The 288,358-nt window shown below is 41.1% G+C and overlaps 2 protein-coding genes and 1 long non-coding RNA gene across 15 annotated transcripts; 1 reads left to right on the top strand and 2 right to left on the bottom strand.

The window, feature by feature from the left end:
• The first annotated feature begins 14,803 nt into the window (after positions 1-14,803).
• Positions 14,804-42,678, top strand: LOC137858032 (uncharacterized). 2 transcript variants are annotated; one of them, XR_011097493.1, is made up of 6 exons: positions 14,804-14,899; positions 19,975-20,063; positions 40,156-40,246; positions 41,817-41,885; positions 41,991-42,044; positions 42,478-42,678. It is a non-coding gene; the product is annotated as an uncharacterized lncRNA (long non-coding RNA). The 2 variants fall into 2 exon arrangements; XR_011097492.1 differs by lacking the exon at positions 41,817-41,885.
• A 30,678-nt stretch (positions 42,679-73,356) lies between these two features.
• Positions 73,357-76,286, bottom strand: RASSF10 (Ras association domain family member 10). The gene has a single exon (XM_068685402.1). The coding sequence runs from the start codon at positions 75,966-75,968 to the stop codon at positions 74,640-74,642; it is 1,329 nt and encodes a 442-aa protein (XP_068541503.1). The 5' UTR covers positions 75,969-76,286; the 3' UTR covers positions 73,357-74,639.
• A 43,773-nt stretch (positions 76,287-120,059) lies between these two features.
• TEAD1 (TEA domain transcription factor 1) lies at positions 120,060-286,174 on the bottom strand. Of its 12 annotated transcripts, XM_068685392.1 has the most exons (15): positions 285,853-286,174; positions 285,116-285,253; positions 223,345-223,598; positions 167,309-167,373; positions 164,472-164,534; positions 164,321-164,383; positions 156,461-156,472; positions 155,142-155,276; positions 154,904-154,950; positions 153,953-154,014; positions 151,821-151,945; positions 139,747-139,920; positions 128,504-128,644; positions 126,943-127,095; positions 120,060-125,896 (listed from the first exon to the last, which is right to left on the bottom strand). In XM_068685392.1, exons 3-15 carry the CDS (start codon positions 223,490-223,492, stop codon positions 125,783-125,785), a joined length of 1,302 nt encoding a protein of 433 aa, XP_068541493.1. In that variant the 5' UTR covers positions 223,493-223,598; positions 285,116-285,253; positions 285,853-286,174; the 3' UTR covers positions 120,060-125,782. The 12 variants fall into 12 exon arrangements, with proteins under 12 accessions (XP_068541493.1, XP_068541494.1, XP_068541498.1 ...); XM_068685393.1 differs by lacking the exon at positions 156,461-156,472; XM_068685397.1 differs by lacking the exon at positions 164,472-164,534 and having other exon boundaries at positions 285,853-286,173.
• Between the last annotated feature and the right edge of the window lie 2,184 nt (positions 286,175-288,358).

The following is a 288,358-nucleotide window of genomic DNA, read 5'->3' as shown; positions in this document are numbered from 1 at the left end:
GTGACCTACTTGGGATTTGGAATTTCGGGAGGTCAGCGAGAACTAGGAACTGAACGTAAGGAAGTCATTTGCCGGACTCCAAAACCCCAAACGGTAAAGGAGCTACGAACCTTTTTAGGAATGACAGGTTGGTGTCGCCTTTGGATTTATAATTATGGACTAATGGTAAAGCCTCTATATGAATTGATAAAGAGTAATCAGTCAAAGTTAGTCTGGACTGGAGAGGCACGAAACACCTTTAAACAACTTAAACGAGAATTAATGCAAGCTCCGGCTTTGTGATTACCGGATCTCTCAAAACCCTTTTGGTTGTTTTCTTATGAGAGACAAGGGATAGCTTTGGGAGTACTAGCACAAAGATTGGGTCCCTATAAACGAGCAGTAACTTACTTCTCTAAATAATTAGATGAAGTAAGTAAAGGATGGCCCAGATGCCTTCGAGCTGTTGCAGCTGTTGTTATCAATATACAAGAAGCTCGGAAGTTTACAATGGGACAGAAAATGATAGTGTTAGTCTCCCATACGGTCTCAACAGGTTTGGAACAAAAAGGAAACCATTGGCTTTCACCACAAAGATTTTTAAAATATCAAGCAATATTAGTAGAAAAAGATGATGTGGAAATTGTGGTCACTAACGTTGCAAATCCATCTTCCTTCCTTAGCGGAACTCTGGATGAACCTATAACCCATGATTGTACAGAAACAATGGAGACTGTGTATTCTAATCGACCCGATCTTAAGGAAGAACTTTTAGAAGATGCTGATGAATCTTGGTATACTGATGTGTATTGGGTCTGGCTGGAATGTTAACTTTCCCAGCAGCAGCCCATACAGTGCCGTACGCTGTACTTGTAGCTGGAACAGCAGTGTTATCACACCAGTGTTGTGTCTGCTGCTGAGCAGCAGTGGCACAGTATTAGGCCTTTCTCTAACCCTCCTAGGGGGTGGGCAAAAGGTGAGGAGAGAAACATCACTAGGGCAGCTGGCCTAAACCAATCGAAGGGATATTCCATACCATGTGATGTCACACTCAGCAATAAAAGGGGGAAACAGGAAGAAGAGGGGAGGGGTGGGCTCTCGTTTGGAAGACGTCGGTCCTCCTCTCGAACACCGGCTGCGTGCGTTGAGGCCTTGCTTCAAGGACGTGGTCAATCATCGCTCATTTGTGGGAAGTAGAGAGTAATTTCTTTCCTCTGCACTTCCATATAGCCTTCATTTATTTTGTTTGTTTGTTTTCCTCCCTTCTTTTTATTTTCCTTTTTTTTTCCCCTCCCTTTCCCCTTTCCCTTTTTATTTTCCCCTTAGTTAAATTGTTAGTTCATGGTAGTCTTTATTTAATTATTATAATTATTTCCCTTTAATTAAATTATCCTTATCTCAACCCGTGAGTTGTTCTTTGCTTTACTTCTCCCCCTCCTCATCTAAAGGAGGGGGAGTGAGAGAGCGGTTGTGGGGTTTAGCTGCCCAGTACGGTAAAACCACCACAGTCCTTTTTGGCGCCCAACGTGGGGCTCGAAGGGTTGAGATAACAATAGAATTGATTAAACGCATATAACTAACACGCTTGCTTGCTAGTAACCATGTACATTGCCCTGTTAATAATAATAGCTTTGTTCCTATGTCATGCAATCCGTGTCATATTCTCCTTTCTCCTATATATCCGATCCGACAAAGTGCTACAATCTGTGTTCACTTTTTTTAATTCGCTGTGCTGCCAAGCACTGACCTTGGTTTTAATCTGGAATTCAGGCTCTGCACTGTTATCATTTGGGTCCCATGGAAACTATCTTTCAGAGAATATTCAGAACTACACTGCCTTCCTTTTCTCATCTGGACACCAGTTTATTAATAATATTAAGAATGGTACCTTTCCCTCCTTTCACAGTGGGCTAATTACAACCGTTTGGGAGTATTTTGAAGATCCATCTGTAACCCATGTATTGCTATTTCTAATTCTGAACAACCAGTTTCATTTTCTCTCTAAGATTAGTCGATTGTTTAGAAAACTTACTTGGGAATCTGTCCCGAAACAGTCTTGTGGTGAGTGGCTAGGTGTGTGGGATGATGTTAGCAGATACCTGTCACGAGTGTCTCCTCCAATAGTTTTGAACTTCACCCCTGAGCAAGTGCTAAATCCTAAAAAATTAGTAGAATGTTTGAGAGTTGTATGTCCTGACCCTGATAATGCCGGAGAACGACAGCTTGCAGCATTGTGCTGGGTCCTGGCTTATTCCTATCAAACACTGTTTAACATCATCCAGCAACTTGAAGAGAGGGAGGAAGTCTCTGAAAATGATGACCAAGTAACACACGATGTGGCTGACCCAAAAGACCAACCAACTATGGTATCAGTCGCCCCCATAGTCAAGTCAAAAAAATGGAAACGGAGGTCAGCTCGTTTAGTAAGGGAAGAAGGCTCTCCTAAGGAGGAGGAAGAAGGGGAAATGGCAGGCACCTCTAAAGCAGGGCCATCACAAAAACAGCAGGAAGACGAGACAGAAATCATAAAGGAATCAGAAATCACTCGATCCTTATCCCTGAGTGAGATGCGAGAAATACGAAAGGATTATGGTCGACGCCCAGGTGAACACATCCTCACTTGGCTGCTTCGATGCTGGGATGCTGGGGCCAATAGCCTACAATTAGAAGGCAATGAAGCCAAGCAGCTGGGATCCCTCTCTAGAGAAAGGGTAATCGACAAAGTAATCGGGAGAGGAGCACAGGCCCTCAGCCTCTGGAGACGACTCCTGGCGGCTGTGAGAGAAAGATATCCCCATAAGGAAGATATTGTATATCAAATAGGCAAGTGGACCACTATAGATAAAGGTCTCCAGCATCTGCGGGAATTAGCTGTGCGGGAGATGATTTATAGTGATTTGGACAATGCCCAGACACCTCAAGACCCCGATGAAGTCCAGTGCACAACATCCATGTGGCGTAGATTTGTGCGGAGTGCACCACCAGCACATGCCAGTACCCTGGCATCAATTAACTGGGATGAGGGGATGGGACCAACATTGTATGATATGTCCTGCCAGCTTCAAAAATATGAAGACAATCTCTCTGCTCCGCTACAGTCCAGTGTCTCAGCTGTGGAGAAACTGTCTAAAGGACTTGACAAGCTCGTGGAACGAGTGGAACGAGTATATTCCCCCTCATTTGGACAGAGTGATACTTCAGCCACTAAGAATCAGCATTCGCGCGCTCAAGAGAGAGAGTACCCAAGACGTACACCACGTGGCACCTTGTGGTTTTTTCTGCGTGACCATGGGGAAGATATGAGGAAATGGGATGGTGTACCTACTTCAACCCTAGCTGCTCGGGTACGTGAACTGAAAGGAAATACAGCAGCAAGAAGAGGGGTTCCTAAGAGAAATGCTGCTCCAGTTTCCATGGGGCAGTACCCCAGAGGCAGTAGAAGAGCTGATGTTATTCTTGACCCTGATGAAGAGACCTCTACCTCTCATTTGCAAGAATTAAGTGGCAGACGCTCCAGCCAGGACTAGAGGGGCCCTGCCTCTGGCCAGGTAGAGGAGAGGGATAACCGGATTTATTGGACTGTGTGGATCCGATGGCCTGGAACATCAGAACCACAAGAATACAAAGCTTTAGTGGACACTGGCGCACAATGTACCATAATGCCATCAGGCTACCAAGGGACAGAACTCACCTGTATCTCCGGAGTGACAGGGGGATCCCAACAACTATCTGTACTGGAAGCTGAAGTGAGTCTAACTGGGAATGAGTGGCAAAAGCATCCCATTGTGACTGGCCCAGAGGCTCCATGTATCCTTGGCATAGACTATCTCAAGAGAGGGTACTTCAAGGATCCAAAAGGATACCGGTGGGCTTTTGGCATAGCTGCTTTGAGCACAGAAAAGATTAGGCAGCTGTCTACCTTGCCTGGCCTTTCAGAAGACCCTTCTGTTGTAGGATTGCTGAAGGTTGAAGAACAACAGGTACCAATTGCTACTACAACGGTGCACCGACGGCAATATCGCACCAACCGAGACTCCCTGATTCCCATCCATGAGTTGATTCACCGACTGGAGAGTCAGGGAGTAATCAGCAAGACTCGCTCACCCTTTAATAGTCCTATATGGCCAGTACGAAAGTCTAATGGCGAGTGGAGGCTAACAGTGGACTACCGCGGCCTGAATGAAGTCACGCCACCACTGAGTGCTGCAGTGCCGGACATGCTGGAACTTCAGTACGAACTAGAGTCAAAGGCAGCCAAGTGGTATGCCACAATTGATATTGCTAATGCATTTTTCTCCATCCCTTTGGCAGCAGCATGCAGGCCGCAGTTTGCTTTCACTTGGAGGGGCATCCAATACACCTGGAATCGGCTGCCCCAGGGGTGGAAACACAGCCCTACCATTTGCCATGGACTGATCCAGTCTGCACTGGAGCAAGGGGGAGCCCCTGAGCACCTTCAGTACATTGACGACATCCTCGTGTGGGGCAACACAGCAGAAGAAGTTTTCGAGAAAGGGAAGAAAATAATCCAAATTCTCCTGAAAGCTGGTTTTGCCATTAAACAGAGCAAGGTCAAGGGGCCTGCACAGGAAATCCAGTTCTTGGGGGTAAAATGGCAGGATGGACGTCGCCATATTCCAATGGATGTGATCAATAAAATAACAGCAATGTCTCCGCCAACTAGCAAAAAAGAAACGCAAGCTTTCCTAGGCCTCGTGGGATTCTGGAGAATGCATGTGCCAGGCTATAGTCAGCTTGTGAATCCTCTATATCGAGTGACTCGAAAGAGAAACTATTTCGAGTGGGGCCCTGAGCAACAACAGGCATTTGAACAAATCAAACAAGAAATAGCTCGTGCAGTAGCCCTTGGGCCTGTCCGTACTGGACCAGCTGTGCAAAATATACTGTACACTGCAGCTGGGGAGCATGGCCTCACCTGGAGCCTTTGGCAGAAAACCCCAGAAGAAACTCGAGGCCGACCTCTGGGCTTCTGGAGTCGGGGCTATCGAGGATCAGAAGCCAATTACACCCCAACTGAAAAAGAAATACTCACAGCATATGAGGGTGTTCGAGCTGCTTCAGAAGTTGTGGGTACAGAGGCACAGCTCCTCTTGGCACCACGGTTACCTGTGTTACATTGGATGTTCAAAGAGAAAATTCCCACTACACACCATGCAACTGATGCTACATGGAGTAAGTGGATAGCACTAATTACACAGCGGGCTCGAATGGGAAAACCCAATCGCCCAGGAATCCTGGAAGAGATTATGGACTGGCCGGAAGGTAGAGATTTCGGAGTACCAACAGAAGAGGTAACCCGTGCTGAAGAGGCACCACCATACAATGAGTTGCCAGAGGACAGAAAGCAGTATGCGTTGTTTACTGACGGATCCTGCCGTGTGATAGGGAGTCATCGGAAATGGAAAGCTGCTGTGTGGAATCCCATACGACGAGTTGTGGAGGCCATGGAAGGGGAAGGTGAGTCGAGTCAGTATGCAGAAGTAAAAGCCATACAACTAGCCCTAGATATCGCCGAAAGAGAAAATTGGCCAGTATTGTATCTTTATACTGACTCATGGATGGTGGCAAATGCTCTGTGGGGGTGGCTGCAGCAATGGAAAGAGAGCAACTGGCAGCGCAGAGGTAAACCTATCTGGGCTGCTACCCTGTGGCAAGATATTGCTGCCCGGGTAGGAAACCTGGATGTTAAAGTACGTCATGTAGATGCCCACATGCCCAAGAGTCGCGCTACTGTAGAACATCGGAACAACGAAGAAGTGGATCGAGCTTCGAAAATTGAAGTGGCTCAGGTGGATCTAGACTGGGAACGTAAGGGTGAGCTGTTTGTAGCTCGATGGGCCCATGAAACATCAGGACATCTGGGGAGGGATGCCACTTACAGATGGGCTCGTGATCGAGGGGTGGACTTGACCATTGAAGCCATCACACAGGTTACCCATGAGTGTGAGACCTGTGCTGCAATCAAGAAAGCCATGAAGGTAAAATCTCCCTGGAACAGGGGGAGATGGCTAGGGTTTCAATATGGTGAGGCCTGGCAAATTGACTATATTGGACCACTTCCAAAAACCCGCCAAGGCAAACGGTACATACTCACCATGGTAGAAGCAACTACTGGGTGGTTGGAAACATACCCTGTAAACCATGCCACGGCCCGAAATACTATCTTGGGCCTGGAAAGACAAGTATTGTGGCGTCATGGTACACCAGAGAGAATTGAGTCTGACAATGGGACTCATTTCCGAAACAATCTTGTTACCTCCTGGGCAAAGAGGCATGGTATTGAGTGGGTATACCACATCCCTTATCACCCACAAGCCTCTGGGAAGGTTGAGAGGTACAATGGACTGTTAAAGACTATGTTACGAGCATTAGGTGCTGGGACATGGAAACAATGGGACACAAATCTACCAGAAGCCACTTGGCTAGTTAACAATAGGGGGTCTAACAGCTGTGCTGGTCCTCCCGAAACAAAACCCCTACACACTGTGAAAGGAGCTAAAGTTCCCGTAGTGCATGTAGGAAGGTGGATGGGGAAGGCAGTGTGGGTTGCTCCTGCCTCGGGAAAAGGCAAACCCACTCGTGGGATTGTCTTCGCCCAAGGACCAGGGTATACCTGGTGGGTCATGCAAAGGAATGGGGATATCAAGTGTGTGCCTCAAGGAGATTTGACACTGAGAGAAAACTAATCTGTAATCTAAGTTATATGTTGTAGGAAGATGCTGTAGGATCAACGACAGGTCAACATTGCAAGGAGCCGGGCAGTGCAACAAGAACTTGAGCTAAGCTGGTGCTCGCGTCCAGACATCCAACTCCACCTGCCTTGAGTGGCCACTTTGGCAGATGAAGACCTAATCATCAACAGTTCTTATGAACGTTTTCCAAGAAAGACCTATGGAATGAGAAGATACACCTGCCTATTAATCTTGTCCTATTAAATCCTTGTCCTGTTAAAGGACAAGGAATAATGATGAGGATGCTTGTATGCTAAAGTATGGGGATCTGAGTGTGACACAAATGTTATGGAATAAGGGGTGGAGGTTGTATTGGGTCTGGCTGGAATGTTAACTTTCCCAGCAGCAGCCCATACAGTGCCGTACGCTGTACTTGTAGCTGGAACAGCAGTGTTATCACACCAGTGTTGTGTCTGCTGCTGAGCAGCAGTGGCACAGTATTAGGCCTTTCTCTAACCCTCCTAGGGGGTGGGCAAAAGGTGAGGAGAGAAACATCACTAGGGCAGCTGGCCTAAACCAATCGAAGGGATATTCCATACCATGTGATGTCACACTCAGCAATAAAAGGGGGAAACAGGAAGAAGAGGGGAGGGGTGGGCTCTCGTTTGGAAGACGTCGGTCCTCCTCTCGAACACCGGCTGCGTGCGTTGAGGCCTTGCTTCAAGGACGTGGTCAATCATCGCTCATTTGTGGGAAGTAGAGAGTAATTTCTTTCCTCTGCACTTCCATATAGCCTTCATTTATTTTGTTTGTTTGTTTTCCTCCCTTCTTTTTATTTTCCTTTTTTTTTCCCCTCCCTTTCCCCTTTCCCTTTTTATTTTCCCCTTAGTTAAATTGTTAGTTCATGGTAGTCTTTATTTAATTATTATAATTATTTCCCTTTAATTAAATTATCCTTATCTCAACCCGTGAGTTGTTCTTTGCTTTACTTCTCCCCCTCCTCATCTAAAGGAGGGGGAGTGAGAGAGCGGTTGTGGGGTTTAGCTGCCCAGTACGGTAAAACCACCACATGATGGAAGCAGCTTTGTAAAACAAGAACAACGTAAGGCAGGATACGCTGTTACAACTGCTCAACAGGTAATCGAGTCCAAACCATTACTCCCTGGGACGTCCACCCAGAAAGCAGAGGTAATTGCACTTACATGAGCATTGGAACTGGCAGCAGGAAGGAAAATAAATATTTGGACAGATTCTAAATATGCATTCGGCATGATACATGCTCATGGAGCGATTTGGAAAGAACGTGGATTGCTGACTGCTCAGGGAAAACAAAAAAAACATCCTGAAGAAATTTTAAAATTGTTAGAGGCTGTAAAACAATCAGAAAAGGTAGCTATCATGCATTGTCAAGGACACCAAAAGGGAAATGCTGATTTTGAAATTGGAAATCGATTGACAGATCAGGAGGCTAAACAGGCAGCTGAAATAACTGAGGTGAAGTCATTGTCTTTAATACCAGACGGTAAAATCCAAACTATATACATGAACCAAAAAGCCAAATTATACAAAAGAAGACTTAAAATTAATTGAAGATTTGAAAGGTAAAATGAAACCAGATAGATGAGTATATTTAAAAGATAACTGTGTAATAATACCCTCTAATTTGATATGGCCCATAGTTCTTACAGAACACAATAAAACACATCGGGGAGCTGACACATTGCATAAGAGCATGAGTCAGACGTTAGTGGGACGAAATTTATACACAACAATAAAACAAGTAACTTAACAATGTAGCATCTGTTTACATAACAACCCCAATACCAGGAATAGAATAAAATTTGGAATAATCGGTAAAGGAAATTGTCTGGGACAACAGTGGTAAATTGATTTTTTCAGAACTCCCTAGAAAAGGGGGGTTTTGTTATTTACTGGTTCTGACTGACATGTTTTCAGGATGGCCCGAAGCTTTTCCTTGTCGAACAAACAAAGCAAGAGAAGTGGTTAAAGTCTTGTTAAATGAAATAATACCATGCTTTGGGATTCCAGTAGCAATGTCTTCTGAGAGAGGTTCACATTTTTGTGTGCAAGTGGTACAACAGATAAGTAAGATTCTAAAGATAGATTGGCAACTGCATACTCCTTATAGACTGCAGGCAAGTGGACAGGTAGAAAAATGAACCATTTAATTAAACAACAAATAGCTAAAATCAGACAAGAGGCTAATTTGTCATGGCCTCAATCCCTCCCTTTAGCATTACTTAGAATTAGAGTTAAACCTAGAGTAAAGGAGAATTTGAGCCCCTTTGAAATTTTATATGGAAGGCCATATCAATTTCTATTTAGTGGAGAGGATCTAATGCAGCTGGGATCAGAATATTTATATACTTATATAACTGAACTTCAAAAACAATTAAATAAAGTACATAAATTTGTGTTAGGGACCAGGGCTAGAGGGTTGGATCAACCAATCGACCCCTTTAAGCCTGCGGAATATATATATAAAGACGTTTTCAGGACAACCCCTAGAGGAAAAATGGAATGGACTTTATCAAGTGTTGCTGACAACTCACACTGCTATCAAGATTAGAGAACAAGCCTCTTGGATCCACTGTTCCCGAGTGAAGAAGGTTCCAGGAGCTCCTTGGAAAGTAACACTAGGTGACAAAGAACTGAAACTAAAGCTTAGTCGAACAAGATGAGGACATTATGGTTGGGAGTATTTGGTAATATGGTTGGCAGAAAAATTGTTCATAGAATTGTTATGTTTTTATGGCTTATAGTTGTAATTGTGATTCAAGAAGGTGCCTCTGTGATAATAGAGAATGGTGGGTGGCCTTGAACTAAAGCCGTAACAACAGAGGATAAGAACTTTAATGGAAAGTGAACAGTTATGGTCATCTGGTGAACAAATGGTAACTATTTACATAAACCATCACAAGGGCGAAAATTAGGAGAAGAGAGGACACAAGATAATGTATCCTTAGCTCTTAGTTGTATGCAAGCACAGTTATGGTTGCAGGCAACGGCTGCCTTGATCATTAGGGAAGGAAGTGAAGGCATTTTTTCCAGCTGAAGTCCAAAAGGCAATTTGGGACAATGCCAATGATTTTGAGAAGTTCCAGTCCTTGTGGACCCTGGTAAATTGTACTTATGCCCATTGTTAACATGGCTACTGCCTTCGTGCTTACTATACGGATGGAGAACGGGAAATGGCAGTCTGTAAATCTAGAATCATGTGTTACCGGGGAACAACAAGGATTTATTTGTGAAAGCAATACAATTGAGGCTCAGGATGTATGTTTTGACACGGAGCAAGGTATCTGTCACTTTGAAATTCATCCAAATACTAGTCAAAAGAATGTGCTTGTATATGTTGGTCAAGGGTGTGTGTGTTTAAGAACTGCTTGTGATTTTGTAGAAGTAGATAAGGAGAACATAACTCTCCATAGCAAACATCATTCTAATTTCTGTATTTGTAACTTAGTTAGAATCGTCGGGTGTGATATTCTATATTTGGCACCAGTGGTATCCCACCAGCTGATCAAGTCTAACAACACAATGTATCATAAGTTACTACCTACACCTATTGGGATGAACCTCACACTAGTGAAGCAACTAGTTAAAAAAAAAAAAAAAACACAAAACACAAGTCACAGCTGGTGGGATACACTTTTTGGATGGTTGCCAACTGCAACTGGGATTTTGAACACATTGAGTCACCCAATTATTGTTTTATTGATATTAGTTGGTATAAGTTTAATATTGTCTTTTGTATTACTTGTTTGGAATTGGAAATTGTTACAACGAATGTCCGTGTTAGCCTCCTTGACAAATGTGCATGGCAAGGTGTTGAGGGGTACATATCATAAAGACTGGGAAGAAAATTTCCGTATTAAGTAAAAGAATTTACTAGATTTTCCAGAAAAGGGGGGAATGATATAGTATAAACTCACTTTAGGATAGAATAAAACTTGTGGAATGATATTGTATAAACTCACTTTAGGATAGAATAGAACCTGTGGTTAAAAGTTAGCAAGGACAAAGTAAACGATATCTGGTTATCTGTAGACCTTCTGTTATGTTTAAGCATTTTGTTATTTGAAAACATCCCGTTATCCGTTAACCCTCAGTCAGGCTGAGACTTGAGATAACTTAAGACCACTGCCCACATTTTGAAGACCCCGGCCCACAATTCTTGGAAGGCTTTGCACAAGCGCAAGGACTGATAAGCTAATTAGCATACGAAGCGAGAGTAGGCGGGGTTAGGTAATGAATATGTATAGGTGCTAATAGAATATTCATTGTTTCGCTGTATAAATACGAGATAGTTTGTCATTTCGAACATGCACGATAGGCAGAAGGATGCCCCATGCATCCAGCACTGCAATAAAGAATATACCACTTAAAGAATTTTCGGCTATGATCTTTAAATCAATTACATAATAGGTATTTCTGTGCATCCTTGACATTCTGAAAAGGCATGTATAACCAGTAAAACTGCTATGTGTTGCTCAAAATGTTAAGGCAAAATGTATAATTCTGACTGTAAGTTCACATTTACTTTGAAATACATCAGAAGTGGCAGCAAGTGAAGCTGTTCTGTGAACACCTACAAAAACCCTTGATTTGATCCTGTGCGATCAGGTTATAATTATCATTATGCATGCAATGGAATAAAAGCAGCAGATAGCTGATATGTTGTTGTTTATTTGCATGCATATACCTCTTGCAGTGCTTTTGTGACTCATGACCTTGTGGTAGGATAAGTTCCCATTGGATCATCCCTTTCCTTTTTGTAAACAGTTGTTCATCCAGATTTTGTTTTAGAAAATTGACTTTTTTTAAAGGTCCTGTATCAATGTGGCATGTTGATTTCAGATTACAATTTTCAAGTGGAGGTACCTTATCTGCCAGCTCTGCAAACTTGTTCTGGTTACTTGCAGTCAAGGTTGTGCAAGCTTCAATTGCCCAGCTACATCAGACAGAATGCAGGTACCAGTTGCAGAAATTGCTTCACATTGCTTGCAGGGTTTGGATACTAATGAACGGTTCTGCTAATGATACATGAGACAAAGGAGCCATGTAAATGGGTAAGATTAACTGCATGCACTGCAGAAGTTTATGATAGAAAAGTACAACTTTTATAGAAACACTTCTCTGACAACATTTCCATTTCTGTCTTATTAGTTTTATTAAGAACAACAAATTTTCCATTTTAAATTATGCCATACAGAGAATGAACAGGAGTAGGAAGAACCCTACAAAGGGAAAGGACAGGGGAAAGGCAGAGCAGGGATACAGGTATTCCCTAGCAGATGGGGTTTTGTACACATGATGTGAGTCAATACCAACAGGGGCCTTAATTCTCTTGAATCCCTCCACTGCTGGTAATTCCATGCCTGAAGTTTATGGGCAACAGCATGTTAAGAAAACATTTCCTTTTGAAGAAGAGAAAAATCTACTGTGTTTTACTCAGAGCCACATTAAAAGGAGAGCTTGTTTCATCATGACATTACTGGTCGCTAAGAGCATTATGCTTGGGATATGCTAAATCATTTGTTTTCTGTGTGTCATGGCTCCAGAGCATGGGAAATAATATTAAGACTGGTATTACAGTCTTAACATATGAGGTAGGTTTCTGATTACTACCTGAAGTGGCCCAATTTCTACTAGCCTAAAGCATCAATTCATGGTCTGAAAATACTTAGGAAAAACAGGATCACAGCTTATTTTTCTCACAGGTTTGTAATACATGGAGCTTTGTTGCTGGCATTGTCTCTTTATTTAGATCATTGGTAGCTCTTCATCACAGCATGTTCTGAAATTATTAATGCTCTTGTAGAAAAATTCAACTGCATCTTTCAAACTTTAAAATAAAGTGGGCCCTGATTATGATAAGGGAAGAAATAAGGGAATCTTGATGATATTTTTTCTTTCTCTCTAGTTTCTATCATAATTAACAACACTTATGGTGATCCTCAGCCTGTGTTAATGGTCAGTACCACTGAGCTTTATAAACTGGCAGAGGGGGGGTGGGGGGGTGGGAAAAAAACACACCAAAAACACCAAAGTCAAATAACCTTTTTAACAGTCCTTCTCAAACAGTAATGCTTTCCTACAGAAATTTGCAGAGAGCAGAGAATTACTTTAGACTAGTTAGTATTTACACTGCATTACAAGCCTTTGAGTTTTTTCACCTAGATGATATCTCTTCGTAGCTCATTAAGCTCTGGAACCAAAATGAAACATGCCAAAGGAGTGTCTATAAAGAACACACACTTCTTGCTGTGGTGGTATGGTGCACTTAGTGCTGTGCAGTTAGTTATCTTGAATGATAACAAATTTGGCAGCAAGAGGAAAACATTTTTTTGGAGATAATGGAGTGTCATGTGTTTTTTTGTTTTGTTTTGTTTTGTTTTTAGCATGAACTCATGTCACCCTTCTTTTTGTAGATTATTGTCTGTTGATGAATTTTAAAGAAGCCCTTAAGGATTTGGCACAGAATAAAAGCATTGTGCTAGTTTCTCAAGTCAAAATATCCCTTAACCTTACTGCATACCCAACCCTGGTTTGCATTGCTTGTTTTTCCTCTCAGCTGGACTGAAGAAGGAACTTGCATAAAGAAGAGTGAACTTGTATCATTCTGTCAGTCACTTTTTTCTGACATTCTGATTTAATATATGATTCTCTCCACAGTATGAGAAACACTCCATAGCCAATAACTTAGGCTCAGGCGAGGAGCTCAGTGAAGTAGCAGTTTATTCACGATTGCAATGGCGGGCGCCCCACAAGCAGGAGAGAGCGCATCTACTAGTTCCAAAACACAGTTTATATACCTTTTGATGGCAGGACCCTCCCCTGTTTCCCCACTGAGTGGGTAATCCAGGTTCACAATCTATCTGATGCTTCACAAACAATGCATGGCCTTCAGTAGCTGGCCTGTCAAATTTCAATTTCCTTTTGCCATTTTTACTGTTTGAAGTGGTAATGTTTCTTCACTTATCTGACTTGACTTAACACCGTGATTTTCACCTAATTGTCCTAAGGAGTCTAGTTGTCTGCATTTTACAAGGTCATCACTGTAAGCATATCTCAGTACCACATTCCCTCCTTCTAAACAATGTAACTCTGCAAAAACAACATTTCTATTCCTACAACAGGTAACTAATATTTTGTAGTAATTGTTATAAGTTACATGTGGCTTAAATGGTTGTCCAGCATTATAGTATCCCATGCTGACTGATTTTCAGAAGTAATTGCTTTGTCCTAGTGGAATTAGACATAACTAGGATGAGTAGGATGCAGGTTTGATGTAGCCGCTAGTTTCAGTCAAGCAGTGCTCTAGCTTTCTTGTAAATGTGACAACATTCTGCCTCTTCTCCATGTAACATGTTTAATAAGTACATAATCTGTATCAAGAGCAGTTATTTGAAAATCAATATTTAATTTATATTATTAAATTTTAAGCGTTTTTTTTTTAATCTGTTTTAACTCCTCATATAGCAAAGGCTTGCCCTTCAATATATAATCCTGCAAGTACCTAAGGCCTGCCTAATTTGCTTTTCCACAGCCGGTAACTTTACACTAATTACACTTCATTTTTGTCAGGAAAACCTAGTGTAAGAGGTATTCACTAGCCATTTAACAGCCATATGAACTGTAGTTTTGGCAGTGGTATCAACACATTTTCATGTTTTTAGCATATATTAAATCCTTGATAGCTAGCTGCCTTTGATACTTCTGTCATAGGGTATTACGTGATAGAGAGAGGGGTAAGAACACCTAGAGCAAGGGGGATGAGTGGAATTGCTGCTTTGGGCAGGTACCTCTCCCTGTATGTTCTAGCACTATTACAAAAGACTTAAGGTTTTTATTGCAGACAATCCAGTAACCAAACAGCCCAGTAACACTACTTCTACTTATTCAAGCATCTTCCTTTCAAATTTTCTTTTCAATTTTCTTTCAAATTCTACTTTTCAAGCGTCCTACTCCATATCCCTCTGAGTTCTTACAATGCCCTGGCTCAAGGAGAACCCCATCCCCCCCTCCCCTCCTGAGCTCACACAGCTGAAGCTGCTAATTACAGCTGATTATCAATACAAAGCAGGTGAGAAGCCACAGGAACTTCAGTCTCGTGTCTTTTCTATGCAGTGGCTGATCTCTGGTGTTACAGATCTCTAGTAATACAGATATTTATTGGATTTCACAGAGCTCTTATGTTTTAGGTGAGGCCTGATGTTTTCTGCTTTTTTTATTTATTTAGTTGGTAAAGAATGCAGATAGAAAAGGCTTGAAATGGTCGGATTTTTACTTTTCCTAAATATGAGTTGATAACTAGATACTTTTGGTATCTTAAGTACATACATTCAACTTTTCAGGGTTGTTTAACATTCGAAGTTCTTTCTGCCTGCCCTTGAAAAGATATGAAGGTATCATAGGGGAGCTGAGGAGGAATTCTAGAGCTACCAGTAATGCTTGTGTTAGTCTATCTCACTTCGCTATATTAAAGTAGCCTTCTTACTGCTATAGATTATGTAGCTTATGTACAAGCACAGACATGCTGTTGTTAACTGTTAATGAATCAATAAGGCTCTTCAGGTCCATCTATACTAGATATTGTTATATATGGAGTAGTAATTCATGTCAAGAAAATAGTTGATATTAATAAAGAAGGGGGAGATTTGGGAATGTGGCCGTGGGGGTTGGAAAGCCCCATGATTGAGATAACATTAGACTCTTAACGAGGCCATCAGAAATACAGAAGAGTTTAGAGGGAACAAAGAAGGGTGACTCAGGAGACTCCATGCAGTCTCCAGTTTCTTGTTCTCCAGATGGTTTCTTGTTCTCCAGCCGTTAAGGCATGGATGTTTCTGGGTGTTTGCTGCTGTTGTTATATGCGAAGTTGTTTGACCAATGAAAAGTTGTTTTGAAAAGAACTGCTGTGGAGAGAAGGGTATTAGAGGGGAGCCTGCCCTCAAGATAAAAAAGGAAGGCAACACGATGTGATGAAGTTATGAAAGAAGCAGGAAAAAGGAGTGAAGAGGAACAGGCTAGCAGAACGGAGACCAGGACGGGAACAGGCACTTTGATTGCCTCATGAAGATAGGTTCGGCCAAACTCAGCAAACTGCTCGGAGAGGCTCAGCTGAAAGTCACTGGAAGCAGGTGCGCTGGAGCTCAAGCTGAGAGAAGCAGACCTGTGCACACAACTGCCCCTCGCTGGTCAGCAGCTGCGCGTTATGGGGAATCATACGTCCTTAGGAACAAAGACTGTCCTGGTAACCTTACAGCTTATTCTCCTTATTAACAATCGGACAGTTTATGATCCTGAAATATGGGACTGAACTGATGTCAAGGTGTGGGACTCTGCAACTAAAGGCGACAAGGTTGCGGTAGGATTGCTCGGCACCTGGCGAGCAATCTCTGAGGCCTTAAAGAGACATGTGGAGCCACAATCACAAATGTGTGGCTTGCCAGACTATGAGGGAGCTGCGGGCTCCTATGCTGATCTGACTGCTATGCTATCGGCCCCTCTGCTGCTACAGCCATCGAAGGCTTTTGCTGTTACGCCCCCTGTTGACCTGAACGTGCCTTTTGACCCAGGCTTCATTGGCCTTGAGAAGGAGATGGATATGCTTTTCTTCGATCTGGGAAGAACGGGATACATAAGGCCTGAAGACCGAGTTGCCTGACAACTTAAAGCTAGACATATTGTTAAAAAGGAATGGAAAATAGAGACTGTTAAGTCATGGAACTTAAAGGATTGTTTGTTACCTTTTCTGATCGTGAATATGTATAGGTGTACTCAATGTTAGTAAGTCATGGAACTTAGAGGATTGTTTGTTACCTTTCCTGATTGTACATATGTGTAGGCATACTCGGATTTAGTATGTAAAGCAATGTTCTGTATATTTAGAATGTTTGATGTTCATGTGTGCGTGTTGGTGGAGCATAGACTCCCCGCACACCCAGTACTGTTTACTTGCCTTTTATACCTTTTAGAAATATTTGTTTTATAAATATTACAAAATTCAGATTGAGTTGAGACCTCGTTTATAACAATACTCTTAAGAATTATTACTCATGCTGTGTTAAAATCTGTAATGGACTGGAAAAACAAATAGTTCATGGGACTTAATTCATAGCATGGAAACCTAGTAGTTGATGTCTAACAGAGCTGTGATTGTTCAGGTGGATTTCCCAATAATTTCTGGGCTCTAATGACTTCAAAACAAGCTTTAGCACTACTATTTCCTGCACAGCACCTTTTAAAAAGCACAATGTGTTAATATGTGTTAACCAGCTTGCTTCAGAGTTCTGCAGGATTTCATTAATGTGTAAATGAAGTATTAATCTCTGGAGAAGTTACCTGCTTAGATTGTTACACCTCTTCAGTTTCCTACATGTGCTAGGGTTCTTGATGTTTCTATTTGCAGTGGTTGCTAGAATCTGGGGACCTCTTTGTGTTGGTGTTGCAGCTTTGTTTTGTAACCAATAGCCTTACTGCTAGATTTTGGAAGTAGCACGGCTTTCTGAAGGGCTGACCTCTCCTTGTAGTACATCCATATAAAGCTCTCTACTCACTTTTTCAGACCCTTTGGATTTAGAGACCTATTTACAACTTGGAAGGTGTGAATTGCATGCTTGCTTAATCTTGTTCAAATATAGTGCAGGCGTTACGATGGTGGGAAAAATGCACTGATAGGCTTGTGACTCAAGTCTAGGTTTTGTGATTTATAACTGGTATCTGTATTACTTCTTGAGCTATGTTTACGTCCTGAGGTTTGTTTCAAGCATGATAAAATTTACCATTGGTCAAGTCTTGTATCAAACCTTATTGGAAGAATTTTGGGAGGAAAATCTCTCACAAAGGAGAAGTTTACTGAAATACCAATACTATACTAATTCTCTTAGAACATGACAATTATTGCTTTGACATCATATAGATGTTGAGTATGTTCACAAAGGATTAACATCCCTTCCTCCTTCTCCCTTCTTGTAGGGGAGGAGCAAACAAAGTTACCATTAGCTATTGAGGAGCAAGAATAAAGTGGAAATCTGCCCTTCATCTTGCAGCAGTGGCTGGTAGCCGGGAGTGGGGAGGAAAAAAAAGGTAGTGGTGCTGGGTTGGGCTGGCTGCTACTTCCCAGGAAAGCAGAGTTGTGAATTCAACAGGGGACACTCAATACTACCTTTATGCACTCCTCCCATATCACTTGAAACTGGAGAGGTCTGGAACATATTTCAAATGGGGTTTAAAAACAAAACAAGACCTGAAAACCATTTTACTTGAAAAACTTTCTGTAATGAATTGTGTTGTGTTGTTAACCCTGTTATTATTTTGTTTGAAGGGGCAATAAAGCCATAAGATTTCCCCTGTATGCACTTCTTATTGAACAGGATTTAATGTGAAATGTGAAATTCAGTTTGTTTTACCCTTTAATAGCCTGAGTGATTTAAAAAAAAAAAAAAAAAAAAAAAAAAAAAACTCTTACAGAGGCACCACCATCTTTGATGCTTTGTTGGGAAGCCAAATCCCTCCAGGTGGCTTAGACAGATGCTAGCACCTTGACTACGCCCTAGTTTGTATACTGTTTTAATAGTTACTAATTACCTATTCAATGTCATTACCATGTTTCTGTTTTGGCACAAAATTACAGAGCAAGTTACAACAGTCACACAGATAACTAGGTATTCTGCCAACAGCGGAATATAAGAATTGTTAGGGTGCTTGCAAGGTATGTTGAGAAGCTAGTATGTGTACTTAGCGCTTAGAATTTATGTTTATTTACGACTTTCTGCAGTCTTTCTGATTTTGTTATTTGACTGGTACTGACAGCCTGTAGAGCTACTACTTGTTAAATGCTAGAGAGCTGTTTTGGAGAAACAGCATATTTCTTAAGAGTTTGAGATCACTCAGCAGACCAAATTAAATCTCCATGGACATTCTTTAGAAATGTGTGGGCTGTTGTTGTTGTTTGTTTGTTTGTTTTTGAAGTTGTAGTGCTAATACTATTATTCCAATATAAATTTATTAAGGCAAAAAACCCGCAGTGACTTATTGTTAAAAGCTTCCGTGTAGTAATTTAAGTCTCCCTTTACTGTAAAGGAAATATTCTGTATCAAGAAAGAATACTATTTCTTTTCTCATCCTTGCTGACTTTCTTTGTAAATGATACCTATTTCATAGCAGGAGTTTTAAACCCTGTTAATTCCCTTACTTACATCCCTTTTCTGGAAAGTGTTTCCTACTGAATGTCCTGTAGAGGGAGATGGCTTCAGCAGGGCTAATTATTTTGGGCAGAGTACTGTGTTAATGCAGATGTAGTTTTAGCGCTATCTTCTTTGACACTGCTTTGCAGGTAGGTATATACTGTGCTGCACAGGACAACCACGTATGAAATGCATTTCAACATGAATAGGATTTCTGCTCTTTGTAATTGTCTACAGTGGGAAGATTTCCTGGCATAACTAAGATGATTAGTGGTGTGATTTGTTCTGGGAGCACTGCTGTGCTGATAACAGAGTGGTATATATTTATAATACTTGATAGTGGAAACACCAAGAGCATTTTGGCTGGCTCAGTTAAACAGAGGAAAAAAAATATAGTGAGGAATCAACCAACCCCCCCTCTAGTAAGATCTTATCTATAGTGGAATACTTAATTTTTACATTTAAATTGCTGTTTAGTTTTCAGAGTTCACTTCCACATGAAAGGCACAATTAATAATTACCAAAGCTATTGTCTGGACTGTCTTTGCAGAAATCCCTGTGCTTGAATTTATCACATCACAGCCAACTCACATTTTGAAATGTAGCTTTTTGTGTCCATGTAATCTATTGACTCTTTAACTCCAACATTCTTTTTGGTTTACAAATAATTCCTGGGAGAATAAGAGAAGTGCTCAGTGAATGGATTAAAGAATTGAGCACATCACCTACAGAAGACAGTGTAGGTTCTGGATCACAGGGTCACGAACAGAGGTCTTTTCCTTTACAGCTGTCAGTGTTGATCAATGGGTTTCAGTCAATTCTGAGGCTGGAGGGAGGAAACTTTCCCATATGAAGACTTCTGTTATCCACTGTGTTGTTCATTTTTATAAAGTTGTTGCTCCTTATTTTTCTTTAGTGCTTTGTCTGAATTTTCAATAGTGAAAAGCTTGCAAAAATGGGATGGATATTTTGCATTACTGTTGCTGTCAGTATCTGAAGGTATGTTTACACTGCAGTCTTTCAATTTGAGATAGAGCCAGTCAGAAACTATTCTCATAAATGCATTGCTTTTCATTTTCCCCAATCAGTTTTGGACCTGTTTAATGAAGCTACCTTGACAGCTGTAGCAGTGCATTACCTTTGCAAGCAAGTGCAGGCCATGCAGCTCTGGGAGGGGGTGAGTAGAGAACTTCAGTTGAATATTGTATTGCAAAATGTGTGGGAGACACAAGGGTGACTTAAACTGGCTTCTCTACCAGGAAGGAGACGTGGAGCTGCACCTTTCAGAATTAATTGCCAGGGTAGTTTAATCCTGTGCCTTAATCATCACATTGCAGCCACTTGTTTAAATTATTGTATCATCAGTTGTGATCCTGTGTTTATCACTGGTACTTCTGGAAATGCAGCTCTTCTTCTTTTTGTACAGGAGGAAAAAAAATCAAAGCTCCTTCATGGTTCTTTCACAGTGAATTGTGGGGCAAATTTGTCTCCTTGTGAATTTGTTGGGGAAATTATATGGAGGTTAAGTAACAACAATGTTTAGCCTTAAGCTTACAGTCATTTTAAATATGAAAGAAAGATTTTTATTTTATTTTATTTTTAATTTTTTGGGTGAGAAAGAGCAGCAGTCAAATAGGAGGAGCCTAGTGTAACTCTGTAGTGAAAGGCTGTCCTCAGGGTGTCAGTGCTTCCAGGAACACGGGGCATTCCGCTCTACTGGGCTTATTTTCGGACAGTGTCTTCTGATTTATGGACTGACATTCAGTGTAGTGCTGAATCAGAATTGCTAAAGTATTCTGAAATGGGAATATGTGAAATCCTACTTGCAGACCAAATAAGAGTACTGACAGTCCAAACAAATAAAGTTCTCTTTTTTTCTGACTTCTCTTAGAATAAAATTGTCTGCTTGAATTTTAACATGAAATCTTTTATATTTTTATAGTTCAAGCAGTGTCAATTTCTTAACTAAGTTAAAGCCATGCAGACTTTGTAACAATGTTCCATGGCTTTAGTGTAAGTAGGAAGCAAGAAAATACTTGAATCTGGTACATTTGTTTTCCGGTTAAAGAAGCTGGCAAATGATGTTACAGATCTTTTGGAAGAATTGTGGTTTTACAGACAATGAAAGCGGGACTTAGAGCAACACAGTATCTAGATAATATTGCTGAGAACATAATTATGATTGGTATTCTGTTGCATAACTGATAGGTAATATGAAAACCTCAAATAAATTATAATTGTAGGGTGGTACAACAAATAGCCCTGAAGTTTGACATTTGCAAGATCAAAAAAGCTATCTGAGTTATAAGGCTTTCTGGTGATGTAAATATATGTGCATAGGTAATGGTCTTTAAAGAATAATCACAAGTGACTTCATACTAAGGCATCTGGGATTTCTTTATTAAATAAAATCTGCTGGCTTTGTTTTATATCTATATTGAAGCTAAGTATTTTGGTTTAAAATGTTCCTTGCCAATAATATTGATTCATAAGCTATTATTTGCAGTCTTTTCTTTGTACATTTGGTTTTTATTTTGATAGTTGGAAGTTAGAAGTTCTCTCAAGTGAAACAATTCTCATTTAAAGTTGTTATACCTAGTAAGTACTTCTTAAGCAAAAAGTTGATATGCTTTCTGATATTTGTTTAAACAACATAATAGATTCTAGGACTTTTTTTTTTTTTTTTTTACGAAGGCATGTGACAACTCAGAAGGCCACAGGGCTCTGAGGGAACTGTGGTCTTCTGTATTGTTAGTGGCTGTTGGTCAAAAAATGACTATTTGTGCCTGCAAAGCTTCTGAAATACTCTGATAGAAGCACTATTATTATCTTTAATCTATTTGCTACCCTAGATTTTAAGTGTAGTTTTTAGATAATAAAATTAATCTGCCTTTTAGTTCATGGTGGAAGATGTGAGGTGGCATACAAATACGAATTAGGTGTATTATTTATTAAAAAATGAATGCAGAAACATCTATACTGAATCTTGGTATTGAAAGCAGATCATTTAATCCTTGTTGAACATGGACTGGCTAATTTGAGAGAGTTTCTGCTGAGAAATGTTATGCTGCCTGGCGGAGAAGGACCTGGGAGTATTGGTTGATAGTTGGCTGAATATGAGCCAGCAGTGTGCTCAGATAGCCAAAAAGGCCAACAGCATCCTGGCTTGTATAAGAAGCAGTGTGGCCAGCAGGGCTAGGGAAGTGATTGTCCCCCTGTACTCGGCTCTGGTGAGGCCGCACCTCGAGTACTGTGTTCAGTTTTGGGCCCCTCACTACAAGAAGGACATCGAGATGCTTGAGCGAGTCCAGAGAAGGGCGACGAAGCTGGTGAGGGGTATGGAGAACAAGCCTTACGAGGAGCAGCTGAGGGAGCCTGGAGAAGAGGAGGCTCAGGGGTGGCCTTATCGCACCCTACAGGTACCTTAAAGGAGGCTGTAGCGAGGTGGAGGTTGGTCTATTCTCCCGCGTGCCTGGTGACAGGATGAAGGGGAATGGGCTAAAGTTTCACCAGGGGAGGTTTAGATTAGATATTAGGAAGAACTTCTTCACAGAAAGGGTTGTGAGGCATTGGAATGGTCTTCCCAGGGAAGTGGTGGAGTCACCATCTCTGGAGGTCTTTAAAAGACGTTTAGATTTAGAGCTTAGTGATATGGTTTAGTGGAGGGCTGGTTAGTGTTAGGTCAGAGGTTGGACTCAATGATCTTGAGGTATCTTCCAATGTAGAAATCCTGTGATTCTGTAGGTGAATCATTAAAGATTGCAATCTCTCTTTCATTAGCTACTGCTAATGCATTATTTTCTTGAATGTGAAGCATATTAGGGCGTGACTCTATTATAGACAGTAGATTTTAGTATAAGGATACAAATACCAGAAATTTCTTCTCTTGTGAACTTTTGTCCAAGCAAACTCTATCTGCTAGCATATTGAAGTGTCTCCAGGTAGTGGTTTTGTGAAACAATTAGTGACATGTCTGCTTCCTTACCTTTTTTTATTCACTTCATGTTGTACAATAGATATGTGTCCAAGATACGAAAAACTGGGCCAAACTGCCAAAGGTGTGATAGCATGCTGAGGTAGGCAGATAAAATACTGTTCTCCAGTGAAGCAAAGGAAGGTGAACTAACAATGAAATTTCTTCAGTTTTTGGCCAACCTCAAAAAATGCACAAGGTTATAAATGGAAGAAAATGCTTAGAAATTGTTCTTATGGATATTGTTTATTTATTTTTAAGGGAGTGTTATATCATTTACATGGTGAAAGTGCTGCTACTCCTTTGTAGAAGCCTCTCCTAATACAGTTAAGAGAGTTGGACATCCCACTGTATGCTTTAAGGTTTTTAACTAGGATAGTTTTTGAAAGAAGGTAGTGACTACAGGAAGCAGAGTCCTGCTCCTGATCTTGGTTTGATTCTTTTGTTGGTCATATTTTGGCCAGCTGGCTTGTAGCTATTGAGCACACACAAGGTGTTAACAGCAGTAGTGATCAAGTAACAATGCAGTTGCTCCGCAACTGTTTATGTCAGTTGCACAACTTGCTGACACCTCTGCTACCCTATAGGTAGTATTTTTTCAAAAGGGCTTGAGAAAAGTATGGTGTGTTCTGTATTGAACAAGAAGTTGGCTTCCGTTGGATGTTGTTGATACTTCTGTTACTCAGGAGGGACTTGAGTGTGACTGAAGACAACCACAGTATCTTTTTCTTTCTTACTTCACCTGGGGGCTTTAATGCTGCTTTTTTGATTCAATTACTTGTACCACTTAGAGGCCAGAGATGGGAGAAGTCATAATCTCTATTAAAACACTGGGCAATGCTCAGGGACATCCTAGCAGGCAATGATCTTTACAGTCTTCTTGAGATTGGTATTTATTTTGTGTTAGTTAGACTTCTTTCCTTCTAATAATTCTTGGTTCGCATATATACAGACCTCAGTTTACAGCAGCTCTGGTGCGATGTGTCCCCCTTAATGACTGTAAGCAAACACCTACTTGTTGCTGAGCAATACACGTGCAAAGCATGCAACCACAACGTAGGCTGCTATGTGGTAGGGAAAACTTACAGCCGATGATGTGTGTTTTAGTAGGGGAGGGGTTAGTTCATGACAGGAATACCTTTTTAAATTAAAGGAATAAATAAAGGTAACAGATAGGTTGTAACAGCTGGCCAAGAGCACTCAAAGACTTACAAGCTCTTAGAGCAATTAATCCAGATCAAGAGAGGATTAACTTTGAAGTTTAAAATATCCTCCCTGCCTGAGGAGGGACCAGTTTAAAGTGCTTATGAATGGGGTAGATAGTTGATTTGTAAGAGTGGCAGTTAATTTATGGATATGAAAGCTGCTTTTTTGACATTGCAATCTCAACTTTTAGATCTTGATCTTTTGTAGAAGATCAGTAGCCTTGATCAGTATGAAGTGAAAAATATCATAGATCATCTTAGATTAATACAGACCCTAAGAAATATAAATTACTTGGCTTGCTATATCTGTTACCAGGGCCAGGAGTTCTAGGAAACCTGATTAGCAAAAATTGGAAAACTCTTTAAGTAGAACAACAGCAAATCTGGAAAAACTTAATTGCTTTTTTATGGTTTTATTCTATCTTGAAAAATATTTTTTTTTTTTTTTTAAGGAACTTTTTGGGGAGGGGTTATGTCAAAAGTTGCTCTTCTGCTCATTATAGAGTAAATCTTGTAAGTTTGCCAGTAAGTGTATTAGTAAACTTAATACCAATTTCTGATTTTCTTTTTCTTGGAAATAAAACTACAATAAGTTGTTTTTTTTTTTTCCCCCATCAAAAAGCTCACTGAGATAATCATTGCATGTTATTACATCAACCAGTGTAAATGACAGGTTAAACACAGAAGGCCATAGTTTTCAGTTGACTAGTTTCAGTTGAAAATTACATAGATTTTCACACTTGGAGCAGAAAGTTTCCCCTGATGTTCCCTGTTATGGCTTTGTATTTTGATGGGAATATACTGTTCAGTCTTTGCAAGTATTTGTAAAAGGGTCTTCAACTCTTCTATGATTGCTTTCTGTCTTAAAACAATGAAATGCCTTCTACTGTCTCCATTCTCTTTACTGTCTTCTAACAAAAGCAGAAAGTGAAACTATTAAGAAACAGCAGTCTCATAAGCATATGGAACTGAATCCTGACAGCTTCTCTAACTAGACAAAGTTTTCCAATTTTATATTCCCATGCAAACTCCAGGTGTGTTGCTTTTTGTGTTTTTTGACACAAACTTATCCTTGTGTAGAAACTTCTTTCAAGCACCTTGAAGAAACTATGTTTGCTTCTGACTGATACCAAGAGCTTCTAATGCCAGTAGAAAATTAAGAAAAGGTAGTGTGTGTACTCTATTATTATGACTTCACGATCTTGGTGTAGAACTGAAGATGACCTTAATATTGGGGGCACGATGGCAAGTTTCTAGAATGACTGCTGCTCACCCTTTGTAACATAAAGTACTGTAGCAGTCCATGAAAATGTTTTAAACATCTCTTCACCAGACAGCCACAGATGTATCATTACATTAGGCACGTTGTACCTTAGTACATTGGAAGGGGAATGGGTTAGGCATTTAACTTTAGGTAATGCGGGAGGATGTGGGAGATAGGAATAGAGATGGAGGTGTGGTCACCACAACCACATACATTGAAGGGTTCTATGTCATCAAACTATGTTCTTAACAAATCATGTAACAAGAACACCAACAAAATGAGACATTAACTTTGAAGCTTTTTTTGTCAAGATGAAGAGGAAGGTGGAGAAGAAGAGATTCATCTTGCACAAAAGGACAGAGGGTAATAGGTTCAAAAAAATCCTTGTAAAAGGAACTAGATAGCCAAGAGCTTAGGCTAAAAAATCTTGGAGAAACAAAGAATTTTATTTTAAAGTATGATCTGTTATTGCTGTTTTCACTTTTTTTGTAGGTTGTCATTTGGAGTTTAAAATTTTGTCATGACTTAGTTTTCTTGTTTGAGCATCTCTTTCAAGTGTGATTTTTGGGTAAAGCTTATAAGTTTTTATTACTATTGCTTGAGTCTAGACTTATCTTTAGATATATGCTATGACATGCTTTAGAATCTGGTCTGTTTGTTCTTCAAAATATTTCTGCTCAGAGTATGCCAAGGCTGTTGGGGTCAGGACCCAGCTGTCTGTGCTTGTGAAGCAGAATGGGAAAGGAGGAGCTGATGCATGCTTCATGTCTTATGCTGACTTGTAATGCAGGTAGGTTGCACATCCAGATCAACAATTAGGCTGTACTCCTGGAAAGTGTTAACAAAACCAATGTAGTTGCATTGAATTGTTGCCTCTGGGTATGTATGCTAATGTGTGCAGTCAAGCAGACACAAGAGCAAACTGTAATGAAGTCAGGAATTCGACACTTCTGGGAGGGTAGGGATCTGAGATTCTTCAGAGATGATATTCCTCTGCTCAGCCAGAGAAGTTAGGATGAGGGCTGAGCTTTGATCAGGTCTGCTGCTCAGTGTATTTGTGGAGTTAGACTCACCATTCTGTATTTCATTGTGGGTTTAGGACTAGGGAAGCAAGGTCTTTTGAGCAGGACTTCCATCAAAGCCCTGTTCCTCCTAGAAAACAAGGGCGGGAGCTTGGCTTGGGACAGGGCTGAAGGTCGACATGTGTTCAGAGCTTCAAATGGAGACTCGTGGTATGCTCCCCTCTAGGATAATGGGTGAGGTCTTTCAGAGCTGGAATCACATTGGAGTCCTGCCCAGCCTGGAGAGCTGATGGTGCAATGTGGAATGTAAGGGCTATTATTGTTGGGAATCATGCCATAGGAAAAATCTCCCTGTACATTTATTTGCAAGTGGATGCTCTTATGTAAGAGAAGGAGCACACAGTTCATGCTTGTGGCAAGACCCAAATTCACACTCAAAATGAGAAACACTCATAACTGTCTAAAGTATTTTTGTTTGAGATAAGATGAATTAAAAGCTTCGTGCAACTCCAGGACTCTTTTTTTGTCAACTGTTCATGTGTTGATTGATATCACCTTCTGAAATTCTGCACTGATTTTTTCATGTTATTTATTTTGGAAAAAGAGTAAAATGCTCGTCTTTTGCTGGTTTAAATACAGAAGAACAACTTGGCTATTTGTAGTAATGAAAATGACTGACTTAGAGTGGAATAGCAATTCATTCAGCACAAGCCAAAACCGAAACTTTTTTTTAAAAAAAAAAAAGTCCGCATCACTATTTAATGAGACAAAGAATGCCAATTCATGAATGTATTTTTCTTTTAAAGAAATTTCTGCAAAACTTGGCCTGTTTCTCGGATTAGCCCCCGGCTGGTTTAATTTGTCTGGCACGTGCTCAATTCTGACACTAGCCGATCATATTACTTGAAAGAAAAAAGAAAAATGGGAGAAGTGTATCTTCTGCACTTTGTTTTTTATATGCATACCACTTCTGTGTCATAGAACAACATGCTGACAGAAGGTACTTAGTCACCTCCTATACCTTTTGATTATACTTTGATCTGAAATTTATTTTGCTCTTCTTGGCAGCTGAACTCTTTTTTAATCCATTGATAAAGCCTACTTAATGAGCACTTACAAAGACACTGACAATGCCAGAAGATGATTCTGTTGGTGAAATCATGACATGATGCCTGTGAACCCACAAGAAGACTTCAGTCTAAGGCTTCATGCAAAGTGCCTCTTTTTGAGGAATATGTTAGCTTTATTCTTGCTTTGCCTCATTCAGCATGATGCTTCCTTGTATTTGTTTCAGTGTATCAACAGAGGACACTTCCAATAGCCTTAACACATAGAAAAGGAAATTTCCAGCACAGCAAGCAGATTATAATTTCCTCATAACATTTAAGATAGCTGCTTTCTTATTTGATTCTTCCTAATTGTTTACAAATACAGGTTTGCTGTAATGGTAGCTGATAGTTTGCCCTGTGAACTGTAGGTAGCTAGAGAATGGTCTTTCGTTGTTTGTCTCCCTTCCCATTTCCCTCCTGGGATAAAACTTTTTGGGTAGGGGGTGTCCTGTCACTCATTAAATTCCTTTCATAATGACAGTATGAGTAATAAGAACCCATTACAGTAAGATTACTGCATAGCCCTTGGTGGGGGAGTTACAAGTTTTAGGTATCTGTAGGGGACTTCCTAGCTGTAGCATTTTAGCAAGATCACGTTTTTTGCACTAACCTGTGCATGACCATCTCTGGGCACCTCATACTGTCCCTAAGATTATCTCAGAGGGTCACACAGTACAGTCTCACCTGCCATCAGCTGGCTGGCAAGTCCCTTCATCTAATTATGAAGGCATATTTTGTCAGCAGGTAGGCAGTGTCTTCTGACAGCTTTGGGAGCTTTCCAATCTTTGAGGCCTGCTGTGCCACAGTGTAGGGCAATTACCATGTTTAGTATTCTCTTTGCCTGGACACTTTGCCCTTTGGAGGGGCCTATCTTCATTAGAAACAGTTTAGGTAATTAGATTAGCTAGGTAGAGCTAAATTAAGCGATACCATAAGAGATTATCTTCTCTTAAATGATTTGCCCTCAAACAAAATATTGAAGCTATACCATGAAAGCTGTTAGATTCTCTTCAGGGCAAGATGTTTGTTTTAAAGCAAGAAATGCAAATTAATGGAGAAAAAGATTGTGAAGGGAATTCTGGAACACTTCCAGAATCTGACCATGACAAAACATTGAGTGTTACTGTGTAGATTTTTGTTCAGAATACCTCTGCTGCCCTTTAAGCTAAAGTGGTAAGAAAGTCACTTTTCTACTTTTTTTTTTTTTATTGCTCCTGTGACTGTTCACTTGTGAACTTGTGAAATAGGGGCAAAATATTTTATAAAGTTTGCTCTACGTGACTCAGGAGTCTAGATTTTAAGTAAATGAAGTACTTAGATATATATGGTTCTTGTGACTTCCCAACACATCGCTCCCATAAAAAAGTATCTTCATTTTCACATCTGCTTAGGAATTAGTTCAGATTTTTTCAAATGATCCATACTAAAAATGCTGTTTTTTTTTTTTTTTTTTTTCAATACTGAATGATGGGTTTGTGTAACTGCCTCTTCTTTTGACTTGGCACAGGAGAGCCTGAATGTAAAATACAGGTTAGAGAACTGCTAGTTAAACTGAAAATATTGAGAAGCATGTGAAGGCATGACAATGTGGCACAGTTAGCAATCATTCTTTTTTTTTTTTTTTTGGCTTTTTGCCTCTGGAGACATGTACTTTTTTTCATTTAAAAAAATAAATAAATAAAGGGGGTGGGGGGTGTGAAGCAAGCATTTTAGAGCTTATGCTTCACTCTACCAAAGTAAACACAAATATGGTTTTATATGAAAAGAAGTCCATAAAAAAAAAAGTACTCCCCAAACACAAAACGTTGTTCCTCGTGAGATGTTGCCTGCCTTTCTAAGGGACATGTAAACTGCCAGACGTGCCATCTGTCATGCAGCCATTTTGGTGTTTGGCACTGCCAGGGGTATTTGCATGGCTTGGAGAGGGTGCAGCGAGGGGTGAATGAATGCTAGTGTGGAATATTGATTGCTTGGAACTTTTGCTTTTTCTTGGGAGAAGAAAGTGGCTTTTGTATGTGTTAGGGAACAAGGTAACACGTACTTCATATTAGTAAGCTCTTGATTGAAGAGGTTGGATTTTGCGGAGTTCCTGCTTCCTTTTTTGGAAGGCTGTGGGCTTCCATGTGAGCTGATGTGTGATGAATATGACAAGGGGAAAAAAAACATACCCAAAAAACACAATTCAAAGATACACTTTAAGAATTCTTAAAGTGATTACTATCAATTAGTTTGACTATTAAAAAGAATCTGAAACCTAACTTTTATCTGAGGAATAAAAATAATACTTAAGTGCTATTTAAAAAAGAAAGTGAATATATCAGGAAAGCATTTAATAGTTTCATTCACTACCCCCACCCCCTTAGTTTAATCTTGATTTAATCCCACAAAACAATAGTCTAGAGGAAGAGGACGCTTTTTCCTTCTTCCCTGCCCTATGGAGCTTCCACCAACCTTCCTACTATTATTCTTTCTGACCAATTTCTGTTGGGAGTCTTCTTTTCAACATCTCTTCAATTTCTGTTCATGTGAAGCTCTGCTTCATACTGCTGGTAGTGTGACACTGAATTTTGCCACCCTGAATTTAGGTTGCAAAATTAAATTTAGTCTATATTAATATTACTCAGTTCCAGGTGCAGCAGAACACACCTCAACTCATCTTTGTTGTTGTTATTCCTTAGTGCCTGTGAAGCTGATGTTCTCATTTAAAAGCCATTGTAGAGAAGGCTCCCCAGTGAGCTAACATTCAGGTCACAGGTAAAAAAAAAAATTACCAGCTGTCGTGGCTTCAAATGAAGCCAATCATACAGCAGTCTTACATCTTTGTATCATCATTAAGATACGTTATAAGCAAAGCAATCAATGTAAAAATTCTATATAATCTAAAAATGTTTTTCCTTCATGATCATATGGTTGTGGAGTTTTAAATTGTTTTAATGTTCCGTAAATAATAATCTGTCATGGTTGACATTCAAGATGGAAATATGTTGAGATGATCTGAACTAGGTTATTAGCTAAATGTTACTGTGAGCGTTTTTATACTTTGACACTGAAGTTACAATCTTGGAATCTTGGGCTCTACCAATAAGTCTGGTCAGATGACTGAGCCAATTCATTTTCTTCAGTGTCTTCAGACTTAAAAATAGACTTTTCTACTGATATATTCTGATCAGAAAAGATTACAGCTGTAAAGAAAAACTTCTTAAATTCAGATTGGAAAAATCTTCTTCTGAAGAGAATACTAGGAGAAATTTAACAGCTGTAGATTTGCAGAATACTTAGGAGTAAGACAATGAAAATTTAGTCTTCCTGTTATATTTTCTTCTAACAATTCTGTATAGGTAAGGTAAGGAGCTCCTAACTGTGTTTTGTGCCCCCCCCCCCCCCCCCCCCCCCCCCCCCACACACACACACAGTAGTGATAAATATGACATGCTAGCAGGAAAACTGTCTGCAATGTGTGCACTGAAGATAGGCCTAGGACTATTCCGCATCAGTCTGCAAGATTAAAATGTTTGTAGTGTAGCAGTTTACAGTTTTTATTGGAGTCTATCCAGATATTTGTATGCAGACAATTATTGCTCAATGACAAATTGTGATGATACAATCTAGTATGTTGGGAAACTTCCAATCTAGTATGGTCATGTGCCAAGGATAATACCTTTTGGGAATAATATGAGAAATGATGCGTTCTGGCCTCAAAAGATAAATGGACAGCAACAGCAATTTTCTATGATTTTGGAAACTTGACAGTTTCTGTACTCTATCAGAGAAGATTAACATTTTCACTAGTTTGTGCTAAGATTGTAATACTAAATGCTGGCACCATCCTTCGGTGCATGTAAAACACTCGTCTTGGGACAAAGTGCCGTGGTATAGATGCACATTTGGGCTGTGTCAATTAGCACTTTCTCCATGAGCAGTTTAGATAGCGTCATGAAATTTGTTTTGTGAATGTTGTCTGCAATATTGGAGTCTAGCCACATGAAAGACTACTGTGAAACATAGGGACTGAATTGTTTCACTGTATTCATCACCTGTGTATGCTGGAACTGGTTTCTTTTCAGAGCTGGGACTATTTTTTGTCCTTCATGTTCAGGGACTACCATATATACACAGATTGTACTCAGCTGAAAACTGAGTAAATCCTGATTTGTCCAATATTTCCTAGAGTATTCTAACATACTCTTGTGGTGATACTCAGAGGTGTACTATGTCTGAGTAGTTCCTTTGGTAACTAACAACAACCTTCATTAGTTACAGGTATTGTTTTCTCTTGTTTATGCAGGGACTAGTGTGCTCTGGTAGCTAACAGCATCCATTTTTATATCTGCTCTGCACCCATTTTATCTTGTTATTCTGTGATGTTTTCTACTCTAAATACTATTTCAGAGTTTGTTAGTGGGCTCTCACTTCTAAGTCTCATGCATCTCACAGCTCTCTGTTTATAACCATGTATAAGCTATTAAAACTTTTCAGAGACAGTAACCCATTCCTACAGTAAGTGCAGCATGTCTGGTAACGCAGCAAGGTTATTTTGCAAGGCTTTGCCTATACCTTTGGGCAAACCACAATATTGTATGGAACATCTTATGCTGAAGTATGTATGTATAATTTTCTGCTTTACGAAGTCAGCTTACTTGGTTGACATATATTTGATATATGTGTGAAGGAATGCAAATCTGATTCCAAGACTGGTGCAGCTATGGAAACCTTTTAAATGCAGTGGATGCTAGGTTAGGTCTCTTCACTTGAGTCCTTCCTGCTGCTGAGGTTTTTCAGGTAAGGCTGAGGCTCTACCACACATGCTGTTGGCAATGAGAATTTGAAATTTCTGCATTATGTACCTTTGAACCAGGCACTGAAAATCACATACTATGCAAGATCAGAGTTTCTGCATCAGCTGATTAATAACTTTTCAATGAGCTAGCCTTAGAGGTGGTAGTAGATTTCCTATAGTTTTTCTCTGACTGCCTTTGTATGGGAACCTGGAATAAAATAAGCTTGAAAGAGATGTGAAACTCATCTAGGGTATACAAAAAAGTATATTTGTTGTACTTAACACTTGTGTTCTGTTGCCTTTTGGATAATATATGTAAACATTTCAATGTTGCAAAATACTAGTCTTTAAGCTAATTAGGAGAGGAGGGATCTAAGTCTTGAAACTGAAAATTGTAAGTGGGAATTGTCTTCTTGAATAACTGGATATGTCATATGTGGAATTTCCCTGTAAACTTCGTTAGGGAGCCCTATGATCATCTAACTCACTTATACTCTTTGAAAATGTGTTATTTGTTTTTATTTGTGTGTGTTTGTTTTTTTTTGGCAGTAAAACAACTGCAGGAACAATGATTAGTTTGTGTGTTTTGTGAAGCGATGCTTACCATTTATTGCATTTCATGTTTATGTTGGAATGCTACTGACATTATGAAATAAATATAAAAAGCCTTAGTGTACCATGACAGTCAGAGACTTACTACTGAAAGCTCTTTGATTAGAAGAAATCTTTCTTCCTGAAGAAGAGTGATGGGGGGGGGGGGGGGGGGGGAAGTGTTAGTGGAATGCAGTTCTTTGTCAACATTTTAGTTATGCAGCTTAGTGGTTTTAGTCACTGTAGTTAAGTCTTGCTTTGTGCATAGCTTTTGTTTACTTCCGTTACGTTACTTTGCAGTCATTATATACTGACCCCTGGGCAAGGTCACACTAATATAGTAAGTAATGTTAGTACTATTTAAAAATAGTATGGTTTGTGGGTTATGTTTTGCTTTTTCTATTTTTGACACAGTGAAGGAAAAATTTTTAAGGTCCATTGTCTAGCAGTTGGCAGGCATATGATAAAAAGTGCTGTAAAATCCTTTGATGCTGATATTAATGCATTCTTAAGTTACCCAGTGCCTTTCTTAAAATGACCCATCTGGAGGCAGAGCCACCCCAAAAGTAATGCTTGCTGCCCAACACTTGCCATCTGGGTAACAATTTGTTTTGCTCAATGTTGTTCTCAATTCCCTTTCCTCTTCCTGTTCCTGCCAGAAGAGCAGCTGGTCCCAGTCCCTTGTTCTCACGGAGGCTTGCTCCAGCCGCAGAGAAGCCTTGACATGATCCTGTTTGCATTGGTTGCTCAGTACTTGATGTGAAATGGGTTACTAACCTTTCTGATTCCTTTGAGGCAGCGATTACTTCACAGCTGACATGGTGTAAATAGCATAGCTGAGAGCTGTAGAAACTTTGAGCAAGCAGGAAAACCATGCTTTACAATCAGCACAGAACGACAGAGTGTGGGAGCAGTTCTTTTACCTTTAATTCTCTGCAGTGCTAGCAGAGGAGCCCTGCTGTTGGGATGAGAAACCTTGTGCCTTTTACTCCAGAGCATGCATTCAATCAAGCAGTCAGTGAAAATGTAGCATGCAACCTCCTTGGTCTGTAGATGGTATCATACAATATTGGCACCAGTAAGGATGTCTACATGTGGTATTTCATAGCCTTTGTTGCAGGATATTTCAATAAGGTGGATAGTCATTGTTTTGGGCTAACAGTTTTAATGTGCATTTCTGTTATGGCATGAATGACCAGCTACAATTTCCTGTCATTACCTGTAGCTTCTATTGGACTTAGGTAATTTTTTTAATTAGCCAGCTTTTTGTTAGGAAACAAACTTGTATGCCTCCATCTGTACTTAAGGAAAAAAAAAAAAAAACACTTTAAACTTGGTTATTCTTCAATAGTATATCTCATTTTTCTTGGCAGTCACATTCATCCTCTTTTTTCAGATCACTTTTGTCTTTTGGCAAATATCTTTGCTGCTTCAACATAGCTATTTATCAAGAGTGTGCTCTTTTAGTAGGTATTAGCATTTCTTGCTGTAGAAGTTGGCAACATTATTAAAACTTCCCTCAATTACTTGCTCTTATGAAAAAGTGTTGCTCTAATTTTCTTCCTACTTTGAGGTTTTTGGTGATTCATTTCTCTTTGGAATAATTGTTTGGTTTGATCTCATACTTAAATTGCTCTGCATTTCTCATAAGATGTCAGTATGCTGAAAGCTCGCTGGTTCCAGCAATATGCCAATGTTAATTTTGCATTTGAACTGGTTACTGTGTGCAAGCCAAACATTAACAGGGGTGGTTGCAAATGTCTCAATCTTTTTGCAAAGAATGTTGACTTTTTTTTTTTTAATGGTGTTGTTTATGGATACAGTAATAGGAAACTTATTTGTGCACACAATGGAGGCTACACCTGTGATACAATACAAGGCCTCTATGGAGTCATAAGGCCGTTCAGAAAGGCTTCCAACTCCTTGCAGGCCTTGAAGAAGTTGCTCACCTGTGAAAGCTTTGCCAGTAGAAACTTGTTTGAAGGAAAGCAGATCCAGATAGCTCTTGTGTAAGTGTGGGGAGACCTTGTCTGAAAGGTTGTTAAAGGGAAAGAAAATTAGAAGAGGGAAAGTAAATGTTTTAGCTTCTTAGTTCTGGGATTGTTCATACATATGACAGTTGTCTGTGAGAAATTGAATACTGACATAATTTCACACTTGTGACTAAATGAATTTAATTAAAATTATTTATTGCTCTTTTCTTCCTGCTCCCACACTTAGTATCTGTATGTGGCTGTTAAAGGGTCATTAGTGTAGAAAAGAAAGCAAGCATTTTACACCCCTGACTACTGAGAAAGCTGAACTTAATAATAAAAACATACAAGGTTTCTGATGTGGCCCTAGACACCTGAAATGTGTAAGTGAACACTGCTGTGTAAGTGACTACAACTACAGCTATCTGTTGGCTACAGTCCTCACTATCACTTTATTTAGGTCATAGTTTTTCTGAAGGAACTCCTCATCACTAAATCTTTCTGACATGCTAATGCATTCTGAACGTCAGTGTGTTCAGAAGAGTTATGAAAAAACCCTGCTCCCAATTTCTTTGCACGAAAATCAATATCAAAAGGAATTTAAGGGAGGAAAAAAAGCCTAATCTCAGCCTGCATATGCAACACTTTAAATTGACTTCAGACAGGCAAATGAAGAGGCACTATTCTATTACTGCATTCTTTTTTCTTTTCTGTTAATTTATTAAAAATGCTTTTCCAGATTTAATACATCATATCTGAAATAGGCACTGACTTTTTAGTCAGTTAAAAATTGCTTTAGTTCAATACTTACCCTGGAAGGGAAAGTAGAAAAAATTTGAATGTGCAGATCTTTTTTTCCAAACTTTCAGAAGTTGTCACAGAGCTCTTAGAACCAGGACCTCTTCCTCATGCTGGGGCTTTGACTTTTTCCCAAAATTTCATGGGAAGTTTTTAATCCACTCTTCCAGTATGTGTGTTGTATGTTTTTTTTTGTTTTTTGATGAGGTTGATTCACCATCTTTTACCATGGAAGTCACAAATAGGCTAGTTAGTTTTGTTAAACAAAACTATTTTTCCGTACTATTTTCTCAAATAGTAAATTATATCTGTGTAGACATTCATATTATGCTTCCTGGTGTTTGTCAGTCTAAGAGAAAATGAGCTCCATAAATTGATAATTGACAAAGTTGTACCCCATCCTTTATTTTGGAAAGTGGATAAAGAATTACATGATTTTTCTTGTGAAACTTGGCAGTTCTGTGACTTAAGTGCTGTCTTGGAGCAGTTCACACTACTTTGAGAAGTGGGAACTTGAGAGTAGATTTTGCAGTGACAAAAGTGATTTTCATCAACATAAGCAAACAAACATTTGATAATAAGATAACTAACATGATGGTCAAATGTAATTCTGTCACTACAAATGCTAATCTTGTCTGTCATTTGTACTCGGATATGTTAATAATTTTTATAAAAATACTGAAATCTTTTTAAAATCCTGAATGACTCTGATTTAGGTTATTTAATTTCTGAAAGCAAGATGTAACGTGTTCTTTAATATCCTTTTTCATGACAACACCAACCATAATAGTTTGGAAGTAATCAAAATTGTGTTGCTCACATCATACTCTTCTTCTTTTTCATACTTTTCTAGGTTTCACTATTTTGACTTTGTTTAGTATTCCTACTTGGTAAGGTGTTTTTTCCTAAACTGAATGCTGCAATACAATCTGAAATATCTTCTATATTTGAATTGGGGGGGGGGGGGAAGCCTACATTTGCCGTGTGCCTTGCAGTGACAGTGGTCATTTCACTGTTCTCATCAAATATCAGAATGATTTTCCTTGCACGGTCTTGAATGAAGAAGCTATAGAGTTGCAGGTTCTCATAGGTGTTCATTTACTATTAGCATTATTTCTCTCTATAGCTTTATTTTGATAATGTGTTCCTAATAAGGGAAAAAAACTAAAGCAAGTTAAGAAATCAGCTGAATTAAACTTAGGTCAGTTTTTAAAACAAAACATGTTTTGGACAGGCTGGGAAGTAATGGTATGTGCATGGTGCTTTTTTTGCTGTTTTGTTTTACTGTGGTGTTTTGTGCTCTGGATCTTCTTCATTCATCATAAACTCTGGATTTAAGCATTAGTTATGTTTATCCTTTAATCCTACTGTCTGGGTTTGTTTATGTAAGATTTAGCCTATAGCGAGGGTGGGTGGTCATGTTATAAACAAAGCTGACCCTCGGCTGGTGCAAGAATATCCAAGAACAGATTGCTTTACATACACAAGCTAAACTTATTCTCAATTCGTTATGTGAAAGTTAGGTTCCCTGTTCCCCATACTGTTGAGCAGATACAACTTGCATGTAATTTCTATCTGTTTTGCTCTTTGTTTTCTAATGTACAAACAGCAAAACGACAAGGAAGGGCAGCTAAGTATTACGTTAAGATAGAAACTCATGACCACGTTTCATTGTTCAGTTAACTAAAACACTTATTATAGAGTGCATTTACTACTGGTTGTGTACAAACCTGGCCCAGTAAGGTTCTTGTTGGTCCCTGGTAACCTTTACTTTACAGAAAATAATTAATAGATACCAGAAGCAGACGGCCTGGGTAAACAAATGTGACAACCATGCTGTCAAGAGTGCTCCTACCTTTCTTTGCACATGAAGCCAATTTTAAAGAGTACAGATTATATTAGAGGTTTAATTATTTGTTTTCCTTAATTGTTGATATTACATCTTCCATTAAGAAAATGCCCTGCTAGGGTGCTGCAGTTTGAGGCTGGGTTTCTTATGTTTTATGGCTTTCTTTCCTTTATTTGATGAATGTGTTGGAACAGACTGGAAATAACCAGATAAACTAGTTGTCTGGACAGTGAAGTAATAGCTGTGGAAATAACAGATGCTTTCACTCCCTGTACATTTTATATTTCTGTACTCAGAGGGAAAGTGTAGAAAAAATGTGGTGGGCTTGTTCTGATATGCTGCTGGGAACTAGAGATTAAATTTAGCCTGGTTTAAAAGACCCACATAAGTCCTATTGGTCGCTAAAATCCAACTTAAATACTGTTTTAATGTCTTAAGTAGGATTTAAATGATGCCTAGTTTAGGCCTTTAGACAGGGGAAAGAATGACCCTAAAGATTACTAAAAACATAATATTTTGCAATTTCATGAAGGCATATGTAATAAGATTTCAGGGCCTCTGATGGCCTCTATCCTTTCAGTGAAATCATAACTCAAGTATTCTATGAAGAAATACTGTTTCCACTCTGTTCACAAAAAAAAAAAAAAAAAGAACCTAGCCTAAGATCTTAAATAGAGGATACTGTCAGTATTCTGACTATTCCCTGCACGTGTATTTGATTTTAAAATAAGTTCTAATTTAAAAATAAAACTTTGTAGTTTTTTATTCCACTGCTGATTGTGAAACACCCATGTAAGTGAAAGGCAAAATAAATTCAAAAATGCTGGAGCAGAAACACTGAAATCAAAGCTGTATGAAGTAACTCGGGTAAAATAGTTCTGCATCCCCACCACCCCCAGCAGCTCATTTGCTCTGGTGTCTCCATTATTGCCTGCATGTTCAAATGTAGTAGGTAGTTAAATATCTGAATGGAAAAATTGATTTCCAGTTATTTCATCTTTAGCAATAATGCAAAGAGCCTAAAAATTGTAGTCACAACTCTTAATCTGACAGCAAAAAATTTAATGGAGTTCTGCAGCTGTTCTGGGCTGTGGTATTTATTCTTCAAATGGGGAGACATGAGCTTATTCTGAAAATGTTTTTATTAAAATCGTGTTTTCTGACTGCAGCAGGTTTATGGGGTGATATGGGTGTGTGGTCCTGTGGTTAGAACAGGAGGGTACAAGTACTCCAAGAACACTGAGTATGCGCCAGTGCTGCCATCAGCTCTGCGTGATCTTGGGCAAACCACTAAACCTCTGGAGCTTATTTTACCTATTCAAGCGGGCTAAAATGCTGATTTCAGAATGGGCTGAGAAACAGACATTTGATTTGCCTGAGATTCTTGGAGGAGAGATCCACATGCATAATTATTCACCTACACTGAAAAGCTTTACTAAGTGCTGCTATGAAGTGAAAGATACTGTATTCTCTAGCTGTGTCAATAGAAGGTGCTTTTGACTTTTCAAAGGCTGGAGTAGTGTTTAATTTACAGCTCAAAAAAAGAAATCACATCAGTATATTGTAGTGTTGTTATTATTATGAGCTATATAGATGATAATGCTGAGTATTTTTTGTCATCTCACAACTTGTTTTTTACAAAGCAAGTCTAAATCTAATTCATTGTTGTCACAAGCTCTAAGGTGTGGTATGAGTGACAAATTTTGCAGATTTTTCTTTTATGCTTTAGGCAAAATATTTGTACTAATTATGTGTGATAACTTTCTACCATTTTGCTTATCACCTTGGGAGTGCTAACAAATAAATCAGAACGTATGTTTGTCAAAAGCATGGACTGACAGGGGGAAAAAAAAAACAACAAACATGCAGGAAATGTTCTTCTAAGGCTTTGTGCTCAGATTTGAATTGCAAGACTCTCTTTCTGCACCTGAAAACATTGCCAAGATGATGAGTCAAGCTTGAGGCCTCATTTAAGGGAGGGTAGTTCTACATGATGCAACAAGCCTACTAGGAAATGGAGGGGGTTTGGGTCTCCAAAAAAAATAAAAATCTAAGTAGGCGGTCTTTTTTTTTCCCCTCCATGTATTATTCTGATAAAGGATAAAAATACACTTAACCAAATAGTCACTTAAATATTTAGATTAGGGCGTAAGAGGAGAGTGAAGTCATTCTATTGGTGTAGTGGATAAAATGTATTTGATCTGTGCTAGATAGAAATGATTTGTGCATGGAAGAAGTGTTGCTGGTGCAGTGCAGATTTTTTTTAAAGTGCAATACATATTCTCTATTTCTGCTTCAGTTTACTTAATTAACAAGAAATTGCTGATTCCTTATAAAATTGTGCTCCAAAGCATTTGTTTCAAATTCATAGGAACTAGCTTCTGTATGGGCTTACAACTTGTAATAGTTGTGTTTGTACCATGTGTAGCAAATGAAAGCAACTTGGATGTAGATGGATTGTACTACATTACTTCCATGACAACAGGAAGCTACAGCTTCAATTAGTGGTCAAGCCACTATAGGAGCCATAGTACATGATTGTAAGAAAACAAGATACTCCACTGCTTTGCCTTGAGGAGCTTAAAGCTGTAAGATGAACCGACAAAGTGTGGGCAAGATTACAGGGTGCTGTAGGCAGCATGTTGATTAAAAGTAGGGATATGTGAATGAGAATAAAAGTGTTTTCTGTTTTTGCTTTATCATTTCAGGGGCAGTCATTCTGTTGACACTCAAGAGTTGCAGAAGAGGACAAGAGGAGGATGAGAGTGGGGATGCCTCAAAAAGCAAATACTGAAAGAGGTAAGTGTTTTATAAGCTCTTCTTGCCTGACATAGATAACAGGGATAGTTATTTATAGTTATTCTTTAGGGGAAAAAAATTGTTTAAAAATGTTGCTAAGGCTTCTGGTGGATACAAATGGTGGTCAATGTGATTTTTTTTTTCTTCTAAAAAATAAAATACAAATGGGGATGGTTAAGTTGGTGTATCCTTTGTAGCAGATGTAAAGTAATCCACTCCATCCATGGCTCTTAGTTTCATCTGAACCACTGTGATTTGCTTTGAGCAGTGAATTTTGGGAAAGAATGTTTAGAATACAGCATAAAAAATAAAATGTGACCTTTGAAAGATAAAGGAGACTGTGTTTGAGTGAAGAAAATGCGGAGGGGAGATGCAATCAACCTCCACGCTTATGCAGAAGTTTTGAAGAAATAAATTATTAATTACTTGGTGTTTATTAGGTCTAAGGGGCTAAAACAGTAGGAGGGGAGCTCTTGGTTAACCTTCATTACAAAGCTTTTCCTAATGCCAGGAGTAGTGAGGTATTGGAATGAATGCTGGGTTGTGAAGCTTCTACGGGAGACCTTCAGGAACCTATTAGATATTCATTATTTATGTGAAAGTTGACTGTGCCTGAAAGGAAAGCTGGGTGCACCACAATCAAAATGCTCAAGTCTCTTTCAATCCTGTTTTCTGTGATTCTGTATGTCATTCATCTGTGTGCAAAAAAGAAATTCTTTTCAGCTGTATTATCCATTGTGCTTGTTTAGCCCAGTGACTTGTGATTTTTAGTGGAATTAAAAAAAAAAAAAAAAAGAGAACTATGTTGCCAGAAGGCACTAATATTTTGATGTTTCCATTCTGCAATATTGTCTGAGAATCTTTTGAGGAGTGGATTAACTGCACACTTTGAACAGCCTGTAAATGTATTGACTTTGCATCTTACAAGCTGGATGTATTTAATACAAGGCTGAGTTCTGAGGTCACTGTGTACAGGTTCATTAATAAGTTCTATTGAATGTGAGAACTTACTAAGGGGCTCTTTCATGGCTCAAGTCTACTGATGATCACAGTTTTGGTAGTGCGTGATGTTTGTTTGGGAGAGGATGGAATTGAATGAAAATTAAGTCTAAAGTAGAGATTCTTGTTAATACAGTGAAATATATTCTGAATAACTAAATATTACTGCATTTCGAGGAGGGGATATTTTTGTATCTAATTCTATGGAAATGGAAAGGAAATTCTTTGTCATCTCAAGTCTATATTTCTGTTTTTGAGCAAGTATAGTCAAATAGCTTTAAGTTGTTATTTTGTGCCTTCTGGATCATCTAGATCACCCTGGAAAATGTCAAAGAGCTGCTTTCTATAGGAAGCTTTCAACATCTCTTTTAGACTAGAGTTTGATTTTCTTGGTTGACTTTATTGATTAGAGCTCTGTAGAGTAAGAATAGAAGAAAGGTCCAGATGTGAAGAACTAATTAAATGATAGCTGAACTATATCTCTAGAGCTCTGTATTGGGCCAATGAAAGTCTAAGAAATTGTTTGACAACAAGTGGAAAATTCTTCTCTAGTTGTGTGTCATGCTTTTAGGTGGAGTTGCATGAACCAGTTTGTCATTGGATCTCCATTGTACTCTCCCAACCTTCTATATAATCCATGGTATGATTAGAATATTTTACAGTTATTGTTTTAACTGCTTGTCTCATAACAATTACCTGCAAGCTTGCTGATGCATATCAAGCTTTTTCCTTTTTTGAAAAAAAGGATATGACCTAAAGAAAGCAGACCTTTGGAATGCTTCCATACAGGTTACACAAGGTAATATTTCGTTGTGTTATGTCATGTCTGTTCAAATTGTTAGGAAGCTTAGGATTACACCATTTCCTAGGGTTTATATAATTAATTAGAAGCTTGGGTTGAGCTATAAAAATTAAATACTTGTACCAGTATGGTCAGCTTTAATTTTGCTAACTGAAACTGTAGTGGACAGTTAGATAAGGCCAGAAACTCCTGCCTTTAGCAGAAGTAGAAATGCAAGTAGCATACAGTCCTTAAAGAAATAAAACTTAACTTAAGCATGATTCAAGCAATTACAGTTGCAGAATATCTTTAGATGACTGGACTATTTTCCTTTTCAATTATGCTGTCGGCTTTGAAGATTTATGGGGTGTTTTTGGTCCCTTTTATATGTTAGATGTTATAAATGTAAATGGATATTAAAAACATCAAATTTCATCTTTTCTGTCATCAGGTTTTGCAACTTTATTCACTCCATGCCTATGCAGATCTACTAAAGTTGCCTTTTGATCCAAGATGTCATTATCTGTGTCCACTGGGTGTTAAAGATAAACAAAATTTGCAGATTGAACCCTGATACAGGAAGAAATATTTAGCCCAAGACTTTCCTGTTGCTGCCCAAAAATTAGTAGATAAAAGCACCTCCTAATGTTTTTGTGGTTTCTCCCCTTCATGTTCCTATTCCTTTAATTCTGGGACTAGTATGAATTTGGTAGTGTGTTGATCAGTGCATTGGCAGTGCTCACGTGTTCTTGCTTGCAGTGGTACCTGCAGTCTCAGGCACATACCTAAATGGCAGTGGTAGGAGGAACCCTCACAGCTGTGATTTCCTATGTCTCTGAGCCATCAGTGGCCTCTTAATAGAAAGGCACGTTTTTGTGGGGTCAAAAACCTGGGCTTAGGACTCTTGTTGCATATGATCAGATTTAATATGTTCTCCCATTAGACTACAGGCTGCTGTAGAGCTGTGTGGGCGGAGCAGGGCCGTGGGATCCTGAGATCATACCCAGGATGGTGCAGCAGTAGCTGCAATTTCCAGTATGGAAGGCCAAAGAAAAGCTAAGCAGAAGAAAATTGAAAAAACTTCTCATAGCTGATTGAGGCAAAGGGTGCAAACCACAGGAGCCTTCTGTCATTTCCCTGGGTGGTTCATTTCTAATGGGGGGAGGGACGGGAGACAACAAAAGTTAACAGATGTGGTTTTTGAGTAAGTTTTCTTTTTTTCCCACTTGGCTGGCAAAAACTTCTGAATAAGGAAATGTAACTTCCAAAGTAAGTATTCTACTGATTGATTATTGATTTTACTTATTAATACAGAATCAGAGCAGAATGGTCATGGGTTTTAGAGATGACCTGTCCAAACAAAGTCTTAGACATGTGAATAAGCACATGCAGAGAAGCTGGATGAAAGAAATACCTTTGAGCAAGTCTGAGGCAGCACAAATCAAAGCTAGACTAGTGAAATAATAGTTTACAACCTCAGGGAGCTGATCTTACACTGAGAGAGGATCGCGTGCTACTAGTGACTGTTGTATGAGGAACAGCCTTTATGAGAGGTGGGGCTTCGCAGAGCTCTGTACCAAAATCTCTGCTTCTGAAACTTCTATGCCCTTATCTCAGCTTTGGGCTTTCTTTCAACCTGCTTATAGTCTTGACAGTAACAGTGTAACTTGGAAGTTGTATGTAACATCTCCATGCTTTCAATTTTGGGGGTGTTAGAATAACATACTTCTCCAACAAAACATGGCTAGTTTTGGAAGCTGTTTTGGAAGATTCACCACCAGTGCCCAAAGTTCTTTACAATTACTATTTTTTTCAGTGCTAAAAGCTAGCTTGAAATTCCAAGCAGGTGTAATTCAAATACGATATTAAATCATATTAGAGTATCTGTTCCGGGGCACAACACACATGTAGTACAGTTTTAACAACTACCCAGGTAATATATCAGAAAGTCAACACTGCAGAAGTAGTGCTGATTTTCAACAATAGTACTGGACTTGGCTGAATAGTTTTTTGGTATTTTAAAACAAACTGGAAGAGAAATTATCATTAACAATTAGAATAACATTACCTCATAACAGCAGAGATTTTCAAGTACCAGAAAGTTATTTAACTATCTGTTATGCTTCATTAAGTGAATCTTGATTAATTCATTAATTAAATTAAGCATCATTAAGTGCATTTTGCAGTATCTCTCAGAAATGCTCTAATTGCTCCTGTTTTAAATACAAGCAAAATGAGGCAGAGAACTCAGGAACTCAGGTGGTTTGCTAATGGCCATGTACAACACTTACCCTCTGATCATAACTGAGGGCTAGGTTCCCAGGGCTTCTGTTCTAATATTAAAACCAATAGCCTCAGTTTGACGCATATATATTTTTTAAGTGAATATAAAACAACTTCGTTCCTCCCTTGCAAAATTTTCAATTTGACTGCGCAAGCTACCCTAACTATGTCTGAATCTTTTTAAATACGTTTTAGAATGGGGTTTGACATCTGATAGAAATTATGAATGAGAAATTTTTTATTCTTCAGACCTAGTTTTATTAGTCATGGTTTTGCCATTTGTAAGCTCTATAGGTATTAAGCTGAGGCAGGGGAAATTTAGGCTTGACATCAGGAGGGGGGTTCTTCACAGAGAGGGTGGTTGCACACTGGAACAGGCTCCCCAGGGAAGTGGTCACTGCACCGAGCCTGTCTGAATTTAAGAAGAGATTGGACTGTGCACTTAGTCACATGGTCTGAACTTTTGGGTAGACCTGTGCGGTGTCAAGAGTTGGACTTGATGATCCTTAAGGGTCCCTTCCAACTCAGGATATTCTATGATTCTATGAAATTATTCGAAACTGTATAGGAATCTGGTTCTTACTATTGTCTAATTATGTTTTAGAGGACAGCACAATTGCAAGCAATTGAGTGCTAGCTCATGTTAGCTTGTCTTTGGGCTTTTCTTCCTGATGCCAGTGAGTTTCATTGCTGCTATTTACTTAGTGTGGTATGCTGCAGTGAGTGTATAGAACAGGTACATGATGCAGCCAACAAATTATTATGCATGCAAATATTTAATGTGTTATCATGTTTAGGAAATAATCTAGAATATGATTGTGATGCAGGGCAAGTGGACAAATAAGAGGGTCAGAGCTTACTTAACTTTTCAACTAATCTAAGGCTGTGGTGTTCTTCCTGTTCAGATAGTATATATCCAGGGTTTACCTTTTGAGGCAGAGAAAGATAGTAGTTGATTAACAGTTTAAGGAATTTTGTTCTAAGTAATTTACTGCACATCTGATAATATAATGCACTGTACAAGTTCTGCTCTTCTACACTACACAGGCAGGTTCAACCCTGCATTCCTTCATATCCTGAGATGATCGAGAGAATACAAGATACGGCTTCCTCTCTAGTGTGTTACAATTTGGTTGCAGTTTTCTTGACATACAAGGATTCCTTCTCTGAGCATTCTGGCACATGTATATTCCACTGCATGCTGGCAGAGTGTATGCTGAATGCTTCTAAACTGGTGACTTCTGGAGTAGCCCATGTGAAGGGGTGGTGGTGCTCCACCCTTCCCATGTTGCCTGAATCTTCCCATGTTGCCTGAAGCTGAAGTTGCTCTTGCACCAATTGTTTACATGTAAATAATGCATATACTTTGTTAATTAATGAAGTTGGTATGGGGGGAGGGGGATAAAACTCTTGTTTTCTTCTGAGTGGGAAGGTATTCGATTTTTCTTGGAGCCCTGGGGTATTTTATTTGATAGTCTGTGATGACATCTCCAGACTTCGAACATTGCCTTTCTTGCCAGGATGTTTTATTTCAACATTGGTAAAGGTCTATAAAGGTAAAGTACAACTGGAAAAGTATATCACTTTGAAAAGTAGATAACTGAAAGAAAATGAAATATTGGCAGGCTTTTCAGGAAGATTGCTGAATTGGTGGAAGACTGGAGTTGCTGAGGCCCATGCTGCAAAGTGGCCATAAGAATTCCATATTTATTATTCCATAAGAATCTCATCTTTTCTTACTCTGATATGTTGATCTCCTTTCTGCTTGGGTCTTTAGGCTGTTTGGTATGGTAGTTCCTAAACAAGGCTTGAATATGAAAGCTTGTATTTCATAAGCTTGTGGGATGGGGAGGAAACTGAAAAATCAACCTAGAAGCTCTCAAATGCTGAATCAAAAGCTACACTTCACAGAGCCCCCTCAAGAGCTGGTAGCACCTGTACGTTAAGGTGCAGCTCATGGCAGGGTGACTGGTGTCACAGTAGGAGGAAACTGTGGCTGCCCCAGTGCATCCCCAAGTTGCGGTGTCTGGGTGATGGCTGTGGTCCCTACAGCCTTCTACTGCATTTGGATCACAGCAGGCATTCATATTGTATTAAGCCACATCTTGAGATTTTCATCTTTTATTTCTGCACTCAATCAATATGACTAACTCAAGGGACTCGGATTCTAGGTTTAAGTATTTGTGTGGAGCTATGTAGCCTCAGGTCCTATTAGAGATGCTTCTTGTTCCATCACCTCTTTGTCAGCCCTCATTTTCAGTGAAGGTAAGGCTGAGCTGAAGGAATAGAGAAAAGAAATGTAAATGACTAGTATTCTTCTGTATGATGATACTCCAGGTGTAATGCTTGTGTATTGACAAGATGGCTTTGAAACTAGCTAAAATACCTTTAGCAGACCTCAGCTTCTCTGGCTTTATAGCCAAAACTGAATGCAATACTAAAGATTTGAGATTGCTTCCTCACACCCAGTAACAACCGTTTTAATTAATATTGTAGCAACAAAAATCTAAGATGCATGCAAGTTTCCTATTTCAAAGGAGCAAGAGATTTCCAGATGCAACTGGCAAGGATTTATATTTCATTAAGATTTCCAGAATAATACTCTGTGCTCTAGGAAGCATAATGTACTCCTAGAAAGGTAATGCAAGCTTCAGCAACAGAGCAAGCCACAAGTACTGAAATTTATCAGAGGTGTCAAAGTTCAATGGGGAAAGAGGGAAATCAAACTGCGCTTATTCAGCCACGCTGCTGCTTTGTATATAGCAATCCAAAGTAGCCTAACAAACTGCAGATTAATAATTAACTGTATTTGTTTGCTATGATTCCACAGTGTCTGAATCTTGAACTTCAAGGACCATTGGAAGTTAAGCACTCTGTTAGCTGAAATCATACCATTTCCATCTTCTCTTTTTCTGTGATGGGTGGGGATCCCTCATATACTCAAGTCATTTACACCATACAGTCTTATGCTTTAAATGGAAGCCATGAAAAATGTTTTTTGCAATTCAAGGAGGGGGTGCTTTGCCTCCAAGAGAACAACCGTTTCCTTAACCCTGTTACCAGAAACATCTTAATATCTAGACATCTAAATGTTAATTTTAAGTTGTTGGTTCCTCCTAGCATCTTTTCCTTGAGTCAGTGATGTCAAATAAGGGTTACATTACTGAACAAATAAGCTGGTAGAACACTACAGAAAAAACTTAGCAGAGATCCTATTTTTTAACTATTTATTTCCCTTTCCATTTTAGAGTTAAGCAGATAGTGTTTTCCTTTTGACTAAAGCCTTATGCATGTTTTTACAGTGTAATTTTCCTTTTATAAAAAGGGAACAAATTTTTGGTATGATTCTGGCATATGCTATTAAAGATAGGTTTGCAGGACCAAACTGAATCTAAGCTTTTATTTTAAATAGCTGTCTGAAAGTTCAGATTATGAAATATATGAATGTAGTATCATTTAAGTGTCCCAGAAACACTTGGAGATGTCTCCAGAGTTGATTTGGATGTCCTCAAGTCTGACTGGATGTCTTTACTGTGTTGGAGGCCTCGTCAGTCTGGCTGGATTGACTTCGAAGGCTGTGAAGATCATCCTTAAAAGGGAAATAAGCATAAAGTGTACTTGAACTCTAAGGATTAATTACTTTAATAGATCAAGTTGAAGATGGTGGTTGAATCTTCAAAAGTAATGGAGGAAAAAATGATGTTTGAGCACTTAGACAAAGAGCAAAGCCTGTATTTTTCTCATGAATGACCACAGATACTTTTATAGATCATGTATTACTGCTGAGCTGTATTTCTCAAAGATTTGTAATGTTGGAGGATGCTGCTTACAGAAACTGTAACTGATCTAGTTAGCACCACAAGTTTTATGGATAGGAGTTTCTTCAATGCCTTGATTTCTAAGGAGCTGCCAGCAGTAAAGTTGGGATAATAAATGATGACTGTTCAAAGTTGCTTTAAGTATTTATTAAAAAGAAAGAGTAATTAAACTGGAGAGGAATTACCGTGTACAGAGGGCTGTTGCCTTAAAACAGGCATTAGGCATTGGAATAGGCTGCCCAGGGATGTGGTTGAGTCACTATCCCTGGAGGCCTTTAAAAGATGGTAAGATGTAGAGCTTAATGATATGGTTTAGTGGAGGACTTGTTAGTATTAAGTCAGAGGTAGGACTAGGTAATCTTGGAGGTCTTCTTCAACCTAGATGATTCTGTGATTCTGTAAAACATGCTGGAGGCAGAAGTGTGTGACACTTTAAAACCTCTTTCAGAAGAAAAGGAAGGCTTTGCAGCTGGTTACACAGTGGGACATTGCTATGTGCCCTCCATTTAAGCATTAGCTCCCCACTTACAAAATAATGTTATAAGGCCTCTGCCCCTCTGAATGTACAGGTTTCATTATCTTATTACATGACTTTTAAGGAAATAGAAGACAGAAGAATGTGTGAAAGCCACCTTGGAACGTCTCTAATGATCTTTTGTAGCTTCACAATTTTTCAAGGACGGGCAAACAAAGGTGTCCCCTCCTGCCATTGTGCCTGTACTGTGCTAGAATGTCTGCCACCCCTAGGGAGAGAGAGATCTGGAGGCCTGAGGAGCCAGGAGGAAGGTGGAGAAGTGAAGCACCTGAAATGTCAGGCTGGGAAAAGTGATTGCCACCTCTCCACAAAGAGCTGTGCATGCATGTGCACCTGTGAGTGTTGGATACTACCTGGTGCAAACTTGGCTTTGGCATCACTAAATCTATCTCAGTTGATTTAAATATTGTCTACATATCTTAAAAGTGTATTTTAGACCTTAGTATTTAAACTATTTTGCATATTTATTATTTTTTGTTTTACTTTTTCTTACTATCTTAGTGTTTTCAATTTTTTTAATGAAGCCAGAGATGTTTTGGTGTGTACATAAAAACACCTTGCAGATACTAGCACTTTGTACCCGGAGTTTTAATCCAGTAGATAAGAGCAAGAAAGTGAAAATGCTTGTCTTGTTGTCTAAACTGGATGAAGTACAAAAGGGTAGGGAAGACTGAGGGGTGTTCTCAAGATGATATTTTAATCGTCTAATACTAGATCAATATCTATTGTGAAACTCAGTCTAGGACTGTTGCTTATGCCTGACAGTACAAATGTGATGTAGTATCAAAGCATCTTTTATCAGCAAAAATTGGCATAGTCATGGCAACCCCTATTTCCAAGGAGGGAGACCCCACAACCTCTCTGGGCAACCCATGGCAGTGCTCTGTCACCCCTGCAATAAAGTGCTTCCTGACGTTCAAAGGGAACCTCCTGTGTTTCACTCTCTGCCCATTGCCTCTTGCCCTGTCACTGGGCACCATCGAAAAGAGCCTGACTATCATCTTTGCTCCCTCCCTCAGGTATTTATATACATAGATAAGATTCCCCACTGTCCTGAGCCCCACCCTTTCTCCAGGCTGAACAGTCCCAGCTGTCTCAGCTGTTCTTCACAAGTGATGCTCCACTCCCCTAACTCTCATGGCACTTCATTGGGCTGTCTCTAGTAGCTCTGTGTCTCTCTTGTACTGGGAAACCCAGAACTGGACCCAGTATTTCAGGTGCGGCCTCACCACTGCTGAGTGTTACTTTACTGACCTTTGGGCAGGAATTTGATGTTCACCTGTGAACAGGACCTGAGATACCGAGGAGCATCTTTGAATAGTATATCCATGTGATGTTATGTACCATACATATATTATGTATCATATCCATGTGACTAATGTACCATAATATATTCTGAAATGTGAATGGTAGTGTTAGGCTACGAGCCACATGAACACATAAAGGAATAAATTGGAAACAAATCCCCTGTCTTCCAGCCAGCTGTGTTATTGATGCCATCTTTCTTCCGGATGAAGCGCTAGAGCAGATGCTGCTGCATCTGTGGTTGCTTCTCCACAGGCAAGAGTTGACCAGAGGTGGGGTGGGAGGTGGGGGGTTACCTTCACAGCTTAGTATGAGTTGGTTAGTGCTGGACAGAAGGCAGGCTGCAAATAGATACAGTGTGTGGGGGAGGGGAATCTACAGTTTTCACTGCAAAATTCTGCTCTTATGAAGCTCAGCTCATTTCTTGAGCTCTTGCTTCAGTGGTAGGGCTCTAAGCCCTTGCTACCTGGAGATGTATTTAGGAATACACTTACTTTCATACTGCTCTTTGCAGTATTGCCAAGAAAACTCTATAGAGTATGAAAAACCTGTACAAGGTCTGAGTTATCTTCATTCTGATGTGTCAGTCAAAATGACTGGTTTTAACATTAATGTATTGAGTTTCAAACATTCTCTTCCATAGTTTACATCACAAAAGGATGTAAAGGTACTATAAATAGTACCTACTGATTTATTTTATTATTCCTTTATTTATTTATTTTTTACTGTATATGACTTCTAATATTTGTGGCAGAGTTGCTTTTTGTTTTCATCCCTTCCTACTGACAAGTTAGGCAGGTTGTTGCCAGTCATCCTTTCTAATAACTAAGAAAATCTCTGTGCTAATTCATTATTGATCTGCATGCAGAGATTTTGCAACAGCTTCTCTTCTGTTCTTGATTCCCAGAGTTACACAATGTGAAACAAACCTGCTAGTTAGCTGTGGATGTCAAGCAGAAATATTCTGCTACAGAAACATTGATTAGAGTCTGAAGTATGGTGGTTGTTGGTTTTATTGTTTAGTTTGAACTATTGTTTGCTGGTGGATGACACATTATGACCTCCCTTATGTAGAATCAACAAGTACTTCATGCTACTGTGTATTAAATCCTCAATGGTCTGCAACAAATGTGCTGTTCATTCTCATCAGTTATTCACAGACAGCTTGACAGTGGAGGGTTTTCACTCACGTTTGTATGTCCATCCCATGTACAAATGGTTAAACAATGGTGCACCAGCTGCAGTAAACAGTGTGGTAAACTCGTAGCTTCAGAGCCACATACAAATATATAATTTTTAGCAAAATACTGAACTTCAAATGTTCATTGTGTTAACGAACACTCGGTCTGTTAGTGAAGTTGGTGTGAAGATAACACATAGCTCCTAGTTTCTCTTACTTATACTAAAGAAGATTTTTTTAATGTGTAAAAATAGTTGTTATTATGAAGGATGAATAAATTAATGTTTTTACTGTCTGAAATTCAGTTTCCTGTTTCACATTGAACTTTTGGTGAATCTCTCTTTTAGTGTCATTTAATGCTCTATTAAGCAATATTAAAATATCAGAATCATCTAAATACAAATCATTCAGCAGGAACATCCCCTGTCCATTAATAGTTTGCTAAAATCAGGCATTTTCAGGCTTATTTTTGTTACCAGCTGTATATGATTTTTTTCAGCTCCTTGATTATGCTTACTGTCACTTGTACTCATGTGAAACCTAAAAGGATGCTGCATTTAGCAAAACATGTAGAAAATTTCCAGAAAACTAGCAATGAAAAATCTTTCATATCTTTTAGTTCTTGAGGTGATTACATGTTTCTTTGTTCTTGCTTATTGCCTTTTTCCATGTTCTTTCACCTTCGTAAGTTTTATTTCATACCGAACCACTAAGATTAAAATATCAAAATGAGCCACTGCTTTTGGTTTTATTATTGTTTCTAAGGAGCAGATCATTAAACAAATGAAGGCTTTATTAATCTTCTTTACAGTTGTTGACCCCCAAAGGATATTAGTTTATATAGGAAATACTCGTTCTGAGTATTTGAGTTAAGTGCTTGGGAACAGTCTATGAAAATGTCTCACAGCAATCAAAATGACTCATGACCTAATTACATGATTTCCTATTTCATTTCACATAGTTGTGACCTTCATGACATCTCCAACTGTGACATTTCCATCACTATTTCCATTTAACCCTAGTCAAGAATTTGGGACGTTTATTGTAATGGAATAGCTGAAGCAGATGTTATCTGCATGATTCTTGCCACCATCAAATCCATTAGTGTCATGCTCCTGGTATGGCTAAAGCCACTTAGTGTAAAATGGATGTTTTACAATAATTAGGGCAGCAGAAGAACAATATGCATACTGTAGTCTTATAAAGACTCCTTTCATTGGACAGTTATGCTGTACATTTTGCTATGCCGGAAGGGTTAAAAGTAACTGGTTTCTCCCTGAAGACCAAATAATTTCTTAGCAAGAAATTTCATATAGATCTGTGTCAGTGTGAAAATGCTTCTTGTCTAGTTTTTCAAGTACAGTGTTTTTATCAGACTTCACAAAATCAAGAACTAATGGTTCAGAATGTGCATTCATATTTTACATATAAAAGGCTTTTTCTTTATTTTGCATACTTTCTATTATTCATTCCTTTTGTTTTATCCAATTTCTTGTACTACAGTTACAGCCACTTGTCTTCTGCTTCTTTCCAGAATCTGAGGGAATTCAAAGCCAAAATGTTATCTATCACCTTTTTTAGTGTCCATGTATTGCACAGCATTTAGATTGGAAAAGATCTCTAAGATGCAACCGTTAACCCAGTTCACCATTAAACCCTCTCACTCAGCTCTACGTCTACACATTTTTAGAGACCTCCAAGGCTGATGACTCAACTACTACCCTGGGCAGCCTGTTCCCCTATTTCACAACCCTTTCCATGAAGAAATTTTTCCAAATATCTAACCTAAACTTCCCTAGGTGCAATTTAAAGCTATTTCCTCATCTTAACACTTGGTGCTTGGGAGAAGAGTTAGATCCCCACCTCACTATAGCCTCCCTTAAGGTAATTGTAGGGTGTGATAAGGTCTCACCAAGCCTTCTTTTATCCAGGCTTAAAAAAAAAAAAAACACCAAAAACAAACAAACAAACAAAAAAAACACACACAAAAAAAAAAAAACACACCTCAGTTCCCTCAGCTGCTCCTCATGAGACTTGTTCTCTAGACACCAGCTTCATTTCCCTTCCTTGGACATGTCCTAGCGTCTGGGTGTCCCTCTTGTAGTGAGGAGCCCAAAACTGAACACAGTATTCGAGTGTCTCATTAGCGTTGAGTACAGAGGGATGACCACTTTCCTAGTCCTGCTGGCCACACTATTCCTGATACAAGCCAGGATGCTGCTTGCCTTTGTGGCCACCTGAGCACACTGCTGGCTCATATTGAGCCACCTAGGGATCAACATCCCCAGGTCCCTTTCTGTCAGGCAGCTTTACAGCAACTCTTCCCTCAGCCTATTGCACTGCACGAGGTGGTTGTATCCCAAGCACAGGACCCAGCACTTGGCCTTGTTGAACCTCGTACAGGTGGCCTCAGCACATCAGTCCAGCCTACCCAAATCCTATTCAGAGCCCTCCTACCCTGAGCAGATCAACACTCACACCTACCTTGTGTAATCTGCAAATTTACTGAGGGTGCACTTAATCCCCTCATCCGGGTCATTGATAAAGAAATGGAAGATATCAGTACAAAAATAATTTTATACTTTTGGCTGGATGCTCTAACATTAAAATGTGTTTCCATTGAAGGGTGTAGGGTTGCATTCTTTCTCCTGGTGCCCTCAACATTTCATGGGGAGAGACTACATCACTGAATGAATTAATCTTGCAAGATTTTGGAAGTCTTACGCTGAAATTTGGGGATGCTCTTATTGAATGTTTCTCTGAGTTCTGGTGAGCTGCCTTCATTATTTCTTTTTGACAGCTGGAAACTAACATGCCTTAGGAGTGTGTGTGTATGTATTCTCTTCTCTGAGAGTGTACCCCTGTGTAATACGTTCTTTCTCAAACTTTGAAACTTTCTTTTCCCTCTCCCTACCTTGATGTGTCAGAGACTTGTTTTACAGCTTTTCTCTCAAATCACACAGTTTGATTTTTTTTATTTTTATTTTTATTTTTTGCTATTGTACTATGCTGTCAGCTTACATGCAATGTGCTTTGTGGGTTTGTTTGTTTGTTTTTATAGAGGAAAGTATATTACTCTAGTGAAGTTCATTTTCTGTTTGCTGGGATGTCTTTCCGTTAGTATAGAGTGTTTTAATTGGGGGAACATTGATTTTGTACCTGTTAATCCTGCAAATGTAAACACCTGAAGACAGTTTTGTGTGTGTGTGTTTTGTTTTGTTTGTTTTTTACTTGGCATTGGAATGATTTGGTGGGAAGATGTTCATTTCCTGTGTGAGCAGGGATTTATTCATTACAGAGAAGAAATTGTTGTTGTCATTCTTCTATAAGCATAGAAAGACTGACTAATTCGGGGAAATCTATGGATTCAGCAAGGAATCTGGGACACTGTCTGGTCTTTCATTACCTCAGCAGACTCTCTCCCTTGTTCTTCATTCTGCTCTCCCTATTAACAGCTCCCTGATCGTTTGAGAAACTACGGTGACTGCACCCCATTAACTTCTTGTATCCTCTGTTTTTATAAGGTTTCTTTTCCCTGCAGGCATCTTAAATAGGTGAGAAATATGATTATAAACAAGACGTCATTTGAGAGTGGTTGGACACGAATTGACTTAATATACTGCACTTCAGTGTCAGAGGTTGTGTCAATGATTTTTGAGGCATGACAAATAAGCATCTGCACAGTAATGTTGTAAATGAACATAAATACATCCTTCAGGGTCAGAGAAGAGCAATGCTTTGGTCTTGTCCCTTCAGGACATTCTGCACCTTTCTTTTCCCCTAACATTTTGGTTACATGGTTATATCTTGCAAGGCTTGCGGAGACCAGGAGGTGTGCAACACAGTATGATCTCTGCATAGAAACAGCTGCCTACCTCTACGTGGATATGAGTTCTCTCCTTCTGAAAGGGAACTGGGTGCTTAGGGGTGTTTTGAAACATTTCCTTTGTATTTTGAAGCCTGTGCATACAACTTGCTGTGTATTGGAAGAGCGGGTATATTAAGTCTGGACATGTAATACATAAAAGGCTTTGTAGTTAATGCTCAATGATATAATTAATTAAAGCAGTTTGAAAGCAAGATAAAATTCAAACGCTATGACAAACCAGTGATTTCTAGATGAGAATTATCTCGCTCTCCTAGTTTCATAAGCTTTAAAAGGGAGCTGAGGGTTTTTTAAAATAAATTTACATCCGTTAACATTTATCAACCATTTCCAGGAGTAAGGTTTTCAAATGAGCTTGTAGTGCTCAGTTTTTGAATGCTAAATACTGGAAGTTGATCTTCATTATACTGCTCCTTTGTTACACAGATTGTTCTAGGAATTGAATGTCAACTTACTGTCCTGTGCAAGACATTTCTGTGTCTCTGTACCAGTATTATTGTAGTAACTGAAAGGCTGGTTGTCTGTTTTAAATACTTTCCACTGCTCCTCTATTCAGAATCATCTTGTTCTTCTGCCATGTCAGATGGTAAGATTACAGTACCTGGCCATTATCAAATGAAAGTTATTCAGACAAGTTGTGGACAGTCACCAAACAGAGGAACAATAAAATGTCTGTTCCTGGGGTGGGAGCAAAGGAATCAATCCTCTTTCTTTTGTTAACTTGTGGAATACACTAAGCTATTGCAATTCAATTTTTTTTCTTCTTCGTCACTAATCTTTTAAATGTAGCAAGAAAGGAGCTTGATAGAAAGTTTATATACTGACCCTGCATTTTAGGAGGGACTAACAAATCTTTTCAGTTTGTTCATGTATTTGTTTGTGAGCATTAACAATAAATAAATATATAAATCATATCAAAAAAACTTCTAACTTCTAGAATACAAATATTTGAAAGGAAGGGTACTGAAGCTACTGTAAGAAATTAGTTAAACGGAGAATGGGATTTACCTTGTGTTATTCAAAATGTGATTTTTTGGGGTCTTTTTATATTGAAAGCAATATCTTTTTTTTTTTCCATTGAGTTAAGCGGGATCATATTAGTTCCAATGAATGTTAGATAAGTTATACCGTCAGTAACATAAAAACTCAGTAAGTGAAATATATTTCTAAAGTATTCAGAAGCTTTAAAAACTTCAATTTTTAATGTCACAAAATAACATATATTGTATTAATGCTACTAAGCTGAGCTAAAAAATAAGCAATGAATCCATTAGCAGTACTTCACCAGAATTTTTTCCAAACAGAACTAATTGGAGAAACTGATCATCATATATTCTAAACAAAAGCTTTTCTGTTTTAAGCAGAACACTTTCTTCTAAGCAGTTTGTGAGCTTCTTCATTGTAGTCATATTGCTTGAATAGGTTGTCTAATGTAGCACTGAACTTATGCTAATTAACCATCTTAATTTTATATTCAGCAAAGCTTATTGACAGAGAATAATTATCCTGTGCAATTCAGTGCCCTTGGAGATGCTCCCAGCAACCTCAACGTAACCTGAGATGCTTTTCTTTTCCCCCTACAGGAGCTATATAAGCCTTAATGCAATTAAATGTGGGCTCAGGGCCCTCTGAGAAGCTCCAAGACTCCCCCTTTAATGTGTGGGCATACCTCTGCATGGAGCCAGGATGTGGTTCAGAGGGTCACAGGAGGTGCTCGGGGCTTGTGTCCCTCTTCAGGCTGTTAGTCTTACAAATGTTTTCTGTATTTGTCATCTGTCAGCTTAGTTTTTAATGTGTTTCATCTTCACCGCAATGAGTTAATGAAGTGCTATTTCCTCTCAGCAATGGGGAACTGAGGCACAGAGAAAGAGCCACTGAAGTGAGAAGGGAGTTACAGAGTCCCGAAGGAAGCTCCCTGCATAGTGCATGGGGCCAGCTGGGGCTCAGTGCAAGAAGCAGCCAGGCAACTGCTCAGTCAGGGCGCGCACCCCTCCAGAAAGCCATTAAGAAGCGCTGTGCGAGGGGTGTGTGTAAAACCACACCTCAGGGTGTGTGAGTGGGAAGCGAGTAGTCCCAGCTTTGAAGTCTCATCCAGAAAGCAGGTTACCCAGGTTTAGGTTCCACCTTTGCCTAAGGGGATCCAAACCCACTTCTCCCACCTCCTTCTGCAGCTACTTTATCTTTGTGCTATGGGGCCACTCTTGGTTGGCACTGATCCCCACCCTTCGTGCTGAAGCTGTGCTCACACAAGGTCATCATAAAAGCATCCTGACCTTTCCCTTATCCCATTCCTTCAGTGAGTACCAGAAGCTGCCTTGTGAACCCATTTCTTGCTGCAGGATGACGATGTGTAACGAAGGCAAAGGTTAAAATTGGCCTGAGCAAGGGCTACTAGCCTGTGGCTAAGAGCTTCCATGAGGGAATGTAGTGTCGCATCTGGGCAGATACATGTTGGAAAAAAGCTAATCACTAGCAGCACAATACCGAGGGGGTCTTTGAAACATCTTCTTGCACTGGAAAGGATGTAAAACAAATGGAACTTATTGTTTCTTCTCTGAGATCTCATAAGATTAAACACTTCTTGGTAAGCATTCATGCAAAGTCTTTTGACTGTTGCCATATTTATGCATATATGGATGTGGGTTTGATTACTGTGTTTCTTATTTTTCAAGTGGAACCCTACAATCTAAGGCTAATTAATGCCAGTATGAGAAAGAAACAGCATCTAGGACTTTGTTCTGATCACAAAGTCAATGCATTCTTAATACATATTTCTTTGGATTGGACACCAGATGAAAATTGATGCCAGTATGGTTTGCTAAACCATACATAATGTTACAGCTGTTCTGGCTGATATTACACATTTACTAAGCTTTTTATCTGGAGACGTAATTTCTACACAAACTAATTTATTTGAACTTTCCCCTGTCCTGACAATTTTCAGATTGCAGCTTTTTAACGAGTAAATGGAAAAGTAGTTTGGACATCTAATCTTAATGATACCCTAACTAAGTTCTATTTTTGTTCATATTGAAAGTATTAAATATACAAAAGAAATGCATAATTAGGAAAAGGGCTTTTCTTTCTTTGCAACCATCCTCTTGAAATCAGAAGTTAACAGTTAATTACAGAATACTCTGATTTGTATTGGCAAGAGCCCCATATTTTTCATACAGGTTGCATCTAATTCACACTGGGCATATGAACATGTATCCCAGCATTTTCCCTGAGGTTGTAGGGGTGCAGAGTAATGCAATAAATTGCTTAATAAAAGTTGTCAGACCTTGAGCTTTTCTCGTAGTTACTTCTCTCATCCTTCTAGGAACTATGGTTTAAAGCTCAGTGGTGTTTTGCATAGCCCTATGAGCACAGCCTATATTCATGACCAAAGCTTGTAGGTGTACAGCACAGATGCAAATGTTCAAGATGAAAATACATTTTGATCATAAGATCAAATGTGTCTGGTGTAGAGCAACTAAAATAGTTAGTATGCAAGTTTACTGTTGTGCACATCTCAGCTAATGGTCAAAGACTGTTTCGGATGCTCAGGGAGGGGAAAGGCAGGGTTTGTTTTTATAGAAAACAGTGGAGGAAAAGAGAGGCTTTTCTTTTCTCAGAACTGAGCTTGTTGATACTCCCATGTGGGGAAAAAGGATGTAAAAACATCTTGAAATTAATTGCTAAATTGGATTAGGCTGGAATACTCTGAAAAGATGTAAACCTGTGCAACCAGCTTGCGCATCCAGCTGTTTTTTTCAGCTCTGCTTTTCATACGTTGCAAAACAGTATGCCCCAAAGATACCAGTTCAAGCTCTATTAGATCATAGAATCATAGAATATTCTGAGTTGGAAGGAACCCATAAGGATCATCAAGTCCAAATCCTGGCACCACACAGGTCTGCTCAAAAGTTTAGACCATGGGACTAAGGGCACAGACCAATCTCTTCTTAAATTCAGACAGGCTTGGTGCAGTGACTACTTCACTGGGGAGCCTGTTCCAGTGTGTGGCCACCCTCTCAGTGAAGAACCTCTTCCTGATGTCCAGCCTAAACTTCCCCTGCCTCAGCTTGACACCATTCCCGTGGGTCCTATCACTGGTGTTTACAGAGAATATGTCACCTACCTCTCCATTCAGCCTTGTGAGGAATTTGTAGACTGCGATGAGGTCCCCCCTTAGCCTTCTCTTCTCCAGGCTGAAAGATGAAGGAAGGAAGCTAGTTGCAGACTCCAGAATATATCTCACCACCGGTCACTTTAGTTTATATAACAGAAATATCTAATTATAACGTACTGTGCACAATCAAACCGAATTAGAATTAGAGCTTGCTCTTCTGGATCGCAAGTTCTACTTTATATATATGTATGTATCCAAGTGATTGACTTAGAGTAGAGCTAGTGACTTTGCTATTGAGTTCTTTTTGTTTATTTGTTTTTGAGGTGAATCTTCATTATTGTTTTCAGTGTCACCTTGGTATCATATGTTACAGTAATCCATTGTTCATCATATGAAAGAATCACAATTTTGCAGTACTAGAGGGGGATTTTTTATTTTTTATTTTTTTTTGCTAATACCGTAATTTGAACATCTGGAATCATTAGAATATTCAATAAGAATCTTAAGTTTTGCTTTTCCCAAGGTGGTGTATTTGGGAAATATTTGTCTTGCTCACCCAGACCTGTCATCCTGATGGTTTCCAGTGGTTTCTTTCTTTCTTTCATAGCCCTTGTAGGAATGAAGTTTTGAGACTAAGTTTCAGACAGGCCTGCTTTGGGTGGGGTAGCTCAGTTCAGTGCCTGGCAAGTTGCTCAGTTCTGCAGTGTTGTGCTGGGTTTAAAAGCAGCAGAGTGTGGAACTAAAACGCACCTAGAAAAACAATTAACATAACTCCCTTATATTAGAAATCTTCTAGGGAGCGTCCCAATTTGGAAGAACAAATGCTGGTCCCACTTGTTGCTTATGGTGCTTGCACTGTGCTGTTCAAAGGCATTGCATTCCTGAAGAAGCCTAGTGTTTCACCCAAAGGAGTTCCCCCTCCTACTGCTCGCCTGCCCAGGAGCTGGTGGCTGGCCCCCTTCCCTTCTTCCATGGGGTCACTGGTGCCCAGAACAGGCTGAGCATGAGGTGTGATGTCTTGTGCCAAGGCTGGTGCCTTGTTCTGAGGTCTGAAAAAGCAGGGGGCAAAGAGAGAAACGGTATAAGCAGCACAGAGGGAGAAAGCAGATGAATACAGTTGTGTGGGTAAGTTGCAGCCACGTGAAGGCAGCAGATGTTATCACTGCTGGCATGGGTACTGGGTGAGCAGATTGACTTGTTAAGTATAGATTTTATCTCATAGTAATTCTCATGACACGTAAAACACAACTCAGTTGCCTGCCTCACAGTGGGTGATTTATATAGATTTTGTTTGCCTAACAAGAGCCCTTGCCAAGACACTGCATATGCAAGAAAGAAAAAAAAAAAAAAAAAAAAAAAAAAACATTCAACTTATATCTAGAACGATTACTCGCAAAATCTGCAAATGGAAAATATAAGTATTGCTTCAATGACCTAGAATGTCATAGAAATATGGTAGCTGAAGAGTCTTCTGATAGATGTCTTTGGAAATGATTTTTCTTTAACAGGTGATTGTTCTGTGCCTTTTTTAATTTCAAGGTTTAATTCCTTCCTTTAAAGACACTTGTATTTGAAATTTAACACTTAGCTAGTCATCTTATTCTGTTAAAATTCAGGGGATTTCAAACAAGCTTTGAAGTAAGATGTGTTGTAAACTGCTTAAGGAAATGTAGTAGTTGACACAATGGAAACTTTTGTTCTCAACTGAGAGGCAAAACAAACTTTACAGAACTATACTGCTAATACTTACCCAGCTCTTCTTTTCAGCTTGCTCTCTCTGCCAACAGGTTCATGAGATCTGTTCTTAAAACTGCACTATTCAGGATTTTCCTGGACTAGGTGGTGCATGTGAGCTCTTTTAAGAAGATATGTTCCCATGGATGTGACATGAATGTTTGGTGCCTCATGGCTCCAGTGTCTGACACCAAAGAGCACCTTATAAAGCAGTGGACAGAGCGCTTCAGTTGCATCACTCTGCACAGCTGCACAAAAAGCCACACTCAGAAGCAGAACAAGTAATTTCTGTGCAGCTTCTCTTTGTCTTATTTTGGCTTGTCTCCTGAAATAAGATGAGCAGGGTAACTGTCACTGTCATTTCATCACATTCCTGTGATGAAATGGTTGGCCCATTCAGCTGCTCTGTGCTGGGAGGGGAGGAGACAGAGTCCTTGGGCAAGCCGTGCTGGGCACTAGTTGCCAGCTGCTCTCTGTTGGAAAAGACACAACTGTTCTCAAGCACTGGAACAATTAGCTGATTAGTTGCCTAATAAGGAATGAATATTTTGAAGCACATTAACACTGCTGCTGCAAGTCCTATTCTGTAGTGTTCCTTCTGTGTTTCTTTCCCTGAATGCAGGCTCAAAGTTCCATAGGAAAAGAGCAACAAATGCCACAGCTACTGGCTTTGTCTGCTTTGCCACAGGTCTTGTTTTTTATTCAAACCCATTTCTTGCCTCACTGGTTTTCTTTGGAGTAATAGGTCTTCAGCTTGCTTTCCAGAAAAAGGTTATTTCTGCACTCAGCCTCCATTCGCTCAGCCAGAGGGAAAGAAATGCTGTCTGGATCCAGGCATGTCTGCAGTATAGTTTCGCCTTAATTGTTTGCTGTTTACAAAGGCTAGTCTGGACACTCCCTGAATGTTTGTTTCCAGGCTATAAATGTTTGCAGTTCATGCTGAAGATGAGTATGTATGAATTTTCTGTATATACAAATTTGACTAGACTTATATATAGGAACATGGGGTGATATGGCCTTGCCTCTTTTAACTTACATAAAATTTTGGCTGTTTTTTTTTTTTTTTTTTTTTTTTTTTTTTTTTTTTTTTTCTGTGAAACACTTACTGGGCTAAGAAGGTTTTTTTTATGTTTGTAGCAATCGGTTTTGGCTAGAAGTCTACACAACAATAATGACTGAGATCCTTCTCTTGCCCTTTGCCAAATGATAGAAAAAAATGGAGGTTTATATCAATGCCTTACTATATGCAGATTTAAGTGGATTCCCCCCCCCCCCCATTGCTTTATCAGTATAAGATTATTATTGAGTCTTTCTATAAACATTTGTTTTCATGTGATTTTACTCCATAACCATCTTGAAACTATCAGTGTAATGCTACTTAAGGATCTGTGTATGCCTCTCTCCTTCTCCTTTTTATGCAGTGTAAGAAAGGCAGGACAAGAATGATGGTAGAGGAAAAAACGGCATACTACATGGCATGATTATCCAAAGTCAGATTACCTTTCAAGTTCGTTCTTTGCATGGATGAGCCTTTTCTCACAGTCATGAAAAAGCTGCCAGTCGTACCTTCAGACAGGTTTAACTATATGAAACTGGAAAAACTCTCTATGCAAAAATTTTCTCCCCATCTAGAACAACATGCTTCCCTTCTTATTGACTTACAGCTTTAAGTATCAAAGGCATAGTATTTGAATTACATATTAGGATTACAATTTTCAAAAAGTTTGAGTGATTTTGGACTGTTTTCGTATGTGATTTTCAAAAGCAACAAGCTTTTGGAGGACAAGTCTCACTGGAGGTTGACCACACTTAAACCTGTACCTTTTCTGAAAGTGAGACTTCGGTTCCCAAATGGAGAGGTTGTTTTTGGTGTCTGATCCATACCTTCTCTCCCCTCAGCAAATCTTGCAAAGAAAGGCCCTGGGGGCATACTTTGGGGTGGAGATGATGTTTGATTTGAAGTCAGTGACTGTCAGTCCTGCCAGACTGGTTGGCTTGTGCTAATCCTTTTTCAGAAATAGGGCCAAGCTTAGGCATGATACTCAAAATGGCGTGATGTTTTCTTAGCATCAGGAAAGATGTTTGAATGCAGTCACTTGGGGACTACTGTTCTATTATTTTTTTTTGAAATGAGTAATTGCTTCAGAGTGGGGGGTATAAAGAGTAATGCTCTTTGTTGAAAAGAAAATTGGACAAGGGTGTGCCCAAGTAACGAATGAGCAACAGACTTCTCAAATAATATTGGAGAATGTCTTGTTGTGTGCTTATATTTGTTTATGGATAGACTGCACTCAGATATGAATGTATGGCACTCATGGATGTCATGGAAATTTCTACGTTGTGCTGGAATTTGACCTTTATTACTCCTAGCGAAACATGTAATAGATTGTTCAGCTGCATTTCATACCCTTGAGGATTTAAAAAAATAAATAAATGGGGGGGAGGGGGGGCAAAAATACACTTTTGGTCAATGTTAATGTACTAAAACATATTTATTTTTGAATGCTGAATGCAGCTGGAATCATTTCACTTCTGCACTTGCACATGTTTAGGTTTGATTTTTCCAGTGAAGATAATAATGGATTATTTAATTAAGAGTCATTTAAGCTAAAGACTGATTACACACTGCTTACAAACATTCCACACTGAAATTAATTTAATTTTTCTCCTTAGTAATTTGAATTTGTACTTGTCCTTCATTGACATACTTTTTATCTGCTAATGTCTAAATTATTTTCATACTTGAAATATGGGACCAGGAAGAAAAAAAGAACGGTAGTCACCTTACATTTAATTGAGTAGCTTATGAAAATGAGTTCTGAATTTCTGCAAACACTACAGTAATGGAAATAATTTGCCAGGAATTGTGAGATGTTTTTGAAGCTTCTTTCTTCGGTTTGAAGTGTATGTCAACTGTAAAGAATTTCTTCACTTTTTCTAGAGAAGTACTGGTTAACTTTAAAACGAGATAAAACATCATAAGATCTCATATTTTCATGACCGAGCCAGATTTTAGTTATTTTGTTCAATAATTTGACTACATCATGAATAACTGGTATAGTTAAATCAGTGATAATGATCAGTTAACGTTCATATACATTTATCGTATTTTCAATTTAAATAAAATTGCAAGACTCATCTGTTTTAGCCAGTGTCTCTGCCTTAAGAAACAATGAAAAACACAAAGCAATAGGAAAAGCTCATGTGCATGCCATATTCTAAATATAAAGCCATATAAAGTGTTGAAAGCAAGTTCTACTTGCACCATTTTCTCATGACTTCCATTATTTGCATTTTTCCATCTAGTAAATAACTGTTAAAGGCTTGTTCTTATTAAGGTTCATAATTCAGTATCTAAAATACTCACACACTTAAACACTGGATTTGGTACTTTCCAGTCTTGTCTTAGATGTTGCTCTGTTCATTAGATACTTGAATAAAGAATTGTCAGATTAATTACATACTGTGTATCATGACTACCTTCCCACATACCAGGTTTTAGTGAGGGACCAAACTGGAACTTATAGAGTACTAATCACTGTGGGTTCCTAGACAACAGAACTAGCCATAACATTCATTGATGTTATGTAATAACTAGGGCTTTCATCTAGACAGATCAAAAGATCTATGATAAAATGCTTGGAGTTGCTCCTTTTGCACCTAGTGCAAGATGCAACCTTCATACAAAATATTCGTGTAACAAAACCTGTTGTGGAAATACAGATCTCCATAGCAGTGTCCTTCAGTCACTTAAAAATACTGTGCTTACTGTGCTTATTTTTTTTTTTTTTTTTTTTTTTTTTTTTTTACTGAAGTTGAGAACCTCAGACGTGAGCTCAGTACAAATGTTTGGCCTGGCAATAGTTTGAAGGAAATAATTGTGTCTTAGGTCCCATAGCCATCAATACTTATTCTGATATTCCTCTTCAGCTGAATTTGCCATGAATGGGTGATGGAAAGGGAGAAACTTTTCATGTTGGCAGACACAACCCAAACAGAACAGCAATAGGAGGAGAGTTCATCAGAGAACAAGCCAGGCAGGCTTCTGAGTGATACCCACTCACGTTTGTCAGTGCTGCTCTTTGTGAAGTGTTTTGCTTTTGCTGGATTGGTAATTTGAAATATGGCAGTCTTGTGTGAACTTTCCCAACTAGCTCTTTTCTCCACTGTATATCATGTGAAAATGAATTTCATGGTTCATTATGAGGTATGTTTTAGTGCATTGATTTGGCCATTCTGGTGAACAGTATGAATATCCCAATGATCAGATATCCTGATAGGTATCTCAGATGTAAGGCCAAAATTCAGTTTCTGTTTCCATGGAGCTACTGAAAATTTGTTGGTGTCACTTGAAGTAACAGCAAAGCTTGGACCTTCATGATCAACAGATCTGAGAGTATTCTCTGACTTTGCTCAAGTACGTGGTAGTGTGCAACAAGAATGCATGACAGTAGCACATAGATAGAAAAGCAGGTGTTAGAGCTGAGGCCCTGAGTGAATTACAAACATTTTTTTTTTTTTATTAAGAGTCCCAAAACTACAGGTTTGTTAAGTATATTTTGCTAACAAAGTTGAGGAGCTGGAAAATTTGTCCATGGATAGATCTTTGCAGTATGTGTGATTCTCCTTGTTGCAGAAAGAAGTACAGATATTCAGAAGATGGAGAATGAAACACATTTGTAATACATAGCAGCTATTTATGCCACTAACATTCAGATGAATCAAGAATCTTCCCCAAACCATAAATTCTTGGAGTACAAAATAGTAGGCTTGAGACTTTTTATGAAACATGGTTATGAAATGCAGTAGTCTAGTACAATGCTTTCCTAATACTCTTTGACCTCCCTTATTTCTTCAGTAGCTTGAGTAAGTCTCCACGTTACCTGGAATACATCTCCTGTGGCAGTAAGGGGTGGAGATGAATTTATAAATTGCCTTTTGTCTGTACCACATTACAGGCTGGAAGTGTGGGTTTAGCATAGAGAAAAGTGGATTGGGATTTCAGAGAGTCGGCATCAGTTCCTGTCTCTGATACTAACTTACCACACACCCAAGTCAAGTCACAGCAGCTCCTATGCCATTATCTCAAGGGACATCTGGCTGCACTGTGATCTCTTCAAAGCAGGGACTGCTTTGTCCTGTGTCTTTTAAAAACAGCTAGTGTAAAAGGATTCTATCTCATGTGGTCCTATTGCTATACAAATGCCAGTAAGAATGATGTTATTTAGCTCTAGCTGAAAATGTTGCACAAATTAATCCCTGGGTTAAATGGGTTTGTCTTCAGGGTCTCAAACTTCTCTCCTTTCATAAAGAGATTCCTATATCCTGGTCCAAACAGTGGAGCTTGTGACCTTTCACGTAAGCTGGTTGTCTGGTTGCTTGTCTTTGAACTAGGAAAAATACCTCTTCTTCAGTTTTATAAATAAAAGAAATCCAAAAACACTGGTGTGAAAGAAGTTCAACTGGAATGACTGTGACTTAGCAGCTATGAGCCTTGAATTAAAAGTGTGTGGCAGATGAATTCTGGTATCTTTCACCATTGGTACTTGGAAAGATGAAACCCAATTGCTAAAGACTAGAGGAAAAGAAAAAGGCCTGGAAATTTTGTAGGGAGGAATGTTGGAGGAAAGGGAGCAGTGAGAGAGAAGTGAAATATGTGTTCTGTAAAGGTAAACTATTCCTTTAGGCATACTATAGCCATAGGAGTTGGTAATTATGGAGGTGGTTATGAAGGTGAAATTAAGAAAGGAGTGTAAGTACAGGTCCAATTAATATTGTCAAAACATGGTAATTGTGTTTGTTAACTGGAATAATTGAACTCCATGTGACTCGCTTCTGTGACACTTGACGAGACTTTAAGCAACTGAAATGTAAATATGTTTGTAAAACTGTTGTGTTAAGGGGTATAGCCAATTAACCATTATGGGCCCAGTCGGATTCAGGGTACTGAACTATCACAATCACAGATTCACCAATAACGCATTAACCGTTAGGGGTCTGGTTGGATTCAGAGCACTGAACTACCATGGTCATGGATTCACCAATAACATATAACCAGCGTTACTCTAGTCATGTTTAATGAGAACTATCACAACTAGGAACAATGCCATCAAGTGCAATTTATTACAGCAACAGGTACTGAGGTTCTTTGCATTGCCAGCAATAGTGACTGTCTGCAAAAACAAGCTAACACGTATGAAATACACAGCTGACACAGATGCTTAGCCTGGAAATTAACCCAGGAGTCCCAGGAGTCAGGAGGTCCTCAGGATGTTGTATTTCCTTGGGATGGTATCTCCCCTGATGGTGGTATCTTCCCTAACATCCCCTCTCTCTTAGGCCAATTTATATTATTTTCTAACTTTTAGGTAGAGCTTGAGTGACTCTAGTCAAGCATATCTTAGTTATGATTGGTTAAAAGTTCTCCTGTCTCCGTTTAAAGTAATAGGCTCTGAGAAATTTAGAGCGCATGCTCAGTGAGGGGTGGTCGCACCTTGGAGGCGGGTAGTTTTTGGGATGGAGGTGTGTTTTGGTATTATAACGATATTATAATGAGCAAAAGTACATTAGGGTACAGCATATATCAAAACATGACAGGTCCTTGTCTCAGAGTAGCAAAAAGTGCAGCTTATTAGTCTCGGTGTGCACAAGAACAATCAAGTCCCCACCTGGTACAGAGCCTAGCCGTGGTGTCTCCATCCACTCTGTGCTCTGTACTGGTCCTTAGAGCTAGCACACCAGGTTCCCTCAGCATGATAGCATCTAAGGTTGGAAGCCTGGGGAACACTCAGGTAATGCAGCTACACCCTACCCTGAAAGCCTCTTCAATGCTGTACATTTTCTTTAAAATGTGAATGTTAGTTTTATTTTCCTAGTTACTTCAGACAATTGCACCACAAAAACATATTTAGAAATACCATTGCATGTGCTTTGCAAGTCGGTTTATGTAAGCTGGAATAATAAATTTTGATCTGCTTTTACCTTAAACTTGAATATTAAATTAAACTCAATACCCTATCTACTTTGCGTCACTGCTTTTGGAAAAACAAGTAGGTAAACACTTAAAGCAACATGGCAGCTGCATCCAGATGATAAACAGTGTATCAGGCTTGATATTCTAGGGAAAGAGTGCATTAAGGAGAAACCTTGATGATATAAACGTATCATCTAGGGAAACACTCTTTCCTCCAGGTTTACAAAGTATGAGTTAAAAGTGAAAGAAAAAAGCAGCTTGAGAATAACATTTCCTCCTTAAATATTCAACACACTATGCTACTGCAAACTCTGCAGCCACAGGACTTTATAGCTGAGTTAACAGAACCTCAGGAAATTCAGAAGATTTTCCTGTTTACCTGGCTACAGTACTGCTAAGCCATGAAGATACTGTGACATTGGTTCCCATTCTTCCCAGGTTGTTGTTTGTTTGCTGTAGTGAAGCAGTTTGAAGCACACATGTGTGGCAGTTACTGCAGACTCTGAGTTTTATCTTCTTGCTACAATGCAGAAGTTAATTCCTGCTGTCTGCTACTTTCCTATTGTCCAGGCTTCTTGCTGGTTTTTGTCCTTTCTTATTCATTCCGTTCAGCTGTTTGCTCAGCTCCCTTCTCTCATGGCATGGTTTCATTCTCCATTCTCTTGTTCCCTTTCATTCCCAATTCATTTAGACTGTGCAGAGGCAGGAAAGTATTTCCTTCCATACCAGAAGAGAAAGAAGGAAGGTATATGCTATTTAAACCTGACTGGTTTGTAAATCCTTCTGAGACAGAATGCCATCTTCTTACCTAAGCCTATTCCTGACAGGTAGAGGGCAGGGGATATTGTTTTTAAAAATCCACACCCTGAAGTCAGTAAATATGTAAAAATGAATTCAAAATGATTGGATGATCAGGTTATTCTATTTCACATCGGAACAAGGACCAGTGTTTTCAACAGGTAATTAATGTCTCTCTGTCTCTCCATTTCCAAAGTCACTTTTTGTCTGTTTTTAAGAAATATCTATCAAGCAGAGATTCAGTGAAAAGTGGGGAAAGCAAAACAAAACAACAGGAAAAAACAAAACAAAACAAAACTCTAATTTATTAGGCTACTCTGATTATTAAATGCATAAACTAATAGCCTGATTACATTAAAAAAAAAAAAAGAAAGAAAGAAAGAAAGAAACTGTAAGAGATTAAAAGAAGGGGGATTACATTAAATTGAAGAATTGAAGCAGGGATTAAATATTTTTTTCCTAAAGGCTTTTAACACATTTTCCAAAGACCTGCTTATGAGCATAATTTGACTGATGAAAAGTATTTCTTTTAGAGATAATAGACTAAATAATCATGTAATTAAGCCATGTTAAGCATGGTGCTAGTAAGCCGATGATAGCATGTTACAGATATGTAAGAGCTCCTTCTATGAGTCACAGGTGATTTTTTTTTTCTGTCCTTCAGTAAACTCTATAAAATTCCAAGACTGACTTAGCAGAGATGTGTTCTGCGGCCACACTGCAGTGGTTTCACTGAGCTGTTAAATGGGAAAGATGCTTTAAAACCATTTTAACAGGGAAGCACACACACTTCAGTGTTTGGGAAGCTGAAGCACAAAAGAGAGAAATTTGTTTAACGTTTTCATTACAACAGTACCTAAAAGGCCACAATTGGATGAGGCCTCGTTCTGCCAGATGGCATGCAATTACATGGTAAATATCTTCATCAAATGCTTGTGCTCCAAGGGAAAGAAGATACCACTTGTTCTTCAAGTTATTCTTAGAGCTGGGAATAGAAACTGTCTCCTTACCTCAGTGCTCTGCAATAGCTTTCCCCCTGGATGTGGTTTGAGATGTGCCCCCTCCTCCTGTGAGAACTGCTTGCCTCTCAAATTAGGAGGTATCGGAAGGTAATTTGGAGACACGTTTAAAAAATAATACTTTTTTAAATGGCAGCAAGCAACAGTGGCAAAAAACAAATGGTGAGAGCATGTCCTTAAACTGTATGACATGCCATTACATAAAGAGCTGTAAAAAACATCTGAGATTGCCAAGTGCTGCACAAAACAATGAATTTTTGCCATGATATGGAAAAAACTTTTTCTTCATGTTTCTTACCAAGCAGGATCCTAATGCTAATCTGTAGACTCACACCAATTTGGCTGAGACTATACATGAAATTCAGAGTAAATAATGAGTAGAGGAGTAGTAGGTTGACAGGAAGGAGGAAACATGTTATTGGGAGGGAAATTATATTTTTGGGGGACCAGCAGTGGGTTCATGGATCATTTTCAAAACAGTGAGGAGGGGGACTTCAGAAAAAACTTCGCAAATAAGAAAAGCTTAAAACATAAACAAATGGACATGTAGGCAATGTATGAAGCCTGCAGAATTTATATTTTAAGAGCATGTTCTAATGTCTTGATTGAGTTAATACTATATGCTAAAAAATGGGCAGCAAACTCAGTGGTGTTATTCAATGTGTGAAGGGGTGTGAGAATCTGCCCTGCATGAAAGGCTCTGCTCTGATGCTTTTACACAAGTAAAGTATTTAATTATGCAAGTAATATTTTAAAAAAATACTATTTGACAATTGTGCTTGAAGATATTTGGCTAATTTGCATATGGAGTCCAATTTTGCTTTGAGCTTATTAAATTTTCCTTTTTTGTTAAGCTTCCAAGTTCATTTAGCAATGTGAATTTGTATAAAAGAAGTAACATCTGTGTAGACACCCTGCACTTTGCCGTGCTCATTTCTTTGAACTTTGTATGCCAGCTCAGGAGCAATAATATCAAGTGACTTCAAAGGACATCTGCTTCCAACAATCCGCAATGGCTTGTATTTCAACTTGGTAAGCAGCAGAGCTCACCAGACCTGTTATTTCATTTGATGGCCTGTGCTGCTCTTTTCATGTATTGAACTCCAGACCAACTCAGTGCAAATGAAAGCCCAAACTAGTGTAGAATTCACTGGGGTTGAGGGAAAGAAAGTTCGGTGTGCATGTCTGTCAAGACTTAGACACAGAGCATATTTTTAAAGTAAACCTGGAAGATAAGTTTCACACAAGCAGTCAGTAATAAAGCTTGATAACATTTCCTTCTGTCATGCCCACTTACTTGCTTCCCTCCTTCTTTCATATCTTGTCTGAAACTAAGACTCTTGGAAAAGGATCTGTCACTGTAAGTCAACTGAACTCCAATTTGTCTGGCTGTGTACTGCATAAATGAATGGCAATAATTAGCAGGTCATTCATTTTGCCTTTCAGTAGTGTTCATTACAGTAAATATATCCCCCACCACCACACGCAATCATTTAAGGCATCAAATGATATCCCTACAAAGTGGTTATTCAAATTGGCAGATCTCTCTCATGTGTTAAGGGATAGAAATACATCAAATTTGACATAGAGTCTTCATATTGCTTGCCAGTGGATTTCTGAAACAATATCAAGGATAAAAGCTGGACTAGTTGGGTCACTTCAGGTTTAATATAGGTGAGCTTCAGCTCCAGCCATAGTCTTCCACTGGAAGTTTTCTCTTCAGGCTGTGAGTGGGGAAATATATGCAATCAGAACCAAGCTTTTGCCAACATGTAAATTAGCATAGGATGATGCATATTGCCAATGAAAGAGCCAATTTCACCTTTCCAGGTGCCTTCTATTTCTCATTTTTTATTATTATACCTTGTCACTGGTTCAAGCTGTTGTGTGACTGTACATTGAGCTGCATCAGAGGTCTCACCTGAGTTAAAGCCTATCAGCTTTTTTCTGATCTGGTTCACCAGCTGGTCCCACAAACCTTGTGTAGGAGCAAACCAAAGTGCCATGAGCAGACAGAAAAACATGGCCAGGGGCAGCAAACAGAAAGGACTTGGGTTGCAGTGCTTGATTATACTTGTTTAAAGGGTGCGTGAAACTTAAGGCTTGATTCTGCTCTGATTGTGTCTTCCAAAAAAATCCTCCCTTTGATTTCTGTAGGTACTGCATCTGAGGAACGCCTGCTGCCCTTAGTCCTTGACTCTTGCTTTGGGGTATCAAATAAATAGCACAATGCAGTGCTATATGCTGACCTACATTAAATAGTTCATAATGCTGTTAGTCTTTTTTATTCCATTCAGAAAATGGTCGTCTGGGGAATGGTACATAAAATAAAAAACAGGTGTTGGTCCCAGAGCTTTCACCTCTCTCTCAGCAGTTCCAGGAGGTAGATTTCTGTCATGGTGTTGGTCAAGTTTTTTCTCCTGTTCTCTCTCTCTTCCATTCTCTCATAGCAGGAAAGGAGATAAAATCCAGCCCTTCTACCTGCAATTCGGAATCAGCTCTCTTAACCCTTGGCTAAGAGCCAGGCTAAACCCTGGGGCCAAATTCCCTGTCAGAGCCAAGCATTCTGTGACTTGTCTCTATTCGTTAAAGATGGGAAGGAAGACTTACCTGGTCCAATGCAAACAGCGATTTCCTCTTCTGTACTAATGTTTTAATAATGGTTGGAGAGAGAGGAATTTGTGAAGATGTTTGAATTCAATCTGGGTGCAAGGACAAAACCCGATCCCATTGCACTTGTATTGTAACTCTGTTCAAGTATCAAGTAAATATACCCAACTCCAAGTGCACAGCATAGGAGCACGTTTGAATACGTGCTTGTAAGAAATCTCCACAGCCCCCATCAGATCCTTCAGCATACAGTGCCAGCTGCAGTGTTCTCAGTCCTGCCCTCACAGGGCAGAGGCCAGCAGATCAGCAGGGTTGTGAGCCACCCCATCATCTCTGGGGTGCTGAGCGGCTGAGAGCAAGCACTACAAGGCACCCTACCAGCACGTCCCTCAGCAAGCTAGAACAAAAGTGATTTTGTCCTGGTTAAGGCTTTTCCTAGCTGAGGATGAGTAGGCAGACTTCGCTTTGCAATTTTGAATTTCCTGGCTTCCTTCACCTTCTGTTTCACAAAATACCTGATGCCTATACCAATAGCATAATGACGTATGGCCTGTTGCAGCTTATTTCTATAATGTTCTTGCTTTTTATTTGCTTGGTGTGGCTAATAGGATAACTTACGTAAAACAATTTCAGGTTTATTGCCTACATCAGTCACTGCAGAAGCTATCAACAGATACTTGCATCACCCACCCATTACAGCCATGCTGGTTAAAATAATGCGGTGCGACAGTGTGACTCCCCACCCCCACAACTTATTCTTCAGCTTTACTGCCATGTTTTTTGCAGAGTAAGGTGAAATTCCTAATGCACATGTGCCAACAGTTATAAATGCTACTACACTGCACCTGCAATGGTTAGATGTGAGCAATGCATGCTCTGGTGCTTGGACCTAAGGGAGCACTAAGTGCCACCAGGAAGCGAGGGGACTGCGCTGTCATGAAACGTCCTGGGGAAGTCTGGCTTGCTTTATCTTTCTTCTCACTCCAGAGAACGATAAATGACACCACAAGATAACAGGAAGCAAAATCCCAGACCTGATATATTATTTTTAATTGCACTAAATTGGGAACAGCCATTTAGTCTTATAAAGAATTTTATTAGGTCTAAAAATAGGTTCTTAAATATTTTTCAAATTTGGCTAAAATATGCAAAACAATTATATAATCAGTGTTTAAAATAAATCACCGTTTTTTTATAACTGAAGCCCATTCAGTGGAATAACACTTTTCAAGAACGATAGCACATGGGGAGTTTTACAGCCTCAGCAGATCCCCAGACAATATTTCTCCTATGGCTTTTCAGCTGCCTGGCCACAGCCTGTTCCTCACTGTCCTGCAGAATCCTACCAGTGAGCACACCGCTGGGGAGTGGGACCCAGGCTTCGGGAGAGGCAGCTGCAAGGTTTTTGTACAAAGTAAATAATTGGTCTGTTGATGTATCCCTTTTCATACTTTCTTATCATTAAATGAAAAATTTCATAAATAGCCTTACATAAATAATAATCTCAGAAGTTTTAACAAGTTCACACCGTCAGCCAGGACTGAGTAAACATTCTCTGGTCTCTCACTGCTTAAACCATCTTTGTAATTATTCAGAAATACAACAATCCTAATCTCTCTTATTGTAAGAGCAGATCATGTACTTTCAGTAAGAGTTAAGCTGCAGAAGAAGATTTGGCAGTTAAGTGAAATGCATGTTACAGCTGATGCCCTTTTTTTTTTATTAGAATAACTGAAAAGATTAAGCTTCAGTGCAGCTAGGGCTTGAGTCATGCTTTTATCATTGTAATCTCTTGGCCTGATACAAACTATATTATTAAAAATGGTAGCTCAAGCTGATTCTGTACTTTGTTTACCTACAGCCAAGCTCAGCCAAGTATCAGCTAGCCTCATGAAAAAAACGTAGTCGAAGGCTGTGTACGTACAGGCTCTGCTAATTGCTTTCACAGACTGTCAAAGGAACGCTGATACTAATAGATTTCTTAGTACGCCTTTAAACAAAGCACTCCTATCTATGCATAGGGAAAAGCACTCCGCAGAGCTGGTTCAGACGGCACGTTCATCTCCGTTTTGCCTTAGTTTGCCCTTTTGGGAGAAGTGATTGATCACCCCTTTTCGTTGCCAGAAGGAACTGCAGCGCGTTCCCTGGTGCTCGGCGTTGGCACCTCAGCAGCAGGGACACCTCTCTCCCCCGCTGGCTCGCAGACGATCAGCAGCTTTCGGATGCCGGGGGCCCGCTGCGCGGGGCCGGGCGTGGTTCGGGGCCGCCCCGGAGACGGGGGCTTGGCCGCGGCCGGGCCGGGCAGCCGCGCAGCCGACGGGCGGCGGCCGCCCCGCATCCCCGGCCCGGCGGCGGGCGCTAGACGAGGGACTCGCAGACGGGCAGCGAGTCCGAGTCCTGGCTGTGCATGGAGCTCAGCCCCGTGTCCGAGTCCTCGTCGTTGTCGGCGCCGTCCTTGTGCAGCGCCCGCGCCTGCTCCAGCCAGCCGCCCGTCGCCGCCCGCCGCCCTCCGACCGCCCCGCGCGGCTCCGCCGCCGCCTCCGCCACGTCCAGGGTGCCCAGCGTCTCCAGCAGGCGCTGCAGCTCCCGCTCCCTGTCCTCCCACGCCCGCTGCGTGTAGTCCAGGTCGGTCTTGACGGCCTCCAGGTCCGTGCTGAGCTTGAGGCCGATGTAGAGGCTGGTGCTCAGCTGCGTCCTGACCCGCTCGTGCTCCAGCTGCAGCTCGCCCTCGCCGCCACCGCTCAGCTCGGTGGTGTCGCAGTCCGTCTCGGCCAGGCCGGGCCCCGCGGCCAGCTCCAGCCCCTCCCGCCGCCGCTTCATCCAGCGCTCGTTGAGCTCCTGCTGGATCTCGGCGGCCAGGTGCTCGAGCAGCTCCTCCTGCTGCGCCCGCTGCTCCTGCAGCTGCAGCACCGCCTCGCACTTCCTGGCGTAGTCCTCCTCGGGAGGCGCCTCCCGGCTCGGCTCGGGCTCGGGCTCGGGCTCCCCTCCGCCGGCGCCCACCAGGTAGGTGTCCTGCACGTAGTTGACGCCGTGCCGCTTCATGCGGTCCAGGTGGATCTTGGCCTCGTACTTGTCGATCTCCCGGTCCAGCTCGCGCAGCCGCTGGATCTGCTGGCGGATGGTGTGGTCCTGCGAGAGCACCAGGTGCACCAGCGTCTCCATCCTCTCCGCCGCCGAGGCTTCCCGGGCCAACGGCTGCTGCCGCTTCTTGTTGATCTTGGCCAGCTTGCGGAAGGCTTTCCGCACTGCCCGCCGCTGCCGCTCCTGCGTGAGCGCCAGGCTGCCGCGGGCCGCCCCCAAGCCGTGGCCGGGGCGCTCCTTGCTGAGCACCACCCGCGCCTCGGCGCTGCGCGGCCCCGCGTTGGGCAGCGAGGCTTCGCTGCGCACCAACACGAAGCGCACGTTCTCCTGCTCGTCCCCCCACGCCACCCAGAGCCGCAGGATCTTCGTCTTGTTGGGCAGTATCCGCTCGAAGCCTCGCCACTTCTCCACGATGCAGTACGAGTGCGGCGGCCCCGACAGCATTCCGCCGCCGGGCTCGGGCGGCGCCGGGCGCTGCCGCCGGTGGTGGCAGTCCTCCAGCAGCACCCGCACCACGTCCGAGCAGGTGGTCCGCCGGGAGAGCCCGGAGATCAGCTTCTCCTCCTGGCAGATCCACACCGAGATCTTCCGCTCCTCGGGCTCCATCGGGAGCGGCCGCGAGCGGCCGGCCGGGGCCGCGGGCTCAGCGGGACCGGCCAGGCTGCCGCTCGATGCGGGCGCTCCGGGGAGCTGCGGCGCCGGCCGGCCTCAGCATGGCCGGGCCACCTCTCTCGCCGCCCGCCCGGCTCCGGCGCTGCCCTCCTGCCTCCCCGCCGAGCGCTCTGCCGGCCGCTCCACCCCTTCCTGCCCCGCGCCGCGCCGCGTGCCGCCGGGAGGGGCCGGCGCGGAGCGAAGCGGAGTCCGGCGCGGAGCCCGTCTGGCCGCCGCCGCCCGCGCTCTGGCGGGGCCCAGCGCCGCCGCCGCCGGGTTTTCCTCTGCCCCCACGTGGGCGCCCCCCGCGGCTCCCGCCCCGGCGGCGGCCGCCGGCCCGCGGGCAGCACCGCCCCGTCGCTCCGCGCCGCGATCCGCCGGCTGGGAGCTGGGAGGCGCGGCGCCGCCGCCCGCTCCGCTCCGCTCCCCCCTGCCCTGCCTCTTGCAAACGAGCGGCGTCGAGGGATCTTCCAGAATGCCGAGGGACAGAGCGAGTCCCGCAGCTTCAAAGCTAAAGGCAGAACCGGCGAGGAATTTCCAGTTTTAGTGAATCGGCCGCCTGTAATTAGGAAAGTCGGGTTTGCGAAGCGCTTCGCAGATGAAATATGCGAAGGACGGGAATGTCTGAGGGTTATTAAAATACTAGCCGAGCCAGATTTTAATGGGAGTTTTCTGCGTACTTTGATGGGAACAGGATCGGTCTCCGAGTGTGGATTAACATGAGGAGACGTACGAAGTGGGAATAAAAGGCAGGGCTGTGGCACGGGTTTTCGTGTTGTGATGCAGCGCAGGGATTCGCGGACCTGTGCTTCTTTTCTGTGTGGCCAGAAAGTATTATAACGAGTAAAGGGGGAAAACTCTCTAACTTGAAGGTTGATCCATAGCTTTTTGGGAGGTTTTCACAGCCACTAAAATCGGTGTCGCATGGGGATGATTCTCATGTGGATGGATGCAGCCTGTGCTCGCGTCAGTGGAACAGGACAGGGCGGTGGCATTCCAACCTAACTGCTGTAATTCAGCAGATTGAAATAGTGAGTTAACAATCCTGCAGCCTGACGCCCTGCTTTCTCCTCTAGTGCACGGCTCAACATGGGCGGCTGCTGTGCTCCCGTACTTGCCTGGAAGACACAGTCCTGGGGAAGAGCCTGCCCTCTGCTCTGGCTGCTCAACGTAGCTATTTACAGTGATGGTTTTTGCCATGCAGACTCCTACCCAGTGAGGAAGTGGGCTGAGAGACCACCGGATTCCTGCATTCCTGGAGCTGAAGATCACAAGGATCATGTACCAGCTGCTGACATTCCTTTCCTGTATTATTCCAGGTTAAACAATTCCATGGCCACTGCATGTTGCAATGAGGGCATGCAAGATAGGGGTGTCAGAACTAGGCTGAATTTTGCTTCCTGACCCTGGTCACCTCACAGTAATGTTACATTTTCCTGTCTGATGGTAAAGTACATGTATGTCGCTGCTGATTTCAGGAGCTAGTCGTTTTGCTTTCACAATGTGTCAGAGGTGCTAGACACTTGCTTTGTGTAGAAGGAAGTGTTTGCTGCTGGACGGTTATTCCTAAGGTGTGCAGTCTTTTTGTTCTGTGCACGTATTGTGCTGAAAAGCATAATTCATTCCAGGTTGACAGAGAGGGTCATAACCACTTTGGGACAAAACCAGGAGCTCACACTGCCCCAAGATGGTAGGGTGTTGAACAGGAAGGGGGTGTCTGATGGGACCGTATGACAGCCTCTGAAAGGCTCGAGATGAAAAGGTCCCAGGAGCATAGGAAAAGAAAAGCCTTGCTGCTCTCATCAGGCTGGCAGAAACTTACTTGTAAGGACAGACCATCCTTCGTTGTGTGCTGCAGTCAGGTTCCACAAGAGAAAGGGTTAACTAGGCAGTGAGAAATTGTCTGATCCCTTTACCAGTGATTCCTTGCCTTTCCCATTTCATTTTGATCTCATTTTACATGTATTTCCTATGGGAATGTCTGTACCTACTTAGTTCTGGCACAGAACAATACAGGAAGAGCAGGGTGTGATGTGAAGAAATATCGTATTCTTCGCACAGGTCAAGCTGCTCCAACTTGTCTGACTGCCTGTATCTATCCAGCATCCAAGCCTGGCTTTGTATGATGGAATTGGAAGGTGATTGCTCCATCTTCCCCTGACCACATCTCTGTGTACAGAAAACTGTCTCTGCCTTCCTGGTAGAGCTCCCGAGGCAGCACTGCCAGAGACAGAATAAAGGTGCTGGCAATTTGGTTGGAGGCAGTGAGATTAAGGAGGCAAACACTTGACTTCGGTAGGATAAGCCTATCAGATGAGTATTTATATAATCCTTGGTTAAAAGGTTGGCATCAGAAATTTGCATTGTTAGATCTCAAGTTTAACCCTTAGGAATTTTGTTTTAGTCTGTCTGCAGACTCAGGAAAATACCACCAAAGCTTCAAAAGTTTTGAGACCTTAAGCACATAAGCACCTTAAGCACTTAAGCACCAATCTGAAGCAAGGTTTGGGCCCTGCTGGGCTGAATCCCAAAAGGCAACTGAGCACAGGCAGCCCTTTGCCTCCAGGGATCTCAAAGGATCCTACAGAGGAAGGTAGCATTGTTACCTCATTTTTGCAGATAAGAATGCTGTGGTATAGAGGAGTCAAGTGCCTCACCTAAGGATATATAGCAAGGCAGTAGCAATGTCACAAAGCACATGGGGTTTCTTCACTCTGGTGACATTAGTCACTAAACTAGACTGTCTAGTGCTCTGCCTCCTTCCTCTCCTCCTCTCCTTCTTTTAATTATTCTATAAGAAAGGCAGATGAGGAAGTTCCGCATTAGTTCCACAACTACAGACCGATAACATGGAAGTGCAAGCTCAGCAGACAATATATTCTGCATCGCAAAGGCAGTGGAGTACAGGCTTCTTCAGACGTCTCCCACCTGGCAAAGTCAAACCCCTCCTGCAGTTGACGATGTGTGCAAGCCTTGAGAGCGTAGGGTATGAAGAGGTGATGTCATCCCAACATCAAACGGCAGGGACGGACAGATGTTCAAACACCCACGCCCCCAAACAGAAGAATGATAAAAAATACGTAGGTCTCCTGTAATTTCTGAAACAAACATATCACAGAGTTTAAACCGTAAACGGTAATAAATATGATCTCCTGTAACCCAGAGGCTTTGTGTACTGCTGTATCAATGCACAGCTGTCAGCAGTCTCTGCATCTGAAGCACAACCTCCTGTGACAGAATGCTGTCCAGAACATTGCTGCATGGCATGCATTTTTTTTTGATTTGTTTTATTAATTACAAAAATTTAAAGTTGATTATACACTTAGTAGCCACCTGACCTCACAAAAGGAGATTTCTGAGCTTAACTTTTCAGGCTGTATTGAAAAGTCTAAGCTCAGGTTTATTATTACCTGCTGCAGAAGAATTACAAGGCAGAGTGATGGGAAATAAGCTATATTCTGGTATTTCACATGGAGTTCTTTCTCTTGCTTCCTTTTCTTTGAGGTGTGCAACTACGTTACCGAGTCTTTTGTGATAAGAACAGCATTTCCCATTATAGGGTTGGATAGTGAGGAGTCCAATGGTTTATTTGCTGGTTTTTGTTGTTTGTTTGTTTTGGGGGATGTCTTTTGAAGTTGAGCTGACAGAAAGAAATTGTAGCCCTGATATTTTCAATAAGTAAAATGATTCTCTTCAATAGCTGGAACCTATAATAAATAGATTAAAATGCATTTCCTGCTTCCTTATTTTATATAGCAAGAAAGAGGGGGGAGTCTTAGAAATCTGTATTTGAGACACAGAATTCACTTCTTTCAAAAGTGTTTAGATGGAGGAAAGTGTACAGATTCGGATTCGGGGTATTTTTATTTTTTTTATTCCACATTGAAGCTGCTTTTACTTTTTAGATCACTCTCAGGACAATTTACTCGTTTTTCCTGAGGTTACAGTTCAAAAGAACACAATCTAAGTGAAATGAGTAAAGGCAGGCTGCAACTGGTAATCTGTTGAGCCATCGCTGTCTGGTGAAGTTACTCTTTGTTGTGATCCTGAGCAGCAATACTGCTTTCCCGGCTCCCCTTTGTATGTTCCTCTTAATCTTATTTTGCGAGGTTTACCTGTTGGTTCCTTATACTTGTTGCTTTCTAACGTTTTTGTCTCAACCAATAAGGGCATGCTTTGCCTGTTAATAAAGTATATTACAGCTTTCCTACTTTGTCAGATACATGAATAGTGGAAAGGGCTACCTGCACTTACAGGCCACTCTCTCACAGATGCTTTTTTCTTTTGTACCTCGTTTTCCCTGAAAGTATAAAGCTGGATAACCAAACTGTATTGTGAATAACCAAATCATCCCTAGTTAGCATGCATGGAATGAAGTGCTCGAACAACTACCTCTATTAGCAGGAATATTCAAACTTTAGTCAAAACACTGTGTAGACTTAGACTTTCTTCTGAAAGAAAGCTGTTCATTTTGTATCTGAACAGCTTTAGACAAGACAGAAAGCTTGTTTATTTGGGGTTTTCTCTTGAAGCCACTGAAGGAACTGGCACTTGAGAAAGGTAACTTTGAAGAGTAATGAATTCCTCATCTGTTTCTGTATGCTATGAACTCTCAACACACTTTTTAACACACTTCTTTCAGTTTCTTGCATCTGATATGTACTTTCTTGTTTCAGAATACCCTGTATGCAACCAGTACAGTTTACAAACACAGCATGCAATAACTCTTTGCTTCACAACACTAATAATACATGCTTGTGTGATCCATTTGGGAAGACTGTGGTGTGGTCTGTTTGAATAATAGCTCTGATGCTGGATTATACTGCTTTGACTACTTTATCCAACTTTGGGTTTTGTTTGTTTTAATGCTCACACACCCAAACTACAAAAAGGTATATCAGGAGGAACTGTCTTCCAGTGAAATCAGTGGGGGCTGCATGGGTAAGTTCCTCTGCAGTGCTTTGAAAATGCAGGTATGTGTATAGACTACCATTAAAGAAAATTATGATGACGTATATTTATATTACAGTACAGCCTGGAAGTCTTGATGTGCTAGATGTAATGTAAATGCATGGGAAGAGACCATCCCTACCTTGAAGGCTTAACCAATGTCACACGGCAGGTTAGGGAGACAGCAAAGATCAGAACCAAGAAAATATTTTCAGCTTCTAATCTTTTAACCAAATATTTAAAAACCTGCTTTTGTTTGTTTGTGCCTATAACCCTTCGAATGGAAAGGAATCCCTCTCCTTTTACACCTTATGTTTCAGATTTTCTTTTCTTGCTAAATGCTATTTAGCATTAAAAAAAAAAAAAAGAAAGAAAGAAAAGAAATAATTGAACAGAGCAGATTTTTTTTTTTCCTTCTAGTGTGCATAATAGATATAAGAAATTTTGATTCTAAGTAATCCAGTTGCACTAGTATGCTTTGAGGGAAAATATGAAAAAAACCTGACTCAAATAATGGTTACACTTTTCTTCTCCAAAAAAAAATTAAATGTATTTGAGAATGGGTTAGTACTGCTATAACTTAGTCTTAGCTTGAATACTTGGTCTTCGTTGGTCAAAAAATGAATCAGATATTAGGTATAGTGACATTCTTTTCCTTGGCAGCCATTCTCAATGCAAATATGACAATTTCAATTATTTAGCACTTGTAGTGTCTTTGCTTTTACATTAAATGATTCTTGCAACCCTTGAGAAAATGTCTCAGGATCTCACAGAAACTTTTTTTTCCAGTTTTGGCCATTAAGCTCAAAGCAGATGCACTAGGTCATATATTATCTTACTGAGCTTTATCAAGAAGACTTTTAACTACTTCAGGACCAAAATATTCCTGATGAGTATGTTTTAGCTGCTAACTTGTGAATATCCAAATTCAAATTTATTTATTTATTATTCAAATATACCTTCTCTTCTTTCCGAATAAGCAAGCACTGTGGCCTCAGAAATGCAGATGACATAGTTCCCTTTATGGGCACAAGATAACTCTTTTGCAGGCTGGGTTTATATGCACAGAAGAGACCTGAGCTTTCTGGCCATAACAGGGCAATGGTAATGAAAAGTTCTGTTGTTTTTTCTGTGCAGAACAGGCAGAGAAACTGTGATTAATTCTCATTAATCCCTCTGCTGGGATTAATGACAAAACTGTGAGAAGTTTTGCTGGGAGCTGGCCCTAGGGTGTTGATAGCTGGAAATGGTTAGGTGTGAAGTGAACATCCCTCTTTATGCTGGCAATGTGAGTAATACGGTTCCATCACATAACTGCTGTGAAGAAAGAGACCCAGATCAACCTTGGCATTGCGTTTTGGTAAACATATCTGGATCGTGTGTGCTTGCAGGTATACTGTACGCACTACAGTTCTGTAAAGCAGTTCTTCCAGGTACAAAGAAAGGATTTGAATTTAATTATATATCTTCTGAGATGGAGAACAGTTAGTGACGTATGTCCCTGTCTGTGACTATGCAGTGTGTAGTCTCATTCTACCACCCTACAAGTGCGTTCACTCCAAAATCTGTAAGAACCAAGAGTTTTGTGTACAGAGGCATTGTCTGTCTATTGTATTAGGAAATCTCTTAAGTTTAGATGAAGTGATGTTCTTTTCCCCAGCAAAATAAATTGCAGGGAGCTTGTTAAAAGTGTCAGAAACCACCCTAAAGTGAGAAATGGTAAAATCAGGATGTATTATTGCAGTAAGATGTTTTGGTAGATTAGCATGAAGACACAGGGATGCTTAGTGTTGGAATAAATGGAACTTTCAGTGTTTCCAGCATTACAATAAATTATCTGATTTCCTCTAAGTGGACTTAGCAGGCAGTCTATCTTTCTGTCCTGTTTGTGGGGTCAGAGGTTAATTTCAGCTGTAACAGTATAGGCCTATGTTTGGGTTGTAAGGGTTTAAGTATGTAGCTATGAAACGTTATGTAAGAAGTATAATTTCCTTCTCAAGTATAATGAAATCCTTACTGAACTAAGACCGAGAGATTATTACATTCGCCAGCCTCATTCTGTTTAGTTGTGATCTCTCTAACCCTTTGCATTTCTGCATTTTCATATTTCCAAAGCCTTACTTCTGAACTTTTGTCTTATTACAACAATACATTTGACTCCTTGACACATTGTTAAACATTTTTTTTCTGTATTCCTGGTAGATTATTATAATACTAACCTAGCTTGAGCCAAGCCTTTGTGAGAAGTTCAAGTAAGTAAGTTAAATTCATAGATGAATACATAAGGAGGTTTTACAAATCATTTCAACAAAAAATAATGCAGAAAGACTTAAAGAGAATACAAAGCTGAATATAGTCTACGTATATTTGCATGGACCCTGACCCCGTTCTGACATTAACAGTGGCAGCTGGATGAGGTCCAGAGGCCAGAGGTCACCGTAGAAAGCAAGATGATTTCAGTGATGCTGTTCTTTCCCTTGAGCAGATATTGCCTGGATGGCTTCCATGGACAGAAAATAAAATGAGATGCAACCTTACTTAAGCTAATGGAGAAAACTGAGTGATATATGCGATGTGAGAAAGGGAGCTGGGCTAAATTAATGTGAAAAAAACCCTGGAGTTGGGTGCGTGTAGCAGGGAGATAGGGTGATCTGTGATGTGTGGCTTTTCTGAGAGCCCCACGAACATGGTGGGATTTGAGGAAATGCTTGGTCCCATCAGGATGGCCCAGCACAGGCCTGAAAAAAAAAAAAAAGTGTAGGAGACACCTGGATTGTCTAGCACTCATTGTATTCCTATAAAAAAAAATGTTTTGCTTTATCCTTTTCTTCACCTTGGTGAGATATCATGATCCCTAACTAAGCCATAAGCATTAAATAACAATGAAAGCAATGGAGAAACAACAGAGAAAGCAATGTGAGGAAAATAAGAAAAGAAAAATTGAAAGGAACATCAAGAAAATCTGTAGGATCTGGCAGCTACTGGAGTTTTGTTTTAAAGGAAGTGACAGAAACATTAATAAAAACAAAAATTGGCACAGCACAGTAAAATATAGTGTATGATCCTGGCAGAAATAGGGACTGTAGCTAGCACCTACTGGTATAGTAGCAACCAGGATTTTGGAAGGCCTAAATCCTCACAAACCTTTGCAGGCATTACACACAACAAATTAGAAGACTGATTATTAGTGTGCTCGCACCTCTGTATAATGATGTGCCTTTCACACAAAAGAATTTTCAGGTTAGTTTACAAATTGACAACTGTATAAAAAGTGAGATTGTATCTGCTTCATTTACTTGTCACTCAGGAAAAAATGATACTCCATCCATCATCAGCTCCTTGTGCTTCAGTGGGCTGCTGCATTGCAATTCTCTTGTTGCTGAAAAGAGCCTCCAGTTTTATCCTTTACTTTATAAGCAATCCTCAGGGAGTCTCATGGGGCTTCTGGGCTGGGTGTAAATTCTACTGGCAGCTGACAACTCTGGATGCTTTGCATGCACTTCTTCTTTGTGCTTGTAAAGTCAGTTGGCAAAAGCTGACTATTCAGTGGGAAAAAAAAAAAAAAAAAAAAGCAGTTCCAGGAGGCCTTTCTTCCAACTGAAAAGGCTGCTGTTGTAATGGAACATATATACTTTACATCTAGTGAGGTCTTCGGACCTATGTATCAGTAATTAGTTCATATGATGATACAGTTTTATATATATATATGCTGAAAATAAGCTAATATGTTGCTTCTACTAGGGATATTCATCATAAATCAGATTTTTGGTAGCTTAAAGTCAGTTAAGGCCTCAAAGCTATGCTGACTTGCATCAGCCTTGAATTTAGTCCAAACACTTGAATTTAGTCCAGACACTTTTCTGGTTTCCAGACACCCTACAGTTCCTTGTTGTTCTTCCTCTGACTCCTACATACTTTGTTTTAGTAAGGAAACAAAACTTGATTTCATTTATGATGATAAAATGGGCTTTTAACTCTAAAACTTTGTTGGCAACTTGTTTTTAAGCAGAGGACAGTGTATAAACTGATACCATTTGAGCTGAAGAACTTCTTATCTACAGAATTTAAACCCACATTTGTTATGACAAATCATCTATTCTTTTCAGCCTTCTACTCCTCCACTTCATCTCTACCTTGCTTGTAGCAGCATCAGTGATTCTTTCTGATGGTTTTCCTTAACATAGACATGAGGAAGGAAGGAGAGCCTTTGAGGATGTAGTTACGGGACTTTTCTCCACTCTGAATCTCTCCAGAGTTTTATCACTGGACACCCTGAGGTCTGTTTTTCTGAAGAAACTTGCCAGTATTCAATGTACTCATCGTAGACAGCCTCAGCCTCACCAAGTAGCTTACTGGTCCATGCTTGGGGTACCCATTCTCCTATCAGCCTTCTTGGCTATGCGTGATCTAGCTCCACAGAACCACTCTTACTCTGGACTTTGAAAGGTGCTGTATAAAAATAACAAAGCAAATGAAACAATTTTTGAAGGTTGGGGGCCTTCAAATTTTTGAAGGTTCTTTAAAAAAAGAGAGAGAAACAGAGAAAAGAGAACAGGAAGGGAAGCCTCACAAATTTGGCAGAAACTCTAACACTAGTAGCATGGAAGCAGTGTCAGAGGTGAAATAAAGGACCTCATTGAAAGTCCTTGGAGAATTACCTTCTGAATGAGTGATGGCTTGATCCAGAGAGATCTTGGGTTGCTGCCACAACCTTCAGGGGGATTCAGAGACGCTCAGAGCTATATGGCACGGTCCTTCAATCTTCCTAGCCTAGAAGTTCAGCCCTCATTTTCCCCTTATTAGAGTACATGCTTACTCATATTGCAGCCCCAGCTAGTGGTAGCCTTTTGGCTAAAAGTTGAAAGGACGCCGAAATCCTGGATCAAAATGTTTGACAGTGAGGTTCTTAGAATACACCAGGCTACATCCTGAGAAGCAGAGCCCACCTACAGCTTGGTGCCCTGGTATAACACACCCTTTGGTGTGGTAGAAATGTCTGGATATCCACAGAGCTCTCCGTGACTTTAATGATAGGTGGATGTAGTCCAGGATTTGGCTTTTATATAAGCGTATTTATATGAAAAATTTTGAACTAAGGTTTGGAATAAAACTCGAATGCAGAATTGGTTGAGTAATTTCCCCAAACTTTCTGTTACAGATAGCTTTCTTTATTCTCAGGACTACCTGTGGTTTCCAGATAGTGTATTGGAGGCCTCCAAGTGGAGGTCTAGAAAGGTCACAGCTGAGGCAGGGGGCTGGCAGGCTGCTGACTGCATAGGCGCATAGAGAGGGATACCTGGCAGGACTGTGACTAGCTAAGGGTATGGTGGGGGAAGAGAGCAATTAAAGTTTTATTTTACAGAGGGAGAAAAATGGTACAGAAACAGACCAGGGAAGTTTGAAAAATGTACTGGCTCTGTACTGTAAGTCTCACTTGCATCTCTGAAAGCCAGCCTTTAAGTGGGGGCCTTGCCTGAGCTGGGAGTGTTAAGCTGGCAGCCCCAGCCTGGGGCACAGAGGGTCACAGAATCACAGAATTGTAGGGGTTGGAAGGGACCTCAAGAGATCATCGGGTCCAACCCCCTGCCAAAGCAGGTTCTGTAGAGCAGGCTGCCCAGGTAGGCGTCCAGACAGGCCTTGAATATCTCCAGAGAAGGAGACCCCACAACCTCCCTGGGAAGCCTGTTCCAGTGCTCTGTCACCCTCACCATGAAGAAGTTCTTTTGCATGTTGGTGCAGAACTTCCTGTGATCAGTTTTGTGGCCATTGCCCCTTGTCCTGTCCCCACAAACCACTGAAAAGAAGTTGGTCAAATCCCTCTGTCTACCTCACTTCAGGTATTTATAAACATTGATAAGATCCCCTCTCAGTCTTCTTTTCTCCAGGATGAACAGACCCAGGTCTCTCAGCCATTCCTCATAGGGAAGATGCTACAGGCCCCGTATCATCTTTGTGGCACTCCGCTAGACTCTTTCCAGGAGATCCCTGTCTTTTCCGTGCCAGGGAGCCCAGAACTGGACCCAGTACTCCAGGTGAGGCCTGACCAGGGCAGAGTAGAGAGGGAGGATCACCTCCCTTGACCTGCTGGCCACGCTCCTTTTAATGCACACCAGGATCCCACTGGCCCTCTTGGCCACTAGGGCACACTGCTGGCTCACAGTCAACCTCTCATCTACCAGGACCCCCAGGTCTTTCTCCTCACAGCTCCTCTCCAGCAGGTTGCCCCCCAGCCTGTACTGATACGTGCAGTTGTTCCTTCCCAGGTGCAGGACTCTACATTTGTTCTCATTAAACCTCATTTGGTTTCTTCCTGCCCATCTCTCCAGCCTGTGCAGGTCTCACTGAATGGCAGCACAGCCTTCTGGCGTGCCAGCCACTCAGAATCACAGAATCATCTAGGTTGGAAGAGACCTCCAAGATCATCTAGTCCAACCTCTGACCTAACACTAACCAGCCCTCCACTAAACCATATCACTAAGCTCTACATCTAAATGTCTTTTAAAGACTTCCAGGGATGGTGACTCCACCACTCCCCTGGGCAGCCTATTCCAATGCCTCACAACCCTTTCTGTGAAGAAGTTCTTCCTAATATCTAATCTAAACCTCCCCTGGTGCAACTTTAGCCCATTCCCCTTCATCCTGTCACCAGGCACGCGGGAGAATAGACCAACCTCCACCTCGCTACAGCCTCCTTTAAGGTACCTGTAGGGTGCGATAAGGTCACCCCTGAGCCTCCTCTTCTCCAGGCTCCCTCAGCTGCTCCTCGTAAGGCTTGTTCTCCATACCCCTCACCAGCTTCATCGCCCTTCTCTGGACTCGCTCAAGCACCTCCATGTCCTTCTTGTAGCGAGGGGCCCAAAACTGAACACAGTACTCGAGGTGCGGCCTCACCAGAGCCGAGTACAGGGGGACAATCATTTCCCTAGCCCTGCTGGTCACACTGTTTCTGATACAAGCCAGTATGCTGTTGGCCTTCTTGGCTATCTGAGCACACTGCTGGCTCATATTCAGCCAACTATCCACCAATACTCCCAGGTCCTTCTCTGCCAGGCAGCTTTCTCATCACACATCTCCCAGCCTGTAGCTCTGCTTGGGGTTGTTGTGCCCCAGGTGCAGGACCCGGCACTTGGCCTTGTTGAACTTCATACAGTTGGCCTCTGCCCATCGGTCCAGCCTATCCAGATCTTCCTGCAGAGCCTTCCTACCCTTGAGCAGATTGACACATGCAGCTAACTTAGTGTCATCTACAAACTTACTGAGGGTGCACTTGATCCCCTCATCTAAATCATTGATAAAGATATTAAAGAGAACTGGGCTTAGGACTGAGCCATGGGGGACTCCGCTAGTGACCGGCCTCAAACTGGATTTAACTCCATTCACCACAACTCTTTGGGCCTGACTACCCAGCTAGATTCTAACCCAATGAAGCGTACGCCAGTCCAAGCCAAGAACAGCCAGTTTCTTGAGGAGAATGCTGTGGGAAACGGTGTCGAAAGCCTTACTGAAGTCAAGGTAGACCACATCCACAGCCTTTCCCTCATCCACCAAGCGCGTTACTTTGTCACGCCTCCCAGCTTTGTGTCATCGGCATACTTGCTGGGGGTGGACACTATTCCCTCATCAAGGTTGTCGATGAAGATGTTGAACAGGACCAGATCCAGCACCGACCCCTGGGGAACACTGCTAGTCACAGGCCTCCAGCCAGACTCTGCTCCTCTGATCACCACCATCTGAGCTTGGCCAGTCAGCCAGTTATCAACCCACCTTACTGTCCACTCATCTATCCCACACTTTCTCAGCTTTGCTAGCAGGATGTCATGGAAGACAGTATTGAAAGCCTTGCTGAGGTCAAGGTAGATGACATCCGCTGCTCTCCCCACATCTACCCAACTGGTGATGCCATCACAGAAGGCAACGAGGTTGGTCAAGCACGATTTCCCCTTGGTGAATCCATGCTGACTACTCCTCATAACCTTATTCTCTTCCAATTGCTTGGAGATGGCATCCAGAACAAGCTGTTCCAACACCTTTCCAGGGACAGAGATGAGACTGACTGGCCTGTAGTTTTCCAAGATCCTCTTTCTTGCCCTTCTTGAAGACTGGAGTCAGCTTTGTGCCCTGAAGCCGGGAGCCTACTGGTCCCCTCACTGCACCTCTGCTAGCTGTGACAAGCTGCTGAGGACCAGCAGATGATGAGGCAGTAACTCCTGCAACTCTTCCTTTGGGATTTGTTACCATTTGGTGGCCTATTTCCATGATACTGTAGCATCTTCCATAGCTGATGCACTGCAGTTGTCCAGCAGGCAGCCAGGTGTGGCTGGCTGTGTTTGAACCCTGAGTTTGTTTGATGAGCAGAGAGTGACGTGAGCAGGATGCAGGATGAATACAGATGTTTAATGGAACTGACTTCCTGCCTAACTAACCTGATTTCTCCTGCCTAACTAACCTGATTTCCTTTTATGATAAGATCACCCGTATGGTGGACCAAGGGAAACCAGCTGATGTGATTTTTTTGGACTTCAGCAAGGCTTTTGACATGGTTTCCCATAGGATCCTACTGGACAAAATGTCCACCATACGGCTAAATAAAAACATCATACGATGGGTGAGCAATTGGCTAACGGGCAGGGCCCAAAGGGTTATGGTAAATGGGGCTGCGTCAGGCTGGTGGGTGGTCACCAGTGGGGTCCCTCAAGGCTCCATTTTAGGGCCGGTACTTTTCAATATTTTTATAAACGATCTGGATGTAGGAATAGAAGGTATTTTGAGCAAGTTTGCTGATGATACCAAACTTGGAGGAGTTGTGGACTCGAATGAGGGTGGAGAAATGGGCGATCACCAACTGCATGAAGTTCAATAAGAGCAAGTGCCGGGTCCTGCACCTGGGACGGGGAAACCCTGGCTGCACGTACAGACTGGGCGATGAGACGCTGGAGAGCAGCCTAGAAGAGAGGGATCTGGGGGTTGTGGTAGACAGCAAGTTGAATATGAGCCGGCAGTGTGCCCTGGCAGCCAGGAGGGCCAACCGTGTCCTGGGGTGCATCAAGCACGGCATCGCTAGTAGGTCAAGGGAGGTGATTGTCCCGCTCTACTCTGCACTGGTGTGGCCTCACCTCGAGTACTGTGTGCAGTTCTGGGCACCACAGTATAAAAAGGACATGAAACTGTTGGAGAGTGTCCAGAGGAGGGCTACGAAGATGGTGAAAGGCCTGGAGGGGAAGACGTACGAGGAACGGCTGAGGGCACTGGGCCTGTTCAGCCTGGAGAAGAGGAGGCTGAGGGGAGACCTCATCGCAGTCTACAACTTCCTCGTAAGGGGGTGTCAAGAGGCAGGAGACCTTTTCTCCATTAACACCAGTGACAGGACCCGCGGGAACGGGGTTAAGCTGAGGCAGGGGAAATTTAGGCTTGACATCAGGAGGGGGTTCTTCACAGAGAGGGTGGTTGCACACTGGAACAGGCTCCCCAGGGAAGTGGTCACTGCACCGAGCCTGTCTGAATTTAAGAAGAGATTGGACTGTGCGCTTAGTCACATGGTCTGAACTTTTGGGTAGACCTGTGCGGTGTCAAGAGTTGGACTTGATGATCCTTAAGGGTCCTTTCCCTTAGGATATTCCCTCAGGATATTCTATGATTCTATGATTCTATGAATTATCAGTAGCATTACTTGGCTTCTTCCTCTCTTTTCCTTTCCAATCAGTACAGTAGAAAATTCTTTTGAAGGGAGATTGTTTTACAAAATGCTGAGTTCAGTGTTCCAGAGCCTCTGGCATTCAGTAAGAGACTTGCAAGCTTTTAATCTATCTTTTAATCTATCTCCTGTGTTCCTATATTAAAGGAAATGTTTTCAAAGTGATTTGAGCAAGTTACTTGTGTGAAACCTGTTAACAAATAATAGGATATATGCGTATAACAGTTATTTTTCTTTCAAAGTTTGCCTTGGGAGCAGAACAGGTTTCTCCTTGCTAAAGATATATATATATTGTTCTTTAAAAAGGGAAAAGAAAGAATGAAGAAGAAAAGAAAGGCTCTTGTATGTGCCTCCTTTAAGGTACCTGTAGAGTGCAATAAGGTCGCCCCTGAGCCTCCTTTTCTCCAGGCTGAACAATCCCAGCTCCTTCAGCTGCTCCTTGTAAGACTTGTTCTCCAGGCCCTTCACCAGCTTTGTTGCCCTTCTCTGGACTGGCTCGAGCACCTCCATGTCCTTCTTGAATATCTACTGCAAATGGACAAAATTCCAGCTATTACAAATCGTAAAACAAACTGCTACTTTTTTAAAAGATTCTAGCAGTGATACTTTGGCTCAGCGATGGCTTACCAGCTCTCCTTCCTTTCCCTTCCTCATCCAAACAGGTGTTGAAAACTATAGTGGATAGAGTAAATATCTTGTTCCCGCCACATTGGCTAGTAATACTGGGTTTTCAAGCACACCAGAATAGGCCTTTTTTTTTTCTTTCTTTCTTTTTAGATTTCTATTTTTGTCATCAACTCAGTGCCGTCTGCTGTTGGTATGAACACCCATCATGTGTGCCTTGTTTTCGAAAGTATCTCAGGTGTGAGGATAGCATGGTGCTTGTGTACACTTTAAAAACAATATACTTGCATCCCTCTGCTTTTAAACTAGAGGAGGTAAATGGAAGAAATGTGTGTCATGCTTGGAGCAAGAATGGAATACCTTCTTTTGTGATGACTCTGCTGCTTTGCTCTCCAAAGTCTCAAGTCAGTGTCTGTTGAGCTGATATTTGTTGCAAACCAAATAATTCCAGGCTGGTATCTGAAACCCTGGTCTTCTGTGCTCATTTGGTGTGTTTTTAGGGATGAAGTGCCTGAGAACTTTCCAGGTAGTCCTAGCTTTGAGATAAGACTTTACTCATACTCAGTACTTACCAGAACCTCATTTGCTCTGTGCAGTATAAATTTGCAGGACCACAGTCAATCTTAAAGCACTGTAAAGTTTGATTCCCTTTTAGTTTCCTTAAGCTAGTGGAAACCTATCTTGAGATATAACAGCAGGGAGCAATTGTAATCAAGTGTTTGCTATTTAGCCTTACTTTTCTGTTCTGAGAAACTCCCTCTGCTTCCCTTATCTGCCTGTACTTAGCAGCATGCTCCACTTTGGGCTTGTCTCACAATACAGCAGGGGGAACTGAAGTCAGAAATCTGGCTGTAACACGAGCAATGTGATGGGGCTTAGAAGAGTTGCATGTGGAAGAGCCAGGCAGTAAACAGTTTGCTATCTGTTCAGCCACGCTGTGACCCCGTTTCCGTGATTTTGGTAAGAGAAAAGTGAAGAGCCCACAAAGGAGAAAAAAAAAAAAAAAGGGTGGGTGAGGAGGAGAAAAAGAGATTGCTAATAGCATTGCTACTTCTTGGGAGTTCAAACTACAGTCTTTTGCTGAGCAGTGTGTATGCACTGTTATTTAACTGCTTTTGCTTGACCTATTTGACCTGTTTGCATTTGCCCTAGCCTATGTCTAATGATAATGTGTGGCAATGCAGCCACCAGTCCTCCCTCCTGTACTGAAGAGCCCCCTGCTGCTTTCCTTGTTTCACAGACTCTATTACTGCCCTGTTCTGTGCAGAAGTAATCTGTGAGTCTTTTGGTGTTCCCTCTAATTTGCACTACTGCTTGGGCCAAGATTCAGGTGCAGAGTGAAGTACTGGGATCTCCTTTGACTTCCCAACAGAGCTACAGGGAGCAGGGGGAAAGATTTCCCCCTTCCTTCCTTGCCCTGTTTGACCTGGCACTTTCTTCCCACACTACTGTGCTCTGCACAGAGCTCCTCCTCTTCAATACACCAACACTCCTGCTGAGCTTCTCTTGATATATTATCTTTCCTGTCGGCTTATTATGGGTTAAAACCAGTCAGTGCTCTATCCCCGCGCTCCCGCGGAGCTCTGAGGGAGCTGCCTCCCTGCAGACGCGCTTTCCTCCGCTGCTCCCCCTCGCGTCGCGCCCCTCCCGCCCGGTCTCTGCCGCCCCCTGGTGGCGCGCGATGCCGACCATTACGGAGGGCCGTTGGCGGGGGCGCCGCGCCGCGCTCTCCTCAGGGTTTGTCCCGGGTGTTCTCGCAGGCAACGAGGCGCAGGTGGCTTTCTTGGCACCCCGCAGACAGGCACGGCAAGCACGGGCTGTTCCGCAACCAGCGGAATAAAACGCTTCCTGACGTGACGTTCTTCCCCCCGCGAACTTTTCCGTTTGCCCGAGTCTGCTTGGGACGCTGGGTCCTCGGCTCGGTTTTCAGCGCCAGAGGAAAGCACAAAGTCAGCTGCCGGGCTTGGGAGGGGCGGCCCCGCCGTGTGCCGCGGGGTGGCGGCCGAGCTCGGGGAGCCGCTTAGCAGGCTGCTCATCCCGGCGTGCCAGGGTCCAGACTCTCCGGAGAGCACTGCGGTAGGGGGAGGCTCCGCTCTGTCCTTCAGGGGGTCTCTGCTGGAAAGCACAACCCGCAGCATCTCCCCTCTGCAGGTGGTAGTTGAATAAGCTAACAATTAACTGAGCAGGCGCAGTCTGCAGTCTGTTTTGATCTGAGCTCAAAGAGGTAAATGTTGAGAACTGCGTTTCAAGAAGTAACATTAAAAGTGCACTAGAAATAATTAGTGAAAACCTCCCGAGCAGAAGAGCTGTAAGGTTGTCTTGCATCCATGTCATGAATACTCCCCAGGTGAAATTCACATATGCAGCATCCAGACACCACTGAAATCTCATTTAAAATGATCATTGAAGACTTAAATAAGACTTGAATAGCACCTTGCCTCCAAGCCTATGCTCCAGAAAAGGGAGAACTTCTTCAACAAGACATAGATAATTTATTTCAGTAGGAATTATAACTAGCTTTTGCTGGTAATAATAGTGTTCTTACAACATTTTGAATCCCATTATAGAGCAAAAGTCTTGTCATGCAAGATAAACTACTAGGTCCATGCAGCATTAGGTGTGATATTTTAATCACAGAAAGATCAAAGCAGGTGCTGCAACACATGAGCCCAGCCCTGCCAGATCTCAGCACTGAGGTCTTCCCACACACAGCAAATCAGCCACAGGTTCTCACAGCACCACAACACACCACACGCTGGCAGTAGATAGACTTGCATAAATTTTACTGGTAATGAAATGAAGTTAAATGGAATGTAAAAAGAGGAAAAATAATTAAGTGTGGTAAATATGATTGCAAGGAAGAATTCATTTGTGAAAGTACTAAGAAGTGAATCTAATTCATTTCTCATTCACAATAATTTACCTTGTGTTTTGCTACGAAGATAAGTTCAGTTGCAGACTGATGGTAAACTGATTCTCATTTGGCAAGGTGTCACTTTTATATCAAAGTAGTCTCTTGAAAGTAGTGAATTATGTATTTAAAATTAAGGATGTAAACAAATATTTTGACATGAAACTTTTTTTTTTTTTTAGTTTTCCGTTCAGGATCCATGGGCATTTTCTGTCTGTTGAAACTGAATTCTACACTTCGTATAGTTCTTGATAGTGAAAGGAAGTCATTTTACTCTCCTAATCAAATCTCTAACTCCTGAAAGTGATTTGTTAGTTTTCCTGTATTAGCCATCAAATCCCTTCTTGCCGGGAGCTGGTCATCTTGCAGTTGACACTCATGTTTTTGCAAAGAATGAGTGCCTAAAAAGGTATTATTTTGGGGTGGGCCAAGGATCCAGAAAGTTTCTTTCACAGTAAAATTTGGACTTGAAGGCTGTTAGTGCAGAAACCACTATCTGTTTGGTTTTCTCCTCTCCACAGCCATCCTTAAACATTGATCACAATAGCTTATTAATGCCAGAAATGGACTCTGGCTATTGTAGCAATCAGCAGCTCTAGCATCAGAATGTGAAGGAACACTATTATTCATACTTCATAGCCTCTTTGACATCTAGCATAGGGGCAGTTATCGTATAGCTCCAAGTTCAGTGTCTTTAGGGAGTCTTCTATATATGTCATTCAAAAGAACTTTTAAGATTATTTCTCCCTGATACAGTATTTCTGTGTTAAGAGGTGGTATAGAAAAATGCTATTAGGATGCCTCTTAGAAGTTTTTAATGGAGAAGAATTAGAAAAATCTTTCTTCTGCAACAGAGCAGGTGAGGTTTTCCACCATTCCTTGCTCTTCTTCAAATCAAATGCAACTTTCTAAATTTAGAAGATTTAGAGTCTTAGCTCAAAAAATGACATGTATCCAGACCAGCAATGAATTATCAACTGACTTCCTGTCTGCAGTCAAAGACTTGTACTCTAGTACCTCTACTGAATAGTCCCAAATACTTAATTTTTTCTTTCACATTCATTATCTGTGATTTAGGTTACTTCCTTCACGCACATAAACTTCCATCTACCTCCAAATCCATCTGAATTTCTGGTAGCATATAACACTTGCCAGTGGACTCACTCAAAATTTGTTCCCTGTATTTCATATGTTGTTGTGGAGAAACACAGAGAACTGAGCAAGTTTTGTGGTGACTACTTACATGTAGTACTCCGCATGGTTAGGGAGTGCTTTATCCTTCAACTAGCCCACTAGCCCATACTTTTTTTTTTTTTTTTTTTAACTTTTCACCCTAGCAACAGCATCAGACCTGGTACTTCTATTAATTTTATTTAGTTTTTCTAAATGAAACATGCACTAGCAGTCCCTGCAGTGCTCCATTAGACTCTCTCACCTCCTCTAACACTTTGCTGGTGATCATTATCCTTCGTTTATGTAACTTCTGCCAGTTTTCCATCTAGTGACTACTTACGTCTGAAGCAGTTTGAGCTGAAACATGGCAAGGAGGTGCTGTAGGAAATGCCTTAATAAAATCCTCAAAGCACAAACCTGTCATCCTCCTTGCATCCACTAATTTTGCAATCCTATTAGAAGTGAAGCTTGTACAACAAGATTTCTTCACAATACATGTTGTTTATTGCTCAGAGCTGCAGTCTTTGCTAGATGATTTGTAAATTTTGGCTCTAGGTTTTTGTTGACATTTTACAAGTGTCTGAAGTAATTGCAATGACTACTGGTGCTATACTTGCTTTATTCCTGTTGCACGTACTGCAGTGCTGGTAATTTCTTTAGTGAATACTCCAGTGAGGTTCAAAGTGGAGCAGTGTTATTCAGGACTGATGGAGTTTTTAGGAACAGACATTAACATGATGTCAGAATTTCATCCCCTGATGCGTGAGTGTTAATTTCCTGTGTATTTTACAGTGTGTTTGACCTGAGGGAGATTTATATTTGTGGCAGAACTCCCATGCTGTTGTGCTCATGGTCTGAGCAGCAGTTCTGATTCACTGGTTTTGTTGGATGTTTTTTCGTGACTATTTCACAAATGGTCAGATATAAGCAAAACAAGCTTAACAGTCAGACACTCATACAACAAAAGTCCCTGCTGTTAATTCATGATCCCCCCACTCAGTGAGCTTCCATTATTTAATAGTATTTAGGCTCATGTACTGCTTTTCATTTCAAAATGTTTTATAAACATTAACTAATTAATTTCCATTACTGGTAAGCAATCTATTTTTTTCCCTGTTTCTAACCCCTTCTCACAGCCCCGTTTGCATGTCCAGACCTATCAGTAGACCCTTCATTAGAACTGGGGTGACTAAGCGGTCAAAATAGTTTCATCAAAGGTTTACAGAACTGCTCTGCCAAAAACGCCACCCACCCTTTTCTCAGCATTCAAGGAAAAAAAGGTTACAAGACTGAGCATAAATTGCATTGTCTCTGTGTCAGTAGAGAAAAGTGTAATGAGCACAGCCACGGAGGGCAGGTTCTCTCCCTTTCATGACAAAGCACCAGAGATTTCAGCATGAGTTTTGAAAGTTGCAGCTGCCATTAGGAATATGTGCATTTTAAAATATTGAAAGATGCTTCGGTCAAGAATGTACATGGAAGTATCTTGTAAAAGGTCAGTCTTTTTCTGATAGGTTGATTATTTTGGTTGATTTGTTAGATTGATTATTTTGGTTGGTTTGGGTGTTCGTTTTGGAAAGACTGATATTTTGAATACATTCCATCTTCACAGCAAATACTCCTATATCAAATACACATGCACCATCTCCTCAGCTGCCTGCATTAGGTAGTACAAAAGCAGAACTTCCACTTTCAAAGCAGTTGCATTTTTGGTTTCAATTCAGATAGCAGCAAATGGCAGGATCAGCAGCAGCAGGAGGAGAAGTAACCAAGGGCACAGCCTCCAGGTACCAGCCTGGTGTCTCTGGTCTCAGGGCAGTGCCTGTGCATGGGTCCTCATTCCATATAAATAGCATACTAGGTAAGAGCAGCAGCAGACAGAATGTAGCAGGGTGTTAAGAGCTGTACAGTGCTACACAGTGCACGTCTATGTCTTCTTACTATGCAACATGTATTTGATCATGCTGAGTAAATTATACAGAGGAAAGTAGAATGAGCTTAAGCTTTATGTTACCTTAAAAGTCTTAATGCAGTGAAATGGTAACTTGAGAACGAAATTCTGCCTTCAATGCAAGCAACTATAATTCCTTGCAAGGGAATGGCTCTGGTTCTCTTAAGGAAGCTGCAGTTTCCTCACATCTGAATTGATACCACTACACATCAACACAGATTTTCCTTTACTGCATTTAGTTTTTGTAGTTGTTATTCATTTGTTTTGTTTTTAAGTAGATAGTTGCCATTGCCACATCAAACTTCTCCTTTCTTCCAAAAAGCTATTGTTTTTTTCATGAAAGAGCTAGCTATCCTAGAAGAAAAATATTTCATATGCATTTGCTCTGACATTTTACCTTACCAGAGCTGTTTCCTGCCCTCTCTGCTCTCTGTAAGATGACATCATCAGCATTATGTCATAGCTAGAGATGCATGTGATCCAGCTGCTTCCCTGCACTGTGGGCAGGAGAGGGGTGCATTGTGAGCAATGTAAATCATGTGGGCATCACAGGTTAGGGAAGAGGATGGGAGCACAGTTGCTGTAAGATGTGACAGAAATATTCACTACCGGCAGAATTTCAGAATATTTGTGTTTTTTTCCCCACCAAACCAAAAGATCTAACTTTTTCATTGTGCCAACATTTGCTTTAAATAAAACATCTTAATCAGTTCTGCCTAAAAACCCTTCTAATATCCCAATTTTCAAGCTCCATAATGCAGCGATATTTTTGCATGTCCCTTCCTATATGTTGGGAAGCATTTGGGACTTTGAAGAATGAGCAGCCAGCTGCCATAGGTAACTCAGTGTCAAGACTGGAATAAATAGGATAGCCTCCCCTCTCACCCATTCAGCAGTGACAATATGCTAAGTATTTGTTCGACAGCAGGGTGATTTTGTGTCGTTTAAACGTTCAGGATGGCAGTGACCAGAGTTTAACTAGTTCTCATGTGCTCAGCATTCCCCTAACATACAGAGCAGGGCTGAGGCCAAGAGCCGAGTAGAAAGGATGGGGAAATTTCAGTTGTTCCCTTGCAGTTTTTCACACGTAGGTGTGAAAAGCAATGAGGGAGGTGATCTTTTTATCCTTTCATTCAAAACTATCCTGCCAGCAAAAGATGCCAAAGAGGCTGTGTGGATTTCAGCATCCTAAGGACCCTTCAGAAGTGACTTGGGTAGTGAGAGCAGCAGAAGTGGGCAGTTACCAAGCCTGCTCTGGATTTTTGAGCCCCTTCTTGTAGTTCCCTTCATAGTATGGATGGGGGCCTCTGAGTGAGGAGGCATCTTTGCCCATCACACAAGCAGCTTCTGCTGTCCCTCCAGCTTCCTTGCAGCCACTCAGCTTCTGACCAGCTTGCCCTTTCCACCAGCATTTGCAGCTGAGCTCATAGACCTTGCAGATTTTCTGAGCATATCACCAGTTTTCACCCTTCTCTTGAGATACATACAGATCTTATGGTAGTTTTCAATGCTGTCACAGTTCAAGTGAGAAATCAGACTAGTGGGATCGATCCAGTTGGGCAGACTGGAATAACTTAACTAGGACATCAGCTAGCTGGAAAAATTAACAAGGCTAAAGGAGGGATTCAAGGGATAGTGAATAGTTATTTTTTTGTCAAGAGGTATCACTTCTAATCACTGTGTTATTTTGAAATGCAATTTTCTTCCTTAGGAGGTGAATATTGGAAGAAGTTAGTGTTTTTGAGTTTGATTTGGTTTTGAGCAAAAATTTAATAGGTCCAACTGAAAATTTAGAGACTCGCTTTTTGTACATCTGAAAAAATGTATAATTAGGAAAGGAGAATTCAAAACCAGCCAAAAGTGTGAAAGAAACTGTGTTCATACATCAGGCCAGAAGGCATCATTTTCTGTAGATTTCAGCTTCCCACTTTAAGCTGATCTTCAAGGTCCACTCTTTTGTGGACCTTTGTGATCTTTTGTGTCCTCTCTAGTTCACTCATTTGAACTAGAGCATCTTTTAGAAAATGCAAACAAATTTGAATTTAAATATTTTAATGAGGCAAAATCCATTTTAAATCTTGGTATGCATTTCCAAACAGTTGCACTTTCTTTTGAAAAATGTGAATATTGTAGGTTTTTGCTTCCAATTGCTGTATCTCTTTCTATTTCAGGTTATCTTCTCCTGAGAGGCATTTTTTTCTCAATTCCTCTAATCCTTCTCATAGCTCTCCACCGTCTTTTCTTCAATATGCTGACTGAGCTGTGTTCACTTCTCAGGATTGGACCTGAGTACCATAGAGTTGCTGTAGTAGTAGCAAATGTAGTAATTATGTACTTCTAGGCAAGGTTCCTCCACCAACATGCACTGCATTTGCTCTTTTGTTCCATTGTGATAGCTTGTATTCAACTAATAGCCTGTCACACTGCAAGTTACCTTCAATTTCACTGCTTGTTAGAATGAAATCTTTTGTATTGGACTCAATCCGTAAAGACTTGGGTGGTGCAACCATGTTCTAACACTTAGTATTAACTCAGATTTAACCCTGAGCCCAAATTTTCTCCGTAATACCTCAGATGTGCTGCCTGTAAAGGAGTTAGAAGCTCTGGATGCAGTGCCTCTGTGGTATCAGGCAGGCAAATTGCTCATGACCATGTCACCTGTGCAGCGCTGTTCAGATGAGCCCAAAGCCCAAGACAGGCATCATCTGATATCTGATGTCTGATTTTGGTCTATTCTCCCATGTGCCTGGTGACAGGAGGAGGGGGAACAGGCTAAAATTGCACCAGTGGTATTTTAGGTTAGATATTAGGAAGAACTTCTTTATTGAGAGGGTTGTTAGGCATTGGAATGGGCTTCCCAGGGAAGTGGTTGAGTCAACATCCCTGGAGGTCTTTAAAAGACGATTAGGTACAGAGCTTAGTGGTATGGTTTAGCGGAGGACTTCCTAGTGTTAGGTCAGAGGTTGGACTTGATGATCTTGAGGTCTCTAACAACCTAGACAGTTCTGTGATTCTGTGACCACAGGAAGACCAGTCTGTCAGTGCACTTTATCCTTGTATACATGTATGTGTGTATGCAGTGGCCACTTTGCCAGATGCCTGGCAAGCCAAGAAACTGAGTATTCAGAGAAGCAGATGGATGCTATGAAAATGAAAGGAAAATATGTCCTGTTTGATGTTTCAGGTCAGATTTAGGATGTCACATTGTAGTATGAAAATGCAATATTATACAAGACATCTGGCAAACCATACCGTGGACCATACAGTCCTTTTAAACTGATCATCCAGTGTGTAGGAATATACTTGTCATGCTCACTGCTTTCCGCTATCAACTCTTATGTTAACACCTCAGAAAATAATAGCACTACATCACATGCATGGAGCAAGAACTCCTTCTGACATGTTTTTTACTATTAAATCTAGGAACAGTGCAATGACTAGTTAATGCATTCTTTCAATGCCCCCACTTGACAAACAGGAATAATTTCCGTTTTAGAAACAAAGACACTGATGTTAATAGGCTACAGCATGTCAAAGGATGGCACCCATTGAAAATATGCAACATCTCAGGGTTAGAAAACAGGAATGTCCTTTTAACTCTTCTCTTTATGTTCTCCCCAGTCAATTTGCAGAAGGGCCAAGGTACTTTACTGTGAGGCTCAAATCTAAGGAGTTAATTGCACCTAAGCAGACATATGAAATTAATGTGCTGAAGTGTGTTGTTGGAAAGATCTGAGTGGATAGTAGTGGAGCTGCACAGGGCTGAGTATAGTGTTGCACAGAGCTTTGATGGTATTTTGTTAGGCTTTCTGTTCCCAACTTGGTTGACTCCTGTGTGCATAAGCAGTGGAAAGACAGACAGACCTCAAGCGTTTGGAGAGTTTAGTAAAGTAAATTCTTAGCTTTTTTGCTTTTTTTAGCATTAGGAGTATCTGTACATGGGTATTGGGAGCTTTTCATGACTTCTTTATTCCTCTGCAGTTTTTGCGTCAGTACATTTTGGTCAGCTCAGAGAACTTCCTGTCAGCACAGAAAAAACAGTAGAAAACTTTTCTCAAAAAACAAAACAAACAAACAAACAAAAACATTAAAATACCATCTTGGGATGGTGCCTCCATCAAGTTCTGAAGTGTCCAAGGGGTTCAGTTGAATTCTCTTCCCTTATATGTCCAAGGTTTTCACAGCCTCCTCTGTATCAGAAATATTGCTGGAGGTCGGAGTGGAGAACTGTCCATTCTAGCACTTTGACTGAAGAGCATCCAAAGAGTTTTCAGAGGATGACAGCTAATAAGCCAAACTTTGAACCTAAATGCAAACATTTACCACACAGCTCCTGCTGAGAACAGACAGTGGAATTTGGCATTGCTGCCTTGGGCTCTCCAGGATTTCAGCAGATGTAGTGCATTGATTTAATGTTTAAAAGGGAACCCTGCTGTGGCTTCCACAGCTTGTTTCATCGCTTTAGAAATCAGGCAGTAACATTCAAACAATACAAGCAATTTTGTGTTATAAACAACATCCAATGTTTAGGGAATTGGGATTAAAATAAAAAGTCTTCAAGACTTCTGGCATTCCCCTGCCCTCCATCTGGAGATCACTTTCTTTTTCCAGACTCTTCCCATTTTTGTCTATTTATGAAATTTCTGCATTTTTCTTGTGTCTTTAAAATATCTACAATTAGCACTTTTTTAACTGCGCATTTACCTTGATGGAGCTTGTGTTGTTTGCCTCAAATGATTCAGAGCTACAAAAAAAGCTAACTTCACATATGTGACAGTACGTACAGTGTTTGTGCATTGAGCATTCTACAATGCCCAATGCATTGTACAATACTCATATTCACTAAGACACGGAGCCCAGAAGAAGAACATTTCTGAGTTTCCAACTCAGCTGTTTTGTTTGTTTCCTATAATTTTATCTCTCTTCAGGTTTTCCATCTTTGAAGGTGTGTTTTTTTTTTTTTGCCATCTCTACTACATCTGCTATTTTCTGTCTTTTTTTTTTTTTTTCAGTGTTCTTTAGAGATTAACTTGTTTGTATGCCAGTAGATCTTACACCTTGAAGCCTAGGAAGACCTAGAAAAGAGTTGAGAAGTTTGACACCCATCTCCATTTTCTGGAGTTACTAGTGATTTGGGAGTCTAAAAATGACATTCCTCAAAGAACATTGCTGGGATATTTACTCTCTGAAAAAGTAGGACTGTGGAAGGAGACTCATTGTCTCCTGATTGTCAAAGAATTGGAATATGTGAGAATTTGGTTGTTGTTGCTGTTTTATTTGTTCACATGCTTGTTAATTCTTATGCCTTTAGTGGAGGGGTGATTGTTGGGGCTTAACCTGGCAGGCAGATAAGCACCACAGAGTCATTCACTCCCTCCCTTTGCCTCCTGGTGGGAAGGGGAAGACAATCAGAAACAAAAGGTAGAACTCAAGGGTTGAGATAAAGACAGTTTAATTGGACTGAAAAGAAGGGAAAATAATAATAATTCTGATAAAAGAACATACAGAACAAGTGATGCACAGTGCAATTGCCCACCACCCACTGACTGATGCCCAGCCAGTCCCTGAGCAGCATCGCCTCCCCACCCCAGTTTACCATTCAGCACAGTGCCATATGGTTTAGGACATCCCTCTGGCCAGCTGGGGTCAGCTGTCCTGGCTCTGTCCCCTACTGGCTCCTTGTGCACCCCCAGCCTTCTCATGGGCAGGGCAGCACCAGAAGCTGAAACGGCCTTGGCTCTGTGAGAGCTCTGCTCTGTAGCAGCTGAAACACCGGTGCATTATCAGAGTTATTCTCATCCTGAATCCAAAACACAGCACCATCGCAGCTGCTAGAAAGAAAATTAACTCTATCCCAGCCAAAACCAGGACAGTGATTTTTAAAATGTGAGGCATTGTGACTGCAATATTGGGCACAGTGGGGGTCATGAAAAATGCCAGATGGAACAAAATTATTCTGATTTTTGATCCACAAAGAGCCTAACTGTCAGTCATGCTGAGCATCCAGCAGCTCCCATTGAAATCCGTGGCCGCAGGCCAATCCTGCTAGAACTGCTTAGTTTAGTTCACTGGATTGACATTACTGCTAAAGCTGCCTTGCACCACAGATGAGCTTTAAGAAGATAGAAAGAGATGATAGCTTCAGTGAAACAAGGAGATGCAAAGAAGCCCTGGGGAAAGACAAGAGACTGATGCCCTACTGTTCCTTCCTTTTTCTTTTAAAGCTCTTTTACATTTTTAATTCTAGTGCTGAATCTCCTTTATGTTTATCATTGCTCTACTGTCACCTCTATTTTGATCCAGTAGGACCTGGCAGGAAATATAAATGATTCAGAAATATAAATTTGTGTTCCAGGTAGTAGTCTGAACTCCTACTTGCTGAACTTTTCAGCTGCTTTGTAGAATATTTTTATGTCACATTACGAGGGGAAAACCCTTGTAATCATTCTTGGTGATTATACACCGGAAGGCATGGCTACAGGCAGCTGAGCACTTCCTTAAAACAAATATAGGATTCACTCATGAAGGTTTATTCAAAAGGATGTTTAGCCTTCTGTTTTGCTGTAGGGGATTTTTCAGCCAGCAGTTCAGTTCTATTCTGGAGCACATCAAAGCTCCAAATCAAAACACACCTGAAATTGAAATAGCAAACTTCAGACCCAAATGTAAGTTTATTTGGATGCTTCTACCCATGTCTGATTTAGTTCACTCTTGAAAACAGTTAAGCTGTGATACAGAGTGTCCTGGTTTCAGTTAGAACAGAGTTAAACCACAACACAGAGCCAAAGTCCGAACTTAATAGTTTTATCTGAATCTATCTCAGTATTAAAATAGCAAAATAATTACTGATGTTTTTAGGTAAAGAAAGTATTTGTACTCTTTTGAAGGTGTATACCGTTCTATCTGCATGAAGATAAATGTGTTGCACAACAGAAAGATCCTTTCAAAAGGTTCATGAGAAATACTGGATGCATAAACTTCAAAGAATGAGACTGGGACTGTAAAAAGGAAGGAAACAAGGATGATAGAAAAGGACCTGAGAACATTGGTCACTGCTTCTCCTGGATGTAATTTTTCTTCTATTTCATGGATACTCTCCAACACATTGACTGTTTCAGCTTCCTCTTTAACAGAAATGTAATCATACATGTACACTCACCTGCAAACAGGGAGGGCCATAAGCCCATGATACTTTTTTAGCACATCAGGAACAGAATACTTTCTTTGAAAGCTGATCTTTTAGCATAAACTGGTTTAAATTCTGCCATTTGCATGATAAAACCCTTAGCTGAGATCATACCTTAATCCCATGAAAATCCCACAAAAGCATCGAAGTGGTGAGTTACTTTTTCATAGTATTAGGTTGTGCCTTTCCATATTTACATTGCATACAAACATGCTGTTGAAGCTTTTGGCTATACCTTTCAGTCTGGACCATAGTGCATGTAGGTTTATGACATATTAGTCTCCTATTTTGTGTAGAATGATGATTGCTGGGATAAAATCAAAATAGTAGCAGAAGGAAAGCGGGAAGGGAATGCTAGGAGCATTGCAGGTATTTTCCCATGTGCTGTTTATCCATTGATGGGAGAGGCCTGGACGGTTGGTAGTGGCTGCGCACAGTTGTTACTGTCAAAGATAGGCAGTATAGCTGCTTAAACCACCCAGTGTGTCAGCCCCATTTATGCACAGCATTTGGAGCTCCAAGTACCTTGATGGCTGCTTCGCATGCTGTCCACAAATGTCAGTTACACACCTCCTGCCACACAGCAGAGAGCATGGCAGCACACTCTTTAAGAGTGACAAGTGCTCCAGTGCATGTTTTCTGTGTGCTAGAGAAGAGGCAGTCATGGCAGGAGAAGGCTGGCCACCAAAGCTAGCAGATGGGCTTGTCCTTGGAGCAAATCAAGCAATGAGGCCAGGTGGCTGGGAACCCCCAGCTGGCCACCTGTAGCTAGGGATGGCCAGTCTGAGGGAGCCAAACTTGAAGGTTTATCCCTAAGTTTTTAGTTTTTGGAGGCTCATATGCAGCTCTGTGAGAGAGAGGAAAAAGAAAAGGGGGGGGGGGGGGGGGGGGGGAGAAGGGGGGATTGGCATGATAGGCTAGTATTTTGCCAAACTGTACATTTTTCAATGTCACGTAACATGATGAACAGTTTATACAGATGGTCAGGCCTCCTTCCAGTTGTCCTTTGAGGGTGGACTACAGGAGAATGGGATATTCTGGCAAGCAGTTGCAAAGTAAGAAGCCTATGTTGGAATCTCCCAAATGTTCATTTGCAGTTTTTAACTGACAGAAGTGGCTAGACTACTTTGAGTTTGCTTGTACCAATTTGCATCTTGGTGGCCAAATTCAGCTTGGACTCTAAGCCAATGGTTACCCCAGGGCAACTGTTTGCCTCATACTTTTGTCAGCTTTCCTCTGTTTTTGGTGTGCTTGGAAAACGTAGTCTGCAAATTATTGTTGCAGTGTTTTTAATGAGCTTTTCCTCCAGTGGGAGGCATTGAAAACGTGTTTTCACCTAGTTTTAATGTGTGTGTCTACTGCTGAAATGCATGTTGGAGGAAATCTGAGTGAGAGACTGAGGTGTGGCTGCTTAAGCCAAGTTACATTACTGATTACTGCCAGCGGATAGGAAACAACATGCATTCAGGACTAGTCTTCGTATTTCAGCAAGTTTGTATCTTGTTTTTCTAAAGCACACAAGCAATTTATGCTACCAGGTAATTGTTGCTTTTGTGGAAGATATGATGTAGCTTTTTCAGTAGGTGGACTCTGCTTTGAACATTTGGAACAATTACTCTTTTTTCTTCCTTTTTTTTTTTTTTTTCCTTGATTCTAAGCTAGCTGAAGGTTTCTATATATAATAACTATTCATCCTTCCAGCCTCCAGGAGTAGCTGTTAAAATAGCCAGATACAAATCCTGAAGAGAATAAAGAAAGTAGAAAAAAACAAGCTCTCTGTATTGTATTCATATAGCAGCCCTGAACTTTGCAAGTGTTGTGAACTCTTCATGCAGTCAAAGAAATGTGCTATATTTTCTTTTAAAAGCCATTGGCAATGTAGCTGTACTGGTTGCATAGACATACTGTTTTTCGACCATGGCTCTGTGCTGCTGCTTGCTCTGGCTCTCAACACTGAGTCTAGAGCACTGGAGAGGCACTCGCCAACAAGCTGGCTGCTGTCCAGTGGAGAAAGGGGGGTTGCTGGTGCCTGCCTGCATGAGGTTGTTTGTTTCTGCAATTGTGCACCCTAGTCAGTGCTGACACTTCCCCCAGTTTTATGATTCAGCTCAGTGTTTAGTATTGGCCTAAGAGCCAGACCTGGAGGACTGCATGAGATGTAGAGACCTTATGATTATACATACTGAAGGGGATGTTTTCCATTCTCTTGAGTACAGCAGATTGGAAACACCAAAAAGTAAAGCAAAATTCCTTGAAATCATTCTTTTAAAAATTCCTATCATATGATTTTTGGATGCATGGCATAGTTTCTGGCTGGTTGAAGTTGACAATACCGCATTCATCTGTTTTCAGTTCAGCCATGGTAAAGTCAGTCTGTTTTGGCACTGCCTGCCTCTCTGAGCTCCCTTGTGTGCCAATGCAGCGCAGATGTAGCAGCAAAATGTTACTTCATGGTGCTTTTTGCTCACTGGCTTGGCAAATCGCTTGCACTAACCCAATCACATATTGGCGATGGGTTGTGTTCAATGCAGACGATGCATCTGGATGTGGTGGCTTTTGGGGAGAAAAGCCCTGGTACAGGGAGATGCCTCCTACCTGTTGACCTGGCTGATGAAGCATGAGCACACTGCTGGAGAGTTTGTTAGCTCTCTCTTGCAGCCCTGTGATTTGTATCGGGTACCAGGCAGATGGGAACAGAGCAAGGTGGCCAGTGGGTACAGTGTCTTGCATAATAAAGATAGCGAGCACTCAGAAGCAGGTCTTTGAGCCATCCAGGGTGGAGAGGTAGAGGAGCTACTGATTCACCATCAGATTCACAGTTGTCAGCCCTGAAGGATGCACTGTGATAATCTAATCTGATCTCCTATGTGGTATAAATTGTGGAATTTCCTTGGCTTCATTTCTGCTCCGCACTCGCCCTGCTGTCCTGGTTTCAGCTAGGATAGAGTTAATTTTTCTCCTAGTAGCTAGGGTGTTATGTTTTGGGTTAGGATGAGAAGAGTGCTGATAACACGCTGATGTTTTAATTGTTGCAGAGCAGTGCTTACACCAAGCCAAGGACGTTTCAGCTTCTTGCTCTGTCCTGCCAGCAGGCAGGCTGGGGGTGCAGCAGGAGCCGGGAGGGGACAGACCCAGCACAGCTGACCCAAACTGGCCAAAGGGGTATTCCATCCCATCTGGGGTCATGCTGAACAATATATAGGGGTGGCTGGCTGGGGTGGGGCTGGCCAGCTGCTTGGGGTTAGGCTGGGCATCAGTCAGCGGGTGGCGAGCAATTGCATTGTGCATCACTTGTTTCATACACATTAGTAGTAGTAGTACTATTATCATCATTATTGTTATTATTGTTGTTGTTATTACTTTCCTGTCTTAACAAACTGTCTTTATCTCAACTCACAGATTTCACTTTCCCGCTTCTCTCCCCCAATCCCAGAGAGGGAGGGGGGAGGGTGAGCGAACGGCTGTGTGGTGCTTAGCTGCCGGCTTGTTAAACCACAACACCTGCCCACCAGTGCGATCCCACCGCAGGTCAAAGGCTTTGAGCTGGCAGCCCCAGCGCAGCGCCGGGGCCCGCCGGCGGCCACCAGCCCTCGGACGCGCCGCGTAGGGAGCGCGCCCCGGAGAGTAGCCCCGAGGCCGGGCCCGCTGGGTGTCGCTGCGGGGCTGCGGAAAGCAGGGCCGAGCTGCTCCGCTCCGCCTCTGCCGCCGCGCAGTGGCCCGCCGGAGGCAAGGGGTGGGAAACGCTGCAGGGCGTTTGCATGGTCCGGGTGTTGGGGCCAGCTTCTGCGCTCGGTTATTCCGGGAAATTCATAAGTTGCGTCCTTGTAACCAGCTTTTGATGTCATCTTCCTTCCAGAGGCGTTTTAAATCAAAAGATGGACTGCTTTTCAGTCTGGAGCAAGACTGGGCATGAGGAACAATGGCTTTACCGTGAAGGTGGTCAAACACAGGAACAGGCATCCTAGGTTGATGCCCCAGGCCTGCTACTGTTTAGGAGGCACTTGGATAATACCCTCATTAATGTGCTTGAACTTACATTTAGCCCTGAGGTGGTCAGGCAGTTGGACTTAGTGATCTTTGAAGGGCCCTTCCAACAGAACTCTTCTATTCTGTCCTGTCCTGTCCTGTCCTGTCCTATCCTATCCTATCCTATCCTAAAAAAGATGTACAGTGTTCCCATGTTCTGGGTGATGAAAATCAGGCTGCAGAGGGAGCTAGTCTCAAGGCAAAACTCTTCTGCTGTATGCCCTTTTCCCGTCAGTTGATGTGATCTGATCAGGCTCTCAATGACACAGAGACAGGACTACTGCAAATTCAGTTTTCCCAAATGCACCTTGTGTTGTTCCCCACTTCTACAATTTTCCAGGCCAAATTTGAGGGCTGAAGCTGTGTTTCTAGGATTTTGTCACAACAGAGTATGTGAAACAGTGGTTTTGAGTGATGAGGCAGTCAGCCAGAGGTATGGTCTGAACTCTGTAAATGTGTGCATCAACGCCACAGCACAGGTCCAGTAGGTCTGATGCAGCCTGGATGTATCAGACAGTTGCTGCATAGATGGTTGGTGTTTGCAGAGTAAATATGATGCAGTCAGAACTAATCAGACTTACTGCACATGTGTTCATATTTCTGCATGAAAATACAGAAACTCATGGAAACTCACCACAGTGACAAATTACTTTGAGGATTCTGGAGCCAGCATAGTTCAACCCTCTGGTGATCTCTGTGCAACCTGAATGCAGCAGAGATTTGTAGCTGTAAAGCTAGTTGTACTCAAAGCAGTCTCAGCACTTACAGCTGTCATTTTTCCTCTTGCTCCCACACAGCTTGTCAGTAGCAACTCATGTTAGCCCCTTAACTTATGCTATGGCTACTCCATGGCCCCAGTTTGAAGCAACACATTTCCTTCAGTAGCTCTTAGAAAACAAAAGGAGCATAAAACAAAGAAAACTGCTCTCAGCTGGGCAGTCTCAAGCTGCTGACTTGTGGGACACGGCAGCAGCTGCCAACACCATGTCTTAGCCTGGCTCTACAATCTCACAGTCTGGCCAAGCAGAAATCTGGAGAAGACAGAACTTGTATCAACTTCCATCCCATTGCAGGAGAGGGCACTTAATTATCCTCTGGCTTTGATTGTTTGGCCCCCTGTGTGCCTGTAAACAAAGTGTTTTAAATCTATGTAGATTTGGATTCTTCTTCACCACGGAAACAAGTGAGCAAAGATCGATAATGACAGAAATAGGGAATAAGATTTTGACCCCAGAGTCATGGATGAGAGTTGAGGGATGCTGTTACTGGCCCATGAGTTTTCTGTCGTCTCATGGCTCTATGCAGGTGAATGTAGCTACAAAACATACCAGGATCTCAATCTTCCTCCATGTTTTTCCAGCATGAGCAAGCTGATAGAACCCCTTTCCATTTGTTTCTGTCCCATTGCCAGGAAGCCATCATTTTGCATCGTCAATTTTCACTTCCATTTAGATATTTGCTTACTGGAGTTGAAGAAATAATCTATTGGTCACTATAATAATCCAGTTATCTGTTTGTATTGTTAAAAGAGAGAGAAACTATTGGAAACAAAGGTTCTAAAGAAAAAGTAAACATGTTTAGAAGTAGTTTGTTTCAGGCCATGGTACTATAAAATTGTATAAAAACCCAAATGAGAAGGGGCAAAGGAGCTGAAGAGGGAGTTCACTCAGCCATGTGTTTAAACTAGCTGTATTTCTCAGTGTACCCAGGCTTCAGCTGGTGGCTAGTGTTTTGGAAACAGAAAGCCCACACAGCGCAGCGAGAAGCACTCACAGCACTAGGAATCTGCAGTGCCTGAAAGTGCAGACGAGCGCTGCTGGCACTCGCACTGTCCCCCGCTGAAGGGGGAAACGATGTGCTGGATCTGCACCACACTGGAGTGAAACAAAGCCTTTCAGCATCTGTGGCAGGAAAGTCACCAATTGCCATATGTCACTCTGCTGCACATATGTTAAATGAGCCCAACCAATTGCTTTTGCACATTCCCTGCGACTTGTTGTCCCACACAATGAGTGCCCTGTTGTCACCAGTGCTAATGCTATGCAATCTGCTTTGCCGTAGTGCAGCAGGCAGCTCGCCTCTTCGTATTGCAGTATATTTTGCCACATACATGTGGCCCTGGTATTGCCGGATGCTTTGCAATCTGTTGCTCCGCCGAGTGCAAGCCCTTCAGTCACGGCTGCTGCAGCCTGTTGGGCCACAAAGGAGCAGGCGGGCTGCGGGCAGGGACGCGCTCTGCTCAGCTGCTGTCTTGGAGCACGCGGCCCCTGTCCTGTGGCCTGGGCTACTCAGCTGGAAGCAATAACAGGACTGACTGGCACTGGTGAGAAGCTTCATGGCTCTATTGTCTATAATTAACTATTCCCATTCCTGAGTGATTTTTACTTGTGTTTATTTCATGAATAACAACTGTGAGTCAAGCTGACGTGCACAAATGGAAGAAACTAGATTCTTTTTTACATTATGTGAATAACTTCTCACACAAACAGCTGCTATAAGCAAGGTAGGGTAGTGGCCCAGTACTTTGCTAAGAAACTCATCTCACTGCAAGAGTTTATTCAGAAACTTTTCATATACCACCTTTTCGTTCAAGTCTAGGGGACACATAAGGCTTGAGCACTTTCAACCTTACTGAAACAAACTTTTAATGGCGCAGCATTGCTGAGGACTGTATGCCAAGCTTCTGCTCAGAGTAGCCCCAGGAAAATAAAAACATGCTTCTGAAGTATTCCAATACCATAAAGGTCACCTCCTGGCTACATTTAATGATGCTAGAAAACATGTGTTGATGAGTGAAGATGTGACAAAGTATTGAAAAGCTTGCGCATGCAGTGCCTGCTGAGTCAGATGTCCCACCAAACCCACTAACATCAATTTGGATATTGTACACCACAGAATAAGGTCCGTATATGAAGAAATTAAATTAGGGCTGGGAGGGCAGTTTTAATTCAGGCATGCCCTAAGAGTAGGTGCTTGATTCTTAGCCTGCAATTTCTTACTGTATCTTTTCTCAATGCAGAACAGTTGGCCCTCCTGCCTGTAGTGTCTTTTGACATACAACTTGTATAAAGCTGGAAAACAGCCCTGATTTAGCAATATAATTTTATAACACTCACACATCTGTTTCTACTGAGGGCTTTGGAGCCCAGTAAAAATTGATAAGATGGAAAAGAAAAAAGAGAGAGAGAAAAAGAAGAGAACTGCCTCTAGAAATATGACTAATGCCCATACCTGTCTGTACTTGTTAAAATGTGCTACAATGAAAATGTTAACAGCTTGGCCAAACATCAGAAAATCACTACTTTGTCTGATGCTATTAGCTGAGGTATTCAGTAAAGGCAGGGCTGAAGAAATAGTGATGCCTCCTTGGGCCTCAGGGTGGAGCGGCAGCGGTCTTGCAGCCCTGACTAAGAGACTCTAATGAGAGTCTGGCCCCTTACGCAAGCTGTTCCATGCTGCTGCCATGCTGCCCTTGGTGGTGCTACCACTGGACCCAGAAAGCTTTCTGTATCTAAGCAAGCATTTGTTGGGAAGATGTGTAGCCCAAGGGGTCCTTCCTGGATGACACTTCAGAGAGACAAAAATACCATTTTATGTTTTGATTGTAAGACTGGGTTCAGGCACACATGAAACAGACAGAGTGAGCTTCCAGGCACTCATGAATGAGCAGCATGCCTGGTCATCTCCTTTAAAGGTCCCACTTTGCCCAGGATGGGATTTTTGAACAGAGAGAAGGACAAATCCTGCTGTCAGCTACTGCAGTATAACTTGGACAGTTATATGGCAGCATTATTCTACAGCATTGACACCAACAGCAGGATCTGTCTCTTTGGTGTTGATTGTTGCCTGTTTAAAGACACATCTTTGGCAGGTGAAGGAATTGGCCTTTGGATTTGTGTGTTGCACTCCTCCTGAAATGCTGTGTGCTGCCTTCAGGTTACAGGCCCGGTCATGTCTCCCTTCCAGTGAGGCACGACTCTCTCCTGTGTGGCTCAGAGACAGACAGACTCTGCGCTGTGTTTGCGCTAAATACTGTTTATTCAAGTGTCATACCCTGGGTGAAAAGTGACACAGAAGAGGGAGTCTGTGTTTTATTCTGCAGCTTTGCATCTCCTGGAAATGTCTCTAGGAATAAAGGACAGTGCTTTAAACAGCACTTGCCGTAGGCTTGTATTTCATTATGTTCTTCATGCAAGGACATATTGAAATTCAATTCAAAGAGAGAAGGAAAACCATTTTGCAGTTGCCTGAGATCAGATTATTCAGTAAGCACAAACACTTTTTGAGTAATAACTTTTCCGTGGAGAGTCAGATGATTTCTATATGCTTAGTAGTCTCAGTTTCCCTTGAGCTGTGTAATTCAGTTGAGATGCCCCACTCAGCTTTTAAAGCATCTGATGCCAATGTACCACAGCACAGTTGTATTCCTGTCTTTGGAAGGGAATGGGAAAGTCAGTGTATTACAGTTGCTTGTACATTAGTAGTTCCCTAAAAATACATAGATTAAAGTGATTCATATGAGCTATTCTGTAGTATCAAACTGTATTTCTAAACCAAACCATAGTGAGAAAAGGGAGGAGGATGAACAAGTATCAGACAGCGTGCTAGAGAAGACTGCGATAAAAGATAAAATCAAATATCTCACCAAACCAGCTCACCCTGTGCTGAGGGTCCCACTCAGTCTTGAGTTAATTAGGCAGGAAGGGTTTGGCCCATCTCCATAGGAGTTTCAGAAGCAGTTGCTATTCATAATTATTTACAAAGAATACTGTAGCTGGTCTTTCTGAACACAGGTCCAGAAAATAAAAGGGAGACAGCCTTCAAAATCTATAGCAAATCAAAGGAAGGTCAGTGGCTGGCAGGAATATGGGAGGGGAGAAGATAGGTGAGAAGTTAGCATTAAAAAACAAGTGACCCATTCTGCCTGCAAGTCACCAACACCTTTAAATTGGTAGTTATTTTCTTTAGTGCTAATTAGGAGGGGCTACAGTGGAAGTGTATATGCTGTCAATTTAGATTCAGTAAGTCAAGGAGGTAGACTGTGCCTTTTAGGTATTCTTTTAGGATAAACTCTTCCTAATAGGCACAATGTATTATCTAGCAACCCATCCTTCACTTGAGATGGTGGAAAATTTCCTGCATCCCAGCTGGGATCACAAGTGCACCCAGAAAGATGAAGAACAGAGACCTATTGCTTTTGAGGATATCCTAGCACTGAGTGCACACATAAACAGAGCACACTGGACAGATGCATCATGATTTGTTTGTATTACCTATATGTCCTATATATCTTTATGTTTCTTATTTATCTTTATATATATTTATTAATTCAAAGACCATTTAAAATGATTCCCTTTATTTAAACATCCTCTAGATTCTATCTGCTTGTTTATGCCTCCAGGAAAATCGATCTGGGTAGGGTACTGAGCACAACTATAATAAGGGAGAAAGAAATAAAATAGACAGTGAAATATGATGTGCTCTCTCCAGAAGGGAAAGTAGAAGCCTCAAGCCAAAGTCCAAAGGTCACGTACCGTGGTAATGGGCTTATCTAAATGGATTATACCTAGTACTTGCAGGTAAATAGATTGGGACATGCTGCAGTCATTTCATGACTGCAGGAAAGCCTGGTGAGACTCATGGTCACCCCACGCTCTGCATTAGGCTGTAGCAACTGGCACCAGAATATAGATCTAGCTATTGTCTTAGGGATGTATTTTTCTTTTGTGCATCCCCAAAGATTTGATCTGCTTTAGTGGAGGGTCTGAGCTGCAAATTTGGAATGTGTGAGCCTCCTTGGCTTCTGGTTGAGGGACTTTGTCAGATGTTCAGATCACAAAATTATCCTTCATATAAGCACAAAGGCCAACTTCTTTATCACATGGAGGTTTAAATCCAGTTATTGCAGGGATTGATACTCTTGAAATAAAGTGGAGTAATAATGTGTTTCTTCTGGAAACATTTTGGGTTGTATTTTGGTCACAATTTCAATTTGTTGTTGTTGTTCATTTTCTGGCAAAGAAGTTTCTGCTGTTTTTCCTCCTACCGTGGCCTCTCTATGTCTGTAGGCATTTCCTATACAATGTGGGACTGAACTGTGGGGCTGTGCACACTCAGCACTGAGGCTATTTCCTAGTGTTCAGTAGAGCTCAGCAGCCCAGAGTCCCAGCTTGTCTTCAGCTGATTTGCTAACAGCTGAACAGAGTCTTCTTGCTTAACCTTTCAACAGGAAGCTTAAATATACAGATTTTGCCTTGTTCTGGTTGTTAGAGAAACTGACACTCCCCTCTTCCCTCCTCTCAGCCCCATTACAAGGGGTAATTATGTGCTTGTCATTTGGGGACCACGAGGTTAACAATCCATCCACACCACACGAATTTCTAAATTATGTTGCACAGGTATCAATGCCGATATATCTCCTTTGTAATCATGACCGCTTCTTATGCATTACCACTTGTCTGTCCTGTCAACAGGCGGCCAAAAACAAGCATCAGAGGACGTTTGTCAAGCCATGAGCGTGTTTGTAGGGCTGAGTCTCCCTACTTCCCAGGTCCCCCACCCACTACCCACACCACAATGCCTGCTATCACCACACACTCTCCTGGTAAGGAAGAGCTGGTTGCTTGAGCTGACAGATGGCTTCACAGGTCTGTATTGCGTAGCTCTTATCTTCAGGGCCTTTATCTCCTTGCTCTCCTGACCTCCCATCTACCTCCCTCACAGTGAAGCTGTGGGCAGCCCTGATCTTGAACTCTCCACTTCTTCCCATATCTGTCTTGTCTGTAAATCTATCTACTGCTGCATCCACAGTTTTCCCATGTGTTTCACAGGCACACCCAAGAAAACAGTAACTTCTGGCATTGGCAGTGGTCACTCCCAGCTTTCTAGCCACCTCTGCAACTGTTTTTTTTCAGTATTTCAGGGACTGTTTGATGGTTCTGTCTCCTTACACCCTTCAGCAGCTCCCTACCAGTTTATTGGCTGTGTTAATGAGCATCATGTATGCTTTCCTCGGGCTGATTCTCTGGGTTCATTTCTCTTTCTTTGATACTTTTCCAGCTGCCTCCAGTTGAGTGCTGACTTTTGTCTGTGTCTTTTTACATGTCTGACCAAAGATAATGGAAAAAGACTCTACACTTCTCTGAAACAGCCTTTAACCTATCTTCTGCTTCATCATCTTCATCTTCAAATGATTGCTAATCCCCATGCCTTCTTTTCCGTTAGTATTCAAGTATCTTCAAACTAACTTTCTTCACCGTGCCTGTACCTATCCCCAGGTGCAGCAGTCTGTAGGCATCAAGAATTCTCTTCCCCCCTTCTCCCAGGCTCAGAAATCAGAGCTTTCCCACCTTTGCCTGCCCTGTTTGTCTCCTGTCTGTTACTCTCAAGTCCTTAGACTTGTTCTCTTGGAGTGGCCATTATCTTTAAACCACTTCCAGCATTGATATTCTTAATGGGAAGACATTTGTTTTGCATGGAAAAAATGATAAGCCAATACCATAGCTGTATATGTGTGCTCTTCAAGTCCTGCCTCACTCAGCGTGAAGAAGAATCGGTGATCCTGTTTTCATGATCTCTTGTGGCCTTTCAGAGAATGGGGCAGTCGGAGAAAAAATCTGTAAAAATGAAGTCTCTTGGATCTCAAGCCCCTCCCTTCACATGTTTGTTTGCTGAGTACACGTCATCCTGTCCTTTGGCCAACTGGGAGACGAGGTGACAGTAGGCATGGAAGTTGACCTGTCATCCTGTGCTGCAACAGGCAGCTCCCCTCCCGAAGGCTGGGAGCGTGCTTGTAACTGCGCCCTGGCTATTAGCCCCCCTGCACTTATCCAGAGCCTGTCGCGAGAGTCTCGGGGCAGCTCCTGGGTGTTGCTCACCACCACCTCTCAAAAAGCAGAAGATTGTTGGCAGAGATAGGGGAACAGCAGCTCTGCTGCCATGAGTGTTGTGGCTGCCACCTTATTGCTGGAAACTGGGGGGGGTGAACGGCACTGCTGAGTTTCCACCCATCGTGGTGTTATGATGATAACGCTTATATTAAAACCTGTTAGAAATATCATATAGTGATAGTAAAACTACTATAAACATTTAACAATTGTCATCATATTCTCTGTGCTATGGAATACATGTAATGTGCAACATGTTGATTCTTGTCTGAATAAAATTCATTGCCTGAATTTTCCATACGTGAGTTCAATTTAAAAGTAAAGGAAAGGCCAAACATGATGGAGGCACAGGTATCCCCACCCCACAGTTGATGTAGAGTTGCATCAGAAAAGATGTGTTCTCATAGTGTAATGAAAGGAATGGCTACAAGTCTGAATAATGTTCTTGCACATTTTGCGAAGTGTAATATTTGATCTGAAGTTCAACATCACAGGTGAGACAATAAGAAAAGACAAGTACCTTAGGAAAAAAAAAATCTCTTAAAATGTGATCTTAGCAGAAAGGAATTTTTAAAAGTCTGGAAAATTTTTCTTTAGCCTCTGCCAATAAAAAAAAAAAAAAAGAAAAAAAAAAAAGACAAAAAAAAAAGAGAGAGAAGGATCTTAAGGATCTTTTAATATGCCTAATAAACTTAGACTTAGGGCAGGAAAAGAAACAGTTTGTAGTTTGTCAACATACTGGCAAAGTCAGCTGCACATACAGCTCAGCACTCCATTCAAACAGCAAGTCTCTGAAAGCCACTGCCATAGTCTGCCTTTGCTGGCAGTCCAGAAAGCAAAGCATTAAGGTACATGGCAAGGTATGCACAAGTAGTAGACTAATCTGCTCTTTGAACTGTGTGAGAAGAATGACAAGGGACATTTATCATGGCTCCTGCACCATTTGCTCTGATGGTCCCAGCCATTATCTTAACTTGCACATTGACTTTACCAGCGGTAGAGAAGGGGAAAAGCTGTAATGCCTAAGGCTCCAAAACTATTACCTGTGTGTGGGTATCTGTAATAGTTGACAAAGACATTTGGAAGCAGACCTCTGAAAACTCTCTTTGTTTGACTTTCTGCTCCAATTTCACAACATCGAGGCTGCTTTTTTATGCTCTTACCTCTCGGACAGGGTGAGGGGCACAGAAAGCAACATTTTCTTAAATTCATCAACCTAAACAAATAATGTTCTCTGTGCATCATGTGCACATGCATGTGCATGTGCATACCTCCCAGCCCACTCCATCTCCTCCCAAGCATGCATTTGCGGAAGGAAGGTGATTTGAAAGATCACCACAGGTGGATGAATTGAGATCAGTTACTTGTGCTCAAGTGTCTTTGCTCAGCTGACTGTTTCGGATAATGTTCTGGATATTGCTCTCTCACTGTTTTCCAACTGAAACCAAGCTGACAACTCTTCATCTATCAGGGAGGCTATACGGTGCTTTGCTGATGAGATTTTTGGGCTGTCTTTCTGTTATGGCCCAGTGAGGCATGCAGCACCTCCAGTATAAAGAGAGGCCTTCAACAGCCCTTCCTTTCCCATTAAGCTTAAAGAGAATCCTTGAAGTGTCCCAATTATGTCCCAATAATGGGAAGTACAAATAAGAAACAATATAGGAGCAAAAAAATCAATTCTATTCACTGACCTAGAAAGTGAATGTTTGTTTGTTGTAGCCTTTTTCTTAGTTTTAGATCTCCCCCTTTCTTCTGATGGAACTTTTATTGTTGTTGGCCTTGAAAGTATCCTTTTCGTCCTTTCTTAGTATTTTCTCCCTTGCCTCCTTTGCTCAGATTTTAATTTTCTTTGGAAAGTAATATTCTGTTCATTTTTTTTCACTTGCACTCTAGGTTTCTAGTTTTCATTTTCAATCTTCTCATAGTACATTCTCTATCTGCTCCCTCCTGCCCTTCCCACCTTCACCAAGTCTTGAGTGTCTCCAGCACAGCTCTAGCTCTCACAAAACAACAGCAATCATATAACAGCTTATAACCATTAACCAATTGAGTGTCACCTCTTTACAAGGTAGGTAATCATTTACGAACACTGCTAAGCTGCTACTGTTTGGTGCGACAGATTGTTCAGCTGTTTCTGCTATAAGTATCCCAGACAACAATAGTAAGGCTGTGAAAGCTCAGGGTTGGGATAAATAGCTACAGCAGTATGTGGGATCTATAGACATCCACTAACACACTGCTGAGCTCTGAACTGTCCTCTTACTCCTGTTTTTATGAGCATTAAATGCGTTCGGTATTTGTACTGACAAATAGGCTGCATCTTAAAAAAAAAAAAATCCACAGAAGAAAAGTCTGTAGACCACCTATAGCTCTTCATGCCACACTTTGTAAAACAGCATGGAGTAATTGGTCTGCCTTCTTCATCCTGTGACTGTGATGCAGTAATAATGTAAACCAGACTGTGCTTAGGTAGGCAGAGGCTGTTGTGTCTGCTGAAGACAGCTGGTTAATGCACGAATGGTGTGATGTTACACTGGGACTGCCAACCTGAAGAAAAATGCATGGCATTTTTCCCAAAGGTAGAAGGTTTATGGTTTTTAACCTAAATTAATAAAGATGCAGAACCTTAATTAAGAAACAGGTTGCTTCTGAAACGGCTAACCCACTTCAAAGTGCTGAAGCCATATACTTAATGAGGAACAAAGAGAAAACAGGGCCAAAATGTCTGTGTTGTTCTCAGCCCATTCATCTCACACATGGAGGGGGTGCTCTGGTGGCATTTTAAAAATGGTAGTGGAACATCTGCCACCCAAAAGGAGAATTGGAGTGTGTGGGAGGGGACATGTCATTTATTCAAAAGCCACTGCTCTCCTTTTGAAGCAGAAGATGAGCCAGATATACGTTTGTTCTTTTTTCTCTGCCAAGTCCTGGTCATGTTCCCATTGACTCCAATTGATACAGGATATCCCCTTTGCTCTCTTTTTTTCCTTTCCTTTTTTTTTCTTAGGTGAGTGGTTTCACTTCATAAATGCAGTCGGCAAGTTAAGCCTGTTTCATCCTCTCATGATACGAGGTAACAGCTGCTAGTTGCAGGGGGAAGTGTTTGTAATAAGAAAAACAAGAAATCAGTCTCTTGAAAAGTGGAACAGCATTTTTAGGACCTCAACTCTCACAAAGCTCAAGTGTCCTTCTGGAAGAAACACCTCAACCCGAGTTAACTACTGTGTTCCTCAGTAAGCTCTAGTTGTCACATTAGTGATGTATCTGATGCTTTTCATTATGTATGATTTTAAATAGCTCATTCCTGCTTCTAGGGGGGATGGGTGGCTTTTCCCATTTAAACAGTATGGTTTAAATGATGCTTAAAAAAAAAAACACAACACACCACCATTTCTTTAGGAAGACATACAAGATAGAGGTTTTGTTGATGTAATGCTAGAACACATACAGATTCATTGCTGAACACAGCTTCCAGATGTGCCAGCCACAGGTGCCATCTCTACAAGTTTTTGTGAATCCTGCTAGATGTCATTGGCCGTTTTAGGTAAATACATAGGTATTTCTGCAAATCTGGCCTTGTGCTACTTTGGCAAATGCTTTTGAAAGTTGCACCCAACATTAAAAAGAGATCAATGTAGGAGATTAAGATAAATGCACAAAACACTTTCATTTTCTTTATTTTCAATCGATACTGTATGAATACAAAGTTTCTAGAAAGCTACAAAAATTCTACCACTTTATCAAGAAGGCATCAAAATGTGTCACTTTGCAAAGACATGAAAACACCTGCAGTAACCGACACAAAAATAGCATTTTTAGAGTGATGAAATAATTGCACTTAACTGTCATGGATATTAAAGTTATCACACATATGTACCGCGAAAGCTAGAATACATTTTTTTTTTTTACAAAGCACTTTATAAAAAAATTCTCTGCACACAAAACCTATAATTTTCATATTACTATCATACTAAAGATAAATTCACTTTAAAGCCAACACTTAAAACATTTGAAACAAAAAAGGTACCAGTACCTACACACAGACAATAACAAATACAAGAATACTGTACTGCCAAGAGGTTTGACTGAAACTCCTTTTGAAAGCTTCTGCAAATATGTTAAGAAAACATTGGAGAACATTCACTTTTTTCAAAGAGCCTTCCCTCCCTGTCTAACCTAGAGGTACTTTATCATCAAAAGGCAAGTTCTACATCAAAAGTTACCAGCAGCAGTACAATATTAAAGTAACCACTGACCATATATGAATATGCTTAAGTCACAAACCCATTTTATACACATTACACAAATAAACATAAAGTGAGAATTCCATTAAGTCATTTACAAATGTGAACAAATGCACATGGCAAAACAAAACAAAACAAAACAAAACCCCAACCTGTTTTACATAAAATGTACTGAAGAATTAAAGGCTATTCAGGTTTTCAATGTTATAAAATTCTTTTGTCTTTCTTTTTCAGGCACATATTGTATTTTTTGTCTGCAGTCATGAGCCTGAACCAAAGAGGCCCATAAAACAAAACAAAAACATATAGTCTGTAAGGAGGTAACAGGGATCTGTCTCCTTTTTGTCAACTGAGTGCATTTAAGATTTAATTTACACACTAAAACTAATTACATGATCTCAGCAAGAATGACCCAAAAAGTTAAAAGATGAAGATCTCCAACATGTTTCTTGTACTTTAAATTATCCAGCCTTTTTTTTTTTTTTTTTTTTTTTTTTTAAAGGGGGCTAAGCATCTTGTTATAAGATAGGGAAATGAGATCATCCTGAGAAAGTACAAAACTGGACTCTATTGTCACATCTGCTGTTTAACTGGGTATCTGAATCAGTATGGGTCAAGTACAGAGTAGACAAAACATTTATCAGTATCAGTATATCCAGGAAAACTGTAAGGGGAACTACTTCAGAAGCTAGTATGCCCTAGGAGTTGCAGTGGAAAAATAAATAGGTATGGATGAGTATGTCAAATGTTGTATCTGCCTTGAACTGGCCAGTTACTTACATTCAACAGTAATGTACACCCTTCATTATTTAAAATAGCCTATGTTGTGGAGGTTTTAACAGAAGAAGCTACTGCCAAACTTAGTGAGCTGTAGCTGCAGTAGAAAGAGAAAGCGAGAAACAGGCATTATATCTGCAATTCCTTCAAAATAGTGGTGCAGTACCTACATAAAATAATTTTGGAATTCAAGTAAGTACAACTACATTTGTTTGTAGCAATTTTCAACAGCCCCAAATGGTACCATTATGCTTGTTTTAATGAGACAGGGGTGTACTTTACCACAAATATGCACTAGTACAGCTGAAATGTTTGGTAAAAACTGAAAATATATACTTTACTTGTGGGGCGAAATTGACTTTGCCCTATCTCAGTCTCAGTGAATTCAACAGGATTACTTGTCTTACAGAGGTAAGTGAGATTTAGACCTTGAAGGAATAAGAAAAATAATATTTTAGAGACAGGGAAATTGAATTATCACAATATTTACCACACAGTGTCACAATATTTCTATATATAAAAAGTTAATCTTAGTTTTCATCAAATACTTTAAAAATCAAGTTAAAATTGTATTCACAACTATATAATCCCTCTGACAGCTTTTGGTTTTGCTGATATTTGTTCTAACATGTGTTTTTTTTTCTTAAAATCTTGCTCCTCTTCCCATTGATTTTAGTTGTAGTGTATACAGTATGGCCCCCGTTCACAGAAGGTAACAAATACAAACATATATTTTTAGGAGGAGCTACATTTTTCCTAGCATGACATCATGTGGGACAAAAACAAAACAAAACAACCTTGTGTTTTGAACAGTGCTGGCCAGAGTTTCTCTAACAGCACCTTCATCCACAATGCCCACACTTAATTCAGTGTTTAAAAACACACAATTGCATTTACCCTAGCTATTGTCTGTTTTCCATTTTCATCTCATTTTATGCATCTGACCTTCAGTATGCACAATTTTGTAAACAAAATCTTCTGTCTTAAAAAATCTTCACAGATAATGAAGTATTATTAGAGGAGAACAATAGTCTCATTTGTCCACTGTCTGAAATTCTGCAGTGTATGGATCTCATTACGCAGATAGATACACGACTGGATGAAGAGAATATAAATGTGAATCATTTTTATATCATAGGCAAATCAGTTGCTGGTTTGCTATGCTGTCAGAAATGGCAAACAGTACGTTATTCTCCAGCAGGTTGATCATTAGCAAAATTACATTGCTATAAATGGTGCTCTTTTGTGAATGGAGGCCTGTAGTTTCAACTTATTCCAATAAACCAAAGGCATTACGGTGATAACTAAATATTTTTGGTCTCTCTACAAATTGTCATTATTATGGCAGCACTTTTCTAAGCTGGAATTTCAAACCAAAGGCACTTTCATGCTAGAGTGCAGAAGAGTCACAATTAATTATTTGGTCATTAAATTTAGAAAGGCAGCATTATTAGTACAATTCACTTTTCATGGAGAACTATGAATCTGTATGAATCTCCTTTTGGTATAGACACTTAACTGCGTAGCAATGGGATTGACTTGTATTGAAGGTTCATTTAGACCAAGCAGTCAAAGAGCTTTTCTGTGGGAAAAAATATAGATATTTAAAAAAATGGAACCAATTGATAAAACAATATATGAAATTTGTGTTAAGAGGCTAAAGGTACTTCTACTATAATGCTAAGGCACTGCATATTGTAATGCTTTGGCGGCTCTCAATTAAAAGGTTCCTACAAAAAGATAAGTACTTCCAGCTTACAAAAGAGCTCACAGTTTACAGGCAGCCTGTTGGACTACACACCCCCACACTGAACAGTTGAAAGATTAAGGCTTTTAAGAATTAACATATACAGGGTATGGATCATTTACAGAAGTGTAAAGAAAAGACAATGGAAATAGTTTCCCTACTATTACATAAGTGAACACCAATAAACATTGTGATTTTTATACCCTATAGTTATGACATATGTAGTGTGCCAGATTCTGTTAAAAAAAAAAAATTGTACCTGGTTTTGCAAATTCACTTACACACTTTATACGCCTCAAAGAGTTTGCTTGTTATTAAAAAAAAAAAATCACCAAAACCACAATTCAAACCCTAAACAAAAGACAAACTTCAGAACAAAATAAAACAAAAAAGTAGTTTTTGACTTGTAACACCAAGTGCTTAGAATAAAGGGCTACCGTTAGGCTGTTACAATGCAGTGCTTTTCCTGATGTGATTGTTAGTGTAAAAATGAGTGTTAAAAGAGACCTTACCATGGACATATTTCTCTGTTCAGTTCACAGACTATAAACTGAAAGATCATCAGCCCTAATATCCACAAGCAGATAACAACTAGACATCACAACAATCATCCACCTACTAGCGTTAGATCAGCAGCCAGCTAAGGACTTTAATCAGTCTCTCTTCCCCTCATAGATGTTTGCCTTCCTCTAATGTGAGTCCTCAGCAGTGTTAAATGTGAATATGGTCCGCCGCAGGTGTACAGCAACCTGCTATCATGTCTAGGCTATATTCTAGTCTAGACAATTCAATCATGGGCAATTCTAACAGAGGGCACTAAACAAATGTAAAAGAAAACAAAATTAAGTGTTTTTTTGAAGACTAGAGCACTGTTGCCTGGGAATAAATTCTAGAGTTAAATTGTGCCTGGGAATAAATTCTAGAGTTAAATTGTGCATGGGCACATATCATTAAATGGCAGTGAGGAGGAAGCTGTTAAATGTTAACTTCTTTGATTCAGAGCTGCAAAGTACCTTCCCAAGAACACCCTTTGCTGATACTTCATGACTGATCTTTAAGATTGGCCAGGCGGTCCTGGGCCTTTCTGACAAATGTTTTTCATGAGAACCCACTGTTGGACCAGCACCTGCTGAAACAACTGCTGCCTGGGCAACTGAAGGGCAGTGCTGGGTGTGCAGCAGAAGAAAAGAAATTGAACAACACTCTGGCTTAGCCAGAAAGAATGAGAATACTTATCTCACATGTGCGTACCTTGGATAATCACATCCACATCTATGTTTTGAATCTTTACAGTATTAAAATATCTCCAGCTGCACTTCACTTCCTGGAGTCTTCCCTGATATATCAGAAGGATGAACACTACCACATCCAGATGCAAAAGGACATCAAACTCCATGTGGTATGTACATGTTTGCTTCATATAAGGTCTTTGCCAGTAGGAACTGGAGAGAGAACTGGGGAGAGGTGTAAGAGCACCATGATAAAGAGGAAAAGGAGAAAAAAAATCTCCACTTTCCAATCTTCTTTGCCTGATGTTGGTTGTGACTTTCTAGCATCTCATAGATATTAAAGCTGTTGATCCTTTCTGATGTGTATGCATTCTTCTCTTACTTTAGTGTTTTGCTTTCAGTTTATGAATTACTCAATGCTGTTGCAATGTCCGTTGTTTCCATTCATCTGTTTTTTCAGAATTGCAAGATTTCCAATCAACTTATTAGAAAACATACCTGTCCATATAAAATATAACTGCACACACAAGACTACATATAATGCAAGTCTAAATCTTCAGTATTTACCTACTTATTGCAAAATGAGCCATCTTTTTCATTAAATAATCAAATTTTCATATTAGTACAATACAACTTTATACTCTTTTAAAATACACTAGATATGTTAGGGATAAGGGATGATGTTTTATTTCTCTGCGATACCTGTTTAAAAGTTTAATGGATTAGAAGATTAGTTTTAGTATTGAGAAAAAAATACAAAATTTGCCTAATTTTAGGACCTGTCTGTTTATTATCAGGCATTTCTTAAGGCTATGTTTTTTCATTTGGTTTCAAACAGAAAAATGTTTCATTTTAAAAAATAATTTAGTGAATTACATTTGTCCATATCTTCCACCCTAATTAGTTACAAAGATAATTCTATAAAGATTATTAACTTTGTGTACTCATTTACAGTTATAGCTAAAGAATCATTTCAATTTCACTTGAATTGTAAAACAAGTATTTTTTGTTGGAAAAAAGAATCTTACAAATGCTGTCATTTTTTCCCCATGGCAAATGCTCTGTCATACATTTTTCTATCAGAATTAAAAATAGGCCTCCACAGACAGAGGCATTAGGTTCTTAAATACAGTCTTCCCAAAGAACTGTGGTTTAGAAATTTGAAGAACACTTAAGTTTTAGAAATAATTTTTACAACTGTACCAGAATTTCACAGCTACAATTATATATGAACACATTAAAAATGACTTCACTAAAACAGGATTTAGAAAAATGTGGGTGAAAGTTGGGCCAGAGGCACTGCCACTTAGTGTTGAGGTTTACAGTCTGTGTTTTGATAAAGAAGTGAAATGAAGTGTATATATAAATAACTGCTCAGTCCTTTACAAGCCTGTAGATATGATGCTGTGCTCCATGTTCACTGTTTGACACTTCAAATACACAAGCCATGCAGAGTAGGGTTTCTTGTGTATCCCTGTTTGTTACAACCTATGAGGGGGAGGAAAAGGTAGACAATATATTAAAAACTTGAAAACACCAGAGCCAAACAAAGGAATGACTGGTTTAATTTAGGCAATGTTTAGATGTTGCTGTTTGAAATGTCCTCTCTCTCTCTTTATCTGTCTCCCTCCCTCCCTCTCTCTATTTCTCTGGCAATTTAAATTGACCTCCATGACTGCGCTCACACAGTGTGCTCTGGGGCAGAGCTGTGGGGCAGTTGCTCCTAAAACAGGGGCACTGAGATTCATCCCACCCAGGGTGCCACCCATGAGCCATCAGATCAGCGTTCCTCAACCTACACTAACTTCAGTAAAGGGAAATCAGTGCATCTTTGTCCCCCTGTGTTTGTCTGCCAAAAGGCAGCTGAGCTGAGTGCACCCCTCACTCATCTCCCCCACACTGCATGACTCTGAGCTCACTGCCCTACCTCTTGACTGCTTGTCATGCCATCAACCTTCAGTCCTGCCCAATTCCTATGGTCGCAGCAGCATCACATGGCTCTAAGTGCTTGGCCAGGTGACACTGCAATGCCACAGTGCAATAAGCAGGTAGCCGGATGACAGTGGCTTCGAGGCTACTACGCAGACCATTCCTCATGCTTTAGCTCACCTGTTGGGTGCATCCTCACCATTACTTCATGCTTTCCTGGTCCAAGAACTAATTAATTAACACACTGACATTTGCAGTATTGTAACTGGCACGTCAGTAAGAACACATCAGATGAATGGGATGGTTCAAAGTTACTGCCTCAGGCTCTTTACAAACACCAAATAGACTTGCATTAAAAATAAGAGAAGTAAGCTGAATATCTGCGAAGTAACAGAGACGTTTGTTCATGTTCTCAGTCAGCTTTTTCTTCTCATCCTTGGCTACTATAGTGCATGATTCCAAGACTATTAGTCTGAAGTCAATGGGATGATTTGTTTAGTAAGCAACATGACTAAGGGATTTGGAAACTGGTTCTAAATATTGCACGTTAAGCAAGCCATACAAAGCTGAGAGTATTTTAGACATGAAAAAGAGTGAGTCCATACCAATAAAATTGTAAAATTTTCCAACACGCTGTTCATCATGTATTTCTCTGGTAAATGCTTCAGCTTGTGTATGAAGTTGATCATATATTCACACATTGGAGAGCGATTTATTCTGTACACAAATCGGCCATTCTCAAACCTTGCATATTCAGTCTTAAAAAAAAAATAAAGTATTTAGAACAAGATACTTTAAAAGACTAAAAGCATTAATGCTGTATCTATTTTTTTCTTTGTGTAGACAGAAGAAAGAGAAAGTGGGTCTCAGCCACACAAACACCCATATTCCTCCTACCTGCTAACTCCCTGCCTGAGCTATACAGTGCCTTGCTAAAAATTCAAAGGCCATTCACTATTAAAAGTTTTACCACAACTTATTCTCTAACCTGTGAATTAAAAATTGAAAAGATAAAGATTACACAAAGTAATCTTTACACAAAGTAAAGTCCAAATCCATTAAAAATGGATTAAGCAGAAAACTTGCGATAAGCTTGACAAGATTTGACAGTACTTTTGGGACAATCAGCTGCAAAGGGAAGAACAGAAATAAATTTATATATTTGTGTATAAATAGATACATATGAACATAGCTAAATATTATTGCATGATTTAATATGTAATTTATTAATACAAGAATACAGGCAGAAGAAAACAGACTGATTTATATTGCAGGGGTTCACAAGGGGTTGCAGGAAGGTGCCTGTGATACTTGGACTCCAGCTGTCTAGATACCAGCTGCTCAGATGATCTCCTCAGTGGCTTTGGGGATTTCTTAGCTTTTCCTAAGCTTGGTGTAATAGGAATGATGGAAAACCTTTTATGGTCACTCTGCACTGGAACCATATTTAGTATAAGGAGGACATGAACAGTGACCAAGATATCTACTAAATGCTCAACCTGCAGCTGTAGGCTGAACTGTGCATACAAAAACTATTTTACATGTAACAGATGTGAGTGTGGGGCTTAGAACGCAGAAGACAAGTTAAACAGCTACAGTATTGTTGTATAGTAAACCAAATACCTACCTGGCCAGTCCATATGTTTTTTCTGCTTAGAAAATAAAAGAAACAATAAAGGCCCTTGCATGTTAAAAAACATAGCATACCATCCGTGTCTTAACATGGAATTGTTTAACATGAAATGTTTGAAAAAAACCTAGATGACAAAAGGTAGCTTGTCACTGTAGCATGGTTCCAAGGCTACATGGCTGGCCAAGCATTTGGTAATGGGAGCAAAAGCAGCTTTGCTTTAGCACTTTTCTGCTGGGATGGAGGAGGCTGCACTGATGTCAGCTGCAGGTTCCCCACTGAAAGTTGCCACAGGCAGAATGGAGGAGGGGCTCTGAAGCAGTGGGTAACCAGGATTTTATTTACTGTAGCATCATCGGCCACACAATGATATTTAAAAAAAACCTCAAACACTGCTGGGAAGGAAAATACTCTTTAGGAAGGATTAGAGGAGGGAAGGAAAAGACAGGTAAGGGTAAAGTAAAGACAGGAGAGAGGAAAGCTTAAGTGAAATCAGAAGGAACCGGAGAATCAGCCCAGCCCAGCCCAACACCCACCTCTACTTTTTCTACTACTTGCTTTCCAAAAGAGCAGACTTTGGTGGAACACGTGATTGTCATGTTTTCTGAGCTCTCATACTGACTGGTGACTCCATAAAATGCTCCTGTATCATCTTGAATGTTGCAGTTTAAGTCAGCCTGTTGGGAAAAGCAACAGATGTTGAATATTTTATTTTTCATTTGACAATATCATTGTATAACCTGCAATTACCTCACCATTCTTGATTTCAGAAATCAGGGAGTGAGAAGGATTTGATAGTGACAACAGTAGAAGCGCAAAACCTCAAAGAAAGTACTTGCGTAATTGGTGATGTAAAAACCTTAGGAAGGCTACAGTTTCTTCAAACTTTAAACACAAAAGAGAACCCAGTATTTCTCTCAGCTACAGGTGGCCTTGTTGTCTGGCAGAAAGATGAAGTCCTTTTTCCTTTCTTAAAACAATGAAATCATCACTACAAAGGAAGATGGCTGTGCAACACAGGAATTGAGCTCTAACAAACTCTGTCAGGCCATATGGCCCTGATTCAGCAAACCATTTAACTTCACTGAGCTGTATGACGCAGTTCACAGGCTTCACATTATCTGTGTGCTTACTGAGCCGTCTACTGGACCAATAAAATATTACTGAAGTATATGATTTCTTCCAGTATTTCTCCACAGTCTGAATAATGACCCAGCTGCCTTTGATATCTAGCACCAGAGACTGAGAGTTGTAGGATCAAGTGAGAAACAGCACTACCTTTAATTATTTATATCCAAAATCCAAGTCTTGTGCACAGCATGATTAATTTGGTTACAAAGTGGTTACAAAGAACAGCACAGGTCACATGCTGAATCCTGCCTCCCCAGGCCTGCAGTAGCACTAAAGCCTTTCTGCCACTGTGCTCTTTGTCATCATGAAACCATTTTCACAAGCCCTCAACTTAAAAGAACACTAATATGGATGTAGGCAGAGGCTAGAGATATCTGCAGCTGGATTTGTTGATTCAGGCATTAGCTCTGCTGACATCTTTGGTGCCCAAGGAGAGAGTAGGCAGGGATTTCTTTTTATGTGGAAATAGCCAATCAGCTACTGCAGCGTAACATCTAGGAATCATCTGAGTTTTTAACCTACTCTGAGATTAGTATTTTAACAGGGAAATACACTTTCACAGCTGTTTCGCTTGCAGTTCTAGCTTAGCTTGTTTTTATTGCTTTTCATTGCTAACACAGAAGTGTAACACAGAAGTGTTCACAGAATCACAGAATTTCTAGGTTGGAAGATCATCGAGTCCAACCTCTGACCTAACGCTAACAGTCCCCCCTAAACCATATCCCTAAGCTCTACAAATGTGTTGACAAATGCCTTCTTGTCTACATGGAGACTTTATAAAAATTCAGTTTACAGATATGTTTATTTGCTAGTTATTGTGGAACAATTGTAATCCTGCCTTCGCTATAGTTCAGGTCATTTGTAACTGCTATTTAATATTTAACTGGGCAATAAGTCATTAATTCTACTTAGTGTCTACAATCCATATTTGTGGTACAACCTTCTGAGGCAATATGCTGATAATAGCAATACCGAGCTAGTTTGTGGTATGGAGAAGACATAGGTCTCATACTACTTCAGGCTGGCTTTGGTAAATTAATCAGTGGAAAAATCTCAAGAGGTTTACACACAGTAACACAAAAAGCCTTATAGTCACGTATTTTGCATAACAGAAAGAAATCCTATTGCTATTACACCTTGCTTCTTGCATGTTTTGCATGATGTCAGCAGTTAATGTTTAACGTACAGCTAAAGTAGTGTGTTCACAGTGATCTGTAAGAAATTGTTCTGAGCTAATATTAAATAAGTAATTTGCCATCACAGCTCGTTTTCAATTACATCTAAATATGAAAAACTGTAGCAGCCATCAGCCATGTCTCAGCTGCTCCACTGGAATTTCTAAAAAATAGTTATTTCTGATAAAACAATTATACCGTTTTGAATGATAACTTTTTTTTTTCTTTCAGATACAGAGAAGATATTTAATAAATTGTAAGTAAAATGCTCCTTGTGATTTCATGTTGTTGAAAGGGGTCAACTGCATAGACCTTGTATCTCAAGCTGCAGTAACAACCACTTATAGATATTAAATTTTTCTTTTTTTCTCATTTTGAAGCCCACTGAAAATATATACTTGACATTTAACCTGGAAAAGTATCACATGTGGCCATCTGGCACCCTGTTGCTCACTCCCACAGTGCTTTCAACTCTTGCTGAAATCACCAGGAATCCTGTGTACACAAAAAATACAGGCTGGGGCCCTGATGTTTGAATGAGGAACACTTGAAATTATCATTCAACTGTCATGATTTACTCTTATGCAATCACAATGCTGTTGCTATAAAGTACCCATGATTGCAAAATACAAATGAATTACCTGTATTTGCTCTTTGATTTATTATTATTATTATTTTTGAGTAGCATGCAATAGAGGTGTTTCAAGGAAAGGAAGAGTTCTCCTTTTAAACAAGAGTTTTAATGTTCAACTAACTACAACATACTGAGTGCTGAACCTCTAAGACTCCTCCAGAAAGTGTAACACCAATATGAAAATCCTAAGACTTTGCAACAGTAACACTTTTGAATGAAGGCTACAGCAAAGCTTCTTTTAATAATGAAAGAATTTTCTCCAGTCTCACATACTAAAGCATCTTGTCCCTTAACCTGGGTTAAAATCTTTTCACTAGAAGATGAGTACATGAACACTAAGGAAGGAGCATGCATCATTGTGAAGAGAGGAATGTCACCGCAAGGAAGTAGTCTTAATCTAGAATTTGATTTTTTTTTTTTTTTAATGCTGACTAAATTTATAAAAGATGGAAAGATGATCACTTTGGTAAAATACAAAGCTTTGGTTAAATGATAAGATATGACGGTGAAGGAGTTGTTAAGTATATTGGTATGGCTTACATAGCAAGGAGTTCATTTAAATGCACACAATATGCAAAGAAATATCTCTCAAACTGAATAAAGAAGGTCACATTTTAAATTTGGGGGATTTTTTTTTTCCCAAAAGGTAATGATGATACCAAAAAAATAAGTTATTGGAAAAATTGTAATCTGATGTGGCTATGAGGGTTGCAGATGAAATTTTCAGCAGAAGAACAGTGATGTGTTGTTACCTCTGAATTCAGTTTAAGCAGGAAGGATCCTTACTACAATATTGACTCCAGTTTTTGTAGTCCGTATTTTAGAAAGGATGTTGGAAAATTGGAAAGGGTTCAGAAAAGAGTTACAAGAATGATTTCAGGTCTGGAAAACATCCTTTGTAGTGAATGACTAATGAAACTCCATATACTTAGTTTTTCCAAGGGAAGTTTTTCCACGACTTTGTCATAGTCTACAAGTTGCTACATGGGAAAGAGTCTTTTGATAGATTAAATCTTGAAGGAAAGGACATTAAAAGACAAAAAGCTAACGCTACACGAAAGCTAAATGAGAAACAAAGCAGACGTTGATATCCCTGATGGCACTGAGATGCTGGAATAATTCTGAATATGGTGAAGTCACCATTACTTAGGGTCTTTTGTAACCAACCTAAATATGTAAGTAACAGGGATGCTCAAGTAGGCTTATTGCCTGGATGCAAAAATTGCTTAGCGAGGCTCACTACTTATATTACAGGAGAGGTAAGACTAAATAAATATAATAATTCCAAAATCGACATCTAAGACTTTATTTTATCAACCTCAGTTAACCTTCATAATGATACCAGTGAAAAATTTGACAAGTAAAGCTTCTGGAGCACTGTGCAAGCAGCCTCTAGCGAGACTCAGCTTTGTCTCTGTTTCCTTGGTATGCTCAGTCTGTCTCTATCTAGCTGTTCACATGGATTTTAGACTTCGACTGCAAGGCTTCCTGGACTGTAAACCATCTTTCCCTTCTGTACAGCTTCTGCCGCAGCTATGCTGTTGATCCGTGATTCCAGGAATTAGGGTTGTTGAACACTACTGTAGCTAAATAAATACCCGTTAGAATGGAAACATGATTACATATAGTGAACAAGAGTCATTTTGAATCATTTTTCAAAGAGTCATTTTCAATACTCATTAAAAGATTCGCATTTGAACATCAATGTAATTTAGCACAAAAGGAAAACCCAACAACTTAACAAATTTTGTGGGGTTTTGTTGAGGGGTTGATTTTCAAACATAAAACTAATCTTGATTCACTTTTAAAAGCTGAACTATGCATTAGCTGAATGCATTTGGAGGGGAGAGAAAGACCGTCAGCTTTCTCGCACCCTTTCTACATGATTGTATAAGAACATGATTAATTCATGACTACAACATAGCTTGTCAAAGGGTAGCACTGAAAATATTACATATTAAGAGTACCAAGTGTTTCACATGCTGCATGGCAAAGCCCCTGCCAGTGTGCCAGAGCAAGGACTAAAACAGAGCTGTCTGCAACCAAAATAAAGAGGAAAAATATTTAAAAACAAACAAACAACAAAACCTTCCATATTCACTTCCCAAGCACGCTCAGGCTCTGTGTTAAAGACAGGGGGCATAGGGTAGAGCGTTTGTGTAATAATAACAGCTCTGGCTAACAAACAAGCAACTCTAGCAAAAACTACTGAGAAGAATCTGAATTCTTTCTGCTGAGTAGAAGGAAAACAGCACCTATTTGAAACCGTGGGATCTGGGGAGGGCCAAAACAATTTATGTTGGCATTCAGTAGTTAACATTAAGCACATAAGGCCAATGGCATACAGGTTTTAACAACTGCTGACTGCAAGGAGGTGTGTTACTCATGACTGCATCATGCCTCCCCTCCTCCTCTCCAAAGAGTGATCAAAGAGCAGATATTCCAAATTGTGAAGCAATTTTTTCCAACAGGAGCATCTGGGTCGCTGGCATGTTACACTGCAGCTCAGGAATTGCGTCCAGGTCTGCCACATGGTTGGGCTTGTGATGGACAGGCCAAGCTGCTCTGGCTTCCCAGCTGCTCAGCCCCTTCCACTCATTATCCAGGCTGAAGCACTAATGTCCTCGCATCAATTGGTAAAGGGGTCCTCCACGAGCATCACATGAACGCCCTGTGCTGAGAGGGTTGTGATGCAGGAAGGAAAATGGATGGCTGCTTTCTTCTACATCTAATTTGTTTTGCATACATTTGCATGTTGGCCATAGCCCCATTCACATTACAGCTCCCATTTGCGAGCTGCAGATCGTTTGCCAGTCAAAACTGGCGAGTGTGCATGTGTGTGTCTGTGTGTGTGTGGAGGGAAATCCAAGAGTCGGGATTGTGCAATAGAACTTGCACATAAGAACAGAAAGAAAACAAAAAGGCAGTAGCCACAATTGTGTGTGTGTAAATGAAGGGCACAAAGAATCTCTGCACCTTTTAAGACTGCTGGAGGCACATGGAGATAAATTCAGGGGTGGGGAGGAGGAGACCACAGGCGCAAGCCGTTTCTGAACACTGATTACATGGGTAAATTGTTTGTTCTAGTGTATCACAAAGAGAAGGAGCATTATTTTTCATGCTACAGCTGTTTTGAATAAGAATAAGAATAAACTTAACCATCCTCCTCATGTTACTTACCACTAATTATGGCATATATTTACATTTATAAAACAGTGAAATTTTGGGGGACATAATTTAATGCCCCTTTATTGTGTAGATTCCTTTATTTCCAACCCACATTTGAAATTCAAAAATGTTTAGGACTTCAAAGCATCTTTAAAAGCTTGCCCTAATTATAATATGCATTACTTTCTAAAACTCCTAGTTTGCATTGCTGATTCCTGCAAATAGAGGCATTCATTTTAAACATCAATTAATATCATCCATGCATCTTTTCAGATGAGTTTTGGCCTTTATTTTAGAGTTGCACTGGGTTCTGACTAAGCATTCCTCAGTTTGGAGACTAGTTCAAGCTCCTGCAAACACACAAAAAAAAAATAAGCCAGCAGCTCAGATCAGTGGAAAGCCTGAAAGCCCAATATTAATTTGTATCAACTGTTGTTTTTTTTTTTTTTTTCCACCATTTCACTAGTTAGAAAACATCCTTCCTCCTTTTAGATGTATTTGCTGCCCATGTTTCTTTCTGTAGCTACAGAAGTCAGAGTTCAGGTGTGGCACAGAGCATGTGTCAGTGTCAAGATACACAAAATCCACAGCCACACTATGGAAAGGTGTGTCCACACCAGCACTAAGGATGCCAACAGAGGCATGGAGCCTGCTGTGTGGGTACTGAAGCTGACAGAGAAGTCAAGCAGAAAGAGAATCTTGCCTCAGAACCTGCAATCAGAGCACAAAGCAAAACATGAGAGAGAAATAATTAGCTAAAACAGAAGATGAATTCAGTCTAGGCTGTATCAGACAGATACTCATTGCTGAATTCATGTTAAAAGTGCTCTTAGTAGCAAAAAGTAGTTGCCAAGCTACGATAGACAGGGGTAAGTTACGAGGAGTCTTAGAAGTCCTAGAGCAATTCCCTTGCTGGAGTTGACGGAGATGTGTGCCCTAATAACAGCTGAGTCAAATGTCTTTATTGGAGATGTGGAGACGTGTACCACAACTTTCATGCAAGGGAAAACAGAGAGCTGGGGGGTAGAGTGCTGGGCAGTTGGCATCTGGGGCCAAGAAGGCAAGGCCAGCAATAATGTTTTATTTTGGGATAAGGCTGGAGGTGTGATCCAGCATTGACTTTTTTACTCTTTCAAGAGTGTAAGTATAATAGTGCCAGATAATTTATGGATAGTAGCAGATAAGCATTAGAAACAGAATAAGCATTAGAAACAGCACTAGAAGGTGGTATGAGTGGAAGGTTAACCATTGAAAGAAACCAACAGAGGCAACGTGTTGATTTAGCTTTTAGATAGGCTGATGAGAAAGTCAAAGACCAGAAAACTTTGAGGGCTTTTCACAAGCCACACAAAACAGTTCAGGCACAAACTAACCAACAGGTATGTTACCTCACTCAGATTAAGATCAGATGGCACAAATCACACCTATTTGTTTTACATAGATTGGGATTATTTTGTTAATGACAATGTTAATGAAGCAGGATTGTGCATTCAACCTGCACCCAGACAAAGGTTTCATCTCCAGATACTCTGAAACCTTGTCTGAATTCCTTGTCAGTGTTCTAGGAGATAACTTCTACATTTATTTAAGAACACTTATTTTGGTTTTAGTTTTATACCTCTGTAATCTCCAGTTTCATATCATCGTGTCACATAAATTTCCTGTGCCATATTGTAGCTATGTTGTTGCTTGTTTAATCATTGTACTGAGTGCATAAAATGGTAAGTAAAAGCCCGTCTCTCAGGTGACATCCTTCCCTGCACTGGTTCCCAGTGACTGCCTGGGATAAACAGAAGACGATTCACTGCACTCAAGGTACAAGACAAGGACCTGGAAATTGCTTAGCAGGGCTGTGTGGTTGGTTATGGGATGGTGTAAATAGAGAAGACTCTTCCTTTTATACCTTCTGTACAGGTAGGTAGGAGGAGGTCCCAAGTGTGGGATGAAGCATACCCATTCCCAGCACCAGGCTGTATCTCACAGGAGATACAACTGGAATGAATCATTAAACCTTTGCAAAGCTGAAGAGCTTTGCTTTGTATTCAATACCTGTAATACTTTGCAAAGTCAACTCCACAGTTGCCAAATGTCTTCTCGCAAGATCTCAGACCTTTCACTTTGTAAAAGGTGTGAACCTTTTTACCTTTATCACAAGGAGAACTGAAAGGCACACGTGCTGCTGAGAAGCCTTGAGTAGAATTACATGGGGAAGAGCAAGAAGAATATTCTTTCCAGTTACCAGAGCTAAACTACTTTCTGCCTTGGTCATCCTCAGCGCAAGTGTTCCTTTCTGGTCTTTCTGTTTCCCAGCCTTCTTTTACACACTAGATTTCATGACAAAACAGATTTTTGCCATCCCCAAGGACATGCCAACTTCTCTTTAAATCTGTTTACAGGCTCACCATCCCTTCTGGCATCAAACCCTCACCTTTGTTTTTACATTTCCATATGCAGCAACATCTGACTGCTTCCTGCTGTAACCTTCAACTCCTTTTACGCAGTCCCTGGTTTTCTTTGCTGAGTCCCCTTGCAGTGCTTTCCCACCTGTACTTATTTACCCAACACAAATTCCTATTCCTCTTTTACTCACATTACAATCAAATTCCACCAAAACCTGGAGTGTTACTGGACACTGATTGCTAGGGTGCACTCAGTAGCTTACAGTGCTGAGCAAACTAACAATGGTTAAATGGTAATAAAGGGAGAAGACAATAAACATGATGGAAAGGAAGCCACAGTTAAATACAGGGTGAGGGAGGATATTGTGAAGAAGTAAAGCAATGAACAGAACCTGGGAGAAGTTGAATGTTCATAGTAAGAGGAGGTAGTGTATGGTACAGAGGGAGTGGATACTGCTTCAGAAGTGGATACTGAATTTAAAAGAAAGGACAAACTCTGTAAGTTTACCCTGTTTTCTCATTAATAAACTGGAAGTTACTAAAAGGATCAAAAAGACTGCCAACAACCTTTGCCAGCTTTACCCTGGTAATAGACTGTTTTAGAACAGTTTCTCAAGGCTTCCCAGAAGAATGGCAAGTGTCCTTATTTTTTTTTTTTTTCTTGAATAAATGTCCCATTGGGATGAAAGAAATTAAGAGAAGGACAGTGAGCTGACAGTTTAGGATCTAATTCTCATGACTAATGAGAGAGCCATCTTCTATTTTTCCTATATATATATATTTCTGGCTGTGTGGGCAACTGGTGTGAAGTCTATTTCTAGAGAAGCATTCATCATGACTCTTGCTGCTCCCAAACACTGCCTCTGTCACACTCCCTCTGCTTGTGCATGCTCAAAGAGAAAGAAAATCCACTAGCCTATTTTAAGGCCATGGCTTAGGAAGGCATTCCTACCACATTTCTAATGTGTATGTCAGAAGGATGTTAGCACTGTATGTTTTTTAATCTCTAAGTTAACACAACACAAAATTGTATTAAAAGACCATTAAGTTGGAAGGCACGGTGAGATTAGGAAATGTTAGATTGAAGTCGTCTGCACATCCTGACTGCTGAACTGTATCATGATGTAGTCTTTAGCTACACAACTGCACACTCGCCCACTGAGCAACTATGCACTATTTCTCTTTATTTGCATCATTCAGTGTAGCCCAGTCTCTGTTTCTTGCACACTACTCAAAAATCTGTGCTGAACACAGGATTATTAATTTGATAAAGGTTTTCTTCATGGCATTATCTTTTTTCTTAAGAAATGTCAGTGAGCTTCATTTTTCAGTGACCACCTGAAGTGAAGGGATGGCATCACCCCCATATTACAGCTGGGGAACTGAGGCAAGAGGGTTAAAGAGGTGCACTGCTTGTAGGATATCAAGTAAAGAAGGCTAGTATTTAAATAAAGCCATAAGTACATCACAGACATTAATGATCCAAAGAAGCTCTCTGCTGGCTTTGGACACATCTCTTTGGGCATTCAGCACAGCTGAAAATCAGTTTCCACACGGCAAAGAAGCAGAACATACAATACATCAGTGAATGCAACACAGATCTCTGCTGTTTCTGTATCTAATGTAGTCTGCAGCTTGTCATTCTCTGTCAGCTGAGAACAGGCAGGCAAAGTGAGGTTCATTTTGCCAGTGGGTTTCACAAGTACTTATTATGCAAAGTGTATTGGTGAGGGTCCTTGGTTCAAGCCCAAGAATTTCAAGGAAAGGTACTATGTGGTTATAGACACTTACCTAAAAGCTCTGTTCCTTTGCAGCCAGATTTCTTGTGCCCTTATGCTTGTCCAGTTCCCAGCTCTTGCATACTTGTCTCTGTGCCTTCAGTCCTACATTCTCCCAGAGGCTTCTTATCCCAAATGCTCCCTCTTCCTACTCCCTACCTCTTTTTGACCCTATGTTCTCACCTGCCTTGGCTTCTGGTTTCTGTTGTGCTTGTTTCTAGTTCTCCACTGTGTGCTGTTTCTGGTCTCTTTGTTCAGCCAGTCCTCAAGCACTCATTCTACAGCTCCCATTCCCAATTTTAAGCCCCATGAATTTCTCAGTAGATTCCTTTCACAGTCCAGCACAGCTCCTTCTCAGTGGTTTATCTCTTCTGCATCCAGATTTGAGAAAAGAGAAACTCATTCTCAGTTCCCATATCTGGTGCCACAGAAACTTGGCAAGATGTGAAGTCTGGGATATGTACAAGTTGGACCACACAGATAAACTTTCACTGAAAACGATAAACACCAGGAAACCTAATCATAACCAGTGCTTCCAGATCAACCTTTTCTGGTTTCAGCATCAACCTCTCCACTCTGTAATTAGTCCCTACATATTACCCCTCTCACTGAGGCTTTAAAAGTTAAATTTAAAATATTTAGCTGATAACTGCCAGTATGAAAAAGAGTATATCACAAAAAGGTCCCTAACAAATCCATGAGTAGAAAAAGTTTCAGTGGAAACATAAGGTCCAGCTTGGAGATTTGACAATCCTCTTGGATGAACCTGTAACGTCACCATCGTGTGGTTTTGCAAGTGCAACAAAGGAGATCTGATGTATCGATGAAAATCATCAGAACTGCATCACGTATTGTCCAACATCTCAGCCTTCCATTCAATTTTTTTTTCTGCTCCTGGTTGCAACTCATATGAATAGATAATAACTTTTGGAGCAGAGTCCCATGGCTCACTAACAAATAGGCAAGGGGAAAACAGATGTGCTCCAGCAACCAAAAAAAAATTGCTAAAAAAAATCGTGGAACCCTCCCAAGCATGTGATCCTACTGCACATTTGGTTCAATTCCTACTTGGTCCTGTCTGTGAAAGTGTGGGCTGATCTCAGGTCTGATACTTGTATTATTTGCATTTGGCAAGAGTTCAACATTTGAAACACTAAAAAAGCAGTCTCGTTTCCACTGCTTCTCTGGTTGGTCTTGGACCACTAGATGGCAGTTCCCCATTTACAAACAAGGGCTCTCTTTACCTGTTTGTTCCTGCCCAGCAGCTGTGTCAAGTACAGTTGAGGCACGCATCTGCCCTTGCATGTTTTCTGCAACACAGATGTCTTGTGGAGCTGCCAAGCAGAGTGGCTTTGGGCCAGTGACCTACCAGGATATACACTTTCCACTTTTAAATGACAACAGAAGAAATTTTCATGAGCACCCCTATGGGTGCTACATACTAAACCCAGACCTTATTGATAAGAGAGGTTCTCCATGTTACATCTTACTCACCCAGAATTTTACAAGGAAGAAAGCGTTTTGGGGCCCCTTCCCAAACAATTCCTTTAGACCGCCTTTCTTTTCAGGAAATTTGTCATAAATCTGACGAATGTCCACCGATTCAAGCAATGGATCACTGTAAGAATGGTTGGCGTGTCCAATGTGTACGAAGAGGTGTTTATTGTACTGCAAGAAAGAAACAGGAAAATCAGTGCTGTACAAAGAGAACAGAGGTTTATTAAGCCACGGGTCTGCGTGTGTTCCTGCAGAAGGTAGCATGCTTTGATGGATTAAATGACTTGCACATTACCTCTGAGATTATGATTTTCTGCAATATGATTTCCATGAACAACTGTAGTGACTGTGGAATAGCCCCTTGTGAGCAAGGGTCAACATCAAAAAAACTTGTGTCTCTACTGCAAACCACAGAACATGGATATCTTCAAGGGAGTAATTTACAATGAGAGACCCAGCGGCAGCAAGGCGATAAAGTGCCCTTTCGCAGAGCGTAGTAAGATGGATATGCTTTAGAGGAAAGCCTGTTTCTGCCTCTTCAGGCCATGCCTTTTAATTTCCCATATCCTGAGCCTAGATTTCTGGTAGTGCCATATATCCTGCACGTATACATTACCTGTTTGTCTACTAAAAAAAACCAACAAACCTCTATCTATAGCATATGCTAACAGCACTTAACAAAAAAGGGAAGGGAATTTCTTTTAACCCAAGAATGACAGTAATGAGAAGGCCAGTCAGTCTGTGTTGCTGTTACTATAGAAGTGGACGTTCCTGTATGCCCTCCAGTATTTTCACCCATGTAATATTAAAGAGCCAACCTTTACCACTTCCCTCAGGAGTGAGCTCCACTGACAACTATCTGTGCCAAAATGCATTCTGCTTCCATTTCCCTATTTCTTAGCTTCATCCCACTGCACCTCATTATAATCACAGGAATCACCTCAGCACCTTTTCCTGTCTGGGGGCAAATCCTTGGCCTAGTGGAGTCCAACACGGTCGTAGGGGCTGCCATTTCCCCAAGATGAGAGCACCTTTTAGCACCTAAAATGCAAAGGGGAGATGAACCACGAAGCCCCTCCACATGTCAACCAGCAGCTCCCAGCATCACACAAGCAGATTGAAAAAGCTCGAGAGAGGCATGACTAAACATTGGAGCTTTTACCCATGCAGATCACAAAACATTTTGCTAACTCAATTAAAGGAAAACTGATATGCAGTCAATGAACACTAGAAAACCCTGTCATATTGAACAGATGCTATATATAAGGGACAACTCCCAACTGGTAAGCACAAATAAAATATTTTAAACCCCAAAGCAGACCTCATTTAAGCTATTTTGTTTACAATATACCTGCTGAATGAACAAATTGAAATGACAAATCTAAATTAATTGGACATCCACTCAGGGTCTTCCTTTGGTGTAAGCAGAGTCTTCCCTAGCAGATGTCCAAAACTCTGGGGACAAGGAAATAGACTAGTAAGATTTCTGTACTTAGGAAATTGAATTGAAATCTATTTAAAAATAATCTAGCGCAGTGAAAGAATCAGGGAACACTCGACCCTGTTTGTAGCCAACAATGAGATATGGTCTGTGCTTTTTACATGGTTGTATTTATTTTTTCATTTTGTGGAAGGAAAAGGGAAAGTATAACACTGTGTAAAGGTGTTTGCAAAAGCAAGCCTCGAGTTCAATTCATCAAATATGTGAACACCAGTTGCACGGACTTTCCTCTTTCAAAATAATGTCATCCAAGCTTCTTCTGTGCACAAGCAGAAAACTAAGCCTGTACTTAGGACATGTTGAGCCTAAAAGGGACAGAACTAGTCCAAAGAAGCTTCTACCATGAGAAGGAAAGTGTGTATGGCAGAGAAATAAATGTATGGGCAGGACTGAATATGCCCACGAATGCGGGAACCAGTCTAGCTTGTGAACTGATCATTTATACAGGGATACTGGAAATCATTGACCTGGTTGCTAACCACGAATGATTATTATAACAGTGACTGTGGTCAGATTTAGCATTTTAGTTTATGCAGTAGTGGCAAAAATGGATTTAGGAGACATTTTAACTTGGAAAAAAAATAAAAAAAGCAAACATATGAAAAGTATCATGGCTACAACTTTTTTTTTTTTTTTTTTTTTGACACCATTGCCACATACTTAGTTTGCAGTACTGTGACTAAATGATGAAAAGGCATGCTGGACGTTTCTTATGTTTCTTGCTGCCTACTGACAAACTTAGATCTCAGTAAAATGCATTGGTATCCCATATACCTGGGAGCTGCCACAAAACCACAAAACAGACTCCAGAAACCTGCTCGTGTTGTTCGTCTAGGCTAGCCAAGAGCAAAATGCAGGCAAACAGGGCATGCCCTGAGTCACATGCCATGGTCATTGATGGAAGCCTCGGTGTGGTCAGGTGAACATCTCTCAGCTTCCCAAGGAGAATGATGAGATTTCTCCTGGTGGGGGTAAGCACTTCAGCCTTCCCTCATAAAAATTAAACCAAAACATTTTCCTTCCCCTGCAAACCTTTAATGTGCCTCAGAGTGCTCCCTCTGGGGATGTGAGATGCTCCAGACCATCTCTGCTCTCCCTTGTTCAGAACAAGGGCTGAAAAAACATCCCCACAACTAACTACCATGTTATTACTTATTTTGAGATTATTTTCTCTCAGTCTTCTCTGCTGGAGTTGCTCCAGCTTGTACAAATAAAGCCATTTTTATTGGAACGGACCTGAGATCTTAGGTTCTCCTGTGCCCAGGCAAGCGTCCTCCCCTGGAAGGTGTCTCTCTCTCTCTCAGGCCCAAATGTTGCTGCGGAGTGAATCAGGAAGGGCAAGCAGCATTGGCAAGTACAAATTCCCAAGGTAATTCACATGTTGTACCTTATGCCGTACACCAGGAAAATGTATGATTTTCTCGGTATCCAAACTCCAGTAAAAGCAATCACGTTTATAGGAACACAGAGCATATCAAGAAGTCTTTATGCTGTTTTAATATAAAAGCAGAGTTAAAAGCAGCTGTAAAGCTACCACAGTTGTCTGCTGAGCTTACCAAAGTACCAGATGCTGCTGCAGCACAATTTCTGAACAGGTACAGTAGGACAGGGGGTATGACATTACCTGACAACATTCTTAGGATGGAAATGTTTATTTTGATATCGCTATGTGTGATTATTTTCTCCTTACGTTGCTACAATTCCTATACTAAGTACAATCATTACTAACCTAATTAGATATAGCACATCTCTACAAACTAATAAATGATAATATATTAAGAGCAGGGTAAAAGGGTACTGAAATGATCCTTACAGTTCTCATACAAACACATTTCATGACAGGTATTTATGTGAAAACAGAAGCAAATAAGCTAAGCTGTATGCCTATATTTTTGAGCTCATTAGTGTTTGAAAATCTTAAAAACTCATTATTGTCAGAATTCACTGTTGTTTTAGACTGTGTATTGCCATCACTGAAGTACATTAGGTGCTGAGGAATTTACTCATGCCATAGCATTTCAAGGATTTCCGTTGGGCATTGGGGCAATAATGTGCTTCAGCTGCTGCAAACCACCATAGGTCAAATCCTGTATTTTCTGAAGATAAAAACTACATAAAAATGTACAAAGAACATTTCCAGCTACTTTGTCTTCAGTGTCTGCATTACACAACATGCCCTGGAGATGGCCGCCTCTTACTGAGCTCCCTTCCTTAAAAAATTCTAACTATCCAAAGAATGCAGTAAAGCCATGAAATATGACTGTTTTCAAATAATACCACAAAAAAAAATCCACTTAGGAATTTAAAAGAACCAAGACAAATTGCCAATGGCAGGGGATGCATGCATTTAAGCTGGGGCAGAACAAAGACAAATCACCTACATTTGTTTTATTAGCTCGTGTATATTTCTGTAACAGCTCCTCACAAATTTTGCACTTATATTCTAAGGTAACAGCCATTCTGGTCTGTGAAATGAAGATTTGCAAATTGCTACAGCTCTCTCCTCTGCTGCATCCTGTGCTTCCCTACACACATGGAGGTAATGCCAAACCTGTAGAGGAACAAGTTTTATTAAACTGTGACTGAGGTGCAGACAGCAGTGAAGACAACTCTCCCATGCCCTGGCACAGGTGAGCTGGGCACGCAGAGGTGCTGGGATGCTCACTCCCTCGCTGCTCCTGTCTCTTGGGGCTATGAGGCCCTACAAAACCACCCTGAGCAGCATACACAGGGCAAGTTGCTCCCCGAGCCCCGCTGAGGCTGGGTGCCAGGGGTGAGGAGCAGGGTGGAAGGCAGGTGGCCTAAAGTGGACCAAGTCCCTCAGCGGAGACTCCTGCTGGGCTGACCCATTCATGAGTACAGGATGCCTGCTGCACCCAAGGGCACAGCATTACTTATCCACGACACACAGGCGCGTTCCTGAGACTCATACCTGCAGCAGCTGGCTGCTGTGCCCACCCCTGTGCTCACCCTGTTGCAGCACGCACTCATGGGGTGGTCAAGTCGGATGGGGACATGGCTGCCATGCCCACCCCGCGTGGCCGAACAGCACCTTGCTCACTGGGCTATGCTGCAGCTCAGCCCAGATACCCAGGGGAGGGCAGACGGGCAGCTTGAGCTGAGAGAAAATGACACTGCTCAAGTGCCAGGCCTTGAGCAGTGGTTCTGGTCCATTCCTGTAAAAGCATGCTGCTGCCTGTGAAGCAACTGTACTTTTGGAAGAAGAAGGAACCAGGTGGGACGGACTGATTAAAAAACAGTCACCAGTCATCAGCAGTCTATTTGCTACTGTATAACTTATACCCTACCCAGACACAGCACTGCTGTCTGGCTGAATTGTGTAAACTTCCTGCTGATGGAAGAAAATCACAGTTGTTCTGCCAACAATTTTTCTTATTTCTACCAAAACACTAGTAACTGACTATTTCATTGCCATTGCTGTTGTTCTCCACTGAAGCAGACTGGGACGTACATTTATAATACTCTACTACTGTACCTGAAGTCCTTACCAATTCTGTTGTAAAGGTTTCAACGTTTCCATGAGAAATGTCAGTGCTTGTATGTGAAGATACAACTGCACAGTCTCCCTAGTTTTTCAGAGACATCCACCCATTCAGTCCCCTGTCTAGATCTGCTCTGGGATAGATTTAGGAATGTGATGTGAAATATCTTGGACAATTTTATAGTTGCAGACAAGGGGAGGTAGGAGCTGAGTGAGGCAGAAAGCTGCAGAAGAGGCAGGGCACTCCCCAGCCCTAACAGATTAATGTTGCCCAGCAGTTCCCAGCCACTGCCACTGGAGTCCCAGTGTGGAACTGGGACTTGCTGGTTGGGCAAGGTGCTCGTGTTTTCGTCAGCTTTCCTGAAGCAGTAGAGATGCATCCTTCAGTTCTGGCCTGCCTGATTTGAGACCCCATGGTCCCAACTGCAGAAGTGCTGAGTGCTCAGATGGGAAAATTATGCCTGAATATAGGAAGCTCTCAATAACGCTATTGGAAAAATCAGGCTCATGACAAAGCAAAGTGGACCCTCAAAATCAGTGGCCCATTCATGCTTTTGCACCTGAACTTCTTGGTTTGTCAGATGTAAGCAATAGTACGCCTTCGTCTAAAAAATTACTGCACTAATACAGCTGTGAAATGCAAATGGGGGAAATTATTAATTCTGTTTGGAGGAGTTCAGACAGTGCTCAGCAAGCAGGGCACAGGGCCACACATTTCAACAGAAGAAAACAAACCGCTGAATAGATGCATATCAAAGAAGGGCCATTACATCTGCACTGAATGAAGGAGGAAAAAACCAACATGGGAACATGCAATTAAACTCTGCACTGCAGAGCAGCCGCATGAGGACACTTCCCAACTTCTTTTCAATTTTGGGGAACTGCAAGGGAAGGAGCAGGGAGCAGGGTGGACACCAGCGCAGCCAGGCGCAATGCCAAGGCAAGTACAAAGGTGGAGGTGAGGGGCTCAGCGTGCAGGCAGGGCAGCCTGTGGGAATGCTGTGCCCTCCTGCAGGGCACATTCATGCAACCTCAAAGTTCCCTGGGCCAGCTCAGGGCCCAGGCAGCCTCGTGCAGCCTCGTGCAGCTAATGTCTCAGCTCCTTTCACTTCCCAGGCTTGGGGCAAGTGTGGTGGGCAGGGCTGGGGAGTGGCCATGGCGTGAGCCCGGCAGAGAGTGCTCGCAGCACTGCCGCCACTGCTCCTCTGCGCTTCTTCCAAAGCAGCACTTTTTATTTTGCTGGGAAGTTTTCAGCAGCAGCAGTGGTGGATTTTGAGAAAGGAAGTGAATACAGTCAGGCTCCCACACTCTTTCCACCCATCCTCAGTGCTTAATGCGAGCAGACTTCAGTCCCTCCGCCCACTGCATGCATTTTCAACCTAGCACCCTCCCTTGGAGCAGCGGGGTTGGGGAGCTGGCCTGGGCCACCCAGCACGTCTCCATGAGGTCCTCTGGGAACGGCACCAGCGGGGAGTGCTGCTGCAATGCTGCAGTTTCGAGTCTGGAGTCTCTGTCAGTACTGGACCCCCTAAAGCGGTTTACTGGCACTTCCAAACATACACACCTAAGGATGAACGCTTTCCAGGGTTTGACATTCACTGCCCAGGGACACTGTGCAGTTCCCCAGCACTGCGAAAGAAATGACCCTTGCATTTTTTTAAAATTCATCAGATTTTAGATTTAAATGACCTACAATCCTGAATCTGCCACTCCAAGTAATTCATGCAAGTGTGGCTTTGCTTCCTCTTCCTTTGCAGCACAAAGATGCTAACCAAGGCTTCCTTATGGCTGAAAAGCTGAATTGCTCATGGGGAATAAAGAAGGGATAAACAATGCTTTTAACAATTGATACTGTTCAAATATGGAGAGTTTCTTTTGAAAAGATCTTTTTTGAAAATATCACTTTTGAAAAGATCACTTTTCATCACTTAGGTGGTTTGATTAACTTTGGTGAATTTTACTGCATTTGGCTAATGATGGCAGGCTGTTTTTTATGGCCCTTTCACAATTGCTTTCACTTTCTGGTTCTCAGGCACAATTCTCTCTGGGCTCACAAAGCCATTTTACAACAACAATAAAACTTGAATTAAAACATAAAGAATATTTTATTTCTTTACCACTTTTCAAAACACATTTTGAAATTTGGACTTAACACAATGTGAAAGCATGGTTAGGTAGGTTAATACTGAAAAGGCCCATCAGCTGTGTTCTTTACAGGACTAAGATATTTAAGATATAAAGCTGTCTGAAGTGCTTGTACTCAAATGCAGCAGTAAGAGTGTGAAACCTCTAAGAGGGAGAGAGAAAAAGGGCTTTTTTTTTTTTTTTCCTGATGGAAAAGCAGGATTTAAGGCATTTAGAAGAAATTGGAATTACTATCTTTTCAGTGTTAGTCTTTGAATGTTATAGCTACTTGTGTAACAGGTAATTGCCTAGATCCCTTCTAATCTGCTTGCATGCTCAGTTTGTATTTGTTGGGGAACACGGGAATATTTCTTTTAAGCATTTGTCCTGAAATTTCACAGTACTACTACAGTAAAAATGGGAAGACCCTATTAAATAAAGCCCGCCTTGAAAGTAACAGATTGGTACATAAATTTGTTAATTGATTGAAAATATAGTTACATAGGATTGGCAATAATGAAAGGTAACTAAAAGGAAGGAACACTGGTGCTTCGATGTAGAAGGGCAGCTTCTAAGCACCATTTAAGAACTGTGATTGAGCACTAAATGCCACAAAAGGAAAATACAGCTTGACATTTGTAAACTGAATTGATTTTCATGTAAGAGGAGTAGTAATTTTACCCATCCTTTACTGCAGAATCAGTATTCCAAGATTTTGCAACTGTGCCATCTTATGTCTTTCCAGATCCACTGCCATGAAGAGTTACAGTGAGGGGTGCTTATTATTTCCTTTCTGTATTTTTTTTCTTTTGTAAATGGAGCAATTTTGTGGCTAGGCAAGGGAAAGAAGTCAACAGCCCTCAAAAAGTGAGAGGATTCTACAGAGCACATTTCTGACCCACCAGAATGCCCACTCTAAATTAACATAACTGCCTGACATTGAGGGGCTTTTTGTACCTTTAAACACCAATTGCCATTGGAAGAACCCCAGAAATGTTTAATGTCCCACTCCTACAATGAATTCTCTGTGGGTGGACCTTTATGTCCATGCACAGCCCCATTGAATTTGCAGGGAGTCAGCATGTGCAGACAGACCTCAATTTCTAATTGCTGTACAGGAATCTAAGCTGCAAGGGGCCTCCCAGGGTCATCGAGTCCTGGCCCTAGGTACCATGTCAAAAGTAACCTCTTTCAATGAACTTCCAGGTTACATTTTAAAGTGGAATTGGTCTTTTTGCCCTCACTACTATCAGGCTTTCTGGCCTGACTGTGGGTTAGAGAAAGGAGGAATTGTCTTTTTCTTAATAAAATATTGGAAATGCATTTGATCAAAATAATACTTTGTGTCACTTCCTGTTTAAAGTCAGAAGTGCAATGAACATATGTCCATCTTTCTTCAGAAGACAAATGAGAATGCTTTTTTCATGTTCATCTCTGAGGTCAGCAAAGGCACAAAGGTGTGCAGGAGATGCAGTGACCACAGCACGTATAAACAGCTTCGTACACACATTGTGTGAAACATGCTTCTTGCTTGGCTTGCTGATTTTATTATTTAAAAAGTAATGGAAAAAATACATTCTATGCTGTGCAAAACTTCCATGCAATAAAATGTTTCACTGCCACAAAGATGTGTAGAACTACAATCAGAATTCGGATTTTCTGCAACAGTGGTAAACAAGCCTGGGGCTGGCTCTCATAGCTGCGGAAGGCTTTTGGTGGCTGCTGGAAAAATCCCTGGCTGAGGAAGGGGCAGGCTGAAGGGAGGCAGGGCCACCTGGGGCAGTCCTGCAGACAGGAGCAGAGGTGCTCCTGCGCCTCTGCCCAGTGCCTCTCCCGCCAGCACCATTCTATGTTTGCCCCGGGAACCATTTGTGTTGCCTTGTTGTGTTGTTTTTGCTATGTCCTTGTTTAGAACCATATCTAAATAAACTTATTCAACTGGAACTAAACAATTAAGCTGAAGAGTGCAGCATGGGGTAACCAGAAGCCAGGGAATATGTCTGCAGTGTTGCAGCATGGTCAGTGGGAAGGTGGCACTGCAGGGACGTCTCTCCTGCCTGGCCCTGGGTGCCCCTGTCCCCACCCTGCGCCTCCCCTTCCCCAGGCAGTGACAGTGATGCACTGCCCAAGGGGGGTTCAGTCCTCAGCTCCCCCTGGTGCCTACAGCGCAGAGATAGAAAACGACCTACGTGGGGATTCATACATGATGGGAAATTGAATCTTCTTTGTGCCTTATTTTTGCAATGTTACAGCATGTAAGACTCCGAGTTTTTAAAAAATGAGTGTGTGTAGTTTCACCCTTCTGCTTCTTTAGTAAACCTCCTACATTTACAAAATGGGTTTTGCAGCAGTTATGCTTGCAAGCTGAGACAAGTGCCGGTGGACCTCCCTGCACCCTCAGGAATTCCAAATAGTATTAGTTTACTCCAAAAATGGCTTTACAGCCTTTAAGGGGCCATGCTGGGTTTTCTTTTCTGGCCCCCACTCCTCCTTTGCCATGCATGTGGAAGTGCTGCCTTCCCCACAGTCTGCACCTGCCTGAGAAACGAGAACCTCAGCATGTCCTCAGTTGCCAGCCCCATGCACTGTGCACAAGCACCAGCTCAGTGGCACCTCCTGTTTCCCAACAGCATCATCCTCTCCCTGCTGGTCAGTCCCGTTGACAATCTACCTGGGCCATTCAGCTGTTTTCATGTCACAGACACTGGCAGTGCCCCTGGTCATCATACATTATCTGGTGGGAGAGTACTTGTTTTGAGGGAGATCCTTCTCAGAGGTAAGATGTAAACGTTAATTGTTCCCTGAATTCCTTCGTTCACTCTCTTTTGTTATGAAGACACAAAGAGGACCTACACTATGTAAGCCCATACATTTTGTAAACAGCATTACATTACAAAAACCTACAGAAAAAGGATTGTTAGGTGGCATACTTAGGCCCTGGCAAAACCTTCAGTCAAAATACAGTGAACTGCTTTTCCATTCACATGCAGTGCAGTAACATGGAGTATTGCGTGGCTACACCCTGCCTTACCAATACACTGGAGGCACAGATGTAGTGTCCTGGCATGTAGCAATGTGGATATGGCAGCACCCATAAATCAGTGGGCATGTTACATGGGCCACTGAGGCATGGGCTCTGAAAACCGCATTTCGATAAGGCTGCCCGTTGAGAAAACCTGGATGTTATGTTCACAAGAAGCACAAACCACTGTCTGGATGAAACTGGGGCTCAGGTGGAGAAGGTGTTCCAGCTGTGGCTTAGCCTGGAGGACACTAAGCTGAAACTGACAGGACAGAGGGAGGTGGGTGGTGCAGGTCCTGCTTGAACTTCTGCCAAGGCCACCCACAATGCTGTGGCCATGGCTGATGCCACAGGGCTTTGCAGCCAGGGAGTGTTGGGAAGTCTGGCCAATGACACAGTAGGAAGAGGGGATGGGCATAATGTACATGAGAAACACTCAGTGCGGTAAATTTACACACTAGAAGAAACAACTGTGATGAGAATAGAGGCCGTGTGAGTGCAGGTCCCTTCACCTCTGGGAAGGCACTTGACCCAGGGGTGACTGCAGCAGCAGTCTGCTTGAAGTGGCCCACAGGAGTCAGGGCTGCTGGGGGAGTGTGTGCATGGGGGTCCCAGGAGCTGCCTGGTGGCAGCAGAGACTCAGGGAAACCGTGCAGCACTGAACCTCTGGGCAGGAACTGAGGAAATGGTACCTTCTGCCAAACACCTCCTTCCTCAAAGTTAATTGAACCTGGCAAAATGGGACATTCAGCCACCCAGCACACCACCACATAGTTAGTATATGAATAGTGGAGATATGGTGTATTTTTGTTGGGTTGTTTCTCTGCCAGGAGCATTCCCCTGTTGCAAGGTTTCTGGGCTATGTCTCTGGTCTCCATTATGCAGGGTAAACAGTTGCTGGATAACACCTCTGGCCAGAGCCCATAAATGCTATGGTTTCCAGTACTTAATTATAAAGAGCAAGCGATAGCTTCTCTCTGCTCCAAGCTACTGTATTTTACCAGAAATCTGAACAAGAAAGGCCTGTCTATATCACCCATTCATGCCATTATTTGTTTTTCAGAAATTATCTCAATAAAAATCCAGGTTTGAGCTGAAAGCTCTTCTTATTTTTTTTGTGACACTGTAGAAACAGTGCTAGGCTACTCTCAAATGTCTATGGTAAACATATCATGATTAATATCAAGGTTCAAGGCTAGCTAGAGTAGAAAAAAAAATTACAGCCAACTTCACAAACTGCCCTTGCAGGTACAGTATGAAGACTGAAAAACAAATCAAAACCAAAACCTTCCTCAAAAAAGCAAGAAAGAAAACAAAAAATAATAATAAAAAAAAAAGAAAATAAAGCAAAAAACAAACAACCAAACTAAACTAAACTAAAACACCAAAACCTTGGATTGGGCCTTAAGACACAAGATCAAGACTCAATGACTGGACATTTAGACGGGTAACCTTAAAAAAAAAAAAAGTGATACAGATGAATGGTATATGCTTGGAAGGCTTGAACCAAAAAGGACTGTCCTAAAGATACCCAGAGGATAACCCTAATGTCAGGTTTTTAAAAGGCCACTTATATTTTCTATGCAAGCCCTTAATTTTGTTTGTCAGGAAACAGATTAAGTTGCAACTTATAGTTTAGTTACTGAATTATTACCAAAAACATTATGTAATTTGGTACAACTGCTGAAGCAGATTAACAATAAGGCATAGTGAACCATGTCTGCTTTCAGAGAGGCCTCTTCCTTCAGCAAATGGAGTAAGAGTGAGAAAGGAAAACGTGGTATCACAGTGAAAGGAACATTACACCAAACAATGATGAACACAGAAATACCAGGTGTATTCCATCAGGCTTAGCCCTAGAAAACATAATGGGAAGCAAGTGAGGAAAGCTAAAGCTGAGTGGACGCAAGAGGAACACTTACTGATTCAGGATCCCTCTGCTGTTCAAGGAAGGCTGAAAACTCCACCAGCCTGAGCTTGGTCGTACCAATCGATCGGCCTTGCCATGCAGGGACCGAGGGAGCTGGAGCTGACGTAGGCTCAAATCCTAAAGCAAAGAAACCATTTTCATGAAGAAGTTGATTGTTCCTCAGTTTAAAATGTCTGAATTAAATATTATCAGGAATCACCCATGTAGCCCATTGGTCATTCATATTAATTTTAACAAGAATTCAGCGACTTAAAATAAGAACAACAAAAAGCAATGTGTGGAAAACAAGGTCCCAACAGAGTAAGCTAACGTTGGTTTAATTAAAAGATCTGCTGCTTTGTTTGCTTGGGCTTGTAACTAACCATAGAATTTTTGTTTAAATTATATACTAGATTGCAGAGATTTCTAGAAACTTCACACGGATTTACAGCTGACCCTTCCTTGGAAACAGGCAGCAAGACTCAGAGGAGATATTACTAACTGGGGAGTCAGGAGAATGGGCCTCCATTTCTGGCTCCTAATGTGTCATGTTACAAGTAAATCACCTTTTTTTTTTTTTACCTGTTTCTCCTGCCACTTTCAAATCCTCTCTCTGCTATTTAGAGTACAAGCTTCCCAATGCAGGGACTGTCTCTTACTATGTATTTGCACATTGGGTTCTTGACTTCTTTTGGAGCTTTTAGGCATCATTATATTACAGATAATAATACATAATTACTGTAGAGAGCTGAATCATACTCTAAAAAGAAAAAGAAAATTTTAAATTGATAATAAAGAGGGAATGACATGATCTAGAGAGAGAAGGGATGTTGACCACCATTTCTAATTCACTTCAAGAGAATAAATAAATGCTATCTCTTGCGTCTCATTGTGGAAAATTAAGTGAGAAGGAAACAAAACAGTAAAGAAAGAAGAGAAAGGCTGTGTCTGAAAGGCAGAAACTGATCTTGGGAGAGACACAGGCACAAGAAAGGTTAGAAAACCAAGATGAACCTTAACTGGTTTGAGAAGCAGGGAGAGGTCACAGATAGCGGATATGCTCATATCTCACAGCGGGAGTTTGGGAGCTGGCTCCAAACCTCATATTTAGGCAATGAAGATTTGAGGCTTGTGTGAAACAGGGAATTACAAAAGTGACTGGTTAGACGTGGACAGGAATTCTGATGAAGGAAAAACTATGTATGATTTCTGGCTGATTTTGAAATACTAACAATCCTATTTTGAAAGAAAACATAGAATAAAAGAAGATGATTCTGAATGTGTGACTTAGAGAACAATTTAATAAATAAGGAATATCAAAAGAAAGGAAATAATCAAGGATGCAGAAAGGTAGTTATAACTACTGTATGGTATTATATAGCAGGAATTTAAAAACTAAACAAAAAGTAAGAAAGTGTCAGAAAACTGCAGGTCAGAGTCAGAAGTATGTGTACTTTTGGCAAGGGAGATGTAAAGTTAATTGTCATTTACAAAGAAGTAATACACTTTCCTGAAATTATGCATGAAACAAACATGGGAAAAGGAGCATGGAAGTAGCCGTAGAAAGGGCTTGATTGGTTTGAGCAAAGGAAGTCACAACAAACATTAAGCACTTATCAAAGCGGTACCAGGCAGATCTGAACCTTTTTGTGGAGGCGTGGGAGGGGGGGTGGAGGGGTGGGTGTAAACAGTTATCAACAACCCGATGCATAGATGTGTCTTGTACTTAAGGTTAAACATAAATGGTTCTGGACTACTTTTTACCCTCAATTTAAAATAATGAAAGCTTATTCTTGTTAAAGATGGAAGTGAGATTAAGCTATTAAAATATAAACAAGAATCCTACTATTCTTGCTTTACTGTAGCATTTTCCTACAATATGAAATGCTGACTAGAGATCATATATCACTTACGTACGAGTGCTTCCCATCTAAAATGTAAAAACACCAAATATCCCAGACCCACTGCTTTTCCCTCATATATAGCCAGGTACTACGACATTGGTATTTGTTTGTGACTCGTCTTTGGCTCGACAAATGGGGCCATAGATACGGAGTAGTGGCTCTGTCCATGTCAGGAATGAATACATCACATCCAGGACACAACTCGCATATTTTAAAAGGTGACTATAAATGAATGAATTACCTGAAATGGGAGCTGTGACTGATGGCTGTATAGGATAGGCCTGCTGAACGAATGGCTTTACACTGGAATAAATAGTTACACAAAAATCATACACCATGCCATCTACAGTAAATTCCATTACAGTCACATACACAGTTAATGAGCTCTACCCACAAACGTATCTCTTCCTTACATAGAATATTTAACAAACAATAAATAGTCAATAGCAAGAGACGGGGCATGAGAATTACACCCAACATGTTGAAGTGAGAAACTTGTCCACACTCGGTCATACAGTGGGAAACCTAACCTGCCGGCTGCAATTATTGCAGCAGACACGGATGGAGACTGCTTTACCTCCCAATAAATCCAGAGGACACTGAAGTACTGGGGCACAAAGACTCCTTCCCATGGACCTCAAGGAAATAAGGTGGGGACAACTTGAAAAATAAGGCTGGGAGTTGTTGCTTCAGAGACTGCTTCAGGGCTAAAAATATGACACATGACGATTGCCGGAAGGCTTCCCCTGTAAAGTGCTGTTGCTACCAAGGGGCAGTGACCCCATTGACCACTAACAGGTTGTCATCTGCCCTGCAGGAAAGTAAGTCCACCTTCTCTCCAGTACTGCTTAGATATTTAAATGAGGGTGGAGGTATCTGTGCTGGAAACCTATTCACAGGCAAAACCTTATTAGTTGCTTCCCTGGCATCATCATTGCATCTTAACATGTGAAGAGAGAAAAAGGAGTGTGAGCATTAGGGATTTAGCCTCAGTTGTGAGGACTGTGATCCCCTACAACTTTTCAAATGTGAGTTCACATCACTGTAAGGCTCTTCCTTTCCCTACAACTACTTTTTCCTTCTTTTTAGAAAAAATCATAAATTATTGCCTCATTAATATCCTCTGCCAGCAAAGTGCACAAGCCAGCCCCATGTTGCATACAGAAAAAAATATTTTAATTTCGAGACTTACTCTTGCGAGGATCCAGGCTGCCCCGTTTGAATCATGCCCGGCCAAAACTGGAAGAGGAAAAACAAACAAGCAGACTCACAATTGTTTTCTCTGTTGAAAGATTTTGGCTGTTTCTGAACAAGCATGATTCCTTTTGCAAAGGCAAGTGAAAGCATTAATCTATTCATTCAACCTTAGTTTTCTACTGAACAGTGTTAGAGAATATAGGGATTTTTTTGGGACTCAGCTAACAACTTACCCCAGGTGCCCCAGGAAATGTAGGACGGGGAATTCCTGGCAGGCCCAGCTTGTTGTGAATAGCAGTAGCTGAGACTATCTGAGCTGATGACATTGCTGCCATGTGCTGGAGTGCTTTGTCCTTTGCTGTCTGATCCTTTAATATGACAATTACATGGAGTCTTAAAACATTTGGCACAACAAACGATGTTAAATAACTGCAGCTACAAGCACACAACTAAAAAATTAAAAAGCCACACGGAAAATGCAAAAATAACAAACCATGCAGGAAAAAAAATACAGCACAGAGGCTAACACTCAAACTACCTCAAGGCAAAACCTCCTCTCAGACATGCATGGTAGACCTGAATTCTCACAGTCTGCTCTGCCAACATGCAGGAGGCTCTGGGAGAGCAAACTGCTGCCCACTTATTTATTTGGGCAAATTCTGCTGATTTTAAATCACACTGGAGTAAACACAGTCTGCTGCTAAGGCTCTGCCTGCAGGACAGGGATCACTGAGATTTGAGCTCTATCATTTAGATCTAAGAGAAGTTTGCCTTTAGTATTACGTGGTAAAATGAGAACACAGAACTGCAACTGACTGTAAACAATGACAGACTTATCTTAATGCTTACAGGCTTAGACACATTTCAGAGTCTGTTTTACAACAAATATTTTAAGCATTAGATCACAAAAATACAAATTACATTTTAAATTTCGAATTGTGGTGCTTCACTAATATAAAGTGTTCCCAAAGAAAAACAGCCATAACATTTCTGCTGTTTTCAAGCATATAGGAACAAGTTTAGGAAAAGATGGGTTGTTATTGATTACTTGTATTAGAGCTGCACTCGGAGTCCTAGTCACTGCCAATCATGTATGATCACAGAATAGAAAAGGAAAGCCTCTTAATGCAACAGGGTTAATTAAGTGGGTATTTTAGGTCAGGTAAAATAAGTAAACAACAGACTGTTACTATCTGGTAAAGTGCAGTTCCTCATCTGGAAGTACTGGATTAATACGTGCTAATATTTAGGTACATGACTTAGAATGAAGGAACACAAGCAATATTAAGCAAGGATTTTTTGGTTGTCTTGTTTTATTTTACAAGCAAAGTAGCAAGCATGCTGGCAACAGATGCATGCTCTTATATACAGTATATGACTTTGAACATATGCTCCCTCTAAAGCTTATATGTAGTAGTACTATAGGTGAGCAGTTCTTCGTTTGAATAGCTCCTTTAGAAACAGCACAGGCTGAAAGTACAAGAAAAGCTAGCCAAAAATTCTGCCAAGCACAGCTAAGGTACATAATACTTGGTGTAGTTAAAATACTTACCATGCTTGTTACCTGGATACAACAACAAACAGTTTATTAAAATGCTTGTGTAGAATAGCAAATTTTTAGCAAAATAAGAACAAAATAGTAAGAGACAAAGGAAGAGCAGCTTGCTCGGCATTAAATACTAGGTTTAAACAAATGCATTATTTTTACCTAGGGACTGATTCATTAAAAGGAAAAAATAAAAAATCTACAAAACTCTGGGCGTAAATGATGCCACCTCCCCGTGTGAAAGTTGCAGACAGTAAGCGCGGGGGATCACTGCTGTGCTTGTTTCCCCGAGCTGGGACACAGGGCCTCCATGGGCTTCAGCCTGGCGCCCGCTCACCCAGGAGAGCAGCAGGTGGAGCAGGGGAGCAGCTGCTGCCAGCAGCGTGCCCTCTGCACCTCACAAGGGGAGAGCCTCAAGCGCGATCTGCTTACAGCAGTAGTAAGATTGGCGGGCCCATGGGAGCTTCCTGCACAGCAGGGCAGGACGCTGCTTTCTGCCCTGTCTAAACCTCGGGAGCACCACGCTTCAGCTGATGATACATCTACAGAGCAGCTTCTGTCCTGTTGCTATGTGTGATCAAAACATGGCCGCTTCGCCAACCTGTAGCCTCCCCTTCTATCACCGTCTCACTTGGTAAGGGCTGCATGTCAGCTCTGCCCCTGCCTGCTGCTGGCACCCACCCCTGCCTGCCCCAGGATGGGAGGGTGTGCAGCAGAGGTTTGGCACAGGATGCTTTACTGACTGCCTTCAGATGCCTGCAGACCACGGGGCTAAAAATTGCCTTGGTAGGCGTTAAGAGGTGGCAATGTCCTGAGATCCACACAGCACTCCAAGGAAGCCAACCTCGCTATCATCCTGCATGGGCAGAAGGACCCTCTGTCATGAACACATGAGAAAGGGATGATAAAGGGCTTAAGGGATGTCGTTAAGCACTAACTGGCACAGACTATGGAGATACTAGCTCCATCAGGCCTTTCTGTGTCTTTTCCCCTGTATTTTGTTGTGTGAACTCCACACTTTCTTTTCACAGGAGCTGCAATGCTTAAACTGTCCTGTGAAGCTCTTACCCTCTAATAGCAGTAAGTCTGATGTGCCTTGACTTCAGAAACAGTGACACTGATTTGGGGAGGGAGGAAATATCTGCTGTTTTGTGATGTGAGAAGGGATGTTTCTCTCTTGGCAATTGCTGCTTTTCATCTAAGAATATTCTGCATTTTGTGATGGCCACTCATTCAGTCTTTTGATTACATTTTAGGAGGATGGAGAAAAATCAAAAATAGATAGGTGACTGCTAAGCAACACACCCCTTGCAGGAGGGCTAGTCTTCAGGAGTCTCATGGACTATTACAGAACTTCCCAGTGGTGACAAATCTGCCAGCTCTGCTGAACATCAAGATACTCAGTCAACATACATCAAAGGGAAATTTCACCTTTCGTAGGCTTAGGAACCTACGCATAGTCAGAAAACCATTTTTCTAAAAGTAGTTTTAACTTACACTGAAATGTGGAAGAAATCCAGTTCAAAATCAAATGCAAATGCTTAAAAGGTACTGACTTCTACTAGCACAAAGCACTTTCAGCTCCAGGAATGTTTTGTAGAGCTGGAAGGTGGTGGCTTGTGCTTGTATAATAAGGCAGACTTCACAGTCTTCAGAAAGAAATGGGAAAACCACATTTTGAAGCTGTTTATTTGAACTGAAATATCAGCTTGTCTGTGACTTAAAAAAACAAATATACCGGGCTTTTTTTTATGCTGTAGTGGAGAGTGCAAGTAACCAGCAGGGAATGACTTTCCACCTATCACTGCAATGTGCGCTTCTGGAATGAAACTTGGTAACTGATTAATAACACACAATGGTATTACATCACAGTTTAGGCGGCAAGAGAAGTAATATATCCAATTAAAACGGCAGGGGTAATTTAAACAGGCAGATTACAGTAATTACCCAGGTTGGAATTTGGCCAGGACAAATGGGTTAACACCCCTACTCTAGACAGGAACGTTGTGGGATTTTCAATGACCGCAAATAGTTAAGGCTTTGATTTCCTATCTTATCCGAGACAGAAAGGATTTGGTTTTGCTCGCTTGTGCTGCTGTGTGAAGCTGGAATTAATCTTTTCTGGTCAGTGAGTTTTATTCTGCTGTACGTAAAATAAGGTTGGTCCCATGTGCTGCAGAGTACCATGATGACGTTCGGCAGGGGCTGTGACAGGACAATATCTCCCATTGAATTATTAAATCCTGCTGGGGCTTAAGGTATTCCTTGGATAGGTCCCATCTGGCCCTGCCCTGGCTTGACCCTACTTAATTTATGAGCTCTGATGGGATTGCTGCTGCCCAGGAATGACGCTGTAGTAAGTAACAGGCTGCACTCTTCAACTGCTGTCTTCCTCTCTCCTTATAAAAGTCTTCTGTGCTGTGGTACGTAACTGGTGATGTTACTGAGACGGATTTACAGTGCAATCAATGAAAATCTGGAGGAGTTTCACTAAATCCCTAAAAGTCATCACTGTAATGGAGATCAAGATCTGCCTCTTGTTTCAGCCAACTGCTTCTGGCTACAGTTGCAAACGCTTTGTTTTTGGAAGGGGTAAGCTCTAAGAACCTAATGGAAGGAGACTATATAACTTTTAATGAATCAGGCCCTTGAGTTTTACTTTTCACCCATTAGTTTTGGAATGTAAAATACATAGTTAAGTTAGGTAGGAATAATACTCCAGTATCATCCAATTATAATTCTTAATATCCATAACAGCCCCATGTGAAACAAGAGTTCTACATGACAAGCACAAAGGGATTTATGCTTGACTTTCCTTTAATCCAACATAAACAGTAGAATAATTCAATCAATCAGTTCAAACTAGTTCCCCAGCAAAAAATAAAAACTGTTAGCCTAGAAGGATAAATGGGGCTTTGAATACCATGTTGTCTATGGCTTTGGAAAAAAAATCTAAGACAGTCTGAGGAAAATTATGCACAACAGAACACAATATTAATTCAAGCAGGCCTAAAACCTGTACGAATATTTAAAATAAAAAACTTTTGTAAGGAGAAAAATATGACATAAGAGAAGAAAAAACAATTGGCTCACAAAATTGATATTACAGTAACACTAACATAAAATAGTTTCCTAGTAAGCAATTTTGCAGATGTTATTTCTGCTCAGATCTTGTATTGATTCAAATAACCTTTGCAATAATTAGCTGTAGCTCAAAAAAAAAATAAACAAATCATGAAAATATACAATTGTTCTGGACAAAAGATAGAGAGCACTTCAGTGTTTCTAGCCCTGATCTCCAATTTGCTTATTATTAGAGAAGACAGGAGTAAATACAAAAGCTGGCTATTTCAGCCAGGCAATAGCTAATGCCAAGAAGAGAATGCGCATTCAAAGCTGTCCCAACTTGCTGCCTAATGAGTAGCAATTAATCCATCTTATTGTATTTCAAAATGCTGAAGACTCCATTCACATCAAAGGGAATTTTTCAAGGCTTTTATCATTGTTCATTTAAAAAGTATAGAGCTATCTTTAGCATTTTATAATTGACAACAATATTTTCTTTTTATCCCTCAATGTGGAATGTAGAATAATGGATTTTAAAACAGGTAATATGTGTGAACTGCAGGCATTTTAATGTTTCTTTTTGTCTCTGTCTAATTAATCTTGCACTATGAAAAAAAATATCTGAAATGAAAGTCTAAGATAGTTGTATATCCTGCTGTGAAGACCTTTACTCTTTGTTTAGGCACAACTTCCAATCCATCTTTTCTCCTGAAGGTAATTTTGGCACCCTGTCAGTGCAGAGGTGGGAAATGCTGCAACCTAACACTACAGACTGGTGTATTTGACATGGAAAAACATTAGAAAGTAAAAATTCTGCCTTGCCTTCTCCAGTCTCCACATGAGAGGAAATGTCATTAAGAGGAGTTGCCTTTCAGATCTGTCTCTTAACAACTGCTTTATCCCAGCCTCTCTTTTCTTTCTCATGAAGTGCAATTTCTCTAACCTCAGGAAGATTTTAATAACCTCAGAAAATCAAGATAAAATCTTTAAAGCAGGAGTGTTTTGCTGTTGTAAAAGAAATTAAAATGTACAACATCCCTGGAAGGGCTGATGAGACATTCTCAATTGGTGGTCCTGAAATGCAACAACAGCATTTACTGGTAAAACTTCTCTTTCTTGCAGGCTAAGGATCTATCCACCTGGAGCACCTCTAGGCACTTGTCCTCAAAGAAAAGGGACTTCAATGGACCAAGCAAACTTGATAACATACAGGCAAGTTTTCAACTGTTAGTTAAGCTTCAGTCATATTCTACCCAATGACATGGATAGATAAATTCAGTGCCATGAAGATAGCTCTGAAATCTTTCCACCCATTTGGATTTTTGCAGAATATAACCACAAGAAAATTTGTCAAGTCTTCTCCTTTCCATGAGCAGGGTTCAGATCAATGCAGGAAAGAAAGATTTCTTGGCCTAAACTAAACCCAGCAGGTATTTGGAAAAAAAGACTTAACTAGTTATACCCTTTGTCAAAGTAAAAGACCAGGGACTGTGGTCAATGAGATGGATTGGCTGTATCCTGAAAGACCAATAAGAAATCGTACTACAAGGAAAACTGCTAGCAAATGACATCAGCTGGGGAACAAGGGACTCTGAGCCATGCCCCTGCAAACCTCAAATCCCTGATCATAATTATTTCAGCAAAAGCAGCACCAGCACCCAGGGAACCACCACCTTCTCTGCAGTAACCTTCCCTGTGTACATGTGGGAGGTGTACAGAGGCGTGAGGTCTGGTGGCAAGAGAAAGAAACACATAAGATAGAGATGTCCTCAGCTCAGGGCTGACTGAACTCATAGTTACAGACTGGCATGAAGAATCTCTGGATTTTGTCCACAGGGTGCTTTCCCCTCATGCTGTAGGTGGGAAATCTGACAATCTGACATCAAGTGCATATGTTATTTTCAGTAGTAGTTGTTTTCCCGGAAGCCACCAATCAAGGGTTTTACAGAGTAATTGTAAGAGATAGCTCACTGCTAAAATGGTGAGAGTGGCCCAGGTCAGAAGCAGTTGTTCCCCTTGGCTATCTTCTTCCTGGTTTTCCCTTTGCTAGGAAATGCTGGCAGCACTACTCCAGGAGGATGAGAGCCCATCATCTTCCAGGGGAGGGGTTGATGGGGCAGTCTGGGCTGCTGTCAAAGTGGTCCCCGATGAAACAGTGAGAATATGCAGATGCCAACATGTATTCATCTTGACTTCATTTCACATCAGTGATGTCCTTCTCAGGCAGTTTTCAAAGGACTTTGGAAAATATGGATAGTTCAATACAGGAATAATGAGAAAAATATAGGCAGTGGTGCTATATAAAATGTTTGGAGTAATGAGGTTTCTTCTCAAGTCCAAAACTAGCAGCTTCTCCCAATTACAGTGAGTACTTGCGGCTCCTAGGAAGAAAAAAGTGAGGGCTATCTTCCTGATAAAGTAGCTCCTTTACAGCACCTTCTTGCATGTAAGTTTCAGCTCTTCCATTTAGGGAAAAAATGGAGGAGGCTGCAACTTCTCTGGAAGTGTCCCATGCAAGAGGGTAGATGCCATGCCATGGCACCTCGTTCATTGAGACCAAGAACAGCAAGAAAAAGAGGAAGGAGATGGGGAGAACCTGTCTCCCTTGCTATTTCTGGGCACTTCTCAGGCCAAGGGTCCTAGAGGAGTTGCATGGGCTGTGTTGGGTCTCCTGGGGCAGCTAAATTGCGGGGGCAGGATGACTACCTGGAGGCAGCAGAGACAGGATGAACTGCCTAAGACCCACTGGACAGAAGGGTGGGCTGAAGGACATGGCAGTGTTTGCCACTGGTGATTCCTGAAGAGAGGCAAGTTCAGGGGCTGGCAAAACTCTCACTAGCATGCTCTCCGTACCCACGGAGCAGCTGTTGAAGCAAACACCTTCTGTACAGTAGCAGGGACGTGGATATGGGAGACTCTTGATGAATCAATACATTTTTTGCATCAAATCGGCGGCTCCCCTATTCTCCGCTCAGCTTTGGGAGAGCTACAACCCACTGATGGGTGGGAAGTGGCAGCAGGATTGGAATGTCTTATGAAATACCTTGTTGCCCTAACGTATCTTTCCTTCTTCAGGCAACTCCTCAAAATGAAAAATCCCTCTGGATCTCTATTTATTCCAAATGCCATCTAGGCTAGATGTTTCAAATATAACCTAACAAGAGGTTAGCTAGCTGCTTTCTCCTTTGGAAAGCTTCAGTAAAAGTCAGATAGCAGGTGCAGCAATTAAGAATTTTGTTTATTTATTTTTTGCTTTAAAAACGTCTTTGTATTTTATTTTTGGCATTGAGAAAAGGAAATATTTTAAATGAGTAAATCCAAAAATTTTGTTAGGCTTCTAAGCCTGCATTTTGGTATCTAGGTGGGTTTCCTGATTTTTGTAGCCGCGAGTGCTCAACAGTCCTATAAAACGCCCTGAGAGCTGCTGGTGCTGAGCACGTCTGAAAGTAAGGCAGCTTACTCACATACTTAATTTTAGGCATCAAGGATTGACAATTTAAGCTTAAAATGCTACATATCTCTGTAGTATTGCACCCTTGGTTAAAAAGCAGTATGTTTAGGTTGTCTTAGTTGTTCTTTACAAACCCCAACTGCTCAGCCAGTGCAGCTAAAAAGCCAGCCACCAACAGCCATACAAGCTTGCCAGCATGCTGCCCACTGCGGACAAAAAACCCAGTGCTTCTGTCAAGAAGGCCTATTACACAGCCAGGCTGTTATTTATACACTGCAGTTTCAGGATTGTGGTAAGCATCTGCAGTGCTCACCACTTAGCATTGTGAAATTACTTTCTGAAACATTTTTCCTTTTCAGCTAGAACAAAAACATGATTTGTTCTCATCTGAGGAAAAAAAATCAACAAAAATAAAAAAGGAGGGAAGTAAAAGATTTACAAGTTCCTTTGCTTTTTATTAAAAAGAAAAAAAAAATCTACAGCAAAAATTGCAAAACACCCTCTTCCACTTTTAAGTAATATGAAAACAAAATGAGTCCCAGGGTCTCCACTGGAAAACTTGAAAAAACAAGCAATCCAAGAAATCCCCATTAAACATTTCCAAGAGTTTCTTTTTAGTCTTAGAATATACTTCATGGAAACCAGGGAAAATGGGGACGTGTACATTTCATTATGTCAGATTAAGTAAACACACTTAGTTTTCCCTGAACAGGGCTCTGACTGAGGCTCTCCAAAGATTAAATGCCAATATTTTACTTTAAAAAAAAAAATAAAAAAATCAGAGAATCTTGTAAATAGTATGTAACTTCAGGTAATACTAGATTGTACTCCAGTAACACCTTGTAGCTAGAGCAATCGGGATAAGCTGTGCTCTCTGGTACAATGTATTTAAGTATTCTTGATAGTATTTCAAAAGCAGAGAAAAAAACATTTGGGAATGAAAAAAAATTACCCCAATTATCTCTCAGGAAAAAAAAAAAAAAAGAAAAAAAAAAAAAGGAAAAAGCATCTACACAACTGCTTAAAAACCGTGTGTATTTAAATACACCCCTAGCACTCAACTATTAAAAAACAAAACCAAAAAATAAACTAACAGGTTAAAAATCAGGTTTAGGTGCTGAGGTGTTACAAAGAATAGCTCACTTTGCATCTGGACAGTGTTAAAACAATGTTTTTAATGTGAATGCTAGTGCAGAAATTGGAGATTAAACACAAAGAGACACAGACAGCTACCACATGCAGGAAAACGAGGTTACAGGCACGGCAGCACCAGGCGCTCGTCCATCACCGCGGGGAGGAGGAAGGGACAGGCATAGCAACCACAAGCCCAAAAGCAGAAAAGCGCATACCTTCAGCTTGGAATGAAAATCACGAGATTTCCTTCTGGCAAGAACCTGAATGTGACTAGACACCTGCAGGGTAGGGGAAGGGAGGAAACAAAGGAAAAGCCTGTAACCATGGAGATGAAAAGCCCCCTACAACTGGGCAAGCCAAACGTACCTTAATGGCGGCTTGAATTTCTCGAACTTTCTTTCTTGCTAAGACCTGTATGTGACTAGACACCTACATTGTTCAGGTTTATAGGAAAAAAAAAAAACAACAAACAAACAAAAAAAAAGAAAAAACAAAAAGCAAATCAAATTTAAAATATCTATTTTTATCTTAAAAAAAAACAACCAACCAAACAAAAAAAAAAAAAATGTTTCTGAGGGGATTCAGTTATTTGCATCTTCAGTAAGCTCTGCTGTTAAAGATACCACATTCCCAGCCAGATACCAAGCTCTTAGTACTGAGGCTTAACAGTACAGGTCATCACTGCAGTGATTTCATTAAGGGAAAAAAAGTGGAACCCACCAGGTTGTGCACTCAGCTACAAGAGAGAAGACACAGTTCGCAGCTGGCTGCAGCCCACGTGCTTTGGGACTGACCCCATCCACAGCCGGGTCCCGCATTCTGGTGCAGGGAGCCCACAGGGTTTCCCCCCGTCTGCCAGAGCTGCAGACACCCACCCTGACCTCCTGACACTAGGCTGGAGACGTTAGGCCAGTGAGAAGTCTCATCCATTGGTTAGGCTGGTGCTCTGCAGCTCCAACAAGGAGCCTCAGGGTGTGTTTTGGCCCCACTGCTATGCCCCAAGTTCTGGACCAAATGGTAAAATATTGACACAATACAGGTCCCAGAACCTATTCTGCCTTTCTCTGCAATCTCAGCATCAAGTCCACCTGCAAAACACTTATGTAAGCAGAGACCAGTAACTTGGCACCAGTTCAAGCAATGTCCAGGTTTGGCCCACTGTCATTACGTTTTGCGTTTCGATAAGAAATGTGTACAAAGTCAGTCCTGCACAAGATGTTATGGGCCAGAAGTTATTGCCTGTGCAGTGAAGGGTCTGGGCCCTGACTGACATTACTGTTTACTCAGGCACGTGCTGAAATCCATGATATTGATGCTGAGGGTTTACTGATGCTGTCCAGCATTGCTCAATACTGCTCAGCATCCTGCAGACCTGTGTGAAGGTTTAAAAACAGCTAAAGAAAAATCTTTTATTCTTATTTGTCCCAGGGCATACCATACCAGGTGGTGTGCAATTTTCCTAAGTTACAATTCCTGTCTGGGAAAGAACACAAGCAAAAGAAAAGGAGAAACAAAGCTTCATTTCCTCCCTCTGTAAGTCTATTCCATGACAATAGCACGCAAACACACACACAAAAAAAGCCTGTATTTTTAGTAGAGAAGCAAATAATAATACATAAATGAGCATGGCTCCTGAAGGACACTTTCAGGGACTTCTTCAGGAAACAGCTCAGGAACCACTGCAGTAATTCAGTGTTATACTATTAATAAGCAATTTTGTAGTCAAACACGTAGACCAAGTTTTGACACGTGTTCACTTGTTTTGCTTTCAGTGGGATATTAGTGGTGTTAAAGGTTATACAGGAAGCACAATCATAACATTTAATTGCTCAGTTGAAACTCAGATATAATGACAACTGAACTTTTCTAGACAATTGTCAAAAGTGATTTATGAAAAATTACAGAGGGACATATGTATGGAGGCAGAACATCACTATATGTAAACCATCACAACCCTCTTGGCTTCACTGCGGCTCTACCAGCATATACTGGCCAAAGATCTAGCCCCCATAGTATGTGTTTCTACTTCTGATGCAATTTTAAGATCTCCAGTGTAGCCCCCGACAAGAAGAGTTCACATGGGCTTAACAGGGTAGAGCTTGCAACTTTTGTCTTTTGTTTCAGATTTCTTTGCCAATCTTTTATTTATTCCCTCTCCATGTACTACAGTTTCTCTCTTTTCTCATGGCTTTTTTCATCCCTCGTACATATGTTTTCTTCCCAATTTACAAAGGACACCACCCAGGGCAAAATATCACCCAGCTCAAAATGCTTTGAATACGAGCGTTGGCAGCAGGCCATCCTTGTGTGTGCTGACTCAGCGTCACCTTTCTCTGCATTACAAAACACGTGTAGCATGCAAGCATATGAGTCTCTGCCTTCCCCTTCATCACTCACATGGAGGTGGAGGAGGGGAATCTCGCACTTCATGTTAGAGAAAGCAAGGGGACTCTGCAATTTGCGAAGCATTTTGAAACAGCGCAAGGGTTTAGTAACCACCACCAGAGCGTGTGCCTTCTGTAAGGCTGCTGATCACCATGGATATGACTAAATCCTTTAATTTATAATATAAGTTAATGGTTATGTGATAATCACCTAAAGAAGACTTAAGACTGGTTAGAGGTTTATTCTGAATTGTTGAATGAAATCTTACCATAGTCACAGACCAGGAGCCTGAAGGCTCTTAGGGTATTTTTTTTTAAATTATTATTTCATCCTGTAGCAAGTACTGTCCATGAGCTGAGAGTATGATTAGGATCAGTCCTCCTACTTTTTATTCATTTGCCTTTCATATCCAAGAATCATAAATGTTAAAATATGGGTGAATTGGCTGAACATTTAGAAGCTCCATTATTCACCATCTCAAAATAATTATTCCATTGTGTAATTGTCCATATAGAGAAATAAGGCACAATACTTTATGCTTCTACTTTTACTTTTGTTTTTTTTTTTTCCCCAAATACAGGGGATAGTATCTTCATGTACACATAGGCTAATAAAAAATGCACCTCCAACTGTCAAGGAAATTATGCACAACACAGAAATTTGGAGTTTTAAATATATGTCTTAAAAGCATATATTAAATCAGAACAGTGAAGTCAACACATCATCTCATCAGAGCTGAAGCACAGACAGCCACTGCAGCCAAAATGCCATGTTTTGTCATTCACTGACATGCATACTTCCCCACCGGGTTATTTTACCTGCTTCCTGGTTCGTGTCTTCCCTGTTCTAAGTTTGATGTATCTGGCTATCAATTCATTCCTACCTGAAACAAAGAAAAATGCATGGTAAGAGACAAGCAGCACCACACCATCAAAATATTGGTATTGAAGTCCTGCAGCTGTTCACAGGCAGAGAGGCAACACCTTGGCCAATGTCCAGGCTGGTCTCAGGCTGAAGACCTCCCATCCTGGGGGCTGACAAGATGTTTGGGCTCCCTTAGTTTAGCTTTTGACTACACCAGGTGTATGATTCTTCAATCATACATTATGCTACTTAATACAAACTAACATTTTCTTTACAAGTAATTTCCTTCCCAAATACTGCTGACGTGGAAGATAACAGTTTTATGTGGTGCCCTGTTTGTTTTCACTACATATTATGTTACTTCTCCATGTGTTGTAATAACTTAAATATACTTGTTCAACAAGTCCTAAGTTATGAAGCTATTTGCATTCAGCACAGGGGAGAAGCATTGAAAATGAGAAAACTGATTTAGCAGCAAGTTGAAAATGGGAAGGCTAAGAAAATAACTTGTTACCCACCAAGTTATTTTGAAGTGGATGAGTACATAGCTGGGGACTGCAGAAAGACACTAGACCAGCCAGAGGCTCAAACTCGAAAGGGTCTGATGTTGTGAGGGACTGACATGAAGTTTTAATGAAGCATGCCTGCTTCTGAATGGTATATTGTTGACTGGAAGACTGAACACAATTTGTTTAACTAGACCGTCATTTTCCTTTTTTCTTCCATTTCCTTTTGTCTCCCTCTCTGAACTTTATTTTACACCCTTTGTATAACGTCCAATGGCTCTTGTCTCTTCTACATATTCTTTGTTAAATGTGTACTAGAATAAGAAATACCAATGTGTCTCAGATCTGAGCTGTATTTCCTCCAAGTCCCTTTTTGTTTGCCTGGATCGTGTGTCAGGCTTCTCACAATGTGCCATGGTAATGGTGATGTGAGGCTGTTCAGCAGGCCTCTTCAGGACAAAAATCAAGAGGTAAATTTTGCACGAGCAATCTAATAAACAACCAACATTTCTGCACACAAATGAGGGTTTTCTGCATGCAAAAGGAGCAGCTAGTTGCCTAGCTTCACAAAAAGACCTTGTCTTCTGCCTGGACAACAGTCCTGCAGTGTGTGGTGCCAAGAAGTTACCTGTCCCCACATGGAGCCATGGGCTTCATGTTCATGAGGTGAAACTCGCGTAATACTCAGCTTCTGTATCTCAGTATTCTCAAACTTTCATTATCATCATCATCATCCAAATAGTTCAAACAAGGAAGAACAAATCTGTAGAGAATTGAAACACTGCTTTACCCTTAACAACAAATCCCTGCAAAAGCGGGAACAGCAGCACTTCTAGGACCAACAACTGAGTACAGACAACTGATAATGTATAACAACTACACTTATTTCATGGAGGTATTAGGATGAGACCGATTTTGACTCCTGCTGCTTCTGAGGCCTAATGTCCACTGTGAGTGAATTTTCGTACATATGCCTGTCCCCCTGTGCTCCTGTGCAATAACAGCAGCTACCCCATAGTGGCACGACTGCATATTCACTTGCAGGTGAGCACATGAACAAATGAAACTGCTTTACCCTTCATCAGTATTAAATGGGAAAGTTCTACTTTCCCATTTAATGGGAAAGTGTCAGACAGTTCGGAAAATGAAACTGAGGGAAACATTGAGAGCCTGAGAACTCAGCACAAGACAGAAGAGGAAACAACAAGCCATGATGACACGTAATACTAAACAAGCTTTAGGCAAGAGTTTCACAAAATCTTTTGGCAGAGGCTTGGTATTTTTCATGACTCTATACTGTTCCTTAAGGTCGTCCTTATCAGCAGCTGGTGACTTTGAAAGGCCAGTGACCCTAAAAGGTGATATAAAGAATGTGTTGGCATCTCCATCCCCCAGTCTGCACTGACCATGTTTGGGATACATAGTCACAGCACAGGTCACTCCAGCCATCCCTACCCGTTAAGGCAGGCCTGTGCAGCCCTCAGCTGCAGCCAAGGCAGGAAGAGTTAAACCTTCTCATGGCTTCACAGTCTTCTTCCAAGTCAAGAGAGCTAAAAAATCTGTCTTTAAAAGAAGTCTCAGAATCTCAGGCAGCCACTTAACAGGAAAACAGTTTTATAAAAAACACCAAGCACTGAAAGTCTAGACTGTATTATTCAAAATATCAGTCAAGTGCTGTCTCCAGTTGAGCCCCCAGTCCATCCATGAAGTGCTCTCACTTGAATTGAGAGGGGTTTTTACTAGCCACTCTCCAGCCTGGCAGGGGTATGACTAACAAGATTGTGGTTTTGCAATATGATGTCTTCCCTTAAGGTGAGGTCTAGCTGGAGCTCAGCTCAAGAAGAGTCAACATGGCATGGAATAATGTGTCAAGGAGGAGGAGCTCTACAAGAAACCATGCAAAGTGACCAAGGCAACAGCTTTGTTTTCCTTACAGCCATGTTTTCAACACAGAAAAGAAATATGCACCCAGCATAGCCAGAGCAGAAGATATTCAGGCCTCACAAGGCTCAATAAATATCTTCTGCCTAGCCAGAATGATCTGAAAAGAAAAAATACCTGTTCTGGACCACCAAAAAGCCATAAACACAAACATAAGACACTAATATAAGCACTGCCTGACATACACACGTAGAGATGTCCCCTAGTAAAAGCTTACAGCCTTTATCTTATCTACCAAACACTGACGCTCTTCTTTACCAGCTCGGACAGATACTAACAGGAAAGATCTTATCTCCAGACCTACCAAGACATAGAGAGGATTTTAGAGAAAGGAATCATGGAATCACAGAATTGTAGGGGTTGGAAGGAGCCTCGAGAGATCATCAAGTCCAACCCCCTGCCAAAGCTGGTTCCGTAGAGCAGGCTGCCCAGGTAGGCATCCAGACAGGCCTTGAATATCTCCAGAGAAGGAGACCCCACAACCTCCCTGGGCAGCCTCTGTCAGTGCTCCGTCACCCTCAGCATGAAGAAGTTCTTTTGCACATTGGTGCGGGAACTTCCTGTGATCCTGTGATTTTGTGGCCATTGCCCCTTGTTCTGTCCCCACAAACCACTGAAAAGAGGTTGGCCAAATCCCTCTGTCTCCCACACCTCAGGTATTTATACACATTGATGAGATCTCCTCTCAGTCTTCTTTTCTCCAGGCTGAACAGACCCAGGTCTCTCAGCCGTTCCTCATAGGGAAGATGCTACAGGCCCCATATTATCTTTGTGGCCCTCCACTGGACTCGTTCCAGTAGATCCCTGTCTTTTTTATACTGGGGAGCCCAGAACTGGACACAGAAAGGAAGGCTGAATAATCCTAAAAACACTCTCCTTTTCTTGGCAATGAGAATTGTCTGAAACAAAAGAGGTACAAGGAACTTCTTTAATTGGACTCTAGAAACATTAGGGTGAAAAATGCCCATTAAAAAACATATCTGCGTTTTTCTAGGAAGAGCTCAGCTGTGGAAATACTTTCCATACACACCCTCCCTTTCTCTCCCTGTCACAGATATATCTGGGAAATTGCCTGGTAGAAGAGGAGAGGTCAGGCTTATGAACTGTAAATGTTCAGCTCCTTCTTCTTGTCATCTGCTATGACAGTTTCCTACTTTGAATGTTTTGGTTCAGGTATGAAAGAGAGGTGTGGGAAAGGTGCCCAGTCAGATGAAATATCTTCACAGCACAACAATCTTTTCCAAAGATCTTGAAAGGATCAGGAGAGGACCACAACTAGTATTTTATATGGGCTTCTCTTAGCGTTTGTTTTTTCTTTTAAATTCGGGCTTTATCTGTCATACCCTTCTGTACCACAAGTGCAATTGCAAAACACGTTTTTTCTCTGTGCAGTGATGGTAGGGAGATCCATTTTAAACAACAGAACATCTTTTTCAGTCACGGCAGAAAGCAAAACTGGGTTTAGCTGCCGAACAGTGCCAGGCTTTGCCCACAAGGCAAAGTGGTGCGAATCCCACGTGGGCCCCTCGGGGAAATGGCCGGGACCACTGGGCTCCCTTTGTCTGCCCCAGTGTGTGCCCATCACTCTGAAGGAGGGAGAGGACCGTGATCCCAGACACCTCACAGGCAGCAAGGAGGACTGACATTTCTGCTCTTCTAGTCCTAAATATGGAGAAGCAGCTGCAGAGTGGGGTGGCTGCCGCCCACCCCCTCAGGAGGCAGTTGTTGCTCTAACAGAGGGTCCTTGTGTGGGGAAACCTCCCCCACTAATGCTATTTCCAACAACGCTTTAAAGAAGCTCACCATCAGCCCCCACAAAAGTCTGCAAGGCTCCTAAGTGCCCCCTTCAGTGCACCTCTAGGCCACCACAGGCAGCTCTGCTGGGACCTGTGTGAGCTGTGGATGTGGCCCCAGCCACGCCAGGACCCCTCCTCTGGGTGCAGGCCCCAGCCAGCAGCTGGACAGACAGGCAGGGGCATCATGGCCCCGCAGGGACAGCAGCTTGTGTGGCGGGCGGATGGCTTTATTTAGAACATTAATAATACAAATTAAACCACTGCCCCCCTCGCCCCAGACTCCCAGTAATAAGCACCATCCAAATGTGATAAAAATAGACAAGGACAGAAAATTAACTTGGTTAGTAAATTGAAAGTGAACAGCTAATTTTAAACAGTTTCCATACTCAACAAAAAAATCTAGTAATGACCAAGCAGAAAAGCCTATTTTTTTCAAATATAGGTGAATTCCTCCAAATTCTGTGAGACTGTGGCTTGAAATGGGTATATTTCCTATGCTTAGCACAAAGCCTGGATACAGACCTGTATGCCGAATTTCTTATAAAACATCTTGTAAAACTTCTCCCAGGTCATCTTTGTGACGTTATTTTCACCACGGCAAAGCTTGGCAGCTTTGGTAAACTCCATCTCCAGTCGCCTCTGCCTGAAGCTGGCCACCAAGTGCTGCCCACATTCCTGGATGCCCAACCTGAGAGCTGGTGGAAGTTTGGCTCCTTTAGGAGCCCACTGGCGAGTTTGCCATGCATGGGGCAAGTGCCTGGGTAGCCCATGTGCACACCACGAGTGGCACCAAGTCCCTCTGTCTCAGCTGTTCAGCACAGGCTGGACCGACATCCTAGCTAGTCACAGGGTCTGTGTATGGGTGCCATCAGCAGGACATGGGCTGATTTGGAGTTTTTCCTGCATCGGGAGGTGGCTGCAGGGCCCCCAGTGTGGCCAAGCTGCTCTGCTGCCATCCTTGGCCCTGGTGCTTTCCTGCTCCATTTTGCCAGCAGAATAACCACCTTGGGAGAGCTCGCCCAAAATTTGCCAGTGCCACTTTCTGAAGACGCTTGAAAGCTAAATAGGCTAACAAAAAGCCTCTTGTAGATTAAAGAGCTCTGTAAGTCAACAACTGGCTAAGCAGTTTAAACCCCTAAGTAAGGCATCCTCTATTTAAACGTTATAGGCAAATCTAATTTAAGCTTTTAAAAATATTATGGGCAGGTGTTTAAGTCGCCCGCACCCTGGGTTTCAGCAGGGCTTCGGAGGGGGCTGGGTGGTGCTTCCCAGGCAGGCAGCATTTTGTTCAGACAAGTTTTCTGCACAAGGCCACGTGACACAGGCCAAATAAACAGCATCTGGGGATTTTCAATTACAGACCTTCACCCAGCATGCCTGCACTGTAATCTCTACCAGATGAGGCTCAGGCCTCACTATTTTCAATAATTCACACACTGTGTACACATAACATGACAATAAGGGCATTCATGCAACCGCCTGATTCGCACATCAAAGCTCCCAAATGGCCAGCTGTAAGCATGCTTACTGCTGAATAATTCATTCTTTTCACAGGCTTGAAAAAACGCTCAGCGGGAGTTGGCAAGCTTGTGTTCTTTCCTGTGTGGTATGCTAAACTCAAATTTTGAAAGAGGTACAGCCCTACTAAAAAGAGTCAGAGATTCAACTATTTAAATGTGCATTTGCGAGCTTTTGGATGGTTCCTTAAAAAAAAAAAAAAAAAAAAAAAAAAAGCCATCAGCTAAATGAGCTACATTTCCAAGTGGGTTGAGGAGATAAGATGAAATTGCCTGTATGTTTTCTGGGGCAGGTGTTTAATAAAAATAAAATGATTACAATGTTTTCCTGATGCTAACATTTGTTTTACACATATTATTCCTTGCCGAGTATCTTAGATATAGCAGATGCATAAATAGTCAACAAGTTTGGTGAACTTGAAATTTCCACTTACTTAGCATAAATTTTCTACTATACGACAAAGGGGGTTTTAGTTAAGACTAACACGTATGAAAAAGGCAAACAGAAACACCAGAGCTAATTTTCTGTAACTCCTGTTTAGTATCCTTATAGCTCTGGGTTGAATACTCATTTCTAGATGACATTTCAACAACTCATGTTTGCAGCTGTGTCTCTGAACATTTTAACTTGCAACCTGTGAGATTCCAGATTTTGAAAATACTTCAGCTTTACACAACAGACACAACATTTATTTAAGGGGGAAAAAAAAAAAAAGGGGAGAAGAAAAAAGAAGGGTCTGCTTCATAATATCAAGTTTTCTTTACTGTCAATCAATGCCAGAACCAGCAGGATCAACTAGTCGTGACCTCTCCTTATAGCAAACACATGCTGCTTACCAGCTGTGAACTGTGTTTTTTACACCCTTTTCTCTATCATTCAGAATGGCTTCCTCCTAATCACAATAATCCCAAAAGTGCTAAAACGTATCAATCGTCCTTTAAGCCCTGCCTACAAAAGGCCAGCCGTCCTGCCTTTATAGGCTCATCCCACAGCAGCTGATACTTCATTCAACTACAAATCCAATTTAGCAGTTACAAGAGGTTTAGCATCACTGGAAAAATATTGGTGTTGATCCTGCACTCTTAAGTCAGCAAATATTCCTTTGCCATATTGTTTAGCTTTTTCTGCCATATTTACACTTCTGCTGGATTTCCCTGAGTGACTTCAACAACAGTATTTAACCTCTGAACTGGTAATATTTACAGTTAATCAAACAGCAATCTTTAAAATATGTTTACCACAATTACAGAAACATAAGCCTATTTGCATTCCAACTGTTACATTTCTAAAAAAAAAAAAAAAGCAACAACCAACAACCCTAAAAACAAACACAGTCGTTTCATTCAAAACCATAAAGCACATTTATGTACTAGTTATGCAGGACGTTATTTATTATAGCCCTTTGGGCAAGTTCACAGCAATTCTTTCACTTATGTATTTTTAATTGCCAAATGAGCCAACGCAAACCATTCCTTGATCCCCCTCTGCTTTTTTTTTTTTCTTTCCCTTTAAGCAGCAGTGTAAGTATATGCAATGCCTCAAAGTAAAGATGAGACACCTTTTAAGGGAATTTACCATTCACTAGCCCAAATCTGCAAATCTGTGGGACCTCTCAGTTTAGACAACCTTCGGTAATGGGAATGTAAGGCAGGAGTCAGCTCCTCTGGCCCTGTGGGATCTCTCTTGGTTTGCAGCACAAACCTTTGGCCCCATCCCCGTATCAAACACTGGCTTCTGCCTCTCTGCATGGGCACTTGCTGGAGAGCTGACGACACAGGCAGGTCCCCACAGTCCCCCAGGGCTGCAGGAGTGGGGTTGGGGCCAATGAAAACTGACCAAGTGCCTGTTACCTGCTTGAGCTCATTGCTTAACTCCTGCACTGAGACCTTCCCACTTGAAGGCTCTGGCTCTCCATTTGGATAGGGACCACAAAGGAAAGCAGTCATCTCCAGATTGGACTGGGATGAGACAAAGACCTTGGGTTCCAAAAAGAGGTTACGAGGGCTGCCCGAGTCGTGGGTGTGCATGGAGACACACACGCACCAGATTACAATAAGCTACTTAAGTATTATTATACACAAATTAACTGCTTGCAAAGTGTACTGTAACCAGGTTGCCCAAGAGGATGGGGAAAAGAAAAGATCCAAGAAGAAAATAACCAAAATAATCCTTTTGGATGCTAATAAGCTAACAATTACAATGACTCATTGAAGTTATATCATAATGATACTCCCAAAGAAAATAACGTTTTGTGCATTGTATTAAAAACAACAACAACAAAAGGATCCCAGATTGAAGCAATACCACAACTTAAATTACACAGCAAAAGGGAAATGACCTAATGATACTTTTATCATGTTGAGTCCTAACCTTTGGTTATATCTCAGCCTCAGTTTTAAACAAAACAATAAAAGTGAGCCATATACACATCTGCTTCAAAACTCTTCCCTGACACTAATGCAATGCATTGGATTCTGTTTGGCAGGTCTTCACACTGGGAAATATTCCATAAAAACTATGTTTATTAATTTTCTTCTTCTGAGTTTTTCAAACCACAGGCAAACCATATTTCAAAGAGAAAGAAGAGTGATCCAGAGATCTCTCTGAATATTCATTAATTAATATATTGTCAGTGTTGGTTGTCACAAAAGAAGGTTTTATAATTTACTCTAAGCCTTGTTTAATTGAAATGCTACAAAAATATATGGAAATATTTTGCTCCTTTATAATTATATTATTTTCTACTTGCTGTAAACAGTATTTAACTGCAATCAAAAATGCATTTCAAAACAAACAGCAATTTTAGGCTGTTTCTTTACAAAGAAATCCCCACATGAAAAAAATCTCCAAACTTAACCTTTGCCATCTATCTGGATCAGCTACAGATGTTTAGTAGATTACATAAAAACCTAGATGTCCTTAATCTGACATTCTTTTTTTTTTTTTTCCCCTTGCTATGATAGAAACCCTCAATAACCTATCTGTGAAGACCCTGTACCTTGTTTTCCAAGGTAGCCGCAGTTTTTCAGTGACGTAAGTTCAGAAACAAGATTTTTGCCCAGCACTACTGACAAAAAGTCTGATTTGGACAGGAATCCTTCAAACACACAGACAATGAACTGGCTGACCTGTCATGCATGATGGATGAGTTAAGGGGATTAAAACCACTATTTGCATTAGAATAGATAAAAATTAGCAAAATAGAATTTCTCAGTAGGTGGTTTCATTTCTGTTTGTTCTCGTAGGCAAAATTAAGCTCATTTTTAAAGGAATTATGACTGTTTAAGTAATGCTTATTTGCAGAAGAAAAATTGTGGATGACAGTTTGCTTTCTATTGTTTATTTTTTAAGGAAACAGTTTTAACTACGACTACAACAGTATTTTTTCCCCTCATGTTTAATATTAAAGCATTGCAACTACAATGTTCTAACCTCTTTAAGCTGTACGTGTATTTTGATGCTTACATGTGTCTAACTTGGATATATTGGTAGTCTTTTGAATTCAGAGAGGAATGATCCAAAAGACCACAAAATTACTTTAAATTGTATATTGATATTGTTGTGGTTCCGAGTATGAGCTTGCGACTCAAGAACTGTACAAAGCAGCTGCTTGAAATACAGCATGTTTCTTTTTACTAAACTCATATTGCATACAATGATGGTACTTAAAAGATGGAGAAATGGCTGCACAAAATAACATAACGAAAGACTCACCTTAAAGAATAGCATTATATAACATTATATTGTTTATACAATGCAACTTCGAAAGAAATCTGTATGAACAACCATACAAGATGGAAAATACATATAGAAACTCTGAAAATATCCACGGACTGTCTCCTCTCACTCCTGATAAAGCAATTGAGATTTATCTGTCAAACAAGGATGCAGACCTGTAACATGAATGGAGGTCCCCTTCTTTTTACGGCACACGCATAAAATCTGCGGAAAGCAAGCAGCCTCCGGAAAATCCAGTATATTTTTAAAAAACATCTCCATGTACTGCCAAATATGTCTTTGAACTCGTCTCGTTGTTGTAATGACAGACTACAGTCGCACCGTGGATATATTCCTCTATGCTCCAGCAGAGCATTAGGAGAGAGCAAAGCAGAGGCATTAAGCAGGTAAATTTCTCCTACCGATGACATTACAAATGGGAAAAGCTGTGACATGATTTCTCAACTCAGCATTTACTCTAATGAGATTTTAAGAGAGCAGGTCACTTCCCTCGCTCAGTGATTGGGATTCTGGCCAAATCCAGAGGTTGTCTAAAATAGGTCAATGCCGAGGATGGCTCCCGGGGTGGGGGTGTTCATGTGCAGGGGAGGGAGGACCATGCGAGCTGCCTTCATTTGCAGCTCCACAGACTCTGTGCCGGCATTTCCTACAGCTCTTCACAAAAACTGTTTATTTAGCTTATGAATTATTTGGTGTCTGTCCCATGCAGTTAAGATGCTTTATTTTCACAGCAGGTGCAAAAAGGTATTTAAATTTGCATTATATCCAGGGTATTTGCACTCAATTTGTGTTAGATGACAGTTTCTGACAGCAGATGGGCCAAGTGGAGAAACGCTTGACCAGCATATGGAAGAGCCTGGGATACATTCAACACTAAACTTGGTTTCCAAGTTATTTCACAAGCAAAAAGTAACATTTTGTGGAGATTTTATAGCTAACAATATAGCCCTAGCTACAGTACAAAAAGTATTTTGCTCCAGTTGTGAACCTACAAGAGAGACCCATAACATACTTGAGCTAGAGCGTAACTCTTGCAAACCTGGCCTCAAAACATGCTTAAAATTGGGAATACTTACACTCTTTTTAGCCTGAAGAAAGAACAGTTGGATCTGTCCATGCTTCCAGGTATGATATGAACCTATCTCATCAGCTGCCCATTCCTGCCTCCCTCCTGGGCCTGCCTGTGCCACTGACTTTTGAGCTAGTGTGACAGGGAAGTTCAATATCCCTGTGTTCCTGAAGTATCCGTGTGACATCAGCCCAAGGAGAGAAAGAAACCCTAATGTCATTATGAACTCAGGTATGAGACTACAACAAGCTGTTACAAAAGACACCACTGCCTCTTTTGAAGCACAGCCATGACAGACCGCAATGAAGAGATAAGTAATCAACTGATACAATAACATAATTCATTTTGTTTAAATTTCAAAGTGTTGCTCATAGCCTGCTCATTCATCAGCATGAAAAATGCCTGCTTGGCTTCTCTTGTCCCCCTTCCTCCAGGCTCTGCCACCTCCAGCAAGTTGAGCAGCCCACAGCCTGCTCCAAGCAGTGTAACCAATGCGCTGCTGATTTCATTATCACTGAAAACACCCATTGGTGCCTTTCAAAATCTGCATGGAATATCCTGGAGAGTCAGAAGGAAGTTTTGTATAGCGTATCTGCCAAGTGCATTACAGTCATAACATTTGTAATTTTCTTTTCAAATTATTATACTTAAAGTGGCTACTTCAGATGATAGGGGGGCTTTATTAAAAAAATTTAAGGAGTATAACATGACAGAGAACTAGAAGAAAATTACAATTATTTATAATCTTTTCACCACTTATTTATTTCTGTAGTAAATCACAATTTTCTTTCACTCCCCAACTCATGCCTTTACATAGCATTTATCCAAACAGCATGCATTTGGAAACCTTCTCTTTGTTTTGGATAAATAAGCAACCGACTGTGACATGGCTTCAGTGTAATTCTTAATCCTGCTTTCTTTTAGGAATGATGTGTTAGGAGCCACCGCTTCAGCCAGGTTGCTTTGTGGCCAAGTGCCACTGATGTGGGGCTGGGAGATGAGACCCAGCTTCTAGCAGCAGCTCTGCCACGTTACTTTGTTGAGCCCCTTATCTCGCTTCACAGTTTTCCCCTTTTTACAGAGGTTAGGTCCCTAAAAAAGGTAGTAGAAAAGCTGCATGAAAGCTGAATCGCCATTTCTACCTGATGTGCCTTCCCAACAGCACAACTACCATTACCCTCCAGTCCCACCAGCAACAAGGGACATTTCAGGAGGGGCAGCAACACGTTACTCCTCAGCTCCAACTAACCTTGCTGGCAGCGGTGGGTCCAGGGCCACCACTGGGACATGGCAGGGGGACAGGTCCCAGAGCAGTCCCCAAAGCTAAGATCACTAGACACACAATGGATGCCCTGGTGGAAGCTGTGAGCATGGCAAACTCTATATATACTTTTCTGTCCCCTCTTTCCATATAATCCCTCTCTCTCAAAATCAGATATTTAATCAAGACAGTAAGGAGAAGTAATACTAATCCTTCCCTTTCCTCAGTTCTTTCCAGGATAGCCATGCATCCCATATTGGTTCGTCTCTAAAGATCACCACCCTCCCAGCCAGCCCACAGTGTATGGGCCTACCTAATGAACTCACGGGCTATCATGCACCATGGAAAGGTTATTTTGCAGGCACTGCCAACTAATAGGCAAAGCCCTGAACGAGACTCCTGCATCTTACTTCTAACTTGGCCAGGGGCCAGATGGATGCACCCTGACACGTGGAGAACTGTGCTGTTGAGTCAAGGAGTGGTCGTGTACTTCACTGGTGGGCAGCAAAGACTAATAAATGAAACAAGTTTGTAAAAGTGTTATAGCTGGTTTCATCCTGCTGACACTCATATGAATTCAGACGAATCCTCTTGGTAAAAGGGTACTTCAGATCACTGGCTATGCAATCAGCATCCTCTTCCTAATTCACGTGTTTCTGCCTTGCAAGCACACAAATAACTATCCTGTCCTGTGCTAAAACACAGGCAACACAGAGAGTGCAAAACCTAAATTTCTGTCAAGTTCACTTGGCACCAGATCTCTCACTTTTACAAATTTCCAAACACTCTGCTATATTTCGATCTTTTTCAGTACATGTATTGGTCTGGAAAGCTTTTTCACCAAGGCAATTGGCAAGTCCATTCTCAGCCCAGAAATTGCACCAGTATCAACATTTTAGCACACTAGGTTTTTGCAATTCAAAGCCATAAATAAATGGTCATTGCATTGGCCAAAGAAGGTCCACCTGACACTGGGCAAAGCTATGATAATATATGCATGAAGAGATTAAAGTAGTGCTGCAGAGACTTATCAGGAGCGCTTGCAATAGTAACGTTCTTTTATCTTTTGTGAAACACGTGAATATATCAGTACTCACCCCTCCAGACACTAAACTGAACCACAGGCTGATTTTCCATAAGCCCAAGAAGTAAAAATACACTTAGTTACCTCTGAGGCTCACAAACATTTATATGAAGCTATAAAAAAGCTGAGATTTAAAATAACAAATTAATTTAAAAGAAAATGAAAGGTTGTTTCTGGTATGGCCAACGCAGTTACATGTTTTCTGTTGGGGTGAATTTATAGCCACATTATGGCTGTCAAGGAGGGTAGTGAGCCACAAGGATTTCCAGATGCCATGTGTGAAGTTTCTCATTTCCCCAACTATACTAAAGTACATTATCACCCAAACGCAAACAAGCTTTAAAAAGTATCTATCATTAAAACATGTGTGGCTGCCTTGCCTGGACTTAAAAAGATTCTTTTTTTTTTGTTTGTTTGTTTTTTTTTCCTTTCCCTTCTTTTTAAGCCATATGAGAGACCATACTGCAGCACTCCCCAGGGGCCTGATGCTGATCTTACTGATGTCAGCAGTAATACCTCAAGCTGCGTCCCTGCAGCATGCTGCACCGTGTCAGTCAGAAAACCTGCCTCTGTCAAGCAGTGATGTCTCACTTTTAGAAAGTTAGTTAAAGTGGGGGGGAGGGGGGGAAGAATTGCTGCCACAGCTCTAATGGTAAAAACAGAGATCTGAAAGGAACACATGAACCTGCTTTTCCTTTTATCTTCCGTTTCTCCTGTAGCTGTAAATGCAACTTGCTGCACCAGAAGATGGCTGTGAGGGACCTGTCCCACTGTACCAGCACCCACAAACAGCAGAACCAGCTTCTTGCACAGGGACTGACCTAACACCCAGCAGTACATTTGAAAAATGCAAGCCCATGACAAAAGGCACACAAATGCAAAGCCCACCTCACAGATAACTTCTGCAAAGCTGAAGCAGGAGGATCTCTCTTCTGGCTGCTTGGGATTGCTGTGCTCTCAGGCATGAGGCCCTGAGGTGGGCATGGGTGCAAAAAAAACACCTTGCAATTAATTAATGACCTTTCCAGGTCTTACTAGGACAGTAGGAGAATTAAAGCTAGAAAACCTCAGTGAATTTTTGTTCTGAAGTTAATTTGTTGTTAAAAAAGGAAACAGAATTTATGCAAAGATCAAACAAAATGGTGATGAAATAAAGAGGGATACAACCATCATAAAGCTCATGCTGAGTAGTCCCCACTGGTTTGTATTCATTTACAGTGAAAGCCATGCTCTCAGAGCAGGTGTTTTGTTAAGTGATGTTAACCTGAATGTTTTGCTGAAGATGAAAACTGAATGGGAGATACTGAGTCCAAAGCAGAACTGTCCCCTCTATCCCATATCTGGAAGAACATCAGCAGCAGGATGTTGGGTGGGAGCAAGGAGAACAGGTTTGCTCAAAATCCAGAACCAACCAGAGTATCTGTTAAGGAAATGGGCGTGACAGTATCTCTCACTCTAGCTAGAGAACACTTTTTCCCCAGTTTTATAAAGTAAAACCGCAGGAAGGCCAGATGCACAACAGTACCACTTCTGAGTTATACTTGGCAAAATCAAAATGAAGGCTGAGCAAAAGCCCTGTGTCAACCACAGCAATGGCAACAGAAATGACTGTATGGCAGTTTTAACATAAAAACTTTTGTCCACTGTCTCAAGAAATGGTTTCTGTGTCTTTAGGTCTTCCTTATGGTCCTTCCAAAGGAGGTATATACAACATATGCCTCAGATATTAAAAGGACAGTCTTAGAAGCATTTTAGCAAGTCCCAGAAACTGTTTTCTTAATCGCATCAGATCAAGTTGGCTTGCAGTTATGCTATAGCAGTTTCTGAAAAAAGCATAAATCTGAGCAATAAAATGGTCCCTCAGAAACTGTCATGCTGTATATTCATACTTCAGAAGAGAGGAATTGAATTGCTGGTACAGCAACAGCTGCAAATAGCTGCAGACTCAAAATGCAGTGCATGCAGTCTTGAAGAAACAGAAAATAGCCAATGCAATTATTTCCAGAAATTTAGGACAAGTCAATATGGACAAACACCTGTAGAAATCTATACAGGGCAAATCATTGCCTTGCTGCGGTATCATGACTGAAACTGAACCGCCTGAGTATTCAACCTCTTCTAGCTAAAGAAACTCATCCAGAGTGCCTGCAGCACCTGTCAGTGCTTGATACTCCAGTCTCGTTAAACACCTGAGTTAATACATGGAAAACAAAAGTGACATCACAGTGCTTTGAAAATGATCACTCTGGCTTCTCCTTCATCTTTTCATTTCCATTGGATTAATTAAAGACAACAACTAAAATGTAAGCCAATTTAGAAAAGTTTTTAAAATTCAGTAAACCAGATCCTTCCATCCCGGTGTTTTTTTCCTGTTGCTAACAGCTCCCATTATAGCAGGCTTTTGTTTGCAACTTTTCCCATTCTTACCTGGACAAAGGGCTCTCTTTCATTCCCCAGATTAAAATACAAAAAAAAAATGTTAAGATGGCAGATGTAAGTATGAATATGAGCTAAACAGCATTAGCAGCTCTCAAAATTTAATTCGCAAACACATACACCTGAATTATTTGCTTATTCTCCAAGCACTGGAAATACTTTGACATGTGTCTGAGAAAGTGGATCTCCACAGAAAACAGGTACCAGTCTGCCTTCTTTCTGTGCCTTCCCAAACACAACTCCTAAAGGCTCCTGCCTGCCTAGGGAGAGGTGTGAATGTTGGGGTGTTAGCACAAGAGAGAAAGCACTGACACACCCACAGCCACCAAGCAGGCACCTGGCAGAGTACATACAGACACAGGAACTGTGCTGTGGCAGGATCCAGGTCTCTTGAAAATGGCTTTGCTTGGTCTCCACCTTTGCCAAAGAGCTGTGGAATGTTATCCTCCATCCACAGTCCATCCTGTCAATGTTACCTCTTAATTTAAGAGTTGTCCTTGCATTGCTGTCAATGTACTTCTGTGAGCAGCAAGCAGGACCAACGAGAGCTGGCTTCTTAAAGCTCTGGGTCCCAACAACGAGAGTTTTTGCAAGGATCCTGGTTTCTCCTGAGGGCTACGTTCAGCCTTTCTCCAGCGAGATGTTCCTAGGGTTTCTTACCCATCTAACTACGTCTCTTTTCCAGGAACTTAATACGACATGTGCTAAAGAACATCACCTCACTCCAGTTTGGTTAACACCAAGAAGGGATTGGCAGACGTTAGTGTGGAGAACTGAGACAGAGAGACATATACTTGTGGACCACTCTGGAGCTGTTGACAACAGAGAAATTCAAGAGAGAGTCCTGTTTCAATGTAGTATTCAAATCTGAATTTGAAACCGAGCTGCTTATGACATTTGATTCCAAACTGTGGGTGAAGAAAACTCATCTCTGCTAGGTTTGCCATCTAGATACTCTGTCCTTTTAGTAAGAAGCTGTAAAGATGACAAGAAAAGAACAACAGAGACCAAACGGGATCAAGAACTTTACCTCTTCTAAAAGATGTTCTCCTCTAAACTCAGTTTTATGTGATTGAGCACAGAAGGTAGCAGAAACCTGGCCTTATGGTTTTATTTTACTTTTTTTTAAAGATCTTAATGTTTGATACCTTAGTGGACAAAAAGAACAAATTCAGTCCCAGTTCCTTCATCTGGACTGTTATATAGCTTATGGTTCACATACTTAACACATACCCTCTTACTAAAATTGGATTAAAATGTTTTAAGATTGGATAGAAAGAACTAATATTTTAATATGCCAAAATGTTTATGGGTGAAAAGACTGAGACAGTAAAATTGTTGAACTTGAAGTAAATGTTTATCTGGCTTTAGGAATTAATAAATTCTATTAACTAATGTATATTAACTATTATAAAGCACTGTAATTTGAGAAGCTTAAAACCAGTACAAATTACATAAATTAGGCATGCTTAATATCCATGCTTAAGGTCAGTCTTGTTCCTTGGAATTTGAAAGGTTACATTCAAGTTGTCATCAGTGGCATCTTAAGGTGTGTCAATCAAGAGCTTGATTTTAAATATTTTTCTTTTAAATTTTGTCATGAAATACATTTTTTATAATCCTCTTTTTTTCTCATATAAATGTGTGTGTGTGTTTTGTTTGTTTGTTTTTCCTGAAATGTGGGAAGCAAAACCATCTAGCATTCAATACTGGGATCAGTAAAAATCATTGGCCTGAAAGTTCAGGCTGCTTTCTACAGCAAAAATGCCAATACATCCAATAAGGGATTACATGAAATTTGACCTAACCAGTAGGCACGGTTCTTTATCCAGAAATAATATCCTTTTGCACAAAACCAGTATTTTGAAGGATCATATCTTAAAGTGACATGGAATATAAGACCTCTTGTATTCCCAGGAAGATTACACTAAACTGAGTGATGTTACACACTTATATCCAGTAAGACAAATGCACCGAGTGATGTAGGAACACACCTCAAGCATTAGCACCCAATACTTTTTTCAGTGACAAAGAAATTCTACCACTTCATCTAGGAAAAAAAATCACACAAAAATAGTTTAGCCTGTGGGAAGAACAAAGAAATGAACACATTTCACTGGAAATAGACACAGTTCCAGAAGACCTTCTTCAAGATTTTTCAATTATTTTTTTTTTACCACCCCCCCCCCCCAAAAAAAAAAAAAAAAAAAAAAGCATGCTGAAGGCATCTGGAAGAGCAGTAAATTACAAGTAGATTGGAAAGATTGATTTGTGAAGAAGTTACAATGAAAAGAAGACACTGCAATCAGCATGTACATGGTATAAAGACCAAGTCTCCCAGCAACCTCTGAATGTCCTCAATTCCCACTGACAAACTGAAGCCAGTGGGAGTTCAGGACATTTAACAATTGATAAAAATTAAACCAGGGCAACTGTATTTATTGTTTGGTCTTGGCAGTACCTTCTACAGCTAGATATTGAAGGAATGTATGATCGATGCTGTGATTAGAAAGACTTAAGCAAAAAGGATAGGGCATCAAAAAGGGGCATAACAAGTGAATGAAGTGATCAAAGCTGATGATGGCTGGCTTTCTCCATTAATGCAGCAATCCCTGTATTGCGAACAGAGACTATTCCCTGTTCAACCTCTCTGTTATCGACATAATCATTTCCTACAAATCATGGAACAAGTACTTCTCGCTTGCTTCAGAAAGCTGTAATCTAGAGAACTGTGGGTATTGCATGTGGAGAGGTTTGTGGGCCAGCCCTGGCCACACATCACGCTTATGGGGGGGAATGCGTGGAAGGATGCCCCCACTGCTGGTGGAGTGGAAGGGGCTCATAAAGAGGTGGGGAGAGCAGGGCAGGGGGCCAGGGGCTGCACTGTGGCTGCTGGAAAGGGGTCTGCAGTCACAACATGAAGGAAGACGTGAATTGCAATAAAATAAAAATAAAAGTTAAGCAGAAGGAGATTTTCTTTATTTTAACTGAACATGTGAAAATATACATGGTGAGATGATCTTAATAGGAAAAGTTAGATATTAGGCAAGAAGATACCTTCCAAACTTAAAACAAGCTCCAAGGAATGCCCCCATGTTGAGACACTAAAAATTATATTGGGCAATGTACTGGAAAATACACCGAGATGAATAACCTTCCACCAGTTCTTTCTTTTTTCAAGTTGATGTATATTTACATTTTCTTCCTGTATGACCCAAAAATCTGTACCTACAGCACAGCCTCTGATGACAGGCACACTATACACCTTGGAACAGGCCAGTAACACAAATATCCCTCAAACTGCCCCAACTCAAAGACTCAACAGTACCAGTTACAGTTCTCTAAAACTGCAAGTCCAATAGCCACACCCACAAGCCCCTCCTTGCTTATCTTTCTGTTTTTCTAAAACAGAACAGAATAAGAAAGAGTTGATAAATCACTGGATGATTTCTTTTCCAGAAAGACTGCGGCAAGCCAGTATTGTATTGACTGAGCATTTCTTGTTTCTCTTTTTTTTCTAACAAATTACACTTATTATTAATCCCTAAACTCTGTATTTCTTATGCACACAGAATATGCCATATCCTTCTTTTCTCTGTGGAAAAAATGAAATAAAATAAGGGCCTACCGTAAATGCAGGGAGCTGCCACGCCTTTAACTTCCTCCTAACGCTTAACACCAGACTTAAAACTGTATCATAGAAACACAGAGAAGCTGAAACAGCACTAGCGGCCCTTCCTTCCATCTACTTTGCTTTACACATTAAACCACGATTCAAACAGAGTCCATTAAGGCATCTAAATGTGACTTACCACATCTGTTAATTGGGTGCTGGGGGAAGGGGGGAGGAGGAGAAAGAAGAAAATACAACCCTCAAATGTGGACATTTATGTATTCCCATTATGCAGACCCTCTTGATGCCACAATCTCCCACTTCTATAGTTTATAAATGTTTGATTTAAAATATAGCCATTTTATCATTTGTACCACATTTACCTCATCTTACCACTGTTCTGACTGGATGAGAAGCTAATGTAGCCTACACTGTCTGGTCAATTATTGCATGGACACCAGGGACCAATTAATGCCATCCATAAAAGCCTGAATCATTCTGTCAATTAACTAGAACTAACTATGTCATCAGATATATTACTGGTGAGCAAGTCTATTTGGTTGCAATATGTCTTGAAGGAGAGCAGTATCAAATGAATCACAATTGACTTGGACAACTGCTAGCATAATTTCAGAAGATGAAAAGACAAATGTGGTAGTTATTAGTGGTCCCCTGAGGAATTACGGCCAAGCAATTGTGATGTGCTAAGACTGTACTAGCAGGTGCCCACAGCACAAATCAGGCAGAGGGTTAAATCAATATTTTCAATTTCTTAGGATCAATCCAGTGTTTGAACAAGATGGAAACTTGTTAGCAATTGGCAGAATGTGTAAATGAAAAGTCAAACTTCTTATTATTTGTTAAAAAGGAATCAGTGCTCTGCATCATGCCCTTGGCACAAGGTAATGCTTTCATGATCCAGTTGCTTGGGCATTCACTAAAAATCTAGCAGTTCTTACATTTTAATAGAGTGCAAAAGGTTACTCCAATACACACCAAACATTCAAGATCTTTAAAAATTATTGAAGTGTCAATAGGAAAGTTTTTGAGCTGTGACAACAGCATAGTTATTAATGATTAGTGCAAGAAGCAGAAAAGCCTTGATAGCTTTAGGAAAGTGTCTCACCAGGAATGCAGCTTGACATCTTTGGTACGACTTCACATTAATTCTGTTTCATATGGAAGAACCTTAGGATTATTAAGTGGTTCTTTACCAATTAAACATGAAAGAAAGAAGCGACCTTACAGATCAATTTCATTTAGCACTGCTGGGTTTAAAGATGCCTACAGCAAGACTTCAGAGTTGGCATCAAATTCTTCAGTTTTAACACAAAGGTATCAAATACACCTTTAAGTCTTATTATTGTTTTACAAAAGGAAGTCTCCAGCTACTCTGACAATCGGATGAGGTCTGGATAATACATTCAAATTTGAGTTAGGGAGACATACCCTTAAAAAGACACCTTAGATGAAGTACAGTTAAAACTCACGAGATTCAGAAGAAGAAAACTGGCAAATAACATTACATTATCTGGGGAAAAAACAGATGACAAGGAAAGCTCTTTCCAGGATGCACACACTACTCTTAAAATCCATTATTGGAAATGGATCAAAAACATGAACCTTTGTTTATCATGTTATAAAACTGAAACCATTTTTGTTAGGATAACAAAAAGAACCCCCTAATGGTTAATTTAAAGATAAGAAATTTAACAAAAAAAAACAGTTTTGAAACACATATGCTTAGGAAAAGTACCTATGCTGCCAACACATGAATACGTTTCTCTATATGTTTGGCTAGTATAGGAATTCTTTATATTGTCTTCAGTATTTTAGACTTTAACTTAAAGGCACAGACAAAGGAGGAGGTAGTTGAGCTCCTCTTTCACAGGTATCAGGAACAGAAATACTGTTTTTGATGTTCTTTGTTGGCTGTTCTTTAACTGTGAAGATAATGATAATTATGATACTGGAAAAATGGTTCATCTGACTGGAGTGCTTTAATCCAAAGGATCTCAGCGCACTCTCAGCACCAGAGCAAGGAAATGATCTCTCTCACTCAGCATATGGCCCGCTCGTGAATCCAGTGTTGCAGAAATTTACTAGCACCACCTCTATGGCTGCTGTTTTTAAATTATAGTTGCAGCCTTCAGTGACACAGGCCAAATTAATAAAGAGCACTTGAACTTCACGAAGCAGAAAACTCTTTAAAGCTTTACATTAGATGCTGCAGATGAAGTAGAGGATACTTCTTCCTCAGCCTTTCCATGGGAAAAAAGTATGCTGAATCAAATGAAATTAAAAAAATCAGCAAAACAGATTTCCCTATTTCAGTGTTGGCTCAGCTAATCTATTATCAGTGTCTAACCCACTGCAGCTGTGTCTGATTTGTGTAATACATTTTTCACGACCTTTTTCTCTGTATGCATTTAGCACAATACAGGGGGTGCTCCACATTGCAGAGCATCGAGTCCAAAGTACACAGATATGCTATCAGTGTAAGACAAGTATGATAAACCTACGGGAACGTAAAACATGGCAGTATTTCCTACTAAATTGCCCCCTATTAATTACAAAAAAATAAGAGAAAGAACTCATTATAGTAATGATATAGTTATTCTTTGAAGAATAATGCAGGGAAGATAAGCCCTGTAATCCAAGACATCCCGCCAATAGATTTTTGCTTGCCTAACCCCTCTATCTACGCACCGTGTATCATTAACAACGTGTGTTTTTGGCTCCCTGTACACACCCCCAGGTGAAAGCCATTAGCTGGCTTCATGGAGGATGCAGCCAGCATACATGTACTTCCTTGTGCTGGGCTGGGAGAGCTCGAAGAACCTACACCTTTAAGGAGCACAGCAAATGAGCACAATCATTTAAAACCAAGGTTCAGCAAATAGAAGACAATAAAGTATGGAGTAACTTGAAACCAGCCCATGCACTGCTGAAGAGAAATCTCCAGCTTGTCTCACTCTCAGACACACCCTTGCAGCTCTTCTGGAAAGCTGTGCCCTGCTCACAAGACAAGGAGCTAATTGATTCAATCATCTTCTGTGCGCGCAACTATAAAATAAAGCGCATAAAGAACAGTACGGACATAAAGCTCAGCTGACTGCATTAAAAGACTTGGCTGTCTAACAGTGTGCCGAGCACAGAACAAGCACCGCAATTGTTCCAGCCAGACGCCATGGGACCAAGAATGCATAATTTCAGTACTAGTGTGTCCAACAGTCGGATACATTGGCGGTAGAAGAGCAAACCAGACTTGAGTTCAGCTATCTTTAACATGTTCCTCTGCCATCCCCGGCACTACCGAGGCAGCACAGATGGGCCACTCCGTCCCCCTCCACCCGCTTACGCACCTGCAGAGGCCTCCTGCCACGGCGCAGAGCAGCATGTCCTCAGCCTGCAGAGCGGCCTGTTGGTTCCGTCCACAAAGTGAATGCTGTCACTTCCTCTGAGCAGGGGATTACACAGCCAGCAGAGAAAACAAAGTAAATCTTTTCCGACTGAACTGGTAGACTACCCAGTGCCTCAGTCTGACCTGGCTTACTTTACAGCACAATTTATTGCAGAGACTTTCTGGTTCTGACACAGTGAGGCTCACTGGGCTGGGGGGAATGCTGCCATGGCACCTATGTGACAGCTCCAGACACTGCGAGGGGAGGGTCGTCTGCGATACAAACAGCAGAGTACCTCTGCGCGCACTGCCCAAGACGAGGGAAGCAAGGGCTGTGCCGGTTCAATTCTTTTGAATTGTATGCTTAGAAGTAAAATGGGATGAGATGCATATGAAAATGAGCAAGAAACGTGCTATCTTTGTATTCATACAGCTGTCTTCCTGCTAAGTAAAATTACCAGAATCTGTTCTGCAAACTCTGAACTCAAAGGATGCTCATGGATCTCAAACGTAACAAAGCTAGCTACTAATTAAGTATGACTTATATTAAGCTGAATATTGAAGCAGTCTAAAAACACAAGGCTTAAGGTATTTCCAAAATGTTTTTTTTTTTCCCAGAAATAACAGGAAAAATACTTAGAATATGTATTTGTACTCTATGCAGAAGCGTGCTGAAAAATTGTAAGATTTAAGAAAAAAACATATGGCATCTGACATCAGTTCTTGTGGTCTAGGCACAGAGTAATTTCACCAAACAGGGTGGCAAGTCCCACTGCTGTAAAACTGGTCCATACCTGAGGTGAATCAGCTCAAACATTATTTATCAGATTGCACAGATTTAGACACATTAACTGATAATCCCAATGCATGCAAGTTTTCTATCAGGTATAGAGGAGCTACAGTTGTGGTCAAGCTAGAAATTAATTTCTAAGTCTTGGCTAGATAAATTGAGCAAATCAGAAAGATAAAAGACTAGTGAACCCATGAGACTTATGCCCTCCACTTTCTGACAAAATCAACAAGAAGCCAGATGTCTCCACAGACTCCAAGACACGATTTCACCTCATGGCCTCAGTTCTCACTGCTGTACAAAGGAGTGACTTCTGAAGTTGCCAGAAACTGCCATGAGTGGCACTCAAGCATGACTCAATTCAGAAAATTCTTCCTGGAATAAAGATAGGATTACCTTTGTCTAAGGATTACATTACTCGAGGAAATATTTGCATGTTTCATCTGTTTTCACATTGATTTAAATCCACAGAATTCAAAGGACTTAGTGACAATTTGCTCACAAGAAACAAGGGACCTGTATTTTTCCTTTTCTTACCTCCTTGCTCAAGTCCTAAGCCTGATGAATGATACAACCCATATGGTTGGCTGTACAGTTGAGACATTAATTTGATCTGTTATTACTACGCAGATCCTTAGTTTGTCTTTAGTGTTCACTAATCTCCAACATGCCTGAGGTCTGACTCTCCACCCATCCCCAATTTTATGACTCTGTAACTTTATGATGACTCAGAATGCCCATAACAGACTTCTCTTTCCTTTTCAATCAGTTTTACAGACTGACTTCTTTTTAGCTCCTCCAATATCAACATGATCCATCTTGACCTTGCTACATCATCCCAGTAGGGTGTTTATAGTATAACGAGTCTACAGGACAGAAAAGGCAGGCAGCAGGATTCCTCTCCAAGGCAGGAGCACAGCACATGTACCAGCCCTCACCCACGCCTCACGAGGGGATGATGCCAGCACCCTTCACCCCTCAGGGGAGCTGAGGGTGCAACTCCCCTAATCATCAACACCCAAAAGAACATTTGCAAAGAAAATGAGTCTGTTACTACACAACCTGTCAATTCTCATTTATTATTATTGGGGTTTCTATCTCACCAGCATTATACATTTAAGCCACATAAAAATATATATATATATACTCAAATAAAAATATTTAAATCTTTTCTTTCCAGAATGTGCTTTGAAAAGCAGACATTCTTTCTTCCACTGGAATTTCTCTCCCAGAGTGCTGTGAAGTAGATAACAGGATGTTATCAATCTGTTAATGCTTTGCTTGGACGTGATGCTATTAGCCAAAATGAAGGACCATAATAATTTTGACTGATCGTTACTCCAGAAAGGACACCAAAACCAGAAAAATCGTTTTAGCTAAGTAACAATATGGAAATAATTGAAATCACTTTGTGATGAATTTTATGTCACCTGTTTACTATGATAGGCATAAAAACATACCTGATTATTTACAATCAAAATCTAGTACACAAGGCTAAAATAGAACCTAGTACATCCTAAACTCTGCTTAACTTTTGTTTTCTTTTGAAAAGGAGAGTAGGAATAAAGAAATATGTAGTTTTTAATCCAGTTAAGAAATTACTCACCCTCTTGCACAGCTGATCCTGAACCCTGCATATTTTTTGTTCAAGCAGATATACTGAACACATTTGCTACACTTATGCAGGTTAATACTTATTTTATTCACAAAGCAGTGTCAGATGTAAAAATGTGTTGCAAATTATTCCACGATGCTGATGATGAAGTTGAATTGCTGCATCATGGTGATGATGTTCTGTGTGACAGATGTGTATAGCTTGCCTGATTTAGGCTTAGCATAATAAACAGTACATTTTTGTGTTAGATTGGAGTAAATCAGTGAAATCCATTCTAAATCTTACTAAAGCAACAATATTGTCTCCCTAAACCCCTTCACAGAAATATGTCCCACTGCTTCTGGATTCTTGAAGACTTTTGTTTATATAGAAGACGTGACTTCTTGCTTAAACCAAAGTTTAATTTACATCCCAGGTTAAATGCATACATACATATATACATATTTATATACATAATTACAGGTGCAAAATTGTTTGCTGAAGAACAGCTTTTCAAATATAATTATAAACTCTAAATGTACTTCGCTAATCAGATCAATTGCAAGTCACTAGCAAAACACATTCTGATTTTCAAGGCAGATGAAATTTTGCCACCTCTCAGCTGCTGCAAGATCCAAAGTCAGGTGAAAAGCAAGATAAACCAGACAAATATGATTTCCAAGCACTGCATTACAGCAATCTTTTGTTATGTTTGCAGAGACGTTCCCTGCAGATCCTTGATTTACTAAGCTTTTATCTTACTATGCCTCTGGAGAGTGGCATCCACCCTTTTGAGGTGGCAACAACCCCTTTTAGACAGGTCCCACAGTCCTCTCTTGACCCAAGAAAGCAGCAGGCCAGGTCTCAAAAGCTCCTTCATGAATTTATGGGAGCAAAACTGAATTTCTGCATATACAAACATAGGTGAAATCTCTAAATATTTTTATTATAATCTCAAAATATTCTAGGAGCTCCTAACAACTCCTGCTCCAGATCATAATCCCTGAGTTTACTCTAACAGACCTGGAGCAGAGACTGAAGTAGTCTCTCCTCAGACACTTGCTCCAGCAAACATGATTTTGCCGCTGTTTTTCTTCCACCACTGAGTTTTGGAGATTGCAGTGTCAGTGCAGCACTGCACAATCTCCTCTGAATAAGCAGCCCGTCGCAACTGGAAGGTGGCCAGCCCATTGTGACTCTGGATCACCAAACCCTTCAAGGCTTCCCTCTTTTTTCTGTAACATCTCCACATTCTGTGTTCTGCCATGGTGAAGTCTTTTAGATGGAGAACACCTCCTCCTTATGACTGTGGTTACTGTAATGAAACAGAAAGCTTAGAGCACTGCCTGATGATCAGATTTGCAGTGCTCTAGCAAGGTAACGTAACTGGACTCTGTGGTATAAAGCACTTCTCACAGGTCTCTGGCAATTCTGCCTTGATTATACATACTGCCATTCATGTGAATGGATATGAATTTCAGAAAGGCAAAACTGAGCCTCAAACAAATGCTTTGCAAATCTTAAGATCCATACTACAATCTGTCTACTGTAAAAAGAAAGCAAAAATTGGCATATACAATAACTGCCAGTTTATTTTATGGTTGTGTTTCCTTTTCCTGTAAACATCTTCCTGAAAGCTCCTGATGACACAGCAGTTGCAAAATGAACTGCTCTCATACCATAATATTTATGCAATATATAATCACAGCACACTCTGAGGTTGACACAAAGGCACTTCTAAAAGGAATTAGTATCACATTATAATTACATAGCTATATTATTATTTATTAGTCGCAATATTTGCAGGTCTCAATTCCATAGTACTTGCTGTTTGAAAACAGTTCCTCAAAGAGCTTGCTTAGCATAGACAATCAGAGACAACAGGTAGATGTAATGGGCAGGTGAAAGGCACAGCAGAGAGGTAAGAACAGCCTGACAGCTGTGCCAGATAAAGTAACCAGTATTTTCCTCTTTTAAAATAAATTTTGGCACACATAGGTGCAAGCAAATCAAAGCAATTCAAATGCTGCCAGAGCCCTGTTGACATCTAAACAGTGTGCTGCTTCTCTATGAAAAAACAAATTTCCTCTAAAACACTCCACAAACTCTAGGGACAGGGAACGTGCCCCAGCATCACCCTCTCTAATATCTAGCAAACATAGGATGTCTGGGCTAGGAGGAAAGCACCAGGAGGCACAAGGATCCCAACATACAGCTGGAAGATCAGGAGTGAAATAACAAGGAGACCACAGGCCATACAAGAAAAAACACTGAAGAGCAATACGGCCCCAGATGGCCGGCCAGGCCAGGCCAAAGCCACCCCAGAGCCACCAAGGACAAATGTGGGGACAACTCAAGAGTGTTCTCTCAGATTCAAGCAACTTGCAGCTCAAAGTTCTGAGCCAGCAGCAGTGCCTCTGGATGTAACATGGGATTTTTCTCCCGTTTCCTTTCTGACCTTATGTAAGCATATAGTTTCCCCTTCATCTTCCAAGAATTTCATAGCTGAACTAGATCTTGTATGAAGAACTATTTTTTTAATTTTTATTATTTATTTATTTATTTTTCCCCATTTTGACCCTATGACCTGAAGTTTAAATTACTGCAGAAGAAACAGTGAGCTGCTGCTCCTTAGTCACCTTCATTGTGCAACTTGATTTTAAAGACTTTAACCCTATCCACCTTGAGTCACCTCTTCTGGTCTACTGAGTCACTGCATGTGCTGAAGCTGTTTGTAGGGAAGTTCTTTGGTCCTCATTACCCTCTTTGAACCTTTTCCAGGCCTCCTTTTTGGGAGGCACAACAGAAGTATGTGAGTATGAGTATGTGAGTATGGGCTGCTTTGACTTATAGGCAGAGCCACCTCCCTCAACCTGGCAGCACCAAGGAAAAGCCAGGCTTCTTGAAAATAATCCAGAAGCTACTTCTGCAGTGCTCGCACAATGTCTCACTTCTATCACCTAATACAGTTTAGGCTAAATATCAAATAATCACCTGTCACTTTTATTTCCTCACATTTTTTGCTTACTTGTAAGTGTGGGAACATTAGCATGGACTGTATTATTTCTGTTTTTGAAATGTGTAATCCTCTCACAGTATCTTTTGATATTTGATGGGCTTCCAGACATCCATAGACCACATGCTGAGAACACTGCTGTTCAGTGCTTAACAAACAGCCCTACGGGAGTTAAGGGGACAAACAAGTTTGACTCAAACTGCCCTCTACAGAACAACTAAGCGCTCAGGAATTCTCTGTATATACTCAAAACCACTTAGACATAATCTGATGTGCATTTCCCATGCAATAAATTCACACATGTACACTCGAGTGTGGTTCACTGTTTAGGACCTGAGGCCTGACAAAGATTAATGTTTACTTGTGAGGAGGCATCTTACCATGTAGGTAAGCCCTAGAACCACAGGGAGCAGAACCTCTAAGTACAGCAGGAAGAATATAGCCAAAACCCATATGAAAGACATCATGCCTGTATTTTTAGGGCAAATACAACCAAACGCCAACTGCTTTTTTCTCATAATAGAGTACAATTTTTATTACTCACTGAAAGCTTGGAACAGCCGTAAGAAATGGTCAGTATAGTCAATGTAAGCAAGACCAGAGTGATCAGATCGTGGGATCAGCAATTGTACTGAAAAAGAACGTTAACAAACCAGAGCGATAAAGTTCATGAGATGCCCATAATGGAAGGCTTGAGGCTGTTGTTGCAAAGGATCACCTATGAAGACCAATTCGTTGGCCAGATCACAAAGCCCATGTTCCTACAGCTTTACTCATTTACTCCTTTTATTGCTTCCAACCAGCCCTGCCTAACTTCATAGATCACATGCTGGATAAATTCTGATTGAAAGAATATGCTATACCAACTGAAAAAAAAAATCACATTTGCTTGAATTTATTACTAACTGACATCACAATTCCAGTAATTCGTATATTTCCACACTGGTCAGCAAGCTATGACCTACAGGGAAAATGTTATGCTGACCTTACTACAATAGCAGTGCTAAAAACTGGAAGACAGTGTTATCGGTACTTTAGCAATGGTGTTTAGATGGATTCAACAAAACAATAAAGAACTCATTAGGCTCCACAAAAAGGTTGTAAAACTAGTATGATACTCAAAGGTAAATGTTGGGAGTTGTGGAAAAGAATACAACTGACTCCATATATAGTGGAAAAATACATGGAATAACAACAGCTTGGAAGAAAGACTGCAAAGACTAATTAACTTAAAATCTACATTATATAAAGATCATAATTATTTACTTTATATGGTTTAGACTTGTCAGTAGATCTAAGGAAGCCATATAAAAAAAAAGTTTATACTGAGAAAAAGTCTAATGAAAGAAAACAAACCAAGCAAAATCCCCTCAAACTCTGCAATGAAGTAATATGGTAACATTTTAGCATTTGGTATCATGTAGTCCCTTGAAAACATACCTACTCTTATTCTGGCTCAGTAAGAAGATCACCTAGTTTAATACCGTGTTTCTGTCAGGTATGAGTTTTAGATGTTCAAAAAAAGGTTAAAAACCATGACAGAATAACTTGCCCCAGCTTATTCCCAGTCTGCAACCTAAAGAATGTAAATTAATATTCCCTATTAAATGTTTATTTCCACTAACATAGTTGCAAGCTCTTCCTATCCACAGAAATATCTAATCTTCCTTTATATCTCACATGCTGCTTTCACTCTACAGAGAAAGAACCTGCATTTCTCAGATTACTCCAAATATTTCTGTGTATATACAACGTTTTCATTAATCACCCAGGTATTTCATTGTGTAGTTCCATTTTGCACACACTGATCCGGTTTTACTAACAAAGTAGCTATCCCAAATGACAATTAATTAAATGCCACCATCAGCATTGCCTTTGGAGACTGGGGGCAGCATCAACCTCCTGAGCTCTTGGACGTACGCTGAAGAAGGAAACATGGCCTAGTTGCTCCTGGGGAGTAAACCCCTGAGGAGCAGCAAGCAGGAGCACCCTGCCCACACCCCGGCAGTGCCGCCCATCTCCATCAGCACAGCTGGCCCCAACACCTGTGGCAGGGCTGACCACCCTACTCTCCTTTCAGGAAGGTCTAATGTGTGTTTAATTATACATGTGCCCAGAGAGCGCTCAGCATTGAGGTTCTCCCTTTCTTACATTGTTGTATTTGTAATACTTAATGTTCCATAATTGATTATATGTAATCTGTACCAGTTGTGGCTACAATGTACTGCAGATAGAGTTTGGATGGAGAGGCAGTAAAATTGGAAATGCTCAGGTCACCAGTGCAATTCAGTGAATACTTCTGGCAAGACAAAATCAAGAAATAGTGCACTGAAGACTAACCTTTCAGGAACAAGACAGGTTTACTCTGAGCATTAATTCTGAAAGGAACAGGGTTGTGGTTTCAGTTTGGTCTTCAATAGTCTTGATAATAAAAGCACTACAGATAGTATCCCATAATCAGTGATTTCTGATCAGGAGAGTCCAATAAGCAATTTTCCAGCGCATACTGGAACTAATCTACTGCTGTAATCTGAAAAAAATAAAAAAAAAAACAGTGCTCCAACATACATGTATCAACATAAAACACAGGCAAAACAATTTAAATATCTTGGCTGTCTAGCCATTTGAGGATCTGGCCACATCTCCCATTAAAATTAGCAGCCACATACTCCAGTTCTGTGCTTTGGAGTATTCACATTTGGAGTTTTCTTAGGACGTACAAAACATCATCTTTTATTGTTGCTTAGCATTGGTGACTCCCTCACTTTCCAGCACTGAAATACTTTTACTTTTCTAGACCAACTGAATGCAAATTAGCTTTTTTATCTGTTTTGTTGGAAAAACTGTTGTGAAAAACAATCTGAATTATAATCAGTTCATCAGGAAAGTTCAATTTTATACCCCCCTCTTTAAAATTAGGGTATGTGGTTATGATTAATTGCTGAATCACACATGTGCCCTTTTCTACAATAATTGCTAACTGAAGTCAAAAGCAGTACTGCCATCTATTTTAATGGGTTAGGATCACACCACAAGACACAAAATAAAGACACTTCTTGCTTCAAAACGCTTAGTATCAAAACAAGAAAAACACAAGAGACACACTGGGAAACCCAGAGGGATGAATGACTAGGAATTTAATTTCTCATTTATTGCTAATATTATTGTTGACTTGCTTGTTAATGTAATGTAGCACTTACATTAAGGGATCTGTGTCAGAGTGACCCACTAATGATGATTTCTGTCTGCTGCCAGGATAGGCGGACATAGAAGAGACTATTTCGGTGGTGTTCAGGGGCTATTTCCCTGTCATTTAGGGGATTTAAAGCTCTTAAACCGTTGCAAGCTTGTTTATTTTTTAATAATTAGAGCTGGCTGAATTGTAACTCAAAGAAGATAGGGGCCTCTGCTATCTATAGTGCAATCACAGTACAAGGGAGAAAGCAGGAGCTATGGTGCTGGTTTTGCTCCCCTTCTCACCGGGTGGGGAGGGTGGAAGAACCCGTAATTTCTCCTGTGCAATGCTGCTGCCAGCACAGCTACATCCCCTGCAGGTGAAACAAAGGACAAGATCTCCTAAACCACAGCTCCCCCCTTACAAACACCATCTTTTTTGTGCCTCGCTGACATATCGTCTTAGTTTCCAGGTTAGACCAGCCAGCCCTGTGAGGCCCTGTTAGGGGAGCAAAGGGAGAAACCTCAACCTTGCCTAACTAAACCAGATCCAAAATTGGATCTAGTTAAGCCATAACTATCCAGCCAAAAAAAAGCCCTATAGCTAATGCACCTGGTCTAAAGAAGAAGCATAAGGCAGTGGCAAATGCCCTCTTTGTGCCAAAAAAACATACATTCCCCACAGAACGCTACCAGCACAGGTGCATTAGCAAATCTCGCCTCACGCATGCAGGCCTTTGAGTAGCAGGGATACACCTCCAGCCTAAGCTTCTCAAAATGCCTTCCACTGAATTTGTTCTTTATTTGGGGTCACTGATCAGGATTGCATAATGAAAAGCACAAGGGGAATGCATACTTAGAAACTTCAATTTGTAAGACAAGATTTAAAGCAGCTCCTTGTAATGGCAGGTATGGACAGAGACTACTCATGGAAGAGACTGTTCTAATACTCGTTTGGTTCGGTTTTGTCAGGTTGTTTTCCAAAATGGTACACTTACTAATCCACCTAGGAGACTAGTATCACTCACCAATGAAATCTGTAACCCTTTACTATAGTGCACAGTCATGGACGCAATTGTCCAAGCAGAATAGGCTGATTCATACAGGCAAAACACAACTAAAAATATTTGAGTGTCAAGTAAACAACTGCTGCTTTGAATTATAGGTGACATTTATATCCATACAAGCGGGTGTAAAATTCCTCTGTTCTTAAGGCATAGCAGTGGGAAACCAAGCCTGTGGCTCACACTGCAGTGGCAATCACATTATCCCACCACTATGACTATAAGAACCAACACCAGCAATAAAAAACTATTCTTCACATCTGTGCGCTTGCTTGTTTTAAATCAGGATCATACAGAAGCCCTCACGTATCTACAGCAAACACTGGAAGGTGAACTGGACAACAGAGATTTCCCAGGCCCTTGCAAAGCTGATGCAAACCAACAGTGTTTTCTGCCATCCCCTTTTTAATTGTGCTAGGGTGCTTTATCCCCCTCATCCACAACTATTTAGACTGCAGGCCCTTTGAGCCAGGGACCACCTACTGTTTGCTTCTTTCGACAGTCTCCAGAGCAAGGCTTCCATTTTTGCTGGTTCTCCCTAGGCTAGACCATAATAAATATGATTATTTTAACAATAACACACATTAATAGTTGATAATGCATTGCTTGAATTTTCCTTTGAAATGTAATCTGTGCTTTCCTCCCTCTCAGCAGCTTAATTGCTGGCTGAACTTTTCTCAGTTAACCGAAAGTGCCACAGGTAAGATTTCTTCCGTTATCAGCACTTTTAATCTTTGAATAATGTAAAGCAAATACATCTTTCACTGTGATTGCAAATGAGCCCAACTGTTGGGTTTTCTGTTTTGTTGTTGTTGTTTTTTGTTTGTTTTTTTTTAATTTTTTTTCTTCCTTCTTTCTTTTGCTGAACTTTTAAGTTATTTTCAAACAGCAACCTGTTCTGGCAGCTGTAGCACAGACTTGACAAAGCTGACTGTGGCTACCGAGCCCTGACTGTCAGCTCTCCCCCTCACTTGGATGAGTAAATCCCCATTTCGATGATGGCTCTCAGGACCTGCTGTGCCCAACAAACTCATTTATTTGTGGGCTGTGGAGCAACATGGGCCTGTACCCCATTTAAAGAGCAGACAGACTTAATAGGCATCTTCACGTTCCCAGGGCTGTGGGAGACCATGCCATGATCAGCTCCCGGCAGTGGGTCCGTGCCAGTGCAATGAGGAGCATGCAGGGGCACTGAGGGGGGGCTGGGGAGCGGCTGCCTTGTGCAGAGCAATTACCTTTCCAGCCATCTGGCCACTGGCCAGAGAAATCTGCCTAAATGCTACAAACTTTGCTGGCAGGTAGAGGAAAGGAGAGTCACCCAATGCCACGCTGGCCCTGGAAATAACTGTGGTGCCATGGCTGCCTGCTGGCAGTGCATCCCCCACGCACTGTGGAAGCACAGCGGTGCTTGAGACTGGCTCCAGCCTGCCCCTGCTTCCCGTAGCGACCACACGTGCACTGTGCAAGGTTCTGCCATGCCCCCCACGCAATAAAGAGAACAGAGGGTCTGCTCAAGGAGAAAAAAAAAAAAAAAAAAAGCTTGTTGGTTTAGTTTTAAAGAACATTTTTCCTCGCCTGACAAATTCCTCTTAGCTTACTCTAAATCAAATACAATTATTTATGGGTGGTGTGTATGACAGAGGGACCGGGGGCCCCATCACAGACCAAAACCCCACTGTGCTAAATACTGTACAAAGACACAGCAAAGAGATGATCCTTTCCCCAAAGAGCTTACATCTAAGCATAAAATGGAAAAATCTCATTATTGACAGATTAAAGACATCTGTCGGAGTAACCATTCCTATTGTGTCTTGTGCAGAAAACTAGTACAGAGGCCCTTATAATTAGCTAAGGATAGCTAATCCAATGCAAAAATGTGCAGTTAAAATTAAGGACTCACCTTCATGGCAACATTATATTAAAAATCGTGACTGATTATGGGTGCACAGACACATTTTAAACAGAACATCAGACAGGCAACTCGAAGGTATGATGCCAATGGATGGGTTTCTTTTGTGAACTTCATAAAAACATACAACATTTACATCCTTAGAATTGGCATTTTTAAATAACATCTGTGGATTTTCTTCTTCCAGCCCTGTTTACTGAAATATTTTTAGTACTGCTACAAAAATAAATGAATCACTCGCTAAGGGTTAGATTTGTTGATCAGATTAGTTCTTCTTTTGCTTGATCATCTATACTTCAGTTATCAAATACTGGCTAAACACTGCTAAACTTCCTGAGTCGCAGAGCTTTTATAATTACAAGAAGCTAGAACAAAAAAGGTTGAGTATTTGTTCTGCATGTACAAATCGCTTCCACACAGAGCCTTCAACAGCCTAAGGATAATTTCACACCACGCTTGTCCAGTCTTCTCAGCTGCCATCTGAGATGGAGAAGCCTTTTGATATTCAATACAGTACTTGACAGTGTCGGCACTTAGATGATATCTAAGTATATGTCAAGAAATACAACTAGAAGGAGCTTGAGGAAAAAGGATCTTACATCCTCATGTGGTGTAAATGGGCATGCACGCACTCATGTATGCCAGTGAAAATCACACTGATGCTCACAATGTGAGCATCTGGCTCTTTTCCATGGGTAAGAACTTTGCGCCCAAGGGCAAGAAACAGCCCATGACATTATTTCACGTGGGCACATGATTTTCCTTGCATTACTACTGTGTAACTCCCACGTGGCTGCTCCCACACTCTGGAAGAAAAGATTCTGATTTCAACTTCTAATAGAATTACTCAGACCAAAATTACTTTGTCATAAAATGCTCAGACCCCTAGATCAGGCCCAAAGAAGAGCCACTGCTGTACCATCAATGTCTAATATGAGTATTAGCACCTCTGAATTTTCACACATTTATTTCAACTGCTATTGATGTTTGCCAGTCAATCAGCAGGATATAAATGTAGTGCTTAGAGATAATCCTGCAGCCCTTGTATTAAAAAAAAAGCCAACCATCCAAAATTCGGTTCCAATACTACATTAAGCCCTTCATTACAGACTTGTAAAAGGTGTCTGAAACCAAACATCACAGCAACAAGCAAAATCTTTCATTACTGAAATGCAAGACATACACGTTTTTAGTAGTTTAATAAAAAGAAGGCAAGCATTCCAACAGGTTTGCTAATCAATGGGATGAAATGAGTGTGCTCAATATGAAAAGAAAGAGCTTAGAGTTGCTTGAAAACATATGGCAGAACACAAATGGGGGAGTTCCACTTCTCTAAAAATTAAGATCTGTTAAAAGTTTGAAACGACAGCTATTGGTACCTAAAGAAATCTATTTATGGCATATGTACGGCTTGTGAAACATACAAAGATGAAGAAGAAATTGTTCTAGATTTCACACAGTTAATGCATTATAGCAGAAAATGCCTATTTTTGATGTTTTTCATTGACACACACTGATACACATTATGTCACTTCAACAAATGGCAGCTTTGTCTGTACTTAATAACTATAAGGCGTGGGTAAGAAACAGCTAAAGCATAAAACCCTAAGGACAAGACTTCATTGTGAGCATTAAATAATTGTTACAATGCAAAATTAGTCAGAGTAATATCTCTGTTTTACTTCAAGCAATGTGAGGGCTGATCCAAAGCTGAATTTATTGTCAATTCCAGTTACAATGGCATTTCACACTGTATTTTTTGCTAATAATTCAAGGGACAAAATCCATTTTATTCTTCAACCAACCAATTTCATTTATTAAACCCAATTTCTGATAATAATTAGATTTATACTCCAAAGTATTTGCCCTAGTTTTATTTGGAAGTGCTTCTGAAGTGTATCTAATTGTGTTTCTTCTCATGACGAAATGCTTTTACCTCAAAAAACGGACAATGGCGGGGAAAAGCACTGGGGCTTCTGTGTTCCCCCCAAACTGTCAAGCAAACATTATTAAGAATTTTGAAATTAATAACTAAGAGGAAAATAATGTTCTTTTAACTATCGATATTACTTTTACACAAAAGTTTACACATTGCATACACATACACATACTTACAGCTGGTAGTATACTTTCCAATAACACTCATTTAAATTCAGTCAGCTTCCATATTTATTAAAAGAAACCTGATACATGAATTCTCCTTGGTAGAGGAGCTATGGAAATGGTCCATAAAAATTGCTGCTTTAAACTGAATGCTAACGTTAAGAAATGTGTTACATACCTATCTAAATATTATTTATATTGAGTAGAAACCTCTCTTTCAAATCCAAGAGCAGAACCTTGCTGTGTGAAATTAAAAAATGAATGGATAAATAAATACACTGCAGTAGATCCAGTTGGTAGGGTGAGCAGAGGTATTTTCCTCCTACTTCTGCCATGGCTATATAACAACAACAAAAAGCAAGCAAACAAACCAAAAACAGACCTGCCAACAAACCAAAAAACTCCTGTTGGGGTCTGTCATGTGTGGCCCACCCAAGCCTATACTAGAGGAACTTTCCATGCTGCAGAGCAGGCCTTTTTCCTCGAGAAGAGGAAATGTCTTTTTCCTGGAGTGTATGCAGATCCAAACTGATGACAGCTGAAATATATGTCATTGTAATGGGTTCTGTCATAACTGGGCAAAACATAGCAATGTTAGAAAGCATTTATCAAAGATATGACAGGGCTTTCAAATTATGCTGCTTTTCAACCCACTGCTTAATAAAAATCTGCAAAGTGATAGAACACTTTACCTCGTCAACATCACTAGCAGCAATAGACTTATTTTCTTTGGGAGCAGTTATTCAGAAATAACTTCACTGAACTTCAGTGTCATAATTACAGGAACTGTGGTTGAGGGATTTTAAAAAAAAAAAAACAACCTGTGTGACAAAATAATTATATAAACCTATTATCTTTAAGCAAACGTTTCAGCTCTTACTTGCTTTCCTTTACCAAGATCAGCAAAAATTCCCTTATTCATGCCAGCCCTCCCGCAGCTCACCTGAAAGAGGTCTCGCCTGAGCATGGGCTGCAGCACTGAGTCCTCACGCCTCCACTGCGCTACTGGCATTTGAAAAAAATGACTCAGCTGAACAGGCTTGGATGGCAAGCTCTCCTGAGCTTTCTGCTCTACGTAGTATTTCTTACATACTACATTAATACAAATAACAGTAAAAAATCTATTACTATGAGCTTTAATAAGCCCAAGATGGGGACTACACCTTATACTGGAAATCAAGTGGAGTGTTGGCATTGTAAGCAGGAGCAGCTGGAGCAGTTCATGTCCCATTGAAGATACTGATGAGCTTCCACCAACCTCAGCTACAAGAACAAGCCCCCATCCTCCATCACCCTTCAAGCACAAACCAGAACATCACTCTGTTTTTACACATACAGAAGAAACCCCCTATAAAGTCTGCAGACTTCAATGAAACCAGGATGTCACCAAGCATTTAATTTTGATATATTGCAGTTCAGCAAAGTATGCAAGAACATGCCTAGTGTTAGCTGCTCAGAAGTTTTCTGGCCGGCTTTTGGGATGTGGAGTGTCCTCAGTTACAACCTCTTACATGACTTCTAAAGCTCCAGTTACTGCAATGGAACAGCAGCTCACTGTGAGCATTTCTGAAAGAAAGCACCCCGTTCTTGCCTGGTTTTGGATTTTGGGGTCTAAACTCAAGCAGTCAGCACTGAATATTGTGCCTTTTGGATCTGAATCTGGCTGTTATCACAAATACTTGCTGTGATGTAAGGTGTTGAGAAACGCAGTGCGTGAGAAATCTGCTTATAGTGTAGCATTAATACATGAAGGACTCTGCTGCTTACAAATACATTTCATTACCCACTGAACTTTGTAGGTAGTGGACATCTTTCCCACTGCCTGCTTAGTACCTACCTAGAGTTAAGAACCTCAACACCAGATTTCCATTGCTTAACCTGCAAATGTTTTATATTTCTCTGACATTTAACTGTGTTTTCTACATACAGCACAGATAATAAATTAAAATTCAAATTCCCCTCTGTTTCTGAAATTTCCTCCTCCAGCTTGTCAGGGCTTTATTTCGACATTTTGACATTGATTCTTTTCAATTTGTTCCTGTGATCCACACCTGAGAAAGCAGCTGTTCCTGTCTAGCCTGCCCTGACCGTTTCTGTTCAACCCCTGCCAGCTCCTCACTGGACAGAAGTGAGATGCAGCCTGCCAGTTGCTGCAGGACACTCAGCAGGCACTGTCACCTCACTGTGGTTGCTGCAGGTGCCAACACACTCAGCCACCCAGCGTGGACATCCCCCTGTGGACAGTGGTGACCTCCCTGCTACCACAGGTACCTTGGGAGCTAAACAGGACAGCGTTGTTCTGAAAGGGCAAAATCTTCCATCTGAACAGTCCTACGAAAAACCCTCAAAAAATCCCAACAACAACCCAGAAGACTGTGAAGCTACCCATACCATGAAGAACTGAACTCAGGTATGTAAATAGATTCCAATTTTGCAAGTTTTAACTGGACTAGTCCTAAATGATATACAGTCTTGCTCTGTTTCTGCACAACGGCTTAAATTTCACTCAAAGTGAGGCACCAGTGCAGGAAATCCAGACACGAAAAATGCATCTCTCTTAGGCTTTCATTCCTCCCCTGAGGCACAAGCCCCTCCTGTCCCTGGCTCACCATGTTCACAGAGCTGGGAATTTGCTTTTTGTCTCACTACACCACTGCATTGCAGCCTCCACCACAGTCTTTGGTGTCTTAGATTATGAATGAAGGGGGCAATGCTGTAAAATAAACTCACTGGTCACATGCCTCTTCCTTGCCGATTTCTCCCAGATCTCCTAATAAAACCCATTATGTTAAAACACACACAAAGTGGTCAGACGCATACATGCACACACTCCTATTTATCAGACACAGCAGCTTTGTATTTAAGGTAGTGTATCAAAGCCCTGAACAGAATTTTTAACTTACATAGTAAGCAGTTGTTTCTTTGGCAAGAAATTAATTTGAGCCTCTTTACAAGTTAGCGATCTTGTATGTGTTCTTCAGGGGTATTCAGACTAAACCATGCATGGGCACAGGTGTTCAACCCCAGCTGCCTGCAGGAACCTCTAGCAGAGCAGCAGCTACACAGACAACAGGACCATGGGGTAAATTGTGTAGAGCAGGCTGGTTTTCTCATGCATGCATCACCCTCGTACACACAACCCTTATTTGGAGGCAATGCCAGAAAAAATAAACTGTGGCCTCAGTTCAGCCTTCCACGACCACACAGTTCTGCTTGCAAGTGGGCTTCTACTTAGATTCAGTAAGTGGAATTAAGGAACCACCCTGCCAAGCTTCAGTACAAAGTGAAATCCTGCCTTGTGATGTCCCAAAATGGGACAGAAAAAATATATGCAAAAAATATATCCTTGTCAGCACACTCCCAACTGCAAAGGCTAAGAGCCAGATTTTTCATGATGTAATTTCCCAGAGGAGCTGGTTTTCAGGCCAGAATCTCACCTCATCTGTGCTGAAGAAACTCCAGTGGAGCTGCACTGGTGAATCTGGCCTTTTATGTGTAACCTGCTATAACCTACTATAACATTTTTGTCTATTTCGTTCTGTATTTTAGCATCACTCTTCTTAGCAACCTGCAAGACGATTTTCTTCAAAGAAAGCTCTTATTAGGCTTTATATCTATGACCTTAGGTTATCTTTCACAGTTTAATCTACACAAGCTTAGAAATCAAGTTTTGCCTCTGGTTGCCAGCCCATCAATTCATTCGATTGTCCAGTACAACTTCCAATTCTCACAAGCAATTTGGCAATTGTGGAGTATTTTCACACTGCATGTTATAGTCTAGTGCTGTAAAAATAACGAGACCTGGAATTACATACTGTATTGCAAATCTACTCATTTAACCATGAATTTTCAGATAATTTGGGTGTTTCAATAACGGGCATACTATAGGGCAACCTGTCATGTTACTGTTAACACTAAAATGTCCCGTGCCTGTCTCCAGGCTTGCACACATGTTGACTCCCATCAGCTTTCTCCGGTTCCTTCCTTAATTTACAGGATACATATTAAAAATACATTATTTTTAATGGATGGTTTCCAAAACAGCAGCCCTCCAGCTTCTGAAGAGCACTCTGGAGGCATTTACTAAGGTTGGTAATTCATTAGTAGGGGATATATGAATCTTCCTTGATGGGAAAGACAGAAGAAACCTTGCCTGCTGGAGGCACAGCACTGGACTCTGCTCCCAGTGAGTTGTGTTGCGAGCAGGCACGGAGAGGGGTGTCCTGCATTTCATGTAAAGCTGCCTACGGCCACCCGCTCCAGCCCTTTGCTGGGGGTTAGGAGACACGTCAGCGGCTCGTGACAAGCAGGCTGGCCACACCATGGTATTGTGCATGTCTGCTGCTAAAAAAACAACTTTCCAAGAGCAAAGGTGGCAGCAGGGGGCAGCGACTCCAGGAATGGCTGGGGCATTACTCATGGTGCTGGGACCGGGAGCTGGGGAGGAGTCATTGCCCCAGCCGCTGGGACAGCGGTGCCCAGCAAGACCATGGCGAGACTGAGGCTTCCTGCGGCAATGATGCTTGCAGGTAGTGGCTTCACAGATTAAATAAACCATATTAGATCATAAATCGCATGATTTATCTAATGTAACAGGTTTATGAAACATGTGATTATACAAAATCAAAATAAATCACAGATAAAAAATTAAAAAGGCTTTAAAAATTAAAAAGCACCTGCCTGGTGCTAGCAGACTGGAGTATGGTCTGGTCTCATGCAGCAACTGCTGGCCACCTCACATCACCGACAATTTCTCTCTCACTTTCGTCCTCCTACCTGCTAAATCTGCACAGCCCCTGGCAGGTGGGAGCACAGATAGGCTATAGGCTGTCCCTGCATAGCTCAGAGCCTGCTCCAGAAATGTGAAATGTTTGCATGGCCCAAGTTTGGCAAACTGTAACAGTATCTCAAATCCTTTTATTGCTCTTAAATAGATATTAGTTTTACTGCTTACTGCTTTGCTTCTGCAGTTGATACACAGATTGTAGCCACTGAACTTTGAAGCCTTACAACATGCTATAGCATGGGGTTAACCTGCAGTATCTTCTTAAATTACATGGATGGTTTAATTCAAAGAAAAATGATCAGGTACAGAAAAGCCAGCCTGAAAACAGATTGTAAACACCGCTTTGCTTTTATCAAGTTCAAGTCACTTCCAATTCTGATCCAATATTTTTATGGATTTAATGAATCTGTCAGGTTGATCAGGCTTTGTTTTCATGTTTCCAAATAAAAACAAGCAAATAATGGGAAACATTAAAATGTAAGAAGACAATGACTTTTAAACATATGGGAGCTTTCATCTGAGCAAGAATTTTCCCTGGAAAAGATTTAGGTGAGCTCACAACTTTCAATCAAAGATCTGTATTTCTTTAAAAAAAAAAAAGAAAAAAAAGTTGAGGTTGGTTATCACTTAGCAGGTGAATTTTCACAACTTTAGAGACTGGCTTTACTAGAATGAATTATTGATGTCTTACTTTCATAACTGAGTGACTTGCAAAAAACACCTTACAGTACGTTTCACTGCTGTAAGCTCTTCAGACTTAATGCAGCTCTGGGAAAGCAAGGTGAATTCTTTCTCTGAATTGCATGTCAACAAAAACAAGACTGTAAAGGATACAGTCACTTTGGAAATGGATCGCTCTTAAAAATGTTATTTTCTGTACCTAAACCTCATTCCTAGCTTATGTGGCCTTATAACTCATTTCCTGTTTTCAGAAAGTTTTCCTTTTCCCTGCTAATTGACAGAAGCTGAACATCAATTTCAGTGGAGCTCTGCCAGTTAATACAAGCTGAGGATGTGTCCCATATTTTCAAAAAGGGAGGTCCTTTCCACTGTTTTGACATCTGCCAAGCTCTACTTTAAGCTAATTAAATAATATTGAGTTCTGGCAGGCATTTTCAGGCCATTACAGTTTTCCATTTCTGGACCCCTAGAGACACCTAGCAGGTCCAGCTTCAGGAGAGCTGAGCCATAGATGCAAAGGTGCTGACAACACTAAACGCCTTTTTAAAAATTGGAAAATACCCTAACATTTTGGACACTCTCTGTGGTTTCCACTCAAAGCGAGTTTGTATAAGACCTGTGAACATAACCAAACAGTCTGACACATTTGGAGTTACTTGGGGATTGCCTTCAAGTATTGTTTTAGCTGTGTCAGTCACTAAGCCAAAGAGCACAGGAAACAAACTTGTATAATGCCCTGTGAGGGACTGAAGGGTGCAGACAGCTTGCTCCCGATAAACAGTGCAGCTATTGATCACGTTGAATTGTTCCCCTCTTCAGCAAGCCTCACGCTGCCAGTCTTTCCCACCCTTTGCTCCAGGCCTCCGTAAGTTGCTCGCCCTGCTGCCTCCTCTGGCCCCAAGCCCCCAGCTCTCCCCCAGCACCCCATGGCAATGCCTGCAGGGTACCACTGGCTGCCTGGGCACACCAGAATGAGCAGCAGTGCCTGCCCACTGGGAAAAAGAAAGCATTTTATTTACTTTAGAGAGAAATGTAGCAAACGCTGAATATCTGAAAGATATCTAAAAGAACAGTTATTCCATGTAACCATGGATTTCCTATCATTTTTACAATTTTCTCTCCCTCTCTGCTATTCATATGATAAACCCACTTAAAACAGACAGTAAACAGCCAGAGCAGAGATTGTCTCATCTTGTGTGCACAAGACCTACTACAATGGAGCCTTTATCCTGCCTGCAGACTTTCAGCACTGCTATAATTCAAATACTACTAATAATGATAGTGAACGTAGAATAGCGTGAGCAAGACATTAACGTGAACAAAGAATAACCCTCTCTCAAGCAGATGCTCTATAGGAATAATGGAGAACACCAGCAACACTGGCAGGGTTTGCACACATCCTGCTTTTTTATCCCCAAAGAATCCCAAACACCTTTGTAAATGTTTCTAATACATGATACCAAAAATGAAGCCTTTCGATGAAGATGCAGCAGCCCACACACCATTTTGGGCTACAAGGGAGAGCAAGGTTTGCCAGCTGAAACTGTCCTTGCAAAACGGAAGGCAGCCCAGTGCTTACCGGCATGGCTGGCTGACAAACTGGCTCTTGTTCTGCCTCAGATGAAATGGGAACTACCCTGGGCTAAATCAGCCTCTCGTCCATGACACTGCCCCATTACAAGCAAACAACCAAAAAAACACAAACAAGCATGAATGAGCAAAATGTCCATCAAACTACTTTTCATGAGATTTCTCATGCCAGGAGCATTCTGGTTTCAGGCCAGACACCAGTGTCAGGCCAGAGCACCAGAGAGACTTCCCCATCAGTTCAGTGACATACTCACACCTTCAAGTAAGCCTCTATAGAGGTGTGTGCATATGTGGACTCCCTTGTGCATGAACTTTGAACATGATTTTGTATCCCATCCCATACTGACAGTTGTGTTAAAACATATTTATGCCTACTGTTACTATCTCAATATAAAGGTCTGTGCCTGTGAGGCTCACAGGTTTGAGCACGCGATGGACAAGGGAACAGCACAGGGGGCAGCCTGCAGTACAGTAAAGAAGGCACAGAAGTAAAGCTGCATTTCAAAACGCGTGGTGTTTCTGGCAAGTCACATGCTTTAAAACTGGACTTAAATCATTGCAACTTTCAACTTCTGTTTCCACAGAACTTTTAAAATGTTTTTGCTTTCACACACAGGGCCCTGTTCAGCATCTTGCTGCCATGGTGTTTTTCTATCTTGACAATCCACTTCCGTAGCAGGCATACAGCCAACTCAAATGAGACTCAACGCAGTGAAAAGCCCTTCAGGTAAACAGTGTGATAAGCTAAACTGCAAAAACGAGACAATGTTTTTGGACTATGAGGCAGTTGCTATGGAGACGGTTGCTAATTAACTGCATTCAGCCAAGAGAACAAAGGGTTTAAGGGCAGACAGGACTCTGTATCTTAGAGCGAGCAATGCATAACGTCTTATGCAATCTGCACATCTATCATATCTGGAATACCTGAGCCTTTGCTTAGGTTGCAAAATACCTCAAGAAATGACAACAGGGTGGTTTATTCACTTATATTTGAACTAATTTTTAGGTAATTAATGACCTACCAGTATTTAAAAAACAAACAAGATTCATACTGAGGAGTCACACATATCACTAATCACTGCATCAAGCCAGGATTATATTAAACATTGAAATGATTTATGATCATTCAGAGTTACAGCTTTCACAGCTAAAAAAAAATGCCATTGAAAAATCACTTTTAAGACAATATAATGTACCTAATCTATTATTCTCTCTTACATCTTAAAAATTATTACTTCCAATGCTCAGAAAGCTCAGAAAAATTAATTCTTCGATTCCTTCCTAAAGTAAGGCCTCGGACCTTAATAATGTGTTTACATTAGAATCAGCTATTCCGATAAGGTATTGGTCTACATTATTTTAAAAGGCTTATATTTCTGGATAGCTATGTATTATGACTCTTTATTATTTCTATAATTCATTGTAGGCTTCCAGTACTCTGTGGAAAAAAAAATAAAATTATCACAAGTGACATAAAACCCTGACCAGCATCTCTCCAGCCTACAGAGTTGCTGTGTGCCTCTGAGTAAAGTGCCCAGGTGCACAGCAGCCCCAAGCGAACCCAAGGTTCTCGCGGGCATGCCAGGGCTCTCCCTGCCTTGATGCAGGGGAACACAGACACCACCAGCACACTCAGCCCCCACGCGAGGTTGAGCCCATCACCTTTGCTGCCTCCCATGAGGTGACACTTGGGTGGAGGAGGCAGCAAGGCAACCCTCTGCCCTGCGGTGGCTCCAGGAAGCAGGTGCCCCAAGGAACTGGGGTTTAATGCAGTCCTGATTGATGCATTGATGCCTGACACTCGTGACTTCCAAGTATGGATTTGGTTGTTTTTTTTCAATACCAACAGACTGTTGGGAAGGGGCAGCCCAGCAGCTGCGGGTCACAGTACAACTGCGACAGCTGCGCAGGCTGTGCTTAGGCAGACCAGGCACCTCCATACAGTATATAGACATACCCTAACTCATTTTTCAGAGGCTTCAAATGTTGAACTCTTTTCCTAAGTGAGAGCTGAGAAAACCAATAAAGAGCCAGTTGCTTATTAGAAAGTCCCTTCCATTAAAGTTGAAAAGCCAATGGATAAAATACATCTGTGCTAACACAAGATTTCTTAAGATCTAGCTATATAAGGCAACATTTTTCCTTTTTAAGTCATTAAAGATGTAATTTATATAAAATCAAAAGAGAGATTTTTAAAAAATGATTTAGATACTGTTAGGATTTAAAGGGTCACAATCAATTTTGAAGTTAAGTCCCTACTAAGGGGAATGGGATGAGTTCACACCTCATATGAGGCTATTACTTAAGTAAAGCTTGCTGCACACTGAACAAGCAATGTATTAATTTGCTACATGAAGGCCTAAGGTTTTGGGTTTTTTGACATATTAAATTATGGGGCATCTGCAAACAGATCCTAAATCAGAATTGCACATGGATTTTCCACACCAGCCAATTCAGCTTGCCCCTAGACATCCCTTCCAGCATTAATCACTCAACCACGCTGCTGTACTTCATATTTCTTTTACAGAAACAGAGGTCTGCAAGATTCTTAAACTCTTGCCTAGAAAACAGAAATTATTACTTATGTGGCTAACTAAGTTTTAAACATAAGGGTCCCAATTCTGCCTTCAGTTACACTGCCTTAAATCTTTAACAACTCCATTAGATTTATAACAGTGTAACTGAGGAGGAAATTGAGCCCAAGATATTTTCTAAATCTGTAATTAAATAGCAGAATTTTAGCTTGGCACAGAGTAAAAACCTCTTAGATTATGTCTCTGGATAAACTACATACTTTTCTATTCCTTGAATAATGATGTTATGAACAAATTAAATCATCTTATTTTTACCAGCTTCTATATCATTCTGTGGATAGGACACATTCCACGTTATCTCATGGATCTGCCTCATGCTCCCATTCACTTTCTCACTCTTCTCCATATAGATGTGAGACCTTTCATAGATATCTGTTATTTGTATGTCGTATATAGCACCACAAGGATCTTTTTGTGTTTGGTTTCAAGGAGCTACTATATTAAACAAATGCCTAATAATAATAAAATGGCACTTAGCCAACTCCCTTATTAGAGGTGCAAGGCATCCTGTGGTCAAATTATGCAGAGATTGTACTTTTAAGAAGATGCAGCCTGCTCTCCTAGTGCACAGGATGTGGTGCAGGAAACATGGTTTTGCCACAGTTGTCCTAAGCCCCCCAAGGATCACTGGATAAACTGTGAAAGAGGCCCCTTCAGCATTAAACCATAGATGGCACTGGTGGGGAGAGGGCTCAGTTCCCAGCTCTGCTATAAAGCTCTTGATGACATTGGACAAGTTATTTAATCTCTCTATACTTCTTTTCTTTACTGGGGTAGAAGCAGCTTGTAAAACTTCCTGTCTCATAATTTTAATATAAGTGGTCTTTTCATTGCATTTTTACCTCACTTTTATCTTTGCTCAGTATTGCCAGTTCTAATGCATCTTTCCTGCTGTTTCCCCGTTTGCTAACCTCGCACACCACAGCCCCATGCCAGCACTGCACGTTGCAGGCCCGCAGAGGCCAGCAGGAACTCAGCACAGCTGCTACCAAACAGGGGCTGCAACAGATCTACCATCTTTGGGGCAACAAGGCCAAGCCAAAGGGTTTTCTGAGCTGTCCCATCTGCTAATGACACTCTTCTGGCAACCCTGTCACATAGTCCCTGTACTCTTTTGTCACTGCCACGCAAGATGGAAAATTCTGCACGTGGCTCCTCAGTACGCTGTCCCTTAAGGTAATTCTCCTCAGCACTTTCACAGCCTCTGGTGATTAGACCTCCTCTAGCTAAAATTACGTCATGCTCTCTAAACATATACAATAAAAGCTTACATACCTCACTTATCTAAACATACACCAACATATATACCTATTTAATAACTACTATGAATGTGAATTACAGTATTTCTTTGCAGACAGCTCACCCAGTGGGATGCATACAGTAACCAAAGCACAGAAGGAAGGGTGCCAGCCAAGCACTAGACAGTTTGTTGTGTGTAGATCCCCTTGCTGAGGTCTTTTAAATCCATTTTAATTTGCTGAAAGAGGAATAAGATATATATACACACACGTGCGCACTTATTCACGCATGTGTGTGCATGTACGTGTATACCTATCAGTAAGCATTTCTTTCGTAAGTAATTGTGCTAGAAGATTTGACAACAATCTGACTAAGGAAGAACTAAACAATTGAAAATGCAATTCCTGTTTTATGAATTAAAATTTGAAGTCACCAGATCACATGAAGGCATCTGTTAATATAATTCAAAGACTACTTTTCCTACAGATAATTATTTTATTACTTATCTACAGCTGTCAACAATATCCACAAATAACAGTAAGCCTGCTGTCCCCAACCAAATGGAACTGGAACCACTCAGGTTAACATTTCATTTTTCTTGATACCTAAGATGGTACAGTTACCTGTTAGTTTAGGGGTAAAACTCTGATGCTGAATACAAGTGGCAGAAGTTGCTTTTTTCATCTGTGCTCCCTACCCACTGGCATTGCTAATATGACATAAAACACAAATTAAGCTACAATTTCTATTTAAACAATGCTTTCCTTTTTCATGCTAACCAAACACCTCTTAACATTAAGGTAGAAGCAAGCAAAAGTGAAGCAACTTCAGGCAAATAAGTTTGAAATGCAAATGCAGTATAATCTAGATCACTTACTTCCACACAGATTGCTGGAATATGCTTCCTAACACCCACAGGCATATATTCTGTGCTGCTCTCCCCAAAACTGCCAGGCATCAAGCTCGCAACCTTTGCCTGCAAACAAACCAACATTAGGCCCAAGCTAATTCCACTTTTGCCCACTTGAGCCCAATCTTATTTCTTCTGAGGAAGACGACCAATCAAAGAATTGGCTTGATATTCTGATCTGTTTTGATGGTTTATACACCATCAAAAGGGTAACCTCAAGCAAGCTTAGTGCCCCCTTACAAATGTAGGCCAAATTTTTTGCTAACAAAACTCTGTGGCAAGTTCCTAAATTCTATCAGATTGTATGGGTGCAAGACAGCCTGATCTCTGGATTTCTCTCTCACTTTTGAACGAGCTAGAAAGAATACCTCAATAAAAGCATAAAATCTGCCAATATCCAGGAAAATCCCCAAGAGGCTTGACCTAGTAGGAGATAGCTGTTGTAGGAAGGCTGTAATTAAGCAGTTGCAATAGCACTGACTTCTCACACTAGCAAATGTACATGTTGACCGCAGTTTCTATTAACAGTGCTTATTTGAGGTAACATTGTGCTGGTATTTGACTGACATCCCCAGCAACAAACATGGTGCGCAAGGATCCCTCAGTATTTCAATTTCCTCGTGCATCTGGGATGCACTGTTGTCCCTTGTACAATGGGTTCAAGAAGCCACGATACTTCCCTACATTTAAAAGAGTATTCATGACATGGTATTAGCACATTTATGTTCATCTCTCTCCATCTTCCCCTGATTTGTATTATTTTTGCTTTCAAAAACATGTCCTTAATCATGCAATGTAAAAATTTTAGTCTGCCTAGAACAAAAACAAAAAAGCTTAAGAGAAAGCTTTTTCTTTTAGCTAAATCATTACTTCCACTGAAAGTCTGTAAACTGTTAATCCATTAGTGTCCAATTCTTTAAACTATATGGTCAGACTGAAATCATCTGGAAGCCCAGATGCTGAGGTGTTTCTCTCTGATGTTCCAGGCCAAGTGTCCCACATTAAACTGTAGGATAGGAAAATATTCATATAATGGTATGACTACAACTTCTCAAGGGCATCACAAAAAAATCCTGCGTGCATCTGTGAGGAAGCCCCTGTAAGACACAGTTACAATACATATTAATTTTGAATAGCATGGCCTCTGGGAATTGTGTAAGACTCATGTCATAACCACTGCATTTACTCTCCAACAGTTAGCCTGAGCTCACTCTAGGTGAGGTGTGAGGCAGGATATCAGCCCATTTCTCTGGGAAACTGCACATCTCCAGAAAGCCAAAAATGCTGTAAGTGGCTTTGTGCTGCCACTGCCCCTTGTTCCCTGTCCTGTTATTTGTAATCACATCCACATTGTGCAAATCTACTAGGGGAGAAGAGGAATGTTAGGATGAAGTTTCCCTCTCAACATGGTTCGGATGCCTCGCTTTCACCACTCATCTCACTGGCCCCAGATCTGCCTGGCTTGAACAGCTGGCCAGGAGTCTCCAGTTCCAGCAGCTCTTGGATGCTGATGTGAGCCACCATGGTGGTGCTGCTGTGGTGGTTGTGCTGGGGTCAGTTTTTGACCAGTTTTTCTCTGCTTCCTGGCCAAATAAGTTGCACTCTGCATTGTACAAGTCTCTCCATAAAATAACAATTTATACATTTTCCTCTCCTGTTTCCATAATGATGCCCAGGATAGTGATGCCTAACACAAATATAACTCCCCTTCCACACACCCTCAAGCTGGGTATATGGATCAGTGGGATCCTGCTAGGATTGTAAGAGATAATTCAGCTGGTATTTGAAGCTGGTAAGAACGGAGACACTTCTACAGTAATCTCATACTGGTCTCATGGAAAAGAGCGCAAACCTGACAGACCATCACAACTCCTAAGTGAGAGTGGGTCTTATTTGTCTATGTCAAGTTGTCTCTACGTTGCCTGAACCAAAAGATGTTCACCCTGACACGCTTTAAAGAGGGATCATCGTTCTGCAAGGGACCAGATTGAGTAAATAAGTACATTTTCTTTTATGCTACCTATATGCAGGATTTTCAACTCTTAAACTCTCAAGTACAGCACAACCAAATAACATACTACAACAGCCTGATCAAGACTGTTTTAACTAACTCCTAGTGGAAGAGAAGCCTGTTCCTTAAGGCTTAAAAACTGTGCCTCTGCAATTACAGTATCACAAGTTCATCTTGTGAAATCAGAGTTGGAAGAAAAATGAACTAGTATAAATCACACTAGACAATCTCCTAAACATATCCTGGATGTTCTAAGGAGGTTGCATCACTTCTGCGCTCTCATTCTAATATGCATAATTTCTAAACAAGGGATTTACTAAAGAAACAATGTCATAAAGGAAAAACATCCTCTTATTCAATTTAGTACAGATATTTGAGTAGGAATAGCCATTAAATAACTGTTAAGTAGTTAAATACCTGATCTGTACCTACCCTTGTAGATTCCACTTAGTTCCAGGCAAGAAGGAATGCTGCTACGAACTCCTCTAAACAAGGGTAACTAACTGTTTACCTGATGTTGTTTCCCATGAGCAGGATATGAACAACTTTCTGCAAGTCCTTCTTTATAAAGATGACTAAAGACAAGATACTTGTTACAGAGGACAAAAAAAAAAAAAAAAAAAAAAAAGAAAGTGCTAAAAACCACTTCCAAAGGATATTCTGCTCTTTTTAGTAAAAAAATTTTCAGCAAAACTTGTTAGTATTACTTACACGTTCCTTTGGAATACATTATTCTCCTGACCCAACACAGCCAAAGGGAGTACTTATTACATTGCTGTGCTATGGCTAACCTCGAACATCACTCACACTTTCAGACACTGTGCTTTCCACAGACTGCTCTCTTCTGCCTGCTCCCCAGGTAGGAGTTGATACCCTTATCATGCGCAGCTCTTACAATCCCACTTAAATTTTCTCTTGAGGACAGCAACTTATGGCAGAGGGGAGGGAGAAAAAACAAAAACAAATGAAAGAAACCCCACCTCCATCTTGTGAAGACTAACACTTTATCCCAAATTGTTGACAATTTACTCTTGAAAGCCCACATGGAAAGATTAAACCCTGATCTCGCACATTCCAGAAATGCTGGACAACAAGTAAGCCCCATACTCTTCATTTCTAATGACAGCAGAGCCTAACGCTCAGCTCACAAAAGCAGGCAGCCTTCTTGCAAGCACTGCATCGTGATGTTGCAAGGATGTTACAGGATTTCAAAAATGTTGATAGGCAAAAATGTTGATTGATTGTTCATAATCTGAGCAATTTAAGTAGTAACTTTTCAAACAGACTCTGTATCTTTGAGCCTTCATTTTCTTTAATTTTAACTGACTGCCAAGCGCTCTGCACACGCTTGCAACCACCTTCATGCATGCATTGTGCCCTGACGTAATGCAGTGTGCAATCACAGGACTGCAAGAACGTTTCTAGACAGACTTGTTTACAATCTAAGAAACCCAAACAGTAACTTTCATAATACAAGTCTAATCTCCAGTGCATTTTGTGTATGTTGCTGTGAGACACAAAAAAAAAGAAGAAAAAAAAGAACATATCTTTGTAAAATGATTGCAATAACAGATGAATAAACATGCAACCTGATACTTCACATCTGGTATTTCATCACTCCAAATACCTTATTCACATTCAAATATATTTAATACTGTGGAAACTTTATAAGGTACTGATGCCTTTATGGAGGCAGTAACTTGCATGGAACTTTTAAAATTAAAAACAATGGTAAAAATAAGTTACAGCAATTTACTGTATCCTGCATAAAGCTAGTTAGCTCACAATTTCCTAACAGAAATCCAGAAAGACACCTAGTGATAGCAGTTACCTACAGAATCACATAAGCCTAGAGAAAGGTGCTTTGGAAATGAAGACTCTTACTACTCACTGTACAAAAATCCTATCATCTGAACAGAAATTTTTATGGAAGTATCATTTTTCCTTTACTGTCATGGTCAAGGCCAAGAGGTTTATGCATGACCTAATAAATGTATACAACAGTTCTGAAAGGCTGCTATGCACCTTCTCACATTAAATCGTAGTTAGTCCTCTTTGTAAAGCAACCAAAAATGTCCTTCGTAAGTACTCATTAACGCACTCTTTTGTAGTTTTGATGTACAGATGAATACCTCCAAAGTAAATCACGATGACTAATTTCATTTGCAATTTAAGAGCTGATCACATGTTGCAGAAATTAAGATCAAATTATTTTTAAGTCTTACAGGCAAAAGCCACCTTTGCTACCTTAAGGCTGTGTTAGCAATGCTGGTGGTAACACATCTGTAAGCATTATTACACTTGCAGAAATTTATGTTGCTGTGGTATTGTCCCTGGAGCTGCACTAAAGCTGCATCTCAGTGTAGCTAAATTTCAAAAAAGACAAAAACATACACACAGGGCCAAATCCATTCCCGTGGTAACTCCAGTGACTTCAGTGTTACACCAGGAATAAAAGTAGGGCTGCATTTCACAGCAGCTTTCATTCTTCTAATCTTTTCCAAAACACTCTCCCAGGAGCAAAGACAAGCACAGGCAGATATCCTGCCAATAAGTGAGTTCACAGGAATTGCTAAGAGTAACTAAACTGTCAGCAGTGAAAGACCAACAATCTGAACAAAGTACAAATGCAGGACAGCCAATGCCCTCTAATGGGCTAGTGTTTACTATGTACTGGAGATGCAGGGGCACAGAAATTCGTTTGAATTAATCTCTTAAAGGGAAATAAATGATAGGGTGTCCCACCTCAAACTAGTGGCTGATATTTGCTATTTATCAGTTCTTCACTTGATGCTGTACAGATGAAAGAAATTCTTACCAATACCTTGGAAGACAAAGGAAAATGGGTCTAGCCGAGTCTCTCTTCCATGGGCTTTGCTCAACTACTTCCACAGAGGGAGAGCTTCAAGTTATGGATGTGTTCCTTTACCCTGCCACTCTACTCAAAGATTTGATATTTACTCCTCCCTCACCTTCCCCCCTTCCACACTCCCCATTTGCTAGTCAATACCATAGAAGTTAGTAGCAAAGCCAAAACTGTACGATCATCTTGAGTGCATGAGCATATGCACACAGCAGGGGGAATAGGAATGACATTCAGCACTTTCCTGCAGAAACTGTATCACTTGTCCCTTGGCCTTAGTGTGCACTCCCTTTCTCTCAAGAATTTCCAAACCAGGGTTCTTGGAATTTGCCCCCTCTGAACCAAAACAAGTGTCTTTGCTTCTTACCCAGTCATTTCCTATAAATTCAAAAACAAGAGTTTTATTAAGTTTTTACTTTGTTTTCTGTGGCCTTCTTCAAGGAGCCATAATCCAGGACTGGTGGCAGGCTGAAATGCTCACAGCCTCACGCAGGTCATGACAGTCCTTATGACCAAGGATGGCCCGGGGCCACAAAGCACCACGGCATCCCCCTCCTTCCTCCCCAGCCACAGGGCCCCAAAACACCCCTCTGTGGGAGTAGGATTTAAAGAAAGTCTTCAGGTTCTCATCCCCATCTGGTGCCGTAAATTACTTTTTAGGAAGGCAAGGGGAGAGGGAAACACCCTCCCCTCCCCAGTCCAAGATCACAGCTGTAGTGGAACAGCTGAAGCGATCTGGGCTGCCAGGAGAGGTCATGGCAGTCCCTCGGCGCTGCCAGGGTGGCTGTGCCAGCATGAGCCATGCTGCGACAGCCCCGGCGGCATGGCAGGCAGGGGCCCCGCAGTCCCTCTGTGCCCAGTGCACAGCCCCCTTCAGAAAGCTCACTTTCAAGGGCCATTTCAGACCACCGCAGAGAACAGTGAAGAAACTCCAGCTTCTGGTTACATGGAAGTTGTGAAGCTCTCATTAAATCAAAGGCAGACTTAGAATACTTCGTCAAGCAAAATCTCTGCTCATCTCCAAAGAAAAAAAACTACAATTGCTTAACTTAATCCACACAGAGTGATCATTATATTTGCCACCACAAAGATCGTATTTGTTCTAGTGCCTATATCTAAAGGTAATTTCAGTCAGAAAATGAAACGGTGCTCTCCTGACCTTTTGTCACACATGGTTCACGAATTACAATATCCCCAACACTATGGAAGCTTAGAGATATTGCAATGTCTCTCTTGTAAGTGAAATAAACTTGGTACGCCACTAAAAGGCATTAAATTATTTTCATTATGCCACACAGAATCTAAAACACTTACACTGTTTTGATTTCAAAATCCTTGGAGAACAATTATGCTCTCAGGGCCATAAGACTCTATGATGAAGGCCTCAGAAACATGGCATGGTTTCAATAAATCCTCAAACACTACAAGGCAGTTACTCAGCTTAAAGAATGAAAACATGAGTTCATCCACTGCAAAGTCAGGATGTAAATTCTACTAATATAGTATCCTGCACTTCCTAACACATTTTTTCTTCCCAATCAGGATAACGCTTTAAGTCAAGTTTTCAGCATAATGCACATACATCCTTTTTCTGGTTTAAAGTTTTTTTTAGGATGAACATTAATACATATGACATGCATATATGCTTATGGTATCATTAGCTAGCAGTAATAATCAGCAACTAGATACGCAAATGTGTATGAATGTATACGAATGTTTTCTATGTACATATAATTTAAAAAACGGTAACATTCAGTATCAAAGCACCATTGAATTAAATCAGCGATTGTCAAAATGAGTGGATAAGTATGTTAATTTCTTTAATTTATACTATATCACAAAGAATGCTTTTAAACAGTATAAATCAGATTTCAGGGGTGATTGCTGTGGATTCTGATTTCAAAAAAATGCAGCCACCCTTATTTTGGTTGATGAGGCTATTCCAGCCTAAGTAGAGCTTTTAAGCATAAATACACAATACACTTGTTTGGACAGACATGCTCATGTCCTCCTAGAAAGAGCACAACCTTCTAATTAAGCAAATCATCTCCCCCTTTCCAAAGGGTAATAACAACAACAAGATGCAATCAAAACAGGCAGAAAAAAGGGGAAAAGAGAAATTATATTCCCCTGTATGGGGTGGGGAGGGGCTAGAAAAAGAGAGTGAGATAAAAAGAGAGCAAGCAAACACCCGGGCAGGAAACCGGGGCCCAGCAACTTTCTGCCAAGGGCTGCTGAGATGCTTCACCACAGCTCGGTTTTTCCAGACACCACACTTCGTGTGGCCGCTGGGGTCACCTGGCAGCTGCGAGGGGAGGCGGGGGGGGGGGGCCCTCCTAAAACGCCAGCAGCAGCAGTGTCCGTTTCCATGACCTCGGGGGGAGGAGCCACGGGGGCACAGCTGGTGGCAGCTGCAGCACCATCTGCTCGGGGATGCGCTCTGGCCTGGCCACCCCCTCCTCTGCCTGGGGACAGCCCCAGCAGGTAGGGCGGCAGGGCTGCCTTCCCCTGCGTCTCCCAAAGGCATGGCCACCACTGCCTGCCCACGGCCGCCCCCAGATCGACGAGTGGGAGTAACAGCTCCGTAGGCCGCAAAGCAAAGTTTGCAAAATGGAAACAAAAAAAGCGACCACGCCTTGGGAGCAAGAGAGCTTGGATGAGTGGGACGGAAGCAACAGAGGCCCGGACAGTGTGAGCAGATGTCAGCATCCCTCGATGGAGCATGTATTTATGGAATGCTGTCAGCACGTCATCTGATTTATAGCAGCCTGCACTGAGAAAACAGAGAAGAAGAAAAAAAAAAAAAAAGCAAAGAAAAAGAAAGGCACAAAAGCACCCCCTAACTTGCATCTTTTGTTGAGAGGATTTTTGAACACAAGAACTTTATAGCTTCCCAATTCAATATTGTATGTTCTGCCATGCGGTCCTTCCACTGCATTTCCCGTTTCTCTTTCTGCACCATGTATTGCAAAAATAAGAAAAATGCTTACGTATTTTCTATGCTCAAGGAGTGACACATTTAAAAGCTTCTTTTAAACATTCCCCTTTAGGCAAATTATAGCATTCAGTAAGGACACAATTATGCATCAATATTGCTTCCAACTGCCAGCAGTGAAAGGACTGGTTGGGACCATCCTGAGCAACACATCAGCCCAGCAGAGCTCCCTCAACTTCACAGATTTATTCAAGATTTACTCCATAATTACTAAAATCAGAGCCAGGAATTGTGTAGAAAAACAAGCTGTCCTTTACAGCTCGCACTGGGACAATTATTTCCAAAGGCTAAATGTGCACCACTTACCATACATTTTGCCTTCATCTGATAAGATGATTTTCCTCCTCCCACATGGTGGATAGATAGCTAGAGCCTCCTGAAAGCTCTGTTCAATATCAGGGCTCCAGACACCTTCTGCATCATTGTCAATAGGTTTATCTGCAGAATCGCTCATTCTTTCAATATCTTCGGCAGGGCTCTCGCTGCCGCTCCAGCTGCTGGACTCAATGGTGATGGCTGGGGTCTCCAAGCTTAAGCTTGGAGTCGTAAAGGAAATAAACCTACAAAACAAACAAACAAGCCCACAGGGCATTAAGGACATGGAACTTCAGGCAAACATTTCTGGTTACTTCTGACTCTAAGTTAACAGCAGCTGAGCAGTAATGGGAACAACGCGAGCATTGGAAGCACCCAGGAAAAGTAAAATATTATCAACAACAGTTCTAACCTAAATCAGTAGAGGCAGAATGATAAGGTTGTCAGAAGAGGAACTCTACCACACATTTTCTACATCCAATTACATGAAGGCACATAGCATCAGGTTGTATTTCACAGATTGACAAAATAGGTCTTAATACTGGGGAAAACTCTACAACACATAACATATTTAATCTGGCGTAAGACTGGCATCTGTAAAATAACAAACCAGACCCTCAACCAGGGGTAAATCAGTTTCCTTTCCACTGGCTGGGAAGGAAGTACCACCATTTACATCACAGTGACCACCGGAGCCTAAAATAACTTAAACCTAAAACCCAAAATAAAAACTATCATTCACATTCATCTGGATGTTGGATGTCATGGAGTAAATTGAATTACACTAGCAACAACATAGCTCAATGTGATTAACTGGGAAAGGCTCTACTTTTCAGATCTTACCCAAATATATAATACAATCAGAATCTGAGCTACGTACAAATGGAAATTGATCAAATGGTAATATAAAGTTGATAAAACGATAATACCAGAGAAAGGAATTACATGAAGAGATATATATTTTACCTGTTTTAAAAGGTCCCTGTCACAGAACCATAGCAGAACAAAAATTATAATCTTCAAGTCACTGAATCTATTTAATAAGAAATAATTTAATATAGCTGCACCTGCTCACACCACCAGAGCTGCAGATCCATCAGTGTTCCTTTTATATTTTTGAGAGAAATACAACTCTGCTATAAAGATTTGCTCCAGGCAAAAAAGCTGCTATACCAGACCAAATTAATCTCTGGTGTAATTCTTTGTGAAGTCAGTGAAATAACACCAGGAACAGATTTGGCTCAACATGTCTAGGCATAATGCAGTTTTACTTTGAAAAAAAGAAGTTTGGTGACTCTAACTGATCTAAATGGATAGGAGTGTTCAAACATGCATGCATGTGCTGCACACGCTCTTAAAAATCCAGTTAGCTGCCTGAACACAGAAAAGAAAAAGTACGTATTAAACACTTATTTTATCAGGGGAGATGAGAGCATGTCCCTTCGATGTGCAGAAGAAGGGGATGTCCCCACCAGTCCCTCTCCAGCTTAACACCAACACCTTTCAGCAGACTCTCAGTACATCCTAAACAGGTGAGAAGTGGCACACTGGCAAACAGCTGATGGAAAAGAAGGGGACATAAGTAAGTTGGAGGCTACAGCAGCTCTGGAAAAGCACCTTTTTGAGCTGGAGAACTCCCTGAAAGGAAAAGTATTTACAGCTCTCCTCACCTGAGCTAACCAATGGGACGATCACTAGATCCCAAACCTGACAGTCCAGTCCGTCAGAGGCTAGGGAGCCTTGAAAAAAATAAAAAAACTGAGCTGAAATGGGGAATCTGGGAGTGGTCTTGCAGTCTCACTAACCAAGGTTACTGGTCTGACACCTAAAGTATGAGGTATTTCCACTCCTCTGGGCTTTACAAGGCACTCTGATGGATCAGCACACATGAAATGGACTCTCAAGAACTTTAGTTTCCCTACTTGAATGTCTTTTTCTACAGAGAGGCATCTCTTAGCTTAGCATTTGTTTTAGCATTTCAGCACAGCTTACGTTAGTGCCTACCCACCGGTAATCTCAAGGCTAACAGCATCTCGAATACCTTTTAATAACTGATAATGAGGCAGGGGATGGATTCCCAGGGAAATACACACAAATGAGGAGCAGGAGCAAAGTCTGCCCAAATACACCACTTATTGTCTGAGAAATGCAAAATGTGCCAAATTTTTTGAAGCCTCATCACAAAGAGGGATATGTAAACATATAGTGAACACAATCCTTCAAAATTTTCAGAAGGCTGAAGGCTTGATTCAGCTCTCAAGACTAGAATCTTACACTCAAGGTTTAGTGGAAACAAACACAGCAATATTGGGAAAGAACTGACAAAAATGATCATTTGCATTTAAGCCTTCAAATAGAGGTGGAATTTTAGGTAAATGAGGTAATTAAACCGCGACTGGGATAATTAGCAGGGTTTCAGTTTTACTGCCACAGTGCACAGAAAAATGGCTACAGGAGATTTTACTGGCCTCACGTGATCGAGACCACAGTTTAGCATTTCACCAAAAGACCGCACAGAGCAGGGCTGTTTACTAGGTCAGTTCTTCAAATGTGACTTCGGAAGGAAATCCTTCCCCTCCTCGATCACAGGGACCACATCCTGCAACACACAGCACAGCCACCGGCATCTTTCCCTGCAGCCCAACCACGCTCTGCTTACAAAAATCTGCCGCAGTCATAGCCCCAAGTCTTATTATCGTCCTATAAACCAGTCCTTGTTATTGCATTATGCTGAAATAATAATTAAAATGCACGCAAGGAAAACAGAGAGGCTCTAAAGTAATTAACGTTACTTGATATTCATGTTAGATCTTGCATTGTGTTTATTGCATTGTGTTTACTAGTGAATTTTCACTAATGTGCTATCTCCCTTCCCATTCCTTTTTACCTACTTGGCTATAATCTTGAGGCATTAGTAGCTACTATAGAAGCCTCTAAAATATAAGACAAGCAAGTATTTCTTCTAGAATCTGTATGATGGGGTAGGGAGCAACCTCCTGGAAAAAAACCCTCTCATGTACTAAAGGTTGTTGTTAGTGATTTCCATTTCGGTGAACACTGACACTGCAGATCAAGCTAGAAGACCAAGGAGCGAGGAAACCTTGTACTGCAACCACTAAATGGCTCCCTATTATTTCACAAAAATAATGAGCTACTCTCTTAATCAGTTCCAGCCCAGCTCTATGTATCAAAAGGCAATTCTACCTCGTCTTTAACTTGAATTCTAAGGATCCAACTATGATTAAAAAATCCAGACCTATTACGTTTGCGTTGAACATGATTATCAAAAAATAATACAACTTGTCAATAGATGAGCTTTGTTGCACATTTCTAATGAGCAATAAACCTCATGTGAGAAATATGGTCTTCCAGTCCATTTCTGTAAAAAAAAAAAAAAAAAAAAAAAAAAAAGCCTTCCTTTTATTAATAAACTCGAAATGTCCTAATACAAACTTTTAGTGGAGGAAGTGTTAATTTCCTGGAGGCAATTAACAAAAACAACCAAAAAGGATCCATTTGCACGTGAAGTTAGAGAGTACATCAAGTTGAAAAATTCTATATTTGCTTTTTATCATGTTAATTTTTACAGAATCAATTTTATGCTTGTATTTTATGTTAACAAATTAAAATACCTCCATGCTTCCCAGAAAAACAACCAAATAAACCTTACCAGATTTTGGCTATCCTTTTTGTACCTTCTAAAACTGCTTAAAACATACTGCTGCAGTTTTGGAGTTCCCACTTCAGAGTTTTCCTTTTAATACCAGTCTCTTTGACATATACTTTAATACAGTTTCCCGTGTGCCTAAGGTCCTTTAGTTACCACTCTGAACAGTGAACTCTTCCAGCTGATTTCTATTCCCTTTATTTAAGCCAATTCTAAGTATGACTGGCTTTCTCTGTAGTTTTTGCAGGACATGTAGGCTGTGCATAATGGAGGTATGTTCCCCTCTCAAACAACATGCTGTTTTCCATTTAGCAATGGAGAAACTAGCAAGGACAATATTAGATTTAAAAAATATGTTTTATAGAAAATATCCATTTATTACAGCTTCATGAGGTGCAAGAAATTACTCATCTTCATGATGTTCACTTGGTTGAAAAGTTACTTTAAAAACTCAGAAGAACAAGGAAAGCAGATCAAACCAATGAATTTAAGCAAAGCCAAATGGTAGTCTGGAACATCTTATCAAGGGAACAGTTTATTTGGTTGCATAAAGCATTCTCTTATGCCTTCACTACATGAGCAATACAAACCTGGACTTGCCCAAGAAAGTTGCTGCTCCCAGACCAACAGCTGAGATCAATAGCTCTTCATGGGAGTGTAGGACAAGTGCAGATCTAAGGCCTTGATATGTTTCATATCCTTCAGTACTTCTACGATGAACTAACATGCAAACATTGTTTTTCAAGAGTCATTTAAGCTGAATCTTTCTTTTTAATGTCCTGCAAAAGCTCAATCATTTTTTCTGCTTGTTCCTTAAACTTACTTTCTTGAATTTCAGTGTACAGGTGCTGAAGGGTGCCTGCACTGAGGTATCACTTGCATACATGCATAGCCACTGGAAGAGGTTTAATATTCTGCAGGTACTGGTGCAGGAATATAAGACTGAAAACATGCCTTGGCTCTGAGAGGTGCTGGGGCGGGAGGGGGAAGAATTACATCTCCCTGGTTTTCTAAATTCTGTCTACATGAAAGAGATCAAGTGCAGATTTTTTTTAGATATCCTGCAGTGGCATCCGCAAGAACTTCCAGCTATGAAATTCTAAGCTAAGAATTTCTGGCTATGAATTGCTACAGAAGGTTACCAGATAATTTTTACAACTAGCCCAGTATTTCTAAACCAGCTCTTTCATAAAGATCTTAATTATTGATGTAAAAATGTCAAGCGTTGAAGTGATTAATTACACTTTTAAGAATGTATTTTTAGATTGTGAACAACTTCATCTTAGCTTTGGTTCTATAAAAACAATGGGATCAGGAATCCAACAAGCTTTTTATAAACACCAAGATGATAATGAGCAGATGAGTAAAAACCAACTAATTCTAAATTTGCAGATGGCAAATTTTCTCTCAAAGCTTGAAAAGTTGCAGGCCCATGGGATTTGCTTTGCACTTTGTGCTGCAGTGCAAATCCACAGCTGGAGTGCTAAGACTTCAGGAAAGTACTGCTGGAGATAATCCAGAGGAAGAAAGTTATCAGATCTAGAAAACATGACCTATCAGGAAAGGAATTGGGTTTGTTTAATTTTGGAGAAGACCGATGTGAGAAGATAACCACTTTCAAATAAGGAAAAGGTAACAGCAAAGTAGAGACAAAGCTCTGACATTTCTGCCAGGGAAAGGACAAGAAGCAAAGGCTATAAGTTGCAGTAAGAAAAACCTACGTTAGGTGTTTGGAAGACTGTTCTGACTTCACAATCAGCCACGAAGCAGAAGTGATCAGTGTAGAACACTGCGAAAGTGTAGGGGACGAGAGGGGTTGTTGAGAACAGGCGACGTGAACAGTTCTCGGCAGTTATGCAGCTCTGCTTAACCCTGTCTGAGGAAGACGAACACACTATATGATTCCATGAGACTCAGCAGCCAAAAGAGAACATAAACTGCCCCAACAGAAGGAAAGTTGGAGCAGTGGGAGCGTATCCTTGCTCAGGCATGGGAAAACCCAGGTGAGACTCAAGAGACTCCCCAGATGTGCTGGCAACAAGCCAGCTCAGTCAGCAGCAGAGCAGAAACGCAGGAGAAAGCAGGCTTCTTACTGCTGGTGCCCATGGAGCTATGTGCTGCTCTACTCTGCACAGTTCCCTCACCCAGCTGCTGGGCAGTTTGCTATGTGAACATCACTTGTGAAAGCCTCCTGTGAAGCAGTTCATCAAGACAGGCAAGACAGGGAGAGGGCAAAGCACCAGGCAGAGAAGAGGGCTCCTCCTGTGGTTTCTCTGCATGGGGACTGTAGGAGGCAAGGCTGCTCCAACCCTCCCTTCATATGACATCTGTCAAAACACCTGACTCTCCACATCACACCCAGGTTTCTGAAGTTCTTCTGCATCAACTACAATAAATCCAGAATGGGTATAAAGTGTGGATTTCATTAAGATTTGTTTTGCTAGTACAAAGTCAGCTAACTCACAGCAACAGTATGAACAGTGCTGCTATCACTGCCAGTGCCAAATTCTTCTGCAGGTCTCCATGGCAGGCCAATTTCTTACTGAAGGAGGAACTCAGCAGGGGAAGAATCACAGCATCTCCACGGCATACAGAGAACCACCTCTGACTCTCTAACAAAGCACACCTGAAAAAAAAAATCCTAGGTAGGAGCCGTCTCCCAATCTAAGGAAGCATATGGCATTTCAAGGTATTAAAAGTGAAGCTTTTGTTAAACTTTATTTTTTCCAACTAAAAACAAGCTGAAATTTCCACCTGGCCAGTAAAAATATATTTGCAGTATTTATGCAAGTCAAGAAATACGATCAACATTTTTTGGAATAAAAAAGATTATTTTTTTTTATTCAAAACAAATGCATACTCTGGATTTTGTGGGTGTGATATTTAAGCATGCATGGATTTTTCTGACTCTTTGAGGTGCAAATGGCATTACTTTCAAGAAAACACAAAAATATTTAAGCAATTTTATATTTAATTTACCTTTATGAAGAAAAGATAAAACAGTACGAAGAATAAAGATGTAAATCATTTACAGAGCATCCAGTGGTAAAATCATTAGCTTAAAATATCTTTATTGTATTTTTGTTACAAGGTCTACTTATCATCAATTATTCCCTCTAAGAAGAGAGCACCAGGAGAGAAAAGAAGCCCATTTCTAGGACAAAGTATTCCTTTAAAACTCAGCCAGGCTAATTCAGCCATTCACTTCTGCCACTGAAATGAAATAAAGAGTTTTAATCTGTCTGCATGAACACTTAAGGAAGAAAAAAATCTGATGCTGTGCTTTGTCTGGCCATCAAATAGTTGCAAGCAATGATGCTCCCATACATTTCCTATCTCAAGACTTAATCCTACTAGAGACCAGAACTAGTTTAAGTTACCATTTCTCACTTGGCATTCAACCTGCTTACTAACTGCAAGCTACCAGCTTCAGGTTTGTCTTTGGGACCTGTGGAGGACTAACACATTCAGTTCATCTACAGCCACAGAGCACCTGGGAAAAGCAGCATGACTATTTTTTCTGAAGCGATTGTATTAGTCAGTTAGTGAATTCAGGTGTTACTTTCCTCCCCTCCACTACAGCACTCAGTTACACATAAAAGCAGTGGGAAAACAGACAGTGCCATGCCAGTGTGCAAAAAAAAACAAAACCATGCAACTTAACATCAATAAAGTGATAGTTTCCTTTAGTCTGCAGCCAGCTCATCTGAGAAGATTTACACGTGTAGCTTCATGAACTGTGAGGAAACTGTGCTGCTGAACAAAGCATTACTTAGATCTGCAAGAGTAGATACAGACATACAGACATAAACATGAAATTCGGATTATATGAACTACTTCTGAAAAGAAACAATGCATTCTCCTTGAATTGCTCATTTTTCACTTACAGAAACAGATTACTCAGCAAAGAGTGGGCTGATGTTAATACATGGGAATTCTTCCCTTTGCATACAGCTTTCATCTTTCTGCACTCTTTATGCAACTGAAAAGAGTATTTCTTACCACTCTGAAGGCCTTTTTTTTTTTTTCCCAAACGATGCTCTTGTTAATGTATAATTATTGCTGTAAGGATGCTGAATCATTGACTCCAGCCCAATGTTCTTTTCCATAATTTTTAATTTCATAGAAATTACTAAAACGATTCACCTTCTATGTGGGGAAACAGACAGATTCTGACTGTGACTTGAACACACTCACTTGGTTTGTGCTAGCTCACCAGGACCCCTCCTGCAGACAGCTACAGCTTAAAACGGCCCGCAACATCTAGCCGGTGCCCAGCAATCCAACACACACAGTGCTTTGTAAGGGGCTACACATGGCTCATAGTCCATGATGGGCACTGATTACCAAGTTATCACTGAGTAGGTGAATCTTAACATATCAGTTGTGAATCCCTCTCTCATTACGATCACAGCTGTTCAAGAAACAATTCCTTCCCTATGTGATACTGAAGCAGTCACATTCATCCTAGGTGCTAGTGCTCATTTACACCCAGCTGGTTTCAATTATAAGAGTGTTCCTGGGATTTATCCCAGCTCAAATACTGCATTATGGTAGTAACCAACAAAGATTATTCTAAATATGACTTGGCACTCAGAGGAATGAAGAACAGCAAGCACCATGTCTGACTTGCTTTCGTTAATTGCCAACATGAAGCAAAGAAAAGGATAAAATATTTACCAGCTCTTAGAAGGAGAAATCATCCTTTCTGCAACTGCAGGAGGCAACTGTGATGCACGCCAGCTGCTGCGCTCTGCAGCAGGCACAGATTGGGCACCTACCATCACCGAACAGGGATGGCTTGTGAATGGCAGCAGCAACATCTATTGCCAGCCGAACACCATGGCATGCCTACCCCAGCTGTATCACAGCTCAGGATTTTCTATGGCAAAAGCTGTAAGACTGTGAAATGGGGATTATTAATATGTCACCCATTTGCCAATTATCCAGCTTTCAGAAGAATGCTCTGTGACTGAGGGGAGTCTGCCTGCACCTGGCGGGTGGGCTCCAGTCCTAGGGCCGTCCAGGTGAAAGGGCTTGGGCTGGCCCAAGGACAACTATTCACCACGGAAAACACCAGGCCCCAAACTGCCCTGTAGCAGCTCTGTAAGGAACACTCCCCAGCCCTGAGACCTGTACATAGAGGCCACAGTACAGTCCCCTCAGGGCAAGGGCAAAGCCACTGCTTTACTTGGGGTGTGTTTACAGAGCATATGTTTGGCAGTTCACTATAATTCATCACACTGTCAGTGCATGTAAACAGAAAAAAAGAAAATTAGCATATGTATCTACCAGGACAATAGGTTTTAACATATACAAGGCTAGAAAAAAGGACACAAAAGTAGATGTAATTCTTGCATAAACCTAACAAACAGCCTAGTCCTCGAATGCCTCGGCTCAGACACCCCAAGGAGGCTCAGGCAGGGATTCAGTCTTCACAGAGGCTCCGTGCCTTCCAAATGACTCTACAACTTATGAATTACAGTAGAAAAGACCAAAGAAAACAGACACTGGCCCTCCTTCGGTGTTAAGTGGTGTTCATCTCTCCCTATCCTTCCATACACATAACCTTGCCATCTGGACCTGGATACAGACAAAAACGCCCTGCATACCTTTGGAGCTAGCCATTTTGTACACTTTATGGTGTTTTTGCCACTGCTCCAATCCCATCTACCTGGGAGGAGGCGAATGATGTAAACACAGTCAATGGCTTTCATATGTGCAAATAATCTTTTCTTTGCAGTTTGTTGTAACTGACTTCCCACAGCATCCTTGGGCATGACCAGTTATTTTTTACCCCAAAAGCCAAACTGGATCTATTAATAACACATAACAAGTATTATAAATATTAGACTTAGGTAAATCCTTGATCTCTGGTGTGTTTCTACCTTCTTGCTGGGACCACATATGATCCATTGCTCACACGTATGACAGACCTGGCACTGAGTTGTTCTGTCTAGACCTAGCCCCGAAACCATTCGTTCCCCCAATTCCCCAAGCCTCCCCAGTTTTATTGGTGTTCCCATGTCACACAGACATGTGCAAAATGAGCTCCAATCATTCATGTTCACAGCTCTCTTATTTTACTCCTAGCATATGAGTAACTGGTTTCCTGCTCCAATATCAGATTTTTCTTTTTTTTTGATTATTTTGTTTTCAGGATGAAAAGTGTGGGTTTTTTTTTTTTTTGTTGTTTTGTTTTGTTTTTTCCACAATGGCTGCAAAAACACGAATGTTCACTCTAACAGCTCTGAGTGAGGTGGGAAAAGGGACAGAAAGCCACCTGCCTGAACAACTTTATGTATGTTCAGTCAGGAAAGGGAAAGCCAAAGCTATTTGAAGGGTGGTCCAATGTCTGACTGGTTCATATGTAACCTAAAACTTTCATCTACATAAAAAATATTTTATATAATGATTTAAGTATTCTGTTAAAAAGTTACAAAAAAGGCACAGTAAAGTAAAAGGTTCATTCATTTACTCAGGTGCGTTTGTTTAAACAAGAAATAGCCACAAGATTAACCCTTTTTCTATACAAAGCTGAAGAAGGACCCTTCTTTTATGAAGCAGGAGAAAGGCAAGTTTTGCGACTTAGGCCTGCAACATCTCATTGGCCAAATACACCTCTGGAATCCCGCAGCTGGCACCTTTCATCCCTCAAGTCTACTTATTCTCTGCTTTGCAGATGTTATACAAACACTCCTTTATGTAAGTGCAAACACACGCTTTCTCAAACATACATTGAAAGACCTAACTTTTAGCAAAAATTCATTTTACAAATTAAGAAACTGTCAAACATTATCTGTAAGCTGCAGACTCATTAAAGTAGCTACCTGTATCTGGCCTTTAGAAAACGGGACACTATAGATACCTCATGCTCACCTGAATGTGCCGATATGGTACATGGTAGAACCAAGAGAAAACAGTTTTATTCTGCTTTGGTGTTACTACTTGAATACAGCCCTGGGCTCTGATCCTGCCAACACAGAGCCATTTTATACATATGAATAATCACTCCAAGTTTAATGAAGCTCTTTGCGTCTCCATTAGCAATTGTTTTGGCTGGAATAAGACACTGCCTATCAGCCCTGGAGGAGCCTGGAAGGAGAGGAGAGATAATACTCGGAGGCTCACTTTGGGAAAGGCTGTGGTTTTCTGGTGATAGAACACAGAATCACAAGACATTAAAAAAAAAGAAAAGAAAAAAAAAAAGTGAAATCACAGCACCACAGCCTTCAGCAGAGCTAGGATTTAATCCTAGTTTCCTAGCCTTGTTCTAACCAACTCTGAACAGGAAATTTCACAAACCAGCATGTAAGATAGGACTTGGGGTCCTATCTGGGATGCTGGCTAGTCCCAACTTGCCTGGTGGCTTGTCTTCATCACAAGCCAATACTGCAAATCCCACCTTGTGCTTTTGTGTACAGAATAAAATCAAAGTAATAATTTTGTTTGCAAGTGCAGGAGCTGTCAAATAAAAGTATTTTAACTGTTTTTGTTTTCCAACTGCTAGCAGTAGTGTTATGAGCAAATTACCTGCCAAATTGAATTTTAATTCTGAGTTGTTTAACTATGTGGTACAAAGGAAGCCTCCCATGTAAGGAAATGAGCAATTCTACATTCCAACCACTTTTTTCCATTTCACACTTGCCTCCAACACCTACCCTCCACCAGGCAGCAAATGCATTGGAATCAGCTTCACTTCGTCAGCATGACTGCCTCCTACGGATAATGACAGATCTATAGCTTTCATTTTGTCCATTATGGACAAATTTATTTCTGATATTTCAAATCCTCCTGAGAAGTAAGGATGCTTTTTGTGTGGCAGGACTTGCATCTTCTACAAAGGAGCAGAAAACACTCCCCTGCTGAGATACTGAAACAATCCCAAACTGTGGCAATCTTTAATTGCTAAACATAAGTAAGACCTACAATGACCAGCAATAGCATTTTCAAAATCCAATATAATAGTTATGTAGTTATTCTGCACTTCTCTTACAGTTATCACCTGTTGAGGAAGCAATTTCTATCTTAAGCTCTAACTTATATTTTCAGTCTATTTCAACTCCTTGTTCACTGTAGCTTAATCCTACTTCAGGAGGTGTCAATTTTCCACAAAAATAACTTTGCTGGCAACCATTACAATTGTGATTTCACTGGACAATGGCAGAGTTAAAGGCAAGATGGTGCAGTCCAGGCAGCAGAAAACAAAACATACATATGAAGACAAAAACAAAAAGTACAAGCCTGCAAACTAATGCTTACAATTCTACTGGACTTGAAAAATCTTGAATTTAACAGAAATACCAATTTTCCAGCACACTGGCATTTCTCCCACAGCACCCCCTCCACTCACTGCTCAGTTTCATCGGCAATCATCACCAGCCTCTTATTCTGCCTGGCGAATGCCTTGCATGTCCAAAACCTCACTCATTAGTTTTGTCAGCAGACCCAAGTGCCTCTCACAAGCTGTCCTGACAAAAGCATGTGTGCCTTTTGAAGAGGCAGAGCCATGACTCCAGGGTTTCCCTTGGTTGGCTGAGTGTGGAGTTGCAGGCCTGTCTCATGTCAAACCTTAGCAGACCCCTGCCATTTTTCCCAACCTGAGTCACGCTTCCGCCATGTTGCAGCCGGTGCTGCTCTTGAAAAGGGAGCACCGAACTCATGTGAACCAGCACAGAAACCTGTGCTGTCGATTTTCACTGCTGTCTGCTTGTCCATGACTGGGCTTGGCATGCTACCACATGTAGAAGAGGGGGATAAGAAATAAGCACATGGGATTTTCAGAGGAGACTGTCCAAAGCAATGTGAGAAATACATGGCACATTAGAGAAAAAGAAAACACACGGATGTGTGTTGCCCTGTACTGCCCTTCCATCAGGACCACCATCAGTCCTCCTCCATTTGGCGGGAAGGACACAAAAGGGGAGCATACCCTTGCGAAGCTTGTTCTAGTTCTCTGTGTGGGTTATCATTCCAACAATTGGTCATGTTTTCTCCTTTTTCCAGTGCCAGAGCTGCTGTTGTGCCCTCAGATACCTGCATGCTGCAGGCCCAGGGGCTGCCCTGGCACTCACTCGTGACAGCCATGTGCCTGTTCAGGCTCCTTCAGCCAAAGCATGCCCAGCTCTTCCCTCAGCACCTGCTCCTATGTGCAGAGGCAGCAACAAGCTGAGGTATTCTCTGAGCACATCTAATCTGGAGGCCTAGTGCTGTCACCAGGGTGATATAAACTGCCTACTGTAGCTGATTTCAGTATATGTTTTCTTGGTAAGACTGATCAGGTTCAAGAAGACCTGAAGCAGTTGCATTGACCATACATTGCCTGTGCTGCTCCTGGAACGGCACCAGCACTACAGCATCCAGTTCAGTCTTCTGACCAGCATGGACAGAAATACCTTGCCAAGAGCAATGTTGAGTATTGGAGCTGCAAGGTCTCTGAAGGAGACAGAACAAAGTTTCTCCATGTTTTTGATATAGTTTTATCATTCTAATTGGGGTCTTCAGGAGATAGTTTTGCAGCAAATGTGAAAATATATTAAATTCTATAGGTTATCCAGAGAAAGAAGAGACACAATATAATTCCCATAATGTTTTCAATGACAAACAAGTATCTCTGCACACCATGGTCAAGAATACCTGCTAAAACTAGCTGATAGTTTCATGGTCTGGTATAAATAGCATGCTTCTAACTCTTGCATTTTTTAGTTTCTAAAGGTTAGATAATATCAAAATGTTTATGAAGAGCAGTTAATGTTCATTGCATGCAGTTACTATTTATTGCATGCACTCAATTCTGTATGGAAAAGTTTTGTCAAGCTGAGAAAAATACAAATAGACTCAATTATTCATACTTTTAAATTACAGTAAATTACATTTGCTCTTTAAAATTACCTCTGTTTCTCATAATGTTGTCTAAACACAAAAGTTCCATTAACTCAATAGATGCTTTTGTCATTGGGAAAACCAAACACTTGCAGCATGGCTTCTCCAGTATGTTTCAAATTAGAGGCTAGGGGTGGTTTGTGTTGATAGCTGAGACTTTAAACTTCACTATTCAATTCTCCACCACAAAACACCATTAAACTCCTTTTTTTTTTCTCTCCTTTTTGGAAATTCAAGATCACAGGCTTTCCATTTCCAGTCCTTGATGGGTAGACCTATTTAAACCAGAACAATTTCTGGCCTTGCACAGTAAGCAAATGTCAAAATGGCAAGTCTCTGAGAGATTTGGCTGTCAATCCTGAACTGTCTAGTGGTATTTCAAGTGAATCTAAGTATTAATCTTCTTGATTCTTCTCCTACTTAAGACACTGACTAGCTGCATGATTATTTAAGCCTTTCTGTGCTTTACCATAGCCATTTGCAATATCCCTTGAGATGAGAAGCTCAATCAGGCTGTGATACACTGCCTTCAAAACCAAGCAGGCCTTTTTCTACTTACTGACAGTAAAATCCTTGGAAATCATAGGCAAATGTATTTCAGTTGAGTATTTTTGTTATTATTAAATGAGTATGAAGAAGAGGGAAAGAGTGACCCAGGCAAAAAAGAATGACCCAGAAAGGGAATGAGCCAGGAAATGACCCAGAAAAAAAAAGAAAGTATTTTGGCTTTCTTCAGACAAGTAGTTGGTTTCATCAAATTACATTTTCATTTTATTTTATTTGAAAGTATAACAAAAAAATGAATTGCTGATGAACATTACAATAGAAGTAAGCTTGGCTCTTAGTGGAGAAACATTATGACTTAGAGCCAAGGACATTTATTTTTCCCATTTGAATTACTTTTTGAACAGCACTTCCTGGCTCAATGTCACTGCACCACAGATAGATATGATAGTAGATAAATGTGAGATTTTAGACCAACACAAATGTTGCTTTTACGATGAGTACATTTGTTGTCAGAGCTCAAAGGTGGTTTTATTTCTGATATGCACAGAAGATGTATAAAATACTGTTTTACTAATACATTTTTCTTTTTAAAATGGAACACAATTTATATTTTTGGGCACTGTAGCTGCAATTTGATAGTTGGATTTACTAACCATGTGGATTTACGGTAACAAACTCTTCCATTTTCTTTCCCTCTCTAACTCACCTTTCTGCCACCTTGATTTATTTCTGTTCCACAGCTGTGCCTACCAAATGATTCTTACTCTCACTCTGCACTTTTCCACCTCTTCTTGCAGCAGCTGACAAACTAAAACAATTTTTCTGGGAATGTGAAATTAATGAATTCTATGAATTCTCACAGCAAGAATTCAATGTCCAGAATGGAAAGGAACAATTTACTAAGTGGAAAAAACAAACAAACAAAAAAAACATCTGAAGGATAGAAATTAAAATTTAGAAAAGTTAAGAAATTCTTAGTTTCTGTTCTACCATCAGTAGTCAAGACAGCACACCAGTAAACTCTCCATGTAGATGTTCTCTCACAGATTCTACCAAGTTTACCCACCTCATGTATTTACAGCACTAGCCACCATGGGTAATAATTGCTTGAGTTACATAAATATAGTAGTCATGAACCCCAAATATCCTACTTTCAAAATTGGCATTGCTGCTTCTAAAACTGACAACACAAAACCTAAGCACAAATATTATCCAAAATGTGAACCAATCCAAACAAATAATCAAAACCAGATCAAAACAAAACAGAGAACAAGCAAACAGTGAGGACCGATGACATCAAATTAGTAGGTAAAACATGAAGAAAAACCTGCAGGAGCCTGCTGTAGCTCCAGCCCCTGTGTGAGCACTCCGCAGCAGCATAGTCACCCTGGCACCCTACAGGCTTGTTCAGCCCCGTGCCTGTCCAGCAGGGAGCTTCCCCTGCAGAACATTACACAGGGATTCAAAAAGGCAGAGCCCAGGGAGAAACTGTAGCCCCATGTTTACAAGTTAATTACTGAAAAGTTACTTAACCCCAGGCCATATACTGATGTAATGAGCTTGGGCATCCTTAAGTCTCTCAGAGAGGGAGCTAAAGGCAAACTGCCTGGCTTGCCTTTACTTCTGAGCAGCCTTGTCCCAGTGGTCTTCTGTGTGTGTACGCTAGACAACACCCCTCCGAGGCAGGCTCTGATGGACCAGTAGAACGAGCAAATTCCAATTACAGGGATTCTCTGGAAGTGCAAGTCAGCTGCCAGTCACACAGAGATTTCCAGCGATAACAATTATACTTAAAAGCGTCACTACATGTTTGAATGCATTTACACATTCTCCTATTACTCTCTATTTATTATTAATGGCAACTCAACTAACATCAAGGCCCCAGCGTGTTCAGCACTGTAGGTGTACAGAGGGACAGAAAGCTCTTGCTCGGAGGAGTTTATGGTCTAGTTATAATGACAGTAGATGGAGGGCAAATATTATGAACTGTTCTGCTTTTCATCAGGAAATGTAACTCAAACAGGTAACAATTTTTAACCATATAGAAACAATTGAACATGAATCAAGTATCACAGGTTAGGCTGCAGGAACATCCTTGTCAATCTTGTATGCCGTGGTGACAGTGGCCACTTCCAAGACAGACAACCAGGCCCTGAATGGTTTAGAGCCATATAGATAGTTTCCTGTACAGAGATTTTGCAGGAAGCAAATGTGAAATTTAATTTAGCTTTCTCAAGTCAGTCACAGTCATGTTTATATGCAAACGTGTATTTGAATTCACGTTGATTCACCAAAGGACTTTACATGTAAGCCCAGCACAAGCACCCAATAGCATTTGGCACTTCCTCGCAAATTTAGATGTCATTCAAAGGCCACCATAAATAAACTGCCTATATAGCCTAATATTAATCTAGCTGAGAGGTGAAAGTCACAGATGACTGTTACAGATAGAGATAAAAGGACTTTGAAGCCCAAAGTGATAAAGTTTGCCCACCTGAAGACCATACCAGCCATTTGCCATGAAGCTGTGGCCTTATCTGTTTTTCCTCACACCGAAATGCTGCACCCACCCCTGCCATGGTGGCACAGCTGGCAGACCTGTCTGAGAGGCACCAGCTGCAGACTGTCATTTGAGGACTCCCTCAAGAGCCATCAGGTAGGAAAGCACTGGGAGCTGGGCTAGAGATAACCACAGTACAAAGGCAGCAGCTCCTGTGGAAAGCCCAAAGGTTAGGGCCATAGCCTACTGCCATGCAGAGAGGCCCTTGTGACTGCAGCTTCAGAGTGAGCCCAAGTGAGCAAGGACCATGAGTGCCTTCAAGCTACCACTGTCCCTATGTATCTCCTGGACTGCAACTGAACCTTGCTTCCCAGGTGGCAAGCACAGCTCTTATCTCACTGAGATGACTGGATTCAGCCCTCTGGGAGGCCAGAGCTCAGTACTGAAAACCAGAGACTTACACGCTGTGCTTTAGATACAAGAGATTAACGTCACACTGAGTCTTCATCTGCTGTATTTCCTACTGATTTACAAGAAGACTTGGACCTCGTCTCTGCGGACCATCCTGCAGGACTAGAGGCTTGCTGAGCCCCTCCCGAGGCCCTGGGAGAAACAGAGCCACGTGTTCAGCTTTGTTTCCAACCACAACTGATGGACGAGTGCAGGAGGTGCCAAGTGCCACATGATCCACTGCAGCCAACTGGTATCACAGGAGACTCGGCACCCCTCCAGGACAAGAACTACGTTTGTTGATGTGAGGTATCACAGGCACCACTTCCAGGATTTTATAGAAAATGGGTACATAAAGTTCTCATTGCCACATGTGTGTGTTGCTGCTTTAGAAAGATGGAAGAACCTAGCAAAATCCTGATTATTAGCCACTGATGTCCATGTGGAAGAAGGGTTGTTTATTGCACCACACTTTGGGAATAACTGCATCAGCTGAGAGTCCTGGGTTTAAGATTTATTCTGTTCCCTCTAGAAATTCACAAACAACTCAGAGAACAAGAGTAAAGGTCTTTATGGCTCCCTAATTTCCAAGGCCTGCCCAGGCCACCTTCACCCACTTTTCAGTCAAGACACCTAAGGCTACTCTGACCCTTCCTTATGCAACAAGAGCACTGTATGTCACAAGTTGCCAGGAGATATCTTTTTTTCCTGGAGAATTATAGCCACAACTCACGTACGCTGGCAACAGATACTGCAAGGACAGTACTCTTTCTGGCTCTAACACTCTCAAATATGTGAAAGTTCAGACAGGAAGATCTGCAGAGCACTCCAGAAGGCCCTGTCTGCCTCATCCTGCTTCTGGCACTGCAGATGCAGGCAGGGGGGAGCCCGGTGTCCATGCACACTGATGCACTCCACCCTCCTGTGCTCGACCTACCCAGTGTACGGATGGCCAGTGTTCATATGCAGGCCCCCGGTCTTGAAGCCCAGACAGGGAAGAGAGCTATTGTTCCAGAGTAACAGGGTAAATAGGGAATGGCTTTCACAGCACAAAAGGGTCGGAAAACCATTTTGCTATCAAAACAAACAAACAAACAAACAAAAAAAAACTAACTTATGGCAGAGTTGAGCAATTAATCCTACAGGATTCAATCTAGTTGAAAATACCCTCTGTGCCTGAAAGAGGTTCTCCAACCTTTTTTACTCCTCAGCCACAAAAAAATTATAACTCAGGGGAAAACGCTCTGTACTTCTTTGAGGAAGGCTTCCCCTTCCTCAAAAGCAAAGTCCTTGCCAGGAGGACTGTTGTCCCAGCCAGATTTGTGAGAAGGATTTTCAGGGACTGAAGAAACTCTGATTGTCTCAGTGCCTAAATAAGGCACGATCTTCCCTCAAAGAAAACACTATGGATTAGATAAAGAACAAACTCAAGGATACAGATGAATTTCAAGACTACACACCTTCCTAGGTGTCATGCAGAGACATAAGTTTATAACCTTGAACAACAGCATAACAACTGGAATCACAGCTCCATCCTCCCAGGTAACATCAGGATTAAACAACTGATGCAGAAGCAGAACTAAGAACGTCTTGAGGATTTACTACAGTAAAGTTACAGTAATTAAAAAAAAAATCCTCAAGCCATCCTTGAATCTTTTCCTGCTTTCTTCAAATGACTTTGGACATTTAAATAGGTCAAGGGAGATGGCAGTGTGTATATGGGCACTGGTGACACCAAACAAAGTTGGCCACAGAGCAAATAAGCACGAGAACCAGAGGGTGAAATCTCAAAGACAAGAAGGGTATTTTTCAGCTCCTACACTGCATTTGCTAACGGGACTTTCTAGGAGGCTCCTGCCTCTGCCACAACACACAAACCAGCTCAAGGCAGCCCAGCTCATCACCAGGACTGATCCAGATGCAGTGCATTACTCCACTTTAGCAACTATGAGCTAAGAGGGATTTCACACAAAAGCCATACAGCAGAGCTGCATATTGGGACCATGTGATGCAGAATAAGGAAGCCACAAGCAGCTTATTGTTGCTCTGCACCCTCCACTACACTGCGTAGGAACTGGCAGAAAATCTTCCCCTCAGGCCTTCTTAGGTTTTTCAGCGTACTCCAAATAGGGGAAGGGCACCTTGGCTTGCAGTATCACATGCCTGGCCTACTCTCTCTTCTCATTCAGGTAACAAAGCCTGCAAATTGGTGGTAACTCAGGGCTAACTGGGCATAAACTCTGTAACGGAACAATTTGGACATTGGATGTCTGTTACAAGGCATGGTGGGACAGGAAGAGTCAATCCTGAATAGTTCTTACCAGTTTCAGTGTGAATTCAACAGATTATACAACACTTGAAAAGCAGCCTAAGACACATAATACCTCATACATAGCCTTCATATCAGACATACCACAGCTCTGCTTAGCCCAAGAAATGGCTATCAAGGCACACAGTGTTGGCAACACAAAGATTTTGCTTAATGTGAACTGATTTCACAGAAATATTAAGTAACAAAAGAAAAACAAATACATACACACATTCATACACAAAGGCACAGCTGGAAAATATGTTAAGTTTAATTCCACAAAGTGAAGATGTCAGATCTTGTCAGTGACCTCATACTCACTGCGGAGCACAAATATTTAATTTCTACATCTTATTCCAACAAAGTTACTCTGATTTTCAGGGAGTTTGGCTTTTACAATTGGACGAATGTGATTATGAATGATTTGCATGAGGGACTTTCCCAGGCGTGCTTTATAAACTCACTAAGACTTCTGAAATTGTATCAGTCTTCTCTGCCTCAAAGTAAAATGTTAAGATTTCTTTCCCAGGGACTTGGAACTGTGTGCACAATAGTTAGTTAGTAAGTGAAAACCTTTTCTATTAAAAAAAAATAAAAATCCAAAATCTGAGCATTTGTAACCCTATATGTTCTCCTGTCTCATCTTTCTAGTGTCTTTCTCTCACAATTTTAAGGTTGTAAGTCCTGCAAACAACCATTCTTAGGGCAAAAATTAGGAAATGTTCTTTCCAGGCATTTAGTACTGAATCTTTATCTGTGTCTATGAGCCCACTGAGAGTTTCACATAAATTCCAATTGCTTTTCCACTCTACTCTTTTTTCCATTCTTGAAGATGGCTGTTACATAAAAGACTGTGGGATTCTATTTTATATTTACTTTTTCTGCTACATAAATTATCCGTTCCTATCTGGTACTCTTTTCCCTTTCAATGATTTCTTTCCTTGGAGGGGGAAGGAAAGAAAAAGCAAGCTATTAATATGCAAGTAAATACACAAATGACTGCAGTAAATGTCCAGTAACTACACACCGAGAGATGGGAATCAGAAGTAAAAAGAACAGTATGCAGATAATAAAACCTGGCTCGTTAGATGCATCAGGAGGCTGCTGTGACCTCAGACCTGTGGCCACAGAAGCCAACATCAGTTAAAACCTGGAGAAAACACTGTAGATCCTATTTGAGATTTGCAGTAAGTTCCCCACATTAGAAACTCTGCTATTATTTTCATTCTTGATTGATGTTTTAATGTTTAACTTAATTTTGTTTTTTGCTTTTTTGAAAAATGAATGCTAACCAATGGTTTCATTACAATCTTGAGGATGCCTTTGTCTCATGTGCAAAGCAAACATTCATTGAAGGGTGTGATTAAAGCACAACAAGTAAATGTTTTACAGAGATAGCTTAGAAGCTCCGGCACAACAAAACTAGTAGTTATTTAAATGCTGCAAATCTAACCTGCATGCATAGATGCCCATCTTGACCTCCCCCCATCTTCTTTTTTTTTTTTTTTTTGTTTTACTCTTTTGGTTGTAATTTTATTCAAACCCACAAATAAGTATTTTGTGAGCAAAGCAATGTTTTCAGTGCCAAAGCAGGTTCGCGTGCCCAGTTTCTCAACAGGATGTTGCTTGTAGTGAGCAGGCTAAACATGGCTTACTCTAACTGCCTTCAGCAAGTACAGCAGAGTGCAAAATCAAGGTGAGGGGGAAAAAAAAAATAAATCAGTACCTTAGGCTCTCAGCAGTCACTGAAACAGCAGAGCATACATTTACCTCAAGTGTTTACCCAGTAATTCACCAGAAAGTAAATGGAAGTTAAAGAGTAGGTTTAACCTAATGTTTAGACCTCTGCCTAATACGATACCCAGACATCAAACTACTAGAGAAAGGGAAGATTTCTAATCCACTTTGTAGAGGACTATACACACACCAGCCAAGGTGCAAAGCAAGGGAGCCGAAACAGAGAGACAAGCTCAATCCGCACTCCTCTCTGACCATTTTGGTCTGTGCCAAAGCAGGGGGGCATGGTGCCAGCGCCGCGCATCCCGCAGCACGGGGTGCACCCCTGAAGCCCAGCCCCGAGCTGAGCCGTGTGGGGAGGATACGCCCATTGTATGAGGTGCGACTCAGGCATGATCTTTCTCTGTAGGAAAACTACCCTTGAGATAAAAGGGTGGTTTTCTGCTGAACACTGCAAGTAGTTACTGGGAGCTAAACCTTACAAAGCTATTTACAGAGCTTTCAAATCTAGGGGGTTTCCCTGTCTCCCCCAAAAAGTTTAGGGAAACTCTTCCCCATTCCTATCTGTAAGTGATAGTTTACAGAGAGGACAGCAAACACGAGATTTCCAATAAATCAGCCTATCAACTGATCCAGAGTCCATTATTAACTGTTTTTCATTACAAGTATGGCTTCACTAATTTTTGCAATGCATAATAGGCTATTTCTGGAAGCTTTAAAAACATACCATGCTTCTGCATTTCAATGCTTCACAGTATAGTTATTTCAGTTTATTAAAAAACAGAAGAGGAATCTGCTTAACTGCAACTGACTTTCATGTCACAAAAGGACTAAGCCAGTGCAAAAGCAGCCAAGCAGGAACCATATTTAAGTCCAGCATGAAGAAAACCTTTCTAACCTCTTATACCAATTAGGATAATCTGCGTCTTTTGATGGTAAAATCCCCAAGAATCATATGGAAATCATAAAAAGCACAGTATTTAAAACAGATTCAGAATGCAGATAAAATCTTTTTTCCTTCATAATATTTCCACCAGAGCTGGGGGCACCATCAGCTAGAAAATCCTTTGTACAGCTTATATCACTTGTACTGCAGTGTTTGCTTTTGGCTGGCGGAGATGGAGGCGGACGTCTCTAAAAGTTGCCACTCGTAAAACAACAGAGCACCTGGGAGGGGAAGCAGGGACATAGGCTCAAGCTGCACCTGGCAGGCACCAGGGCATGCGGTGAGACCAGCCCCAGCCCCTATACATGAGCTGCTCCCAGCCAGGGGAAAGGAGACCAAGCAAGTACTCGACATGATCCACTGGCCAGCCTCTGGCATCAAAGCCCTGGGATGCTTTGGTGGACCTTGTACAGACTTCCCTAAAACTGCATCCTTTATGAATATAAAAACCCCATAAACAGAAGCTACAGACATTAAAATAACATGCTTGAGTCTGTGTAGTGATTCGTCTAAGTGAAAAGCACTTGCGCCTTGCATTTCTTTTTTATATTGGACTATTTCCAAAGCTTCCAGATTTTGAAGTTTTCTGCCTCCAAGGAAAATAAGGGCAAAAATTCTGTTTGCCTTGACCATGGCAAAAGACCACAGGCAAAAAAAGACCATGGGCAAGAAAGTGAGGGATATTGTGCTGGATGCAGAATGGCAAAGCTGAAGGGACAATTTATTTTCCTTTAATAAAATCCCAATCAACTATATTCTTCTATGAAATCTGACACAGCAATGAACCTCTGCCAGAAAAAAAGAGAGACAGACAGAGAAGGATATTTTACAGTGTTCTTCCAGACCATAACATGATATTTTGTGTAATGGGAGACATTAAACACACCTTCTTGGGCAATACAAAGCATCAATATAGCCTCCCTATGGAACTAGTTACACACTCCTACTACATGTGTGTAAGATGCAGTACAACATGGTTCCTTAGAGGCAAGGGGCTGAAGAGGTGAAATGATGCCAAGGGGTAGGAGCAGGGGGTAAGGGGAGTCAAAGACACAACCCAAGAACCTTACATTGACATTTGAATAAATTGAAAAGTAAGCAAAACTGTTCGTGTTTATACAAGCAACTTGACTGTACTCTAACAGAGGACATGGGTATGAAATTATGTCCTTATAAAGTAACACTCATCTTTTACTTATCTAACAGAGAGAAACACAGGAGGGGGTCAGAGACTGCTGAAAGAAAAATATCCAAGTGTAAAGGCCAGAGAAATGGAAAACAAAGTTTAACAAAGATACAAGTATTTGCAGGTAAAGCCCAAAGAACATTTAAATGATAGTTATTTTCTATAAAAATAAACACTTAGTATTGTTGTTAATGGTATGTACACCTCTGTAAGAACCTGGTATTTAAACTGTCAGTTTGACAGCTGATAAAACCGATGTTAAATAAAGATTGGCATCACAGACCTAGTACAGCTATACAAAGAAAACTGGTAGTACTGTTACACATGAATGTGAAATCAGTCTTTCCAACTAATTAGCCTGTTTTTCAGTTATGGCTTATGAAATTCTCATACGGATTTTGACTTTCCTTTTATGTTTTACAGTAATACTATAACTATAATTAATATATTCATTACAACTTCCATAAATTCACACTGCCTGAATTGCTTGCTATTCCTAGCATTTGTATGAAACAAGCTGTGCAGTTCCTGAAACAAATATTATTCCTTATTAGTTTTGCAGCTGAATAATATTCAGCCTGTAACAGAATCCTCTTAGGACTGAAAAGTACTCTTGTGCACACAGATACATGCACAAAAACAACAACTAAAAGCTAAAAGCAAACTCACCCAGAACTTCTGGGTCAGCTTTTGACATCACCCATAGGAATGAAATCAGACACCAACCAATCAGGCACCATGAGACTGGCAGCACAAAATAAACAAAAGCTGGGCCCATGGCTCACAATGAGGGAGGGAAGTGGAAGGGACTATTGTTCCAAAAGCTTTTAAATGATGATGCTTTATTTATTTCTTTTGACAATGCCTGAACTGAATCTCTAAAACGGGAAAGGACCCTCCCCCCACAGGATCTGTAAAAACAGAGTTGGGGGTTTCTCTTCTCCGTTGCTGTTTGTTCTCTAACAATGTTTTGCAAGCCCTCTAAAGTGAACAGCACTATCCCAGCACGGCATGTGGGAAGGCAGCATTCTTCCCAGCATCGCCAGAGAGGCTCAGTACCGGCACTCGGTGCCAGATTTTCTGAAAAGCGGGGCAGTCTGGGTGCTCAGCTCTTTTCTGAGTCTGACCCCTATTTAGGTGCCTCCCAGGAAGCTGAGGTCTTTAGAAATCTGGCACCCAGCATAGGTACTGGATGCTTCAGTAAGGGGGAGTCAAGAGCCGTGAAAAAGAAGCCACGTATCTGTCTGTTCTCTCCAGAAGAAAAGCGTCAGCTCTTTCAGTCCCCTTGCACCAAGCATAGCTGAACCTGCACAAGCCGAAACGCCTGCGTGAGACTGCACTTACTGACACAAGCAGGCCGAGGAGGACAATACCTCGTGCGGCGTCATTGCTGCAGCGAACGTACAGCCGATGATTCACTTCTTGGACACTCTAGCCTGTCACCGAACTCAAAAGATTTAGGATTAGGCCCAGAGTTCACTAAAAGCACACATGGTGTGTTTTTTCAAAGTTCAGCTCAGCTGAACAAAGCTCGCTGAATGACTTCAATCCTCTCAGTGCTTCCCCAAGGAAAAAGAAAGGCAGCATATGTCTGCAGTTCAGAGCAGACTTGCTGCCCATTCCTAACTGTGCCGGCAGATACAAGTGTATAGGGACAAGTAAATGCATTCCAGAAGTAGCAGATACGCACAGGTCCTAGAGTTGTACAGGTAAAGAATATCACTCATTCTCACGTCTTTAATAAAATAGACTTTTTTCTACTCTTGCCAGAAAAATTAGTCCTAAGGTGCAATGCACACAAATAATTACATCTTGTGGAACAGTGAATTACAACAAATGCCATAGAATTCAAGCAGCTCCAAGTCTGAGCCATATTTTCAAATGTTTTACAGATGTTCATGGTTTGCTGCAAAACTTTTGTCAAGTTACCCACACAACACAGCATTTACTGAATGATTTTGGCACATGGTAATTTATTTTCTTTGTGCAGGTGTTGCATTCCAGAAATAGTTTGTCTTCTTATAGAAGATTGCTGCAATTCTCCTTAAAAAAAAAAAAAAAAAAAAAGGATCATGGAAAAAAAAAGATCCTCTCATCTGGGAGAGAAAAAAATGTACCCCCTAAACTCAGTTCATTTGCCTTTTCCTTGTTTTCAGGTACAAGAAAAGTCTCTCACGGGTAAAAAAAAAATATATATATATATATATTCAAAATATGTTGCAGGTGTGAAGTATTCCTGCAAAACGCACAAACTGGGAAGCATGGTCCTTCACAGCACGAAGGCCCATGCTGTCTCTGACAAAGATACTGGGGTAGCAAGTCCCAGTGAGTGTTTCAGTACTTAATTTTACTTAATGGAAGTTCATGATTGGTGGGACCGCTAAAACCTAACCTTTGATTGCAGTAGAAAGCCTCAGAAGGAAACTTTGTCCAGCTGCTCCTAGGCAGAGCTGCTGCAGGACCCTTGCAGGCACACAGGCAGAGCTGGCAAAGGCAGCATCCGTGTCCCTGCATGCATCCGTCATCGTCCCCCTCAGGCTCAGCACAAAGGCACTGCTTTCACCCGCAATGCTCCCTTTTGTCATGAGCTTTTATTCTACACTGCGTGGGGCAGGAAGCAAATCACAAAACAGGGGATGTGCAGCACTTCGGACCATTCCCTGACTGGTAACTTTCATGGAGGCAAAGCAGAATGAAACGTTTGGGATTTAATAACTACCACGTTCAAGCATATGGAAAATAAACATTAAATTTAAAATTTTCCAGGAGCAGATATTAATCCAGGTATAATATCTTTTTGTAGATATGGAAAAATACAAACAGCTATCTTTGACTTCCTAGACATGCAAGCCACTAACTTTTCCTTCAGGGTAGGAAAGCAAAGATGAAAATGCCAAAGGACTGTTAACCTTTGCAGACACATTTTAACAGATAACTCGACTGAACTCAGATAAATCAGAATAAAATGTAATCAGCCTCCCATTCCCCAGCTACAATTACCAGAGGGAAAAAAAGTTACAATTAGGAAAGAAACAGTAAGAAATTCACACATATTAAACTGAGCAAGCTCCCATCTCTGATGTTCAACTTTGTTGGTGATACTAAACACTGCATTTTCCAAGTGCCCCATTACTGACTTGCTGTCTTAATAGTCCTTTTATGAGTAATCAGTGGAAAAGAACATTTAAATAATGTTTTGAAGTGTGTGTTATCTAGACTTGGCTGTTGTTTTCTAATTGAGGGCAAAATAAACACATTTACAATTTACATGCTTGAACTGAAATCCTTCAATCGCCCTTCTTATTCTGTGAATGGAGATGCTACCGTCTATGTGGTAGCTATGACCCACTCACTATGTGCCCCAATGTACTGGCTAAGAATACATAACCCTTCAGTCTTTCATTCAGCAACTCCACCTACATCTCCCTGGGGCTACCTTAAGAATACAGACCACAAGGATTTGAATGAACAAAACATGAAATAAGACTGACTGTCACAGTCAGCAATCTGTTGCCAAAAATGATGTGAAAGTTACATAGGTGCAAAGGTGAATACAACAGGAAAACTAATTTTTAAATGACAGATGAGGGGTGTTCCAGCATGAATATAGAAGCTTCTATTAAAAAGAAGTTTAAATACAAATCGTTAAAATACAAACTCTTCTGTTAAGTTTGCCTTCAACTCAACCTAATATTTAAAGAAAAATGTTTATGTGATTTTACCTTACTTGCAAGCTGTATGTGTGTCACCATTTAATCTGTTACTTTTTCTGAGAAAGCTAAACCATTCAAAGGATAGCTGTCACTGCCTACGCATTTAAAACAACTTGTCAATTCCTTACTATTTTTTCCTATCAGTATTTTTTTCTGTAGATATGGCAAGAGTTTATTTTCAGCTAGTTCAATTATAATTAGTTTATCGAGTTAAGAAAACAGGAATTCAGAAAGCAGGAAGGATTGTTTTCTTCTTTTCATTAAGGAATAAAAACTGAGATGTGTACTTAAGTACTTCAAAAAAAACCTTGAAGGACATGGTGTCCAGAAACAATCATTACTACACAAAGATACTAGTTTTGTAGAACTGTTCTTTTTTTGTGTCTGTTTTTGTAAAACTGATCTTTTAAAGCAGATCAGTTTTAAAAGCACAACATGCTCCAGTATTTTTTCCCTTGTATGCCAGAACATTAAACATAGTTAAACTGCTTTAGGAGTTTAAAGCAGTTCTGAAATGTTGCTATTGTACATCGCAATTCAATTCAAACTACATAATTTTGCTATGCATGAATCACAAGATTTAAAAACCTACTATTTTTGTTAAGAAATGTGATTTGTTATTTTCTAGCATAATAAGAATATACAAATGTAGAATAAATATGTGGCAAATCGTATACGGGTGTTTAGAGAAACCCAATTTTGTACAACAAACAGATCTGGTTAGCACATTATATTGACCAATAAAATTGGGCTTTTGTTTAGGAAAGTAACTGGAAAGCAAAAATGCAAAACAAGATTATACTTAATTATTTAAGTCACAGAGTTCTGCTTGATGATTTAAATTGTGATTAAAATCAGAGATTTAAATAAATCCACTCTGGATTGCATAAACATCATCTTAATAAAAGGGAGCAGTAGTTTCATCACCCAAGAAGTCATTCAGGAAAAGAATTGTGATAGAGCATAACAACGGGATGCAGGAGTTCATTAATGGATAGCCCTCCACTACCTAAAATCTCCAGTTTCTTTCATGTAGAGAGAGAAGATAAAAGTGTGAGTGGGAGGAAGTCACTACAGGGGTGTGCATGCATAAATATATATACAGATACTAAGACGTATGGTGTAAAATAATTGTGTAATTTTTCACAAAAAGCAGGATTGTACTCCTCAAACCTAAACGCAGTAAATTACTCATACATTCCAATTAGCCTTATTTAATTTGTCACTAAATGACTATATATAACTATAATAGTCCGTGCTCTTTCTTTTTTTTGCCATTAGCAGGAACTTAGAGCATATTCCCTGTTTATCTGATACTGGCATTAACTAATGTGTTATTTAAATGGAAATTGATTGTAATTTTTATATGGAAATGGATTTAACTCTGTACTCAGATACTCACACCTAAACCCCGTTCCAGCCTCCACTAAATCCTGGAATCTGTATTTCTTCCTAGATAGCAAGGAGATGGATGAACAGAACAAACAAAATAGTACAAATTACTGTTGAAGGAGATTGCTCAAACCTCACTAGAAATCTACTGCATTGCCAACAAGGAGATCAAAATACCAGAATAGTGAGAATGGGCCATAAACTAAGGTATCTGACAACACAGCCTACAGTGTATTTACTCCAAAGGTGCTTTAATACCTTGTATGATGACATCCTCTCAAATATTATTATTTATTTTACAGCAGAGGTCTGATTACAAATAAAATAAAAACAGGTAAGCCTTTTTTCTTTCTGTTTCACAGCTTTATTGTGAAGGACACAAACTATTCTGATTGAGCCTGCTTCTAAGAGAAACTACTTTTCTTTTCTGATTTTACAAGAAAGCGTTTTACAATCCAGAGAGGATGAGTCATCAGAAAATCCTTGTCTAGTTGCCAAAAACCTGCCCCTCTTCATTATGAACATAAAGATAAAAGCTCTTACAGTACATTAGCTGGCATACGCCTACACAGACAGTACAAATAAATTAATTGTGTCTAGCCTCAAATATCCAAAGAGGTGTAGTAGGAGCTCAGTCCATCTTGTTTCATTAACAAATTAAACTGTAATAGAGCATCAACAGTTCTCTTATGTACATAAGCTTGACTGTTAAACAGCAAGGTTTAGTAGGTATCACTCTCTTACCAACATATTTTGTAGTTCTTCTAGTATTTACATTACTTTGCATATACCACATAAATTCCAACAAAAATAGTATATGCTGGGAAAAAATAATGAGTATTGGAGTAAGTCCATTCACTGTCCTACAAAACTATTCAGAAATGTCATAGGTCCTTGGAACCCAAGACTGGGGTAGTGATGTTTAGTAAAAAGGGAATTTTTGGTATGACAGTATTTCACAAGGAAAAGTTACAAATTATTTTGCATCTGATGAGAAAGGAAAGTATATTTGGAAGTGTGATCAGACTATGCAAATGGCTATGTTCAGGTTCATTTGAAAACTACAATATTTGCAAACATCAGGGCTCTTTTATAAAAATATATACATGTGTATTTTACAACTCAGCTGATGAGAACGCAGATCAAAAGGAAAGTCACTGCATAAAGAACAGTACATGGATCAGGGGCCAAAATTACTGGAAATAATCAACATTTACCATCAAACTCATGCTACAGACGAAACTGTTTTCCTTCTGGAATGCTCACAATCTTTAGCATGAGAAAGTTATACACAACTAACTTGAAAAACAAGTTTAACTCAGTCACAAGCTAAGATTACACCCTCAAACACACCTTTCTAAGATTTCTTATGAGAGGTTTGTTTGTGCAATCCAGTTAAGGCAATTTGTTAAAATTGCTCTGTGATTTTCTTTATCCTTTAACTGCATAATTTAAGCAATCTGCATTTTATAAGGTTAAAGATTTTTTTTTTATTACATAGTTCTGTCTGTTCTTACCTCCCGAGAAATGAAAACAGTTGTGGAGAAAAAAAAAAAAAAAAAAAAAAAAACAGAAAAAGAGAATGGAAGAGAGCTACTGAGCTCAACCTATCACAGAAAGCAACTTCTTAATTAATGAGAACAAATAGCAAGCTGACATAAAGTATGCCTGTTCAGAATCTGCAGACTCTGCATTACTGCTGCTTTACCTTTCTGGCCTCTAACCACAGGGCTAGGAGAAGCCAGAACAAAAAACAGTGCCCTAGCTCCTCCAAAAGCTCAGTACCACCAAAAGTCAGCAGTTCCCACCTGCTCAAAGCCTCAGCAGTCCCTCCACAGAGCATTCTACCCCTCACATTTCAGGCAAACATGAGGTCAGGCAGCCAGTAAGACCCCTTCCCAGGTGCCACAGGGCATTACAATGGCTGGGATGTTCTGGTTAGCTTTCAGCCAGGGCTTCCTTCCAGCTTCATCCCTCCTCAAGTTTCATCTTGTATCTCAAACTGGAGACAGGATTTTTCTTCCCTTTGTGACTCAGGAAGGCATACTGCTGCTATCTGATGCTAGGAACTGTTGTGTGGTATCGCGGAGGTGGACACAGTCTCAGTGGCTCCCAGCCAAGCTCCAAACCATGCTTCCAAGGCCACTGTTTTTCCCTAGGAGCAGAGCAGCGTGACCACAGGATATGGATGTGCACCTTACAGCAGCATGGAGCTCACTACTCCCACTGCACACCTATTTTTTTTTTCCCAAGAAATGTATTTGGACAGGCACACAGGCCAAGGCCAACATACTGGCACAGACTTCTGACTTCACCTTCTTAATCAGTCCAAGGGAGATTTGGCTGCATTGGCTACAGGCAGCAGTGGCAGCTCCCCCCTGACAGGGAGGTGACAGGGCACGGTACACAGCCCCTGCTCCGCAGCCAGATGCACAGAAGCCTCGCTGAGTCCCCTCCGTGGTGCTGGAGCCTGGCCAGGCTTGCAGCCTTCAAGCACGAGGTCGCTATGGGTCCCGTTTTATTTTTCTTCACTTTACAAAACAGTGGCTCATTATTGCAGAATGGTGCCAGTGCTTAATTAGCGCTATGGGTTAATCACCCTGCCTGAAGAGTTTCTCTCTCTTTCATGACTAAAGGAAACCAGCCCAGCTTCCCGTTATGCAGCTACCAGCATCGGCTCCAATAAAGCACCGTCTTTGGCGGAAGTCAACCACAGCCATCACACAGATACATAATGGCCGATGTGTAACTGTAGATATCCTTTCTTTTATGGGGTTAATACTTGCCCTTGGGGATAATTGTGCAGGACTTCAGATGAGAGATTTCCATACAAGGCAATAAGAGTCACCTGGCTAAAACCACACATAACTCAAGCTAGTTTACCCCTTTGCATTATTTAAATGTCTTCCTTTAATGTGAATGCATCAATTTAAAGGCACAGTACAGCCAGTGCTCCAGGCAGGCAGCTCTTCTCTTGCAACCAAATGTGTCTCCTCAAACCTTAAATTTGCATGCATTTCTAAAATGCATCTATCTGTAGGTATCCTGTTGGAAAGCCAAGGTATAAATCCGTATTTCCCGTTGCTGTCAGCGAACCCGCAATGCCAGATTTACTGCACCCCTTTTACTGGCACCAGCCTGGCAGCAGACGTGTGGCAGGCAGGGGATGTTGCCCTCTCTCTGAACCAGATGCGCGTACTGAAATCCAACATACTGGCATTTTGAACCACTGGCAACTCTCCCAACACCCGATGAGCACCTGGCCATCTTGCAAAGAGGACCCAGAGACAGAGGAGAAACAACTGGCCACTCCGCCTCCCCATCCCCAGAGCACAGACCCTGGTTCCTGCCCTCCTTACAAGAACTTCTGCTAGATCGAAGGCTTACCCAGGTACACAAAGCTAGACAGAGACCGAGCCACATTACTCAGGTCTTTTCCAAACACTTATAGCTTGGCCTTCCATTTTAAGAGAACAATACAATTTTTCCAGGTTCCTTTCAGTCCCTTCTAGTGCACCAGAAAGAATACCAGCAAGGTTCAAGTTATAGCAATTAATAAAGTTTAACTACATTTAACTACACACTATTAGGGAGAGAGCCTTTTTTAAAACAACTTTGGTTTTTGTCCTGGTTTCAGTTAGCACAGAATTAATTTTCTTCCTAGTAGCTGGTGGAATGCTGTGTTTTGGCTTAGGATGAGAAGAGTGCTGATAACACCCCGATGCTTTAATTGTTGCAGAGCAGTGCTTACACCAAGCCAAGGACATCTCAGCCTTTTGCTCTGTCCTGCCAACGGGCAGGCTGGGGGTGCAGTAAGAGCTGGGAGGGGACAGACCCAGGACAGGTGACCCAAACTAGCCAAAGGGGTATTCCATACCATCTGACGTCATGCTAAACAATATATAGGGGTGGCTAGCTGGGGGGAAGGGGCCGGACTGCTCGGGGTTAGGCTGGGCATCGGTCAGCGAGTGGTGAGCAATTGCATTGTGCATCACTTGTTTGTACATACTATTATTACTTTCCTATTATCACCATTGTATTATTATTGTTATTATTTTTATTATTATTTTGTTATTATTATTTTCCTGTCTTATTAAACTGTCTTTATCTCAACTCACGGGCTTCACTTTCCATTTCTCTCCCCCGTCCCAGAGAGGGAGGGGGGAGGGTGAGCGAACGGCTGCGTGGTGTTTAGCTGCCAGCCGGGTTAAACCACGACAGCCTTTTTGGCGCCCAACGTGGGGCCCGAAAGGTTGAGATAACGGCAGATCTGACCAGAGTGTGTTAAACTAAAATTGGTGTAAGGATTAGACCTGCTTAATAGTCACTTGTCATGATGCTGATTGCTTTAATCTCAACTCTGCTGCGCCTGTTTTCCAAATTGAGTATTATAGTACATTATTTTCCGTATTTGCTCTCTGTCGTGTTGTTTATCCTCTCCGGGCCCTGGTTTCAGATCATTATGGTGCTGTGTGTTGTAGCAATGGCTTATGAGACGATAAGATACCTGGTCATGACTCTAACTTGTTATTTGTATTCAGTAACATCGTCGACTCTGTACTTTGGAAACAGTATCTTGGAAACTGTTAGCAATTATACCTATTGTTTTTTTCCATTAGGGAGTCAATCTGTGGAGGGGAAAGGGGAGGATATTTTTCCTTACTTGCTTACTCTCCCTTTCTCCTTCACCACCCCTGTATCCTCCTGGGTCACTCTGCCTTCCTCCTTCACCACCCTCTTATCCCCTGAGCTTGTCACAATAGCTCTCCAAGATATTGAATATTTCTGGAATACTCAGAGTACCATAGTCTTGTTGTTCTGCCTCATGAATGCACTTCAGATTCTGCTTATAGTTAAACAACTACTTGGGAAGCTCTTCCGGAGATGTGCCCAGAGGCAGGATAGTTGTGGGTGGCAGGGAGTATGGGCGGATATGGGCAGGCATCTAGAGCAGTTGGCACCCCCAGTGTGTTGGAAATTCACCCCTGAACAATGGCAAAATCCTCAAAAACTGGCAGAATGCTTGAAAAAAAGGTGTCATGATTCTGGCAGTTCTAAAGTAACACAAATCATTGTAACGTGCTGGGGCCTGGCTCATGCCTATCGAGCTGCCATTGATACTGCTATCAACTTAGTGACAGACCCTGCGGCCACTCCAAGCCCTGTGACAGATCCAACGGCCACTGTGACCCCTACGGTGGACTCGGCAGCTGCTCCAGATCCGGTTCCTGCAGCCGCTCCAGTCCCAGCTCCTGCAGCCGCTCCAGTCCCAGCTCCTGCAGCCGCTCCAGTCCCAGCTCCTGCAGCCGCTCCAGTCCCAGCTCCTGCAGCCGCTCCAGTCCCAGCTCCTGCAGCCACTCCAGTCCCAGCTCCTGCAGCCGCTCCAGTCCCAGCTCCTGCAGCCGCTCCAGTTCCAGCTCCTGCAGCCGCCCCAGCTCCAGCTCCTGCAGCCGCTCCAGTTCCAGCTCCTGCAGCCGCTCCAGCTCCAGCTCCTGCAGCCGCTCCAGTCCCAGTTCCTGCAACTTCTCCAGTCCCAGCTCCTGAAGCTGCTCCAGTCCCAGCTCCTGCAGCCACTCCAGCTCCAGCTCCTGCAGCCGCTCCAGCTCCAGCTCCTACTGCTGCTCCAGTCCCAGCTCCTGCAACTGCTCCAGCTCCGGCAGCCGCTCCAGCTCCTGTGGCCGTGTCAGAGAAACGAGCTGTAGCAGTGCAAGTTGACCCTGCAGAGGGTATTCCAATCCCTGTAATGGGGTCAGAGAAACGAGCTGTAGCAGTGCAAGCTGCCCCTGCAGAGGGCATTCCAATCCCTGTGGCAGACCCTGTAACAAAGTCAGAGAAACGAGCAGTAGCAGTGCAAGCTGCCCCTGTAGAGAAGGTGAAAATATGGTACAGAAATTCAAGTCGTTTAGAACGCAGAGAGTCTTCTGCCAATCCAGGTAAGGCTTCTGCCAAAACTAAGTATAGAGATGACGAAGATGATGACGACGCTGGGCCATCAAGGATTCAGGAGGAGGAAGATGAGGATGCCGAAAGAGCAACAGTAACTACCCGAAGCCTAAACGAGCGCGAGCTACGAGATGTGCGAAAAGATTTTGGTCGCTGTATAGGTGAGCAGCTTGTCACCTGGCTGCTCCGGTGCTGGGACTCTGGAGCCAATTGTGTGGAATTAGACGGCAGGGAAGCCAGACGGTTGGGATCCCTTGCTCGAGACGCTGGCATTGACAAAGCAATTGCAGATGGAGCACGACCCACCAGCCTCTGGAGGCGTCTCCTCTCAGCTGTGAGGGAAAGGTATCCCTTCAAGGAAGATATTTTATGTGTACCAGGCAAGTGGACCACTATGGAGAAGGGAATCCAGTACCTGAGGGAATTAGCCGTACGGGAAGTGATTTATGAGGATCCAGACCAGACACAAACATCCAAAGATCCAGATGCAGTCAAGTGTACACGACCCATGTGGCGGAAGTTTGTACGGAGTGCACCATCATCATATGCCAGCTCATTGGCAGTAATGGCCTGGAAAGAGGATGAGGAACCCACAGTGGATGAAGCGGCTAAACAACTCCGGCAGTACGAAGAAAGTCTCTCCTCTTCCTTACAGGCCTGCGTCTCAGCTGTGGAGAAACTGTCTGAAGAGGTCCACCAACTTAAAGAGAATCTATCTTCCCCCCAACCTGAACCAACCAGTGTCCAACGACCGAAAGAGAACACCTGGGAGAAACTTTCTGAAAAGTTTCACCAACTTGAAGAGAGATTATTCTCCTCCGCACCTGTACAAAGCAGTGTCTCAGCTATCAGGGGTAGGCGTTCACCCACACAAGGAAGACGATATAGTGGGTACTCACCCCGTGCCACCCTGTGGTTTTACTTACGAGACCATGGAGAGGACATGAGGAAATGGGATGGAAAATCTACCGCGACCCTAGAGGCACGGGTACGTGAGTTGCAAAAGAAAACAATCAGGAAAAAAGGATTCTCCGAAAAGTTTGCTGCTCCAACTTCCAGCAGACAATCCTTCAAACACAGAAACGAAGAAGATTCTGACCAGGATTAGGGGGGCCCTGCCTCCAGCCAGGGGGAGGAAAGGGACAATCGAGTTTATTGGACTGTGTGGATTCGATGGCCTGGCACATCACGCGCACAGAAGTATAAGGCTTTAGTAGACACCGGTGCACAATGTACTATAATGCCATCGAGCTATAAAGGACCAGAGCCCATCTATATTTGTGGAGTGACAGGAGGATCTCAGCAGTTGACTGTATTGGAGGCTGAAGTAAGTCTGACTGGGAATGAGTGGGAAAAGCACCGCATTGTGACTGGCCCGGATGCTCCATGTATCCTTGGCATAGACTATCTTAGAAGAGGATATTGCAAGGACCCAAAAGGGTTCCGGTGGGCTTTTGGTATAGCTGCCTTAGAGACAGAGGGCATTAAACAATTATCTACCTTGCCTGGTCTCTCAGAGGACCCCTCTGTTGTGGGGTTGCTGAGGGTCGAAGAACAGCAAGTGCCAATTGCTACCACAACTGTGCACCGGCGGCAATATCGCACTAATCGAGACTCCCTGATTCCCATCCATAAGCTAATTCGTCAATTGGAGAGCCAAGGAGTGATCAGCAAGACCCATTCACCTTTCAATAGCCCCATATGGCCAGTGCGAAAGTCTAATGGCGAGTGGAGACTAACAGTGGACTATCGTGGCCTGAACGAAGTCACGCCACCACTGAGTGCTGCAGTGCCGGACATGCTGGAACTTCAGTATGAACTTGAATCGAGGGCAGCCAAGTGGTACGCCACAATTGATATCGCTAATGCATTTTTCTCCATCCCTCTAGCAGCAGAGTGCAGGCCACAATTTGCCTTCACTTGGAGGGGAGTCCAATATACTTGGAATAGGCTGCCCCAGGGGTGGAAACACAGCCCTACCATTTGCCATGGGCTGATCCAGTCTGCGCTAGAGCAGGGGGAAGCTCCTGAACACCTGCAGTACATCGATGACATTATTGTGTGGGGTGACACAGCAGAGGAAGTTTTCGAGAAAGGGAAGAAAATAGTCCAAATCCTTCTGAAAGCCGGTTTTGCCATAAAACAGAATAAAGTCAAAGGACCTGCACGAGAGATCCAGTTTTTAGGAATAAAATGGCAAGATGGACGTCGTCAAATCCCAATGGATGTGATCAACAAAATAACAGCTATGTCTCCACCAACTAACAAAAAAGAAACACAGACTTTCCTAGGTGTTGTGGGGTTTTGGAGAATGCACATCCCAAATTACAGTCTGATTGTAAACCCGCTCTACCAAGTAACCCGTAAGAAGAATGAGTTTGAATGGGGCCCTGAACAACGACAAGCCTTTGAACAAATCAAGCAGGAAATAGTCCATGCAGTAGCCCTTGGGCCAGTTCGAACAGGACCAGATGTAAAGAATGTGCTCTACACTGCAGCCGGGGAGAACGGCCCCACCTGGAGCCTCTGGCAGAAAGAACCTGGGGAAACTCGAGGTCGGCCCCTGGGGTTTTGGAGTCGAGGATACAGAGGATCTGAGGCCCGCTATACTCCAACTGAAAAGGAGATATTGGCAGCATATGAAGGAGTTCGATCTGCTTCGGAGGTGGTCGGTACTGAAGCGCAGCTCCTCCTAGCACCCCGATTGCCGGTACTAGGCTGGATGTTCAAGGGAAGGGTCCCCTCTACGCATCATGCAACTGATGCTACATGGAGCAAGTGGGTTGCACTGATTACTCAGCGGGCTCGAATAGGAAACCCCAGTCGCCCAGGAATATTGGAAGTGATCATGGACTGGCCAGAAGGCAAATACTTTGGGATATCATCAGAGGAGGAGGTGGGTCGTGCTGAAGAAGCCCCACTGTACAACCAGTTGCCAGAGAATGAAAAGAAATATGCCCTGTTCACTGATGGGTCCTGTCGTATTGTGGGAAACCATCGGAGATGGAAGGCTGCTGTATGGAGTCCTACGCGACGAGTTGCAGAAGCTGCTGAGGGAGAAGGTGAATCGAGTCAGTTTGCAGAAGTGAAAGCCATTCAGCTGGCTTTAGACATTGCTGAACGAGAAAAATGGCCAGTTCTCTATCTCTACACCGATTCATGGATGGTAGCAAATGCCCTGTGGGGATGGTTACAGCAATGGAAGCAAAACAACTGGCAGCGTAGGGGCAAACCCATCTGGGCTGCTGCATTGTGGCAAGATATTGCTGCTCGGGTAGAGAACCTGGCTGTGAAAGTACGCCACGTAGATGCTCATGTGCCCAAGAATCGGGCTACTGAAGAACATCAAAACAACCAGCAGGTGGATCAGGCTGCTAAGATTGAAGTAGCTCAGGTGGACTTGGATTGGCAGCATAAAGGTGAATTATTTATAGCCCGATGGGCCCATGACACCTCAGGCCATCAAGGTAGAGACGCAACATACAGATGGGCTCGTGATCGAGGGGTGGACTTGACCATGGACGCTATAGCACAGGTTATTCATGACTGTGAAACATGTGCTGCAATCAAGCAAGCCAAACGGTCAAAGCCTCTTTGGTATGGAGGACGATGGCTGAAATATAAATATGGAGAGGCCTGGCAGATTGATTACATCACACTCCCTCAAACTCGCAATGGCAAGCGCCACGTACTTACAATGGTGGAAGCAACCACCGGATGGCTGGAAACATATCCTGTGCCTCATGCCACCGCCCGGAACACCATCCTGGGCCTTGAAAAGCAAGTCCTATGGCGACATGGCACCCCAGAAAGAATAGAATCAGACAATGGGACTCACTTCCGAAACAACCTTATAGACACTTGGGCCAAAGAACATGGTATTGAATGGGTGTATCACATCCCCTATCATGCACCAGCCTCCGGGAAAGTTGAACGATACAATGGCCTGTTAAAGACTACCTTGAAAGCAATGGGCGCTGGGACGTTCAAAAACTGGGATACGCATTTAGCAAAGGCCACCTGGTTAGTCAATACTAGGGGATCTACCAACCGAGCTGGACCTGCCCAATCAAACCTGTTACGTACTGTAGATGGGGATAAAGTTCCTGTAGTGCATGTAAAAAATATGCTGGGTAAAACAGTCTGGGCTACTCCTGCCTCAGGAAAAGGCAAACCTATTCGTGGAATTGTTTTCGCTCAGGGACCTGGATACACTTGGTGGGTGATGCAAAAGAACGGAGAGGTCCGGTGTGTACCTCAAGGAGATTTAATACTGGGTGAGAATAGCCCATGAACTGAATTGTACCATGTTAAATAGTATATTATACTGTATGTTATCACTACCATGATTACTATAGGTGACTAATTAGAATGTATGGAAAAGAGTGTAACCTGAGCATGACATAAATGGTATGGAATAAGGGGTGGATAGATGTCCTGGTTTCAGTTAGCACAGAATTAATTTTCTTCCTAGTAGCTGGTGGAATGCTGTGTTTTGGCTTAGGATGAGAAGAGTGCTGATAACACCCCGATGCTTTAATTGTTGCAGAGCAGTGCTTACACCAAGCCAAGGACATCTCAGCCTTTTGCTCTGTCCTGCCAACGGGCAGGCTGGGGGTGCAGTAAGAGCTGGGAGGGGACAGACCCAGGACAGGTGACCCAAACTAGCCAAAGGGGTATTCCATACCATCTGACGTCATGCTAAACAATATATAGGGGTGGCTAGCTGGGGGGAAGGGGCCGGACTGCTCGGGGTTAGGCTGGGCATCGGTCAGCGAGTGGTGAGCAATTGCATTGTGCATCACTTGTTTGTACATACTATTATTACTTTCCTATTATCACCATTGTATTATTATTGTTATTATTTTTATTATTATTTTGTTATTATTATTTTCCTGTCTTATTAAACTGTCTTTATCTCAACTCACGGGCTTCACTTTCCATTTCTCTCCCCCGTCCCAGAGAGGGAGGGGGGAGGGTGAGCGAACGGCTGCGTGGTGTTTAGCTGCCAGCCGGGTTAAACCACGACAGTTTTAAACATTTAAAAAATGCAAACAGTAGTAAGAGTGAGGTATAAATAGTTTCATTTGATCATATGTGCCGTTTTCTATCTACATGTGTGAACTTGTTTCTTGGTTAAGAAGAATTTTTGTAGGTAGGAAAAAGTAATTCCACCATCCATTCAGTCCCTGACTACCTTTTTTAATAAAGCACATAGGTTTACAGAGCACAGTCAGGTTACCTAGGAGTGAATGTCTCATAATCTGTAATTTTGTTGCCCATTACACACCATCCGGTGACATAGTTGAAGATAATCTGATTTTTGTCTTTTATCTTTTGTCTTTTATAACATCATATAGCCATATCATATGGTGCATGCAATATGATAAATTACTTATTTAAATAGGGTGCTTCTGTGTAGTTTACAAATCCATGGTCACTCTCAGTTAACTTGAAAACAGTTTTAGGCAGGGTGTTTTGTTTGTTTGTCCGTAGTTGAGGTTTCTATCTGTTTACGGTTACACCTAAAATAGTACAAGTAAGTGGCTAACATCTAACCTATCCAACTTTTAAAAACGTGTTCTTGGAATTCAAAGCTTGGCACCTAAATTAGAACAAATATGACAATAATGCACTTGTCCCAAAAGCAATGACATCTTTTTGCTCTATCTTTATAAGAAAGGACCTGACATAATTTAGTTATAGGCTATGTGTTCAATGTGATGCAGGATTTCTCAAGTATTTCAAGCAGATTCTGGGAGCCTACCCATAAAGAGCTCCTTGCAAGATAGTGGTCCATCAATATATCTGCAGGTTTGCTGCAGATTTGCTTTTGTCACTTTATTTTCAGTCTCCAAAAGTAATCAAAACAGTTAGTGGGTTGCCAAAAGTTGCAACCTCACAAAATAAATAAAAAAAAAGATAATCCATCATGCTGGGCAAAAGAAAGCTCTTACACAATTAACCTGGGGAACGGAAATAGGCCATTTACTGTTGCTCAAGTTCTTTGCCAAACTGTTTCAGTGGCCCTAATGTCCTCCAAGGCCAAAGAATAATTTCACCCCCTTCTGATGCACAAGACACACCCAAAAAATTTTCAAGAGGGGTGGAAAGTAGTAAAAGAAGATGTCTGTGATTTGCAGTCAGGTTATTCTGGGAAGATTACATATTTCTAAGAGACTATAATATACACGTATATCTGTACTTCTGATATAATCACATGATCACATGTTCAAATCTGGATAGCTATTTTTCCATGCAGATTTTGATTGCTTTCTTTTCCTTTAATAATTAACCACTTTCAGGATATATATAATCTCATATGTATTAAACTTACGAGAAGACTTATCACCTAACTCTTCAAGATCATTTCAAAACAGTTCAATTTTTCTTGTATGCCAGCCTTAAAGCAGTCTCATAGACTGCTGTGTACTTTTGCACTGGCAGGTTTCATTCCCACCAGAGCGTCCAGACAAGCTAAAGCACATCCCTACAGTAATTTCATTTATTGATACACCTGCATCACTCAGTAGAAGTTTCAATTATCTCAGGCCTTTTTTGGTGAGGGGAGGCAGTAGTACTCTGAACAAAGACAACTCCCCATGAAGCTTCCAGGTGCTGAATGCCAGACCATGTACCACAGGGAGGCGTGGTACATTTCCCAAACCTGGTGAGTGCAGGGATGGTGCATGAGCCCAGGGGCAAGGTCACAGGTGTCCCTGCTGCTGCTGCTCTCTCACATGCACCTGTGGAGCCCAAAAGGCACCAGACCTCATCCCCAAAGTGAAGAAGGTTTGTCTCGTTTCCTCTGACCTCTACATGTGATTGTCCTACTCTTCTTCACTTCTGACCAGGCTGTCCATCTCCCTGTGTCGATCAGGTACGCTCTGCTACTAGAAGGGATTTGAATAAAGCACTTGATTATCTGGCAAGCATTTTCTTCAATGAAGACATACTATGTACTAGGCAATCATACTTTCAACTGTGCTGCCTGCCAGAAAAGCACACAAACTTCCAATAGCAAAGTAGTGAGGTCATTTTGGTCAACTGCCAAAATCAGCACATTTCCTCTTTTGGTTCTGGATGCTGCACCTACACATTCCACGATGTCTGACAAGTTGTGAGAGAGATGCAGTCTCTCAGAAGAGGAAAAAAATTAAACCAATGAAGGTTATTTAAAATAAAGGGGGGATGGGGAACACGTGAAGGATGGGAAACAAGAAAAAAAAATGAAGCATCCTGATGTCCCATGACCTCTTCCTGAAGATCTATTTAACTGGAGTCCAGTGTAACATTTCTTAAAAAGCATCAACACCTTCTCTTGATATTGCAGAAACATGAAACCTTGACAAATTTAAAAGACCCACGTGAAGGTTGCAGCTTTTTGTGAGAAGGCTGCACTCAAATCGAGCTGATCAAGTTTGAACTCTGGTCTTCCACAAGTCCCTAGAGTGCTTGAGCAATGCTCTTACACCTCCCTTGCTTAAGACTCTATCTTCTGTCTGTCTTGTCTATTTAAAAAGTAAGTTTTCCTGAGCTAGGAATATGTCTTTATATCAGAGAAGAGTCTGGAACAGTGGATTTTGGATACTCATTTGTGCCTCTTAATGCTAATGTGGCACAAACAGAAATGACAGTAGTAGTAGTAGTAATAATAATAATAATAGTAATCATCTCCTAGTCTTTATTTTCAAGTTAACATCTGCCAAAAGTGTTAGGAAAAGTTTCTCATTGTGGCAACAACTATATTTATGTGTGCAATTTACAAGCAACTCATCTGAATGATTTTAATTTTTTATTAAGATTATTTTCTCATTTTCTATTGAGAAGCCTTCTTAGATACTGACTCACATTCAGCCTTGGAGGGAAAAGTGCCAAGCATTTGTTTTTCTTATGTCTCCAGTAGTAATTTGACTCCTGCGCTAAACTCAACAAAGCCAAAACTGAAGAGGAACAAACTTAATTTAATTATTAAACGCATTTCAAACTTCACTGTGATTTAAAAAAAATAAATCATGTGGGATAGTGGAAATGTACCAGGGAAATCTAAAAAACAAAACAAAACAAAAAAAAACACTAATCTTTCCACACCCCTTCTTTCCTTCTGCCCTTCTCAAAAGGAGGGTAGGTAAGCTCAAATTTATTGAGACAGTAAGCTAGTTTCACTTCAGGTTTGCTACAGGAAAGCTAACAGGGCATCATGCCAAGCCTCCCACTTTTGAAATAAATATGACTTCCTTCAGGGCAGTTTTATGAGTGGCACAGCACAAGTCTCATATACTATGACAATTCAACTGCAGATTTTACTCCACAGCAGCTGCCACTGCTTCATTATAAACCACAGTTCACCCTCAAGCTCTCTTAAGAATTAAGAAATGCACTGTATGTATCTGACATCTGCTGCAGTGGTGCAGGCCTCTGACTCTCACCTTCTGCACAATACAGAGCCAAACCTGGTTCTACAGAAAGGGTTTAGCCCTTAAATTTGCCTGTTCTTTTCCTGATGACACGCCCCTTGTCCATTTGACAATCAGAGTGAAAGAGCCAGCTTACTTTCCTTGGGAGGGTCAGATTGGCAGATAAACTATAGTGAGGAGAGGAAACACGTTCATTAAGTATGAAAACATTCTCATAAGCTCTCACAGGAAGAGGATGTAGCTAACAATAAAAGAGAATACTGCATTTCTCTGCCAAACGTTATCATACAAGATTATGCATTCCCAAAACTTACATTTATACCAGTTAAATATTGGCAATGCTACATCTACAGGAGGTATATTCTGAAATACCCCTCCTCTATTCCCCATGTTGCGTCAGCTCTGAAGGTTTCTTTCTGAGGTTAGCTTAGCTAGATGTGTCACCACCTCACTTGACTCAGGATACTCCAAGTGTGCTGGGACTTACAAGGTGAAGCACTTCAGCACTGTCTGACAAGTCTTATGACTGATCCACCAGGGAACATCTCCAAGAGCCACTCAGGCAAGGCTGTAAAACTTCTTGCAAGCAAGCTTGATTCACCAGATCCTCATGCATAGTATTGACAGCCTGGCCTCCTGTCAGGCACAAACACAGTTTGCTGCGGAGTTGGAAGACTAATTACTTAAGGTTTCTCCTTCCTCCTCTGGGCTTGTTCCCTTCACTTCAGTTCTGCAAAGCTGGTACAGTAAAGCCAACAAGCTGATAAAATATGGTGTGGGCCATTCTGGCCAGCTTCCCCGGTTTTCTGTACCCTGGGGGAGCAATCAGAAGGAGCTTTTTGATAGCCTGTCCCTGGTCCAAACATTCCCAGAAATGCACCAGCCAGCAGAGACTGATTGAACTTCCCCACTTCGTACACCTGCAGACACGTCTGCCAAACTGCAGGCTAGGCAGCACAGGAGATTCTCCCTCTACACAAGCTGCTGGAATACATTCATATGGAACCCTCAGTTTACATTCACCATCTAATCAATGGAGCAAATGCTCAGGTACTTAATTTTATAAATGCACAAGGGGCAAGAATTGCTGCAGGCAGGTCGTTCTCAAAAAGGGATCCAGGGGGTTCTGTTAAAGTGCTTTATTCTCATGGATGGGGAAGTACTGCACACAATTAAAGTCTATTAAAAGTTCATCATAAAACATGCTCAGAGATTCTTTGTCCTAAATTATGTACATGTTTGTTTTGCTTGTTTGGTGACTGTTAATTTACTGGGAAACCATCTAAATCACTGTTATCACACATCTAAGTAAGGATTTCTTAACTGTTATTTAAATTAGAAAAAGGAAAAAGACAAGTCCACAGAAGAATATTTCACAAAGCTGTGATCATTCTGTGAACCTTGAATACTGACTTGGTATTTCTTCTGGTCCTGGGATACACCAGTTTCAGCATGTTGCTTCAAAGGACAAGCAGCTTTTCTGCAAGGACTGAGACCTATGCATCAGTTTCACTGATTAAAAATGGTTCTTTACATACATTTTCATAATAAAAGCCCTTCATAACTATTACCCAATTATTGCTCACAGCATTAAGTAACAAGGTATTATTACTCCAATTTTACAGAAGGGAACAAATCCTGAAATATGAAATACTTTGTGTTTGCGTAGGCTTTCTCATATTAATTAATTATGAGACTTAATTACACTCAATCTCACCACTCTAAGCCAATTACAGAAAATTGTGTAAACCAAAGTAGGGAAATTTCTATCTCAGAGACAATCATTTATACTGACAGTCCTTTCCATATAGGTATATAAAGAGGACTTCACAAACATTAACTTACACATACAGTGCAATGGGATGGATTTTTCTCTGATTTTTCCCCAACTGCTCCAACATTACTAAATCTAAGAAAGGAATGAATCTCCCAGTTTCTCCTCTCAACTCTGTCCTATAAACCAAATGACAACCTCTGCCCCTTAATTTGTACCTTAATCACATGATTACCTTTCTTCCAAGAAGCAGTAAAACAAAACAAAAAAACAGGCATGTTAAAAACACCAAATTAGAAGAGCTCTAATCCAATGATTTAAAATATGGGTTGGTAAGAATTAGCATATACATACATACTGCAAAATATTTTTAATGTTTTTATTTGGAATTTACAGTAATTTTATGAACTTCAGTCCACAAGGGGAAGAGTAAACCATCTTTAACAGTCTTTATTCCACAGAAGCATTTATGAACAATTCCACATCTTATGTTGAAATGTTAATTCATGATTTCCCATACCATATACCCGCAGAGAATCACAACACATTTCAGGGCCTTCAATAGTAATAGCATTCCATGGGGAACTGTTCTTTTTTTTCCAAATCATGGTTCTTACAAGAACACACTAAGCGAAAGCAAACTAGGTTTTTTATATTGACACCAATTCATCCTCTCATAAAATGTGCTCATTTGAAATCAAGGGAGAAACAAGAAAAATTATCATCTTTGGAATTTTGTCTAAAAACGTCTATGAGTTCAAGTAAATCTACTTGATTAAAATTGGACACAGTGAACTTACAAACATTAATCTGAATCTTCCTTCATTATTTTAACCAGGTTGCCAGTAAGTGGAGGCTGCTCTAAAAGACTCTTTGTGAATAAAGGTATACATGGACGTAGAAGAGATTCCATTCATTTATAACTTTGACTTCTTCAGTGCCAAGATTTCCACCCAGTGTTTACAGCTGTGACATTCTGTGTTCAATCTGTCCTATTCCAGAAGAATATTTAGTCTGTGCTCCTTGCAGTTATGCCTTGTTTGAATCACACCATAAGAACTGTGCTATGAGAGTTTCACATACCTGAGTCTACCACACAGCTTATTTTAAACTCTCTCCAGTTGTTTAGGTCAGTTATGTTGCACTGCAGCAGAATTAAGCAACAATAGGATCTAACAGGCTGCATGCAGAAGACCACATTGTAAGAAGGGGAAAAATAAACAATATTTTGGCTCTTTCTTCCAATTTTTCTAAATATTCTATATAGAGCAGGAAATACCTCACCAAGCAAAAAAAAAAAAAAAAAAAAAAAAAGGTATTGTTAGATCAGATCAGATACCTTTTAAATATACATTCTTCCTTATCCAGAGAAGCTTTGCCCTCTTCTTTGACAGGTAATAAATAATACTTCTGTCAGGCCATGAAAGGGTAGCTACAGAACACTAGAGGCAGAGATGCCTACGCATTCAGCAGAGCAACTTAGTCTGATCCATGCCTCAATTTTCATACCTAATGACAGCTTTTCCCCCACCCAAGGAAACTCCTACTTTCTCCTATTCAGACAAAGGAGATGCTACCCACTTATCAGGCAGAGTGTGGATGGCCAAGATCTCCCCCTGGAAGCCTTCACAGGCACACAGCTCTCCCCTCTGTATATTCAGAGAACTAGAAACTTTCTTTGGTGAGACCGGCTTAACAAGCACTAAAAATCTAGAGACAGTATCCAGCCCTCCTCATTTGGACCCCTTCCTCCAAGCTTCATAGCAGACACTTCCCTTGAACATGCAAATAATAAATAGCAAGCATGAACCTACATCTACTATAGTATTGTTAAACCAAATATCAACACAAATTTGGTGTTAACGACAGAGTCACGTGTCTTCTATTCTTTTAATACTAACCCCCTGAGCTTAATCATTATATTTAGTGTCTAGAGCAGCAACACTTCCTACACAGCACCCATCATCAGTTCAGCAATTAACTGCATACCATTGACCTTCACAGAACACCTTGGAAATTTTATTACTACAACTCAATGGCATTTCATATAAAACTCTGCTCCATAATCACGTTGTACTATTAAAAAAAGAACACGTGCTTACAAAAGGGATAGTTTAGCCAACTGAATTATTTATAATTTGCAAGAATAAAAAACATTTCATAGGGTTTGCAACATGCACAAAAAAAACTTTGCAGCTTTAATACAAGACAAATGTTACTAAGATTCACATTTTAGACAAATGTGGAATGGAAAATATTCCCTGAAGACATAATGGCAGGGTTATGCAGTATGCTATTTAAAAGCTATTCACCAACAACGTCCTTTCCCTTTTAGCCAGAACCCTATGGTAGAAATTCAACTAAAAAAAAGTCAATTAATTGAAATTGTGATTGTACAACTGAGGAATTGGATGTGTAAGATGAAGCAGCTGCAGAAAAAAACTAGGCACTTCCATTTACTATTTAGTATCAGAAGAGAGGGCTAGCAGTCACAACCTAGGCCTTCTGCCTTAGAGTTACCTCTCTACAAGTCTGCTACTTTGAGAGGAGTTAAGTCCAGCCTTATTCTCTTCACCCCTTTTCAACACTCAGCATGTTTCTCCTACATTCAAGAGTCTCCCCGCTGCTTTCCAAGTCAAAAGGTGTACAAAATAAATACTTATTGTATGACTGTTCTAATTTCAAATTGGCATGATAATGTAAGTCACGGCACAAAGACTCTCTCCCCAGATTCAAGGGCTGCAACCAGAATGAAATAACTTGTCACACCCAGGATTTCAGTGCTAGCTTCCAAGTTCCCAGACTCCAGCGACCCAGCAACCCCACAGCCACAAACCTCTGTACTAACGCATCTATTTGCACCACCTGCAGACCCCAGAGCAGGAAAGGGGCTAGTGCAGCAGGTGGCACAGGTATTTAGGAGGTGTATGTGTGCACCGAAGGGTTCTAGTTCTGGTAGTTTCTACTGTCCTTACGGACTTCTCAGTTCTCTTCCAAATTTCTCTCTGGAGCCATTATTAGGCAGCAGGTTGGCAACATGCACACAGGCACTGTGAGGTCAATCATCCATTCTCTAAAGTCAAAAACCAGTGAATGTCTAAAGATAACTATAGAGTAAACTGGAGGCCACCACCAAGTGCCCTAGCAAGTCAAATGAGTAACATTTTATATGGATTTTAAAATCACATTTTCCAAACACCTTACTCAATTTTCCATAAGCAATGAAAGCTTTCTATCATGCCAAACTCCACATTTCAGGCAATATATTTAATTTTGCCAAAGGTAAATTAAATTGGATTTATTGTGTCAGTCCTGTTTCAAGCCTTCTTTGGTTAAAGACTTGTAACCTTTACTGTCAGTGATAGATTATCTAATAAATTAAATTCATCAACACTGCTTTGCTTTCAAAAATTGCCAACACATTGAATGAATGATGTCTGAGGCAATTGATAGCTATGCAATAGCAAGTTTTCTTGTTTGTGTTGTTGTTTAATGAAGTTAACTAAAAAAATCAGTATCAATTTATTATTGCCTTTTTTTTAATTAAAAAAAAGTGGTTTCTTCCATTTCTGCAATACAGCAGAAGAAATCTGAAGTGAAACCAGCTTCAATGAAAAAAGGTGTCTTGCAGCTGATTTCAGTTTGTTCCCTAATCACAAATTTACCAAGAGCATGAACTAGGAAAGAAATACATAAAGTGATCCTACATTAAAAGCATGCCCAGTTTAAAATCTCCTTTGCTGCAGAAGCCTGGGTTACAAATCAGATTGGAGAATACACACATTACTGACACTACTGAAAAGTTGTGGGTAAGGTTATGATTTGGAGGTAACAGCCCTGCTATTTGAAAACAGATTCAAAATTTCCACGGATTTTGCTGAGACCTTGGTTTGGGTATTCTTTGAGGCCTAGTCACAGAATATAAATATATGTATAGCAAGCCATTCCAGGCAGCTATGTATCTTGATGTAAAACAAAGCTACAAAGCAAATGCAAAGAGGACAAACAAGCCTCCCATCTCACAGCCAGGAAGGTTTTTATTGCCATCTATTCAGCACTTTCACTTCTGCCAGAGCGCCCCTCTGCCCACACGGCCCCTCCAGCTGTCCAAAGCGTCTCCTCCAACAGTACTGCTGAGCACGCAGAGCATGGATTAAACAGTATTAGACATTCTTCCTGTCATTTTGTTTTCAATAATTTAGAAAATGATTTTTCTTGTTGTGGATTTTTTTTTTAATATGGTGAGGGAGATGTTAAAGAAAAAACAAAAGTCTCAAAGATCAGAATATATCAGAAGCCCAGCAATGTTTAACCCTGTCTATGGTAACTCTCTAACCATGAATATGTACACAAGCACGTGCACATGCATGCACACACACATTAATATTAAAGTCAAGTCTTTTGGAGGAGGCTCACAAAAAAAAAATGAAAGAAAAAGAAAATCATGTTCAACAGGAAGAGTCTGTTTAATGCAGGATTTAAGCAAGGCTCTTTCATTTGCATAGATAACTTACAGCAAGAACAATTCATAAAATTATCCCATGAAAATGGTGCTATATTTTTTCTAAAGCAACACATTCCTTGCAGATCTCGGTGCCTTTCTCATGCTGTTAATAAGATAATCAGTTACATAAGGCTTAGAAATCCATTTAAATTGATTTTAATTAATGAATCAATCACTAGGTTTCATCACTAGATGACTTGGTCTACGGACAGCAAGCAATTCTGCTTGCCTCCAGGCCTCTAATTCCAAAGCAAAGTCCACGTTAGAACAACAGGACATCTCTCTGATCAATAGTAACAGAAAGATATTCAGTTCATACACATTTTGAGTATATGAACTTCATAAAAATGTATCTCTATATCTTATGCATCACAGTACCCATGTTCAGGACTGCTCAACTAGGAAAAAAAAATATTAAAACATTTACATCTCTTTACAAGTGAAATAAATGAAAGCAAGCATGACTCTAGCCTTCTGAACTTTTAGATGCTTATTCCACTTGACTTTTTTTTGTTCTTAAACAATCAGTTAACATTAATAGAAAATTGTACTTTGCACAATCACAAATACTAGCAATGCTTTTTATACATGCTTTGATCCTGTGAAAATTCACTGCTACTCTGCTACAAACTACAATACGCTGCTACAAGCTACACTGCTTCCAAAAGCAACATGCAGAAGCGGCATGAAGAACGTATTTGTTATTTCAGTAAGTTAATTATTGTAATTATTGTTATTACAGGAAGTTAATTGCAATGCAATAAGTTAAATCTACCATAGGTGGTGTGACGCTGAGCACTGCAATCCCTAAAGCATCAGCATCTGGCTCCCCACAGCAGAGAAGACACACCTAAGTGAGACTTCTGTGTACATAAACGGCTGCTGCTCTACCACAGCATCTGTGAATAAAGCACCACTTACACTAGCTAGGAGGAAGGAAGAAAAGATGCATGCCTCCCTGGGAGCTTCCTTCCTGAAGGCAAGCATTGAGCCCTCCTTTCAAAGGCCACTCCTTTTTCTTTGAGTGCAACCAAAGGGAGAGCCAAGTCAGCTTGCCTCCAAAACAGTCTAGCTGTTGATATAGCTACCCTGCGCTAAGCCCAAGCCACTCTACTCACATAATGCTCTGCAGTGAGCAAGCTTGATGTCACAGATCTCCACTTGCCTGGGACATGACCCTGTACTGAGTTCCCTCGCCTGATAAAGGCTTGTCTCCCTAAACAGACCACCAGGTACTTGGAGTGGTTTAATATCAAAAACTTTCATCTCCACCAACTTCCTGTACCAGAGGAGTTGGTGCTGTGAGAACTGTAGTTTTGGACCAGTTATCCTATTTACACTTTTTTTTTTTTTAACGTTACTTGCACATTGATGGCTCAATAACATCCCATTAAATATTCTCAGAGAAATCCTGATTAACCACACTTAATCAACTAAGCAGTTTGCTTTGATGCTTGTTGCAGCACAGAAGGTCTGGCAACCCAGCTCCCTTATGTCAAAACAAGTCCTGTGGCCTGTCCTGGACTTGTGTTGGACACTTGTGTCTCTGATGGACACTACGAGCCACTGGGGTCATATGTGCCAGTACTGAGGGGAAAAATGAGCAGTTGGCATTGCCCATTGAAAAAGTACCTATGAACAGCAGACATAAACTTGCCAAAGGAGGGAAAGGTCTCTCCCTCTCCCTTGAGGGCAACTTCACCCCAAACTGAAAACAGTCCCTCTAAGGCTTCAGTGTCATTGTCAGAGCAAGGGATTGACCCTCTCCAGATCTCCCCTATGAGCATGGAGTTGTATAGACAAAGGAAGGTGGTGGGAAGTCTCTTATGGCTATGGGTCTCCTCCTTTTTCCCCCAGCCCAATCCTCCTCAGTACTGCCTAACACACAACTCAAGAAGCATCACAGCGGCCATCAGCACAGGATCTCCAGGATCAGACATTTGGCTCCATCCCTCTGTAAGTGGCCATTAGTTACACTGAGGTCAATCTACCAACTTACACCAGCTAAGAAAAACTCCAACTGGTAGCTTGCTTTATAAAATCAATTTCACGCATTATCTAATATAAAAAGTGTTGCCTGATGTGCAAAAAACACTGTGCCCATTTAAATGAAGAGCTCTGTATTTGTTTTTAATCAACATACTACTTATACAATTTAAGCAACATTGTCAAAACTTGCTTTCTAACGCATCATCTAACTAGTTCATTGCACTCAATACTTGTGTTCCCAGTTTGTGAACAGACTATCTTTTGGAGGAACAACGTAAAGAATAGTTAAAGAAGATAAGTTTGACTTTTAGGTACTGCTAGTTAATTAGAGAGTTAAATTTACCAACTAGTAAGTACAAGATACCAAACTATATTTCATAATGTTTAAGAAAAACATAAAGGACTGAATACTTTCCAGATGTAACGCATTAAGATCAACCAAACCTGAATCTGGCCTAGTTAGCACAAGAAGGTAAATAGTACATCCTCTTGAGCAGATGTCATAGAGCACAGGAACTCCACATTTAAAGAGACACATTCTGCAGCCAACAATGCTTCACCGACATAGAGACAATCAATGTGTCCTTGATTATGAGGAGGCAAACAGTTTTCACTACAAAAAAGGAGACTGAAAAACAAATCATGTGTTTTTATTTTACAAGTTCCAAGTTTGGGTTGTTTTTTTTTCAAGCCTTTTGGAGCGCTGAAACAGAATAAAAATAGTTTGTTTCACAAGCATAAAACAAAGTAGCTGCTAAATAAACATTTAAAATTTACTCCTATGTGTTCAGTTTTCATTGTCAGTGCTATTCATGAGTTGGATTATATCACTAAAATAACGTCACTTTTTCTGGTAAACTGATTAGATGGGTATTGTCAAAAAATTGTGTGACAGAGTGTTCCCTCTATTTCATATTCTGAATATCACTGCTGGAAACTGTATTGCAGCGCAGAATGTAGTATATGCCAATATATCCTGACATTCAAATCAAGACCACAAATTATAAACAGTTTCAGCAAATTGACTTGAGTGCCTTTGTTCCTCAGACATACATCTTCCTATTGCTTACAAAAGCAGCATATACTAACCACTAACACTGCCATAGCCAGTACTGGGAAAGGAAGTTATTGAAGCCTGGATTTCCTGCTTTCAGTTGTAGCCAAGAACTGTGAGGCTTGTAGTGGTTTCAGGAACTGACTCATCTAATGATTCATGGAGAAGATAGTGGTTTTAATATGTTTCTGATCATGAGACTCAAACTTCAAAAATGTTGATGCTTAATTTTTATTTTAAAGCTTAAAAGTACATAAATCAAGCAAACAAATATTGTCATGAGACACACTGGCTAATATAAATGCATTTTACTATGCACTTAAAAAAAAAAAAAAAGTTAAAATTCCTGGAAATTCATTTCAAGAGAATGTTGACAATTAATTCAACCCACCAACAAAACAATAAGCACTCCTGTTCCAATCCTGATACATCTAAATTTTAAGTGGGAGACAAGTGAAATATCAATTGCATTTTTAGTTATATCTTTTGGTACATATGTATCTACTGCTATGTACTCATCAAGGAATCCTACAGCTGCTATTGTTAATGCACCTGGTTTCTTTAACTATGTTTAAAAAAAAAAAAAGTATCATCAGAAGATCAGCTGCTAAGAATACATTTGGATGTTTGAAACAATAAAGTTTTGTTTCAGGGTGACTGGAGCTGCAGGGGTCAAGCTTAAAGCAACACCTAACACACTGGATCTTAAGCAGTCAAACACCATTGTTATTTTCTCATTCCGAATTCACAACTAGCCATTTTTACACATCTAGTTTTTCCAGAAGGAAGCATGTCCTCCAGTGCATCAAAACACTTTTTGCCCACAACACAAATCTCATCAGTATGCTGTAACTTCAACTGCCAAGCTCTTGTGCCTAAAAACATGGCTTGAGATGGAAGCTTAATTCTGCTAAACTAACGTATGGAAAAGTACTGGTTTACTTTTTAATTTTTGAACTGCAATGTGCAGCTACTCACATGATATGTGCAGTTTGCATGCTGGGGGGAGGGGGGGTGAAACATTAGCACTTCTACATTTCACCATGTGCACAACTAGTAAAAAAAAAAAAGAAAGAAAAAAAAAGAAAAGAAAGAAATAAAGAAAGAAAACAAAATGCATGTTGCTTGGAAAAAATAAAAAAAAATAAAAAAGAAGCAAAAAAGCAGTTAAAACAGTTGACAAGAAAAGGCCAAAGTGCGCTCAGTGGCTGGCAGTCATTTTATGGCTATAGTCCTACAGCAGATTTACTTAGATGACGTCAGTGGCTCCAATCCAGCTTTTCTTTGGTAGCATTTACCACTTGCCTCTTGAAGCCTCCACTATGCTACAGAGCAGCAGACCATAATCAAAATTCCCTTTGTGAAATAGAGTTTACCTCAGGGCACAGAGGCATTGCTAGCTGAATTGCAGGCTCTTCACCCTGTACTGCATGCCCAGAAATAAATAACCTACAATACTGTACTTTCCTTAATACAGAAGGACCATTAAAAGCAGCTTGCTACCTAAAAAAGGGTTCTTTAATTTGTTTCCTAAATCTCAGAGGCCAGAACATTAGTTGATTTTCCAAGCAACCAAAAACTATGATAATTCTATTACACTTTGGACTTCTTTGTATTCTTTGTATTGTTTTTGGAGATTTTAGAAGATCAAGGTTTTTATGGGTCATTGTTTCACCAACAAAAAATATTACAAACATTAAAATCTAAATTGAATTGCTATAGGAAGCTGCTTATTTTAAATTTGTTTTTATAAATATGCCCCTTCAACTGCTTATCTACAAGTGCTCAGTAAGCATACAGTAAATATGCCAAGAAGCAAAGAAAGTACTATGCATAAATAACAGTACATGTAAAGAAAAAAAAATGCACATTATTTGGAGCTACAGATTTCCAGTCACAAAACAATGACAGGAACCAATGAAAGGCTAGGAAATCAGCAAAAAACTTCACAGGCTCTGGAGTTTAACATTATATATATATATATAAAAAAAAAACATATGAAAGATGCACTTTACTTTCAAACAGGTGTAGATTTGTTATGTTTTAATGGCCCATCAGTCCAAAGATCTCCATACTCAGTAAGTATAGGTAACTAGATAATCTAGTGGGCTGAAAATCGCCTCTCAAGGTTAAAACATTTAGGAATAACTTACATGGAAGATGTGCAAATGCCTCACAGAAAACTAAGTTTCAGTACCTCTCCTTTCGCTGCCTCTTTGCTTTCTCCCTCACCACCACCACCCAAACACACTGAAGTGAAAAATCACAGGTCTAATCTGAAATAAGCCAAAAGACAAAAAAAGCTATTATCAGCCAACTGTCCCTGTGTATAAGACACACTGTGGACCTGAACTCTAAACCTGAATTTAAGACAGATTTAAAATTTTAGGTGATCCCCAAACCAACTCTGAGTAGACAAACGCTAGCACATCCTGTCCCTGCAGAGAAACTACAAACCTGTTAGCAACCTGAGATGCCAAGCCACAGGCAGAAAAGCTTTCTTGTTTTCTGCAGGTGAACATGGTGGTTGGGCAGGGACATAACCTCTTGCTTCATCACCCATCGGGTTGGCCTCTGGGTGCTGTGCCAGTTCCTGGCAGCTTCAGTGCAATTCACCTGTAGCTGGATGGACTTCAGTATGGCATTAACAAACAGCCACATTTCTGGATTGTCAAATTACTTGCTTCCAAAAGGATGGGAGAAAAATTTTCTTCTCTTTGACCTCCTTTCATTACTAAAAAGTGGTGTCAGCAAACAGAGTCAGAAGATGACTGTAAACTTCTTCGAGAGACAGTCTGGCCCTCTTATTGGTCACCAAAGACCCTGGACATGAAAGTCATTATACAAGCACAAGTGGCTTTTTCTTTCTAATAGCCAGGGTGAGAAAGCAGCCTGGAGACTGGTATGGCCAAAGAGATGTGACAGCAAGACCATGTCCATGAGCAACAGCAGGAAGAGGAGCTGGCAAGATGGCTAGCAAAAGGAGAAGAACAAAGCTACCACAACCTGAAAGAAGGCAAGCCTAATCTAGGGATGTACAAAAGCATACTAACTTATATAACTAACTGCATACCCAAGGAAAGAGGAAAGTCCAGGCAACCAAAGACATATGTGGTGCCCTGTAAAGAACAGCAAGATGGAGCCTGCAGGGCAGACAAAGAAGAATGTGCAGCAAGGTCAGAGAGCAACGCAGACAGACCCAACCCTAAGGACATCGCTGTGGCATTGAACAGAAGACTGTATTTATGTTTTGAGATTTTTGTTGTAACAAAATAATTATGGCCAAAGGGAGGGGAGAAGAGGAAAGAAAAAAAAAAAAAAAAAAAAAAGAGGAACGCCCATTCAGTCTTTGACTTTTAGAAAAGGCTTTCAGTTGATTGCAGAATAATTAGAAAAAAAAATTAGCTGGCAACAGATACAGGTATACAATTCTTCTTAAAGGCTAATTTGTTGAAAGAATAAAGTAAAATTTTGGATGTGGAAAATGAAACTGTTTACAGAGTTTTGCCTTTTATCTTAAACTGTAAAGCAGCTCTAGGATGAGAAGTGAATATTCATATTTAATCTACCACCATGCATAAGATTTCCTTTGTCATTAATAAATGTTTGTCTCCAAACACTATATATTTTAATTGAGATACACGTAACAGAGGCTTTAACCCATTAAACCTTTATGAATTTACCTTTTCTTCCAAAGCCTGTTCTGACATTTTCTCCCCTCAAAACCAAAATGTCATTCCTGAATTAAAATCTCCCAACAGAAAGACAACCATGTAAAAAAAAACAAAACAAAAACATGCCAGCTAATTGCAGAAATAAGCACTATTGTTCAGAGTACCGTGTAGTGAATGAAAGGAAAGAGATTCCACCAAGGGAATAACTGTGATGTCTATAATGTAAAGGAATAATTTGGCACCAAAAATACCCAAGGCCATACTGGTTGGTGATTCAAACACAAAGTATATCAAAACGCTACTGATAAGCTAAATTAACAGATAGCTTATCTGAAGCATATACTAGCCATATGGTGCCACAACTTCTGTTGCCTGTTGCTGGCATAACAATAGGCTACTGCAGTCTTAGACTGGAAGCACTATTTGACAAACTGTCAACAGCATTATTTTTTTTTTTTTTTTTTGCAGAGCTCTAGGGCAATGGCGCACTCATCTATTTGCATTTTTTTTAAACAGGTGAACAAAGAGTAAACCAGATGTCAACTTTAGAAATCAAGCTGTCTGGTTTGGGAGATTTAACAGAAGCAGGCATACTACTACAGCTCAAATCTAGACAATGAGCTTTTCTAAAACGCTCTGGCCTAGGGGAGTGGCTATTTAAAACACTTGGCTTCTTTTATTTCAGTACTATGGAAGTGAATTCTGCTCTTAAGTGCCAGCTCAAATGAAGTCATTTTGTTTCACTGGGGCTTTCTTTGCATTTTAGAAATGTAGCGTGTACTGTAGTAAAAGAAAAAACAAGTATGAAAAAAAATCTGATTCTTTTTCAGCTAGAAGCTGGGTAACACAGGAAAGAAAAAAATAACTAACAATTTGAGAATACACCAAAAAAACGTGAAAGGATAATTCAAGTGGAAGTTATTTTCCCTTCATTTAAAAATAGAAATAAAAACAACTTTCAAAAGCTTTAGAAAGAATGTGTATTCACATCCCCCTCAAGCTCCATGAAGACAAGGTGTGAATACTGACAGATAAGGAAGATTTACAGCAGAGCTTTAATACGTTACAGAAACACAATTAACCAATACCAAAGGAATCATGAGAATTTTCTTCTTGTTTTATTTTAGAAAAAATGAAAACTTGGTTCCTTACATGGTATTTGTGGAAAAGTCTTTTCATAACAATCCAGTAATCTACTCAATTAATCTTCTCAAAATTTGACAAAATACAAACTTCTGTCAATGGCTATATAGTAGATCTTTATGATACTCAGTTTTGCAAATGTGTTTTTAGTTGTGTTCTGTAGGAGTGTGAAAGACATAATGAGAAAAAATAGATAGTTCTAATAATCTGTTCTGCTTTGATAGGCAGTTATGGGAACATATTTATTTTCTGACTTATACCCAGCTAAGTATGTAGCATTTTTAGATTATCTTTTCAAATTGTTCTTGAACATTCTCAGTTAAAAAAAAAAAAAAAAAAAAAACAACTCCTTTCATGTTAAGTTGAGATTGCACTTGAACTCCTTCCAAAAGCCAGAGCTGTACTGAATTATGATAATTAGAAAGCTGTGCGCATAAAAGGCAGCACAGTCGATGCATTTAAAAAAGTTCATGCCAGAGAATATAAGTTCAATATGTTCTCACATAATTAACATTTCCCATCATTAGCAGCAGTTTTTCAGTTTATGTATCTGTAAAAACAACAGCACTCGTCATTGTTTTAGATTCCCAGTCAATAGCATTTTAATAGTTTTACACATAATCCTAAACTTGCCTTCCTTTCCCCCTCCCAGCACACTGTGATTTCACATTCTACCTTCTGACCTGCTAGCAAATAAACTTGCATTTTGTGTTCATATGCTTCTGCTGCCACACAGGCTGATTCGAAAGTTCGGCGTAGAACTAAAACAAGCTAGAAATCTAAGAAGGCCATTTGGAAAGGTACAACAGGATGCAGAGGGAGTAATCATGCTGTTCGAGTAAACAATTACTAGAAGACAAATAACAAAAAGTTGCAGGTGATACCTTCTACTGGACAGGCGCCAAATTAAAATGGGCTTCCTCTGAGGAACCCAGACACAAGCTGGAGACTGGGAAATGGGACTGCAGCCCTGCACCAACCAGGCGAGCATCTACAAACCCTTTACACGCTCTGCAGATTTTCATCGTGTTCTTGATGCTTGTACAAAAATTCATCTAACAAATAAGGGCATGTAGCACATAACGGGTTGCTTTCTGAGACATTCATAGACTTCCTGTGCAAAATGCCTCAAACTAGTTGTTCAGAACCAGATTTTGACACTGGCTTGTTACCTCCTTTCTCTCCCCTCCACTCTCTCATTCCCTGTGTTTTAAAATTAATATAATTCATTTGGAACTTTACTAACCAGATTCAGCATAGAAGTTGCTGAATCCGCATTAACAGAGAGAGGGATTTTGACTGTACCAGCAATACGACAAAACTCACGACAGCATCAGGATTTCACACACAAAATAAAAATAATAAAAAAAAAGATGTTTGGGCTATTAAATTAGAAAAGTCCTAGTTGAATTTTATGCGACAAATCTAAGCAGATTTGGAGTCGGTGCTTCAAAGGATTTAAGTCTGCAACTTTTCACTAGCTTACGTTTTGGAAATGACTGATCTTTAAAACCAAACAAAATTATTCCAGGAAATACTATTCCATCCTTGTTCCACTTGCAAAAATCAAAAGGAGTTTTGTGCAAGAACAGAGAGCAAGATATGGTCATAAATTGGGAATTTATTGCAGAGATTTTTCTTCTAAAAATGTGTCTTCAGGGTGGCAGCTTAGAGCCGGTTGGCTCTATAATAAATAATGCCATTAATCCGTTCATATATCACAGGATAAAATTTAAATTATACCGTGCTTGTATAAACTGCCACAAAACCTCTAACAGCAGTTTCTTTCAGAGTGATGATTTACCTCTTGTATGTTTTAAGATTTTGTTGAGAGCCAATTTTATTTTATTTTTTATTAGTAAATGACCAGTTTAGGAATATAAAGCATTCCTACCTGAGGCAAGCACTAATGGCAAGGTGATTCACGGTGACAAAATGGTAATTAAATCTCAAATCCCAGAAATAAGTAGCTACTATTTCTCTCATGGCTAAAGCAGGTCACTCTGATGAGGGATGAAGATTTCAAAATCGTACTGAAGGCAGCAATCTGCACCCTCATTACAGCCAACTTCATACAGAAAGACTCTATGAAGTCAATGGAATTAACCTGAACCTACAACGCATTTAGAAAAAAGAAGTCAGCAGTCAGAATAAGAGCCCAAAAGTGGAATGAGTGATCAACTTTTAACAGAAATTTGCCTGCAAGTTTTAGATAGATCATAAGCAAAGCAGAAAAGAAGTCCCCTTACAAAAAAAAAATTGAAAAAGCATGCATATCAAATATAATATTCTTTATAATCAAAGGTGCAGAATAGTACCCACGTACTTGTTTGGACACGAAATGTCGTACTAAACATATATATAAAGCATATGCTGTAAATACCTTTGTATTCAATCCAGCAATGTTTATTCATATGAGTCATCCCAGTCACTTTAAACTGAGTAAGGATTGGATCTAGCAAATCTTTTCTTCTTAAGTGAAATCACTTCAGAAAGACAAGGTGAGGTTTTAAACCATCAGTATATGGGAAGATAAAATAAAAAGATAATCTCACAGATAAACATCCAGAACTGTACACAAGATCTTCAGTTTTGGAAAGAAGATTAGGCACTTTCCAATAAAGTCAGATTGCTTCTATGAAAATTCTTCAAACAGTGTAACCATCATACTATATGGATTGCAAACTGACAGCTATATCATGATACACAACTACGTTTTTACCTTTCACTTTTTATAAAGTAAAACGTGCCAGAATTTCTCTGTAGTTCAAGAAGTCTTTATCACACTAGCGTCTGTACTGTGTCTTTAAAGTTTGCTTACAATATTATCTACAAGGTTAGTTTAAAAAGAAAGAAGGAAGAATTCTTTATTCCTCTGCATGTGACTTCACTGAGCTTAACTTTTTCAGGCATGGACAAACAAAGCCTAAAAACCACTTCAGCAATATACAAAACCACTACACCATCCAGCAACAACAACACGATAGTTACAAATTACACTAAACATGTTACACACATGCTCACAGGTCTCCACACATAACAATACACTATCATTTCTCAGCTGGAAACTCACAGCGGGTCTAGTTCCTAATTAAGTTTCTGTTGTTCTTTTTTATCTGTTTAATTAAACTCCTTTAAGCAGAGTCTGTCTTTACTAAGACTCATGTCAAATCAAAATTTTTCCTCTGCTTCACTGCTCGCGTACATCCCTCGCTCAGCACTAAGAAACTGTACAGAATATAAAACCGTAATTCAAATCTCAAGAGCTATTGCTACACTCTCCTGGGTGCAGAAGCTAATGATATTTACTTCACCAAAGCAGCCTATGTAAAATTGATGCTCAAAATACACCTAACACATGTTTAGCAATAAAGTATTTTCCAAAGGTATTTTTAGATTACTACAAAGAAAAACAGAAATAAGTCATTCACATCCCAATTTTCTGCTGGGTCAACTGATAAAATCCTGCTTTTCTTTGCAGTAGGTTTATGCTATGGGTACAGAAAACACATTATGACCCAAGTAAAAAAAATCAGTGTAGTGCGAAAAAAAATGTTTTAGCACCAATATAAAAAATAAATACATCTCAAAGAAGTTTGCTTTTAATCAAAAATATTTCTAAAAGTTGATTGTAAAAAGTCACAAGTTTAAAATGTGACCCACTTATAAAACCTTCAGTTTCATGATTTAAGAGCATTCACTGGATTTATCCCTGCCTTTCTATTCCCAAATAAAGTATGTGCACATATATATATATATATAGATACACTCACACACAAACATGCAAGCTCCCCTCTACCCCCCGAGAAGTAATTTAATACACAGGTCTATGTCATTTTTGATAGCACCATCTTACCATCTACAATCTAATATCCCTGTAATGGTATTCCCCAACTATTTATAGAGACAGAATACATCATACATTACAGACACACATTCCCACTCCAGGGTCATACGAAGAATCCTACATAATTTTAAATTAAGTCCTAATGTAATTATAATCACTTTTGTTTTCATATTCAATTGCAGGTAGCACTTTGTTATTTATATGAATTTTCCCATAAGAGGCGTTCCCACAGAGATTTCCATATTAGATGTGCTGCATAATAACTGAACATTCGGCTAGAGAAAACAGGATTTTAATCGTATGGCTCCCAACTTTGCCATTATCTAGTTTAGATATCTCTGGAAAACCGCTATCTAGCAATACTGTGTTTCCAAACTTTATCAGCATTGAGGGAAAGCAAACAGGCTTCTGTTAGACAGGAATACAGCTGCATAGCTACTATTTTTTTCCCTGAGGCTCTGCCAATTCGGCTTACGTTTCTTACATATATAACATTTTACGTCAGAAAATGCCAGTACAACCTGACATTTCTTGGCCTTTCTTTCCCAGATAGCGTTCAACAACGAACAGTTAAAAAATATTGGGAGCCATTTACGTTAAGGAAATGCAGAGCAGAACTGCTCCCTAACTTTCCAGCACTTATGGAGGTCACTTTTCATATCTCCATATCAAAGGCAGGCACTCATTTCGAATAAGTTAACAACTCTCCCGAGAAGCACGGGTGGCTGACATTTCATTGTTTCATAAATATTTTTATACTGTAACACCGTTCAACCTAAAACAGATTTCGAGAGGAGAGAAATCGTGACTAGGATTATGCCTAACTGAGGCAGAAACACAAACTTTTCTACTTGGTGAGAACAGAGGTTTTCTCTCTCTCTCGTTTTATCTCTTTTCATCGTTTTTTCTCAGCTGTTTGGAAGGGACTGTTTTGTTTAATTTTTGCTACAAAAGCTGCCCTGTCTAACTTTTCCCTCCCCCTTGGAAGTGTACTTCCTTTGAAACCGCTCCTTCTGCGAACAAAGGCTGCCACGGGCCCTCCGCATCAGCACCGTGAACATCTGTAGATTAGATCTCTGTAAAACGCTACGGAAAAAGAAAAAGAAAAAAATAAAAATACAGTTCCTACCGAATGGAAGTTTTCCACGGACAATCTCCTCGGTGGTGGTGTAACTGCGACTTTGTCTTTTTTGGATACAATGTTTCTGCTGACTCCCGAAAATTTTCCACTTGAACGTGCAATTAACCAGCAGCAGCGGCGGCAGCTCTGGAGAAGGAGAAGAAGCAGCGAAAAAGGACATTCCTCCCTTCATCTTTCAGCGGGAAACCCGAGGGGGGAGGCGAGCGGGGCCCGAGGCAGCGCCAGGCGCGGGGCACGGGCAGGCCGGGCACCGCCGGGGGACGGCCCCGCGGGGCTGCGAGCGGCTCCGGCGAGCCCGCGGCTGCTCCCGACTTCGCGCTTCCCCGTGGCAAAAATGCGAAAAACGTCAAGTCCCGGCGCGTGTGCGCGCGGGTGTGTGTGTGCGGGCGGGCGTGAGGAGTGCGCGTGTGAGTGTGTGCGCGCCGGTGTGTGCGCGCCCGGCCGCGGCGCCGTGACTCAGGCAACTAAGTGCGAACGGCGGCGGCCGGAGGCAGCGGAGCGGGCAGCGGCCGCCTGTTGCGGCTCCGGCCGCGGCCCCGCAGCGGCAGCAACTCCGCCGAGCAACTTCTGCCCCCGCCGCGGCCCCTCGCCGGCCGGCCCCGGCACCTGCGGGGGCGCCGGCCCCTCGGGCCGACCCCTGCCGGGACCGGCCCCCGGCCCCCGGCGCCCGGCCCCCCGCCCCGCCGCACAAGGCGCCGCCGTGCGCGCCCGCGGCCGCCTCTTACCTCCGCGCCGCGGCCCCCGCTCCGCGCACCGCCGGCAAACTTCGCCCGCCGCCCCCGGGCCGCCTCGGCTACCGGCGGCCCCGCGCCTATTTTTAATCGGCCGCCCAACTATTTATACCGCGCCGCGAGCTCGCCGCGGGCCGGCGGACGGAGCCCTCGGAGGATGAGTTGCTGCCCGGCCGGCGGCGGGGCGGGCCGGGCTCCCGGCCGGGCTGCGCGGCGCCAGCGATGCCAGGAATGCGCGGAATGAGGGGAGGAATGAAATGAACGCGGGAGCGGGGCGGCCGCGGGGCGGAGCGCGGCCCGCCGCCCCCTGCGGCCGCGGGCGGGCGGGCGGGGCGGCGGGCGGGGCCTCCGCGCCGCGCTGACCTCATAGGGGAGCCCGCGGCGGGGGGGGGCCCGCGGCAGCGGCCGGTCCGGAGAGCGCAGGCCCGCCCGGGGGGCTCCGACACGCAGCTACGGCCTCGCGCGGCCAAACCCCTGGCGGGCCCCGGCACGGGAGGCCTGTGCCAGGCGGCCACCTGCAGCACCCCCCGGGCCCACCAGAGCCCCGAGCAGGGGGAGAGCAGGAGAGCTTTGTCCGCATCGCAGCCCAAATCGATGCGGACACGGCGTGGCCCAGGAGCCCAAAGGGCTTGACCTTTCTCACAAAAGTGGCTCCAGCTTCGGGTTTCGTGCTGCAAGTTTTGCACTGCTCAACTTGTGAGCCTAAGTGCTGTTAGCTTACTTTACCCTTCTCGCATCTGACAAACCGTTCCCCAGAAATGCTCCTGAGCGTTATTACAGGGCACATCTCCTTCAGCTAACAATTTCTTACCTTATGGAAATAATCACAGTGCAGGCACAGCTGTTGTGCTTGTGAAAACTTGTATTTGCATAAGCAAAAAGGATAACTGGACACCGCGGTGCCTGTTTGTCAAATAAATTGCCTATTTTGATGTGGAAACATACATTTCTATCCACCTTTGAAAGTCTGACCAGCAGGGCTCCCACTTTTGGAGATGTCAGGAAAATCGCATTACAACCTCAGAAGCACCCTATGTTGGTGTTGTCTGATAACATCACACATCATGTGTAACCTCACGACACACTTGGATGGGGCTGGCAGAATTCACAATAAGTACCCTGTATATTGCTTGTGTGTGACATTACAAAAAGATGCCAAGTTTCTCTCTGAAAATACTTGAAACATGCCCTTCTTCGTGCTTTCCCAGTACCGATCTCGTAGGGTAGCCATGCTGATAACAGTTGCTATTCTAGCCCATGACTGACTCTTGAAAACAAGTTGCTTAAAGCTGACATTGCAGTTCACATAGAGGCTGCAATTGTTTTGTTTTGTTTTGTTTTGTTTTTTTGCTGTTGTTGTTTGTTTGTTTGTTTTTCATCTTTGTGGACCAGGCACTGAGCGTGTGTGATGGGCATCACACTAATGCTATCTAATCTGTTCAAACTCAACCCTACGGAAACAGTGTGAAACAACTAATAATACCAACTTGAGTCAAAATTTGAGAAAGCATTGGCCAAAGGATTGGAAAAATGGGAGAAGGAATATATTTTAGGATATTTTTCCCTCCACCATTCCACACTGGCTGAAAAACTTTCTTTTTGAAAGCAGGCTACAAGGAACCCCCACCCCCCACACACACAAATTTGTTTTTTTCTTCCCCTTCTCCTTTTCAAACTGCTCCAATACTATTGTCTAGTAAGTGTCTAAGTGCCTGCATAACTTGTGAAATTCAACCACTGTGCAGATGTCTATACTAATGCCATAATCTTTTTGAGTGCACCCAAAGTTTACCAACTCTTTTCCAATACTAGAGCACAAAAACAGGGAAAAACATTGTCTCCTGAGCCGTATACCATTGATTTTTAACTATGTCAGTAGACTTAAACTAGAGATTAAACTAATTCTACTATGTTCATTGTATGTACAGAAATGTGGAACCCCTTTATGTGAATGGGGCATTTTTTTTTTCCATGAGGCTTCTAGAGAAAGTGCCAAGAATACTGACTCTAACTTTTATGCCTGTGCAGGGCCCAAAAAGTATCATAGCTCTGTGCACAGGAAGGAAGAATGGCAACTTTTTGGACAATAAATAAACAGTTTGAAAACTTCTTACTTCTAGTAGCTTTCACAAATGACAGATGAAAAAATTGTGGGATTATGCTCACCTAATGGAAAAGAATAATTACATTTACCTGCTGCCTGCACATTTTGTTAACTGCAAGCAGCAGGGAAAGCTCACAAAATTCTGATTATGTCTCAGACTCAAATTCTGTACGCTGATATTCTTCACAGGCAGGGAGGTGCTCAGGGAAGACTAGGGATCTTCCATTAACACCATGTTCATCCACCATCCAGTTTTCAACTCAAGGCAGAAATCCTGTCCTGACAGCATTTTGCTCACAGGTAACTAAAGTGATTAAACTACAAAAACTGAGGCCAAGATGGACAGCAAAGTAACATGGTGACTAAATCATGACATTTGTTGAGCCTGGCCTGTAG

The sequence above is a fragment of the Anas acuta genome, chromosome 5 (assembly GCF_963932015.1).
Source record: "Anas acuta chromosome 5, bAnaAcu1.1, whole genome shotgun sequence".
In the NCBI taxonomy this organism is placed as follows: domain Eukaryota; kingdom Metazoa; phylum Chordata; class Aves; order Anseriformes; family Anatidae; genus Anas; species Anas acuta.
The sequence above is the reverse complement of the archived record's forward strand: the minus strand, read 5'-3'. Positions and strand labels throughout refer to the sequence as shown.

Coding starts and splice junctions, on each gene's coding strand:
- RASSF10 (XM_068685402.1), bottom strand. CDS start 75,968: ATGGAGCCCGAGGAGCGGAAGATCTCGGTGTGGATCTGCCAGGAGGAG.
- TEAD1 (XM_068685390.1), bottom strand. CDS start 285,299: ATGAAGGGAGGAATGTCCTTTTTCGCTGCTTCTTCTCCTTCTCCAGAG. Junction 164,384..164,471: donor AAATTCAAGCCGCCATTAAG/GTACGTTTGGCT, acceptor CCTACCCTGCAG/GTGTCTAGTCACATTCAGGT. Junction 128,645..139,746: donor TCTTCCTTGTAAAATTCTGG/GTGAGTAAGATG, acceptor TTTTCCCAACAG/GCTGACTTAAACTGCAACAT.